Below are 247,213 nucleotides of genomic sequence, written 5' to 3' on the forward strand. Positions count from 1 at the left end.
TGCTACAATACTTTCTCCTTATTTACTTCCTTGTATTTGTGAGAGATTTCTGTGCAAGATTTTTTCACAATGCATGAATGATGTACCTCCCGTACAAGCCAAGCTTGAATCCATACAGCTGCTTTTGCTGCCCTGGTGAGGATGAATGGTGTGTAACATACCTCGATCTGTCTCTGTTCTGCTCTGCCAGGTTATCTGGATGGGCACAGCATTGGTGATCAGAGTCTGGGTTTCTGTAGAAATGTGTCTCTACAGAATAAATTGTCACCTGTAAACCTCACAAAATCCCTGAGAGATTGTCATCATGGCTTCCTTGCTCTGCAGTCCCTAAGCACTCTACCTAAAACAACCTGCCCATTACCAGTTAGCTGCCCTCCAAGTCTGGCTGTTTTGGGTACCTGCAATAAGACCTGATATTGTTTATCATCTCCTGGCTGGTCTCAATCTTCAGCGAAGGAATACTAGAAGATAAATAGTCCCTGCAGTAGTGTCAAACCCTACAAGTGTCAATCACTGAGCAGGCAGCAGTAAAGTTCATAAATTTGTTCATTAGTGAAACACTGAAGTGTGAAATAAGTTTAAAGGCTATATATAATATTTATCCTGCCTAGGAATTGGAACAAGATCCCTAAACTAACAGCAGGCCTAATCCTAATGTGAGATTGCATGACTGAAAAGTCACAAAACATATCTGAAATGTAGAATACGATATGCTCTCTTTCCTTCAACTAGAGCTATGCTCTGAAATGTATATCAAAACCAAAGCAGGCTTGGCTCATTTTTTTCTAGCCATGCTTATTCTAGAAACCAAATGCATTGTTCTGAATTTCAGGTAAACTTTCTTATTTTACTGTGATTATTTAAACCCATGGAAAATTAAATATTCCTAATGAAATTAATACACTTTCCAGCCTTGTAAAATAGATCAGAACAAAGACTGTTTTAGATCCTATACTTCAGAGTTCATCCAAGCCTTGAATTTCTTTTGTGGCTTCTTCAGCTCTCATGTTAATGTTTAATACTTCATCGTATCTGTTTGCTAGATTTTTCCACTAGTCTGATGCAGATGAACATTGGTGTTTCTTATCAACTGCGATAAGCAAGGTGCACTTTTAAAAATACTTTAGTACAATCCAGAACAAAATCTGGGTCAGCCATAAATCCCATCAAAGCTGACGGTTTCTCTAAGAGAAGATAAAGCGACCATTTTCTCACTCTTAGGTTCTGTCTTACACACATGTGGGTCAAGATGCAAGAAATTAAATTACTTCCAGTTCGAAGTGTATCATGGCTTCTTATGACAAAGCACCTTAGTCACTACCTGCTACTTATGACAAATAGATTAACATTCTGAAACAATTTCCATAATAAGTTTCTGTTCTTAAATATGAGTTCTAAGAACTATTCTTTGAAGTGAAATTATTTTCTAACTCTGTACGGAATGGATGCAAAATAAAAGAATGCCATACTCAGATACATGTATTTTATATTTTATCATAACATTATCTCTGCTTGAGTGTGTTTAGATTTAAAGTAGTTTTAGTTTCCCTCAAAACAGTTGTTTTGGCTGTCTATGAGATTCTGAATACAAAACAAGCTTGGTTGGGCTCTTAAAAATTAAGTGGTGGGCCATTATGGAAGCATGATGATTGAGCACAATAGAAAAATATTGAAATGATTGAAAGAGTTGTGCAGAGATTAATGTAATTTTTTTTTTTCCCAAAAAGTCCCTCTTTTTTTGATCCTCATAATTGAAAGGCCTCTGGGAACAAAATCAGATGATCTTCACTTAGGACCAGTACTTTTAGTCTATTTTGGGAAAAAAAAAATATTAAGTAGATGCTCATGAAAATTATGCACTGATAATTTCTGCGTACAGTTCCTTTGCTTTTTAGAGCATTCTGAAGTATCTCCCTGTTGAAAAGAGAACAAGCACAGGGCAGTTAGATTTTTCTCTGAATATTGATGCTCCATAGCTAGTCATCATTCATTCTTCCACTGTATTCTAGCGCGAAGTTTTATGAATATTTGATCAATATTTTGCATTATAAAATGATAAATTTTAGTTTACAGCTTTGCTTTTTACCAAAAGGAATAAAAATTTTTACTCACCTATAACAGGAAGAAAAGAGAAAAATCCCACATTTAGCTTTTGAAGAAGCTGTTTTGACATGGTGCATGACCTACAGAAAACAGTGAAAACGTGTCATAAAGCTTATCATGAGCTATAATGGGCACCATTGTTTTGCCATTGTGTTCTATTTTCACCAAATCATTTAGGCTAGAAAAGACTCTAAAGATCATAACAAGAAATATCATGGACTCCTACCATAAAAGTAACACTGCCAAATCCACCACTAAACCATGTCGCTAAACACCACACCAGGGATGGGGACTCGACCACTTCCCTGGGCAGCCTGTTCCAGGGCTTGACAACTCTTTATGTGAAATTTTTTTTTTCCTAATACCCAATCTAAACCTCCTTTGGCACAACTTGAGGCCATTTCCTCTCATCCTATCGCTTGTCACCTGGGAGAAGGGAGCAACATCTACATTGCTACAACCTCTTTTCGGGTTATTGAAGAGAGTCATAAGGTCTCCCTTGAGCCTCCTTTTCTCCCAACTGAACAATTGCAGTTTCCTCAGCCACTCCTCATAAGACTTGTGCTCTAGAACCTTCAATTTTTCTTAGATGATATGAAACTTCAGAGTTGATATAAAGAAATTTTTTTTTTCTGGATTAAAGCAAAGAAGAGACTAGCAGTGTATTAACTCTTATGTTACTATTTAACAACTGTAGAATGACTAATTTGGGGAGAAATAGAAAGTGGTAGAGGACAGTTCTCCTTCCCCTTCAAGTTGGAAAAGTAATGCAAACACTTCGGTTTTGCTATAAGTATTTTGGGCTTGTTTAGCTTATGTATGTTGCACTTCCTTTTATGTTTTTGTGGAGTATCAAGGGTTATGGAATTGAAAGTAGTGTGAGAATAAATTTTCATAGGCCTTTGCAAATGCTTTCATCTAAAAGTTTGTAAAATAAAAAGAGCTATAATAGGACTAGTTCTGCTGCCTTGCATTTTGTATGTACAAAAATTCTCATCTTCCTTTATGATCACATTTTGAAAGCAGAGGTTATCACAAAAAATTGACTTAGTAAAACCAGATATTAGTTGATGAAATTATGAACATGTATATATAGGGGTGAAGTTATGCATGTACATAAAGTTTATAAATACTAAGATAGGGATTGTTTATGCTTGCGTACCTCCAAGGCTTGCTGCTGCACTCTAAAGGAGAAGTCACTTTCCTACTCTTACTGTTAATGAATCAGTAAAAATTTACCCCACCCCACCCTGGCCTTGCATAGATTATGACTACTTCAACTTTTCATAGTGCTACTTGTGGCTACTTGTGGACTCATACACATTAAATTAGATCAATTTAATTCTTGAAAGACAGAAGACTAGTCTTCAGGGGTAGTGCATCCATATTATAAGCAGTTTATATGCAGCCAGCATTCTCCTAGTGAATTACTTGCACCAGCCGTAGCTAAGCAGAATTTGGGTGTGCTCAGTGGAAGCAGGCTGGGCTTTGGTTTCCTTTATTTAAGGATTATTGATGTTTTCTTCTGCTTTCTGTTGCTGTTAGAGATGTGGTCTTTTATGTTAATGATGACATAGTGTATTTTCAGAGAGAAAACTTTGACTTTAGTCGAAAGCTAAATGATTCCAAGTAGAAAAGTATCTGAGGGGTTTCAATTTCAGACAAAATCAGTGTTTCATTTTTCACATGCTAGAGTTTCCAAGCTGTATACTGGTGAAAACAGAACACTCTCTGCACTGAACCGTTCAGTCCATTTTAGCTAGATTCATGATATTTTCCTTTCTGTAAAAAAGACATGTAAAATCAAACAGAAACCTTATATTCTCTTATCTTTAAGGCAAATTACTACTATGAATTTGCCACTTAAAAGCAAAACCAGTGGATAGAGATTGCACATTCATTCCTTTCCTATAAAGCGGTTATTTCTTCAGTGTAGAAAGGAAACCAAATGTCTGTAAATCAGATTTTTAATGGATTAGAAAAAGAAGGTGATTTCCACTGAAAAACATGAAACTGAGAGGACTGCTACTGATCCTTGGACAGATCAGTCAACAGCATATAGTTGTACAACTACAGTTTTCAATAGAATCTGAAATCCCTGCTGGTGCCATTACAAGTTGACAGAGGAAAATACTGGAGAATCTTTCTGCCTTCAAAGTGTCTTAGATGAATAGGAAGTGAGAGAAAGAAGGATAGTATTTGTCCAAGCTGATTTATCAGAACTGATGATAGTTTTAATTTTATTGTCTTCTTTTGGTGAAGGATAGTTCAGTGTGAACTCTATTTTTATATTAGAACAAGAACAAACGTTAGGGTAATAATATTGTTAAGTTTCTTTCCATCTTAGCGATAATGGCATTTTTCTCTATTTCAGTACATACTATGGTTTACCTCTGCTTTTCATAATTTATATCTCAAATGTTTATGTCATTCTTCTGTAATTTTCTCCCATATATTTCAATCTCCTTCAGACTGGACAACAGTCCTTTATTGTCCTCTGGCCATCTTGATGACACAGAGAAGACATGAGATCAAGTGTCTTTTTTATATCAGTCTACCTCCTTCTTCAGTCTTTCTTCATTTTCTCAGGGGTTCGTTGTCACCAGAAGACCTCGCACTTTGAGATTTGCATTTGGTCTTGAAAATTTTCTTCTACAGCCTTTCAGGATTCTGAGCACAACTTGGAACATGACATTAACATTTATAAAATTTCTTGGTGATTATTCTCCCAATACAGGTGTTATTGCATCTGACAGGAGGTATCTTAAGTTTCAATCTAATTTTAGGAGATAAAGATTAATGGTTCTAGTCCAGTGATTAATTAATCATTGTTGCTTCGGAATCTGCAATGATGACCTATTACATCTTCTGTAGGCAAATAAAAGACAATCTCAAATGATGAGAAACATTAGGTGTACATGATTTGCCAAAGATAAGAGAAACCGAGTGAAGCAGGTTTGAAGGACAAATTAAAGTATACTAATGCAAATAAGAGAAAGGCATTCTTGAGGAGATCATTAGAAGAACAGCTGGTATAAATTGCAAATCCTCGATAAAAACCCACACAAGGTCAGTGGCAAAGGAAAAGAAGAAACTGAAGGAGAATTAGCATGGAAGAGAGAATGACAATTAGTAATTGGCTGTAAACTGAAAATCACTGGGAAATTAGTAAGAAACTGAAGGCTTTTGTTGGATGAACAACTACAGTTGGCATGAATAGGTACAACTAATGTACTCATGTAAGTACCTAAGAAATTCCTTTTTTTCTCCTGAGGTAAATATTTTTTCCTATGAATGTCAGTTGTTTCTATGTAGTCAAGAGGTTATGCACTGAGAAACTCTCAATAAGCAAAGATTGGAGTCAAATTAAAAAATATGAGCGATGTCTAATCCTGAGGATCATTACCATGTGAAAGTGACTAACCAGAACAAACAATTAAGAAAACCACCCAATTCTTCATCCTTTTAATTTTTTCAAATCAAGATACACCTAAGCCACAAAGAGAGAAATGATTCTCCAGAGATATATCTGAAGAAATATATTATCAGGGTATCTGTTAATGAGCAAGTGGTCTGCATATGAACAAGTCTGAGATCATAGAATCATAGAATGTTTGGGTTGGAAGAGACCTTAAAGATCATCTAGTTCCAACCCACCTTCCATGGGCAGGGACACCTCCCACTAGACCAGGCTGCCCAAGGCCCCATCCAACCTAGCTTTGAACACTTCTAGGATGGGGCATCCATAGTTTCTCTGGGCAACCTGTTCCAGAGTCTCATCACACTCACCATGAAGAATTTCTTGCTGATGTCCAATCTATATCTTCCCCTCTTCCAATTTAAAGCCATTTCTCCTCATCCTATCACTACACGCCCTTGTAAAAAGTCCCTTTCCAGCTTTCTTGTAGGTGCCCTTCAGGTGCTGGAAGGCTGCTATAAGATCTTCCTGGAGCTTTCTCTTCTCCAGACTGCACAACCCCAACTCTCCCAGCTTGTCCTTATAGCAGAGGTGTTCCATTCTTCTGATCATCTTTGTAGCCCTTTTCTAGACCCTTTCCAACAGTTCTTTGTACTTCTTGTGTTGGGGATTCCAGAACTGAACACAGTGCTCCAGGTGGGGTCTCACAAGAGCAGAGTAGAGGGGCAGAATCACCTCCCTCAAGCTGCTGGCCAAGCTGTTGGCCTTCTGGGCTGCAAGTGCACATTGCCAACTCACATCAAGCCTCTCATCAATAGGCACCCCTACATCATCCACAGGGCTGCTCTCTATCATGCCATCCCCTATCCTGTACTGAAACCGTAGATTGCTCTGACCCAGGTATAAGACCTTGCACTTGGCCTTGTTGAACCTCATGAGGTTCATGCAGACCCATTTCTTCAGCTTGTCCAGGTCCCTCTGGATGACATCCCGTCCTTCCAGTGTGACAATTGCACCACTCAGCTTGGAGTCATCTGCAAACTTGCTGAGGGTGCACTTAATCTTGCTGATGGTGTCATTGATGAAAAGCTGAAAGTTTACTTTCCTAAAATTTAGGGTACTGATTACAGTCCTCACCTGTCCCATATCCCTCAGGACCTTGAACTCCACCAATGCATGATCACTGCATCCCAGGCTGCCTCCAGTCTTGATGTCACCAATGAGCAAACTTGCAATGGTGACCATCAGGTCCAATATTGCATCCCCTCAGGTAGGGGTGTCTACTACCTGGGTTAAGAAACTATCTTCAATGCCCTCTAGGAGTCTCCTGGACTGCCTAAATCTCACCGTGCTACTTTTCCATCAGATGTCAGGGTGGTTGAAGTCTCCCAGTAGGATGAGTTTGTAAGGGTGAAGCCTCCTGTAGCTGGAGGAAGAAAGCTTCATCTGTAGGCTCCCCTTCATCAAGTGGCCTGTAGTCGACACCAACTACAAGGTTCATTTTGTTGTCTTGGTCTTTTATTCTCACCCATAAGCTTTCAACCTGTTTGTGGCTATTCTTCAGAGACAGCCCTTCACACTCTATTCATTTCCTGACACAGAGGGCAAAGCCTCCACTCCTCCTTCCTGGTTTGTCCCTTCTGTACAGCCTGTAGCCATCAACAGGCACACTCTAGTCATGGGATTGGTCCAGCAAGTTTCAGTAATGGCAGCATAGGAGCTTCCAGCTCCTCCGGTTTGTTGCCCAAGTTGTGTGTGTTTGTGTAGATGCACTTCAGCTGCATCGCCTTCTTAGTGGAAAGTCCCTTATTTTCCTTATTTCCAGGTGTTCCTTGGAAGTTTCTGTGCTGGCACCTACTACACTAGGAGCCTCCCCCTCATCTCCACAGGACTTCAGCTGTCTGCAGGTCCCCAGCATGCCCCAGGCCAACAGGCGGAGGTACCACACCGGCACTCCATCCCTTCAGCCACAGTGTGTCCTCTCACAGCTTGTCATAGGCAAGCCTAATGTTATCCCCCTCCAATTTCACATCTATTTTAAAGCCCCGTCGGTGAGCCCTGCAAGCTCCTGAGCAAAGACCCTTCTTCCTTTTTGAGAAAGGTTGCTCCCATTTGATGCCTGTAAACCTGGTGCCACGTACGCCATCCTGTTGTCAAATCCCCAAAGTTGTTATGGTGACACCATGCATGGAGCCATATATTAACAGACTGGGCCCGTCTATTCCTTCCAACATCCCTGCCTGCAACTGGAAGGAGGGATGAAAAAGTCACATGGGCCCCCGATTCCCTCAGTAGCTGTCCCACAGCCATGAAGTCTCTTTTGATCACCCTGGGCCACGTTCTGCAGCCCCATCACCTCCCACATGGAAAAGCAGGAATGGGCAGTAGTCTGAGGGCCTTACGAGACTGGGGAGTTTCCTAGAGGTATCTCTAACCTGGGCTCCTGGGAGGCAGCAGACTTCCCTGTGAGTAGGGTCTGCTTGACATATCAGACCCTCTGCTTCCCTCAGCAGGGAGTATGCTACAACTAAGACTCATCTTTTCTTCCTCATGGTGGTTGTAGTAATATGGGGGGTCTTTCGTTCTGGCCCTAGTTCCTCGTCTGGTGTAGATGAATCGTCATCCACCTTGTCCACTGACTGGTCCTCCACAGCTAAAGCCTCGTATCTATTGTGGGGAGGAACCTTGGAAGGTGTAGGCAAGGTGGGGGTTTAAGAGATATAAGAGATAAAAGTAAGATCCATGAATAGAAAGGGAGAAACTTTTGAAAGCATAGGAAAATTGTTGTCTTTCATAGAAGACAAAAAAAAATTATCTTTCACCTCTGCTGTTCATTCACAACCCAGGACCTTCACCTTTGCCTGTGAAAGCACTCTCCTAGCATCTTCCTTTTTTCACTCAATATTCACATGAATGGGAAAGCTACAGATTTTCCTTTTGATAGGGTGTGGTTATCACATGTCTGATAGATCTGGTTGAGAAGTTAGACTGGCTTGCTGGCTGCAGAAGGAGATCACTTTTACACAAGCTTTGGGTTTATAGATTGGATGTTCACCAGCTGGTCAATGGTTCAAGGGATCACAAATAGTTGTGTGTTCCTCTCTTGGGCCTGATGATAGTTTACACCTCATTTTCAGTAGGCATAAGCAACATCACTTCTACCTGCTGTGTGTAAACATCTATGCTGGCGGGGAATGTAGATCTGTACAAGTCAGATTCTGTTTTGTGGCAGCATATGGCTAGAATGACTTCATTGCAACTGAAGGACGAGATTGTAATTTCCAGTTGATGTTCCTTGTTCTTTCAATAAGGTAAATCGGTCCCAACAAAGGTAAGTAGCTATTGTAGGAAATGGTAGCGTTTGCTGATGTTTGTTCACCGCTGGAGCTCCTACTATTGCTGTAAAGGCAAAGGCAGCTTCCAAAGGAAGAAATCAGATTTAGACAAAGGATTTCTAGTTTAAAACACTTCCAAATTAAAAATTAACTTAAAGCTTAATTTTTTACAGACATCTCAGAAACAAATGCTTGGTAAGAACACTAGCATAACAAATGCACCAGATCAGACGTGACCACTGTGTAGATGGATAGATCTATCACGGAATATCAGGATGTTTTCCTGATATTCAACTCTCTCTACAGCAGGTTATTTATCACAAGATTCAGTGTACCTTCAGCAGCAGGTAGGCTGGAAAGGAGTATTGCTCAGCCTTCTCTCAGACTTCTGTTTCTATAGTCACTGCAGTCATCACACTGGAGACAATGGCCAATTTCCCTCGCCCCTTGAACTTCTGTATTGGTGCAAGATAGAAGTCTTTTAATGAGTGGCATTTGATTACATCTGGGTTTGTATTTTGGTCTAGGACACTGGACTCAAGAGTAACTGATAAGATTTCTGTTTAAGTAAGTGATACCTGGAGATTTTGACAGCCTCATTTTTCATCAGCCTTTTCATAAGCCTACATTTTACTAGAAGACCACAGGTTTATAAAAACCTTGTATACAGCTATGTTTGTTGGCTACAAAAAGTCCACTAGTGGTCTTTGTGAAACTTATTTTCCTAATAATTTCCCTTTAAAATTTGTTTATTCAATAAAACTGTCATTGTGATCAATCTCTAAGGGTATTACAGTGTAGTTCTACATTTATTATACTTTTTCCTTTGCTTATTTATTTATTTATTTATTTATTCCTGTGTCAGAGTTCTTTAACCTTATTTAACTTTAAAATTAGTGTGTTTTTTTGCGAAAGAAATACGAATTCACCAGGAAACTTGTCTTGCCCTTTTTGCACTTAATCTTTGCCTTCAGGACCCAATCTCACCAGATAATGAGGTACCAGCTGCAGAAAAGTTATCCAGACAAAATTTTAGAGCTGAAGTCACTGACAATGTGTTATTGCATCAGTCCACAACTGGAGTTTGAGTTCAGGTGTTTAAAAAGTAATTAGCCAGGAAAGAACAGTAAGTCTCAGGTCTCTTTGGCTATTCCTGTAAATGAACACACAGATGGATTCCCCGCAACAAAAAGTGAAAAATATATCAGAAAATTAAACTTACAGTGATTCTTCTGAGATTTTTACAAAGTTCTAACTCCAAGCCCACAGGATGCCAGAATAACCTTACATCTTCCTTTGATCTTGTCCTTTGCCTTTTGTGATACACATCAACACCTGCAAGCTCTACCTATTGCATTTTTGTGAAGGGGAGAGGAAGAAAGAAAGAAAGAAAGAAAGATACTTATTTATCATTAGAGTGATCACCAATTCCTTGGTGATGGGTGGCAATCCATAAAGTGTGCTAATGCTCTCATTAAATGGAAATTATTTTTGTTGAACAGAAGCTTAAATGCCATATGGATTAGAGAAGGAAGGTTAAAGAGATACAGTGGCATCCCAAGTTTTTCTTAATACTCTTAAGTTGTCATGAAACAAAATGTTTGTTTAATATGATACTGTGGCCAGCCATTTTCATAGCAGACTGTTATTCCCAGGAATAAAACTTCACAACATGAAAGGTCTCAGGAAATTAAGTCTGCATGCAGGAGATGAGAATTTGTCTTACAGGATTTGATCCACTACAAACTCTGCAGTTCACTTGTCCAAAATAAAATGCACAGTAACCCTTAATGTTTTGAGTCACTAGTGATACCTGCAATGGACTGTGTCCCTTCAGTTATGCTAATATCACAGACCCCACTTCCAAAACAGCAATAATCATTAACAAAATATTCTTACAGACAAGGAAGTAAGATACTCATAGAAATAGCTAGTATTTGTTTCACTTCAGGTCTTCATTTCCTCCAGTATAATTGCTCCAGCGGTGTTGGACTGCATTTGAGTCCAAGGGCACCCATCTTTCCATGGGAATGCTTTGTTTGCTGAGCTTCTTATCAAGCAGGTACTAAAGGTAATGGTGGCTCTCAGGCCACAGAGAGCTCCTCGGTTATTGCCTGATTCCTAGCAAATGAGGATGATGGTCTGCTGTTCCTTGGAAAAGGAGTGGAAAGGAGGTGAGGAGACAAGAGAGGGAAGGGGGGGGGGTTGTGAAAAGAAGGATTGGGACAGGGAGCAGCAGCACCTTGTGGAACTTGGTCCTTTCCTGCAGAAGCAATTGCTATATTTTTTTCTCCCATTCTCTTCTCCCACCTTTCCCAAATAGTCACAAGCAAATCCAATATTTTCCCTAGCTCTGGGGCCTTCCCTGTTCCAGGTTCTCTCACTCCAAGTTTCCCTGCATCTCTGCCTCAACTTTCTACATTCCCCATGACTTTTCCCAGCACAATGGCATGATGTAGATAAATCCTGGCTGGCCTTGTCGTTTGCAGTGCCACTTATCACACTTCACAGTGATGTCAGTGTGATCCACATTTTGCAAGTAGAAGGTACCTTGTGCTTTCTTTGATTTGGGACTAATACATACAGCTCAAATGGTAAATACTAAACAAAACTCATCAGGGTGTGTCTTACTATGCCTTAGGCAACTTTGTCTCCAGAACCTGTGGCGGCACTTGGTGGTTCTGAGGAAGCACAAATGATGATAACATTTAATAATTCCCTTAGTAAATTATTTTAAACATTTACTTCTAAAAAGAAATGGATTCACTGTAATCATGGTATTCAAGAGTGTGCTGAAGGAGCAAGGAGAAAGCTTAACTTATCTAAACACATATTCATTGTATGCCAGCGCTGCATCCATTTCTCTTCTGAAGCTTTTATGGAAATTAATTTCAGAGTTCTACTATAAATTCTTTTTATCTTCTTGAGAAATTATATTGCAAAACTAGAAATTTAGATCAATTTTCCTACATCAAATGATGACATTTTTGTTTCCATTCAAGCAACTGCTTGTGTTTTTTATGTATAAAATTAATAACTTTTTGAGTTGTTAATTGTTCACCTGAGATCATGTCTAAATTTGATTCTTTGTCCCAGAATATTTTTTTCTTCTCTCTGACTTTTACAGCTAACTCGTAAAATATATGTTGTCAGTTACAGCATTGGCAGTATCATATGCAATGGTGCAATACACAAGAAGCCATTGAAGTCAGCAGTTCCACATTATTTACACTTTAAGGTCACATTGTTCAAGCTGATGAAATTATCTTAGCAAACTAGAGGGTTTTCTGTGTCTGGGAAATAAAAAAAACTTACTAAGAAGTCCCATCTGGAGTCTCTTGGAAGTTAGCTCAACCTCCCCTGCCCCACCCCCAGTAACAGTAAGTGTGAGTTAGTAGGTCCTGGCAGCAGGTACATATGTGCAAACCCCCTGCCTCTCCCCATTTACTTTTCACACTGTCTTTTCTGCTTTCAAAATATGTTACTATTCACTTAAACTATTTAATATTTTGTAACTCTCAGAAACATCTCAGAATTTTCTCATAAATATTCACCTTTCAGAAATCTTTGGTTTGCTTTAGTTATTTAAAGAGATATCTTTTTTCTTACTACCCTCTTAGAATATGTTCTATCTTTAATATATCATACTGATAAGTTATTTTCATTTGCTTGCATGGTTTGGTGAAATGAGTGGACCATGATACAGCAGGAAACGAATTGGACCTCACACCAATGCGTGTGATCCCGCTTGTCTATGAGGGATTCTGGGACCTTCCTCACAGCAAAAGACTGTTATCATCAACAACAAAATAAGTAAAAATAGCTGAACCATCTCCCATTCCACTTCCCCTCAGTGAAAACCAGAAATTATTGACTTTCTATCCATAGGGAGTTTTTTCCCATTCATCCCTTACTGGTGTCTCTGGAAATTAATTTTCCAGACTGCTTTATCGTAGTTAACATTCCCTAACTTTAGGATGTTAAGGTACACCAAGAGGCTTGTGGACCCCATCCCAAATTCAAGTGGCCAGAGGGTGCTGCAAAAGCATAACAACCTTATATCCAAGGCTCTATTTCTCACACTGTTCTTTTTTTAACCTTATGGAAGTTCAGAAATTTGGGATTGTGAAGTTCAGCTACCATTGAGATACTAGCAGTGTTTCTCAGGGACTGATGCTGTTCAACCTCTTCGTTATTAGCCCAGGCAATGGGGAAGAGTACACTCCTGGCATGCTTGCAGATGATGGCAATCTGGAGGGAGGAGGTGTTTCAGCCGAGAGCAGGACTGCTATCCACATAGACCGTGGCATTCCAGAAAACTGGATTGGCATGAATCTCTTGAATCTTATTAAAGGCAAATGCCAAGTCCTAAATCTGGACTGGGATGATCCTCAGCAGCAGTACAGTGTACCAACTGCACCCTTGCAAAAAGAACTTAGGATGGCTTGGCAGAGAAGCTCAACACAATTCATGCTATATCCTGGCAGGTTTGAAGGCCTTCTGCATCCTCTGCTGCACTAGCAAAAGTCTACTAAACAGGTGAAAAGAAGTGATTTTTTTTCCTATTTCACACTTGTGAGACTGCATCTGGAGCAGGGTCTGGTTGTGCACTCCCCAGTACAAGGTCATTGATCTACCAGTGCTTGTTCGGTGGAGGGTACTGGGATGTTTAGGGGACAGAAGCACAAAGCGTGAGGAGAAACTAAGACAATCAGTTTTGTCCTGCTTGAGCCAAGAACACTAAGGTACAACTAAGCTGACTTCAACCATGCCTAATGTTAGAAAAATTGAGTTCAGACTCTTCTTGGAGGTATTTGGATAAGGTGACAGGACAAGAGAAAAGTGGCAAGTTATATCAAGGGAAATTGGAATTAAATATTAGGAATAATATTGTCGTAAAGCAGGTGGTCAAGCAGTAGAACATGTTGGCCAGGGAGGCTGTGTGGTCTCCTTCCCTGGAGGCAATCAAAACTGACCTGGACAAGGCACTGGGAAATTGCCTTTAATTCTAGCAGAGCTTGGACCAGCTAGTCTCCAAACAGCCTTTGCCAACCTGTTATTCAGTGACTCTGGAACCCAGAACCATGGGTGAGCTATAGTAACAGCCTTTCAAAATAACTTTAGAAGAGCTATTAAGTAAACCTATTCTAACTTGGTCTCGGGTGGACAGTGAGTGTCTTCTACAAAGCAATTAAGTACATATAAGTTCTCACAGTTTTTGCAGCTTTCCCATGCCTTGTTTTATCTTGTCAGAATTAGTCTTCTCCATCCCCTTCATGACAGGAACAGTAGATGGCTCTGGACTTTCAAGTGGCTTGTAAGTCGTCTTATATGTATATACATAACATATTAAATATCCTTTTTTTTCCTGTGTTTTTAATGAATGTAGAAGTCCACAACAATAATACCCAGTAAGACTAAGAGTAAGGTTATTTTTTTAATTTTTGCTTCATTTTTTGAAATCCAAATTGTTATGTGAACTATTACATATACTCGTACAACAAAGTGGTTGTCTATGCAAATGATGCCCAAATTTGCAACTCTTTGAAAACCAATAGACAGCCATTTAGCTTCAGGGTCATTCAGTTTCAAATGCAATCAAAAGATATACAACACTTCACTCTGTTTTCAGCGATGTTGCTATATTGCTAAGTTCCTTTCTTCAGTAGTCTTAATTATTCTGCTACTGTAAGGTAAGCAGTTCACAGAATATTTAGTCAGCAGAAGCTATACAATATACAATTGTACTTTGCTGATCCTTGTCACTAATATCCAGTCCTCCTATTAGAAAATAATATTTTAAGAAATGTGATGACATCTGACACTCTTTATGACTTCGTCTGCATAAAACTTAAAGCTATTTTATTCGGAGTGGTGTTCATGAGAAGCAAGAGGGGATGAATTTGTAGAAAAAGCTTCAGCAAACATATTCCTGCACGTTACTTTTGCATAGGATAACTGAAAAATCAGAAGCTTCCAGTCGAAGTGTTAATGAGTACTTTTGTGGGGTTTTTTAGGAAAATTAATCCATAGATTGGTGGATAAGTTTTGTGGAACATTACTTGTGACTCATCAAAAATCTTATCTCTGAGTGGTCCTTTTACTCTTATGGGTCATGCCTACACTTGAAACCGCCTGCATCTAATTCTTTTCAGAAAGAGAGATAAAAGCCTCTTCAGTTCTTGAAGTATAGGAGATTATTACTCCCAGTGGAAAGAGGAAAATTACTGACAAGGAAATATACATATAATCCTCTATTCTTTATGTACATTGGCAAATACATACTCATTGTACAATATGAAAAACTTGTGTTACTATTTAAAAATCTATACATTTCCTGCTCTGCAAAGACATTTTCTATGCTACCCATTAACAAATTATATTATTTTTTTAATTGCTTTCCAACATTCTCATTTGAACTTAACAGTCCTTTATTCTCTGTTCATGTCATGGATGCATCTTTTTCACTACATGAGAAATAAGTCATTTACATTGTCACAGCATCTTGGTATTTAGCCTTAAGAAGTCATTTTTCTGGGGGAGTGAAGGGAAATTGAACTATTCATAGTTCACATCCTGGTCTCCCTGGCATATCTTTTAACTTCAAGCACCTGCTTATGGAACAAGCACATGGAATATTTCACAATAGATTTATAAGCTCTGTGAGAGGCTCTTCTCTCTTCAATCCAGGTTGTTATTCTTTTGCCAGACAGATGTGCATATGGTGTAGAACCTTCTGCAGAAGTGAACCACATCAGAATCCAAACACTGCCTCTATTATAGTGCAGACAAGCAATATGTAAACGTACTGCGTGTTAGGTAATGAACAGCTGAGTCAGTGAGCAAAGCCAGATGCAGAAATGGCAAGGATGCAGAAAGCTATTCCCTTTGCCTAATGTGCCTGAAAACAGTTTTATATTCAAACTGTAGCCATTTCAATGGTTTAACAAAATGTTTAGAGTTGCATAATAGAACTGCAATCCAAGATTTTTTCTTTCAAAACATTTGCTTGAGTGGTATTGCCACAGTCACACGCTGCAGGCATGAAACAGTTATTCTAATCATCACTGCTGAGGTCTTCTCAGTCATCAGGAATTCAAGACCATAGGTGATCTCAGAAGATGATTCTTGTGATTTGCAGTTGTTTGCTTGCTGTTTCAGTATCATGATAAAATTCCTGCAGGGGCGCTTAAAGCAAACAAAAAAATTTGAAACAAGCTATAACTGGAATGTTTCATAGTGGAGAGGCAAATAAGAGGTTAATTTTGTACTTGTAATGAACAAAGCGCAAGAGATTCTCTCTGATTCTTTGTAGCAAACTCCAATAACACTGGGGAGAGCTCTGCCTCCTACACTAACTGCCGTAATAGTAATGAATAAAGCATATATTATAGCTGTAAATAAGCCACAAGGGACTGAAGAAGAATTGATGATCTCAGCAGCCTAGGCGTGATGTGGCTATTAAAGCAATTGGTCACCATTCATTGTGAATAAAGAGTTTGCTCAAGGTAGTTTGGAGACTTAATATGGATTAGTTTGCAACCTTTTTGAAGAATTTAGAGATAATTTCAGCTTACTAACTCCTGAGTTAACAAATGTGGAATCTTTTTCCAGAGAAAATACATCAAACACATCTGACATCACTCTGCTCAGGGATTCTCATTATGTGAGCTATTCCTTGAGGCACTGTTTTCTCCAGATTCTACAATCTCCTGACTGCCTAGTTAATTTTCACTATATGAGTAGTTCATATATGAGAGGCCTGACAGCAGTCATTACATCTGATTTAATCCATTTTTTGGTTTGATTGTTTCTAGACAGTTAGCTGCTTACATCAGTATACCACTATTTTAAGTACTTACTTAAGATCCATTTACTAAAAAAAAAAATCAAAATATTGAAGTTATCAGGGGATCTCTGTTTTACTAGTCTTAAATTCCTTTGTTCTGATATTTTTCTGATGTCATTTCCTTGCTTTATGCACATACACGGCCTCATCCTTACAGTTATTGCTGTGTACTAACAGCTAGCATTCATGGGGTCAGCACTCCAAATAACACATGGTATTTCTGAAGCCTACTCCAGGAGATGTTCATCTCTACTCTTCATATATCTTTACACATAAACCTCAGGGTATCATCAAGATAATAGAACAACTTAAATCAACTGCCTGCCTCACCTGAAAATACAGCATGACTCAGAAAAGTCTGTTGATGAGGAAGGAAAATAATATCAACTAGTTTCTTTCTTCAGGGAAAATATTATTCCTTTGTTAATCAAACCCTTGTGATTAATGTGTTCCTGTATTTCTTCTTACAACCAGCTTTTCTTCCTCTGTGTTAAAGCTAACCTTCATTTAGAGTAGTGCAAAAGCACCTAATAACTTCACAGGAATGTGAAGGGTCCCTCTGAGTGCAGTCTTATTCTTTCAAGTTCTTTCACAAATGCTGCATGAGCCAGTCAATTTTGAAAATTCTAGTGTATGGGAGGGGGTAAACCCCATAATTCAATCGTTAGGGACTTTTTCTGCAGAAGGATGACGAACTGGTCCACCTCAATGGCAAAGTCCAGATAGTGCTACTCAGTAGGTAAGGGTCATATGAAATAGTGCACAAAATGCCACAAGCCTAATGCTTTGTGTATCCTTGTGCTGTGTACATTCTCAACTTTGCCTGTGAACTGGCTTAAGTAATGAAAAATTAATGGGGATATAAGGTAAATACCTTCCAGACTAACTGTAATTTAGGAAGCAACTCAGCCTTCAACATCCTTGGAAATGATGTATAGTGAAGATAGTAACACAGTCAGGTCAACAGGAGAGCAGGCACTATAATGGGGACAATCTGCTTATCCCATGGCAAGGTTGATTTGGTCTGCAGAGACTTCTTATTGTAAAGTTAAAGTGTGAATGATGCATGGAATAATATGTAAGTGTCCTCCTATCTCGCACTGGGTAAAGTATCAAACTTTATTAGCCTACTTCTCCTAACAACAGACCCTAAAGGGATAAAAATTCCTAACACTAGAAACTTCAAAAGAAATCTGTACTGTGAAGCAGAGGAAATGTCAATTCCTGTTTCACTGTTGATCGTAAGGTCAAACGTGGCCATGCTAGAGTAAAACAGCACATAAATGTATTATTTTGTGAGTCACTTATTTCTTTAGGAAGGACGATTGCTTGAAGATCCCACTTTAGCATTAATTGACTTTAAGGCTGGTGCACATACTTAGAAAGTTCTAAGAATGGGAAAATGTTAATGTGAAAAGATGTGAAGAGTGGGTTGTCAGTAAGGATCTAATTTAAGACTAATGGAAACCAACATTTTTTTCAAGATAAGCAGCAGAAGAAATCTGCCATTTTTGTTTCAAACTTTCTTTCACAGATAGAGTTGCAAGTCACTTCTTGTGCATTCTTATTTTCAGTATTGAACTTGAGTATCATGTCTTACTGTTTCACGCATCCTGTTATATCCTTCCTAGTTTAAACATTAGCCACTTACAGCAAGACCTTGTAAGATTAAGTTAATAATAAAGTGGTGCGTGATATCTGTGTATGACAAGTTCAAAGAAACATTTTAAAAAGACTTGTGTTTCTACAGCTCTCTGAAACAACAGAGTTTGGGAGAAAAAAAGGTCTTGTAAAGGAAAGAGGCATTCTTTGTCCTGTTTTGAGGTAGAGTTTCACAGTTACAAACAGGTAAATTCCTCACCGCAGTAGCTGAACCTTTGGCAGTATTTTAGGTTTCTATGGTTTCTCTGATTCTGTTGGGAGTTTTTAATAGGAAGAAATATGAATCATTTAAATATAACAATAATAGTAAAGAAACATAGAGAGACAAGTATGTTAAACTAGTACAGGCTGTTGCTTCGATTAATGATCAAGAAATGTTTATGCAGTTTGGCTGCCTAGGTCTTCTGATTCCCTCTGGTATATTTTTATCCAAGATATCATCCACTAAATGTCTTATCTAAGACATCCTAGAGGAAAGAGATTTCATCTGTCGTATCAGTAAGTAAAGAACAAACAGGTCTAAGACTTGCATGGTGCTGAGATGATTAAAAAACCACAGCTTATATTATAAGGCATGAGTAACTGTCAGTAGCTATTGGCACAGAGAGACAGATTAAAAAAAAAGAAAAAAGCTTGCTAGACTACCTGCAGGTTTTAAACATGGCTGGTTCTGTGATGGCAGTCATTCAGGATGCAATTGACTGGATATTTGCGCTGAGAAAGGGGATGATGGCTCAGTGGCTGTGGCACCTCAACATTATCAGGGCTTGGCACAGTATATGTCTTTGTCAGTTATTTTCAAGAAGACATATAAAGCATATTTACAGTGCAGTTTGTGTCTGCACCTCTTCCAAGGTGCTGGAACATGAATCTTGGCTGCAGCAGAGCCTTCAGGTGGGCTCTGGAACACAGTAGAAGAGAAAATGCAAGCCTGAGTCTTGCTTCTTTTTCTCTGGCAGATGCCAGTATAAATGCAAGAGCCAAGGATACTTCTACAACCCCTCTCACCTATTCTCCTAAAGAGTGACTTGAGGACAGAATGTTTCTTAGTTTCTAATCTGTAAAATGCGAATAAAGTATTCTTGCAGGACATTTGTAATTATGAAGATGTTGCTCAAGTTTATAACTGTTTCAGTCAAAAGCAGCTGTGTTCATACTTTTTTGTGGCTTTTAGCAGCAAAAGTCATGGAGGTATAAAAAGTGGAAACAATTAGGCTCCTGAGTAAGCAAGGTGAAATTCTGTTAGCTTTCATAACCTGCATAAAGGAGTTTGTTATAGCAGAACTTGCTGTCGTGTTCATAAGAGCATAATGATCTACTGTCACATAAGATACCTATCCTGTCTTACTGAAGCAATAAAACTTAGTGGTACCATTCTTTAGTTTTACATGTTTTTAAACTGAATAACAAGAGTGACCACAGAATGATAGAAGGCTGATAAAGCTAGGTTATGTTTTTAAAATATTTGTAAAGTTGATGTTTATAACTGTTATGGCTGCTAACTTCTGAAAATGGATGGCTGACACTAACTAGGGGAAATACCACTGTGGTGAGGCATCCAATCGACGGATACGTTTCATGGCTCAGGGTTAACAGGTTATATTCAAAGTTGACTTTGAGAAAGGATTATTTCCACAGGATGAGGTGACTGAAAGCTTTTATTCTTGATCTTGCCTTGCTGGAGAGGCTGTGAATATGGTGCCAGTTGTTAAAGTTTTCCACTTGGCATGATTACTTGAGGCTTTTTTATTGTGTCCAGCATATAATTAATCTGTAGAAAGACTTAATACTTTGATTTATAATGTTCATGTAAGCAATTAAAAGGGCAAACTTAAGTAAGGTACGAGTTCTTAGATGATGTATCTTTATTTAAAAGTCACTAGTGTGAAACATTCTTGGCAATGTTTGTACAGCTTAAAATTTAGACTCTGCCTCAGCATGCATATAGATATACATGTGCACATATATAGATATAGATACATATACATATACATGTACATACATGGATGCACACCTAAATATTTGTAACATGTAAGTACAAGGACAGTATTGAATGCAAACCCTTTTTTTCCTATTTCTTAAAATGTAGAGTGTATAAGTTCCTGGAATTGTACAAAAGAAATAGAGCGGGGATCATGGCAAAGCTAAAGAAGAGACGATTTGTCTAAGAAAGGACTGTAACAATGAGGTTTGTGTAAGATTGGTATATGTATTATTCTCTAAAAATATTTTTTAAATAGTTCGCTTTTAATGTCTCTTTTAAATGGCCATCAGGGTGCAAAGTGTGATGAACCAGGCAGGACAGGCTGAACTGGGAAGTCATTTTTCTCTGGAAGAAAGAATTTAAGACACCAGCTACTGCAGAACCTGCTGTGCATTGTCAGATGAAAACATGCTAGAAATAACTGAAAGTTGAAAAGTGCTTTTTTTACAGTACTTCTCAAATGTTTGCCAAAAGTATAGCTACTCATATGCAGTTCTTGACCTCTAGCAACTCTTAGCAGCATCTGGGAAGCCTTATCATTTGTAAGCCATATGACCTACCGCTACTGGGCCTTCATACAGAGGTAGAAAGTTTTCTTCAGCGGTGATGTTCAGCAGTGAAGAGCTGTTAGATTATATGTATATTTCTGGAGTAGGTTGTAGTAGAATCAGAGCAAAAAATGGTTTTGTTTTACTTGAATGTTACAGGGAAGGTAAAGAATAGAGGTAATTATCTTTATTTATTAAAACTATAAAGCAGTACAGTGCAATCAAATGCACTACAGCAAATGAGGATACTTCTGGAAAATCAAGGAATTGTCTAAATTCTGTAACTGCTGTTTCACAACAGCAAGAGAGGCTCTGAAAGATGCCAGAATCATAGAACCTTAGAATTGTTTGGGTTGGAAAGGACCTTAAAGATCACCTCAATCCAACTCCCCTGCTATGGGCAGGGACACCTCCCACTAGACCAGGTTGCTCAAGGTCCCATCCAACCTGGTCTTGAACACCTCCAGATGTGGGGCATCCACGGCTTCCCTGGGCAACCTGTGCCAGTGCCTCACAACCCTCTCTGTGAAGAATTTCTTCATGATGCCTAGACTATATCTTCCCCCTTCCAATGTAAAGCCATTTTCCCTCATCCTATCACTACATGCCTTTCCCCAGCTTTCTTACAGGCCCCCTTCACATACTGGAAGGCTGCTATAAGGTCTCCCTGGACCCTTCTGTTCTCCAGGCTGCACAACTCCAACTCTCTCAGCCTGTCCTCATAGCAGAGGTGCTCAATTCCTCTGTCATCCTCATGGCCCTCCTCTGGACCCATTCCAACAGTGCCATATCCTTCTTATGTTGGAGATTCCAGAACTAAACACAATGCCCCAGGTGCGGTCTCACAAGAGCAGAATAGAGGGGCAGAATCACCTCCTTGACCTGCTGACAAAGCTTCTTTTGATGCTGCCTGGGATACAGTCAGCCTTCTGGGCTGCAGGTATGCATTGCTGACTCATGTTGAACTTCTCATCAATCTGCACTCCCAAGTCCTTCTCTGCAGGGCTGCTGCCAAGCATGTCATCCTTCATCCTGTAATGACACCGTGGATTGTTCCGACCCAGGTACACAGCCTTGCACTTGGCATTGTTGAACCTCATGATGTTCACACAGGCCCACTTCTCCAGCTTGTCCAGGTCCCTCTGGATGACATCTAGTCCTTCTGGTGTGACAACTGAACCACTCAGCCTGGTGTCTGCAAACTTGCTGCATTTGCACTCGATCTCACCGTCTATATCACTGATGAAAATATTAAAGAGCACTGGTTCCAGAACAGACCCCTGTGGGATCTCCATCTGGACACAGAGTAGCTGACCATTACTCTTTGGATGTGACCAACCAACCAATTCTTTATTCACTAAACAGTGAACCCATCAAATCCAAATCACACCAATTTAGAGAGAAGGACCCTTTGTTGCTTTTAGCCTACCTACTTCCTCCCGTGGCTCTGCCACCAGGCTGAGTAGATAGCCCACCTGACTGCACCTTAAAGTCGTGGTTTAGCCCCACATGGCTAAGTCTCAGCAGCTAAAACCGTGCAGTTGAGCTTTCAAAATCTCTTTTACAGCTACTCCCCTCCCCTCAACCCCGCAGAGAAAGGGAAGAGGGAAAAGAGAGGAAAGACTTGCAGGTTGGAATCTAAAAATACAATTTTAATGGAATTATAATAATAATGATAAAAATAACTAGAAAGTAATAAAATATATACAAATACATGAGATTTTGCTCCCATTCCACCTCTCGATGCCTTTATGCCACCACAAATGCTGCAGAGCAGACATGAGGGAATGGGTCCATGGCTAGGAGGGAGCTGGACTCAGGAAGTGGATTCAGGAACGCACAGATCTGGGATCAGGGGCAATCAGACAGACAAGATCCTCAATGGATGTCAGCCATTGCAGAAGAGAGAGAAACCCTCATGATGTCTTGATTTTATACTGAGTATGATGTATATAGGATGGAATACTCTGTTGGTCAGTTTAGGCTCTTCTGACCTATTGTCCCTTCCTCTCAAGTGAGGCCCATTTTCTGACAGTTTGAGGATGGCCTTTGTTACTATAGGGATAAGTGTAAACATTGGTCTTTTTGTGTACCAATACCCTGTGTTATCAGTTCAGAAGAAGAACATTGTCTCAAAAACATACAGAGGTAGCTTTCAGACAATGAAGTTACTTACTGTAACTGAGTTAGAGTCACAAAACTGACTCTAATTTACCTCAAACTACAACACATACACAGCTACTGCCCTCCTTTTCCAGTGCAAGTTGATAGCACTCCCTGCAGCCAGAAACCTGGATGGCTGAGTATTTTCCTGGGAGCTCAATCTGAACTGATGCACCCCTTCTGGCAGGTGCAGAGGGTGCAGCCTCCCACTGGGTAGATTCCATGGCCAGGCTCCTTCTCGCCAGCTGAATTCACCTTGTGAGGTCAGAGAGAAACTGTGCCCTCCCTGCTTGCCTGGCTTGTGTGGACCACCTTGCAAACTGCCTTCTCATGCTCTTCTGATGCACCATGCCCTATTTACCCATCTTGTTCACCTCACTCCTGGTTACTGGTGCTCCGTAAGGATGACTGTTGTACTGCAGGGGAATTGGCCCTGTTACACTTCAGTCTGACTCAAATGAGTCAATACGATGTCAGAGCTCATGAGAAGTTCATATTTCAGCCATACTGGAGGTCGTGGGGCTGGGCCACTCTCCCTCTCTCCCTGGGCTTTTTGTCTTTGTGGATCTGGCTGCACTTTCGCCGTTTTCAGGAAGATTCCCTAAGCACAAAGAAAATTGGCATAAATAATAATTAAAATTATTATTTATTTATAACCAGCTGTTGAAGAGCTAAATCTGAACTTTCACTTTAGAGAAACACAAACCACAAAATTTCTTTATTTATGATCGTGATTGAGAAAAGGGATTGGCTCACAAAAAAAAACCAACCGGTTTCAGTGATAATCAATGACCTGTTTTTCATGAAACCTGTTTTCCATTCTGTTTTAATTTTCCATTCTGTTTTAATATTATTAGAGAGTAGCTCTGCTCTGTGTTGACATACTGACATTAGCACTGAGATAAAGAAACAGATAGGAAGTGGAATGTCTTTGGCAAGGAAATGAAGTTTAGTCTGAATAATTGGCCTGTAGAAGGCGGAAAAGAGGACCAACACTTCCTCTCAGGAGAAATGGAGTCTCCGAATCTAATTCGCTAATAAATTAGATAAGGGGACTGGAGACCAGCACTGATTAAATTAAAGGTTTTTAATCAGAAATTAACAGTAAAGCAAGCTGTCCAGAGAGAAAACTGCTACCAGTTAGGGTGTGCTGTGTAGTGGATGATTCAAACTGCCTCAAGAGGAACAGGCAGAGAGTGACCCTGTAGTAGAATTTGAATCCCAAAAGGAACTGCCTTATTATGCGTGGAAATCACTAGAGAAGAAAGATGGCACTATATAATTTAACAGAACTGCCTTTATTTATCATTTAACCCCAAAAGTAGCACACTAGAATAGCTAATTTAGATTGATAGGGGTATAAAATACAGTGTTTTCTGAAAACTTTCAAGGACAACGTAAAGCAGATGTGTGGTTTGAAGTCACTGGGTGAAAGGAAATCATGAGAGAGTCCCTTTAGAGCTTCTGAAAATAAAAGATACACTTGACCTTCAAACTATCAGCAGACTCAAATCCTTAAAAAGTATGGATGGAAAATCAGTTTAAACAACAACCAAGGTGTTGACATTTTGACTGTTCTTCTGAACAGTCTAGACAAATAGAAGACCTTAAGCATTAGTCAATATTTTGTACAGGTTTATTGCATACAAAGAGTGTGCTTTTAACATTAGAACTTACTTTCTTACACTACAAAAAATATATTTCTTTGTGCTGGCCTGGAAAATAACAACAGCTTTTATCAGCTGACAAGAAGTACTTAATGCATTTTCTGACCATATTGAACAGACTTGAGTCTCATTCATTGAATCTTCATGCTACTTTTAGGCAGCCATTTCCAATGTTATTTCTGCAATCAAAACTTCAAATGTATTAATAGATAACTTCTCTACTCAGGGCTTCACATTAGATAATCAAGAGCTGTTTTAGAAAAAGAGTAGTAAACTTCTATTCCCATTGGATCATGAATTTGATGTCTTTGAAGCACAACATTAATGTCATTACAGAAAAACTGTAATGACTTTTCTTTAGTGAAAAGACAGAAGGAAAGGATTTTTACAAAAGCACTCATCAGTTTTTCAGGTAGTCTGCTCATCTGAGCCTTAAAAAATAAAAAGAAAGATCAAGGACTCTGATACGGGGAAATCTCCAATATGTCCAATAAGTGCAATATAAGAGACAGTGCAGATACTTTTTCAATAAATTAAATGGTTACTCAGAATCATTAGGACCAAGGGTTTCCTTTTCCATGTTATATTAATGTAGTATTGAAACAGAGGGTTATTAGGTTTTGGTTTGGTTTTTTTTCCTGCTTTAAATAGTTTACTGTTTTGGTACAAATGTCACTGGAAATATTGCCAAGTAGCATTGTGGTTTCATGGCTTCTGATGCACCCAGCAGAACAGGTACAATGAAATTAGCAGTTGCTTTCTCTCTCTTTATCATTATTTACAAGTACTAAAGCATGTTGTGCTTGCCATAAAGAGGACCAAAAGAAAGGCTTCCCTTTCTTTTACAGCTACCGCCATGGTTCATTCTTATTCTGTATGCTTGGTAGTTTTCAGCAGTAAGTCTACTGACACCATACAGTTTATACAGATCTGGGCAAGTCATAAGCAGTGTGATGATAAGTGTAGTAACACCTACGTAACTCTGGTCCTTTGACCAAATTGAGACTCTTGGTCATAATCCAACTTTTTACACAGTTCCTTTCTTTCTTTCCCAATGAAAGATGATTGACAGTCCTCAGATAGTGTTGTATAACATACTCTAATTTTAAGGAAGACACGGGAGAAATGAAGAGCTGTAATAAAAAGAGGAAAAGGCAATCAAAACCTTGCCCAATGTATACTCTGTTGCAGTGCCTCTTTCTAACAGCAGTTACTGCAACAGCTAGACTACGGTCCCGTGGCTTGAGCCAGTGGTTCCTCCCAGCCTCTCTTCATGATCTCACTTCATCCCTGTAGTCCTCCTGAGATGCCTGACCCTTCTTCCAATGCTCATATACTTTCCTTTTTTTTTCTGATGTCCACCCAGAGGTCTCTGCTCAGCTAAGCTCGTTTTCTCCTCTGCTGGCTTATTTTCCAGCACATAGGGATAGCCTGCTCCTGCACTTCCAGGATTTCCTTCATAAAGAGTATCCAGCCCTCTTGGGGTCCTTTGTCTTTAAGGACTGTCTCTCATGGAACTTGATCAACCAGCCTTCAGAACAGTCCAAACTCTGTCCTCTGGTAGTTCAAGGTGGCTATTCTGCTGACCCCTTCCTTACTTGCCCTAGAACTGAGAATTCTATCATCTCATGTTTGCTATGTTCCAGTCATCCTCCAGCCATCACATCTTCCACAAGGCCTTCTCTGCTCACAAACAGCAGGCCCAGTAAGGCACCTTCCCTCTTTGGCTCACTCACCAGCTGTGTCAGGAAATTGTCTTCCACACACTCCAGGAACTTTTTAGTCTCTTTCCTTTCTGTTGTATTATACTTCCAGCAGACATCTGGGAAGTTGAAGTCCCCCACAAGGACAAGGGCTAACGATCATGAGATTTCTCCCAGTTGCTTATGGCATAACTCATCAGCCTCTTCATCCTGGCTGGGTGGTCTATAGCAGACTCCCACCACAACATCTACCTTGTTAGGTGCTCTGCTGATTTTTACCCATAAGCACTCAACCCTATCATTACCATCATTAAGCTCTAGGGTATGAAAACACTTTCTAACATAGAGGGCTATGTTATCCCACCACATCTCCTCCCTCACCTATCCTGCCTGAAGAATTTATAGCCATCCATAGCATCGCTCCCGTTATGCGAGTCATCCCACCACATTTCCGTGGTAGCAATTATATCGTAATCTTCCTGCCTTACAATTACTTCTGGTGCTTCTTGTTTATTACCCATGCTGCGTGCATTGGTGTAGATGCTGGGCTGTTGATCCCTCTACACTCTTAAGGTGAACAGTCCCAGTTCCTAAGTGACTGCTCACTGAATTTTCTAACCCATCAGTAATCTTTACATTTGTGATGCCATTTGAAGTGCTATGTCCCACTTACTCTGAGGTGGCAGACCAAAGGTCCTCACCAGCATACCATTCCCGAGACACTGAAGTGCCTTTCCCAGGCTTTTTTCTATCAAGCCTGATTTTGTCCCCCTCCCCCTTCACATCTGGTTCAAAACTATTAATGAGCCCTGATAGCTTCTTGGTAATTATCCTTTTACCCCCTTGGGGACTTGTGTACCCCATCGCCTGACAGCAAGCCTGAGAAAGACTTTTTCTCTGTAACGCAGTATTGGACTGGAGTAATTTGTTTAGTTAATGAGATATGACTGCATGATATCATAGCATACTTAATACTGTGGGCTTTGTTTCTGGAATAAAGGCTTTGGGTAAAACAAAAGACTTAAATATCATTCTTGGATATTCAGCAAGTAGGGAAATCACCACATCAAGGCCGTGTTGAAATAACTTACCTCAACAACATGAACAAATAAGTTGGCAGTTCTTGTTCTTCTCTAATGCTTGTTTCATTTCAGTGTTGGTCCCTCTTCAGTTCAAGTAAATAAAACAAAAATAATAAAAGTCTCTTCCAGTTCCTGAGGAAACAGGGGAAAAAGTATTTTATTAACACTAGGACCTTTCCTCATGCTTTCCTAAGGTCTAGTCTCTACAAACCTGGTTAAAAAAAAGGGCAACACAAAAAATTGAAAACAAAGAAATGCTAAAGTTCTTCTACTGAAAAAAGCAATACCAGATTCTTCTTAGATCTCTGTCTTCTGAAGGTAATCAGTTCCGCTGTGGTTTTTGACTTTCCAAGAATTCTTTCATATCACGCTCAGAAAAAAAGAAGAAAGTTTACCCTTCTTTTTTTCTGACTTTTGAAACTAAATAAACAGTGGAAGGAAGAGCTTTCACAGTTGTCAGTTAAAAAGGAGCTGTCGTGGTTTGTTGGGCTTTTAAAACAAATAGCAAATTGAAAAATATTTTTTTAACACTTCTGCTTTTTTTAATTTCTCTTACGGTCATGCCACTGAAATATTATTCCTAACTGAAGTCACCCTGACTGAAATGCATAGAAACAGGAGAGATAGCATTCTACAACTGCCCAGTTGTAAACACTGTTCTCCTGTCATCAGCTTTGTCTTCTATGCAGGGTAAGGAGCAAGAATCTTTCTCATGCTCTTCACAATATTGAAACTCTCTATCTCAGCCATCATGGTATACGACCGATCGCATGTCGGTTGTTGGACTTAGGAAAGCGGATTTCATGGAATTTGGTTGTGCACATACAGTTTTCCAGATTTCTGCTGATGCACGTCATGGGCTGCATCATGAACTAAACAAGGTATGCAACCTGAAATCAAACAAAAAGTTCTTCATATGTTTTCCATACTACCTTGTGTGAGCCACAAATACCAAGAATGTTCTGATTTCTCCTAGAAATTCCTCTTTGGTGTTTTGCTGCTGCATTCCTCATCCTCCTTTTCAAATAATTATGTTTCTGAACATGTGGCACATATAAAATCTAATGAATGTTTCAAAAAGATCTACAATAAACTGTTCCTAATACCAACATATCCTTTACTGCACATTGAGACATAGGACCTCAGGAAGTCCCACTAGACTGACCAGATTGCTGGGTAGAATCAGTTACATTGTTATTAGAAACAGAATTATAATTGTATCTAGAGGCTTAGGAGAGACAAAAAGCCTCTTGTGTGAGACTCTGCATCAGCACTCGTTCCAAGGAACATTGATTTCGGTGAACATCAGGATTTTATCTCTAGTAACACAGAAAGAATAAGTTACTTTCTCAAGGTCACACTGCAGTTCAGTAGCCAAAGCTTAGCTATAAACAGGGTCTTATGAATCCCTGCTTTATTGGCTTATCTGTTGCACCATATTACATTTCCTGTTTTAATCTGTTAGTTCAAGAATTCCCAAAAGGCAAATAAATTAGGATACTATTTGTGCTTCTTTCTGCGTGGCAGCTCCTTCTATTTCAGTGTCTGCAAGTTTGTCATACAACAACCCTCTATCTTTTGCTTCTTGGCTGCAGTCAAATGGCTACAGGAAAGGAGAGTTGTCTCCTCTGCATATGATTCCCCTTACCTCAACCTGCATTATACATGCATGACCCAGGAGAGAATGAGGCTAAGAAAGTCCCCAAGAAAAGAACTTCAAAAGTTTTCCTAAACGTCTTAATATGTCATCTTAAAAACACTCACAAAGGACTGATCTGTTTTCACAGTGTTTTGTCCGTGTTCCTTGTGACTGGATATGAAAACACAGATACACTGCAAAAGAGGATTGAAGTAGTTTTAGGTGATTTCGTGCAAAATGACTAAGATATTTCACAGAATTACAGATTCGCTGGGGTTGGAAGGGACCTCTGGAGATGATCTAGTCCAACCTCCCTGCTAAAGCATGTTCACCTACAGCAGGTTGCACAGGAACATATCCAGATGGGTTTTGAATAACTCCAGGGAAAGAGGCTCCATAACCCACCTTGGCAGCCTCTTGCAGTGATCTTCTGTCACCTTTACAGTAAAGAAATTTTTCCTCACATTAAGGTGAAACTTACTATGTTCCAGTTTGTATCTGTTGCCCTTGTCCTGTCACTGGGCAATGTTGAGAAGAGTCTGGCCCATCCTCTGGACACCTGCCCCTTAGATATTTATAAGCTTTGATAGCATCCCCTCACCTCTTCTCCAGGCTAAACCATTGAGCTCACTCAGCCTCTCCCGATAAGAGAGATGCTACAGTCCCTTTACCATCTTCATGGCCCTCCAGCAATCTTTCCTTGTCTTTCTTGAACAAGGGAGCCCAGAACTGGACACAATACTTCAAACGCAGCCTTAGTAAGGTAGAATACAAGGGGAGGACACCCTCCCTCAATCCTCTGACCACACTTCTCTTAACACACCCGAGGGTACCAATGGCCTCTTTGGCCACATTGGCACATTGCTGGCTCATTGTCAACTTGTTGTCTACCAGGAATCCCAGGTCCTCCACAGAGCTGGTTTCCAGCTGGTCAGTCCCCAACGTCTACTGCTGCATGGGATTTTTCCTCCACACTTCCCTTGGCTGAACTTCTTCAGGTTCTTCTCTGCCCAACTTTCTAGCCCGTCCAGGTCTCACTGAATGACAGCATGGTCTTCCAGTGTATCAGCCACCCTTCCCACTTTTGCATCATCAGCAGACTTACTGAAGGTACACTCTGTCCTCTCATCCAGGTCACTGATGAAGATGTTGAACAAGACTGGGCCCAGTACCGGCCCCTGGAGAAAATGACTAGACCAGGTTTCCAGCTAGATTCTGCACTGCTGATCACAGCCCTCTGAGTTCTCAATTCTCCTCGCCGTCCACTCATCTAACCCACAGTTCCTAAGCCCACCTATCACAATGTTATGGGAGATAGTGTCAAAAGACCTGCTAAAGTCAAGGTAGACAACATCCACTGCTCTCCTCTTATCTGCCTATTCAGTTATGCCATCATAGAAGGCTATCAGATTGGTCAAATCCCAAGCTCTTCTAGGGGCAGTTATTTTAGATTTTGTCTCCTGGACAGATTCTGATTTTAGACAGATTTTACAGGCTTTACAGAGTTGTGTCAGAAAGCAGAGTCGGTCTCTTACAGCACTTTGGCCTTTTACGTACTTTCACTCTTATGTCCAAAGGTCAGACATTAGAAAGAAGTACACTGACCTTGATGTGAAGCCACAGTGACCTTGAAATGCTGTAGCCATTGGTTCTTTATCCATAGCTAAGGGTGAAATCACTCCTTTTGCTATTCAACGGCTGCTGAGTCAAAGCAAAACTTTTCCCAATACATTGCCTTCTGTGATTATTGTTCTTATTATTCCTCAGAAAAATGAGTTCTTTTGCCATTTTTTTTCTCTAATTCATGGTGTTCCTAGCATTATTTTGAATACATTGTAATTTTTTTTACCATTCTGGAAAGCATATTTTACAGAAAGGAACCAGGAATCCAGACTCATTCAGAGACATTAAAAGGTTGATTTTTTTTCCAATAGTATGATGCTGAAAAATGTGCAAATGCACCACAATTATTCAGTGTCAACAGAGAAGAAGATGACAAGGAATGTATTTTTAGTATAGATCAGTGATGGGCAACAGTCCAGAAACCTAGAATGGCAGCTTTGGCCACTGGCAGATTATAAGAGCAGAAAAAACAGAAAACAGAATTTTCCTTATCATCTTCATGTGGTGTAAACCAAAAACTGCAGAACAAATGTTGATTTGATTTTTTCCTCAGTGTTCTTAATGTCATTTCAACAGTTTTGGGTCTCTTCTTCAGTGTCAACCTTTAATAAATCTCAGGCTACTCATGAAAGTGGCCAGTCTACCAGCATGGCCAGCCTTTATTTTCAAGCAGTCTACAAATGTAGCTGAGCACATGTGTTTGAAAATCTAGCTTTTAGAGATGTATCCCTCTGAAGATTCCTTTCCAAGATTTGTTATAAGTCTCAGTTTCTGGATGTACAATGAATATATGCCCATGTACTTGGCATTGATGAGGATGAACCTTGAATCCTGTGTTCAGTTCTGGGTCCTTCAGCACATGAAAGACTTTGAGCTGCTGGAGTATTTCCTGAGAAGGCCAATTAAGTTGGAGAAGGGTCTAGAGGTCCAGTCCTGTGAGGAGCAACTGAGAGACCTAAGGCTATTTAATTTGAAGGAAAAGGAGACTGAGGGGAGATCTTATTCTTTACAACTACCTAAAAGGAAGTTGTAGCTAGGTGGGTTTTGGTCTGTCCACCGAAGTAGCAAATGACAGAACATGAGGAAATGGTCTCGTGTTACACTAGGGGAGGTTTAGATTGGATATTAGGAAATATTTCTTCACCAAAAGCGTTATGAAACATAGGAACTGGCTACTGAGAGAAGTGGTTGTGTCACCATCCCTGGAGATTTTTAAAAAATGTGGACGTAGTGTGCTTAGGAACATGGTTTAGTGGTGGACTTGGCACTTACTTTGTGGTGAGACTCTATGATGTTTTTTTATGATCTCTAGTGTCTTCTCCAACCTAAAGGATTCTATGATTCCTTGATATGAATACTATGTAGATGTTGTAATGATGACCATGTAATGATATGTCGCAGAGATGATGGATACAACATGCTTGAAACAAGCAGACAGTTTGGAGGCTTAGAAAGTTTCTAGGGGTTTTATTTCAAATACACATCATGGAATTTTGATTGTACAATAGAGCCACAACATGCTGTTCTACTGGGGTAGCAAAAGACTCTCCTGTTTGTAAGACGAAGGTCACATAGTCTGGGCATGTATTTGTCCTTTCACTCATTTTTCACTTTGGTTGCTTTGTGATTGTGAAACTGACTTTAGATGATTTCAGGTTTCAGGCTAGAGAAGTCACAGTGATTCTAGTCACTTGGGTCTTGGAAACTCAGATTCTATTAGCTGATGGCGTGGGCAAACTGCTTTATGTCTCTGTGTTGTCTTTCCTTTCTGCCATTTCCTCTGCTCACTTTTTCAGAGATTTAGAGTCTGTTTTCCTTTATATGCCTACCCATTGTCTGTCATGATGGGACCTTGATTTTAGGTTCTGTTCTGGTATTGCTAATGCTTTATTTCTGTATTTGTTGAGAGAGATATTGAGAGTTTGGAAGGTTATAATTTAACATGAAATAGTTAATAACAAAACCCCAGGCAAGCAGATTTTATTTCCCTTTGAAGTTGGGCTGCACGGGGATCAAGGGTAAGGATTAGATGTTACATTACTATCAGAAGCAGTATTTCACTAATGCTGAAAGTAGCAGACTGGATAGTGGTCTCTCTGATGTTGCAACAGCAACCTTATCATTCTGTTTAGAATGAGAATTCACAAGCTGCTCTTGACAGATCTGAAATTAAACATCAGGTAAAAGGTTCCTTAGTGTTGTGATCAGGAAAGAGCATGGACAGCCTCTGTGTTGTGTTTGTCTTCGTGATTGTCTTACATATATTGAAAGAGGTATGGAACAGGGAAGACAAATGTAGTGTTAAAACTGATCGAGACAGCTAGCAAAACCAAGGTTAGGAAGTCAAACCAGGCATGATCTGCTTAGGTCAAGCATTATTTTATGCTTCAAGAGAATAAAAAAGGAAACACTTTTGGTTTTGACTGCAGTAATTGTTACACAGTAATGAGCTACGTCCCAGCTAGGGCTATGCAGGGACACAAACTCATCAAAATAATTGTGCTTTGGCCGGTATCTTTTGTACAACCTTAGAAATTAGACTTCTTTAGTGACTCTTGCCCTCTTCTCACTGATGATTACCAGAGAACTTTTTTTGTAAGATATTACAGACACTAATTGGTTGAACATAGTTGTGTTAACTGAAGATATGGTATTTATAGAACAGGAAAACAAAATCTGACAATGCAAGGAAGCTTGAACAGAAGAGTAAATTGAACAAATGTCTCTCTTTTAGGCCCAGTTCTCTTTAATGTTTTAATAAATTATCTGAACACAGGAATCAAATGCACATTAATTAAGTTTACTGATGATACTAACCTAGAAGGAGCTGTGAATTTCTTTGAGGGTAAAGAGGCCTAACAGAGAGATCTGGATAGAAGAGAGAGCTGAGCAGTTACCAATCACATGAAATTTAATAAGAGCAAGTGCAGGATTCTCCACCTGGGATTCAACCCTGGTTGTATGTACAAATTGAGGGACAAAAGAATGGAGATCAGCTCCACTGGAAGACATCTGGGGAAGTTAGAATCCTAGAATCATAGAACCATTAAGATTGGACAAGACCAACCTCATCAAGTCCAACCATTAGCCCAACAACACCATACCTACTAAATCATGCCCTAGAACGCCACGCCTACAAATTTTTTGAACACCTCCAGGGAAGGAAACTCCACCACTTCCCTGGGCAGCTTGTTCCAATGCTTCACCACTTATTCAGCAAAGAAATTTTTCCTAATATCCAATCTAAATCTCTCCTGGCACCACTTGAAACTATTTCCTCTCACCCTATCACTAGTCACTTGGAAAAAGAGACCAACATCCACCTCGCTATAACCTCCTTTCAGGTAGTTGTAGAGGGCCATAAAGTCTCCTCTCGGCCTCTTGTTTTCCAGCCTAAACAATCCCAGTTCCCTCAGTCGCTCCTTATAAGACTTGTGCTCTAAAACTTCACCAGCTTCATTATCCTTCTCTGGAAATGCTCCAGCATCTCAATGTCTTTCTAGCAGTGCCAAGTACAGGGGCACAATCACTTCTCTGGTCCTGCTGGTTGCACTGTTTCTGATACACGCCAGGTTGTTCTTTGGCTTCTTGGCCACCTGTGCACACTATTGGCTCACATTCATCTGGCTGTTAACCAGCACCCACACATCCTTTTCTGCTGTGCAGCTCTCCAGTTACTCTTCCCCAAGACTGTAGCATTGAATGGCATTGTGATTCAGGTGCAGCACCAGACACTAAGCCTTCTTGAACCTCATACAAATGGTTGTCCCACATGTGCCTGGTGAGCATGCTCAAGATGAACTGTTCCATATTATTATGAAGGTGATTGTCCCATTCTACAGTTCACTGATGTGTGAACACCTTGAGTGTTGTGCACAGATTTGGTCACCCCAGTACAAGAAGGCTGTCAATATCAAACTATTAGAGTGTCTCCAGAGGAGAGAATCCAAGGTGGTAAAAGGCCTCAAGGACAAGTGGCTGTTGTCACTTCATTTGTTCAGCGTGGAGAAAACTGAGGGGTAACCTCACGACAGTTCACAACTTCCTCAAGGAGGGCAACAGAGGAGAAGATGCTGGTCTGCATCTCTCTGGTGACCAGCAACAGGACATGAAGAAATGCAATGGAGTTGCATCAGGGCAAGCTGAGACTGTACATTAGGAAAAGGCTTTTCACTGAGAGAGTTGTTGGTCACTGATGGTTGTGACACCAAGCCAGTCAGAGTTCAAGGAGCATCTTCGTGATGCTCTTAGTCACGGGATTTAATTTTAGGAAGTCCTGCAAGAAGCAGGGGCTTGGACTCTGTGATCCTTACAGGTCCCTTCTGACTTGAGGTACTTTAAGCTTCTGTGATCCAATGGTCTTTCATACCATATTGCATAAGCCACAGCATTCCTATGAGGACAAAATAATTTACAATACACTATAGTTGACTGACAGTAACGTCAAAATTTCCCAAACTGCTGAACAGCTCCTAAAGCTATAGTACTGCCTTTGTATATATTGCCATATAGAATGCCTACAACACTCGCATCACAAGCACAGTGGGAATTCTTCCACTGGAATTATTTGCAAAGCCTATGGACACACAGGACAAACCCAGCATGATTTTCCAAAGCTGCAGTTCTCTGGAGCCTGTGAAGAGGACAGATTCTGTCTCATCTCCAGTCCATTATGCTAAAAACAGAGAACCCTTCATCTCATGCTCCTGCATCAGTGACAACCAGCATCAAACCAACACCAAACAGAAGCTATAACATGCTAGACCCTACTTCAGATCAACATAAAATGTCTTGTATTCTTAAAGGCCAGAGCATCCCAGAGAGAGTTAACTTGATTTAGTAAATGGGTTTTGAGAGAAAATAGGCTGGAGATAATTAAATGCACTGTGTAGGCAACAAATTAATATTGAGTGGGGAAATGGAATCCCTTCTCCCATCTCCAGCCTCTTTGTATGCTATGCGACACACTATCCCCTGCTCATGACAGTAAAATCTAAGTGCCTTTCAGTACTGTAGTAAGCAACAGTTTGGCCCGTTACACATCTTACTATTTTAGTTTTTCTCCCCAATAACAAGTGTGTCGTGGAATGGTTCTTATTTTGAGTTCCCTTCTCAGTAACATAATCCATATGTTAAGGACAGAAGATCAAAGAAAAGAACTGTTCATGTAAGCCATATTTTTCCTCCTCCCTCACCCCCAATAATCATACATATGGATGCTACTTTAAACCTCAAAATTTTAACTTCACCATCTCAGATTCTCCAGTTAGCCATCATCCAATCATTTAGTTACCTATAGATGCTCAGGCAAATTTCTCATGAACTGAGACAACCCATTCTCACCAGATAGCTGGATATTGATAGTGGTAGAATAATTCCCTATGTGTTTGACTATTTACATGAAAAATATCTATTTTATAGGAAAGAGAAACAGAGAGAAAGACTGAGATCTACCTGCCCATTGTTAATGTTTTCTCACCAATCCAAACTGGAGGTAAGGGACACAATTCCTCTAACGTGAGATAAGATTAAATTGCAACCTTTGTCTTGTGTTTCACTATCTTCTAAAGAACAGCATATTGCTTGAGAAGCACCAGTCCTGCCTCTAAGGTTATGTATGGTTCACAGCTGCAAGTCTTGTCTGGGGAAGGTGTCTCCCTGCAATAACGGTAATTGTTAACATTTCAAGGAAGCTGATAAAAAAGTCTTTGGATTAGCATCTTTCTTGCTATTAAGGGTGTCTCTGACCCAGAAACAAAGAAAAAAGTTTCATTTTAAAGTTATCTATTTAGACAGGAAATGAAAGGCATGTTTTTCTGAAAAAAATCCAGAAGTAATCAATAGCAAGACCACAACAAGGTCTTACTAATAACTTTCCAGTCTTTCTTCTTTTCAAGGTCTGGGAAGGAATCCTTTTCTTAAGTCATCAGTATTTACAGTTTAATGTTTCTGAGCTTTCTGGGTACTTAAGTCCTGTCTTGCTTCAATAAAAGTGAAGAGACACCAAAGTTATTGTTGGTAGGATCCAATGTGTTAGTGCTAGAAAGAGCTGACCAATTCATGCAAAATGTTGTACTGCCTAGATTCCAGCAGTAATCAAAGAGATACAGCTTTGTTAGAAGACCCCTTGATGTTTTAACAATTTTGTTGCCAGTTGCAGCTTTCTTAGAACCATGAGGTTTAACGTGGTAAGTTTTGTGGGCTTGATTTTGTTTTATTGAATCTTGGTGCAAACAAATTAAAGCTCAATATAGAACATGGCAGAATTCCCAGTTGATGTGAGGCAGTATATAAAATACTATGTAGCAGGATGGCTTTGTTCATCATTTTTCACTCTTAAATACAATGATTTAGTTTAGTTACAGAAGTGTTATGCAACTGGAGGGAGAATGAAGTCTTCTGTTTGGTTTTGTGGAAGACAATCACCTTCAAAAGTCTTGTCTTTTTCTTCCTTTCCCTGCCAGTTCTTCCTCAAGCATGTTCATCCTGCAACCATCCAGCTCCACCCCACACCCATGCTTGGCACTGCAGATACTTTGCCAAGCAGCAAGGCAGGCAACCCTAACACAGAGACATTGCTGTTTCTTTAAATCAGATATGGAAAAATTCCCTTTTCCATTTTCAAAGAAAATCCTAATGCCAAGCCTGTAACTATCATTTAAAAGCAAAAAAAAAATACAACAAATCAGATCAACTTCTTCATTCCTGAGTCTGTTTTATAAACATAGTTTTCACTCCTATGCTTGAAGGATGACAAATTTAGCTAGGCCTTGTAGCTAGACAATTCAGCTGATAGCAAGCAGACAAAGCCAGTTCCCTTGTGTATAAATACATAAAGAAATAGGGCAAACAGAGAGAGAGAAAGAAGAAAAAGCTAGAAGTGGATGCATGTTCAGGGGTTGGGCTAGATGACCTGTAAAGGTTCCTTCCAACCCAAACCATAGATTCTGTGATTCTTTGATTCTACATTAACTGAGGTACAGTAAGAGTTGTATCTCAAGCTCCTCTCTCCCATGACTATTTTGCAGGAAACACATCCCAGGTAGAGACAAATCTTGCTTCAGTCTACTGGAAGCAATGCTTCTCCTGTGAGACCCAGCACTTAACTTCTCCAGTTTTTCAACACAAACCGAAATCTTCTTTGGAAAAATGGCTATATAAGACTAGATCCCTGGATCAGTCAGCTCTTGAGAAACTTTAAAGAGGAAATCTGGTTGCTTAGCTTTTCAGAGGCCAACTTGAGACATTCACCTGCTGCTGAGACCTACTGGAGCGAACAGTGCTACTTTCTCAGCCGGTGGTGTTGAGCACCTGCTAGAGAAATGGTCACTTTTTGGAAGCAGCAGTGATTACTTTCTCCATGTTACGTCATTGACATCAGCAAAATTTCAGTGGTATGGAAGTAGTGCAACAGTGTCAACGGATTGTGAGCCTCTGAATGCATTCAAGAAAACCTGCTTTTCTTTTCTGTAGCTTTCTCTCTCTCCGGCCTTCTTCTTTACATTCAAATACTGATCTGAATTGCTTCTGATAATTGTGCCTTTCAGCCTTTGTACTTATTTAAAATATTTACTAATATTTTTTTAATTAGTGTTCTAATTTAACTGAAACATACAAACAAACATTACAGTTTTCTGTGCTGCATTTGTGGCAGATGGAGTGAAACTCAATTTCAGTTACAGCAGATTAACTTGGGGGAAAGAGTAGCAGCTATATTGACTTTAATTAAATTAATTAATATTGCATAGTCTATTTTCAGTAGGGATATTTCTCGTTATAGGTGAAGTTCTGGACAATACTGGGATGCAGGAGTTACACTTACCTCACAGGCTAAATACTGCAAGCAGAATCACTAATTTGAGTTAGGATCCAAACAGCAGTTGTGCAGGTGTAGACACAAAGTTTACGAGGAGTGCCAAGTGACTTCAGAATCCTCATTGTTCTATTTTCCTGCTCTTTTTTACACATCTTATGGTATAGTTATATTACAGTGAATTTCCTTTCTTCTATTTTATCATCAGGTATTCACCAACCTCTAGCTTGCATGACATAACTGTTAGTAATTTGCAAAATTCCACTAGATATTAGTCTATGCACAGACATGCTGCAAAGAATGTCAGAACAATGAATTGTGGTTTATCTGCTTATGAGTAGTGCACAGAAAAGCAAGAATGTAATTATATTTGTCTTTACGTTTACTTCAAATTTGAGAATTAGTTATGATAAATCCTTACATAAATCATTCTAGAATATGTATAGGATATGTTACAACATCTACTTTTGCCTTGTCAGCTTGACCAGTTAACCGGCTTGGTTGCCATGAATCTAAGTGTACACAATATTAATATTAAAATATTAAAATATTAAAAGAGTTCTATGAAGTCTCTGTCAGGAATGACCTAAAATCATTTTTAAAATGCCACTCAGTTAAAGTCGGATATCTTTTAGTCTTGGGAAAATCCAGTCTCATAACTTTCTTGAGCAGGCTAGGATCCATTGTTTGCTGAGTTTCCCATTAAGACCCCAGCAGAATTATGACAGATGAGATTTTAAGGACCTGATAATGTTACACTAAGAAAAACGGTTGGTCATTGTTCTTATATACTAGCCATCAGGGCTGGGACAGATCATGTTTCAGGATATTTTGTGTGTGTGGAATCAAAAAGGTGATTTACATGCTCAATTAGCTGCTCTTTGGAACTGTTGGAGGTTTGGTGATATTGTGATTCTCCAGGATGCTGGGTACCGGACCCCAGAGCCAGACCCTGGATTACTGCCCTGCCTCCATCCACAGTATATCTCTATTAAACACCAGCAAAACCTGAGTGTCGGCTGTCCTGCTGTGGGGTCAGTCAAGGCTCTAGGACAAGATCTGGCGCTGTTGTATGAAGTGCAGTTAAATGAGTGTCCCAGGGACTGGAGCACTCCCTCCTTCTGCTCTGTGCATGTAAAGTCATTCGGACAGTAACTGCTGCCTTCCCATTTCCCACAAGCAATAAGTTCAGTTCAGCACTTGCAAACCCTTCCACCCAAGACCAGCAAATATGTCAAAAGGACATGCTGGCAAACAGAAGCTTCCTACCAACCCAAACCCTGCCCCAAGATGTCATAGGGGTTTTACTTTACATATTCTCTAGATATAGAGCGTTTCATAGTACATTCATCCTCTTTCCTTTAAAAACGACAGCATTTTACTCCCAACAATTTATTGTGCAGCTAGAAGGGGTTAAAGTTACAAGATCACTTGCTGTCAGGATGGTGTAACTTGTAATGCGTGCCTTGACCCCAGTCTTCAAGTTCTATCTCATAAAAGTGCCTCTTTTTATACAGTGGAAGGAGATAAGAGGAGCAGCAGGGTAGCTGAAAAGACATAGGACCAAAAGGGAACAACACACTGGACAGGTTTCTGTGTGGTGAAAACATGACTGCCAGTCAAAAAAGGCAAGTGTACACTGATCCATCCTTATTTTGGTATGATTTTCCTAGTATTTCTGAATTGTAAGTCACTGCAGGATGACTACATTTCCTTCTTTGCTTCCTTCACATCTTCTCCATGGGATGTTCAGGAGATAGCTTTGTATTTGCAATTATCTAATACAGCTTTACATTTACTCCTTGGTAATATTCTTCTGCAGCTAATTGAAATCGTCAGCTATCATCTCAGAAATAAGCATAAATTATGAGCAAACTCTTGTGGTCATACATATTTTCATGAGAAAAAAAAGGAAGGATATTTTAATTTTCAGGATAGAGGTCTTATGAATAAAATCTCTGGTTTGTAGTTCAAATTCTGGTTTTCAAATCCCAAACTCAGTTTAGGAAAAAACATGAGTATTTAAAATACTTTTCCAAAGGATTTTGAGACATTTTGATAGCAGCAAAGGGGAATAATAGCTATTATTCAAAACCATCTCTTTGGGATTTTAATTATTTTTTAAGAACAGTCTGGGGAGAAAAATCTCAGTACTAAATAACTGCTCAGGTTCTACATGTGAAATTTGAGGCCAGCTTTTTTTAAAGCAATTATTCTGGCCTGATGTATCCCACCACTGTCACTACTGCTTTTATTTCTACTGCACTGCCTATAATTGCTGCTCAATATTGTGTCTGTTTGCAATCTGATGTTCACTTTGATCACATGTGATCATTAGTTTTTCTGCATGGCCAGGGGTTAACGGACGAGCTGGTGTGTGGCATAGACAGAGTTATGAAAGGAGGTGTGAGATGGATTGAAAGGAATTCATAAATGCTTGACGCACATTGTTTTATTCTTTGGCACACAAAGAGTATTATCTCAGAATTTTAAAAAAATCTGGGTCATTTAAGGATGTTGTCAGTAACAGTGATGCATTGGCCAAGACAAGGATTAGATGTCCTAATAAGACACTTTGATATCTACATTCGCTATACTTAATGATCATAGAGTCACAGAATCATAGAATCATAGAATCATAGAATCATAGAATCACAGAATAGTTTGGGTTGGAAGGGACCTTAAAAATCAGCTAGTTCCAACTCCCCTGCCATGGGCAGTTACACCTCCCACCGGATCAGGCTGCTCAGGGCCCATCCAATCTGGCCTTGAACATTTCCAGGGAGGAGGCATCCATGACTTCCCTGGGCAATCTGTTTCTCAGTCTCATCACACTCATCATGAAGAATTTCTTACTGATGTCCAATCTATATCTTACCCCTTTCCAATTTAAAGCCATTGCTCCTTGTCCTATCACTACATGCCTTTGTAAAAAGTCCTTTCCAAGCTTTCTTGTAGGTTCCCCTTTAGATACTGGAGGTGCACACAGGCTCACTTCTCCAGCTCCAGGTCCCTCTCAAAGACATCCTGTCCTTCTAGTGTGACAACTGCAGCACTCAAAGTTGCTGAGAGTGCACTCAATCACACTGTCTATATAATTAACAAACATATTAAAGAGCACTGGTCCCAGTATGAACTCCTGAGGGACATCACTTTTCACAGACCACAATACGGACATTAAACTGTGGATTGCTACTCTCTGAATGCAACCATCCAACCAATTTCTTATCTACTGAGTAGTCCACCCATCAAATCCATTTCTCTCCAATTTAGGATGAGAAGGATGTTGTGGAGGACCATGTCAAAGGCTTAACTGAAGTCCAGATAGATTACAGCCATTGCTTTTCCCATGTCCATCAATACAGTCACTCCATCATAGAAAGCCACTAGGTCAGTCAGGAAGGACTTGCCCTTGGTGATACCATGCTGACTGTCCTCCATGTGCTTTAGCACAGCTTCTAGGAGGATGTGTTCTATGATCTTCCAAGACATAGAGGTGAGACTGATGGGTCAGTAGTTCCCAGGGTCATCTTTTCTACACTTCTTAAAATTGGGCAAAATGTCTTACTTCCAGTCACCAGGGACTTCTCCCTAATAACCAAACACGTTTTAAAGATATCTTCTAATGCTGGAGCTTAGAAGAAACCTTAGCAGGTCTCAGGACTCAGTCTGATCTGGGTCAGCGAAGGGCGACAGAGACCTTAAGCATGGCTCAGGGCCACACGCCAAAGACTTGCGCCTGGTTACTTCCAGCTGTTCTTTGAGCTCAGTAAGAGGCGAAGAGGGACTACTGTGAACTCACTGAAAGGTTAAACACTGCTTGTGTTTGTTTGAACATGTTCAGAAGGCACGAGAAAAAGCAAAGAAACCATGCTACCAGGATTTCTTACAGCCCTGGCCAATATTCTGTGTGCTATGTCCAGACTCTCACACAATCTAAAACAAAATCCTGAAAGGAAAATGGGACAGTTGTTCTTAGCATTGTCACCTCTCTCTCTCTGTCTGTAGTGGTAACATTCAAATTGATACCAAAGGCCTCACAGCTAGAAACTTTAATTTTTTCAGTCAGTGTGGTTTAACTGTGCCGATTCACACCTGTATAGTAGGTGTGTTTCTATCTCTACCAAAGGGATTTCACCATAACATGTCTTTTTTTGCAGAGAGTAGTACCCTTCATCACAGGTTTTAGTGTACATTACATACATTTAAAATCTTTATAGTTTTGTGAATTAAACAACAAGGTAAAAAATTGATCTACACCATTAAATTTTGTTAGGGAAGCACTTGGATGTAAATCCTACTGACCACCAGTTCCTCTTCATGTCAAGGGAATATCTAAGCCACTCCCCTGCCAAGCTTAAAAATGAAGAAAAAGAAACATGAAATGGTTTCATCCTCTTCTCAGCCAGGCATAAGTTAATAAATTAAGCAATTACATAAAAACTCTTTTGCTGAATTAATAACTATGTTGAAATACTGAGAACTCCCTTGCTTGTTTTGTAAAAGATGTGTTTCCCAATAGAGAGAAAAAGCAGCTCACATCTGCAGGGACTGAGGTCAGGGGATTTCTTGCAGGGGTGCTTCTTCCTGGTGTTTAATTAAGACCCTAGAAGAAATCTACCTAAACAAATAATAGCACTTTATGGTTTGGGTTTGAAGAGACTTTAAAGATCATCTAGTTATGACAAAAGTTGCCAGATGGTACTTGTTCATGCAAGTTTACAAGTTGGTTTTGGTTAACATATAAGTAAGCTTCCTTTGAAGTGACTTTCTGTTGCTGTAAGTGGATTCATGGAGAAGAAAACACGTAGCAGGGAACTTTGATTTCTACTTTAACCTTCCTGTATTTATGCAGTTATGGGGATAAGATATTTACCTTGTGTGTCAGAGGAGAGTTCCTGGGATTGAGTCAGGGGTAGGGATTACGCCAGTAGTCTTCAACCACCCTTTTTCAACTGATACTGTCACCCAAAGACTAGTAGGCTCAGCAGTACCACATAGCATGATAGTCCACGATATCCACTTCTCTTTTGTTCCCAGGAAGCACTGCAGATCTTTGACATCTGGTTATGCTCAGGAAAGAGACCTGCCAAAAGCACCTCATGACATGTTTTGTGCTCAGAGGACCTTGTTTTCCAAAAACTGAAGGTGATTTCCCAATTGGGATCTAGCTGTGCTCTCGCTGAAGTGCTCAGTGCTCAGTGGACTCCAATGAAGAAAAGCACTTCAAGGAAGACAGAGGCTGGAGCAGACTTCCAGTGCCTGCAGTGCCAGATGCCAGATCAGGGTGGCAGAGTTCCTGGTGTCTGGTACTACTGCCCCAACAGAGTCCCTGTGGACAAGGGTCCTTGAGTTCCTTCATTGCAGCTCCGCCCCAGATTCTCTTGTCTCAACAGCTCTCATTTTTCTTCCTCCTCTTTTGAAAATATAAGCATTAATCACAACAAAAATTCTGCATTTTGATAAACTCTCCTCAGAACAGGTGATGGGCTTCATGCTTTCAGTAAATAGATCAGTCTGTCCCCGCTTTGCAGATGAAGAGGGTAAATAACAGATAAAGTGGCTTCTTTGAGCTTGCACAGAATATAATGGCAAACCCGGGAACTTTCCCATAACTTTCCCTCTGTAGTTTCTGCTCTAGGGAAAATATTGCTGATATCACATAATAAGAAGCTGTGTCAAAGTGTTTCCTGAATCAGGAAGATTAGGTTAGTTCTGCAGTACTAAATACTAGTTCATCTCAAACCTCCTGTTTACAGAAAAAGTCAAGACTGTGTGCTTCATGTCATGTTTTTTCAAGGAATTTGATGTATCCAGATGTGCAGGGAAGCAAGGGCTTTATATATGACAGGACTGCACCATGTTAATTGCTGAACCATTGATAAATAACATCCTTGAAGCTTGCCACTTACATTGGACCTAGAACCACCACTGATCATAAAGGAACTATTGTATAAGTCATGGCAAAATATCTGGGAAAAATGTTTGACATGATGGTGAAGTACAGGGTGGTCATGTGGTATCACCTCATTAAAGTACTGTTCCATGATCTGCTCCATTTGCCTGTCACAAATGCATTTTCTATTGCAAGCACTTCATTTTCAAGTGTTTTTCTGATGTGGCTGTACAGATTCGACCTTGGAAGGGATTTAAAAATTAACCACTAAAAGGCCAATGTACAAACCTCTTTTCAACTAACTTTTCATCTACTATAAAAGCTAAGATGATAGGCAACTTTATGAAATGCTAAAAAGGAGTTTGCCCATTTTATGGGCTTATGATTGATTCTTACCTTGTTGGGGCTCCAGAGGAACAAAGGTGTCCAATTGCTTACGAACCTGAAAGAAAGAGTGTGTTTGATTCTTGTTGCCTTTTTGGGTGTGAGTTGGTCATCATCTCTAGAGAACGGATTCAAGTGTATCCCTCTTTTAACAGTGTTGTTTCATAGAATCATAGAATGATAGAATCACCAGGTTGGAAAGGACCCATTGGATCATCGAGTCCAACCATTCCTAACAATACCTAAACCATGCCCCTCAGCACCTCATCCACCTGTCCTTTAAACACCTCCAGGGAAGGTGACTCAACCACCTCCCTGGGCAGCCTGTTCCAGTGCCCAATGACCCTTTCTGTGAAAAATATTTTCCTGATGTCCAGCATGAACCTCCCCTGGTGGAGCTTGAGGCCATTCCCTCTTGTCCTGTCCCTGTCACCTGGGCGAAGAGGCCAGCTCCCTCCTCTCTACAACCTCCTTTTAGGTAGTTGTAGAGAGCAATAAGGTTATCTCCAGGTCAAACAACCCCAGCTCTCTCATTACAATTATAAAATAGTTACTGTTATGGTTGTATGATTAACAAGTACAGAAACAGAAATTATCTATTTCCTTCACAGCAATAGATGAAAAACACAGGAGGAAGTAGATTGGAACAAAAATGTGAAAATAACACATAGTGTAAAACTATTAGGTACAATAAGAGTTACGTAACAGAAGTAATTAAAGGCAGGCTGACGAGCTTCTCCTCCTTTGATAGGGAAAAAAACAATTCTGCCCAACATCTCTCAGGCGAATTGTCACTATATGTTGCTTATCTGTGGTTTCTCATACTGTTTATTCTTGCACTATCTGCAATGTGACTGATAAATAACTGATAACTGTACTTCGGCGTCATGCAATGTTCAGAAGTTGCAGCTGGTCTTTGCAGAGAATTCAAGTTCAACAAGACAGAGAAATGATCCTGTAAACCAGGAGATGTGGAGCAGGTGCTATACAGAAATTCTGTCTCCCTCTGTGACACAGTCATTAATATGCATCAAGTTTCAAGCAGAAACAAGCTTGCAGCAGCACACAGATACATTAGCAGTGACACATATGGGAGCTTCATAGTCTCTGGAAGGAAGGTGGCACCAAGATGGCTTTACAGCTGAGATGCAGCAATGGGAGAAGCATTGGTGTCCCCACTAGCTGGCCAGACTGTGAAGCAAGAGGAACATGGTAGAGGAAAATCATGGACCCTGCCAGGGTTCTCCATTGGGGTGTGAGGCAGGGACAATTGCTGCACTTCTAGAAACCACCTCAAGAGCATTGCAGTTACTAGCCTTCAGCAACAAATTCCAAGAGCACAAAACAAGTGAAGTACAGTCAGCACAGGGCAGTAGTTTAGCTAGGAGGAGAGAAAAGGTAAGGTCTTTCAGTCTTCCCATGGATCCTGAAGTCTTATGAGTGGAGAGACCCAGCAGTAAATGATGAGAGCTTGGTTATGCAGAGTTAGAAATAGCAATCAGTATTGAGTCAGGGCTTAAGCAATGATCTTATTTGTCTCAGAGCAGGACCCTTTGGCAGACTTAACCCAGCCCTTGTTGTGGCCATTGGTAGTAGTAAATGCACTACAGGGAACTATGCCAATGTAAAAGAAATGGTTTAACTTCACTTCTTCTGTATTATATATTTCCAAATTTCCACTTGCTGTCTTGAAAGTAAGTTCAAGACAGTTATGTGGAAGGAATAACATGCATGGATCCGCCTGTATGCCATGGCCACATGTTGGTTTGCTGATGGTACTTACAATGTGGAAAAATATGCTGTGATGCTTATGAAATGAAGAAAGATTAGGCCATTCTTTGTCTGAACCTGACACCTTATGTCAGCAGCCATTGAATTTGTTTATTGGTTTATTATCATCCTGCAATTTGTTTCCTGTAATCTCTAGGGGATCCCACTAGCTTATTTGAACTGTCTCCTTGCTACTACTTTGAAGACAGCCTGTAAGTCCTTTGAATCTGTTTTGTGTTTGCCTTCATCATGTTGCCCTTGACATTTAAACAATGAAAGGCAAGTTCCGGAAGTACCAAGTTGTTCATGTTTTTTTCAAACCCATATTTATGCTTTCATCCAGAAAAAAAATAAATGAGAACACTTCTACATGTCTTACTTTAAAAGCAATTTCATTTCCTTGCTTCTGCCCCTCTTCTGCCTATCTTCTGCCTTAGAGACCATCTCTAAGATCTTCAGTCCAAAGGTATACCCAGGGTTATAAATGCTTATATGAACCTAACAGGTATTATCCTGATCCCAGTGTACCGTCTTTGTGCACTATGAACAAGTACAAACTCTAGTTCTGGTAGTGAGGGTGTGTTGGATATAAAGGCTTCAGTGTGGTTGGATTTAAAAAAGAGTTTGATGTGAAGTTGTCTGACAGTATGCACATCTCTGATCTGAAGGGTGTGAGATTTTTTTTCAATGCCAGCAACACGACATGTCTTTCCAAAGCTGTTTCTGAGTACTGCAGAGAGAAGATCCATGAGCAGATTTGGACTGGCGGGCTGAAAAACAGTTTCTGTGTTTCCAGTAGAGCTAGGCTGAAGGAGATGATGTGACAGCACAGAATAGACAGTTGTTTTTTTTAAAAAAAACAACAACATTGTTTTTGTAGGTTACTAAATTTTACATTTTTAAAGCATTCATGATGAAACCACAGTTTTCTACCACAACAAAAAACTAAATTTAACATGTTGTTGAGGTCATTAGTGTGCTCAGATGAATGGTGCAGTCTTTCTCATACTGGCTTTGCTACCCTGCTTGCCTGCACTAAACAAGAGGCATTTTCCCCTTCTTTAATGGTTTGACAGGAGAGCTTGTTCTTTGCTTAAGTGACACTGACTTTAAATGTGATATAAAGGCACCCCGTTTCAACTGAATACCTGGCAGGATGCCTTTTCTAATACTGTTACTGTTGTTATTACTCTTATTTCAGTATCTGTGGGTCCTTTTAGCTCAGGACAACAGAGCCAATGAGAATCCATTTCCCCAGCACAAAATTATTGAATGTCATTGTGTTAAATCTTAATCCAAACAAATAACAAGATGTAAAATTAAGAAATTATGGCTTTGCTTAAGTGTCCACAGTTCTTTGATCAAAAGGTCTCGTTTAATTTGAAAACATGCGGCTATGCTGATGTCTCAACCATCTGATCTAGACTTAAGCAATGTGTGTGGGCCGGATGCAGAGTTTGGCTGCTCTCTTCACTGAGTTACAACCCTCCTTTTAAAATTCTTCAAATGCTGGAAGTGGAGGCAGGGAGTGTTTTGTTTTCATTTATTTATTTTAAAATGAAGACAGCAGCCAGCTTACCTCTGATTATAGGACTTGGTCAGCTGTTGTCTGCTTTATTCAACAGGACAAGATGAGCTTTGAAAAAGATACTCCTCTCCAAAAGCAATGATATTTCAAAAATGAAATACGAGGAATTAAATGCTTCAGTAAGACAAAACCTTGGACGCTGACCCCTCTAACATGAAGGTCTGGAATTACAGAGCCTCTGTCCATCTTAGTAAGCCCAGGGTGTGTCAGGAGCATGGGGCAGGCTCTCAAGGACACCTCTGCGCATGCTGACAGCTGCCCTGCCCTGCCACAGGGCCAACCCTACAGCCCCAGGCCTCCTGTGCCAAACCTTTGGGCAGGAGTGGAAGAGGCGAAGCTGTCTTGTGTCCAGTTTGCTTACACATCTGCTTAGTTTGGCTTCCAGCCTCCATGACTTAACCACAGGGTCCTGTCCAGGCGTTGGTTTGTGCATTGGCAGGTGGCAACAGACTTTTTGAGGACCACTAGTGTTTAAGATCTACCTTCACTGTAGCATTTACTGTTTACTGTAGAGAAAAAACACTAATCCTCTGGAGTACCCTAATCTGAGCAATTTTGAGGAAGATAGAGGGTGACTATATTCACATGCCAGTAATTAAGGCCTACCCCAGCTCCATCATATGCCGTGGTCCGTCTTGCTCCTTGATTTTCCTTTTTCATTTCAACTTTCTTTCTACTCTGGGAAGGGGGAAAGAGCTGTTTTAAAAATTCAGATGGAGGAAAAAAATGTGGAGTGCTTGTCTCTGACTTACATTTAATAACAGTAAAAATGGGTGGTGGCAGAATCCTAAGTTGGAATCTGCTTTACTATGTAGCTTGCATGTGGGCAGTGTATATGTAATTTTTAGTGCTTTTAATAATTCTCTTTTCATTAGCTCTTTCAAGTACAGCAAGATGTGTTGTAATGTTAGCATTTTAAAATAATGCCCTTGGGCATGAGTGTTTTATAAAAACCTTGAAGTAAGACTTATTACATTTTCATAATTAAGACCCTATCACATGTTCTTTGACATTCCCACTCTGTACTACCTTTAGTGGCAGTTTTAGATATATAGGCAATCTGGTATGGAATTCATAATAACGGCGAAAAAAGTGAGCTAAGTCTTCTCTTCGTTGCAGCTCTACACACCAGTAAAACAAAATTCGCAAGATGCAATTAACTTAGTCTTGGACCATATATTTAGTGAAAATAGGAAAGGATTGTTCACTTAAGCTAAAGGCAAACCAATAAACAAACAAGAAGAAGAATACTACATGAGTAATTCAACAGCCTCGCAACATTGCTACCACAAATGTTGCTCAATCCACAAATACTGCTCTAGCGTCTCTCTCAGAGCCTATGTCAAGGACTTGTGACAAAGACATTTTTGTTCTTGACTTCAAGCTTTCCAATGCCCACTTAAATCAGTCCTGAAACTGAATCACGGTGTATCTTCTGCATATAGTGCTCTGTGTCTTTTAACTAAGAGCTGGATTTAAATCTCAGGGCCTTTGTTTAACCCCTTAGCCTTATTGAGAGAAAAACCTAAATATGCATTTTGGTCCATCCACTCTGTCAAGTTTTGACATACAACACTACCTATAGACAAGCAAAGAAGGACACATTGATCAAGCCCATAGAGAGCAACACCAAGAACTCCATCTTTGCACAATCCCTGCCAGGGACGGAGCAAATCAAGGGGGTCTGCTACAGGCTACCAGACCAGGCAGAATGAGTGGATGAGGCCCTCCGTAAACAGATAGGCACAGCCTCACATTTGCAAGCCCCGGTCCTCATGGGGGACTTCAACCACCCTGATATCTGTTGGAGGTACAACACAGCAGAGTCCAAGCAATCCAGGAGGTTCCCGGTATTCTTTGATGATAATTTCTTTCTATAAGTGATGGAAGAGCTGACAAAGAGAGGCTCTAGATGACCACTTCTAGCTAGTCACTGAGTCTTTTCCTTTTTAACCATTGTTTAACTACTTGGATTCTTTGAAACACATTTAGTAGAAGGGTTTTTTCTTTTGTGAGTTCTCTGAAAAAACTATAACTTGTTGTTTTTATTCTGAGGAACAAATTCTCTCCAAGTTAACAAGATGTAAACACATGCAGACTTCTTAATCTGCCTGTGACAAGACTGTGGTCTATTCCTCTTCCTAGAAATTGCATGCAGAGAAACAAAGCCACATAAAGTGAAATTATTTCTAATATATTCTCCTGTTTTCCAAAAAATTCTAATATGAGTATCTGTAATTCTTAATAATGCAGCTTTTCTAAAGCTAGGAGTCTTCTAGGCTAGAGAAATACTGTTCCTTGTGTTATTCTTAGCTAATTCATGGTAAATTTGTATGTCATCTTGTCCCCTTAGAGACCTACACTTGGACTGCAGTTCAAAAGATTCAGATAGATAAAAATACTTGTGCTCATGACATTCATTCTGTGGTTGCAGATCTCATGAATTTAAGGAATTTTTCTTTCACAAATGTCACTGCATCAAAATCTCAACAGAAAAAACAATACCATAAGTCATAGATTAGCAGTCACTATTATTTAAGACAGTTACCAGCACTTTAAAATCTATCATATTGCTTGGAAAGCAAGAAAAATGTTTTCCTTCTGAATAGCACATGTTCAAGAATGTAAAAAATTCAGCTGAAAATACTTCCTGGGATAATACAACAAAGAACAAAAGAGAACTAAACCAAATACAACCCCATTAAACAGACCTAAATGGAGGATTTCCTTTCTGCAAACAGGAGCCTATATGTCATGGGTGCAGTTTTCTGCACCATGCCAATGAGTGTGATTATTCTGGGGGTCCTGGGTTCTTCTAAAGAGTGGCAGTTGAACAGTATTCATCAGTTGATGCGTCCTAAAGACAGAGGCTTATCCGGACAGCCAGAGACATTGATTTTGAATCTTTGTGCAAACTGATATCCTTCTTCCTCCTATAAAACCTGTCTTGCTGGAGTTTTTGCATTGGCATTGAGTACAGTGGAGCACATGGAGGGAAATCTTCAGCTGGATGGACATGTTGGTGTCTGTCTGGATACCGGATTCAAAGGCCTAGTAGCTCTACCTTTATATCAGGATTTCTCCATTGCCCATTTTGCTGTTAAACACAGACGTCCTTCCGCAGCCCCTATCATTACCTCCAGCTTCTTCTAGCCAGAGCTATGAAGGTTTTTCCTTGTGATACCTCCCTGAGCAGCTGTGGAGGGATGGAGAAGGATGAAGACACCTTTTGGGCCAGAACACTGTCTGCCAGGGTTCACTGGGGAGGTCAGCAGCGTATTGTGGTGCTGGGAGCGAGTTTGGCAACTTTGCTTGTGCCCAGAAAATATGTCTGTATACCAGGGTATCGAGTTCTCAGGACTGACTGAGATATCTTGATGATTAAAGCATTCATTGTAGAACTGGGAAGTAGTCCAGAGTGAACCATGAGTGCCAGACCTTTGAGAAACCCATTCTTCCTGTTCTGAAAACTTGGGTTGTCATTTCCAAAGGCATTCCCAAAACTGTGCCAAGAGGAAAGCTTTTCCTTTCCAGATAGATAACACACCTGTCTCAACAGAAAATATATTTCTCCACTTTGGGGTGTGTGTGTGTGTCTGTGTGTGTGTGTGTTCAGGAAAAAAAAAAAAAAAAAAAAAAAAAAAGTCCATGTAAATATTAAGTTTTCCTCATTTTTTTCCCTTGCCTCTGTGCTTCAGCTTTTGAGAAAAATTGATAGTTTGTTCAAACATCTTCGTCAAGTGTAGGAGCCTTGCTGTGCCATACATTTCCTTGTAGAGAGGAGAATATTTTTTAATTTTTTTTATTAATTCCCCCCTATTGTTTTATTTAAGAGGAAAGGTACTGAAGATGTATTTTTACAATTAAAGGAACTCAGCAGTATCCCAAAAGATAGTCTGTAATGGCAGAATAAACCTGATGCTGATCAGTCCCAGGATTTCATTGTTGCTGATCTGAAATAAGCAATTGCTTCTGAGCAGCAGAGAAATACAGAAGTGCAAGCAGAGCACATGCCTCTAGGAATAGTAATAAATAAAGTCATAGAAATGAACCAAACTCTTCAATGACTTGGCATGGCTTATAGGGGATTGGAAACTTGATAGCAAGGCTTCCATTATTCCGAAGTTTGGACACTGTTCTTTTTAAATAAAAGTAATGTCTCCCAAAGTCAAAACTGTCTCCAATATATGGAAAACATCTCTGAAAATGCATAGCTATTGGCTTATTATAAAAAGCTGTAATTCAACCCAGACACATTACCCCAGGGCTCAGTGCTGGGTCCTATCCAGTCCTATCCAGTATCTTTATCAATGACCTGGAAGATGGGATCGAGTGCACCCTTAGCAAGTTTGCAGATGACACTAAACTAGGAAGAAGTGTCAATCTGCTGGAGGGCAGGGAGGCTCTACAGAGGGATCTGAACAGGCTGGATAGATGGGCTGAGACCAATGGGATGAATCTTAACAAGGCCAAATGCCATGTCCCGCACTTTGGACAAAACCTGTGCAGCGCTACAGGTTTGGGGAAGAGTGGCTGGCAAGCTGCCTGGCAAGTGTTGGTCAACAGCCAACTGAACACGAGCCAGCAGTGTGCCCAGGTGGCCAAAAGGCCAGTGGCATCTTGGCTTGTATCAGAAAGAGTGTGGCCAGCAGGAACAGGGAAGTGATTGTGCCCCTGTACTCAGCACTGGTGCAGCTGCACCTCGAATGGCGTGTTCAGTTTTGGGCCCCTCACTACAAAAAAGACATTGAAGTCCTGGAGTGTGTCCAGAGAAGAGCAACGAAGCTGGTGAAGGGGCTAGAGGACCAGTCTTACGAGGAGCGGCAGAAGGAACTGGGGTTGTTTAGCCTGGAGAAGAGGAGGCTGAGAGGAGACCTTATTGCTGCCTACAATCTCAAAGGAGGTTGTGGAGGGGTGGGTGTTGGTCTCTTCTCCCAAGTGATGGTTGATAGGACAAAGAGGAATGGCCACTAGCTGTGCCTGGAAGGTCCAGATTGGACTTTAGGAATATTTTCTTCACAGAAAGTGTTATCAAGCACCGGGACAGGCAGCCCAGACAGGTGGTTGAATCAACTTCCCTGGAAGTATCTAAAAGGCAGGTAGATGAAGTGCTTAGGGATATGATTTAGTACTAGACATGTATGGTTGGAGCTGATAATCTCAAAGGTCTTTTCCAACCTACTGATTCTATGATTCTACGATTCTATGAGAATCACTTAATGGCTAGTATTTTGACAGCCTTGTTGTTGAAGTTAGAATTTCATTGGTGATGCAGAGGAAATACCAATGCCAGATGCATGCTGGGAACATAATCTGGGTCCCTTGTGCTAATGCATTCTTCAGGTTCATATACACGAACCTCTGCATTTGGTCATACATTCCTGCAAGGCAAAGATGCTTGGCATAATAGGCTTATTGCCTGATATTATATAGTGCCATGTACAGATACAGCCTGAGGTCCTGGAAGCAGCATAACCTATCATTACGACACTCCCTCAAGGCCTTATTACCTCTGTATTTTGACACAGCAATTTACTCTGGGTGTAATGATAAGGGCCAAGCTGCTTCTTGCTGGCTTGTAGGGATTACCTCTGTGCCCTTTACTGGGGTGTGAATGTGTTCACTAGGAAACTTATTCAATAATACCATCTATATCAAAATGCAACAGGAAGTCAAACACATACAAAGGCTAAGGATTGTGAAAACACATCGCTTTGCCAGTATTTACCTAGGTAAATTGTACCAACCTCAGAAGAGCCACATACCAACCCCCCTGGCATTGTCTCCAACTTTAACCCTGGAAATCTTATTTAGGGCAATAAGGAAGACACGTAGCTGATGTTAGCAGTTCTTCCTTTCCTTCTCTGCACTTATGTCCTGAGGTGTCTACCCATGCATGCATGTACACTCACATGCCAACCTATCAATGCACAAGCATGTTCTGTAGATCTTCATTCACTCCTGCGGTACAGCTGGTGAACTGGAAAATGCAGTATTTATTATATGAAAATATTTTCACTATTCTGAAAAATATTCAGTACTTCAAAATTGCTTGGAATTTTTTTGTTATCAGTCTGATTATGATCAGCAGAAATTTTGTGCAAAACCAGATTTCTCTTTTTTTAAGATTCATACGACTGAGTGAGAGACACACATACCACTAATAACTGTGTTCAGTGACTGAGATACAGCCACATCCTGCTACTGAAATTGCATATAGATCCATGAGCAGCAGAACTCTTATTCAGGTGATAAGCTTTTGGCTTATCTCTTTTTTCTGTGTTTAAAGGATTATGTCGATTTGAAAATGACACATAATTAGCAAAGAAAAGAAAATTTTTCCTGTTCCAAGTGCCAAATTTTCAGTTACTGGATTACATACATTACATTTTCCTATCATTTGTGATAGGATTAAAAGATCAGAATTGCAGTGTTTGTAAATATAATGGATTATTAATTAGACTACATTTAAAAATGATATTTTACTTCAAAATAGATCATGAACTCATTTTGGTTGTCTAACATAGTAAACCATCTATTTCCTCAGGTCATTTTATGATAGGAAGTTCAAGTATATGTGTCTCACTACTTCTTTTAAAGAGTTTTGCTCATCTCAGTGCAAACCCAGAAGGGCTAGATGACTAAAGAATTGAATCTCTTAACCCTGGATTGCCTTCTCAGTTCTAGGCTAGCTGGAAAGCAGTGGAAAATTATTGCTACTGAGTGCTTCACACCTTTAATAAGAAATTCTTTTAATTCCGGCACACTGGCCCTGTGGGCAGATGGATTAGTGAGCAGTTTGCACAGAGATGTGAGGATGTGTAGGAGAACGTGCCACTCCTGCTGCTTAGCACTGTGACTCTCAATTGCATTTGCTGTGCCTATACCTTGGCAATCCTAAATGGGAGATTTATTGAGACCTTTCCAAGTGATTCCTACTCTCCGTTCCAACCCCACCCATTTGTATCATATAGTTTCTTGCGCAGCCAGGCAGAGACCTGGGCCTTGAATTAAAAATAACCAAAGGTAATTACCTACAACATGAGGCTGAACAAGCCCAACTCTCTCAGCCTGTCCTCGTAAGGAAAGTGCTCCAGCCCCATGATCATCTTTGTAGCCCTCCTCTGAACCCATTCCAACAGCTCCATATCCTTCTCATGTTGAGGATTCCAGAACTGGACACAGTATTCCAAATGAGGTCTCACAAGAGAGGAATAGAGATGCAGAATCACTTCACTTGACCTGCTGGCCACGCTGCTTTTGATGCAGCCCAGGATACAGTTGGCCTTCTGGGCTGTGAGCACACCTTGCCAGCTCGTGTTGAGCTTCTCATTGACCAGGACCCCCGAGTCCTTCTCTGCAGGGCTGCTCTCAAGCACTTCATCTCCCATCATCTACTGAAAACGTGGATTGCCCTTACCCAGGTGCAGGACCTTACACTTGGCCTTGTCGAACCTCATGAGGTTCTCAGAGGCCGACTTCTCCAGCCTGTCCAGATCCCTCTGGATAATGTCCCATCCTGCCGGTGTGGCAGCTGCACCACTCAGCTTGGTGTCATCTGCAAGCTTGCTGAGGGTGCACTCAATCTCGCTGTCAATATCATTGATAATGATATTAAACTGCACCGGTCCCAGTATGGATCCCTGAGGGACACCACTTATCACAGATCTCCATCCGGACTTTGAGCCATTGACCACTACTCTTTGAATACGACCATCCAACCAGTTTCTTATCCACCTTACCGTCCACCCATCAAATCCATCTCTCTCCAATTTAGAGAGAATGCTGCTGCGGAGGACCGTGTCAAAGGCTTCACAGAAGTTTAGATAGATCACATCTGTTGGTTTTCCCATGTCCACTGCTGCAGTTACCCCATCATAGAAAGCCACCAAACTGATCAGACAGGATTTGCCTCTGGTGAAGTCGTGCTGGCTGCCATTAATCACATCCATGTCTTCCATGTGCTTTAGCATAGCTTCTAGGAGGACCTGTTCCATGATCTTCTCGGGCACAAAGGTGAGGCTGAGAGGTCAGTAGTTCTCAGGGTCTCCAACAGAGATAGGAGAGCAGTGAATGAAAGACAAACTGCAGCTGAGAAATAGAAAAGCTAACTGAATCTACTTGCTACTATCTTCTTTGATGGTAGTTAAAAAGCATTTTATCAAGGAGATAATGTGTGACCCATAAATGTTATTGAGGATATGAAACCATTCAAATAGGAATAAGGTCAAAGGAAATTTTCTAATGTGACTACAGGACCAATGTCTTACTGACAACTAAGGGGATTTTGATTTTGAAATGCTTAGAGATCCAGGATGAGGGTTTTCTTAGAGTAAAATAAGAGGAGCTGGATGTTCTGAATTCCTCTGTAAACTCAGTTCTAAACAATTCTGGTAATTTTACCCAGTGTGTGTATGGGTCTGCAACTGTGAGTTCAGATGAAGTTGCAACTTATACATAGCATGTGCAATGTGAATTAGAATGAAGAGGAAGACATATGAAACTCACTCCTAATGACTGCCTTCACTTGGAGGAAATGAGTAGTTTTTTGCAAGGGGCACTGAGCCAGAAGGCATAGCTTGGTAATGAGAGGTTATGGGTCCTCTTCAGAAAGGAGAGAGGTCAAACTAATTCCCAGTTATTGTTCTGCTAAATTCCTGGTCATGAAATAAACTATATTTGTTCAGACAAAGCAGTTTCTGTGCAGGTGTATAGAGCAGTACAGCACATTTCTCCCCCTTCTCTGTGTTGTAGGGTTTTCCTCACTGTTATTAACCCGCTGTGGGTCATAACAGAAAGAAACAGCTACAGCCTAACCCCAGTCAGGTTCCCCATGGGGTCGGAGTGTCATAAGGCATTGGTGTTTTTACCTGATCAACAGAAATATGCTTCATCTGTTGCCACTAAGAGATGTTACATTTCCCACAGAAGCAGAACTTAAGAAATCCTTTAGGGAGATGGGCAAACATAGCTTTGCCTAACATTATAGAAGTAAGCCACCTCTCACCCTAATTTCTCTGAGAGGAATATAATTTACAACCACAGTGAATCCACAGATGACTGACAGGTTGTTTTTTTTCTTGAAACACATGGTTGTTACACACTGGGCATGACTTCACCACCTTCTTGCAACAGATGTGATACTATGCAGACAGCGAGTGCCTATGCTCTATAAAGATGATAACTGACAGGTTTAGGTTTCTGCAAACATATTTGATCCAAAGTTTGGATTATTTCAGGGAAAGATTTAGCACTTTGGCCTGACAGTTTAAGAGACTCCTATACCGTGTTTTGTGTTATTCATTTATCAGTGTCTCAGTGTCTGCTTCAGTAGGATCTGGTTGTCAGTCACAAACATAACGTTAAAGTTGTCTGAAAAAGATATCTTAATGTATCACATTAGCATCTATTTAATGTCATTGGGGCTGGCTTTTTTCCCCTCCTCCTCTCAAAAGAAACTTTGAACTTATTTACCGGAGATTCTGTAAGAGGTAAAAGGACCATGACAAAGCAGTACATGCAGGTGAACTCTCTACTCTAGTGGAGTTACTTAAAGCCTGCAGGGAGAAAAGCGGACTGCCAAAGCTGAATGGGAAACAGGGCTAGCTTGCCGAAGAGATCTGTAATAGGAGTTACAAGCTAGTGGCAATTTGTGGTATTTCAGCGAAGCTTTTCTGTGCTCTTAAAAAATGTCGGTTATGAGAACTCAGTTGTCACCATTTAACAGTTCGAAACATTTTCATACAGATATGTTAACATGAAGGCAGACCTGTGTGTGATGATATGACTTCCACACACTCTGAAGACATCGTCCCGTAAACAAAATGCACAGAGCACCATAGCCTAGGTATTTATATAGTGAGAAATATTGCTTGAGGTTGTACTACAAAGTCCTATTTTGCTTTCTGAAGGTTGTTGTCATGGGTATGAAACTATAGATGTTAACATTAAAGTTGAAGCCTACAGAAATTAGGTGGATTTCTGATAAACTTCACCTAGAATCTTAAAGCACTGAGTGGTCTTCTTCTACTGCTGCCTGACCATTATTTTTGTTATGAATATTTGGCTGTAACCTTATCATTAATAAACATTGCACCTGACACTGCATATTAAATGAATGCACACAGAAAAACCTAACAAGACAATTCTTTAAAAGAAGGCTGACCTTGTGATGAAAGCACAATAACTATTGGGTTTCTTCTGGGTTTTTTTAAGGATCTTGCTGTCCTTTGGTTTAGACTTTGTTACAGCTCAACAGTGTCAATCAGGCAAAAGTGCATGTAGTGGTCTGTGGTTGGATAGTTAAGAACTGTTTGTAGAGACACATTTTTATCTTTTCTCACTTTTTTCATACAAAGCTCATTTGTAAAGTCTTCAAGGAACTCTGTGGTGTGCATTCCCTGCAAAGGTAGATCTACTTTGCCTCTAATAATTTGCCGCCTAAAGACATCACATTGGGCTGTCTGTGATCTTTCATTTATCTAAAGTTCAATCCAAGGAATCAGAAGGGGAAAATAGCTGTAAAACAAGATGGCCATCTACTGATAAAAAACTGTACAGCTTCTAAAAGTTGTGCAACTGGAAGGAAGGGAACATAGATGTTGGTACTTGGTTAATGTAAGTTCTCTAAAGACAACATCCTCCACAGAAGGGAATTTCATGAACACTTAACAGCATTTAATGAATAGCAGGTGTAAACACTGGATTATCAGATTACTAGTTAGAGTTTGCCCACCTATCAAAAAACAAGTTAATAGAATTACGGCAGCATAAATCGTCCTGTGAATAATCTGATGTAGATATGTGTGTGCATGCATAACTTTCAGTGCTCTGACTTTATGTGAGTAGTTACATCTTCAAGTCACTGGTGGGAACATGGCCCTAGGGGCGAACTTGTCACCACGGGAGCTGAGATACTTAAGGAAAGCCAAGATCCTTTCTTTCTCTTTTCCTACTTTTACACCATCGGAAGTGACAGAAGATTGTAGAAACTCCTGTCTACAAAGGCAGTTACATATCATACAATGTAAAACTTCAGTCAGTCTTCTGAGTGGTGTACCACTGATAGTCTGCAAGAAACAAAGACCTGTATCCAAAACTAGAGCATCTCCAATTCACAATTTGCTAAAAAACAGCTGGGAAAGTGGTTTGATATTTAGACACTGCCTTGGTAGAAACGATATTGGAAATGCCTAAGTGAATAGATACTGTGAGTAATAAATCTGTGCAAGTATTTAAGGGGTTACCCATCAGGTTTGTTTGTCACTCAGCTTTCCTGGCTCTCTTGAGCTCCTTCAGCACCACTGTGATACAAATGTCAGCAAAGTAATTATCTTGGGGACTTTCAGGCCCATTCACCTCTGACAGCTCTGTGAACGCACTTTTCTCTACAAGGATATGTAGAAAACAATTAGCAGTTCTTCTGTGAGCTGTTCTGCAAAATAATTCTTGCACATAAGGATCAAGGTTGATATTGGCTGCAGCCATTTCAGACACAGTGAAGTGCCTTCATGAAGGAGGTTATACCAGTTAGTCCAGGAGCTGAGAGATCAACATTTTTCCCATTAAGAGGAGGGAGTGGGCCTTCCAGAAGGAAATCACCTCTTCACTCTGTACTCTGCATGAATATCGAAGTAATCTGAAGAGACAGTGAGATCACAGAAGCAGGCAGAATTTAAATGCCAGGCAGAAATAGCTACATTTGACAGAGGTGAGAATAAGCTGCTAAAGATTGAGGCAGAGATGCAATCTTTTAATGAGCATTAGGGAATGGCCTCAAGCTCCACCAGGGGAGGTTCAGGCTGGACATCAGGAAAAAGTTTTTCACAGAAAGGGTCATTGGGCACTGGAACAGGCTGCCCAGGGAGGTGGTTGAGTCACCTTCCCTGGAGGTGTTTAAGGGACAAATGGATGAGGTGCTGAGAGGCACGGTTTAGGGATTGTTAGGAATGGTTGGACTCGATGATCCAGTGTGTCCCTTCCAATCTAGTGATTCTATGATTCAGTGATTCTATGATTCTGTGATTCTATGATTAACATGTTGCACTAGGGATAGCTTGACTTTCCCTCTGTGGATTCACAAGAGTTAGATTTGATCTTGCATATAACCTGTGTCATAATAGGTGAATGCTTCTATGGTTATATGTATACATGTTCCCTGTGAATATGATGATGCAGGTGCCTTCTGATGTACTAGTATACAGCAAGAGTTACCATCCCTGTGTCATTTGATACTGATATGTGCCAACAAATCTCTCAAGAGCACAGAATCACAGAGTGCCAGGTTGGAAGGGACCTTAGTGATCATCTGGTCCGACATTTTAAGTAATATATACTTTATATGAGATGGCCCAGCATCCTGCCAAGCTGAGCCTTAAAAGTGTCCAGTCTAGAGGAACCAAGCATGGACAAGTGCAAAGTTCCACAGGCTGACAACTTCGTAACACCTACATAACCAGAAGCCCAAATAAAACTACACTCATCTTCAATGCCTGAGAGGAAGATAAGGGCAAAGATAATCCTTCTTTAACCTACAAATGCTGTTGAGTTTTTTTGTCTTCTGACATGACTTCTCCACAGGTAGAAATATACACTGATACATATTGTATCCCATGGAATACACATTAAAACACATTAGCAAAGAGGATAAAAGTATTCGGTATCTAGCTCTGATTTATGCCAGTTAAATAACTGAAAGCTACCTTTTACAATTGCTTCTTTTCAGGAAATACATACAGCAGGATAGTCAGCCAAGAAAGGACTACAGGCAATACTAATGGATAAAGCCATGTGACACTAAAGGGATGAAGTTCATCTGGTTCTGGTTTTGGCTTCATATTCTCTTTTCTGTTTTACTGTAGCTGAAGCCTTCCTGTTAACAAAAATCTTCCTGCATTATTCTTGGAGAAGCACACAGCAGCTGCGTAGTCAGAGGCTGTGCTGCTTACTGAGTCACTTCAATACAACACAAATCCATGCTAATTCTAGAAGAAGCAATGCCGCTTCACCACTGCGTATCACCCATGGTGGCATAGGCAACTGTAAGGCCATGTATCAGCCAGGTGAAAGGAAGTGATTTATCTGAAAATGGTTCATGTGTGCCAACAAGGGCATGCATTTATGCCAGATTAAAGTGAACCCACAGCTACAGCCTGAGAAAGGGTGGCTTGCAGCCCAGGTTTCCATAAAAGTCTTGTTGGGGCTGTGGGAGTCAGTGGACAATCAGAATGGGCACATGAAGTTGACTGTCGAGAGGCCATAATCAGAAACTTAGGGATAGGAGTTGATAGTTCCAGAGAAAAGGTATGTGAGGCTTTATGCTTCGTCCCCCTTCCAGATTTTTTTGCCCTTTCAATAAAAGATGCTCTGAACTATGCTGAAATAGATGTGGATCTCGGCATTTAAATGCACTGTGTTTTCACAGAAGCCAGAGTTCATGCCCAGCTCAGATCGGTGATCATATGAAAAATATTGACAATATGAATATGTAAGTGCCACTCCGAATGTAAGGGCAGAAACCTAACTGTTTAGATTTAGCTGTGGGTGCTGAGTGACAAACGAGCTTAAGCAGAGTGCCTCTTCCTAAAGACTACATTTTCCTGCTTGCAATAGTCATGGTTGTGTGGAAGTCTTGTTGTTCTCCCAACAGTCACAGCTTTATAGATAGGAAAATTTACTTATTTTTTACCATGACATCTGTCCTTTGTAAATTATCCGGATATTGGCTAAATGTTGATTCAGTTCGTGTTTAGCTAGCAGTTGCTCACTTTTCAAGGGTTTTCCATCCTGTATTTCTGCTGGTAAACTCTGGTCCAGATAGACCTGACAGGCCTTGTACAGTGTTGGTTTTTGTTTCACAGTTGAATGCATGATTGGTGCCACGCAGCTTGTAGGTAACAATTTGAATCTGGTTTTGAAAATACTAAAAAAATATATTAAATTAATTGACTTGACTGTCCTGAGAAAAAAAAGGGAGGTTTCCTCTGAATTACAAAGAGAGAGCTTAACCTGAATCTGGCTGAGGGAAAACTACCACTAGAAACTCCTGCGTGAGCAGTGTCCTGTACATCTACTGCCTTTATGTTAATCCTCCACAAGTTTCAGATCTGCGGAGACAATATGAATCAGTTGTCTCATAACAGTTAAGAATAAAATGTTCTCACAAAACTAAAGCTGCTAAATCTCTCAGTGCTTACATTGCCTGGGCAGTTGGCTGGCTTTCAGCAAGGATAAACCAATGCTCAGCCCAAGGGGATGTGAGACATTTGAAGCCATCATCAACAGAGGATTAAGTGTTAGCTTTTTACTGACAGTTTCCTTGTGTAGCGGCAGCAACGGCCATGACACTTCTCAAAAAAGGTCATTTGCAATATTAAAGTAAGCTTTGTGTTTTTATTTTTCAGGAGAAAAGGGACATTAGAAAAACTCTTGAATGTGAGTCTTCATTATCTTTGAAAAATGGACGTCAGGAGATTAGAATTGAAAGTCTTCTGTCACAATATTATGAAATTAAACTGCTGAATATGAGATAGTTGGCACAGCTGTTACATTCTCAACAACTTGCTAGAAGTCAGAACTTATGGGTACTGCTAAAATTCCCGGATGGCAATTAATGATGGACCCTGGAAAATGCTTGGTTAGTCTTACTTAAGGAACTTTACAAATGTTTACAATAAAACCAATGAAAGTGATATTGCCATCTACCCCTGGCCCACTATCACCATTGAGTTACAACTGTCTTCATCTAAGACTGGCCTCCAAGAGCTGGCATTTGGTTGTCCCATTCAAAGTGCCTGGTTGGTCACTTTGAAGCAAGATGTTACAATGCAGGAGAGAGTGAAATCTGTACTAAAGACTTCCAAGGAATAATGGTGACTACTTAAGGTTTGCAACCCCAAGTTTTAATGAAACAGAAAATTCATTACATTCAGTGGTTAATTCTGGCCATGTGTTAGGGAAGGACTGCTATGGAGGAGTTTATGTATTCCCAAATTCAGATTTTGTAGGACGATAGAGATGCTTCAGTTGCAAAGCTTTTAACATCAAACCTGACAGATGTTAATGTAACATTTTACATTTAGTAAGATTGTTTTTCAGCATAAACAAACTAATCAGAGGTAAGGTTTGAAAGATATTGTAGGTCATGTTAGTATTTTTTAATGAAAATCTAGTCCTAATCCATTGGATTTCCTCCATGCCACATCATAGAGACTTCAAAATCTTGCGCTACTAAACTTCAGGTTGCTAATGTTTCTGCATTTGATGCACTTTCATGAATTTCAATATTGTAGAGTACTTTGTGATGTATGGTACAATTACTACATACAGATTTGAATACATCTTATTATAGAAAGGAAATTATCTGCCAATGACATAACTTGCTATTTCTCACAATTTAGGATGTTAGATTTTTTTCATATAAAATCAATATCACCACTCTAACCGAACTTTCTCTCGCTCAAAGACAGATATTGGATTGATTCTATTTTGAATCAGCTTTACCATTAAATGTCTCTCACTGATTTTTACTTACATTTTCAATATTATATTTTAGAAAATGAATATGCTCATTGCTCTTATTATTTTGCCAGATGAGCTTTTCCAATACAATTGTGATTTATACATGTGCAGTAAATATGTATCACCTCTGTGTTATATGGTGAAGCACAAGGCGTTTTAGCTTTCAAATGGGACAAATGTTTCCTACAGAAACAGAGGAACCATTCAATAGATTTTTTTCTGTAGAGAAATTGAAACTTGGTATGATTATTTTATCAGATATGAGAGATATTTTGGTGTACTTGGAGGCTAAGTCTGATGTGTTAAATGTGTTTAAAGACAGAACTCTATGAAATACCATAGAATTATAATAGAAACAGCAGATCCTCCAGCACACTATTGTGATTTTGGCAGTGGCCAATACCCTATTTTTCACAACATGACCAGCTGGTTACCTACCAGAATCACTGGTGTTACACTTGGTCAGTAACACAGTGTCAGAAACTATACCTTGTGAGGGAGACCAGATTCTTTCTCACCTCCAAAATAATGGATGCATCCCCAAACAACTGGGATTCACAGCTTACCTGAAATTTTAGATCTGCTTCATAACTGAGTATTCAAAATATCCTCCACATTGGTTTTGTTTTCTCTGGCTTTTGAATACAATTACATGTATGGGGCTACGCAAGGTTAAAGACCATTTATATTTTCAAGTATACTGGTCCAAATCACTCAATGAAAAATACAAAGAAAAAAAAGATAGAAAAACAAGGAATAGAAGATTAGCATCAAGAGGATTTTGAGGCTTTTTTATGGCACTGCTACAGTTGAGAGGGAGATCTAAACATAAGTGGTACAAGGCAAACTGTTAATCCATACCTGAAAACAATCAGCTAATTCCATAAAATAGAGATTTATTTATATGACATGAATTAGGATCATGTATTAATAAGAGTTTTGTGGTTTCCCACAAAAGAGGATTGATAGTAGTGCATGCTATTTGGATTGAAGACAATTTAGCAGAGGTATTTAAAAATTATTTATAGAATCGAGGCTAGTTTTATCAGTGGAAAGCTCTTTTTAATTCATGCAGCTAATCCACAAGTCTACAAAGTAAATTTCTGTTTCATGCAGAGAGTGAATTTGTGTAATAAGTGAAGAAAAAATGTATATTAGAAATAGTTTTATAATCCTGCTTATCAGAAGGTGTGTAAACTGATGGTATCTGTTCTAAGTAAGGAAACGTTCATTCATTAATTGTGAGCAACTTTGCATCATTGCTGTGTCCAGTTTTTATGTTCTGTGCAAAACACCTGGCTTAGAGAGCTTGCTGCTTGCAAAGGTACGTTTCTGAGAAGACTTGTGATATTTCTGCATTAGGGAAAGAAGGAGCTGTGAGAAGGGGAGAAAAAGTAGAAAGAATCTCCATTCACATCAGTTCCCTGTAGCTTTCATAAAGATTTCAAAGCATAATTCTACTTCGAAGAAACAGTTCAGATTGTGTCTGTGGAGTAATGCTAAAAAAGGGCTGATGCAGCAGAAGAATTCCAGGCACAGCAAAATGCACCCAAATGCAACTTACTTTGTAAGCATACCGAGAGGTAAATTAGTCATGCTTCAGCTATTGCATGACAACACAACATTTTATGATTTATAGAGCTCATCTAACAGTTCATACTTGCACTTGTAGCTTTTACCAGACTTATTTGGAAAGAAAACTTAAAAATGAGTTTAAGGATTACATGGTTGAGTCCTAAGCAAGCACAGGTGTCAAATGGCACCTATATCTTGGCACTTATATCTTGGCACTTATATCTTGGCATAGGACTTCATATGTTACCAACAGAGACTGACTTTTATTTCAAAGTCTGGCTTCAACATAATAACTATTTGCAGCTCACCATGCTCTGTTCATGTCTGGTTTGCAGAGGAGAAATGTTTCCTTTTCTGTAGTGAAATAAGAATGACAAATAGTTTCCATGTTTTATCTTTAAATCTTGATTTTTCTGAAATTTTTTTTAAAACATTAGACAGTTTATTAACATAAGGCTCATGAAGCAATTTCAAAGTTTAGTGACTCTTTCATATCCAGTCCTCCATCAACTTTCAACTTTTCAACTGTGTATAGGCTTTTAGAAAACCCTGTGGCACCCTTCTGGGTCAAAGGAGCCACCTTGTGCTTTGCTGTGTTTTTCAATTTCTTTAAAAGAAAGTTTCAGGAACATTGGTCTAAGAGTTCAAAGTAGAACTGTGTCTCTTTGGCAAGCTCTTCTCCATGTCATATGTCACAAGTTTCCAAGGAATTTCTTTTGCATTAGACACAGCAAACTCAATAACAACTACTGCCATGATTGCTTGCTTAAATAAAATCATCATGTGTTTTCTGTTTGGACAGCAAGTTATCTCTATGGTCAGTGTCATGGTCCCTTCCAATGTGTGGGAACGGGAGAAAAGACAACAAACAATTAAGTCCACAGAAGCCTGTCCTTTCTGCATTGCCTTAAGCTGGACTTAAACTATTCTAGACTTGGAATGTACTTAGCTAGACTAGAATTTTTTTAATTCCTCCTCAGTATGAAAAAATATTCTTGTATATTTTAAATCTATAAGTTGACAGAACCTTCTGGAGATAGAGAAGCAGCATAAAAATAAACTGAAATTATGAGTGATTTGGGAAAACAAGAGTATATTCAGGTAAGGGAGCCACCCAAGTCTAAACCAGTAAACAGCTTCCTTATGGCTCAGTATTTGCTCTCCAGGGCATGGGGCAAGCAAAGAAGGGAGAGCTTCCAGGAGGAATGCAAAAGGACTTTTATTAGTCTGGGCAAAGTTCTAAAAGCAAGCTATTTCTTTTTCCGGTATCTCAATGTCATTCCTTCAGTCATTCTCGCACTGAGGAGATACCCACCACCTTAGAAGAGTAAAGACATCCGATGGCCAGAGGTCTCGTGGGAGCAAGGATGGAAACTAGCTCATGGATTTTAAAAGTATCTTTCAGGTTAGCACCCAAAAAACAGTACTCAACAAATCTTTGCAATAAAACAATACCAGTGCACACATTGGAGTAGCCTTAGCCAAACTATTTGCAGTACTATTTAAGGAATGTTTTCAGAAGTGTCATTCCTTGTAATCCAACATCTTTACCTCAGTTGCAAGTATAAGCAACAGAGTAATTTATCTGAATAGGTGAAATTTTGAACATAAAAATGCAGTCCTGATTTTATGGATAGGTTTTTTTTGTTTTATTGCAATTCTTTGCCATTTTAGGACTACAAAATGGGAGAAAGAGCACCGTTGCTGCTTTGTGCATGGTATTTGTTAAAACATGACATCTTTTTCAGATAGGTTTTTACACCAAGACCAAGATTTAATAAAAAAAAATACATTGCTTAGTGCGACTTTACAAAGACTTTATTGCTTCTGCTTTCTCACTCATGTGACCAGAAGAATGCAATACAGATGTTCATTAATATAAGGGATGAGTGGTCACAGTAACTTACTGTCAAATTAAAATTGCATGCATCTCACTTAGATCAATTTTAAGATGAGGTAGGAAATCTACGGCCATGACAAATGTATGTCTGACATGAGAAAAGAGTATCTTCTCATGCAGTACATAAGCACTAATGAATTCTCTTCAAGTGTTCAGGAAACACTTCTGAAGCTACTTTAAAGTGCTGCACACAGTGAGCTATAGTCTTATGCAGGCATCCTGTAGGATGTGAAGCTCTGAAAGGAACTTGCCCTGACTTCCAGATTGTTCATCTTCAAGTTACTAAGTTTTCAAGAGCACAGCAGCTGTTGCAGTAAGTCACAAATTGATTTTTATTTTCCCTGTGGTATCTGTTTCAAATTAGTTCCTCTAACTACTTAAATATTTGAACCCCTCACCGTAATGCTGGGATGTTCATGGGTTTTATTACTAAGGCATTTTTGTTTTTTTATTTTAAAAATTACTACTTCTCAAATTGCATATCATAGAAAACATTTTATAGATATGTGGAATTGCAACACTATGGCAAGTAGTAAGCTATGTAAAAAAGGCACCGTACTGTAGAATTCAAATAAAATATTGGTAAATATATTTCAAGTATCTTCCTGAGCAGCTCTGCTTTTTAATGACCATTGAGTCTGTATAAGTAGATTGAAAAGTTAATATCAAAATGACGGCTGCTATCAAATGAGTCATAGTTTTTTGCCTGTCTATAGTATGATAGGAAAAAAGTTAGGCCTATTATATTCCTTTTTTCTACAGAACTTAGCAAAATGTGGTGAGTGAATAAATTCTAGAAAAATTAAGGAATGCCCTTATAGATGTCAGTGGTTCAAAGAACACAGGTGTTAACTCTAGGAAAAGGGATAAATCTGAAGTATGTCAACATGCTTACTCCTACTTCTTTTTGAACAAGTCTTGCCAGGAAAAGTTACTTCTACAAATCTGGTTTTCTCTTAACTTACTATATTTGTAAGTCTTCTCTGGCCCTATAAGGATTAATTTCCTCATACTTGAGATAGCGGTTTTCATCGTAGCCTTGGAGCACACAAGGAAACGATACACTCATACTTTCCTAGAAGAGAAAACTTAGTTTAAAAATTTGTGTTGTGACATTAAAAACTGAGAAAGAGAGCAACTGAAACAACTAAAAGGTCAAATGTGAAAGAATTAAAATGTTTCAGTGAAGGCAGGAAACTTGTTTCTGCATTGAGAAGGACAGAAGTTAAATGCTGGGAAGTGAAACAGCGAGGCAGGAAAGAATACTGCTCATCACAGTTATAACGAAAGAGGGTACTTGAGTGAAACAGATTTAAGCATATGAAAAGCAGGAAGCCACTGAAATTAATGCTGCCTTCGCTGCATTTCCAGCATGTGACAAGAATAGAAAGACTTGTTAGCAAAACTAGAGAGAAATTGTCATTTCTTTCCTCACTGCTGAACATGGTGAGGGTGCAGTTGTCTTTTATCAGTAGGTAATGCTCGAGTTCAGCTGGAAAAGGACAGCAAAGTTGAAGCTGCTGGTGCAAAGTAAAATTAATAAATTCTGTATACCAGAGGCTTGTCAAACGGATCGATTATTTGACTGTATTTCTTGACAGGAATTTTTCAGCATATTGGAGCAGTGAAAAACAGAACCTCTAACAAAAGTTTTGTTGCTACTTAAACTGTCTGTTCTCTATGAGCCTGAGCAGGGACGTGCAAGGTCATACTCTCCTGCAAGTGGGTTAATAATAATTACAATATAGCAGCAGCTGGTTGAGCCTTCAAGTGGAAGAACGAATGTGCAGACAGCACACTTGAAGTACATGCTTTTAGGCAGACCAGAAAATAAAACAGGGAAAGGCTCCCTTGAGAGTGCCTGATGGATGGGTCATTAACACATGCAGCTGTCTGAATAACGGCAGTCAAAATCACCCTCTTTAGCAGAGGAAAATATACTGTAGGATGTCATTAATGTGCCCTGACCTGACAGCTCTGAAATTTCCACTTTTCTGACACATTTGGGGTTCCAGACAGCATGGTTTTCTTTTTCTTTTTTAGACATAATTTAACTAAGTATGCACTGTCTTGACTACTGCATAAAGAAACCAGTTTTAACAAATCTTCCTTCCATGATGTGGCAGCTAACAAATACTTGTAAATGGGAATAAAATGTGGTAAATAGAAAAATTTTAAAGTGGGCCAAAAAACGTTACCCTATCTACACTAGCCTGGATTGCCATTAATAAACGGAAAACCCTTGTTCAGTCAATTGATGGTGTATGGATTTATCATCAGCACAAATGCATTGACATTATCCCTACTGTCACTCATGGTGACTTCAATTTTGGATCAAACCAGGGGTCTTTAGCGAGCACAAGTAAAGCTGAAGAGGGTTTGACTGATTTTGTCTTCTGGCTTCAGGCAACAAAGCTTATACAGAATTACCAGCGGCAAGGTGGGATTTGCTCTGCTCCCATGATGTATTTTCTCACAGTGGCTGCCAAACTGTCTGAAAGGCAGAACAACAACCTTTCTCCCCCACTCTCAAGTCCTCTAGGCCCTTCTTTCCATCGGTTCAGGTGAAAATACTCCATATTAATACAATTTATCCATCTTGTGTGAAAGGGATACAGCAGTGTTACTATAAATTCACTCAGCATATTTGACAGCAGGTAATGTGAATTGATTTTCCATTCCCTGTCTCTCAGAGCTTGCTTCCTTGATAAGGGACAAGTCTGGATGCAACCTTGGCAAACAGTAAATCAGAAAGGCTTTATTTCCTTGCTGTATAGTTGGACAAATTTCAGTGACTATTACACTTATTTTCTTTATATTATTTTTTTATATATAAAGAATATAGCCTAATGTCACCCTGGGGATGTTAGGAATAGTCAGCAAGGTTAAGAGATCTAATATTCATTGAATAAGATCATGTATTTCAGATTAAGTTTTGTATTTGACCAAAGTACCATTTTATTACTTATACTAGTCTAAAAATTCTACTATTTTCAAAACCTGGAATCTTTTAAGACTCTTTTTTTCTGTTTTTTTAAGCTTGAGCCTTTAATTTTTGAAGTGTTTTAGACGTTGTAGTCAGTGTAATAAAGTTCATGCCATTGTAACTACCCAGTCACATAAGATAAATTTCTGACTCAAACTTTTTATAGTTTATTTCAGACAGAGCAAAGGAGGTTTATAAGGAGCAGGAGAATTAAAAGAACACACTATGGCCAAAATATCTTTAATTAATTTTTGAGCGAGATTGGAGTTGTCTTAGCAGAAAGGCTTTGCTCCAAACAGACAGTTCAAGTATTAATAAAGCTGAGGTTCCAACAGATAGGATTTGGGATTACACAGGAGGGCCAGTAGAGCAACATCTGATTTGCAGAAAACCTCTAACCATTCTGCTGTTCACTCAAAGAACCCATCAAACCAAATGCAGGCAGACAGGGGATCTGGTTTAGAAGATGCATGAGGACATGAAGAACTGTCTGCTGCCCAGGGCTGCTTCTAAGTGAAGCCTAAAGATACATGGTTTCTAAAAAACCATGACATCTTGCTCCACTCAACTGCCAGGCAGTCAAAATCCTGTCAAAGTAAATGGTGCCTGTCTGTGTAAATTAAAACCTTCATGGTAGGGAGCACCCTCAGCTTTCTTAAAGATTTTTTTTTAACTTTATTCCTCTTAAACTTTGCTCCTGTAGACTGAAATCTTGTCAGCCATGTCGCCAGAGTCACATGCAATACAGATACTACTTCCATCTCCTTGCTGCTGTGTTCATGGTGCTTTTTCTTTGGAGCAGGGGTACCTCATTCTCATAGACTTGTGATACAAAGATAAAGAGCAAAGTTATGGCTGTTGATTTGATTTCTCCTTTTCTGTCTATATTTTTCCATCAAAAAAGTTTTAATTGCCATATGCTTTTTTTCCCAGCACTTTGTTGAAACTTCCCATCTTACTGGTCTCTGAGCAAACTGTGGTGTATTATTCTGCTGTGGGTGTTACAATGAGAGAAATGACAAATTGGGAGCTACTTTAGAATCCCAGTGAACCAAACCAGCTCACCATAATCTCATACCCAGGATACTTCCGCCCTTGTTTCTGTTATTGGTTAGTGACTGGCAAATAATTTCTTACACAATGGTATTTGAATAATCTGGTTTATTTGATAAGATCATAGAATCATAGAATGGTTTGCGTTGGAAGGGACCCATAAAGGTCATCTAATTCAATCCCCCTGCAGCGAGCAAGGACATCTTCAGCCATATAGTCTTCTCACAGCCCTGTCTATCCTGAACTTGAATATTTCCAGTGATATGGCTTCTACCACCTCCCTGGGTAACCTGTTCCCAGTGTTTCACTGCCCTCATTGTAAAACATCTCTTACTTAGATTTATTCTAAGTCTACTCTCTTTTGGCTTAAAACCATTGCACATATCAGAACAGGTCCTGGTGAAAAGTTTGTCCCCATCATTCCTGTAGGCCTCCTTTAAGTACTGAAAGATAGCAATAACAAAATCTGAACACCCCAAACTCTCTCAGCCTTTCTTCATAGGAGGTGTTCCATCCCTCCAATCATTTTTGTGGCCCTCCTCTGAACCTGCTCCAACAAGTCCATATCTGAGTTGTACTGAGGGCTCCAGAGCTGGATGCAGTACTCCATGTGGAATCTCAATGACAGTCTCAAGATGGCAGCATTCCTGCTGATATATTAACATAAAACAAAATTGTAAAATGGACTGTTCCAGAATACAATGCTATATGTAAAACAGAATATTTCTTGGAGAAAAATCAGTTTTGATAAGTTGTTGCTCAGGAGAGGTACCTCATAAAATTGTGTCTAGCAGTCTGTGCTCAGGTCATGGGAGCCACATCAGGCAGAAAGGAGAATTGAACACAAACTTGTCATACTTTAAGTACTTCTGGATTAGAAAAAAACAAAACAACAAAAGCCCGAAACAAATTTTTGCTCTTCCCCACTTAAAGGGGAAGAGACAAGTCCTGGGCCAAGGTTTTCATGCTGCAGGTCACCCACAGGCATGCCGACGTGCTCCTGTTTTCTGAAAATACGAGAGAGGTTTTGTTTAGGTTGTAGTTCAAGGAGAGGAAAAGTCGAAGTGCAAAGCTTCAGTAAAAGAAAGCTTTTGCTTTCCAGTTAGTTTCCCCGAAATCAATATGACACCCTTGTGTTGAGAAGACTTTGACCATTGCTAGGTGGGTGATTGCGTTTTGCAAATAAACAGCACATGACTTCAGTCAGGTGAAGATTTACAGGAAGATTGCTTGGTATGTGTTTGCTGCGGACCTGTGCATGGCTTGTCGCAAAGCTAATAGGTGCAGTTTATCTGCAGTTAGTTTCAGTCTATGCTGTAGGTAACAGCTGGCTGCTCAAAGCACAAGATATGAGGGGTAGAGGGAGAACAGGAGGCGGGGAAACCTGGGAGCTGTTTTTAGCACTGTTACCAGTGACCTCTGGTGGCTCAGATACTGCTGTGCTGGGAGAATATTTCGCTTTGGCCAGGATGGGAGACTGCCAAGGACGATCTGCATTGCAGATTGTTGCCTTGCAGATATTGTCGGCCACTTTTCCCACGCTGTCCTCCAGTACTGACATATGAAATGTCAACTTGCATTCACAGTGGATCTCTCCTAAACCTCGCCTCAGGAAAAGGACAAGTTAATGGGAGAACACTTGAAATGCTGCTGAAATCTTGAGGTTTCACTCTCTCAATTTTTACCATGGGTTTCTACCTACTTACTTCTCAGTCACTGTTTTGCATGCTGGTAGGTTTTGGTCACCTTAAATTCAAACCTCAGGTGTTAACAGCCTTTACCCATGGAGACTAAGCCACTTTATGCACAAACCCCCCATGATTTCCTAGTCATTTGCCCTCGTTTTCACTTACTACAATCTCCATTTATCCATGCTAGTGCAGAATTGAACATGGTAACTGTTTGCTGCATTTAGGACTGTGTCAAATTGCTGCATTTGCAGTAGCCAATAAAACTAAGGTAACTGAGAATGCAGTGACTTTTCTTGCCTACAAATTCTATATGTTTTGCCTTTAAAAGTGGGAAATAAGTCATCTTTCCACAAAGGCTAGGAAATGAAATTAGCAATAAATATTTACTTTTTTTAGGGAAGGAGAAAGATACAGCATATCTTGAATTACAGAGGTGTGGGAAATTACTAACCAGAAACCTAAGTAAGTCTTGGCTCTTGCCTCTTCTTTCTATTTCCTTCTTCATCCCCCAGAAAGATATTTATATATAACATTATATATTTGAAGAAAAAATAAAGGAATTATGTATGAAACAGGAGGTTAAGACCATCAGCTAAAAGCTGGAGCAAATACACCGCAGAGATGTAAGTTTAACAAGAGAATTCACAAATTAATACCCAAACAGGGAAACCACCCTGAAGTTAGAATTGTCTGTATGTATATCCATACATTCTTTCTCTTAAAAAAAAAATTTGTATTTCATGCCAATTTGGGTAACTTTCATTCAAACGATCCCTCACACTCCCAGAATCACCCAGTTCCAGTTTCTGGATGTAGTACCACAATAGTCTACTTCAAGAGTCTTCCTCACTGCGAAACACTTGGAAATAGCCATTTCAGAAAAGTAGTTAAAACACAATTGACTTTGGATCACATCCGGACTTCTGGTTTGAGCCTGAAAGTCTTGTGACTGACAACACACTTAGACACTCATCTTGCTCTGCATCCACTACAAGTTTAGTTCACAGAACGCTCCTCAACTACGCAAATATTGAAAATTTATTGAAATGAAAGTAAACTATTGAAGGATTTATTAACAGATTTTTGCAAAGTGCCAGGATTTTTTTTGATCAAAATGAGCAATTTCTACTGCAAACACAAAGTAAGCGTAACCAAGATGGTTATGTTTAATAAGCTGCCCAACACAGGAAATTTTTCTGTGTTTTTATCAGCTATACCAATCAAACTATTGTTGTACAAATAAGGCTCTGTTCTCTATTACACAAATACAAGTCTCATTTTACAGAAGAGGATTATCAAAAATTCAAGTCAATAAATTCATTCAGTTTATAGTGAGCAAGTAACATTTTTCTGCTATCTTATGCTGCATCTGTCAACCAGAAACTGAGAGACTGGGCACAGTTTTCTTTAGCTTCAATTTGCTTGACTGTCAGCGCAGCTGCATTTTGCAAAGTCTGCGTAGTCACCTTATGCAGACAGTCAGTTTGTACAGCACAATGATTAGGATCTGGCCAAACCAGAAAATAGAGTTACATAGAGAAGGTCTGCAGACTTCATATTTCTGATATGGAAAGCTTTGCTCTTTAAATCCAAATAGTAGAACCATTGAGGTCATTAGCATAGTGCAGCCCACTTGATAAGGTAATGAAAGTGATGCATTTGGATCCATGAAGCCTGATGTGTGACCAATTTTCAGAGCACAGTATGCAGCAAACCACTAGTTTACATAACTTTACTAAAAATAAAATCAATATGATTGGTTAAATAATAAAGCTCTGACACATAAGAGCAAAAATCAGTAATACATTAACATACCAGAGTCTGGGTCAAATTGTTTTTTATCAGAAAAGGGAAGTACTCCAGAATTAATCAATGCTTAGCGGCTCTTAATTACATTGCAAAAAGCACATTTTTTCAATTTGTGTCTTATTAAATGAAGTATTAAGTAGACTTTTTCAACTCATGTCTCAAAGCATTTAGTTAGAGGTATATAAAAACAACAAATGTGAAAGATACTTCTAGCTTCTTTCACATGAGAATGAAAATCCTGCTTCTGGATTAAAGACAAAGCAAATGCATCCTGGAAATCAGAAACTGAGCTTTGACAAATGATCACTTAATTTTAAGAAAGTTCTAAAACAAGCCATAGATATGTGCATATTTTAATTATACAATCAGGTAACAGTAATTTCAGGCTGCCTGTCTGGATTTACAGAAAAATAATGCTATTATGTTCATGTGCAGGTACTCAAATACCTGGTCTTTCTACAGTATATGCAAGACTGCTCTAACTCTCACCTTCTTGCAGCTGAGGAGACACGAGTTTTTACTAACCCACAGGTCAACAAAAATATTAGATTTTTGAAGTCCCATGTTCTAGGTTTAGTTTTTAAGTTATATTTTTTCCTTCTAAATGTTACACTTTATAATGTTGAAGGAAATGCAGCCACTGAGGTAAGGAGAGGACTACAGTATACTTCACACAGTCATGCAGTTTGAACAACTGGAAAATTAAAACCAGCACAAGAATATTAGTTTTGATCCTGAAATGCAAAGAATATCAGTGTGTTGGCTGCAAGGCAATGGGTGTCACTAGGAAAAGTGCAAAGCCTAAGCTAAGCTAATTAACAGCTAACAGTCCCTTGAAATGGCAATAGAACACTAAAGTGGAGCTTCCCTAAAATAATATAATTAAAACTGGACTCTGAGTAGAAAGAAAACTGCTGAAGTTGTGTCTGGTGTGGCTTGGCTTTGGGTAGAACTCAACAAAAATGCCTTACTAAATATAACCATCACCAGACTCCTGTGCAATAATGGCTTTCATTTCAAACTCATTTAACTTGAATGACTTCATCACACCTACTGAAGTAAAGTCATAGAATCATTAAGGTTGGAAAAGACCTCTAAGATCATCCAGTTGAACTGCAAGGCCCTTGGCATCCACAGAGCTCTGGTAAGGTGGCAAGAATTAATGCAACCCTCAAAATACACGTTACTAAGCTGATTATAGAAACCATGCTACCAACGACAAAGTGCCTGCCTTTAGCCTTATTACCAACCCAGACTGTCCCCAAGAAAAGACTTGGAGGTGTCTCTGTACGAAATTTTCTTCAGCCTCCCATATATAGGGAGGGTGCACCAATCCCTGAAATCAGTGATATGTATCTTAAAGGCTATTTGTGTGGAATAACTCAATCTCTTGCAGACTTAAGGAAGCATGGATTGCTGCCCCAAGCAGTTCCCCTGGATTGCAGCCTACATCAGATACAACTTGGAGTGAAATCCTGGAAAGAGAATACTCTAGCCCCAACATGAGAAGGACCCTTCCCAGTACTCCTGACAATGGAAGCAGACATAAAGAACCTTGTCATTAGGGTAAAAGGGCCAGGGGCTCCACCTCCCTGAAAATGGTCTGTGAAACCAAGGGGTGATTCTTTGAAGTTAATATTTAGGCAATAAGTTGGGATAAGTCAATGGCTGGCAAGATCAATTACACAAAACTATTAGGAAATTCACAAAGAGAGTCATGAGTGGCATTGACTGTTTGCAAAATCTGCAAAGACTGTAAAACTAAATACCAGCAAAGGAGACTGGTGGTACTGTAGAGTGTGTTGGAAGTGGCAACCTTCTGACAACCTCAAAGGTGATTTCAGCTATATGATATGCACTAAGCCAAGGGCAAGACTGGATTAGCTTCTACATTTGCCACCAAGAGAATTTAACTCTGCTGTTGGCTGCAATCCAATAGGTGTTGAGTGACAGAAATATATGCTATACCATACTTTGGCTTATGATGACCACCTGGACTCTGCTACTTTGGGTTGTGCTCACCTCCAGCTATATCCCAACTTCTCCGAATAAGGGTTCTAAATGCTATCTACATGTTAGAGGGGTTTCCAGTTTTAGCTGTCACACTTACATATATAGCCAGCGCTACAGATCAGAAAGTTTAACCACTTGTAACTTTGGGCAAATCGAATTGTGGGTGGGAAGAAATTTGGGAAAAGGAGGAACAAGATTTGGAATAGGGTGCCCTAAAGGAGAAGAGTGCATGTGTTTTACCAAGGAAGGACACTGGGACATGTTGGGTGGTGTGGGAATCCAAGATCAATATGAAGGGGAAAGGGGAAGAAAGGGGAGGAAAGGGGAGGAAAGGGGAGGAAAGGGGAGGGAAGGGGAGGGAAGGGAAGGGAAGGGAAGGGGAGGGGAGGGGAGGGAAGGGAAGGGAAGGGAAGGGAAGGGAAGGGAAGGGAAGGGAAGGGAAGGGAAGGGAAGGGGAGGGGAGGGGAGGGGAGGGGAGGGGAGGGGAGGGGAGGGGAGGGAAGGGAAGGGAAGGGAAGGGAAGGAAGGGAAGGGAAGGGAAGGGAAGGGAAGGGAAGGGAAGGGAAGGGAAGGGAAGGGAAGGGAAGGGAAGGGAAGGGAAGGGAAGGGAAGGGAAGGGAAGGGAAGGGAAGGGAAGGGAAGGGAAGGGAAGGGAAGGGAAGGGAAGGGAAGGGAAGGGAAGGGAAGGGAAGGGAAGGGAAGGGAAGGGAAGGGAAGGGAAGGGAAGGGAAGGGAAGGGAAGGGAAGGGAAGGGAAGGGAAGGGAAGGGAAGGGAAGGGAAGGGAAGGGAAGGGAAGGGAAGGGAAGGGAAGGGAAGGGAAGGGAAGGGAAGGGAAGGGAAGGGAAGGGAAGGGAAGGGAAGGGAAGGGAAGGGAAGGGAAGGGAAGGGAAGGGAAGGGAAGGAAGGGAAGGGAAGGGAAGGGAAGGGAAGGGAAGGGAAGGAAGGGAAGGGAAGGGAAGGGAAGGGAAGGGAAGGGAAGGGAAGGGAAGGGAAGGGAAGGGGAGGGGAGGGGAGGGGAGGGGAGGGGAGGGGAGGGGAGGGGAGGGGAGGGGAGGGGGGGGGGGGGGGGGGGGGGGGGGGGGGGGGGGGGGAGGGGAGGGGAGGGGAGGGGAGGGAAGGGAAGGGAAGGGAAGGGAAGGGAAGGGAAGGGAAGGGAAGGGAAGGGAAGGGAAGGGAAGGGAAGGGAAGGGAAGGGAAGGGAAGGGAAGGGAAGGGAAGGGAAGGGAAGGGAAGGGAAGGGAAGGGAAGGGAAGGGAAGGGAAGGGAAGGAAGGGAAGGGAAGGGAAGGGAAGGGAAGGGAAGGGAAGGGAAGGGAAGGGAAGGGAAGGGAAGGGAAGGGAAGGGAAGGGAAGGGAAGGGAAGGGAAGGGAAGGGAAGGGAAGGGAAGGGAAGGGAAGGGAAGGAAGGGAAGGGAAGGGAAGGGAAGGGAAGGGAAGGGAAGGGAAGGGAAGGGAAGGGAAGGGAGGGAAGGGAAGGGAAGGGAAGGGAAGGGAAGGGAAGGAAGGGAAGGGAAGGGAAGGGAAGGGAAGGAAGGGAAGGGAAGGGAAGGGAAGGGAAGGGAAGGGAAGGGAAGGGAAGGGAAGGGAAGGAGGGAAGGGAAGGGAAGGGAAGGGAAGGGAAGGGAAGGGAAGGGAAGGGAAGGGAAGGGAAGGGAAGGGAAGGGAAGGGAAGGGAAGGGAAGGGAAGGGAAGGGAAGGGAAGGGAAGGGAAGGGAAGGGAAGGGAAGGGAAGGGAAGGGAAGGGAAGGGAAGGGAAGGGAAGGGAAGGGAAGGGAAGGGAAGGGAAGGGAAGGGAAGGGAAGGGAAGGGAAGGGAAGGGAAGGGAAGGGAAGGGAAGGGAAGGAAGGGAAGGGAAGGGAAGGGAAGGGAAGGGAAGGGAAGGGAAGGGAAGGGACTAGTCTCTAACTATTGGCCAAACAGCAAACACAGATGAGAGGAGCAATATATCAGCACAGACTGGCTTTAGAATATTTATTGGCAGAAGAGGGAGGCACATGTGGAAAATGAAATACTTCTGATTGTTGTCTTAAAATAGGTGATAATGGCCAAGCAGAAATAAACCTCACAAATGAAATCTGAAAGACTGCACATGTCCTAGTGCAGAAATGGAAATTTATTATAGATTCCGGTTGGTGGGATAGTCTCCTAGGGGTAGCTTGGTGGAAGAAAGCGGGCTTCTTTTTCTAATGTGCACTCGCTGGGTTACTCTTTTTACCCTGCTTTATATCATAAGACTGATTTCCAATGTGGTTGAAGGAATGCAGGTAATCTGTATGCCTATAACCCTGTGAATGGCGGCCTCAGGCCAGAGTGAGATGGTCCAGAAGATTATGGTGCTACAGAAGAAAGATCGGAAGAAAGAACAAGATGAGAAGCTGCAATTAATATTGTGTAAATTAGAACAAAGTTATGGGCTTCAGCAAAAAATGTAATAAATAAAAGGGGGTGGATTGTGAGAATGGGATAACAAATTTTGCTTCAGCCATTTTGTATGTTTAACTATTTTGCAAGATGCAGCTCTTTTGTGTCAGATGACATGCAGACAAGAAACCACTCTCCAGACATGTTGATATGGATTAGATAATCTGAAAGAATAAACACTTTCTTAGGAGGAAAGGACTATAAATTGAAATCTATGACAAGGTGACCAATTGCAGAACAATGTGAGCCCCAGCCAATGAGAGGTGGGGAGAGCGAATCAGGTAATTAAGAATGAGAGAGAAATAATTGTATATTTTAAATGAATTTTTATGCCTTTCCTTCAAAGACTGTCCTTTTTTGATGCTTTTACCAGTGAACAAGCGTTTCTCACATTAAGTAACACAAATCAAGAAAAAAAAAAAGGCTCGTGCTGAGCTTAAAGACTGAGGTTCTCTATTTCCCATGTTTCTCAACCATTTTGCAGAGACTTGCTTCAGAGCTTCAAATCAAAATATGATAGTCCCGTTTGCTTGCGGTACTTTATGTCTTCACACCTGTTTTACTTTAAATCTCACTGAAGTCCTTTAAGAGTTGGGTCTTTAGAAAGAAGAAACTGATTTTAACACTAAGAAATAGCATATATTCCAAACAATCCATCTCTGTAACAAAAACCTCCCAAGTGATAGTGGTGAACTGATACAGATCCTCTGACGTGTGCCTCAGGACTTCAGTGAAAGCTCTAATTCTCTAGGGAACAGGGCAAATTATGGACCCTTTTCCAGCTGCAGTACTTTATGCATATGGAACATCTCAGCACTGATACCCTGCCAAGATCTGTGCTGTTCTACATGCACAAAACCCCCCCATCTATATTATTGATATCTTCGCAACAGGCTCCCCCACTCTCTGACCTCAGGAGTCACTCACAACTCCAGCAAATTGCCCCCACTTCTGTCGCCGAGAGGGTGAACATTGGCTGTATCACAACAACTTTTCCAGAGATGGTGCTCATGGGTTATGTGAAGATCGTCTCACAGAAATAGCTCTGCCACCAAAGTTCTCTGGTGCGCTATAGACTTGCTCTACAGATTCCAAACGAAGCCTGCTAAGTTTGGTAGGCAGCTAAAGTAGTGATGCAGATTTCTAGGGAAGGCTGCAGGCTGGACACATCACCTTCAGCATCAACTAAAAGCAAACATCAGGTAAATGAGTACCTGATATTTTTTCCTCTGCCACAGGCAGACACTACCACCAGTCCAAGTTCTCCAGAACTTGTGATGTATAGTTACCATTTGCTGAATTACCTCTGTACTATTCTCTTATTTTTGATTTCTGTACTTTTTTTTAATTGTGTTGCTTTAAGCAAATCCCAACTGTTGCCTTTTCATTTTTAGCAAGTGATGATACTGGTTTTGGATCAAATTAATTTCTTCTGATACATCCTATTATGAGTTCTTCAAAACCATTTCTGCTCATTTCTGTCTCTTGATATGATCAAAGTACAGTATGACTAGCATTGACTTGAAGCACTTTTTGTAACTTCAGTTTAACTCTGTGTCAAGAAGCAGGAGACTGACAGCCTGCTACTTTTTAACCTGTCCCTCCATTTTAATGGCTTCGTTAGGTGGTAATAGCTGAAAACAAATCTTTTATTCAGTGATGTATGCTGCATGCTCAACAGCTGACTTTGTAGCACATAACTGAAAGGATCACAAAGTCAAGCTAACTTACTTTCAGCAATCTTTGGTCGTTGATATAAAACTCAAACACAGGAAGCGATACTATCTTCAAAATTAAGGATTCAGAGACTTCTAAGCTGGAGAGCGACCATTTAATGTGACCTTAAGTGTTTTAAGCAAATTACATCTCAGGTGATGAACATGCAAAAGCTGTATTAAGTAAGATGGGTTTTGTCTTCGTAAAAGAGTAATAACCGGAAGACTGACCACATTGACTGTCTAAGAACAGTTCAAGAAGTGTTCCATTTTCTCTTCTAGTAAACAGGAGTTAAGCACTTAATTTTTCATGAAGTTGACAGAGAATTTTCTGATTGTTTTAAAAAGCCTCCAAGAAATCAGAACAATTTCTATCCCCTAACAGCACAGCACTTCCAACTGAAACACAGCTGATCTTCAATAGTAAGGTGCACACATAATTCAACCAGAAGCACAGCAGGCTATTCTTCAATGTGCAGTTAGGAAACGCCATGAGCTTGACAACTTTTGTTTTGCTGCTCTTCTTAAAAACCTGGTTTTCCTGTTGTTACAAATGTGAACGTAGCTGTCTTTGGAAAGTCTTAAATTTATCCAAAAGCCTGTAGTGACACAGATGTTGGAGAAAAGTAAAAGGCTTGCATAGCTACAACAGTAAGATGTTTTATCATCTTACTAGAGCCGTCATTTCTTTTAACTGTAAAGACTTTCCCTCTGTTTTTTAAATCAAAATTTAACAGCTACCATTCCACAAAAAGTCATTTATTGCCTGAAAGTTTTCACAGTGATTTGTATTTTACAAGATGACTAGACAGTTGCACAAAGAAAAACAAAGTTGGGGGAAGCAGGAGGAAGCAGTAATTTTGGTCCTAGAAACAAATTACAACACTATCAAGCTGCCTTGTAACGTAAATGTGCCACTCTCAGGACAGTCTAGTGAGGACTTCACAGGCAATCCTTGGGACAAACTTTACTTCAGTCACCACCTTCCCTTACAGCACCTAAATCTGTCCACAGAAGAATGCAGGGTCTTCCAGCAGCAACCAATTCCACAGACATGTATATTACATTTTTCAACCAAACGCTGCAAGGAACTGCTAGGATATTGAACTCACAGCTGTAGAAGATATCACATTAACAGTTATTTATGAATACACCCTGCCTCCAAAGCTTGATAGAGAAAATAGTGACTGGAGAATTGAGAGCATTCTCCCCACATCCACTGAATAATTTTAACTTTGTGAGCTTCATATATGCAGGAAAAAGACTCATGTAACACAAAAATGAACCTTCTTGCATCTCTAGGCTCTTACTATAAGTCCTTTTTTTCGCCTGCACTGTAAGATTACATCATGTTAAACAGCATGCAGCATAACATATGGCTTGAATGAGTGCGAAAAATTAGCTGGCCAGTAACAAGGACAGTCTCTTTGTGTAAGTCATGTCCAACAACTGAAGTAATGAAAGCTAGAGAAAAAAACATTGGTGGCTTTGGTTTTTATTTCTTGCCCTGTAGGATCTTTCAAGTTCATACAAAATAAAACATCACTGTTCAGTTGACCAAAGTATTTCATAAGTCTAAATAATCTGTTCCGTGGTTTAGTTTAGAATTGTATCTGCAGATGACTAGTTATGCAATGCCTCCATCTTACGCAGTTCTGGTCAATCAAACACTACCTTATTTGGCAAGTGCTCATTTAACAAGCTTTATCTGTACCTAGTTCTTTCCAGAATAATACAAATAAAAAAATCTGGTCCCATATATTTTAAAAGTGGGATGTTAGAGTCCTCTAGACTTCTCGTAATCTCGAAAATACTTAGTGTGATGTTTATTTATCCCCAATCTTTTCAACAGCTTCTAGTTTATCCCCAATATTTTACAAGAGCATTTTTTTTGTCTTTTTTTAAACTTTTTTTATTTTTTAAATATCACAAACTGCTGAGTTAGACTAAGTCTATCAAAGTTGCTAATATGAAAGTTAGCAACAAAAACTGAAAATGAGATTGTGTGTCAAATACTTCTAACATTTTTTCACCATCACAGTAAGAAAGTATCCCTCAGTAGGGTATAATATTTGGCTGCAGCTATTTGAGCAATCTGAAGGAAGAAATTATTTTTTAGCTCTGCAGGGAAGCTTAAAGGTGGCTCAATTTATTTTTTTTTCTTCTCTTTAATTTACAGGAAGAAGTAATACCTTTGAAAAACTTTATTCAGCTTCAGATATCTCTTCTAAAAATATCTGCGGTATACTTGATATACTTTTTTCCTCATTCCTTTAAACAAACTTAAGGTTTGAGGTAATGTAGGACAAAATATAAGAACACTTTTAAAAAATAAAAGCAAGAGATCATTAAAAAAGAAAAAATTAGGCAAGATAAATAGAAAAATATTCTGCCATCCTCTAACTATGAATCATTTCAGCATAATGCACTTCAAAAAGCAAATCAACCAAGTCATTAAGTAAAAAATTAATTATATTTCTCAAGCAAAAGTGACTTAAGCAAGCATTTCACCTGAGTTTATATTTCAGGGATTGGGCCCACAGCACTACAGAAGACAAAGCATCCAGGGACAGATCATCCCATGTCATTCTACCACTCACAGGGGTACGGGAAGGAATGAAGGGGAAAAAAATATTACGATTTTTTTTTTTAAAAAAAAAACCAAACCAAATCTTGTCTTGCTGGCTCCATGTAGGCAAAAGACGGTCACTGTCTATAGCGGGAACTCCATTCATATCTGACAGCCATTTACTGACTCTGCCGGTGCCATCCTATCTGCACAAAGGAATCTATACCTAGGTAGGTTCTGGGAAATGTTAGCAATGATTTCCTACTCTCCCAGACGGACCTTTCAGTTTGAGGGCTGTATTTCAAAGATGCAAGGCACTTGCTGGAAAGGCCCAAGATGAAACCTGTGAGTTTAAAAGATGATCCTCTGCCCATTCAACGATGGTATGCCACACTTCCCTGTGAGATAACTTTGCAGGAACTCTGACTTAAAATGCAGCAACTTCTGTCACACATGAAGATCATTCCTTTGGAAAAGATTACTTCACCCTCTCATTTATATGCTATATTGGAAGACTGCAGTACTCTTAAGTAAGATATTTTTACAGTTGTAAAGATATGTTTTGGGAATGACATAGGCAATGCAAGCTGTAGTTCCTTAGGTTGAATGAAAATAAGCTAATCGGAGTCTTCATCATCGAGGTATTCCTCTGCATTACTTAATGTTCGGATTGTACCTGGAAAGAAACAAAGTGCTCTCTTTAATATAGAATAAAATTAGATAAAGCCTCATGTTGGCAATGCCTCTAAACCAGTATCTGGGAAAACTGATTCCTCTGTCACTCAGAGATGTTAGCACTACACAGTTAGGGCTGTAGATCTGGATCTCAAAGGTACAGCTAAGCTGGTAACCATCTCTCTTACATATATGATTTAGTCTGTTCATAACCTTCAGGAGCCATCTTCTGGCTCCTTGGAAACTGTACAGCAGAGTTAGAACAACTCTTTAGTTCTATTTTCTGTATATGTTAGCTCTAAATCGCAAAGGAAAGGATGGGTGAATTGGTGGAAGAGCCTCCATGGTTTTAATCCATGTACCGAACTGGCTGCCATTCCCTGCTTAAAATCAAACACTTTCTGTCTATTCTTTCCCCTCCATCTTTTCTCACTTAGATTTTTTTCCTCAATAAATATTTCTTAGATTTACTCAACAATCTTTTATTTTATCAAGGACAGTAAGCAGAAAACAGAATAATAAAAGTATATTCATTGAATGTGCAGCAGTGCCTGGAGAACTTATCTACCTTTGGGACTGTTCAAAAATAAAAAGTATGGGCTTTCTGTGACAGATGGTTATTACCTTACAGATTTTCAAAATATGGGAATAGGAATATGGATTATATACCATGTATATTACTGTAGTATATTGTAGTATACTCTACTACTGAGAGCAAGAAACCAAAAGACCCTAGTCAGTTCTAGCTTTGAAATAACATATTAAGACAAACTATTGAAAATAACTAGGTGCAGACATAACATGACTGACATAGTTCACAGAAGTGATAACCATGTTATCCTAGAATTCTGGAAGAAGAAAAATGAATAAATTTAAAACTGACCTGCTCAACTGTTGTGATAAAAGAAATCTAAGAAAAAAATTTTCTTTTCCTTTTTGAGCAGGACAAGCAGCAGTGGAAGAAAGGAAAGAAAAGCAGTTGTGGAGTCCTATCTATGCTTCAAGGATGGACAAATCCCATTTCTTCCACAGAACAGTTGCTCCCTCAATTCAGGAGCACAAATGACACAATCTTTTTGCATTTCTATGATAGGATTTTAATTAATTTTGTTTCTTAGAATATAATTCAGCAATCACACTTGAATGTGTGTGTATACACACAAAACTCAAAAAAACATTGAAGTGGAAGCAAGGTAAGCTTCCTTGGATTAAATCGAATAATGGACTACATAGAAGCCAAATCTGAACAAATTTGAAATGAGACAGAAAGACTACTGATACAGGACTGAACCTATGAAAAAGAATAACCACTTCAGTCAAAGACATTGGTAATACTGAAATGCAGAACCAATAGACACAGAAGAATGAAATGAATAAACATAATAAAGAAAACACAATATACAAGAAAAGTATACACATCAGTGGTGTCACAGAGAATATAAAAGGCCAAATTAAGACAGAAAAACAAAAAAGAAAGCTAATACTGAAAATGCAGTTACACTGAGAACATCAGCTCTTATATCAATGCAAACAAGAAAAGATGTGTGACAGCAGAAGAGACTGGTGATACATGAAGCAACTAAGGGAGAAAAATCAAGTCAGCCATGTAACAAAATTAATTTAGAAGGAGTGAAGCAAATGCACCAAAAGTAAAAGTTGTTTCATTTTCTTAAATTAGGTAACTTAAAAATTGTTAGTGACATCAGAACAGAGAATACTCCTGTACCAGGTGCCTATAGTTGATGTGAGTGCTCCTAGCAGATTAACTAACATTGAAGAAAATATGGAAACAAAAGAAATTCTGTCCTTTGTTAAAACTGCTTTTTTCTGGGTCAAAATTGATGGAAGCAATCCATCAGGGTTTTCTAGAAAACCCTGATATTACCTCTGTCAAAAAGCTGGATGGTATTTTTGCTGCAACTGCTCATCCTGGTCTTCTAAAACAGCAGTCAGCTACTGCACCATTTAATTTCTATAACTGCTAAAAACACACAGGTTATCATTCCCTATGTTCTCACTGTCCCCGCGACATTAGTTACTAGACTGCATATCCCACGATACAAGCTGTAACTTCGCATGTGCTTTTAAGCAGGTTTCCTATGTAGCGTTTCCAGGTTAAATTCAGCCTCTTAAATGCTACACATAACATCAATTATGCATACTCTTTGTTCAGTTCTTAAAAACAGCCTTGTATCTTCTAAACTTTTCTGTATATGGACAGTGTTCTATTAGGACAAATGAACCTAAGTAGGAGGCAGGAATACATCATTTCTTTATTTCTCTATTAGAGAATCACTCAGAGACACAGGAACAAGAAACTTTAAAAAACTAGCAATTAGAAAATAAAAGAGGAATGTCTGTTGCTGTTTGTTTGGCTAGTTTTGAGTAACAGATAGGTGTAAGGGGTAATATATCACATTGTTTTACTCTCACATCCTGTCCCTCCTGTTATGCTGCCTTTAAAGTATTTTCTATCCTTGTTTTCTTTCTGTCTCTCCACACTGTCTTCCATTACCTTCCTTTTCTATTTCCACATTTTTTGAACACTTTTGCCTTTTGCTGACACAAGATAGCACCTTATGTGGAGTCAGCAACACTGAATACAATAAAACACGTAGCTCTGCTGTTCACCTCTCAGGTGAATGCTTCCAAACACAACTCTAAGCCTATGCAGCTCCCAGGTGTTTTTTACAGTTATCAACATATCAACAGTTACAAAAAATGTATCAGAATGACAAAATCAGAAATACCTGCACTCTGTTTCTTCTTAAGCAGGGAAGCACAAACTGCATTGGTTGCCATGTCTAAAGCCAGCTTCTTCTCATTGTTCTTCAGATCTGTTCTTGCCCCTTTATGACAGAAAGTTTTCAACATGAATCACTGTCCCAGCTATTCCTTGAGTACAGTACTGAAATACAAGTTTCAGTACACAGCAGAATGGGTGGAACAGTAATAGACACATCTCATCTGTAGACTGCTCTGAAGCAGATTAAAAGCTATGGATGCTCTTCCATAAGTTAGAGTTGTCTAGGGAACTCAGTGGCTGCTCTCCCTTTACAGAAAACACATGTTATTGCTGTTCTGGGATTAAGTGCCTAATTTTGTCTGTAAAGCAGAATGAAATTTATCTTGAGCAGGTGAGATGTCTACTTTCCAAACAGCTGCCAGAATTTTCTGCAAGGCTTATAAAGTCAGGCAGGTAAGCTGGCTAAGAACTGTACCTGGGTTATAGGAAAATAGTCAAAAAAAACCAGATTAATAAACATTCAGGAATCTAGTCTGCCACATAGATTGTTGAAACCTTGGTGAAGATCTTTACCCTTTGCCAGCAGCATCTCTACAATATCTGCATAACCTTTCCATGCAGCAGCATGCAAAGCTGTGTCTCCCAATTTGTTCTGTGGAGTTAGAGGGAAAAGCAACAGGATTAAAATACAGCAAAAAAACTTTCAGCTTGTACCAAAGATGAAAAACATGACACATTTACTGCAAGGGTCTGCTGGTTTAACTTACCTGTTGGTTTAACTCTAGGTTTCCCTGGGTAAACAGAACATCCACTATATCTGCAGAAAATAGTAGGGGGTGGAAAATAGAAAAATAAATTAGTGAAAACAAAATAGGCTTTTTTGTGTTCATAGTTTAAAATTTAGTTAAGATTCAACGAAAAAGCAATCCAATCGGCTAATGAAAATCTGTAACAGTCAGACTGCATTGAGCAAGCAACCATCAGTCACCGAGAAATGCATAAAATATCTAAAACAATACAACACTTCTTTTTAGTCTGTTGCCCTTCCCACTCCACTTCTAATAGCTATGCTGATTAGAGTGCCCGCTTCAACAGCAACAACAAAACACACATCATTTGATGGAGCTGAACATCTCTTCTAGCTTTAAGCTGTCTTTCAAAACAAAATAGACAGACATTTAAAAAATCCTGCCTTTTTTATTTAGTACTGCAATTTTAGCAAACAGGTTAACAAAGAAAGCAAGAAAGGCAGAAAACAATCATTTAAAGGTTAATTCTCTGTACCTTTGTGGCCTCCATGGCATGCCCAGTAGAGAGCTGTGTTTCCAGCTTTGTCTAAGCCATTGACCCCAACTCGATTATCCAAACACTCTCTCAACCAGCTTAGGTTGCCTGAAAGAAATTCAGTTTTGATGATTTTTTTTCTTTGAAAAGTTAACAGAACCATTAAAGGCATGCAGTTCTTTCCGAAGGTGTCAGTCCTCCTATGCACTTATGAGGAGAAAAAGTGTTTAGCAGCAACACTTATAATTCATAAAAAGAACAGCACAAGTCATACCAAACATCCTTTCTTCCACTCTCAGGAGACCTTTAGATCCCTGTGTATCTAAACGGCTGATAGCAAACTCTTTTTCCGTCTATATAATCACAGAGTGGCTGGCTGTTCTACCAAGCTGTAAGCCAGCTCAGCTTCTTAAAACTGCAAAAACCTACCAGACAGCATGTTCAAGATACCAGACAACCAAAACAGGCAGGACAACTTCATTTTAAAGACATTATTACTTTGGCAGATGACAAACAAATTGTCCTTACACAACTAAAACCCATATAACACTTACCACGTTTGGCAGCTTCATGCAGTGGGTTATCAATAGACTCAGCTTGCTCTGCCACTGAAATGAAATGGAAAGTAAATTGTATCTACTTCTGAAACTGAAGAGATATTTGACATCTGTATGGAAACAGAACTTTGATTTATTCCAGAAGAACCAGTAATACATATTTGATTCTTAACGTGAAAGGGGATCTGTGAGTGATGGACTTGTCAGACAAACTTCAATTTCTTGTGTATAGGAAAGCAATTCCGAGAAAAGCTTGTGAAAACTTCAAAGAAGAGCATCAAATTGATCAGTGGTTCCAAGTGACTGGGAACCTGGCAATATTTCATCTTGATGGTGACTTCCTTTTTTGCACTTGTAAGATGATTTTGAGCAGTAGCATGTGGTGAGCCTTTTACCCTACAGTTTGCCATCTGAATGAATGTAGCAATAGGAAGATTGATGTTCAGGCTTCTGTAGGCCTTTTGTTCAACACACAACCTTCAGGTTTTACTAGAGAGAAGCAGCAAGCAATTCCTGGTCACAGTGTTGTTGCAACAGCAAAAGAAACTCAACAGCACTGTGAAAAACTTGGAAGTGGGATCATGATCTGAAAAGCCTTTAAGAACTTTTTTTAGGTGGAAAACCCTACCTACTAAGGCTACAGGCAAACAGGGCAGCGTACAACCTGGGAGGAACAGCCTCTTTAAATGCTTGCACTATGGCTTATTACAGAAGGCAGGAACAATGTGAAAGAACATCCATCAGATAAAACAGTCACTATATAAAGTATATTAGTTCCCAGAAATAAAACTCTAAAGACTCTTATGGCCTATACAGATCTTTTCTTACTTTGGTGTGTATCCTCCCATAATGCTTGTATTGGCAAGATTTCACATGCTTATATGACTAGCTATAAGTAAAATAAAACACAAATGCTAGATTCTGATACCTTAGTTGAAAAAAATTTTACAAAGTATTGAACAGATTCCTAACGCAGTGTGGGAGACACCAGTCCCAGTTCAGAAAGCCATTAGACAAGCAGAACATGCTAGTCGTATTAGGCAGCGCCTGAGAGTGTTAATTCTAATAATGCTGTCTCAAAAGCCTGAAAACCTCTTTGTCTTTAGAAAATTTTCATCTGAGATTCAGTAATAAATATTTTTAATAAAGATAACACCGATTCTATCTTTATCAGCTTAGGCATTCATAGTCTCTTCAAGTGCCTTCCTTCAAGCCCAGCAGATGGCGCAAGACCTCACAAGCGACTCTCTCAGGTCTGTCTCCACCTTTACGCAAAAAGGTTGCAGAACAGCACAGGAGATCAACGTCTCAATGGTTAAGGCTGAACCTAGGAAATTATAATGGTGGTAGCCAGTGGAAGCAAGCCTTTGGCGTCTTTGCACAGTTAGTTTAGATCAGAAGGCAGGTTGCTGGTACTCCTTCCTAGGGTCTGCAGAAGCTTCTGTTCTGCTTACATATGAAATTCTTGCAGGCACTGCCATCCCTTCACTCCCAATTCAATGTGGAAGTCAAACTCTTGCTCAGACAACTTCTCAGTAAAGCACTCTGCAAGAAACTTTTCTGAATCATCTCACTCGGAACACAAACTAAATCAGTAAGTTGTTGCTTTTATTTTAAATGTAACATATGCCAATATTCACAAGAAAAGTCAGTGTAGGTAAGCATGTATGATTGCCTCTAGCAGAAGCCAAGAGTAGAATAAGTATGGAAGTCAGAAATTGAAGTGAAATTTGATGCCATAGTCTCAATAATGCACCATAATCTTCTATTCATGTATTTCCACTAACTACAAGTAAGGCAGGGAATCATAGTCTTGCTACCACAACATCTCCTAGTAAAGAAAGAACATGGAGCAACCCCAGTTACTAACAGATCAGCAGTTCTGACACAATTCGTCATGTGTCACTGCTACTCTGCCTACATTTGCTGGCAGGACTTGGAGGAATTATGCTGTGTGGTCTGTGCTCATGAATTTTCAAAGCAAATTTAGTTGAATGCAAAAAAGCAATTTCTATTCAATCCAAATAAGTATGGAATATTTTATGTGGTACAAGCCCCAAGAAAACAGTGTTTCTATGGTTGAATATATTCATTAAAAAGCAACAAATGGCAAAAAAACCAGCCCTATTTGTTGAGCGGGATGGGGAAATCAAAGGAATTCTACAGAACTACTCACACTCTGTTCTAGCTTCCTGTCCACATGCAGGTTTATTTAACTATTGCACTATTTATTAATAATCTCTGTAAGAAGCCACCCCATGCTGTGTCAAGACTTTCTGATCTCACAGCTACAAAAGACTGTGGCTGTCCATCACAAAGTTTGCTTAAAAAGCTAAGTACAGATGGAAGAAATATAGCCAAACTACTGCTAATAAGAAAATCTTAAAAACTGCAGTAGGTTCATCAGAATACAAGCCTATCAGTTTCATGTACCATCTGTGAAACCATCCTTTAGATCCAAGTGTTCTTCCCCTCAAAATGGAGAACATCTATTGCTGTTATCTGCACAAGAAGAAACATGAACACTTGACAAACTCAAGCTATCTCTACATTATAAAAACACAAGACAGCCTGTCCGCTCCTGACTTACATTGTTGACTAATACTGTAGATGTATTCCGAAATACTCTGACAGAACACTATTACATGCCAATACTGTGGTCAGTTTTTTAAAAAAAAAAGTATCAGTTTTTATTTAGTGATTTCCTGTGATTGTGAATGATCTTACCAATTGAAAATATTCTAGACATTACCATAGTTGCTTGGTATTAGTCCAGTTCTCCCTTTGCAAGTTCCTTTCCACCAATTCGTATCACTCTGCAGAGAAAAGGGAAAATATTTTATAATTGAAGAACTGCATCTCAGAAGTGTTCAGTCTGTACGGGATGCCTTAGACTCACCATGTCTGAGATGTAAATTATATCTCCTTCTTCAAAGTACAGCTCATCTGGCTTTAAAAGAAATAATTAAAAAAGGCTGAGTAAACAAAAAACTGAAGGTGCGTACTTCAGTCAAAGAAATACCTGCACGTTTAGCTCTTCTTTAAAAAGAACAATAACTCAAACTTTCTAGCTACTAAGTAACAGCCTGACAGTCTCTCATTCTGTGGTCTCACTTGCCTACAGCTACCTTTTCGAATCTATGACCCTCCTAACAACTACAGAAAAAGACTGTGGCCCTTCCAAAAAACCACTGTACAACGAAAGCAGTGAAATACATCTTCTGTTTGTTAACTTCATCCCCTTTTCGGTTGGTCCCAGTTCATAAAATCTTCCAGTTCTCAATTACCTTTATTACCTTAGGAAGAAAGGAAAAAAATCACTTAGGTTGCTCATATTAGATTGTGGGTAATTGATAACAGAGGAAAAGACATGCTGCTTTTAAAAAGGGTTGGACTTGAAAAAAAGAGAGTCATGATTAATCAGGCAATTTTAGGCATGCTAAGAATCAATATCTGTCAACAGGCTTTTTCGTTGAAACACAGTGCAGTAAGCCTAATAGGCCAAATCTAGTAGAACTGAAGAAAAGTTATTATAGACAAGATTAAAATTAAGCTTCTTGAAATCCTATAATTTAGATCTACTTACCGTTCTGGGCTCAAATGTATACAGGGCCCTGAACACCTTAACCTGCCCTAAAAAAAGAAGAAAAAAAAATGGTGTACGTTTCATGTCTTCTAAACACAGCATGCACCTACAGCCCTCAAATCCAAATAAATTCCTTTCCTTAACCCTTAAAGCTGCTTGCTGAAAGAATTTGTGCTATGCCTCTGTCATTGAAAGTAATTATGAAAAGGCTCAAACCAGCGACATCGGTTCCGAAGGAAATGGGCCAACAGATCAGCTAAACGTAAGCCGTCTCTTATGCAGACTTTATGTGGTCTTAATAGCTCACCATGCAAGTATTGCCACCGATTTTTGAGGCAAAACATAGTTTCAGTTACATACACCCCACACGCTCATGCATGTTTATATACTTTATTAAGGGAAGAATAAAAAATGAAACAACAACCAATGTCTGCCACATTTTCATACTTACTTGTACCCATTACTAATCAGGACAATAATATAGCAGAACAGAAATCACTGCATTTAAGAAAAATGACAAATGGTCACCAAATCCTATTTATGGAATGTACACCTGACAAGGTGTTCTGTTCAGTTCCTTAAAAAAAGGCATAGTGTTTACAGTGCCACTAAGTGAGCAATTCTCTTTTCCATAGGGCAGTTCTGAAAAGACTGTCAGCAGCATCCAAGCCAAGAAAAGATAACCTTAATGCAGAGCAGTACAAATTTAGTTTCATAAACTGCAGAAGAAGCATCCCTATAAGCATTTTTTAAAAAATTCATTAAAGGCACATTTCAAGAGCATCAAGCAGAAAGTATAAGATAAGCACAGGAGAAGAAACATGTACCTTTTATATAATTTTATTAGCTGAACTGCTTAAGTCTGCTGAACTCCAAATGGAGAAATGCATTATGGAGATTGTTCTGTATTGTTTAATTTTAAACAACTGAAGTATGCACCTGTATTTCAAACTTTTACACTATCCATGCTTATATGGGCTAGCTTGTGATTGCAGCAGTATTTGGTCCATCAGGACAATGCATTATTAGACCACACTTAACCCTGGCTATTCCATATCCTCAGATAAACTGATGAACTTAGGGCCAAAGGTTAGTGCTGTACAATAAAGAGTGCTTACAAATAACAGTCTAGTATGTTTTATGGAGAGACTTGAGTAATGAGAGAGTAGGTTTCCTTGTGTCTCAAGAATAAGCTTTTGCCTTTGCGTAAAGAACCATTGTGAGAAATTTTTTTACCTGTTTTTGCTAGATGTAGTTTTTGTTATCCCAGTATCTTAATGCCCTGCACCTAACAGTGATCAGTTTAGATCATTTATGGGCTTTAGAAATGCCAGTCTAAATAGATACAAGCTGAAAGATTTGATAAAGGAAAACAGTTCTCAACTGCAGAAGCTGCCACTTTGCATACATCTCAGTCTTGGATTTGCTTTTAAAAGATGTTTTCAGATACTTCCGGATACTCCTTAACAAGAGCTATACCACAGCACAGGTTTATGAAGTGGTACTTACCAAGGTGTAACTACCAAGCAAAACATTTCTGTAGCCCCGTCTCAGTTTTTTGGGAGGCTAAGCGTATGTAAATTATAACCTTAAAATAAATCCCTGTAAACTTTCTTGGTTGCCAAATACACATAGTCACTGTATATATGATTTTTCTTCCAATTTGTATTCCATTCTCCTCCCAGATCTTACTTTTTAATAACACCATAGAATTTTAATTTGGCTTTACTGATTCTCTCTCTTTCACATAGCAGCCGTTTCCTAGACATCTCACACTTTTACCTCAGAAACTAAATACCTGCACTGTGAGCAAAAGCCAAAAAGAACAAAACTTCTGTTCTGTTCACTACCTATATAGAAATGATAAACAACAACAGTAGACAGCAAGGTGTTCTAGATCTAAAAAGCTTCAGAATTACATGTTGGAGTTGCAGCTGGGGAGACGTGAAAAAAAAAACCCAAAAACTAAATATAAAAAAAAGTACAAGAGATGACAAAACAGGATAGGTGATAAAGTACCACTCCTTCCTCTTGGTCTTCTTAAGTAGGTGACAGAAAAATGCAAGATAAAACTGCACACTGATGACTCAGGTGCCTTTAACCATTGCCTTCCAATTTTTAAGGTTTTATGCAAGTAAAAGGAGGAAATGAACAACGAAAGGGAAGAATAAGAAATATCAAAAGGGGAAATTAGAACATGGCAGATGACAAGGAAAACCAAGAAATATAGATTTGTGTGTGTTGTATGTGCTTCCTGTAATAATGTACTGCATCTGTGTCAACAGGTGGGGGAGGAAAAGAAGCATGGAAACACTGATACCGATAAATGTATTGCTGACATGTTGCTTAAACAAAAGACAATTCACGGTTGGGGTTCTTTTGTGGGTCTTTTTGTTTGTTTGTTCGTTGTTGTGGGGTTTTTTCAATTCTATACAACTCAAGCAGAGAGTTACTTCCCCAAACATCAAGATGTGGTGACACGCATAGCACAATACATTCTAAAACATTTTCCTGTAATGAAACACAAGGTACAGGTTTGCATCTATACAACTGCAGATCAGGTTACTATTAATTTTACAGCACCTTATGTGGGAGTTAAACATGACTCACTACTGGCACCAATTTTTAAACTCTTTCTTGATAAACAGATATTAAGCCTGGTTATGTTTCTACACAGAAGAGCTAAGAATAACAGAGCTTTACACTTGGCATGGCAATTATTTGTGTCAAATTTAAATGCAAGAAATCAGTCCAGAAGATTTAAAGTAAAACAATGTAAGGACACAAAGGGTACTTAAATACTAAGCTTAAAGCCCTGTTCTGCAAATACCCAGAAAATGTATTTTACTAGGAGCAGGAGTCCCTGTAGTCACCTGAAGTACTTTTATTTAGCAATGATAATTCATTTACACTGACTTGAACTTAGCAAAGTTGACTGCCTGCAGCTCCCCACCATGTACTTCTACAAAGAAACTAGAACACAGAAGACACACATATATTTGTAAGATTTCCAGGCACCAGGCAAACATTAATGACTCTATTCCAGCATGACTAACAAGGGGAGTATTCCCTTTCTAAAACAAAAGGAAAGAGAGGCACAGTGCTGTGATATATCCCAAAGTAAATCTTCTTTTTGCAGGGACCACGGAAATGGTTCTTCTTTTCAATCACACACTTGAGCCATAAGGCTGTGTTTTCCTTTCTCATGGAATGTGCATTAAATACCTGCAAAACAACTATCTGACAAATAAAAAAGAAGAAATAACTTATTATATATACTAAACAGATGCAAATATTCTTAGCATGCAAACTCTCTAAGGCACACTTTGCCAAACTCTCCCCTAACAACACAACACGGTAAAGGAGTCAAATTAACAATTCTCTTTAACCAGCAACATTAAAAAAAAAAAGCAACAAAACAAAAAAACAACAGTTGGGCTCATCTCATGCCTTTTGAATTATTTTTAATAACTTCTATAAACCTCTCCTTTTACGAGGAAAGGTAACAGGCAACTGAGACTTCTAATCTGACCATCTCCCAGGGAAGTGCATTAAAGTAAAAAGATGAGGTGCTAAACAGTAAAAACAGCTTAAAAATGCAGCTTTTGATATGTACTGAACTGCAACAAGATCATTGTTGTGCTTTGTAATACAAACAAAAAAGACCATTTTCTCAAAAGGCTAGAAGCTTTTTGTTTCCTCGTAGTAATTTTGAGGTTTATTTTTAATTAATTGCAGTATCATTAACGAAGATTGTTTCCAAAGAAGTGCTAAGTGTTCGCAACAAGGAGTTACTGTTTCTCTCACAACGATGCCTTATTTTCCACTTCCCTACTGCTCTTTTACCCCGCTTCTCTATACCATCGGACACCAGCATTAAAACCCTCTTTTGCTCAATTCGCCATGAAAGTATGTTCTGCTTTCCTCTTATTTGCTTTGACCTGTTAAAGGAAAAAAAAAAGGACTCATCCCTCCGTGGCACTACTTATTTCGATATTTGAGTGAGGCTGAACTTGAAGCACCAAAGGGGAGGGCAAGTTATTTAATCAGCTGCCAATTTATATTACTTCTGCAACCAAAGAAAAGGTACTTGGTGCAAAAGCCATTTATTTTAGTTTAGAAAATAATCACGGCAGTAAGCCTATGTTCACATGAACTACCAAGGCTTGGCCCCAGTGGACTGATAAGAGTCTTTTGTTATCATTTCACACCCTCTTTCACCTGCCATTGACAGACGCAATCAAATCTCATTGCTACAAATAAGGTTCTACAAATCAGATACTAACCCTGATGCAGCACCTTTTCATTAGCTATATTTAGAGTGAGCAGCTCTAGACTATCATAAAAATCAGAACAATTAACTAAATTTAGATAAACACGCTCATGGACTGTCACAAAGCTCTATCAGTGTCTATAACACCAAGATAGGGATAATTTCTGTGCTTTAGAAAATCAGAACCAGTCATGGTCATCTACAGATAAATTAGAAAACTTCGAGTCTATCAAGGGTCTTTCAAGGGTTCAAGCTAATCCTGGGCTAACTGTCACCAATCCTCCTCCTCGCTCCCATAAGGCTGCACAGATGCAGTTCAGAATCAGGTCTGTCTGGCACCTACTTAATTGAAAACAATCAATTTGAAGCCTCACCTACAGCAAATGGACCAAAAAAGAAAATACACATAATATTTGGAATGTGGGGAAGAAAAATAACAGTCTACATGGTCCAGGGCTATACTGATTTTAGAGTCTCCTCCCAGAACATGTGTAACCACAAATACGAATTTTGATACATGCTGAGATTAATTTTTCCAAAGGAAGTGAAAGGCATTTTCTGCCTGAACTCAAAGAAAGTACTGTGGCCTAAGAGGCTGCAAAGGAATTGTACAACCTGGCAAGTAATAATCTTTTGTTCAAGCAACAACACCAAAGGTAAAATGCAGATCAAAATGATTTGTGATATGCTTGCTGTTTGCTTTAGTAAGGAAAGAGATCTTCATGTCATGATCTGCACATCTCTTAGAAGAGATGTGGTTTTATTAGGAGGACATTATGGGAAGACTGAAAGATTTTCTTTTGACTTCTCAGGCACTGGAAAACAAGGTGCTTTATACCTTATTTTCAAGCAGGAATAGAAGTAGTGCAAATATGTTTTACAGGACTGCAGTTTGTATTGTGGCACTCTGTGAACAGAATCTTGCACAGAGGGAGACGCAACAGAGCACAACACAGCATTTAAGGATCGCCACAACTGAGACAGTAAGAAGTAGAGTGCCCCCTGTTTAGAGAACCATCCTCCCAGCTCTAAGTAGTGTTTGTTAGAAAGGGGAAGTGAACACAGGGCATACAAATCAGAAGGGAGGAGGGGAAGGGTATATTAAACAGAGACAAAATGGCTGAGGGATCTGTTTAAGGATAAGCTGAAAGAAAGGAAAGAATAGACTAGTGTCAGTATAGATGACAAACTGGTGCAGCCCAGAAACTGCACAAGTCAGTATCTGGAGTGGAAGGAACAAATAGCAATCGTGTACAGAAAATGAGGATTAAGAATATTCTCACGGAAAATGCTATGAACACAATTTCACAAATTAATTTTAACTGGCGCAGTTTGAAGCTGAAATCTCATACTTCTTAGCAACTTTATTTCCGCAAATACACAGAATACCTTCGCTTACAGGAAGTTTGTTTGTAGCCCCAGCAGCTTGCAGGAAGAAGATGGCTTGGGGTCAGAAATTAAAGTTTAGAATTCATGTTGAAATCAGACTTTTAACCATTTACTTGTTCCTCTGATGTTTTTCTAGTGACTGCAGCATCACTCCCCACATTCACATGCTCGCATCTCCCTAGCTAACAGAAACCTTTCTTTGACTACAGAAGGAACACAAAACATCACCACTTAAACCAAATTTAAGCCTACTGCTAAGACCTTAGGCATGTGACTCAATGCAGGTCTTCTGCTTCTGTGAATGCTGTCACAGCTTCTGCTTTACCTAAGAATTAAGGTGAAGAGAAATTTATTGTGATTCAAGCCAATTAATTATTTTCAGAATCTTATTTTTAACTGTGACAGCTACCAGTGGCTGTAAAGCCAACAGGCCTACTTTAAGGCAGTAACTCTTTATGTTACATTTCCTCCTGTCTCCATTCCTCTCAAGTGGAATAAGTGAAAACTGTAGTTTCTTTGGAATAAAAGCTAGTCTTCCTCCATAAAATGTAAGTGTTAAGAGAACTCTAGGCAAGGATCAACAAACCTTCCCTTCCCTCGGTAAGTAAGTAAGGTTTCTTTAAAATACTAATATACAAGTAATACAAATTAATATATCTCCCAAAAAGCTGTTACTGCACACTGCTCTAAAAAAAATTGCCTAATTGGACAGACAGCACTGTTCCAGCAAACAACAAACAAAAGCCGTATCACAGTTCAGGCCCAACCTGGCTATTTTCAGCAGCTAAAACCGTGTAGTTGGGCTCTCAACACCCCTTTCCCCAACGCCAAGGAAAGTAAAATGAGACGAAAAAGACTTGTGGGATGAAAACTAAAACCACAGTTTTAGTGAAATGGTAATAATGAAAATAATTAGAAAGTAATAAAATATATACAAATATATGAGATCACTCCCCCACCCCACCTCTCGATGCTATGTGTCACCACAAATACTGTAGGGCAGACACAAGGGAATGGGTCCGCGGCTAGGGGGGAGCTGGACTCAGGAACTGGATTCAGGAACGCACAGAACTGAGATCAGGAGAAATCAGACAGATGAGGTCCTTGCTGGACATCGGCCATTGCCAAAGAGGACAAGAACCTTATGATCGCTCAATTTTACTGATAGAATATTCTGTTGGTCTGTTCAGGGTTCCCTGCCCTGGCCCCCCCTCCTTGCAGGTGTGGCCCTTTTTTTCCAGGTCGAGGATGGCCTTGGTTACTATACTGATGAGTACTGGCCTTTCTGCATACCAATGCCCTGTGTTATCACCAGAGAGAAGCTGTCCAAAACCCATGCAATTTCCTTTCAGAGAAAGAAGCTACTTAGGCAAAACAGAGTCGCAAAACTGACTCTGATCTAGCTCAAACCTCAACAAGCCAAGATAGCTTGTCAAGTTCAAAGGATTTAAGAAGTAATTTTTGTAAATGGGATTAACATCCAATACAGAATATTTAAGAAGTTAATGAACTCTGCAAAGAATAACATAGTTGGAGACATGATTAGAATTTCTGAAAGATGGAGGAGAAACCTTATCAGTGCATAATGCTGACTGAGAAGAAAGTTTCTGCTACTTTTAACTCCATTCCACTCTTTTGTATCTCTAATAGCAAGTCTAAACAGAAAACACAGCTAAAAAACAATTATACAGATCCCCAAGAGAAAAGCAAAAGTAGGCACTTGTTTAAAAATAAAGTCTCAACACACAGAAATTAAAAGCTTTCTGATGCCTCTAAAACCAGTCATGACTCCTTCTTACCCAAGGGCTAAACACAGACCCCAAAATACTATCTCCTGTTGACAAAGATATCAGATGATTGTCTAAGGTATATCAATGTCAAACCCATCTCTCTGTAACAGAAATCCTAATGTGCTGTGCATGCCACAGGATTAATAGAAGAGCCTTCAGTCAGATAAAATGTTCTCATGTACTGAAGAAAAACACACTTAGTGGCATAGCTGTTTTTCCCTTCACACTGCCTTCTTTTCCCGCTTTTTTAAAGCACTGTCTAGCAATACAACTCTATTTCCAACACCCCTCTGACAAATAGTGAACGCTCACTGTTTTAGAAAGGATGAGTATTTCACTGAATGTTTTCACTTCCCTGCCACCTGCTATGTCTCCTTCTAACTCTACAGGGCTTGCAATTTTTTTCTTCTCTGAACACATACACGAAAGGACCACAGCAACCGATGTCTTGTTTTCTCTTCTATCTGTCTTGAATTGTAGCAGTTCAGCAGCAGTCTGTTGTTCCCCAACACAGGTTACAGCCCAGCTGACAGACCTGTTACCTGATAATAGTCAGTGAAGAAAAACTAATACAGCTTGACCAAATGTCTAAGACATTCCACCAAGTGCAGTCTAAAAGCCACCAAAAAAGACAGCATTACATGGCTCTAGCAACTATTTTACGACATGCAATTCCTATATTTATTGGTCTTCATTTAGCACATTTTAACATCTATAACCCCAAGAGATGCAATGACAGTAGCATAGGCACAACTGAGACTACAGAAAGAACAAAGACAGACACACAACTACAGAAATACTTCAGAGTATGATAGAAGACAGTCTGTTCTTGAAAATGCCTTGGAAAAAATTAAAGGCAACAGCCTCCATAAGATTTTCTCTCTTCAAAAATTAGGGCTTCAGCAAAACTAAACTCCTCCTCAATCAGCTGTGAAAGCCACTACCAAAAGAGCCTTTTCTTCTTCCTTCTTTAGACATTTATTTATATCCTTTTCCTTTTGCTGTGTCAAGCACTCATTCAGCAAACCAGCTCAGCAAGTTCATTAGACATAAAAATGACCTGATATAGGTCATCAGAGCACCAACCCATCTTGTCATGTCACTAAATGGAATGGTAAGGGAATGGGGTGGGGAGGGAAAGGCGGTAGGGAACCTGTCCTTTCGATGGCAGCCTGCATTTGATCCAACCAAGCACAGGCACCACAGAACTGCACTCCAGGAAACTAGTGAGAGACGTGTACTATTAAAGATAACACATCTGAGTCAGTCTGGTAGCTCCTGCAGGTTAGGTAAGAATAGAGTCTTTAACTCCTTAAGAATTTTAGATTAAGATTAACACAACTTTTTGCAAATCAGAAAACTAAGTCTTCAACTTCACTGCAAAAATCAGCCTGCTTATATTATTTGGCTGTTAAGAGCAAGACCACACATTTCCAGAAGCCCACATATTTCTTCAGTATGGGTTTTCAGTGAGAGTCCTCACAACAATGCATCGATTACTCTCTTTTTCATTTAAAGTAAGCTGTGTTCAAAGAGGCTTAGCAATTGCAGGGCAGAGGAAATTCTTCCAAGGATGAAACTACATTTAGAGAGCTTTAACAGCTTCTGCTTCAGTGGGTAGGTGGAGACTGACAGTTTAAATGGTCTAAAATAGGTTCACGCTTACCTGCATTCAAATTAAAATCTTGCTTATAAGCTGTCTAGTTGAAATACTCAATTAGGTTATGTATTTAATTATTTCTAAAAATCAGTATTTCAAATACTACTCTAAGTATTAAAAAAAACCCCAATTTAGATGTATTTAGGGATCAGATAATCACGTTTTGGAAAATACCACCTAGCCTTACCTATTTCACTATGTTCACAAGAATTTTTAACCTTAAAGTAAGACTGTATTAAAGTAAGAATGTATTTTTTCATGACAAGAGTGGTGAGACACAGGCACAGGTTGCCCAGGAAAGCCGTGGATGCCCCATCCCTGGAGGTGTTCAAGGCCAGGCTGGATGGGGCCTTGAGCAGCCTGATTTAGTGGGAGATGTCCCTGCTCATGACAGGGGGGTTGGAACTGGATGATCTTTAAGGTCCCTTCCAACCCAAACTATTCTCTCATTGTATGATTAATGTAACTTTTTGCTCTCGGAGATGATATGCAGAAATGGTAAACAGCAACTGCATTCTCCAGATCAACAAAAAAGAACCAAAACCCTAAACCTAATGGCTTAAATTTTGACAGAAAATCGATGCCGTTTGCAGTCCAAGGCTTAAAACGGTGCAACATCCCAAGAGTTAATCCAATCAAGCACACACACCACAGAACTGCACCCCAGGAAAGTAACGAAAGATGTGTAGTGTTAAAGATAACACATCTCGGTCAGTTTGAGAGCTCCTGCAGGTTAGGCAGGAATAGAGTCCTTAAAAATTTCAGATTAAATTTAAATCGGTATATTTAAAAATAAATAAATAAATTTGCAAATAATCTTCTTAAACTAACTTTGCACTCGTTTATCTGGGAAGGGCGCAGGAACAGAGATTTCTGCGTTGAAGCCTGACGAAAGGGTGAAGAACAAACCACCCCGAAGGTTTAGGCTGCCGGGAGCCCTGGAGGAAGAAGAGGAGGAGGGACGACGACGTGTCGCGTGGCCCCCGCCCGGCTTCCCCGGCTGAGCCCAGGGAAAGGCCCTGCCGGCCCGGCCGGGTTCTGGAGGCGCCGCGCGGAAGCAGCCACCCTTACCTGGCTTGGCCGGCTTCGGCGGCGGCTTGGACATCGCTGCGCTTGGCCCGAGCACGGACGCGGGCGCGGCGGTGGGTGCCTGCGCACACCAGGCGGGGCAGGAAGGGCGGTGCGCGCGCTGCGGGCGGTGCGCGCTGCGGACGGTGCCCTCTGCTGGCGGCCGTGGGCACTGCGCCCGGCCAATACGCGCGCCGCCCGCCCCCCGCGGGTGGGCCTGGGAGAGCTCGGAGAGGCTGCGGCGGCCGGGGCGGTGCGTGCCCGGGAGGGAGGGGAGCTGCGCGGAGGAGGTCTGGCTGTGCCCTCGGAAACGAGTCTGGCGGCAATTCCGCGTCGGAGCTACCGAGCGTTTGTGCTCTGGTTAGAGATGAGGAAGCGAGCCCGGGTCGTGGTTTTGTCTCTGTGTTGCAACATCTGCCGTCGCGACTTGTGTTAGCCATTACTTTGCAGGGAGGAGGAGTTCTGGTGGGTTTTTTTCATCCTGGTGTTTCTTCTCTTAAGCTAGGATTAACTTTCGTATAGATAATGACGGAAATGTTCTATGATAAAGACCTAAATTAAAGAGTCCAAAGCTCAGCACGTGTGTTCAGATGTTATTGGGTTCGAGTTCAGATGTTATTTGGTTTGAGTTTAGATATTTGGTTTGAGTTATTTGTTTTGAGTTCAGATTTTATTTGGCTTGAGTTCAGATGTTATTTGGTTTGTTACGTAGTGGTTTGGTTGTGGGACAAAGTCTAATCATCTAGAACGCAAGCCTTACTGATGATTTTTAGAAAAGAGCTTTGGGGTATTCTTATTTTAATGGCCTGAATTTCAGTGCTTTCTGTGAATGGATCGTTTGTTTGTCCTCTTTAAGTAGACGGCCAGTGACATAACCATGCAATCTGTCATTGAACCTGAGACTTATCAAATTCTTATAACTCTTTCACGTGCTAACTCATAAAGCTAGCCAGTGCCAACTACTGTACGTCTGCAGCGCCATCGTACTGGTGGTGACTCTGGGACTAGTCAGTATGTCTTTTTTGTCTTTTTTTTTCCTTATATAAAAAAACCCAAACATATAAAGCAACCGTGCAAAGAGAATATCACGGACCTCTGAAACGGTCAAACTTCCAGACATCACATCAAATGCAAAAGGATATTATTGTTTCAGACTCTGTGTATGTCTAAAACTTAAAAGAAGTAGTACAGTTTTAGTTTCATACTGGTGCCCTGTAACAGTCTTCTTTCTAGTATGATACAGATACTTGTTTTTTGGGAAGGGAAGGTGATGTTACCTGCTCTGTCTTTTCATAGGCCTTACCTCCATAAATGTGACCTATGAGGACAAAGGGCTTGAAAAAACGGGGTGTTTGTGTCTGGTTAATTAGTTATTAATTGGTGTGTGCTCTTGGAAAGCAATGTTTGACAAATATCAAACTGGTTTGACAAACTGTAGACTAGTGCTGCTGCCAAGAGAAGCAGCCCCATTACCACCTGTCCTGCTCAACGGTACCTTTGCAGGTGGGACTACCTGGATGGTAAACTGGAGGTAATTCATTCTGCTGAAAACCTAAAGCTCTTCCCCTTGCTCCTCCTTTGCAGTACTGTTTTTCAGCTGAAATCTTTTTCTGGTATAGTTTACGTTGACCCTGCAAACACCTGCTCCAAAGAAAGTTCTGGGGAAAAGTGGAGGAAAGACATGATTGTGTCTTCAGGCAGCTCTGACAGCTGAGAGTGTTCAGCCAGCCAGAGCCTGGGGGTTGATTTCTTGGCAGAAAGGGGAATGGATGAATGTAACCTTTTTCAGAGTTTAAGTCTTTTCTGAGGAAAGTCGCGTGCTATCTACTCCTTCTCAGTGGTCACTCAGTTGAGGTGGATTAAACTGCCTTTACAGTAGTATTCACAACCCTAGATTATTCTGCAGCAGATGAGGAGCACTTGTATGGTCTGTATTGTTGACTCGCTACAAAGGAGTGGTGAATTTTCACACTACTGAGACTAGATTTGTGAAAGAGTCCTTGAACGTACTCTTTGCTATAACCTTTAATGAAATTTTTAAAACATCTTTCTCCTTGGCACATCACTGGGTTCTTTTTTTTTCCAAGGTTTTTGCTTGTTCAACACCATGGCTTCTGTGTACCTTGTCTTTTTTAAACAGTTAATGCTTGAGCTAGTGATTGTGCTTTTTTTTCCGGGACTTATGTGGTGTTAATATTGCTAGAACTGAGTCTCTTGAAGTTGATTTAAATATTGTCTAAGGTAAAATGCTTGAAGTCTGTGAAGTGGCATTTATGTTGCAGATTTTTTGTTAGCAGTAGAGGAAGCAGCTGAGGTTCTGGCAGCCGCTTTACAAGAAGAAAAAGAAAAAAAGGTCAGAAAATAAGTTCTATATGTAATTGATATTTCTTGATACCATTGCTGTGTTTTGTGTTGCTGAATTAAGAGTTTTCACTGACTACTGTCTTTGACAGTGAAAAGGAAGAACTGAGGAAACAAACTATGAAAGTATTGATTATTGGCCTTGGAGGGTAAGTGTTAGGAAATTAAGTTTACTTTACACCTCAAGACTGATCTTGCTTTCAGAATGAAGTTATGACATTCCTGTTTATGAATGGATAATTTTTTTTAAATAAATTACATATGCAACATAAAATTATCTCACTTTATGGCACGTAACTCTTAAGAAACTGTTCCTAGATATACTGGAAATCTGTGGTACCAACTCTCTTTAACCTGTTTCTTGGCATTTACTGTGTGGAACCTGCCAGAAAATTTCTACATGTAGAAAGTATTTAATGCAAATAAACCTCAGGGATTTTTTTGATTGTGTATTCGTGGTTTACCCTAACTATATAGAAATGTATGCGTGAGCTTGTACATATGTTTAAAGATGGATTTTTGTCTTGATGTAGTTTTTACTGTGTTTTCCAACTCAGTGTAACAAATGGGGGGAAAACGACGCTGGCAGAAAAGCTTAAGAAAATGCTTCCCAACTGTGATATAATCTCTCAAGATGACTTCTTTAAGGTAACAGTATTGATAGAAAGACTTGATAGGTAAAACTAGGCTTCATTAAATTTCAGTTTCATTTCTTCTCTTTCCAGTGATCCTGTTGATAAACTTCAAAAATTTGTGCTTCTTAAAATAATGGTAACTTCATGAGAAAGAAATAAAATTAGTACCTGGATAGTAGAACTTCCAGTGGCCAAAATCACTGAATATAGTCAGAAAAAATAAGTTTTACGGTCTTCTTTGGTACCCTTTTAAAATAAGGGAAGAATGTATGTTGAATGTGTTTTTCGAGATACTTTGTGCTAATGAAGTCAATTATATTGTTGTATTAACCCCACCCCCATACAGCAGTAGGTAGTTACTTACAAGTTACAAAAAACCCAATTCTGCATTGACTTTGGAGTTGGTTTGTTAAGGAGAGAAAATTAGTTCTTATTTCTGAAGTAGACCTCTAAGGAACTTAAGAAGTACGATTTGGAGAACTTGTTATTCTAGATTAAATAAAGTATTTGTATTGTATTTTAATAATTGTAAACAGCAGTTTAATTTTGAAGATAAACGTAATCAATTGGAACACAAATGTGTCCCAGATACATATAACCTTTATGTTTGTAACTGAAAAGTGTATATATCTGTGAAAGTCCTCATAAAAGCATACTTGAAAATATTCAATTTTATTCCCCTTCAGCCAGAGTCTGAAGTAGAAACAGATGAACGTGGATTTAAGCTATATGATGGTCAGTAACTTTGATGCATTGCTTTGGAAAATTGTATTGAAACCTTGTTATGCTGAGCTTCAACATGTCTTCCCTTCCACTCCCCACTCCTCTTCTCTTCCGAACAAGGCAGTAAGCAAATGATTTTTTAAGAGCCATCCTTTACTCAGTTTCTCTCAGCTTACTGAAATAAATAAGAAAACCTGCTGAACTAGTAAATAGCTCAAGCTAGTGGTTGACCTTTCCTTTTCTCTTTTTAATCTTTTTCTCCATTTCTACAGTTGTGTTGGGTGCAGTAGCAAATGGTACTACTCAATTGAAAGTCTTGTCTTGAAGCACTGGCTTAACCTCATCACTTTCCATGTAATAATAGATTTTTTTTTTTTTTCATTTTGATAATGAACTCATAGCATATCACCATTGGATCTCTATCACTGTTGTGTTCCAGATAAGTCAAACCTTGGGTCTGATCCTGACAGCTTTATTTGATGTCAGATCTCACACAGAGACCGAATGTTTTAAAGTTCATAGTTAGTGTTGGCTCAGTGTGCCAATTTAGTCTTATAAACTTCTAGATCAAGATCCAGTTTAGGCCAATGCTTTGGTTCAGGTCTTACCAGGCTGCAAACAGTTGAGTGTGAGCTAATATATTTTGGTACTTGGTGATCACAAAATGTATCTCTGGAACATTGGCCAGAACGTTAAATTGCAGCTGAAAACTGACTTGTCAGCTATGCAGTCTTTGGCTCGACCTCCTGACTTCATGAAACTGGAATGTGAAACTGGAGGGATAATTTGGACATTCTGGTTCAGATATGTGAGTTTTATGCTGCTCTTAAATGCACCTATAAATGTGTTTGCTTCTGTGTTATCCTTCTCTCTACCACTCAGTACCTCCTTAATATGTTCTTACATGTCTACAGAAAAAAACAGGTGCTACGTTGTGCCATTTTGCTTTGCACGCTATCTTCCTTTCAAACCAATCCATCCATCACCACCGTCCAAATACCTGAAATCCAATAAAAGCCTTAAGCAAAAATTTCTGACTGCATCCTGCCTTTACCCTGTCAGTGATAATTGACAGAAGGGTGGGAATCTGAGGGTTGTTACAGAGTTTATTACAAGTTTTACAAATAAGAGAACAGTACCTGTAGTTTCTATTGTCAAGGCAAAGCCTCTGAAGTAAGTTCACACACTTTTTAGTGCCTTAGAGTTCAGAGAGACCCTGCCCACCAGAAGTACCCAGCTCTGGTGGAAAGCTTTAATTTCAGGGTATCATCAGTTGCAAACATGGAACTATTTATATGCATGAGAGAGGATTTTGGGGGTAATCCTATTCCTTTTCATTTAGACTTTTATGTAGGTTATTTGATTCTTACTGATTAACCTAGGAGTACTTATTTTCTATTTTGAAGGGGTGCCTAACTTTCTGTTTTCATCTAGTACTTGATGCCCTCTATATGGATGAAATGGTGAAGAGTATTCACGATTGGATGAAAAGTCCAGCAAGCTCAGATGTTGTGACAGAAGATCCGCAGAATACGTGTGACAATCTGAAAAATATAGACGATGTTTATATTTTGATTGTTGAAGGCTTTCTACTATACAATTATGAGTAAGCAGTAATATATAACCTGGTATATTAAAAGCTGCCCTAAAAAGGAAAAGGAAACTAAATATATTATTATCACAGGCCACTTAATGAGCTGTGGAATAGAAGATTTTTTTTGACCCTTCCTTATGAAGAGTGCAAAAGGAGGAGGAGGTAAGATTATTCAGTTACTGCTCCACTGAGGGTCACTGTATCCACTGATCTGCAGAAGTTGTTCTTTACTGGCTTTTCTTCAGTGCTTGCCAAATGTAAACTAGTAAGGATCATCTGTTCTCTGTGATTCCTCTGTAATACCTCTTGTGGGTATTTAACCAGCATTTAACTGACAAAAGCATGCAGAGATGGAGGGGAGCATGCATTTTAGAACACAGAGATATTGAAGTGTTAAACTTTTTGTGAACACTGAAAAGATAATTTGTTGTCCATAAAAATTATTTAGATTACTCACAGTATATTGGAGTTAAATCATGTTTAAAATCAGGAACAGTTAAACAAATACTAAGCAGTCTAATCCTTGGTTCAATCCAGCTACATGATGCTTGTGTTAAAGTAATGATGTTCAAGCGTGGTTTTAGTGTACCTTTGTTTAGCCTGTGCATTTGTTGTACCATATATTTATCTATAGATTACTGAGCCAGTGACTGACTTGCTTCCAAATTTGGAGCAATACCGTGTGCATAGAGCCATACATGTCAACAATATCAGAATCTGCTGTCTGAGTAAAGAAATCCTCTAATTAGCTGTCATTGGTTGATTTCACTTTCTTGATTTCTTCCTAGACTCATGTTTCAAGGACTTAAATATCCAGGCTGAAGCGACTAGACAAAACGGCTAGTTACTTAAAACTTGAAAAATCTGTATACCCAATGAAAAAAAGAGAAAAGAAAGAGTAATTTATTTTGGTAGACTTTTTAATACAGCTCAATTTATATGTAATACCTTTTCCAATTAAAAAAAAAAATCCTTTTATCTTAAATGTAATTTAATTGGCAAAAATAGGTAAGTTAGGAAGTTTAATATAACGTATCACAGGTCGTATTAAAACAAAGGAGCCTCCTTTGCTCAAGCAGTTATGCAGCCTGCCAGCTTGTTTTTATTTTGAATAGATGCTTTTATTAAACCAGCTGACACTAGGGGGAAAATGTAAAACTTGTATGGGAAAGCAAATGTATTTTTGTGTAGCACCAGAGTCTATCAGCCAGCAGATACACCGGGGTACTTCGATGGACACGTGTGGCCTATGTATCTGAAATATAAAAATGAATTGGAAGAAAATGGAAGCAACGTCGGTATGGTTTCCTTCCCTTAATTTTAAACTTCTAAAATGCTTAGGTGTGTCACACAGTTTTTGTTGGGCTGTGGGGTTTTTTGGATGGGATGAAGTTTTCTTAAAATATTTTTGTGGCACTTGGTCAGTAGGCTTGGACCTTTTGTTGACCTGTTTTTAAAGTCTGTAGGGTTTTGGGTTTTTTTTTAAGTAATGAAAATTATTACGTTTAAAATAGAAATGTTCTGATGACAGAAGTCCATTTGTCAAGGTACTTTGTGAGAAGTGCCAAAGCTGGGCCAGCTGATGGGGCTCTGCCATGAACTGGTGTAATACTCACACTTATACAGGTATTGGACTGCTTACTTCTGGACTGAGGGGGGGGAAAGGAAAGGGAAGTCAGGTGGTTGCTTCATCAGCACAAAGACTAGGGCACCGCTTCTTCCTGTGCAGTGAGAGTGGGAACCACGGTGCCCCTCCCTGACTTGCACAAACCCTGAGGTTGAGGAAGAACCTGAGGTCTTCCACTGCACAGAAACCTCTCTGCTGAATTCTTCCATTGCTATGCTGTCCTAATGTTAATACCACTACCTGCATGGAGAATGTTACCACAAGAAGAGATACTCTTCTTGCTTTTGCACTTTTTTTCCATATCTTCTGATTGCACCCATAGGAATACTGAATACTTTGCCAATTGCTTCTTTAGACAACTGACATAGAACTCATGAAAACATTCTCTTTTGTCTTTCATAGTTTATTTAGATGGAACAAAATCCCTGGATGAACTTTTATCCTGTGTGTATAGTGATATAATACAGGAGTTAAAAAAGCTGAGGGAAGGAAGTAAGTAAATTTACTGGAAATTGAATCTGCTCATCCTATTCCAAGTTAGCTAACCCTTTTAAGTGAAAATACTGCAAGGATTATGTAGATCTGTATTCCCAAGATATATGGGTATATATGTATTCCCAAGATATATGTATTCCAAGATCTGTATTCCCAAGATATATGTATTCGCAAATATATGTGTTACAGTCCTTATACATTTTCCCATTGCTCTTTAGTCATCATAAACTATAATTTTAAATTCCTTGAAACTGAATGTTCTGAAATCATAGGTGAATCTACTGTTACCTAATCATAACATATTTTAAAAAAAGAGGGGCAGAGGAACAGAAACAATATGCAGCAAGACATCAATGAAAGCACACATGTTGGTGGTACAAGATTCTAATATACAGTGATATCATGTGCAATGAGAAATGACACTGCAGGTTAAATGAGTACTTTTTATTTTTATTTTAGATCAGGATGTCACGGAAGGGTAAAGTAGAAAGCCTGGGTTGCATTCAATATGAATTGAAGACCCTAAGACTGTCATACTTGGCAAACCAATCAACCAAGCGGATCTTATGTGTACATCCATAATACTAGTTCATACGGCACGGGTGGATTTGTAGCAGTTGTTAACTCTGTGAGCCTCAGATATGGTTGAGTAGTATCAACAGCGCATTATTCTTTAGAATTTCTCCAGTCAATCATTCTTCGGCTGAAGTTTAAATCTGATTGAATGCATACGTATAAAAGAATCTAAATATATTTTTGTGTACCAAACCATAAAGTTGCATTTCTGTTGAATTAATAAGCATATTTGAAGATGGATGAATGCAATTTGAAATGTTCATATAGGAATGAAAGTGATAAAATCTAATATTTTTATAAGTTTCTATTCACTGATAAACATGGAACCAGCTGTAGGCTGTGGCAAGTTTAAGATTGTATAAGCTATTACTGAATACATCATAACTGAACTTAGTCTTGCTAAATACCTCTGGGTTGTTTGTCAAGCAGTTTGTATATTGTGTATTGTTTGGAGCAGTTGGGAATGGATGTTTTAAAAACAAACAAACTTGAAGAGAAATAAGGTTGTTGGAAAAAGATGAGGGAATAGGATCTTGGAGAAAATACAGATGCATTGCTAATAAGATTGAGTACATGTATTGTGCAAAGATCAATTATTGGAATGGCGTAGACTACTAGACAATAAATGCATGCTTCAGGGAGAACAAAGAAAGAAATAATTCCTGTTAATTTTCATAGGCCAGGCTGATATTATACTAATTAAAATGTCCAGAAAGCAGGTGTACTAAACATATGTTAAAACTTTGTTATAGGATTTCTGTATATATATTTAGGTAAAATAGGAAACTGGGAAGTTAAATCATCATTGGTTGCTAAATAAGTAATGCTTATAACTCTTACGTTTTTTATACATTCTGTTACATTTCTGTCAGCTAGAATAAAAATCAAGCTACAGACATGAAAAGCAAAAGATGGCTTGTGTTACTTACTATGTGTCAGCTGAACTGATCATGGTGATTGAAATGAAGTGCTTTATTGTTAACAGTGTTAAGTGTCCTAAGTCTGGATATGAGAGAGGTCTTAAACAGATTAGAGCTGTGTTTAAGACAAATTACTTCCAAATACTGTTTTGGTTTGGTCAGGGTTTTTTTAAGTATAAATACTTCAAGTTGCGTTTGCTGAAATGCAGTAATGGACTGTCTGACTTTAAACTGTGGTTTTATTTCCCTTTGGAAGAGGTTTGACTGTAACAGATTAGGTAATACAGGGACGGTTGTGGTGGCTTGAGTTTAGCCATCCACTATTCCCTTCTACAGGAGACAGTCCTCAATGAACCTCTCCAGCATGAGTTCTTCCCTGGGCTGCAGTTCTTCACAAACTGATCCAGCATGGGCCCTTTGCATGGGGTGCAGTCCTTCAGGAATAGACTGCTCCAGTGTGGGTCCCCACAACTGCTCCGCTGTAGACCTTCATAGGCAGCAGGAGGATAGCCTGCCACACTGTATGTAGCACACCAGAAGGCTTTGTTGCAATAAGCCACAACAGTTCACCTCCCTTATCTATGTGAAGACCCAGGAACCTCTTACTTGTTGTGGTAACCTGGGATTGTTCACTCCCAGTGGGTTCATGAGTCAGCAGTGTGCTCAGGTGCCCAAGGCGGCCAACAGCATCTTGGCCTGTATCAGAAACTGGCCACCAGCAGGACCAGGGAAGTGATTGTGCCCCTTATACTGGGCATTGGTGAGGCCATACCTCGAACAATGTCTTCAGTTTTGGGCCTCCCCCATTAAAGAAAGACATTGAGATCCTGGAGCATGTCCAGAGAAGAGCAACAAAGCTGGTGAAGGGGCTGGAGAACAAGTCTTATGAGGAGCAGCTGAGGGAGCTGGGGTTGTTTAGCCTAGAGAAAAGGAGGTTGAGGAGAGACCGTATTACTGTCTACAACTACCTGAAAGGTATGTTGCAAATGTTTAGAAGCAATGTGATGACAGAAGTCAGACTTTGGGAAAGTCATGGAACAGGTGATCTTGAGTGCTATTGTGAAGCACATGCAAGAGAACCAGGTGATCAGGCCCAGTCAACACAGGTTCACGAAAGGCAGGTCTTGCCAAACTAACCTGATCACCTTCTGTGACAAAGTGACTCAACTACTGGATGAGGGAGGGGCTGTGGATATAGTCTTCTTGAACTTCAGCAAAGCCTTTGACACAGCTTCTCACAGCATTCTGCTTCAGAAACTGTCAGCCTCTGGCCTGGACAGGCGCACTCTCTCCTGGGTTGAAAACTGGTTGGTTGGCCGGGCCCAGAGAGTGGTGGTCAATGGAGTTAACTCCAGCTGGAGAGCAGTTACAAGTGGGGTTCCCCAGGGCTCAGTACTGGGTCCAGCTCTGTTCAATGTCTTTATCAATGACCTGGATGAAGGCATTGAGTGCACCCTTAGCAAGTTTGCGGATGTCACTAAGCTGGGTGGAAGTGTTGATCTGCTGGAGGGTAGGGAGGCTCTGCAAAGGGATCTGTACAGTCTGGACTGCTGGGCCGAGACCAATGGCATGAGGTTTAACAAGGCCAAATGCCAGGTCCTGCACTTGGGACACAACAACCCTATGCAGCGCTACAGACTAGGAGAAGTCTGGCTAGAAAGCTTCCTGGAGGAGAAGGAGCTGGAGGTGTTGGTCAGCAGCCGACTAGCATGAGCCAGCAGTGTGCCCAGGTGGCCAAGAAGGCCAATGGCATCTTGGTTTGTATCAGAAACGGTTTGTATCAGAGCAGGTCCAGGGAGGTTATTCTCCCTCTGTACTCGGCACGGGTGAGACCGCACTTTGAATACTGTGTTCAGTTCTGGGCCCCTCACCACAAGAAGGATGTTGAGCCTCTGGAGCGTGTCCAGAGACGAGCAATGAAGCTGGTGAGGGGGCTGGAGAACAAGTCTTATGAGGAGTGGCTGAGAGAGCTGGGGTTGTTGAACCTAGAGAAGAGGAGACTGAGGGGAGACATTCTTGCTCTTTACAACTACCTGAAAGGAGGTTGTGGAGAGGGAGCTGGCCTCTTCGCCCAGGTGACAGGGGACAGGACAAGGAGGAATGGCCTCAAGCTCCGCCAGGGTAGGTTCAGGCTGGACATCAGGAAAAAATTTTTCACAGAAAGGGTTATTGGGCACTGGAACAGGCTGCCCAGGGAGGTGGTTGAATCGCCTTCCCTGGAGGTGTTTAAAGGACGGGTGGACGAGGTGCTGAGGGGCATGGTTTAGGGATTGTTAGGAATGGTTGGACTCGATGATCCAGTGGGTCCTTTCCAACCTAGTGATTCTATGATTCTAAGTGTTGGTGTTCTACAGAAGGCTAATGACTTACATAAAGCGTATAAATGCAACTACAGGATTAATTTGACATCAAGAAGATTAATTCTTAATCTTTACAATGTCAAAATAATTGAAAAAATTATGATATAGTCATAATACTGATGTCATAGGAACAACCCTTCTATCTTGCAGAGCTATTGATCCTTCTCTAACCCTCGAAGTTAGGCCTAAAAGCTGAATGTCTTAACTATTCACACTGTACATAATTTATGCAGATGTTGGTTTTATTACATACACAGTGTTTCCTACTTTAGGAAACCACTTAATATTGATACTGAAAATGCTGGCAAAAAAACTCTCTAAGACTTGATTTGGAGTTTTAGAAAGCAAGCACCCTTTATCAGGCTTGGGCAATCTGGGGGAGTGATCTCCATCAATCATGCAATGATACAGAAGCTAGTTAAAGAATGTATTTCCCACTTACATGCATACCTATAAATTTACATCAAAATATTCCACTTTTTGCAATAGTAACTATTTCTTGTATCAATATGTCCTTGGGAATAATGACTTTTTTCCATCAAATTGGGAATGACTGTGCTTTCTCTCCAGCACTGCCATTCTGCACAATTTTACAGTCAAAATTGTCAAGTCAGTTAACATAGTTGCAAGAGAATAAGAGTGAAGTGAGAGTGTTTGTGTTAGGAGGGAAATGCTTCTATTTCTACAGAGAGGTCAGTGTGCAAAATAAACCCCACTTCTTTGTCCTGTTCCGTTGTTACGTGGTTTATTTAAAGACTGCAAGTCTTTAATGAGAATAGTGACATAAGAGTGCTCTTTAGGTTCTCAAAGTGGCAAGGGGCTGGGCGCTTATAAAGGAGGCCCTCTGAGAAGCGCTGCCTCCTCTCAGAGCCAATTGGAAAGAAGGATGGTGACTTGCTGCAGTCACATGGAGGGCACCAAGTCAAACAAGTTTTTTTTAGGTGAGGAGAACATGCTCAATTGTCCTCAGGGTGAAAGTGTGTTGTTCTGAGAGAATATTTAGTACCTAGTGACCCATGCATTGCTTGGCTCTGCTTAACTAGCTTCCTTTCTTTTTCCCTCCCCACCCCCGGCTGGTCTTCGTGCTTATTTTAAGGATGCATAATCTGGCTTCAGTGCAGCACAGAGGCACTTGCAGAGCTTGCTTTGTAGTTCCTGCCTCTTGTCAGCATAGCTACCTCCCTGCTACAACCTGGCAGAGGCTGAGAGCTGGCGCTCATCACTTGCTGAACTTGTACTCTAATTTTTGTGTGAGGACTCCAGAGGAGCTAGGCAGGTACACTCCAGGCGTTCCAGTGTCGATGCCAACAATCCTCGTATGCAGTGTCACACAGGCTGGGACCAGTGCTGTTCCATTGCCAGGCTGCGCTCCCTCCTCGCGATGGCAAACGTGCGCAGATGGAGGATGACTTCATTGAGTCACAGAATCACCAGGCTGGAAAAGGCCTCTGAGATCATCACGTCCAACCATAGCTATGTCCCAGTAAAACATATACTTAAGTACTTCATCTACCCGTCTTTTAAATACTTCCAGGGATGGTGATTCCACCAGCTCCCCGGGCAGCCTGTGCCAGTGCCTGATGACCTTTTCAGTGAAGACATTTTTTTCTTAACTTCCAATCTGAACCTCTTCAGGCACAGCTTGAGGCTGTTCCCCCTTGTCCTGTCACCTGTCACTTGGGAGAAGAGGCCAGCACTCACCTCTCTACAACTTCCTTTCAGGTAATTGTAGGCAGTGATAAGGTCTCCCCTCAGCCTCCTTCGGGCTAAACAACCATAGCTCCCTCAGCCGCTCCTCGTGAGACTTGTTCTCCAGCCTGTTCATCAGCTTCGTTGCTCTTCTCTGGATGCAGCTCCAAAGCCTCAGTGTCTTTCTTGTAGTGAGGGGCCCAAAACTGAACACAGTACTCAAGGTGCGGTCTCACCAGTGCTGAGTACCCAGGCACAATCACTTCCCTGGTCCTGCTCGTCACATTGTTTCTGATACAGGGCAAGGTGCCATTGGCATTCTTGGCCACCTGAGCACACTGCTGGCTCATGTTCAGCTGCTATCGACCAACACCCCCAGACCCTTCTCTGCCAGGCAGCTTTCCAGCCACTCTTCCCCAAACCTGTAGCGCTGCATAGGTCTCCCACAAGTCTATGGGGCCAGATGGGATCCACCCAAGAGTATTGAAGGAGCTGGCGGATGTCCTTTCGAAACCCCTATCCATCATCTTCCAGCGGTCCTGGCTGACTGGGGAAGTTCCACTAGACTGGAGGCTGGCTGATGTTGTGCCCATATACAAGAAGGGTTGCAGGGAGGATCCGGGGAACTACAGGACTGTCAGTCTCACCTCAGTGCCAGGGAAAGTCATGGAACAGGTAATCTTGAGTGCTATCATGAAGCACATGCAAGAGAACCGTGTGATCAGGCCCAGTCAACATGGGTTTATAAAGGGCAGATCTTGCCAAACTAACCTGATCACCTTCTATGAGAAAATCACTCGACTACTGGATGGGGGAAAGGCTGTGGATGTAGTCTTCTTGGACTTCAGTAAAGCCTTTGACACAGTTTCTCACAGCATTCTGCTTCAGAAACTGTCAGCCTCTGGCCTGGACAGGCGCACACTCTCCTGGGTTGAAAACTGGTTGGATGGCCGGGCCCAGAGAGTGGTGGTCAATGGAGTTAACTCCAGCTGGAGGCCAGTCACAAGTGGGGTTCCCCAGGGCTTGGTATGGGGTCCAGCCCTGTTCAATGTCTTTATCAATGACCTGGATGAAGGCATTGAGTGCACCCTCAGCAAGTTTGCAGATGACGCTAAGCTGGGAGGAAGTGTCGATCTGCTGGAGGGTAGGGAGGCTCTGCAAAGGGATCTGAACAGGCTGGACCGCTGGGCTGAGACCAATGGCATGAGGTTTAACAAGACCAAATGCCGGGTCCTGCACTTGGGGCGCAACAACCCTATGCAGTGCTACAGACTGGGGGAAGAGTGGCTGGAGAGCTGCACGGAAGAGAAGGACCTGGGGGTGCTGGTTGACAGCCAACTGAACATGAGCCAGCAGTGTGCCCTGGTGGCCAAGAAGGCCAACGGCATCTTGGCTTGTATCAGAAATGGGGTCACCAGCAGGTCCAGGGAGGTTATTCTCCCTCTGTACTCGGCACTGGTGAGACCGCACCTCGAATACTGTGTTCAGTTCTGGGCCCCTCACCACAAGAAGGATGTTGAGCCTCTGGAGCGTGTCCAGAGAAGAGCAACGAAGCTGGTGAGGGGGCTGGAGAACAAGTCGTACGAGTAGCGGCTGAGAGAGCTGGGGTTGTTTAGCCTGGAGAAGAGGAGGCTGAGGGGAGACCTTATTACTCTCTACAACTACCTGAAAGGAGGTTGTGTAGAGGAGGGAGCTGGCCTCTTCGCCCTGTGACAGGGGACAGGACAAGAGGGAATGGCCTCAAGCTCCGCCAGGGGAGGTTCAGGTTGGATATCAGAAAAAAATTCTTCACAGAAAGAGTCATTGGGTACTGGAACAGGCTGCCCAGGGAGGTGGTTGAGTCACCTTCTCTGGAGGTGTTTAAGGAACGGGTGGATGAAGTGCTGAGGGACATGGTTTAGGGAGTGTTAGGAATGGTTGGACTCGGTGATCCAGTGGGTCCTTTCCAACCTTGTGATTCTGTGATTCTCTGATAGGGTTGTTGTGTCCCAAGTGCAGGACCCGGCATTTGGTCTTGTTAAGCCTCATCCCATTGGTCTCAGCCCATCTATCCAGCCTGTTCAGATCTCTCTGCAGAGCCTCCCTACCCTCCAGCAGATCAACACTTCCTCCTAGTTTAGTGCCATCTGCAAACTTGCTAAGGGTGCACTCGACCCCATCTTCCACGTCGTTGATAAAGATATTGAGCAGGACTGGACCGAGCACTGAGCCCTGGGGGGACACCACTTGTGTCCGGCCTCAGTTGGATTTCGCTGCGTTTACGACCACGATTTGGGCTCGGCCATGCGGCCACTTTCCACCCAGCAGAGGGCGCGCCTGGGCTCCGGTCCTCGCCCCGCCCCGCCCCGCCTCCCTCCGCCCCGCGCCGGAAGTGGTGGTGGGCAGAGCGCGCGCGCGACGGGCGCGATCGTCAGGGCCGGCTGCTAGCGGGGATGCTGGCCGCGTGCGCCGTGACCCGCAAAGCGCAGCCGCCGCCCCCGGGCGAGAAGGACCCGCCGGCCAAGGCGATGCGCAGGGGGCTGCGGCGGGGCCACGAGGAGTGGCCCGGAGAGAGCGGCGAGGCCGAGCGGGCGGCGGCGCTGAGCGAGGAGCGGCGGAGGCGGCAGCCGCGAGAACCGAGGGCGCCGGTGGCGGCGGGCGGGGCGGAGGAGCCGGAGGAGGAGCGCCTGGAGCGGGAGCATTTCCGAAGGATCATCAACGCCTTCCGATACTACGGGTAACGGGGCCTGCCTCGCCGCCCTCGCCGCGCCCTCTGGCCGCGCCCCGCACCGGCTACCGGCCAGCTGGGAACCGTGAAAATGCTAAAAAATCGAACCCTTTCAGTGCCGCGCGTTTGAAAAGGGTGTGAAAGGTCCCGTTTTAGGCGATAAAATGGTTTAAGGCCCTGTAAAGTGAGGCCGGACCTCGAATCCTGTGTTCAGCTCTGGGCCCCTCGCTCTAAGAAGGATGTTGAGGCTCTGGAGCGTGTCCAGAGAAGAGCAATGAAGCTGGTGAGGGGGCTGGAGAATAAGTCTTATGAGGAGTGGCTAAGAGAGCTGGGGTTGTTTAGCCTGGAGAAGAGGAGGCTGAGGGGAGACCTTATTGCTCTCTACAACTACCTGAAAGGAGGCTGTGGAGAGGAGGGAGCTGGCCTCTTCTCCCAAGTGACAGAGGACAGGACAAGGGGGAATGGCCTGAAGCTCTGCCAGGGGAGGTTCAGACTGGATAGTAGAAAGAAATTTTTCACAGAAAGGGTTTATTGGGCACTGGCACTGGCTGCCCAGGGAGGTGGTGGATTCAACTTTCCTGGAGGTATTTAAAGGACAGATAGACGAGGTGCTCAGGGACATGGCTTAGTGGCAGATAGGAATGGTTGGACTTGATGATCTCAGAGGTTTTTTCCAACCTAGTGATTCTATGATTCTGTGAAACAATCATAGCTCTGACAGTGTTTTGATCATTGGGGAAATTTTTTTAAAGACATGTTAGTTTGCACAAGGAGTAAGACCTGTTCATAGGGCTAATGATTGCCAGTTTCTTAAAGCTTTATAGTTTTCTATTAGTCTGTTGATCCAAAAAAGAGCTTGATGGCTCCATGGGAATTAGATAAAGGGTGAGGGGTGGGACCTGACCTTGTCTCTAAGTCAGTTGAATGGAAGAGGAGAGAAAAAGTTTTTCAAATTGCCCTCACAGTGACTGGCTGAAAAAGTCCAGTTCTCTACAGTATTTTGGTAAACTGTCTTTTGTTACTCTAGGCTTGGGAAACAGTTTTGGCATGTATCTATGGTGTATATTTGTATAATCTGTTACCGAACTCCTATCATGTGAATCATCATTGTATGCTGGACTGGTTTTGTTTGTGTAACAAGCACAATTTTTACAGGGCAGTGAGCTTTATGGAAGGAGGGGGTGATATGGTATTTAGAGTATTTCTTCGGTTTACTGCTTCCATGTCTTGTGGTGTTTTTTTGTTTGTTTCACAAGACTACTGTTTTAGTGCTGGGTTGGTCTAGATGATGGTTCGATGTCTCTTCCAAACTGAACCAAACGCTCTGTGTTAGTTATTACTATTAGTGCAGGAGCCAAGTGCAATTTACTTACATCAGTGATGTAATTGTATCCTTAGGCCTTAGAAGCTGGTAACATCTTTCTCAGCCTCATGCCCAACTATGACTAAGTTGCTTTTGAGTACTTCAGTTTTCGTAAACACATAGCAAAAGGATATGTCTGAAATTTCCAGTGCATAAATTGCATTGAATTCCTGCATCTTGAAGAAATAACCACGAATTTAAGTGAAGTTGCTTATCTTGGTAGTTAAAAATAATTTAATTATGAACATCTGTGTATGTAAGGAAGTCATACATTGTCAGAAGAGTCCAGATCAAATTTGCTCTGGAGACGTATGGACTTACGTAGTTCTTTCTGTGTAGTTCAGTGAATTCTTTCTCCTGGGAGGTTGCAATTCAACATGGAAGAATGGAGGATTATAATTCAAAATTTTTTGTGTCAATACTTTCAAGAAGATGACATTAAGCTAAGATGATATTCTTTATACAGAGGATAATCTATTTTTTTCATTGTCCCTTCTGTGTTTTTCGTTCTGAACTATAATTTTAAACCAGTGTAGCTGTTACAATGAGTGTGCCCTTCTCAGTAGCACATATGTAATGATGATAATATTAACTGGTCAAATTTCCAGACTGAGGTTACAACTATAATAGCAGCAATTGCACCTTACTCTGTCCAATGGCTAGTTTTTGACTCTGTGCTGACACAAGTGTTTGAGAAACTGCAGTATGACTTGACCTGCTGAAATAGTTCACTGCTGCCAAATAGGACAACACTCTTTGTAAGGGCTTTATGACCCCTGTAGAGTCCTTTTGACTATGGTCAATCAACTTGACTTGCTAATATGACAGAAATGACAGCTAGCAAAATCTATACATATTTCTTCAGGGTTAGCAAGTTAAATGAGCTTTGTAGAAGGTCTAGTGAGTGACAGAACAAGGCGAGGAGAGAGAAGAGGAAATAAAATAGACTTTTTTCTCTTGGAGTGGATTCACCTTTTTTTGTGAAACTTTTAATTTGGACAAGTGGAAGTTAGTTATAGCTTGGGTCAGTTATGTGACCAAATTCATGGTGTTCGTGTCTGAGGGAAATGTATTGTTAAAAGAAGGTAGCTTAATATCTTAGTGTGGCTGCAAGAACACCAGTATAGTCTGGTCTAGTCTACCTGTGACTTTGACAGTTCTTTCAGAAGCGATTGATTTTGAGGATCCCTATTCCAACTCCACATCTTGTTATTTCTGTAGCCAAAATTTACCACAGCATTGAGCTATTCATTCAAAATTTAAATCAGGTTTTGGAACAATCTGATTAGTTTTGTTGGGTTTGATGGCTTGTTCGTTAAATGTTGTAGATCCATGTATTAAGGTAAGATCGTCAGTGCTAGAAATGAATGGTTGATGATGAAATGGCAAAAAGAAAACAATGATTCTCTAAACCTGCAACATTTTAAAAAGAGTGGTAATGTAGAACTAGAGCTTAAAGGTTTTGCCTAAAAAAAATATTGAAAACATGTTCTTTAGAATGGAACAACAAAGTCTGATCACTTTTTGTGTCAAAATAAATAAATAATTGTAATTAAAGTAGCTTAGAATGAATTATTTATTGTGTGTATTGCTTAAAAATGTCTAAAGACCTTAAACTTTTTGCTTTTTAGAACGAATATGCATGAACGAGTGAACAGAACAGAGAGACAGTTTAAATCTCTCCCAGCTAACCAACAGAGTCTTCTTCCTCAATTCCTTCCTCACCTTGACAAGATTCGGAAGTGCATTGATCATAATCAACAGATGCTACAGACTATTGTGAATGACTGCGCTCATATGTTTGAAAATAAAGAATATGGAGAAGACGTATGTTAAAATGGACTTTCTCATACTCTTAAAATTCAATTCTGTACACTTTAGGACTTTCTACAATTGTTTTTCAGACCCTTAGGCCTACACTCTTCTTTCCACTTGTCTTATTTATTTTCCCCTTTCTTACTTCCTGTTTGCTTGCATTTCCTCATTCTGGTCTCTCACATCTTGTAAAGTTGTTTTTTAATAAACCTATTTGTTGCTACTCTTTGTAGTTACACTTAAGAAAACTAATTGTGAATCTGGTAAATGACAGTAATCACTTCTTGGAAAGAACAGTTTTTCACTCCAGAGCACCAGTTCTACCCTAGTTACATTTTTAAGTGATTTCCTTTCAGTTAACTGTGCACAGCGAAAATGGTATTGTTCATCTTACTGTAGGTTATTATATGTTATGGCATTCTAAATTGGTTACAATTTTAGCTAGGCCAAGTATTCTTAATGTTCTTATCTGTAAAAACTTCTTCACTGCTTACCTGCTTTTTCAGTGTGGCATCTCTATTAAAAAAAAATGCACTCAGAATTAAGACTGACAGAGATGGAAACTGAAGTCTTTTTTGGTAACTGTAGTCGAGGTACACTATAGGGCAGCTCTGATGTGAGCTGCTCAGTGTTGCCTCATCAGTATCTAAAGGGATCCTCTTCTTCGGGTAAGCAGTTCAGCCTCTGTACAAACTAAGCCCTTCTCCTTTCTTGAATAAGGACTACCAGTTGTGTTCTGCTATACCATATTATGTGTTGTATTTTTTATGTGGAACTGGGACTCTTGAGTGCCAGACTGATACCAGCAAAGTCAGTTTGTCAAGGGTTCTAGGTTGGATTTGAGACCTGGTCCCAGGAGTGAAAGGCGAGTGCTTTGTCAGCTAAACATCCCAGCAGCTCTTCTGGAGTGGCTTTTGTCTGTTTATAGTTTACTTTCTTTTTGCAAGACTAAAGATGTGTGATACATTTTCCAATAACTTTTTTTTTTCTCCCCACTTTAATCAGGGAAGAGGGAAGATTACACCAGCTTCAACATTTGACATGGATAAATTAAAATCCACTTTGAAACAATTTGTGAGAGACTGGAGTGAAGAGGGAAAGCCTGAGAGAGATTCCTGCTACCAGCCAATCATTAGTGAAATTGTAAAGAACTTCCCGAAAGAAAGATGGTAACAGTGTTTTAAGACTTATTTTTATGTGGGCATGCACTGTTGGACAGTTCTAACAAAGTTGTTATGGAATAATGAAAAGCTTGGATGTAAAAATATAGAATTGCTATGAATGCAGTGGAATTTATTTTTTTAATTAAGAAAGTTTTTATTTCTTGTACAAGTTGTTGGAAAAAAGCATAATCATAAACATCAAAAGGAATACCAGGTAAACCAGAAATGTTTTTTTCTGCAGCTTGATGTAACAGGATACCTATTAGCTTTTCAAGTAAGTGACCTCAGAAGGTTGTGAAGTTAATGCCCTTGTGCTTGGCAAGGTAAAGTTTGCAGGTTAGCGGATTCTCAGAGTTCACGTGCTGCAGATAGAGGGAAGGTCCCTTTTGACAGCAGCAAGTATGACTATTGCCCTTCATGGTGGAAGGAAGAAGAGGGGAAGGGCTTGTAACCTGTAACGGAGTTCTGTTGCACTAAGAATTTACCCTGCCTATTCTTAGTTCTAGCCGTGGTTACAGACAATTGTTACAAAAGCTTTGCTGCATGTGTGAGGGTGGTTTTGTACCTATATTGGCCTGTTAACACCACCGAAATAGCAGTAGGTACATTTAGGTAACTTGAGTTGGAGTATACTGGTAGAATCTCGGAAGGCACCATTGCTGTAAGAGTTCCATACTTAATGGTTCTGCCATTTAGTCAGCCCAGTCTATATCATATAAAGTACATTTCAGTTTAAACTTTAACAGTCTTATAATGGGAGAATCTGTGAAATTTGAACTTAAAAATGTCAAAGGTCAATACTTGGGTTTGATACAGCTGTGTTACTGTGGGTTTTCTTCTTTCTCAGTAATTGTTAATAATGCACCAATTTGAAAATACTTGCCACTAGCCATCTTTTAATTTTCATTAGGAAAGAGTGATAGTGGTAGCAGAATATAGAGTGGATGTTGTTGATTTGTTTTTCTTTTGCGTTGGGCTAACTTATCTCAAAGTGGATGCACCACTAAAAATGTTTTACCTGAAGGTGAACCTTCTGCAATGTTTTTCATGCTAATAGTGCCTTATGGAAGGTAAAAATTAAATATGACAGGTTACTGATGTACCTCTCGTGCAGATCCATAGGAAAAGTCACAGTTAATCTTTAAAGTAATCATTGTAATCTTCAAGGTAACAGTTCACCTTTTTCTCTGTATGCTAGCTTTTAAAGCACTGTGGTTATGGGAGAGGTAACAATGTCAAATCTTAAGAGATACATGACTGAAGTTGGAGAGTCTTGACTTTGGCATTTATCATCAGTGAATTCCATTTTAAAACTTCCAGCTGGTATTAGAAAGCAACATGTGGTAACAGATGGGGTGAATTTGAAGTTTGTAGCTTTGTGCTTCTTCGCTAGGAATTCTGTTTGTTCTTCTTGTCAGACGCAGCTAATGCGACAGTGCTTCTGTCCCTGTTGTGGCTCTGAAATACTAGTGAGGGTTTTTTTGTCTCTACAGAAATCTCAAAACATCACTGTATAAATCAAACATCTCTACTACAAATCTGAGTTTGTTAAATGAAACTTTTTTATTTATAAAATATGTCCATTTCCTCTGGAGAGGCCTGGCTGTGGGCACTAATGCAGGAAAACAGCCTGTAGGTGGAACCTCAGAGCCCAGCTTTAGAGTTCCCTTTTGTTTTACAGAGTGCCGAAGTCTACTGACATGGTGAAATGAAAGTGCTAGAGAAAAAGTGTAGTTTTGGTACTAACTGTTGAAAACTGCTTTGTCTAGATATATTTTGGTTTGAAAAAGATGGAGAAATAAATACTTAAAATTTTAAAGTATCAGTACAAGTCACCTTTAACTTTTTAATGGCTTCAGTGGAATTGTACATTCAGTTTCCAGTTAATGTTATTTGTTAGCGCTATTGACTCCATGCATTGGAATAATGTGAAAAAGGAGTTTATATTTTGGAAACTATTCAAGTATCTTTTGCACTATGCACACATATGCTCTGTTATTGCTCTTCTTTGTAAGACTGCTCTGTGTTGGCTCAGTTGGTCTGCAGAGAACAAGAAAAGAAGTTAAGTTCTTTATATGCTTGCTCGTCTGGGCAAGAGAAGAGATGCAACCTGTAACTTAGAACAATCTTATGAGTATGCACTGCTTTTATCTTGTGTTTCAGTCCAATCTTCTAACAAGACTGACATCCAAAAATAAAATGGTAAAAGCTGTTTCCTCCTTCCGTTCCTCTTCAGAAATAACTCCCTCTTTCTTCTTACTGTTGATACTACTAACAGATTGTGTGTTTGAGTTCTGTAAGAACTCATTTCCTGCATTACTCGTGTTGGAATTATATAATATTATTTACCTTTTGATGAAGCCATTTAAATTTCTTGAGTTTCTTGGATCTGAATGAACCATCATCACTGCTTTCTGTAGGAGGAAATAGTAAAACAGAGGCCTGTTTTTGTTTCTGGGTGGAATATGTTTGTTGAAGTATTTTGGGGGGAAACATTAAGTTGAAAATCTAAGTAAGCACATCTGGTTTTTTTTCTAATTCCCTTTTTCTTTTGTTGTCTTGATTTTCCTTCACTTCTACTGTTACATTCACAAAATAAAAAGGGTAAAGATTTTAAACTTCTTATCCAAAAGAAAGCAAAGAAATATTTAACTTTTTAGTTAATTATCATTCCATGGCCAAGAACAGCAAACTTAGGTAACTTCTTGAAAGTTTTCTTTTATTCATTAACTTGGCCTCTGGAACCACCTTAACTTGAAACTTAAATCGAGTGATTGATTGCATTTTCCAAGGTACTGGCGGGGCAGCCCAAAAGAAGTCACCATTGCCTAGTTTCCTTTTTATTTGAAAAACCTAAGCCTGAGATTGGTTACACTTCTTGCATGTTTTCAGTCACATTTATAATGATGATAAAATACCTGCTTTGTACAAATTTTGTTTAAATTAATATCAAATATATCTGTCCTTGCTGGGTTTTTAATCTCATCAGAAGTTGTACTTAGACTAAACTTTGCTTTAATTGTAGGATTTAAGTGCAGTCTTCAGTGTTATTGCAGTGCACTGAAGACTTGGCAGTTCTTTACACAAAGTATATAGACCTCAGCTGTTAAGTTTGGAAGAGAACTGCTCTTCAAATAATTATTCTTCTAGGTTACTTTCAAAGACAGCTACTTTTCAAATAAAATAATAAAAAAAAAATTTTTGAATATATGATTACAGTAGAATAATGAAAAATACTATACTGAGAATTGGATTTGTTTACTATCTTAAATTACAAATGTTACAGAGAGAAGATATCAGTAAAGGAGTTCCACAGTGGGATTCTGTACTGATGTTTATACCAATCTTCTGTGTATGTGCCACATATTTCTTGAAACTTCTTATCATAGAATCATAGAATCAGAGAATAGTTAGGGTTGGAAGGGATCTCAGAGATCATGTAGTTCCAACCCCCCTGCCATGGGCAGGGACATCCCACTAAATCAGGCTGTCCAGGGCCCCATCCAAACTGGTCTTGAACACCTCCAGGGATGTGGCAGCCACAGCTTCCCCTGGGTAACCTGTTCCAGTGTCTCACCACTCTCATGGTGAAGAAATTCTTCCTAATGTCTAGTCTAAATCTGCTCCTCTCCAGTTTGTACCCGTTCCCCCATAGTCCTATCACCACAAGTCTTTGTGAATAGTCCCTCCCCAGCTTTCCTGTAGGCCCCCTTCAGGTACTGGAAGGTCGCTGGAAGATCTCCTCTGAGCCTTATCTTCTCTAGGCTGAATAAGCCAAACTCTCTCAGCCTGTCCTCATAGGGAAGGTGCTCCAGCCCTCCGATCATCTTTGTAGCCCTTATGATTAGATAACACTGAACTGCAGTATTTAGTGTATGAAAATAAGCTTTGTGTTTGATCAAACACAGTATTTTCTCTTTTGCTGAAGTCATTCTACCCCTTCAGCATCATAATTTTTTTTTTTAAAGCACCATAGGCATAAAATAAGAAACTTCTATTTTTATCATGTGTAGTTCTTACCTCAAAGAACTTACCAAATTAAACTTAATGTCATTAAATGTTTAGGAGTTGCAAATATATCACACTGCAAAATGCAGTAATGGCACGACAAGTTGTAGTTGTTTCTGATATTTCTTCACTATCTTCTCAAGAGACTGCTGCAGTTGAGTCAAACAGTACCATGCAGCCCTTTTCCCTGCTCTTTGCACAGCCTCTTCTCCCCACACCAGTCCGGTTAATAAGCCAATGGTTTCTTACCTATTGCTCTACAGTTTTTAACGGGTACTTGTTGGATAGCTATTTATGTTCCTAACCAGTGCTGAGTCTGTTGCCATGGAAATGTTGCTGCTGCTGCTGGCTAGTTCAAGGCTAGTTTCACTGTGGATAACGGTTGGGTTATTACCAGTTATCAGAGTTTTGGATTTTTGTTCATTGTCTTTGCTACGGCTGCAATGGAAAGGAGGTTTTTCTAGCCTCCTAAATTATCTTCTGTAGCCATTAAAAATTTCTGTGCAATTAAAAATTTTTACTTGTTATAGTGATTTAAAAAATACCTTCATATAGTGGATTGGAGCGCTACCACTAGCACTGTTTTTGCACTTTAATTTTTCTGAAATTTGTCAGTGGTTTGTCATTATCAATTCCTTTTAAGTCTTGAGAAGCAAAGGTGTATGAGCATTTTTCTTTTTCTGGACACCTATCAACAGTCACTAACTGTTACGCAGTAAGTTTGCCACATCCCTTTGAATCATGGAATCATATAGGTTGGAGAAGACCTTCAGAAGTCCAGAAGAAAAAGGCTTGCTGGTTGGAAAGTAATACTACAGTTTTAATGAAATTATTTTCATTAATATTATTATTATAGTAGTAATATATATACACATAGCCCCGCGCCTTGATGCTATACATCACCACTAAATACTGTAGGGCACACACAAGGGAATGGGTCCACGGCTAGGAGGGAGCTGGACTCAGGAACTGGATTTCAGAAATGCACAGATCTGCGATCAGGAGCAGCAGACAGACAATGTCCTCACTGGACATCAGTCATTGCAGAAGAGGACAAGACCCTCGAGATCTCTCAGTTTATACTGAATGTGATGTATATGGCATGAAATACTCTGGTCAATTTAGGGTCAACTGCCCTGGCTGCCCGTCCTTGCAGGTGTGGCCCTTTTTTGCGAGCTTGAGGATGGCCTTGGTTACTATAGGGATAAGTATAAGCATTGGCCTTTCTGCATACCAGTGCCCTGTGTTATCACTTCTGTCCAAACACCATGGAGTTTGCTTTCAGAGAATGAAGATAACTTAGAGCAACTGAGTTAGAGTCCGAAACGGATCCTATTTTAACTCAAACCATAGCAGAGGCTGAAAATTGAATACAGGATTTGAGGTGCGGCCTCGCCAATGCTGAGTTCAGGGTGACAATCACTTCCCTGGTCCTGTCGGCCACACTGTGATACAAGTCAGGGTGCTGTTGGCCTTCTTGGCCATCTGGGCAAACTGCTGGCATATTCAGCTGGCTGCTGCCCTTTTCTGCTGAGCTGCTTTCTAGCCTTGCTTCCCCAAGCCTGTCGTGCTGCATGGGGTTGCTGTGATCCAGGTGCAGCTGACACTAAGCCTTGTTAAACCTCGTACAGTCAGCCTCAGCCTATTGATCCAGCTTGTCCAGATCCCTCTGTAGAGCCTTGCCCTCAAGCAAATCCAACACTCCTATCCAACGTGGTGTCATCTGCAAATTTACTGAGGGTGCACTTGATCCTCTTCTCCAGATCATTAATAAAGGTATTAAACAGAACTGGCCCCAACCCTGAGCCCTGGGGAACACCACTTGTGACCAGCTGCCAACCGGATTTAATCATTCACCACAACCCTCTGGATACTTAATCAAGGTGCAAAGCAAAATGTAGTTAAGAATCAACTACTTTCTAAGAAAGAATTAGGCCAATAAGTTCAGAGATACAAAAGCTTTATATTGGGAAAAAAAAAAAAGATGATTACTAATAATTTAAAATCAACTCACTTCCATATTAGAGGCTTTATCTTGTTTTAGAATGTATAAAGGTGCAGATTTCAAAATGTGATTTCACTTGCATAGCTGTTAGCTATTAGCTTGTGTTTAAGAAAATTGTCCTTTCTAATCAATATATGAGAATCCTGGAGGTGGTGTAAGGCTTTTCAACCCACTCCCTGTAGAAGTGTCCACATGGGGATGTAAAAATCTGTGTAGAGCTAATCTAAATAAATAAAGAATTGCAAGGAAATTAAGAAATTAATTAGGTTAGAAATGCATCTAGAATAACAGTGTGTGATTACAAAGAGAAAAAGCTGTAAGGTTGAGGTTTTTCTAGCTTCTTCTAGAAAGTGGATTTGCTTCCTCCTACCCCTTTCTGGGTCCTTATTTTCAAAAATTTCATCTTGAGCAAGTAGTTTTCTCCTGAACTAATCTTTCTTTTTTTCAGTAGGATTTCCTGACTAGCTTTCTTCTGGTTTTCCTTGTAGAAGAGAGGTAAGGAGAAGCATTGCTTCACAGGAGTGCTCTAAAGTAATAGCAAAAGTCTTGGTTTTCTGCTTCTTGTTAGTCTAAAAACAATGTGAAAGTATAATTGAATGGAAATGAAAATCAGGAATGAGAAGAACTTTGGTTTCCCATTTGAGAGGCTTCACTAATTTAGCCACAAACCAAAAGGCATGTTAAAGGTGCTTTGTTAGTTTGCGTGGCCTTTAGAAAAGAATAGTGCTTTCTTTTCTTTTTAGGTAATAGTTTTCAGGACTTCTTACTATTTCAGAATGTACAGAATTCCTTCACTCATCTTCATGCTTATGCAGCATGCTAACTCTTGAATCCTTTTTGGCATCCTGAATTTTTATGTAGTAAAAGGCTTTGCATTTTCTTTTTTTCATTGTAGGTTTGGAAGTGCTAATTTTATTGTCGTTCATTTAGTTACATATAAATTGGAACATTTGTTTTGTCCTTCAAGATGATGTGCACTGCAATGAAATTCCAGTTCATGACCAGAAACTGCAAAATTATTTCTTTTTACTTTAAGGATCTTTTCAGTGTGGTGTGGGAGTGTGTTTTGGTTTATGAGTAAAGATTTGACTGCATTGTGATGCAAGTCTGATGGTTAATATATGCATATATTGCCTTTTCTGCCTGGAAGAAGAGAAAATTGGGAGAGATCTCAGGAAATACACACTGCTGGATGTCTTCTGGTTGTCTTCAACCTGATGCCTAGCTATGGGAAGTGAAAGGTTAGAGAGCTGCGATGTACTTAGATTTAGGAAATCTTATGCTACTTAATGTGTTTCAGTGAAATCAGTGAATGGCATATGCAATACCCACAGCTGCTGCGAAAAGTAACTGCTTTAAGGATTTTACAATCCAAATTGCTCATCAGCTTATGGAAGTTTTCTTTGGTGTGTTTTTCTGATGTCAAAATACTTTTTTATTTTTTATGTGATGTGACCAAGATTTCTAGGATATTTACTAGTTACCAGTGGGCCTTATAGAAAAATAAATGGTGCGATATGATAATATTTTCTGTTGAATTTAGTGAAGAGATTTTTATCTTGCTGACTGTAAAAGTTTTCAGGGAAAAAAATTGTTATGTAATCATGCTCTGTTTTCTGAATGAAGGTTGTATATGTTCTCTTGACTGTACAGTTAACCAATCTGATCAGAGCTAGCTCAGTTTGCATTTAAAAAGTAAGGTCATACAATAAATAATAATATCTTAAGTATACGGGAGAAAAAAATGTTTGACTGGACCTCTGTAAGTTTTGTTAAAAGTTATCAGATAAAGACTTAACTATTATTTTTGTTCTGTTGCAGGGATTTCTCCAAAGTTAATATCCTGGTACCTGGTGCTGGGCTAGGTAGATTGGCGTGGGAAATAGCTATGCTCGGTTATGCTTGCCAAGGAAATGAATGGAGCCTCTTTATGCTCTTTTCTTCTAACTTTGTACTCAACAGGTACAGAGCTTATGTTTTACTTGCTGGTTGAAACCGAGGGAGGCAAAATCAGAAAAGCCTGACTAAATAAAACTCAAAAGATTTGTAAGTCTTAACACAGGACATATATTACCACTTTTTAGAATGTTTTAATGAAAAAAAGACAGTGGGATAAATGTGGGAGGAAGCATTGTATTAGAGTCATTAAAATTATAGTTGGAAGAGTGTCTTCGAAGTTATAAGACTTAAAATCTCTACATTGTACTACAGATTTTCTGCGTAATCATGACTAGGCTTTATGATTTATTTCACATCTGTTTCTGAATTGCACACCTATCTCACTGGTGTAAAATATGGACTAGTTAATATGTTCATGGTACATAGTGGTGGTGATCAGTAACAAAGGAGACCTGTTAAAGTGTGAAGTTCCCTAATAAAATTTTAGGCACTGTTTCAACATGAGAAACAACCACTGGAGCATACATAAGCACTTAAGCAAGTGGCTAAAATAATATAGTTCATAAGTCTACAATTACTCTGAGGTAGTAAATTTGAATGTAGCAAATTTCACTTTATAACTTTAACCTAGAGTGACCTTTCTGTATCTGGTATTCTGTCAATTGCATTGGAAATTACTGGTTTCATAATGAACTTACTAGAGAGGAAACAAGGCAGCAAATATTAACATTCTATTAAGGAGAAGGATGGGAAGGAAGACACAAAGGTTGGGCAAGTATGAAAGTGGTCTGGGGTTGTGCTTTGTGTTTTGGGGGAGTTGGTGCCAAGTTTAGAGAGACGGAATTTGCCTGTTTATTCTTCAGCCTGATCTAATAGACCTTTGCTGATAAAATACTTAAACTTTTGGCTTGTATTCTGTAGTATTATCACGGTTTTGAGCTTTGTTCATAGAGTTCATAGTTCACAATGGACTGTGATGCTCTTAAATCCGTTACAGCTTACTGTTTAAAAACATCAAGGGGCAAACACTTTATTATAGCTGCAGCGTGTCTGCTTAAAATGGTCAGTGTGATGAAAACAGATATTTGCTAGAGGTTTATTTGTTCTTTTTCTTGCAGTATTCTTAAATTACTCATGTGGTGGTGGGATTGCATATTACAGTGGAGCTGATTCAGTCTTTTACAGTTGAGCTGATTCAGCCCTTCAGCTACTGAAAAGAGGTCATATTCTTCTCAGCTATACAGCCCTGCTGGCTCTTAGGCTCTTTGGAACTTTTGAGATTATTCAAAGCAGCATAAAATTATTAATACCCCATCTTTGGGTGCACTGCTTGCTGATATAGTGGTTCAGATCTGAAAGTTAACCTCGCCACTACTTCCCTCTGATGACCTGGTTTTTGTCTTTGGCTTATTTGTGGAATTCTCCTGGGGATCCATGCTTAGCTTATGATAGTAATCATTCTTAGCATCTAACGCTTATGTGGTGTTTTTAGTTCATGTAAAATATTTAGCAAAGAGGTGTAATATGTAATAGACTTACTAACAGTGCTAGATCTTAGACAGCAAAATTCAGTGTTGCTCAGCTGTTGAGCAAGTTTCATTGCTAGCGTGGAAGAGAACACTGCTAACCTGCTGAATTTCAGTTAATTTAGCTGAAATCCAAACATTCCTTTCTGTCATACCTAATTGTGGGCTTGGGTATCTACTAAGGCTTTGGGGCCTGCTGGGATCTTTCAGTTTAGTCTTTAAGTCACTGTTCCCAGTTAGCCTTCAGAAATGGACATGTTTGCCTCCTGGAGCTGGAAGAAACAGTAATAATCAATATTAGCTGAAGACAGCAGTTAAGGAAGAGTACTAAGAAAGAAGGATTTTGTTGAATTGGTTTTTAACTGCAGTCTTAATTCATTTCTCTTTTCATTTGATAAAAGCATGAGGATTTTGCTAACTTCCTTAAAAGTTTGGAAATACCCTCTTTCTCAGACCTTAGTTTATTTTTAGGAAGACAAAGTACTATTTTGAGTGCCAACCCAGCTACTACACTGGGCTTCTAGATGTGGTATAGTGACTTAAGTCTTATTTGCATACAAAATGGTGTCTGCTGTTTTTTACACATGTAAAAAAGCCTTAATTATCTTAAATGGTAAACTTTTGTAGCTGTGGATAATTTGCATAGCATGGTATGTAGAGGTTGCATCGAGGCTTAACTATGTCTCTGCAAATATCTGAAATTAATTAGAGTACATTATTCCACTGACGAGCTCTGATTTGAAAATAAAGTGACCCTGGAGTACTTAAGCTACGATGACTCCAAGGAGGCTGCAGTCTTTGTATAGGAAATCATACTTTTTCTTCTATGGTGTATTTTCTTCTATGGTGTATTGGTGTATTTTTCTAGTGTAAACATGAGTTGTGGATTTAATTACAGATGGCAGAGGTGATCATGGGTGATGAACAGAGACTTCATTTCTTAATTGTTTTGAAAGAGCAAATACTGTGAAAAGCATAATCTTATTTTCCTGCCTCTGGAAAGGATACCAAAACTTTCAGGCAGTCCAGAGCCTCAGGATACACCTTACTTCCTTTGACATCTGACAGGAGGGGAAACAACACTAGGGTGGTATTTATGTGGAGGAAACAGGAGCACTTGTTGCTGACTCCCTGTTTCCTGGGACTGGAGATTGAGAGCACGGGATCAGTAGTCGCAGTCCAACGGCCCTTCAGTAGCAGTAGTCCCACTTACAATTATTTGAAAAGGTTCAGTTGAAGTAATAGGAAGTCATTTTGTACCCAGTTCAGAGTAGGTTTAGTTTGAAAAGCTTTAATTAATACTACTAGAATTTATGCTAATAATTGGCTACTAATTTTTATTTTCTAGAAATAATGTAATTTTACATAAATCTTAACGCTTTGAGAAGGCTGCTTAATTCTGTATATTGCATGTCCATGAATGCCATAGGATGAAGAGAGTTAAACATTTTACCTTTAAATCAGTGGTAAAATTTGACCTACCAGTCTTTTCCAGAACCATCTTTTCACATGAATGATGAACAGCAAATGCCCTGCTCCAGTTAAAGACGTTGGATTTTTATAACATAGATTACATCATGCCACTTTTGTTGGAAGAATAGAATTGTAAAGGAAATCAGTACTTAGTTCTGAAGTATAAATTGCTGAAGCTGGAAAAGGAGATTTTCAAGGTTGATTTTCAAGAGGAATTGGTCTTTTTTATTGGGAATTCCTTTTGGAACTGTTCAACAGTCTACATGAATATACTTTGTGCTGGGAAATAAATACAGGAAGGTGTGTGTTTCTTTATAGGTCAGAAAAAAACTCCTCTCCAATTTACTCAGATCTTTTATTTTCTTTACTTTGCTTTTGGGGAAAAGTATTAAAGGAAAACCTTCTGAGAAGTATACAAATCCTCTGGGAACATAAGGAGTGCTAGAATGGTTAACACACAAATTTTGTTGGCCAAAGTGGGGATTTTTTGGAGTATTTTTGGGGGTGGTTTTGGCCTTTTTTTGTTTTGTTTGGGTCTTTTTTCCTTTGTTTTTAACAAAAGAGAAATGCCTTTCTTGAAGAAGATGATGCCAGTGTTATGTGAGCTTTTTCCCTCGCTTTATCCAACTGCATGTATATGATTGATATTTATTTATTCATTATAGGTAGAGAGTTCCTGAGTGTGGTACTACGGCTTGTTTTTTTATTATTTCTGTGCTGGTAAAACAAATATAGATAGGATGTGAAGAGGTTAAAAAATGTTACCTCGAAGACTTTACCACAGATGTTTTCTATCCACCAGTCAAAAGAGTGCGCTCTATTACCTGGTAAACTGCTTGCAGTTTATGAAGTGTTTCCCGATACATGTTTTACGGGACAGATGTGTCCTCTGTCTCTGAAGAAAAATTACTTCATTTGTTAATTACAAACTGATTTTATAAGACTGTGGGAAAAGCTACTTCTTATACCTTAATGCTATATTTTATCACTTTTTAAAAATAATGGTTGACTTAGTTGGTCATGTTCACCCACTAATTTTTACAAAGACTCGTTTGCTTAGCATAATTGCAACACTCCAGATGATACTAACTTTAAATAACAACTAGTGCAAATCCACTAGGCTTTGCAAAATAGCATTTATTTATTTATTGAAACCTAAAAGCATCGTTTCAGTTAGCACCTGAAAAGTGCTTTTGTTCTGCTGTGCTTCAAATTCCCTGTGATTATGCTTCTGAAAAGACAGAAAAGTCTAGAATGGGAAAAAAAATGTTTCCAATAAAATTAATGGAACCGATGTTACTAATTTTCTTTTTAGTGGAGAATTAAGTTGGGGAAAACGGTAAGAAGTGGGAAAAGAAAATTTAAAAATTATAAAAGTTGGTTATTTTGTTGTAATGATTTTTATGTCAGAACAAATTTTTTTTTTATAAGTTCATAAATTGATGGGTAGTCTGAAGTGTTATGAAATAGATAAAAGTCCTTTAGAAAACATGTAGCTTTTGCAAGAACTTTATCAGCAAAACAATGGATGTCGGTGAAAGTTTTTGACTCCTGCATGTTTAGATAACAGATAAGCAGTTAGTTGACACTGAGTTATGCTGACTTCTGTATTTTCCAGATGCTCTGAAATTAACTCATGTAAGCTTTATCCCTGGATTCATCAGTTTAGCAATAACAGAAGATCTGCTGATCAGATACGGCCAATTTATTTCCCTGATGTTGATCCTCACAGTCTTCCTTCTGGTTCAAACTTCTCTATGACAGCAGGGGATTTTCAAGAAATTTATTCCGAGCATAGTGAGTAAATGCAAAGTTCTAGTCTGTCCATGTAACTGTATCGCCAAGAGTATTTTTTTATGATTTTTTTAAATGATTATGAATAGAAGGGAATTGTATCTACAAGCATTAAGCAAAAGGTGTGCTAATTGTAGTAAGATTTTCTTACTCCAAATCAGCTTTTATCTTCTTCTCGTTATTAAAAAAAAAAAAGACATCTCCTTATCTGACCAATCTTTGTTGCAGAATTCTCTTTCAGAATAAGATAGCACAGTAGTGTTATGGTTTACTTGATGTAGAAAATTAAGGTGACAAAGGAAACAATGTAACTACTCACTTCTCTCCTTTAGTGGGAAAAAAACAGAAATATGAGGGGATTTTTTTGATTTCCTGTTCTAAAAGCAAAGCAAACTGTTTCAGTAGTAGTAGACTTATAATTATTGGCTGTCAATGGTAAATATTTCGGAAGCACATTGCAGGGGTGATAATTTATCAAAGACTGAGACCTGCTGGTCCAAAAAGACTTACTTTTTCTTGTGATACCATGTTAGCTTTGCTATCCTCTATGCAGCTATGAAGAAATGTTTTAAGACTAATGTTGAATTAACTTGTAGATGACTATCTGATTGAGTACCTACTCTACCAATTACATATTTAGAATTTGATTAAGGGTAGCACTTACCCAGTTCTTTTATAGGAAGTCTAATATTATAGTATTCTAATAAGTGTGTATTTAGAAGTCACTGTTGTTTCCTTGCGCAGTATTGGATTGCAATCTCAGACATGTATTTTCTGTTTCCACCTTTCTGTCCCTGTCAGACACATAGCCACTTTTTAACCAGGGTTATATAGCTATTGATCTGCCATTTATTGTGCAACTAGACTTCTGGATATTTTCTTGCAGGAGCCTTCCTGTTACTTAATTTGAAGGTTCTGTCTTACATTAGAATATCTGATACTGGCATGAATTGAGACTTTTAAGTTCTGTACACAAGACAGTTAAAACTTCTGCAATTTCAAGGAAGCATGTTTAGAGAAAAATGAGGAGACTCATGCTGTAATACATAGACTTTAAAAGGTCCTGCTCATTGTGTTAACTAATAAAAACAGCTGGAGAAATACTCAGATACTGAATAGTTTATATGTGGTTTGTGAAAGTACACTTCAGTGTACAGACTTACGTTGTTCTAGATATTAGCTAGAGAGGTCCAAAATTACTGGGTATTTTTGAAGTTGTTTTGAATAGTTGTGATCGTGAAGTTCGTAGGAGAGGTGTGTAATAGCACACTTGGGCCTTCATTTATATAAATGTGTTACAATATTTACATTTTACATTATATAATATAACCTGTATGAACAATTTTGTAAGATGCGTAAGTAATAAACATGTATACTATCAAAGTATGTGTGTATATACACTCACACATATATGTCACACAAAACCCTAACTTGTTAACATTAAATTATTTTATTTACTTGTTAACAAAATTAAGAGCCTTCAACTGTTCAAAGTAATACTGAGTATATAAACAAATGGGATTTCTGACAAACTGATTTCTGTATACTTTCCTCTTTTTACGCAGATGCATGGGACTGCATAGCAACTTGCTTTTTCATAGATACAGCACATAATGTTATTGATTACATTGATACCATATGGAAAATACTAAAGCCTGGAGGAATATGGATAAATGTAGGCAAGTGTGACCAACCTCTCTTCCTGCTAGCCCTGGCTTATGCCTGTTGTGTGACCAAACATCTGGTACTTAAAAAGAGTCGCGGGATGAATGTGTATCTGCAGGAAGCTGCAGAAGTAGAAACGTATAGGGCATGGAAATTATCTCTCATGTTCAAGAATATGTCCACGTTTGCTAGTTATGATCAAGCCAATACCATGTGATTTTTTAATAGACAAGTAAATCTTCCTTTTGGCAGGTTTTGCCTTCATGCATCAAAATTTGTTATTTGACAAATGTTGTAGCCTGTATTTTTTTTTTACTTTTTTCCTAAGAAAATAGAACTTGTCCATGTAAATACATTTTTGCTTTATTTTTCTTATTTAATTTCTACTGTGCTTCTAAGCAGAATTTTTGGGAACAAGGTTTGTGTATGCTTTGAATAAAGAAAACATACTTAATTTGTCTTTCATAGTGAAGAAATTGCAGACAAATGCAGGAGTTAAACATTTTGTGTTGTAGAAACTGGTCTCTGGTTAGTCAGTCACTACACCGGTACTTGCCAGTCAGGGAATGGAAGCAGAGCTCTCGAGTAGACCACAGGATGTCCTGCCTTCTGTTTCATACAGAAAGCACTGGTAGGACATGAGACTTCATTGTTGAATAAGGAATCAAACTAGTTTTGGTTTTGTTTTACATTGATTCTGAAATTGGTTATAAAACTCATAATTGAGTCATAGAAGTATGTTCTTCTGTCTGTATCCACGTGAGTCTGGATTTGAGCATTCTTTGCACTTTCAGTATCTGCTTTTGATTTTTACATTTTTTTTTGTTTTGTTTTGATAGTAATTTTTATTGTATCTTTGTGTTCCAGGTCCCCTCCTTTACCACTTCGAAAATTTGGGAAATGAACTTTCTATAGAATTAAGCTACGAGGATATAAAAAATGTCATACTTCAATATGGATTCCATATAGAGGTAAGAAGATGGTGTAGTTTGCAGTTTCTGGTATAAACCAGACAAATTACTTTGAATAAATATTTGCCTTAAATTTAGTTCAACATAATGCCATATACTAATAACATCTAAGAGAATTAAATGTTTGTAAGTATGTTGCAAATCATTTACTTTCCTCTTCATTTTAAGAAGTGTGTAGATGGGCTTTGAAAACTGCTAAGTATACAGCAACTGCTTGTTTAGAGAAACTTGTACATTCTTGTAGAGAAGGTATTTGAAAACTACTGCTTTGTTTTCAGGTGGAGAAAGAATCTGTACTGTCAACTTACACTGTGAATGAACTCTCCATGATGAAATACTACTATGAATGTGTGTTGTTTGTGGTGAGAAAACCAGAACAGAAGTGGTCTGAATAGGTTGATAGAAAAAAATGTTGGCTTGAAATGCAGAAATGAGAGTAAAAAGGACTGGGTGATGTCTGGACACAACCTCAAATCAGTGGTGCCTTCTTATTCGTAATAGGATTTAGATAGTGTCTATTTTCTTAATATCTTGCTATCCAGACATGTACTATGCCATGCATTATTTGTAATATACTTGTGAAAACAGAGGAGGAATTCTTCACATACACTGTCTTTGTGCTTTGGAATGCATTAAAAATAAAATAAAAATAAAAGCAAAAACATTTTCTTGAGAATAAAGTGTAATGTTTGCCATAAATAGGCTAATTCTCTGCATATGCTGCCTGACTTTTCATAGATTCATAATGATCTTTTTATTTTTACTTTAAGGTACTAGCAATGCATAGAGGTGCTTACTGTAGTAGCTGTGTCATTTAGAGAAGTATTTCTAAATGTGTACATAATTTATGAAATTTGAATGGTTGGAAAGTGATAAAGTTATTCTTAATAGATAAAATAGCCATCAGAACTGTTAAAGCATTTTCTGTAGAACTGAAATGAAGTAGATTATTATACAAATTCTAATCTTTGACTATACCACTGTTAACAATTTAATCAAACCAGAATCTATAGGCAATTCAAAATACTATGTGAAAGCAGAGTACTGAGTGAAGAAAAAGCAGCATGTCACAAGGGAGTGGTATGTTAACCTCAGTTCAGGAATAACATCAATTCTGATTAATTTCTTGGTGTTAAAACTGAAATACTTTAGATGCTTTCACTGAGAGGTGTCACATTAGCTGTTTTGTCTTCTTAATGTACGGTTGCCTTAAGTACTATTTTTATCTCTTTCCAAAAATATAAAAACATTGTGAAAAGGAGTCATGGGGTTTTTCACATTTGGTCATAATGGCACTGGACAATAGCTTGTTTTGTTTACTATTGTTTTTAGTCCTGTTTTTCATGGTCATCATGTCCTAATCGCATTTCTTTAATAGATATGTTACTGGCTTTAGGATTTTTCCAATTAGAGCTAGAAATTTGTGCTTTTTTTCCTAAATTGAAAGTCTGCAAGGAGGGAAAATGCAAACTTCTAGCGTCAACACTGCATACAAGAGCCCACGCCTGGGTATGTTTCAGTACTGTGCCTCTTTCTGCTTAGAATCCTCATTGAAAGTAAAGGCTCTGGTCCACAGACTCATTCAATCAGACCTTTCCTTAGTCTTATTTGAACTCTTCCTCCTGAAAGATTTAGCACCGTAAATGAACTGTGAAAGTTCTACCTACCCTGCTCCAAGAAAAAAGTGTTTAAAGATGAAACACTGCCATTGCAACAAGTAGATTAAAATAAAAGCCTTTACACACCTAAAAATAGTTTTAAAAATTGCGTTATTTTCCTTATTTCACTCTTTATTTTTTGAGGGACTTTGTGATTCTTTGCTTTCACTGTTTCCCCCCCGCCCCCATAGAAAGAATGTGAGTAGCATTTTACTTGATTTTCAAGCTTGAAATAAGACGTTAAGTGAATCCTGGGTGTTCCGTTGCAGGGTTGTGTATATATCTCTAATATTACCCAATTTCTGCCTCTCACCCAGTCTAGCTAGTGCGGACAGGTGGTATTCTTGTGTTTTAACACATAGGCAGGTGAACTCGAGCTTCAGTATCAATACCCTTTGTTCTGGTAGTTCTGTTCTTTGCCACCCCACCTTGTCACAAGCACCATTTTTCGGGCTTGGAACATGTTTTAGGTCAGGTATATATTTACATGCTTCTATTTTTAATCTAGAAAACACCAGTTTTCCCCAGTGTTGTCCTTTTAAATTGGAACATTCATATTAAGAGCTGGAAGCAGAAGAATCTTGTGAATAAACTGTTATGAGTTAGTGTTTTACCTGCAGTCCTATTTGAGTTATTCAAATTCATTGCTTGTATTTTTATGCACGGGGATACTTAATGTGATTTAATGTGATCACATTTGTCTTTACAGCGGTAAAAATGCTTACTGTGTTTTATCTGCTGAAGCCAAGACCGTTTAATTTAGGTCACTGTTAAACCGTACGTGGTATCGGCTGTGAATGCCGCATAATCTTCAGTGTAATACTTAATAACACGTGGTGGGTTTGTCAAACTTGAACTGTCCTGTAATTTATTTTTATGTAAAATATAAAATAATCAGCGACGAGGGTGGAAGTGGGAGGTTTTGTGTCTCTGCATGACCTCGTTGCTGTAACAGACCTGCTTTTACTTGGATATTAAAGTTCGTAGCGTGACCTCGCCTCGCTTGTGTTTCATTTCTAGTGGGATTCTGGTGGGATGTCCCTGCCCGTGCCGGAGGGGAGGGCTGGAACTAGAAGTCCCTTCCACCCTCAACTACCCATGAGACTCTGACAACGCTGCCCCCTAAGGTGCGACGCGAGGCTCGACTCCGCGCCCGCTCCCGCTCCACCCCCCCGCGGCCAATGGGAGTGGGGGGAGTGCGCATGCGTTCTGCGCCACGCGTGCGCGGGCCGGGGTGGGGGGCGGGACGCGCGCTGAGCGGAGGCGCCGGCGCTCGGCCCCGCTCATGGCCAAGCGGCGCGCGGAGCCGCTGGTGTGTCACGTGCCCTTCAAGCGGCCCCTGCGCGAGCCGCCACCGCCGCCACCGCCCCGCTCCGCCGCCCCCGAGCGGCGACCCAGAGGCGAAGCGGCCGCCGCCGGCCCCGCCGCGCCCAAACGGAAGCTGGAGGAGGTGGAGGCGCCGCCGGGGAAGCGGCCTGGGCCCCGCGCCGAGCAGGGGGACGTGGCGAGCAGGCGGCGGCGACGCGGCGGGGCCGCGGCCGCCCTGGAGGAGCGGGCGGCGAAGGGAGGCGGCGCGGGGCGCGCGGCCGAGGTAACGGCGCGGCGGGGGCGGGGCCTGGGTACGGGTCCTCCTTCCGTTCTCCCGGCTTCTCCTTCCGTTCTCCCGGCTTAAACCTACTCACCTTTGGAGCCGCTTCATTTTCTTTTCCGCTGTAGTAAATGTGTCGGGACACGGCGTGTGTGGAGTCGACAGGTAGTTCTTCATTCAGCCACGTCCCCACCGAAAGTACTGTGAGAGCTTGAAGGGTGGTGTGATCGCGGCTCTGTTTGAGCTTGTGAGTCCAGCTTGGACCAGCACCTGTTCAGCTTGCTGTCTTATCTGTTTGCTTGGGATGGGCATTGAGTCATGATGCCAGAGCTATTTTTTAACTAATTCATCTGTTGAGGGCAATGGTCAGGGAATCATACAGTCGTGGAATAGTTTGGGTTGGAAGGACCTCAAAGACCATCCAGTTCCAACCCCCTTGCCATGGGCAGGGACACCTCCCACAAGACCAGGCGGCTCAAGGCCCCATCCAACCTGGCCTTGAACACCTCCAGGGATGGTGCAGCCACAACTTGCTTGGGAAACCTGTGCCAGTGCTTCATCACTCTCATGGTGAAGAATTTCCTCCTTATGTCTAGTCTAAATCTGCCCCTCTCCAGTTCATAGCCATTCCCCATAGTCCTATCACTTCAAGCCTTTGTAAATAGTCCCTCCCCAGCTTTCTTGTAGCCCCTTCATGCACTGGAAGGTAGCTGTAAGGTCTCCTCAGAGCCTTTTCTTCTCCAGACAGAACAATGCCAGCTCCAGCTCTCTCAGTCTGTCCTCTTATGGGAGGTGGTGCTCCAGCCCTCGGATCATCTTTATAGCCCTCCCCTGGACCCAAGATCTACACAGCTGCCTTATATTGAGAATTCCAGAACTGGACATGATACTCCAGATGAGGTTTCACAAGAGAGGAATAGAGGGGCAGAATCACCTCTGCCAGCCTGCTGGCCACCATTCTTTTGATGCAGCCCAGGATATGGTTGGCCTTCTGGGCTGCAACTGCACGTTGCCAATGTGCTTCTTAGGAATGGGATCAAGTATATAATGATCAGGATGTACTGGAGTTTGCGGTTAACTTCTGAAGTTTCTAGTTAACTTTGGACAACATAGATTCTTCTCCCCTTGACCACATTTTACACAATAGGCTTAAAGACAAAATATAGTACTGAGAAGGCATTAGTTATGCAAAAATAAAATGCTACATCAAATGTCATGCCTATCTAGAAATTTGATATAGGTAAATTCACCTTTCCTCCCACCTGGACTTAAGATACTTAATTGTATGTGTACATTTGAGATGTTCTTTTGCATTTTACACATTAATATTTGGTGTTCGCACCTGTCTTGTGCTCCTTGGGCTTGTCTGTTTTCGCACTGCATCTTTCTTAGTGATACCAGTAAACTGAAACACTGCTGCTCTGGAGACTTGGATGTTCTTGAGATTAATCTTATATGTAGTCTGAGTCTGAATTTAAGAATGTGCATGTTTTGGTGGTTATGAGGTTTTAGATCCTTGAAACGAGAGTATCATTTACTCTCTGCAAACAAGGCATCTAGCACAGGAGTGTTCTGACTTTAAGTACTTAGCTCTCACAGTGTGATCAGTAACTTATTAAAATATGAGGGGCGTTCAGATTAAACACAAGAATTTGTAAAGGTAGCTGGCAGTTTCTGAAACTCCATTGCTAGAGATTTTTTTTCAAAGAGCTTGTTAGCCACCTACCCGGCACAGTTCTGTGTGCGTGATGCTGCCTAGATTGGAATATTGACTGGAAAATCTTCCCTTTCTCTTTTGCTGTTTGCTGTTAATGCTGTATGGCAGTACAAACATTTTTACAGTAATTTTTTACAAGGGTATTTGCCCCACATGCATGCAACTACTTACAGTTTGGTTCACTTCCAGTTTCCATATAGTCAATCCTTCTGTTTCTGTGGCTTTTTATCGTGTAACTGGTTTCAGTCTTGATTCCAGATAATGGGAACGTTGGTTCTTTAATTTGCCCTGAAGATGTTCTTTTCCTACTAAGCAAATTTACATTAGTAGTGCTCTACAGGAATGCAGCCATCTTGTTGCTATGAAATGTCTTACATGCCTGTCTTAATTATTACAGGTCTTGAATAATGCAGGCTTTTTTGTAGTAAAAACAGGTTACCCAGTATAATAAATCATAGTCCACCAGAGGTTTGTGTGATAACAAGTAGCAAAATGTATCCTTTAGATGGACCGTACCTGAATTTAGGGACTTCTCTCTTTTGGGGAGTGGAGGAGGAAGCATCACTTTGCTAGTATCTGAGAGGAGGTAGGAGCAATACTTGCTTTGACTTTTTTGAACATTACATTTTTTTAATCTGTTGCAGAGCCAACAGACAAAGCATGATTTTTTTTTTTCAAGAGCCATACCTAAACAGTTATACCAGTTTATTTTTTAAAAACTACTTCTGTTTAGTGCTTGTTGCAAGTGAGGCATTAAAGTAAAAATATTTAAAATTCTAATAATATGTTAGGAAAAATACCAGAAGAAAGTTCTTAAACATTCCCCTTCCTGCCCCTAGAAGAGAGCCTCTTTTTTCCTCAGGTATACTGGAGTGCAAATTATAGCTATAGAAGACAAGGAACAGAACTCCGTAGCAACACTATGCAATGTTTTACTTTTCCTGTGAGTGTTGTCCTCTGAGTTGGTGTAAAATAGCTAAATACATTCTTCTGAATATCAGCTTCTAAATGTGCATGAAATTAGTATATCATTGCGAGAAGAAAAAGTGGTTAACAGTTTTTCTATGCATAATGCAGTAATTACACAAGTTTTACAGTGTCATTCCATGCAAAGATTGTGAGTTGAAGAAATTAGTGGAGTTATAGAAGTTTTTCCCAGAGGTTGTACAGTAGTCCTTTGCAAGAATGTTTGAAAGGACAAAACTAAATTATGTTTTTAATGGGATTTTCTATGTTGTCCTCCTTAGAAATAGTTCATATTTTTTCTGTATAAAAGTGTAGGAACTGTTAATGTGGAACATCTGAATAGCTCTTCCTTGGTTTCATTTATTTTATAAAAGTTTGGTTTTTTATTTTGTAATGCAGTGATACACATTAATGTTTTGTGGCCTTTTTGTCTATTTGTCTCTTTTCAAAGCAAGAAGAAGATTTCTGTCAGTATAATTCATTCTTGTATTGGAGAGCACCGTTGCCTACTATTGATATGTCTGATATTCAGAACCTAGATGGAGAGACTCCACCAGAAGCTAAAACTTCAAGGACTGATACCATGGATACTGAGATGGAGACCTAATGAATTGTTTCACAGTTGTGCATCTGCTTGCAGGAAAGTTGTTTCTGTTTGGATTCATTTTTCTACTTGAGAGAGAAATAAGTTTGCTTCTGCCTTCTTGAAGAAACAATGTTGTGTCAGTCTGCAAAAGGTTTAAGTTATCTGCGTGAATGGGATACTCTCTGTCAGGCACTTACTGTTAAGCTGTCTGAAGGTGTACAGTGTGGAGAAGGCTGATGTCTAGGATGAATGCTTGAAAATGTGGATGCAGGCTAAAAGAAGACTACAGAAAATCAGTACTTCGGGATACAAATAAAAGAAGCAAGTGGATATGTTGAAAGAAAAGAGAAGATAATTTTGCCTGTCCTCAACAATAACTCTGGTAGCTGAAAGTGAAATGTTTATCATTGGAATTTATCGTAAAGCACACAAACTAGTGATTGTTAATGTGTGTGTGGGGGGGGTTGTGTAATAGCTAAACCAAAAAATAAGAACCTACCAAAACCAGACAAAACACTCCCCTTTCTATGCAGACAAAACACAAGTGTTGCAGGGAGGGGGAAGGTAAAGGGGATCTTTTCTTTTGTAAGTAGCCACCATTCTGATTTTCACATTCTCCTTGTCTCCATTTCACCTTCTTTTCACATTATCCAAAGCAGTGGGCAGCTTTTAGGTTTTTGGTCCATTCTCAAATTAATGATGTTCTTGTTTTTTTGTGATGTTTGCTCTGGACAAATCAGTAGCATCAGAATGGCAGGTGTGTGCAGATGTATCAAGAAATGTTAATGAAAAATAAAATTACCACATAAACCTTTTTAGGCTTCACTGAGGCACAGTTTTTCCAGAGAATACAGATCTTGTGAAGAATTTTTACAGACATTCATTGAATTAGTGGGTTTTGCTGTGAAGTACAAACTTGATCTTGTATTTTGTAATTTATTTACAATTCAGAGTACAATTAGAAATATTTGTTTTTAATAATAGACTGAAGTTGTATGGGCAGACTGTCAGACTTTGCAAATGTCATTTATTCTCAAAGATAGCAAGTGCTGTTTCTTTGCTGGAATAACTGAAGGAGGCAACTTAGGAATTTATTATTTTTTAAAATAATGTATTTGCTAAAGGACAATAAAATTTTGTCTCTGTGCATTTGAAAACTGTGGGACTATTATTGTGTGAAGTTCCTGACTTTATCTCTTAAGATTGTTTCTTCTGTAACTGTCATTTTATTCAGCCTGTCAGCCTTCTTAGTAAATATTTCCAAACTTTTCAGTATTTGAGGTGTAAGGTATCTGCATTTGTTCATTGCTTATTTGTTTAGATTGTTAGGATCTCTTAGTACCCACAGAAGAACGGAAGTGGCTTAGTGACTCAAGCATTTCATAGTGTTTCTTTGGATAGGCTTTTACCTTCTATCAGATTAGGTGGATATGTATTTGAACAATATTTATTTTTCTGACACATTTTTTATTATATTTTTTAAGTCCGAACAAATCAAATTGGTGTAGGAGATACTTAAATGTTTTTAAAACAAACTCCTTTTCTGGCAAAAATGCAACTGCTATTACACGTTTCCTATAGCTAAAGTAAATTAGTGAGGAAACTAATTTATTAATCTGTTGAGGTGTTTGTTTTATTTTTTTTTTATCCTAGGTAATATATGCATTCCTGTATTTGTGGATTTTGTACTCTTTCACACCATCCAGTATTCTCAGGATCCAGAATTTTGCATTATTAGCTAGTATCTCTGTAGACGTACTTTAGTCGCTTAAAATCTGCTTGGAGCTTCTTGTACAGCAGGTATGCAGCAATAGACTGACTTTTAGCGTTAAAATCTGTCTCCCTTTTTCCCCTGTATTCACAGGACAGAAGAATTTTTATTATTGTCTTTAAAATATATATTTGACCTATTCCATAACAAAATAAACAAGCCTTTTAAAACAAATTAAGCTGGCACTATGTTGCAGGCCATGTATTTACTTTATTTACAATTGTGCTGTAGGCAAGCACTTTCCTCTTCACTTGTTCCAGTCGTGGGCTCTGGGTTATGGGCTGGAATGTTACAGCTACTTTCAGAGCATTTGCTGAGCTGATTAATTTTTTCCATTCATCTGTTTGCAAATAGAGGCAAGTTTAAAAGCCTTGGAAAACCTTTTGAAATTAGTCAGGGAGTTTGGGTGATGCAAAAATCTGCGCGAGATAAGGGGGAACGATGATAGATTATGCAAACTTTGCGTTAGAGCTGTCAAAAGGTGGGACCAAGACATGTTGTTGCTCGGTGTCTGGTGTCTCCAGATAACCACATGTTACTGTGGGCTGCCAGAATACTGGCCTTGTCTTCTGACTCCATTTTGCTGGCAAGCTCTTTTTTCAGAGGCTGTACATAAACTGGAAGTAAGCTTAAAATGTGTTAATTTGCATGCGTACTCGTATCTAGTGAGAAGAAAATGTTCTTTTGAAATAACAAAATGTTGGCACAAATTCTAAGACAACTCAGGAGTAACATAGTACCTACCAGCTAATGATCTTCAGTTGATATGTTCTTAAACTTTCAGAAAAATTATTTATATTTTCTCTGGGTAATTGGGAGTTTGCTTTTATCTATAATATTGATTTCTAGAAGGAAAAACCATTGTCTGAAGAGTAAGAAAATGTATAGAGAATATTTAGAAAACATCTAGCTATTACCCAGGTTGATAAGGGTGTTGCATCTAGAAGTAGCACAGTAAGGTTTATAGGCATTTTAAAGAATGTGAAATGCTGGCGTTCAGTGTGCTTCAAAGCAGATTTAAACAGCAGAAGTAGTATTAGCACCATGTCGGCCTTTGTAAATTTTCTGTCTTATTCTACATTTAGGGCCTGTTTTACATGGTCTAATTTGTGCTTATTTCAAGCTTATTTGTGCTTTCAAGCCTACACTGTATTTATGATTGCCAAGATAGATAAGCCACCAGAAGTTTAAAGCTCAGTCCAAATTGGGAAACTGAAGAAGCACTGTGAAAGACAGGCTGTATTAATGACCATGTCTTGGGTAAGTAGATAGTGGTGGAAGGAAAAAAAGTGGGAAAAAAGTCTTTGTGTAGAAAATGAGAAAGTGCAAATGTATGTTTCCAGGTGGCATCAAAGATCATTAATGTCTAGCATTTGACAGCTAGCTCTGGTTGTGGCAGATTCCTTGTGGGGAATTAATGTGTATTTCTGTGAAAAACATCTGATACAGCCATAATGAGAGATGGTAGACCACACGGACTCATTGTTTGGTACACTAAACTTATGTTCGAAGAAGCATTTCAAAATAGCTACTATGCTTGGGCTGGCTTAATCATTTCTGTTCCGACAGTTATAACCTTGACTCTCTAGGTGGCAATACACATACGCAGTAAACTACAACAAATCTGGAAAATGTTTCGAGTGTGCTTTTATTCTGAACTGCTACTGAAAATTCAAGCAGTGACATCATGAATGTTAATCATTTCCTTACTGTGATACATAAATAAATGCAGATCAAGTCACAAGTTCCTGATTATAAGGTGACATGAGGTCTTCAGCATAATTGGAGTAGAAACATTTTGTCAAGAATTTTTGGTTCATCTCTTGTTTCTCTCTCCATCTTCCCCCCGACCCAAAAAGCTATCAGTTTTAACACATGAGAATTTGTTGTCACTAATTTTTGCACTGTGTCCATTAGTTACAACTGCAAAGCAAGCTTTTTATGGTTGTGTGTTTGATGGAAACCTCGATTTCTGAGTGAAGGATACTTGAAATGTACTCTTAAACTATGGGGAAGAAAAAGGTAAGTGCTAACTCATAAGAAACTAACTCATGAAATAGTGTGTAAATGTTGGTATACAACTAACAGTATATTTGAAATGTGTGAGGAAATCTCAGATGGGGTTTTTCAAGTAGTCTTATTAAAAGGTTGATTTTTAAAAATTCCTATATAAAGCTTATTCTATTTAAGAACTTAATGTTGATACAGCAAACAGTATATTTTTAATATTGGTATTTCATTTGTAAGCAAACTCACTAGGTAATAATGAGTATGTTTTAAACACTCTTCGTCAAAAAAAAAGCATTTATAGTTTCATAGTCTCTTCTAAGGACTTAAAAATAATTGTTATTTCTCCGCTTAAAGCCACACAGATTGTAGCTTTTTCACTACTGAAGGAAGAAGTTTTCTTACTACTGGTAACTGATAATCTTCCCAGGGGAGGGAAGGAGGCAAAGTAAAGTTTTGTTTGAAATTTTATTTTGCTTTTAAGAATTACGGTGGTGGATGGTAGCTTTCCTGGTTTTGTTTTGTCTTCATTTATAATAATGCATTTTTGAAAGATGGGATATTGACTAGCTAAACATTACATTTTTTTTCCAGTTTTGTTTTATGAATACCCGGGGTTGATGTTTGGATTGGAATATGATGAAATAAGTGGCTTACTAAGTATAAGAATGAGAAAAGTAAACAAAACCAGTATTGTACTATCTTCAGTGAAGTGTAAGCCAGAGGAAAAAAATTTTGTGCAGAGCTATGAATGGAAACAAGCCACATCTATTCACTGTTCCCTTGCACCAGTGAATTTTTTAATGTCCTTCATTTGTGTAGTGCAGAGCACTCTTTTACTTAAATTGGAACACACGATAATTAATTCTATTGGATATACCTTAACTGTCAAATGCCCTCTCTTTGAAGCCTGATCTTATATAGGCGGTATTTCTATTTGGTGATTCAACTTCTAGAATGTGAAAATCAGTTTCCTGGCATTTAAAACAGCCTAATTTTGCTTCTGGTTGCATAAAAAGCATTTATTATGTAAAAACTACTTTGGCATAAAATAAGCTACCAAAATCCTATGATTTCATGACAGTCAGTTGTAAACTGCAGGTTTTTGATCAAGAAATCACTAAATATTGAATCTGTGTATTTGATAATAGTTAGGTTTTCCACGTTTACCTTTTAGGAATTGGAGAATCCTGTGTTTGAAAAGAAAATCTACTGCAAACAAACCTCTGTATTTCCAGATGTGTAACGTACAAATAAAGAGACAACAAAGACAGCTTTTCATTCTTTAAATCGAAGTCATAAAAACACTGCGAGAGTATGATTGTGAAATATAGTGTGATATGAGAGGAAAGGGTGTGGCAAAAAATATTTATACTTTGTACATGCATAGTAATATCAAACCTGGATTGTTAATATAAAAATGCTTAAATTTCTATGACATGTCATGGCTTCAGAGAGAAATTATGATTGTTTTGATGTTCAATATGTGGGTTTTTTCCTTAAGAGTCCATACATAACATCTCCGAAGTGCTTTAGGGAACAGCTTGCTCAGTGGAGTCCCTTTGAGTCAAACAAATAAAAAATGTTGAATAGGCTCCCAATTATCTTTCTTATTATTTTAGCCCATGAGGCAGATTCTATATTTCAATGCATTGCTTTCTCCCCCATGTATATTATGCAGCTTTTCTGGATTTGTCAGTGCTAAAAACTGCAGTCTCAAATAATTTGGGGATTTGTATTTTATCTTTGTTAGGGTGGTCTTGAGTTATTGTGAGACTAGAACCATTAATTTATAAAGACAATTCATTTCAATAATGAGTTCAACAATCACAACATTCTTACTCAAATTCCTTAGATCACATTGTGTGGCAATTACCAATGTCTGTCATTGACTTGAAAGGGTGACCAAAGTGTAGCATTAACGATTTTTCCTTTTCAGTAAGGAAAATGAGAAACACTTTCCTTTTTAAAGATAGGATTTTGAAGGTGGTGTATTTCAGTGAAACAATTTTACTACAGGTTAGGGTGGTTTTTCTGAGATGTACAGTTCTGACTTGCAGTTCTCTAAATGCAGTGTACTCATGCTGCAGAAGATTTGTGCTTTCAGGACAGGTTACAGAAGTGAGCAGTAACTCTCTCAGTGTAACCTCAGAACAGGTCTTTATTTTTTTTTGTATGAAGTCTAAAGTAGTCGAGGAAAGAATTAACAGTATTTTCAGTGTGTCTTCCTAAAAAACCGCAAAACCCCAAAGGTCTATCTGATCACGTAATATATTTAAAAAAAAAAAAAAAAAATCAGTCACACCACTTTGAGTCAAGGATATAACAAAGCTAATTTCCTCTGAGGAAAAGTATTTAAGAGAATTCTTTCAGTTGCCAATACTGATTTCTGTGACATTTAAAACTACTATTTAAAAACACAATGTAGCAATTAGCAAATCATGTAAAGAATAAGACACTGGGTCACAGCAGAAGAATGTTTCAGAAAGGGATGACTGGCCCAGAGAAGAAATCCAAAATAAACGTAATTTTCTGAATAGAAGGAAGCTTAAATTTACTTTACTTTCTACCTAGAAACATAGGTATCTGAAGGTGAAACTTAGCCAGCCAGCAACAAACAGGCAACCAAGTTAATCAGTTTAAAGTTTGTGATAAGGCGTATTTCTACCATGTAATATATGATTGCTGCTCAAAACACAGCCTGAAAGCAATAATATTCCTGCCTAGCTAACAGTTGCATCTCAATATTTATTCACATGGGACTTCTGCCTACTGTTGACTGCCTGCTGCTTTTGGTTGGGAAGTGGTCAAAGCAACACCCTGCGGGCCAGATCCAGCTTGTAAGGTGAATCCATATGGTCACTTGCCTCCAGTGCTGTGGCCTTGCCATTAGGCTCTGCCTGATGGGGTGCCCGTGCCCAAACCACACAATTGCTAGGACAGCCTGTGAAACCCAAGAGCCAAGAGTTTTGGACTCGCATGCAGAGCAGTCAGCATTTATTTCTCAGAGGCACAGTGCCAGCTAAGCCCAGATGTGCCTTCAGCTGCCCCATTCTTTGGAAGAGTGGTCTGGGACAATATTATTCTTATATCAGCCCATCTCTCACACAGGATAATCTAGTGTAGCTTGAAGTCTTCTGCATATTCCACTCAGAGCATGTGTACTTGACTGACACCCTGGTGTCTTTAGGTTTTCCTCTTGCCAGGGGTCACTAAAGGACAGTTTTCTTTCTTTATGAAGCACAGTGCTCCTTGTACATTCATCGGTGCTTAACTCTTAATTTTTAGCTAAATAGCTTTAAGTGTCTTTGAAATAAAGAGATCATGTAGATAAGGTTTCTCTTTTTTTTCAGTCTCAAGCAGGAAGGTTTTTCTTTGTCTCCTTTCCTTTAAGGCTTGGACCATTTACTCTGGTGTGTTTGTGAGTGTGACTAGCAAAATAAACCTCCATCCTCCCATTTCTACCTTCTGTATAGTCCCTGTGAGAAAGATACATTGTATCTGGTATGAAAATAAATGGGAAGGGAAAGAACAGATTTTGAAAATTCATTTAAAATGAGGATTTGAAAACTCTGGTTGTCTCATCTGGACAAAGTCTCACTGAAGACTCCATATGCCAGACATTTGGCTCAGACCAGGGCACTGATAAGTCAGCATTCACATCTTCTAGGAGTACTCTGAAAGATGACATGTTTGAAAAATAAGTGAACTGATTTTAATTGAGGGATGCAAGAAAAGGCAGAGCAAACTTAGTAGAGGCAGTGTTCCCTGAGACTATTTTTTAAAACCCTTAGGAAGCAGGGATTGTGTTAACACTGAATTAACGTTCCTCAGAAATTTACAGTAAAATTTTTAAGGTGTTAATGTGTTACTGTGTAGCCAGTGACACATATCATAGGAGGGCTCACCTAATAGTGAGGTAAGAGCAGCAACTGATGTGGTTATCCTTTGATACTGCATCTTCCTCCTGGCTGTCTACATGATTGTTGCCCTTCAAAAGTACATTGTGCTTCTCCATTACTGTGAAGGGTTTCTTCTTGAGAAGTAGAGACTACTAAATTTTGAAGTTGCTGAACACATAAACACTCTCCTGCGCTGAGTCTTTAGTTCTTCACTTATTTTCCTAGCTCCATCAAGAAAATCGAGTATCAGAGACCAGTAACACCATCTGAAGTGTTATTTCTTAGTTCTGGACAGTGACATCCTACCTTAGGAATCAGGATGCTCGTTTCCATGAAACTATCACTAGAAGCACAGAAACTATTCATGACTGTATCGAGACTAAACCATACCATCACATTTTTTTCTTTGGGTCTTCACTAGCCTCAAAGGTATGTACAGAATGCATTTCAGGAGAATTGATGATTGGGTATTTGTGACTGTGACCATCAAGCTAACAAAACCTACTCTACTGCATTCCTGGCAACTTACAGACTCTAATAAAAAAAATTTTAAAGCCAATTTTTATTATAGAATAAATTCTGCGAACAGTCCTGGTGACTTTAGGTAATTCTCCATGCAAATACAAGATCTGAACTATCTTGGAGGATTTTGAGTCATGTTCAAATATCAGTAACTACTTGTTGCAAGCAGTAATCAATCTGACTAGAAAAAAACATAAAACGACGTGACACTCTAACTGTGTATAAATCAATACTAAAAGGCTGTCCTCATTCTTGCTTCTTGTTGAAGCACATCTGTCATGGGAACTAATAAATGATAGACATCTATATGCCTGCCTGAGTTCTGTCATCTTTAACTTTAATCAAAAAATCAGTTTATTTGTGATGAGGGAAGTTATGTTCTCCTTCTTGGAAAAGCATTTATTGGCATATCAGCATCTAATATCAGTGGGCAGTGGGGAGCAAGAGGAAAGATGTACTACAATCAGACCAGGAATAATGATTGCATATTTGCATGCTGTGAAATACACAATAAAGCATGACTTAAGCTCACTCCAGGAGGTTGCCTCTACACACTGTAAGTTGAAGGGGAGGACCATGGCATAAGCTTCAGTTCTGTTGTAGTCCATAATCTGTATGGTAAAGAAAAAAAAAAAAAAATAAATTTTGCCCTATAGAAATAATCTTCCACAGCACTTTCCCACAGCATACTAGAGCAATAACTGAAACAGTCATCTGATGACTGTGTGTTCAAAACATCTGCTACCAGCCTTTAGTGTTGGACTAAATTATGAGTCTTTTTTTATTTATTTTGGAAGATAAAGGTAAATAAGTCTAGTGGCAGGCTGATTTGTTGGCAACTATGTGGGATGGGTGGAGAAATCTAGAAGCAGCCTTCACCAGTTTCATTCATTGCTCCTCTCTTTGCTGCTTCATCAGTTCTTGAATATCTGCTAGGGAACTAAGTCAAAGGTAGAGTTTTGTAGGTAGTCTTATGAAACTCAATGTTTTCAGTGTGTTTGGAGATGATGAAACAATGAAACTGGGAGTTCCCTCTGAAGCAGATTAGTGCATAAATTGTAGATTAGTTTTGTCTTTTTCATTCCAGTATCTGGACACTCCTTTAATAGATCTTGCATGATTAAACAGGGTAGACAGAAAAAATGTTTTAATATGCTTGCTGGACAGGAGATATGATCTAACCGAACTTAATGAACAGAGTTGATATCTGCATGCTTATGACTTTATGGGCACCCTATGGAAACAACAAAAACAAATCCATTACTGTTTTAGTAAAAGTTTCTGTTAAGCATATTATCCTCCTTTTATATAATTTTTTTCACAGAAGATTTTTGGACTTTGAAAACAATGGAAAGTTATGCATGAGTTAATGCAGTCATACTTTGACACATCTGCATTTCACTTACTTAGGACACGAAAAGCAGGAGTTGTGAAACATTGTTCCTAATGGTCATCCAAGAACTGAGCCAGCCACACTGCTGTTGAAGTAACAGCTTAGATACTGGAAATATAGAATTTATAAAAAAAAGAAGCATAAAGGATGGACAAACAAGATAGCACTGATATTAAGGTAAGTCTACAAAAAAACAAGATTGATATGCTGCAGTTGGACTGCAGGAGAAAATGTCTCAGCTGTTCCGATTTCTGGAGACAACAGTATAAAAATTATATGCTAGTTATTATGTGGACTTCGAACTACTAAACAGTCTGTTACAAAACACATTACACGTGTTTTCATATCAGTGAAGTGCTGGAGAATGGACTGTGAGAACACATAGCATATGAATTGGTTTGTATGGCTTTGCAGAACAGATTTTTAGGTCTTCTTATTAGATTACAAATGGTGAGTTGTGATTCCAGGGAAGACTAAGAATTTCTCATGCTTGAGAGAAGATGCACAACTTAGAAAGAAACCGCAGAAATCTGGAATTAAGAAAATGCTTGCATTTCATAGGAATGTGTACACCCAGCTATGTCCCAGTTGAAATATAGAGAATCTGCATGTGCAGTCATACATGTGTTTCTGATCTCTCACACGGTTTCTGTTCATATGAAGAGCGGGCCTTGTAACAGTTACTTATATGTTCTATTAAAAGAACATTATTTCATTTATAAACATAGTTGAAATTAGCAAACTTGTGTAAGTTTCTGTGCTGACTCAGGATGACTTGAGATTTTTTTTTTTGGAAATAATATCTTAAAAGGTATAGCTATGAAGAGAATGAACAGGAAGACAGCTGTTCATCACCTGCTATAAGTTCTAGCGGTGCGTTCTGTTATTGGAAGCTGTAATGCTTTTTTAAGGCCTACTGTGTAAGAAGTGCAATGTAAGAAGTCTAAATACAAAAGAGAACCAGTGTAAGAAGCAAAAAGTTGTGTTTGGTGTACGAAGCAATTTTACCCTCCTTGTCTTTGAAAGAACAATTTATGTGAAACCACTGCTGAGTTTAACAGCTAATGTTTCAAAAGGCATGTCCCAATGCTAAGGAGGCTTTTCTGCTCTGTTTTTCGGGGCGCTGCTGAGCATGGGTGCTTGATCTAACAGTGGAAGTATCTTCTCCCTGCTGCTCTTGGTGGCTCTGCTCTGAGGCTCCCAGAGCTGAGACTACGTGGTCTGAAGGCAGGGCTCTCCTATACAGAGGAGGGAAGGCTGAGCATCACAGAGGAAGATGAGGCTTGGGCAGGAAAGTTAGAAACTGAGAGACCAGGAAATGAGAGAAACATCTAGAAAGAATAAGTGGGTGGGAAATACAGATAAAATCAGAGACCTGGGAGCTCACAGTCAATACAGTGGCACAACTGAAACCAGCAAAATAAAAGAAACATTAGGAAAAAACGTGGAAGAGAGGGCAGAAATAAAAGAACTGGAGGCTAAGATTGATTATGGGAAAAGGATAAGTCTATAGGGCAGAAGAAAATGGAGACTGAAAGAAAAGTGAGGTTTGAGAGACAAGTTGGAGGAAATACAGAAGACTGGAAAAAATGAAACTGAGAATAAAGGGAGAACAGCCTAAGTCTGCTGTGAGTCCACACTTGTTACAACCAGGTATAATTGCCACAGGTGCTTGTTTTGGTCTGACGGCTGTGGTCCCTAGCGCGTTCAAAGACTCCAGCCCTGCAGGAAACAGTGATAGCTGCTGAAAGGCTCTTGAGGCTCCGCCTTCAAGTTTTCTTTGTTGATGTGAAAAAAATGATACAAAATATCTGTGAAGAATAATAGGAAGATCAAGATCCTGAGAGCTCAAAAGTTTTGGTTTATATCCCAACTTCATCACTTTATGAAAAGTTTAATTAATACACTAGTCACATACTGGTTTTCTTGCCTGGTGCACAGGTTGAGTTGTTCATCATTGTGACCTGTAATCAGCTGTTTCTTTTTCACCACAATGTGTTGATTGTTTATGATTCAAGTCTTCATAATAATAGAATCACAGAATCATAGACTAGTTTAGGTTGGAAGGGACCTTAAAGATCATCTGGTTCCAACTCCCCTGTCACGGGCAGGGGCATCCCACTGCATCAGGCTGCCCAAGAGAGAATTGTTGGTTGAGCTCTTGGACCTCTCTGTAAGGTTATCATGACCACATGATAAATACCCTAAAAAGTGACCCGGGAAAAAAACCCAACTGGGTTCAGACGAGGAGGCAAGGTGCAGACAAACCGGAGCCAACCCCCGTATGCTGACTTCGGGATTGCTGTGGTTTTTGGACTCGATGAAGACCCCGGCAGGGTGGGAGCGAAGGGGGCTCATCCCGGCTGTGGGAGATTCCCGAGGGAGCGGCAGCGAGGGCAAAGCCCGCAGAGTTCCACGCAGGAAAGCATCGTCTGCCGCCTCGGGGAAGCGTGCATCTCCCTATATGTGTGTGTGTGGGGGGGGGGAAACAACAACCCCCTCAGCAAATAACTATCAGCGCGGGGGTAAAGGACGGCGCGGCGCCCCGCCCGCCCCGGCCGTGCGGGACAAGGCTCGGCGGCGGGATGGCGGCGTGGCAGGACCTGCTCTTCTCGCAGCTGGGCTCCGTGTGCCGCGGCGGCCGGGACTGGCGGGGGGGCGGCTGGCGGCACCGGGACCGGGCAGCCCCGCTCCGGCCGCGCTGCCGAGCCGCCGGCCCGCAGGTGAGGGGGCGGGGGGGGGGCGCTGCGGAGCCCCCCGGAGGAGCGGGAGGCGTTAGGGACGGTCCTCATCCATCCTTACCGGGCCGAAGTCCCCGCGGCCCGGGACAGAGAGGCATCTCCCAATGGGAGATTGGAGCGCGGCGCCTGGATGAGCCGCTCTCTCTCCGATGGTTCGCACGGCCGCGTCGCGAGTGGCATTCGAGCGCACCGGGAAAAGGCATCGGGGTCCCATCCGGGCGTCCTGGGGAGAGAACAGAGCTGTTGGTCCAGAGGAGGCTGCACGGATGATCCGAGGGCTGGAGCACCCCCCATCCAGGACAGGCTGAGAGAGTTGGGGTTGTTCAGCCTGGAGAAGAGAAGGCTCCGAGGAGACCTTGGAGCGACCTTCCAGTACCTGAAGGGGCTACAGGAAAGCTGAGGAGGGACTGTTCAGAAAGGATTGGAATGATAGAACTAGGGGACATGGCTATGAACTGGAGAGGGGCAGATTTAGTCTAGACATAAGAAAGAATTTCTTCACGATGAGAATGGTGAGGCTCTGGCCCGAATTGCCAGGGAAGCTGTATATTCTCCCTTCCTGGAAGTGTTCAAGGCCAGGCTGGATAGGGCCTTGGGCAGCCTGATCTGGTGGGAGGTGTCCCTGCCCATGGCAGGGGAGTTGGAACTAGATGATCTTTAAGGTCCCTTCCAACCCAAACTATTCTATGGTTCTATGACTGATGGCAAAGAGGAAACCTCAAGCTACAGGGGTACATTGTTTGGCCAGTGATTTAATGTTCTGGTGTCAGTGCTGGTTATCCCCACTGTACTTCTCCAGATGTGGTCTTGACTAGTTTTATACACATGCATCTGCTTGTATTTTAGTAGTCTTGAAAGGCTTTCAGAGAAAAGGACTGCCCATGCTACAAGCAGACATCACACGGTGATTTTGTGGTGGTGCCATTTGAATGCTGTGAAGTTTACAGTGGTTATGTGTAACATGTAAGAAAAATGCCTCTGACTCTAGTAAATTTTTACTTCTTTTTACCATGATGCTGACTGAAGACTTTGATGAAACTTCTGTGATTCAGTTGTTGGGATCTAAGAACAGAGCTCTGGTACTATAGATTAAATTGTGAGACTGGATAGTATTTCATATGCATCAAACTGTAGAAACATATCTAATGTATCCACTTCTGATATACTTGCTGATGTAAGAAATATAAGGATTCTTTATGAGTTTATGGATATAATTTAAAAAACAAACAGTATCTCCTTGTACACTAAGGAAAAATGAACTAATGTTTTAAGTCCCAAACACCTGAAGTTAAACCACAAACTGCTTTTCTTGGTACCGAAATGGACTGACCAAGTTTTAGAGAGGTTTAATGTATTTTGGACCTCCCATGGAAATTGCAATGTCACCTTAAAGGGCAAATTCATGTTGGTATGAGGCTAAAATGAGTTAAGGAAGCATTGTCATGGCTTGTTTAATGAAAAATATGCTGTGAAGTTGTGAAATCTGTTTATAGAATTTTTCTTTGATAGGTTTATATTACACCATAAAAAACTTATTTAAAATAGTAACAGGCTTATATAGTCTTATTAAAAAAAATGATAAGCAGCCAATAGGTTAGGTTGTGTTTGAACCTAAGTTTCCGTAATCGTTTTGTGGCTTGATAAGGGACAAGTGCTGAAGCCTTCTTGGCTATTACAAGGTCAGTGGCACAGATATTGCCCAATAGTGAATGTGCTGAAGTATGTTGTTCCTGGAAGTGACCGGTATCACGAAGAAACATAAGTATCTTATGGAACCATAGCAGAGAAAGACATTTCTTTCTGAGCAAGTTTTCCCATTTGTGACTACAGAAGTCGAAGGCAAAAAGTCATGCAGTTAAAAAGAGCAGAAGGTAGATAAGTTTAAAATTCCTACAGCTTATAAACAAAAATGATGTCTCAGTAAACATCTGTCTGTCCCTGATTCTTGTAATACGTAAATGTATTTTTGGGTAAAATACATCTAGGTGAACCCTTGTGGTCCACTCCATATGCTTTCAATTACCATTACTTTTGCTTCTGTTCTCATTGCTAATGTTTTACTAAAGTTTTTGAGAGCTGGTTATCCTGAAAGAAAAGAGGTCCCTTTGAGGGCCATAGGTCTGAGTAAACTGTTTAAGCCTGAAAAGCAGCAGGATTTATTAAGCATTTTTCTTCATCCTTTCCTTGGAGCTGGTGTTGCTTTGCATCTCCGGTGTAGTGCAGTTGCTGGTACATGCTGTTCTCAGTTGTCCCATTCCCTCTGTCGTTTGTATGGGAACAGAAGGAGGCATCTAAAAACAGTTTCTGGTGTTTCTTGCTATTCTTTTCACTGAGACAGAAGCTGGGCGCTGCCATGCTGTAAGTTGATAAATGCAAGTCAGAAAAAAGTTTTTAAGTCCATTGATGGTGTGACATCTTGTCACTGTTTCCAATCAAGTATCCTTGGGTTGTTAATGAAATTAATGCTTCTGCTTTCTCCTAATTATTAAGGGGGTTTGGGAGAATTGAGTTCAGCCCTCTTCAGCATTGTCAGTAATGATGAAACGCTGTACAGGAACTCTGATGAGGCAGACACTCATCTCCCAGCCTTTAGTGGTTTCAGGTGTAATGGTCTGGAATTTGGTAAACAGCCATGGATGTGCCTTGGTGCCTGCTCTGCAGTGTGAAAAAATAATGTTTTCTTTATAAAAGTGGCTTCCTCGCTGCCGGGTAGTGCTAGGAATTACACAGAGGTGACGAGGGTCACATCCATGAAGGGTTGGTAGCCTGTTGTGACCACAGTGTCAGTTAGGTGAGGCTGCTGAGATGAGACTGCAGATATGAAGTTTTTACCAGCCTTGCTGGGGTGGAATGATCCCAGGTTCGATCACAGCTCTACTGCTATAAACTACTGCATTTATTTACATTTTATTGGTGCTATTTAACCCCAAGAGAGGGGTAGAGGATCTTCTACTAGTACACCCAAAGTGCTTATGAAATCCATCAGTCCCTCCGCCCACTGGCTCACCAGCATTTTGCAAGGACTGGGTGGTGGTGCCATGCAACCTAAGCCCTCTCTGCTAGCACCTCCTGTGCCGACGCAGCTCACAAGACCGTCCAAACACAGATGCAGCCGGGCTTGGTGAGCAGGGAGCGTTCCTGGGAGGCTGGGTGGGCTTTGGGGCAGCCACTTGGGAAAGGAGTTGTCAGTGAGATAGAGCAGAGACCCCTTAGGTTGCAGGGGAGTGTGCGTGGAAGTGCAGTCTGGTAAGGTGGGGGCCAGGAGCTGCAGACTGACTTGGTGCTGGGAGGGCAGTTGTGATGCCTGCCAGGCCATCCTATCCAGCCCAGCACAAACAGCAGCTGAAGCTGCTCCTTGCTGCCCAGCCTTGGGGAAATTCAAGCCTTTGAGGGTCCCTTTGTCTTGCAATCTCCGGTGCAACAAACCAGGAGATAGGTCTGGCGTGGCAGAATGTGTCTTGGCACACAAGGCCAAAGGCATGGCAATACCCAAGGGACAGAGTTCAGATGGCTTCTGTGGCAAAGGCGTAGGAGGATGTTTCCATCCTCAGAGTCCCCAGCAGCTGTTCCCAGGTTGTGGCTGGCTCTTCCTCTGGCTGAGTCAAGGCAGCTGTTTGCAGGTCTGTGGTATTTGGTGGGTTAATGATGTGACTTAATTTGAAAGCAGGACAGCAGCACAATAGAAAGCTTTTTGTTTTCCCTTTCTGCAAGGTGATGGGTGGGCAGAGCTGAGGAAAGTGGTGAGCTGCATCTGGTTGGGAAATGCAGAAGTGGGATCATACCTTCAGCCTTCTTGGAAATCATCTGAGCTGTGCCCCACTCTCTTTGGAGAATGGGATTTCAGTCCTGACAGAGTCTAGCTGTGCGTGCAGAGACTGCTGTACACTGCCGTCAGAACCATGAAGAATTTATTACTATGTGAGGCAAGCAATGGAGCAAAAAGAGCAATGCTGACAGGAGTGACACTGAACAGTTGTGTGGCTCCAGAGGTGAGATGTGTGGGTCATTCATATCCTGTAAATTCCATAGTATTACAATTCAATACAGATTGCTATCAAGCTGTGCCTTACTGGGACCCTTCATGCTTCCTCCAGCTGAATTTAGCAGACTGTTTTCCACTTTAGATATGTTAGATATGTCCTGTCTTCAGCAAGTCACTTCTCTAGTCAATGTGTTGTGAAAAAATAAAACAAAACAAAGCTCTGAAATTTACTAGGAGGTAATTTTCTTCTTTTCTTTCTTATTTAAACCAGGAAAAGCTTTGTGCTGTATAATTTTGAGTCCTTTGATGGAGGAGTGCGTTTGTGTTTAATAAAGAAATCCTGTAACATTTGTTGCTGAGAGAGGCTATCCTTATATTTAAGGATTTACAGTAATTTGCAAATACAATTTGTGTTAACTGGCCATTTTTTTCTCTTTTACTAGTGCCTACTCTTGTTTGCCAAAAGTTTAGTGTGTTTTATGTAATTTGTTCTGTACTTTCTCAGGAACTATCACACTTCTAGAGTGGCCTGTTTTAAGCAGAAAGCCAAATTATGTTTAATGTCACAGAGAATTTTTGTCATTTCCAGTTGGGGAATGGACCAGGAAACTTTTTTTTTAAGTATTTTGCAGATGTCCAATGCCAACATAGGATTTTTAGCAGTCCTTTTTGGTCCTATTTTGATGATAGGGCTGAGGAAAATAAATTGTCATTTGAGTGTTCTTGTGTTCATCTAACTTGCAAAAAGCCTGGGCTGTTTGTAGATATGTTAAGGTGAGGGCCTCTGTGGCTTTCCCTACTAGTCCAGTGCCATGGACTGTGCAGGGCGACAGCAGGGTCTGCTTGGACCCTCCAGCTGCACACCAGGGGTTCCTCCATGAGCACAGGCATCCTGAGATGGGTGTGGTCTCAGGGCAGAGCTGTTTGATATGTTTCTTAAAAACATAACATGTTAAGGAATAGCAGAAAAAGCTTACAAACCTAAAAAGTAATAAATTAATTAAAGGCTTTCAGACTTGGCTTGGTTTTCTGTCAGCTGGCTCTGTGGTCCAGAGATCAAGCAGGAACTTCTCTGACGAGAAGAGGATTTTGTATTTAGTGTTTCCTGTGTTTTGTTGTTACGACCCCATTGCTATTTGCATTCAGAAATAGTCTTCCAATAATGTTGCATGATCTGCTCTGAAAACAGAAGCAACATGCTGGAAAGCCATAACAGTCAAAAGGTTTTTCTTTTACTGGTTAAGTTTGGGATCAACATACTTGAAAAATTTTTATGAGCCATCAATGTAAGGCCCCAGTCCAGAAAAACACTGAGGCTTACATACTTAGCTTGTAAGTGCAGTTAATTAAATGGGAAAGAAAATGCTACAGCACACTGTTGGCTGAAGACTGAATTTATATATTTCTGAGAAGTTGACACATTCAATTTGTACTAAGGAAAATAATCTAAAATTTCTCCTCAGTGTGACTGAAGATTTTGAACAATTTCTGTTGTTTCTCTCCAATTTGAGTCTGCATTTACCCTGCTAAGACAGATGTCTTCTCTTCTGTTAGTGTAGGTAGTGTATCCGTGAAGATCTGAGTACGTGTTTACAGCGGATGTGTTTGAATTAATTACTAGTAAATAATCACAGAAAGTCTGCTGTGACCTGAAATGCTATGTTATTTTTAAAAGAGGAAAACAGAGAAACTTTCACTGTTATTTAATCTGGAGTCTTCCAGCAGGTAGTTTGGGATTCACTGATAGTTGCTTTATTGGGTATGATGAACTGGTGAACTACAGTGGAAGCATTCAAATGAGATTAGTTGCACAATGTTTTTGAAATATATTGATAAAGTGGTTTTGCAAGGTCAAATACAATGCAATGTTGCCACAGACATGCAGGATCCTGAACACTTGTGCAAAAGAATGGGTGAGAAAAACTGAAAAAGCCAGAGATGCCAGTAAGAGATGTACTGATATGTGGTAGAGATGGAGGTGAGGGGAACCACAGCATGTCTATGTTACAAAGCCAGGCTGTTGTCCTCTGACCACGTAGCCACAAGGAAATTCTAGAAGACTTGAGGGTTGAAAAGCTCACATTGGGTTGATATTTTATTGCACATGACCCTGGAGTTCTCAATGCACTTCTACCCTACATGGATCCAAAGTGGTGTGCTTTGTTACAAGCACTTGTTATATTACTTCATACCATAGCATGCACGTAATGGATGCTAAACCAGAAAGTTCCTGCCCTGAAAAGCTTATGCAAGACAGCCTGTTAAGTTGGAAACCTCTTTAAAGCTGGCAGTAGTTTACCAGTTGCCATGGGATGCAGAAATACTGCTGAAGTCCTGTTTTTCATATAAGAATTACTAGGTATAAAGTGATGATACTGGCAAGTCCACCTTAGCTTTTATAGTTAAGGAAGAGTTTCCAGGGGTAAGAGTTCAAGAGATACCAATGTGCTTATAGGCTAAGCTCTTGTGAAATAGTCTTGAGTGTTAGCTTACGAGAACTCTGGCTGCATTTCAGGTATCTAATGTTCTTGCAAGTGACCTGCACTATGTGTAGTTAATTTTTAAAAGGGTTTAAGATATATTAGGGTACAATGCTGAACACACAGGCTGGATTCTTGCAGTGTCTGTAATAAAGGGAGGTTCTTCTTTGCCTCTCCTCACTGTGTATTTGAGTAAAGTCTGGTGACACACTGTTCTACACTGACTGCTCATAGGTATGCTTTCACCTGAAAGTGGTGTCTCCTGCCTTCCCAGGCACTGAAAATATTTTTTTTATCTTTATGGTATTTCTAATTCTTGCTATCAGCAGTAAAGGTACTGTGCAAGTATACTGGGGTCCTGAAGCAAATCTATTTGTGCCAGTATTATCTGTTGCTATTTAATGACTATTTGCTTTCACCCTGTAATTTTGAGGGTAACAAATAATTTCTTAACTGGAAAAAGGGTTGTATAATGTGCAATTACACTTCCCCAAGATTCTGGCAAACCTGCTCAGCAGTGCAAAAGTATTGGCTCTAATATTTAAGATCTTTAGGAAAACCCAAATTCTTGAGAAGTGACATAGAAAAATGTTGTATGTAGTGGATTCACTATGCACTCACTGCATGCAGAGCTGAAGTATGGTGCTTGGCAGCACTTTTTAGCTCTGAAGTAGTGTTTTGTCTCTTCGTTATCAGTACAAGTTTGTTGCTGTTACAGTAAGCAACGTATAACTTGATTGTTCTGGCTAGTTTCCAGCTTGACTGTACTTTCCTAATGAACTAGCCTGTTATTTAAACTGGCTAGTTATGATATGATTTCTCATCATCTATATCATCTGTATCTATAATGTGTCATTTAAGGCAGTTGCTGCTTTTTGTCCAATAAATGGTTATGTCAATATTGGATGAAATTATTCTGTCACAAGAGATGTGTGCCTTTTAATTTCCTGTAGCAGGGAATTAAACAGTATGCTGGTTTATTAGAAAATGTGTGCCTCTTTGCTTTTCACACCAAAGGGAACGTAAGTACAGCTAATGGTACTAAAAATATGGTGTATAATATTGCTGTGTAACCTAGTTTTCCTGAGTTTGATACTCAACCAATAAACAGTGCTTATTGTCTGATCTGGAAGAGGCTGAATGTTTCTAGCAGATCTTGGTTTAGTAAAGCTAATTCTGGAGCAGGACAAATGCTCATAAGCCTCTACTTATCAGTGTTTAATTGGTGCAGTGTATCTAAAGGCTTTGACTCTGGCAGCTCCTTTGCGAGGGACTGAGGTGGGGCAGAAGAAAGCAACAGCAAAATTTGAAGCAGTCACACACTTGCCCTGGGCGAGTGGATGGTGAAATCAGCATGGGCAACAGTACAGCAGGTTATTGCATGGATACGTTGCCCCATCCTCTGAGACAGGTGAGACAAACTTTGTTTATTTGCTTGATGACCTGAGTGGAATGGTGGTATGGTCACTCACCTCACTGGTGGCGTCCCTGGATTTTGGAAGACAGGTCACCTCTGTGCTAGGCTGGGGTTTTAGGTTTTGCCTGCTGCTACTCACTGTCAGCAAAGATTTGAAAGAAATTAGTGGTCCAGGTGTTTTTCGGAATTTTATGCTCTGATCTCTTTCTTTACTTCTGGAAACCTTAATATTTGAACATTACTTATATTTAACCAACTTGACCTGACAGTGTCCCTTTAATACCATATTGTGCAAGGATCTTAGACATTAAAAGCATTGGAGAAGTGATTAAAAGCCATTTTCTAAAAACTACTCATGTGCCTTAAATTTTGGAGCCAAATACTTGCCAGTCTATTGACTAAATCAGTCTAGAAATCTCCAAAGCCTCTTCTGTGGCAAGGGAGTATAAGTAGGAATCCTAATCCTCAGACTGGGGAAAAATGAGAAGGCAAAACTCCCAAAGGTCTCAGGACTTTCTGGGAGGGAAACTGGAAGGAAAATTGCAATATAAACTTCACTTCAGGTGAACTGTGCATCACAGTAGAAACTTGCCAGTCATAAGGAATGTGTAGGTGCATTTTTCTCTTCTTTAAGGTTCGGTGGTAGAAAGAATACGGTTGATGCTGGCTGAGTTGTATGTACCTCACTGCAGTGACGGTAGAAATTTTCATTTGTTGTTGAAGTGGAATTAAATGACAACAGTTCTGAAACAGTAGACAGAGTTTTATGGAAAGAGATATAGGTGTTACAAAGGTAGCAATCGAGAGCAAATAAAACAGCGGTTTAGAAGTCTCCTCTTTTCATTTTTACTTGCCCAGATCTGAAGTCATGGATGACTGTATAAAATATGAAGTTTTAAAAACCATTTCCTGATTATACAATCTGCTTAGAAACCTAAGTAAAGCCGTAGAATAAGAAATTAATATTATTGTTATGATGCAAATTTAACATATTATGTAAAGATTTCACCGTATATAAAATTAAGAATAATGTTATTTCTGTTGTGTCTGACAATGTTTCAGATTTAAATTTATGCTTCACAAGATAAAATACAATGATACAGTCTTGTATTTTATTTTTTTACTGTAGTTGATTGGATATTTATAACTAGTACCATCTGTGCAGGAACTTCCTTAAAGAAAAAAATGGTGGAATTAACAAACAATATTTTTTGCTATATTCACGTCTATCACTTGATCTGAAAATATATGTTAAAGTTGCAGGCTTCATCAGGATCATATAAAGATTATATGCTATCTAAGTATTTCTTTTTAAATATAAAGATACAGGGCTCGGCACTGGGTCCAGCCCTGTTCAATTCCTGGTCTTTATCAATGACCTGGATGAAGGCATTGAGTGCATCCTCAGCAAGTTTGCGGATGACACTAAGCTGGGTGGAAGTGTGGATCTGCTGGAGGGTAGGGAGGCTCTGCAAAAGGATCTGAACAGGCTGGACCGCTGGGCTGAGACCAATGGCCTGAGGTTCAACAAGGCCAAATGCCGGGTCCTGCACTTGGGGTACAACAACCCTATGCAGCGCTACAGACTGGGGGAAGAGTGGCTGGAGAGCTGCACGGAGGAGAAGGACCTGGGGGTGCTGGTTGACAGCCAACTGAACATGAGCCAGCAGTGTGCCCAGGTGGCCAAGAAGGCCAATGGCATCTTGGCTTGTATCAGAAACAGTGTGACCAGCAGGTCCAGGGAGGTGGTTCTCCCTCTGTACTCGGCACTGGTGAGACCGCACCTCGAATACTGTGTTCAGTTCTGGGCCCCTCACCACAAGAAGGATATTGAGGCTCTGGAGCATGTCCAGAGAAGAGCAATGAAGCTGGTGAGGGGGCTGGAGAACAAGTCTTATGAGGAGCGGCTGAGAGAGCTGGGGTTGTTTAGCCTGGAGAAGAGGAGGCTGAGGGGAGACCTTATTACTCTCTGCAACTACCTGAAAGGAGGTTGTGGAGAGGAGGGAGCTGGCCTCTTCTCCCAGGTGACTGAGGACAGGACAAGAGGGAATGGCCTGAAGCTCCGCCAGGGGAGGTTCAGGCTGGATATCAGGAAAAAATTCTTCACAGAAAGAGTCATCGGGCACTGGAACAGGCTGCCCAGGGAGGTGGTCGAGTCACCTTCCCTGGAGGTGTTTAAGGAACGGGTTGATGAAGTGCTTAGAGACATGGTTTAAGGGAGTGTTAGGAATGGTTGGACTTGATGATCCAGTGGGGCCTTTCCAACCTGGTGATTCTATGATTCTGTGATCACTCTGGCAAACTTTTTAAAAAAGTAAAGATTAATGTTGAAATATATGTATGGGAGATTATTATGTTTCTTTGCAAGGCATGGTGAAAACTCCTTGTATTGACTCAATTGTGCTTTGAAATGTTGTTTTCAGTGTTGTTCTCTAAGACACCCTAAGGGAAGTTAACTGAGCTGAGTGTTGTGCTAGGGAAGTCTGCTTCTGAGTGAGATGCATCCTTGGTGCTTTGAGGTTCAAAGATCAAGTAAATTTCATAGTGATCTTGTTCATCTGAAATAAATGGGAATTTTGTCAATGGCCTCAATAGGAGCAAGGTTATGGTACATGATCCAAACCTATAGTTTTTTTTTTTCCCCCGTTGACTTTGTGGGACCCTGAGCCTGACCCATTGTGACTAGAGTGGCCTGGTCACATGTGGCATGTGTTGGTCACTGCCCTTTCTGCCTCAGTCACAGAAAAACACAGGTACTTTTGGATCAAATTGAAAACGGGTACACAAAATATTCAGAATCTCAAATGTTGATATTTTTGTCTAAACCCTCAACCAACCTCCAAAATCTAAAAACAGAATTTTTTTTTTTTAAAAAAGATATCTTTTTAGGAGACAGCTTGGCTATTCATAAAGCTGAGAACTCACACAATGTATTGCCATCCTTGAAGACAGTAAGTTATATTTTGCTTAGAAATAATACACCAAACAGCTGTCTTGTATCAGATGATCACTCCCCCATTTACAATTATTGAATTGTATTTTGTCTTGTATTGTGTAACTTTATGATGAGGAACACTGAGCTTTGGAGATACTCTCATATGGAATATTCAAAGGTATTCCCATATGGATTAGCAGAGTGCTAGTGTGCTAGTGCTTACCTGGCAGCATGTTTTGCTGCTGGTGTGTAGGCTGATGCAATGCTCCCCTCTTACATCAGGCTGTGTATCTCCAATGCTGGCCTTCACACATGGAAAAATACCCAGATTACACTCAATTTCCAGAGTAAGTTATGCTGTAGGTAAAGTAGCTTAAGGGAAGCTATTTGTGATTCCACAATGCCAAAAGCTTGCTCAAAATTGCTTTGAACTAATGGTGCTTTAACAAATTAAAGTGACAGCAGTTGGATGATGATGTCCTCTCACTAGGCTGAGCATGTTGCCTCTCGTCAACCTCCTGGCCATTCTGTCACACCCTTTCCTGCTAATGAGAAGTTAAATAAAGTTCATTTTTATCCAAGGCGTCTCAAAGTATAGAAAGTTTTTTTTGTTCCCTAGCTCTGACTGAAAACCAGAAATAGTAATGGATTTCATAAAAATCAGAGTTCTGGGGTATATAGAAACATTTCACTGTTTTGCTTGGTAGCTTAAATTACTAGAATAAAGTAGTTTAGGAAACAAGAAATTGTACTGATTGCTAATGAGAATACTACTGAAAGGGTGTTGAGAAGGGATGTACCTGCCCTCAGATTTTAAAATTTCTTCACTGTTTCCAAGGTTTTTATCCAGATTTAGTTTTTGCACCTTGTCTTGAGTAGGTCTCTTTCTGAGATAACTAATTTTCTTGCATGCCTGTGCTCTATCCAGCCCTGAGGATCTTCCATGTTGTTACTCCTTCATTTGAAGCTCAATCAGACACAATTCAATTAGTTGCTTCCAGAAGAATGTGCATGCACACCAATTCCATCAAAATATTTTCTAATGATCTCTTTCATCTTTGTCAGTGCAGCCTGTTTCACAGTACTTTAAAACCAAAGGTAGGCTCCATTAGTCTGGGTGGAAGCTGGGTCCCCATCTGCAGACAAGCTGTTAGTTCACTTAGATCCTCTATAACTGTGTTACTGACTGGGAAACTATACAGGGCTATTTAGGGATGTGAAGATGAAGTAAAAACTCAAAGAGGCCTGTTTAATTAAGAATCATAATTCCATTCAGGAGATAAAAGAGAGATGTTCTCATTTAGAAGAATTATTACTGAACTCCATCCATAAAATGCTTGCAGCAGCACTTGTAATAAGTTGAATTACTGTCATTCTTATTAGTATAATTATTTTCTAAGTCATTGTATGAAAGACATTTTACCAACAGGTACTTACCAGAAAGTATTTTTATAGAGTAGATATCTTCAGAGGAAATATTGTTTTTAAAAATGAGGAGTGAATAAGGAGTCAATGTTTATTATTTGATTACTGTTTGCCTTGTATACCTAATCACAAACCAGGACCCTACTTCGCCCTGTGCTGGACAGCTTACTGTCTGTGCATAAGGAAGACAACAGATGCACAGGCAGTGAGATGAACTTGAGAAACAATGAGATAATAATGGTTGATATAATTGTATTTACTCTTTATGATAAAAATACCTATCTGTTGTGTGTTTCATTGTACAAGTAGGTCCCTTTGAGGATGAGAGAAAATCCTTTGCTCCCAGTGTTTCCTAAATTCAATCCCAGAGATTTCAAAGTTCGGCATCCAAAAGCTATCATTCTTTTCACAGAATTCAGTCCTGACAGACCTGAAGAGAAAGACATTCAAAGACTTCCAATGAGATTATTTGAAAAAAATCTGTGTACCACAGTGACTGTTCATTTTACTCAGCTGCAATAGGATTCACTAAGACAAATTCCAGAGTAAAAAACTCACCTGATATACGCTCTTAAGTGCTAGCCTTTGGTCCTTGCTTTTGCATTTCGCTGTAGTCTTAGTTCAGAAACTGTACAGGCAGGATGAATCTATTCTTAAGCTATTCTTAACTAAGAATAATAGAAGAAGGAATCCACTGTCTCTTTCAGATAAAGAGAGAACCTTGCCTTTTTTGACACAGCTTTAGTAAGATTGCCATTTGCTAGTCTTCTAGCAGAAGGGAAGTGCAGTCCTTTAAGCAGTTCTGATCTGTGCTTCACTCAGTTCCTCTGTTGTGACATGTTTGACATATCCTCTAAATAATTGTCATGTTTATTAGTGAGGGGTGAATGAATTTTAATATTGATCTATCTGTGGAGCTGTGTACAACTTGGGAGTGAACAGCTAGGACTTTTCCGAGCTGTAGCTTCAGCTTATAGTGTTTGGTTTCATCTAACATCATGATGGAAATCTTTATGAGTTACAAGTTAAGTGTTATACAGCCATGTAGGTGTTACAGTGCAATACTTGGCATTATGTTCTTAAGCTCCAGAATACAATTACATTTCAAATGTCTTTCCAGTGCCCCAAATCTTGGATTGAAGAGGTCTTCAGTAAAAGAGAATGTGCACACGTCATTCCCAGTTCGAAAGATCCTCACAGGTAAAACAATGAATTTCACTTCCTTGCTGTTACACTTAGAAAGAATCAGAAAAATTTTGTATGAATGTTGTATATTTGGATGACGTTCCTTGCAGTTTTGCAGTGCTCCATTTGGTAATTGCTGGTGTTTACAAGTCTTCCTAAGGCTGTTCCTTTGAATTAGAAATTGGCAACAACTGACCTTCCTATTCTTAGATATGTTGCTCTCAGTCCAATAAGCAAAACAATAGAATGGAATCCAATTGAGTTACAATTGAGTTACATCCAATTGAGTTAAGAGATTGAGTTACATGGAGATAGTGCTGCAGAGGAATTCTTACTCTTACACCACCGTTTTCTTCCTGTCTTAGAATAATACCTGCTGGTGATCAGAGTCTTCAGAGATGCAGGTTTCTGTTCAGGCTGATGTAGAGTGTGCAAAGAATAAGGAAAAGATCAAAATCCTCAACCTATGTTTTAGGACCTGAGAAAGCAAACTTAGTTTTGCATTCCAGATTGTGTATCTAATGGATGTTGCCTAAATAAACTCAGTGAAATCACATTCTGAGGATGTAAACTTGTAATTACAGGTTGTTTTGAAGACATGGATAGTGTAAAGTAGGTAAGATGGGTAACTCATCTATGAAATGCAGATTTCACATATGAGCTGAGATGTAAACTGCCAAACAAATCACAGAAGTTACCCAGCTGTGGTTTAAATCCAGCCAGCAGCTGAGCCCCACAGTGCTCCTCATTCACTCCCTGCTCAGTGGTATGAGGGAGAGAATCAGAAGAGTAAAAGTGAGAAAACTCTCATGGGTTGAGATAAGTATGGTTTAATAAGTAAAGCAAAAGCTGTGTACACAAGCAAAACAAAACAAGGAATTCATTTACCACTTCACATTGTTGGGCAGGTGTTCAGGCATCTTCAGGAAAGCAGAGCTCCATCATGCATAATGGTTACGTGGGAAGAAAAAATGACATAACTCTAAATGTTCCCCTCTTCCTTCTTCCTCTCCCAGCTTTGTATGCTAAAAATGACATTATATGGTGTGGGATATCCCTTTGGCTGGGGTCAGCTGTCGCGGCTGTGTCTCCTTCCAGCTTCTTTTGCACCCCAGCCTGCTTGCTGGTGCAATGGTGTGAGAAGCAGAAAATGTCTCAACTGTCTGTACATGCTGCTGAGCAATAATGAAAACGTCTCTGCTTTATCAACCCAGTTTTCAGCACAAATCCAAAGCATATCCCCCTATTAGCTACTATGAAGAAAATTAACTCTACCCCAGCCAAAGCCAGCACACCAGTGCATCTTCCAGAGTGAGTGCTGAAGAGAACAACCTTTAATGCTGTTGATATTTCTTTCCAAGATGAAATGATATTTTATCAATACCATTACAGATGTTTTCACTTATACAAGCATGTATTAATTATCCGTCTTTTATCACAGATGTCCTGCAGGATGCCAAGTGTGCCAGAATTTAATCAGGTAGGAGTGAATAAACACGTATCTATGATTTTATAATGACCTAAAGTGAGTGATGGGCATTCATAGTCAAGGAAGTAATGACAACAAAAATAAGCTTTCTCTTATATTGTCAGAGCAGGATTTCTGGGGCAGGGAGTGCTGGAGAATGTTTAACATAAGTATGGGTAAAATAAATTGTATGATAACCTTTATTTTTTTTGTAATAGAAAATTTAATCCAAATATTTTGTGTGGATGAATTTGTCTTAATCTTCTACTGAGGAGTGAAAGGCAGAAATGTGCCTTTAAATGGGAGACAATTCCAGCTATATCCTGGGTGATATGAAGGAGAGTGAGATGAAAGCAAGGATAAACAGTAAAAATTATAGAAAGAGGAAGAACAAAATGTAAAGGGAGAAAAAAGAGTGTAGTAGAAATGTCCCTAATGATAGATTATCTAAGATTTTTTCATGTTCTTTGCAGTGGGCATTCTGAGTCTCTGCTTTTGGGAAGGCAAGCAACAAAAGTGGTTTTAACTAATGCGTGGGTTTTTCAGACAGCTAGTATTTTGTGGTTTATATTAATTACTTGTTTTCAATACAGCATTTGCTATTCATCTGGTGTTCACAAACAGGTTTCGATAATGTTTGTGATAATAAGTTATCAGTTGTTGGAACAACATTTTTAACTTCCCTTGACATCTGTTTTTTGTTAAAGGCTTCTGAATGCTCAAATATGAGAAAACAATGACTTTCCAATAGCTAAATGACTGTCCAATAACTGACAGCTAGCAAGCTGGTGCTAACTAGTCCTGTCACCCACATGAGTATGATTATTTGGTTTTTGATTATGATTCATGCTTTATTTTACTTCTAAGATTTATGTGAAACAACAGTCACATTTTCCAGAAAGTAAATAAGTTAGTCATTGAAATCAAATGGGCCAATATACAGAAAGATTTTGGCCTTTTATAAGCCAGACAAATGACTTGTACAGCATCTGTTCAGAAAGGGAGAACTGCCCCTCAGGGTACAGTTAAGAGTTTTTTTTACCTTAGAGCAGAAGAAAGGAGATTGAGAGATTTTTGCAGGTATTCTGGAGATAGAAATGCAGGGAGGATTTTAATGCTTCTTGCTAACCTGCAGCTATCCAGGTGGGTATCTAAATTGAAGTTAACTTGTGCTTCAAAATATGGTGGATTAATCCTGTCTAAATTGAGACTAGAGCGGTTCTGCAGTCCTCCCCTTCTTCCCTGCAGAATTGCTATGTTTTATTTGGTCTGGGAAGATAAATGGTATGAAAATTAACTTGCAGAGGTGGAAAACCAAACCATGATTAGTTTTTCACAAATTCAGCCTCCTAACCAAACACAATGTTGCTGCATGAATGTGAATACTGCTGTGGGAGAGGAAGGAAAAGAAACTACAAATGTGCACCTCACAGGGTGGGTTTGGTTTTTTCATTCATCTTTCTCTGTAAATAGATCATGTACCTTTGTGAATTTTCTATCTTATATTTGTTTCTTTCACTTTTTTTGTTGAGTGTTTTCATGCTGTTTGAATTCATGTGAATCCTATTTGTTAGTCTATCTATGCAGATGTTTGTGAGTGTCTGATGTTTGTTTTTGTCACCTGTTGTCTTGCAAGTACATCTTCCCAAATGTTATCTGTTCTTATCTTCTTGTGTATCTTTGGGTGTACGCAGAGGTTTGTTCTAGGAGAATTTTTCTGTTCCTAACAAGGGGAAATAATTTTCATATGGGTGCTACAATTGGTTGTATATTGTACTTACTAGATCAGCAACGAAACAGATTTTGGGGCTTCTGAGATTGGTAATTTTCGACAACATTACTAAAGTGACATGCATGTACTTGATATCTACAATAATTTGGCCTCATATTGTAGGCAAATTAAACCTGTTAATGATTTCTTACTTGCAGAGAACTTTCAAGGTTTGCAAACAGCTTATAAGTGGGTTATGCAACTATTTGCTAATACTAAGTAGAATAACTCCATTTAGAAGTTATTAATCAAATTTGAGTAACTTACTGGCACCTTTGTCCATACTTTCCTGATGTGTTAAAATGGCCTCTGTCTACTTTTCAGTGCAGTGCTCACAAACACATCCCAGGCAGCACCTAGACTGATCTCACTGCATGAATATTCAGGGATGTGGTGCTGAACTTCTGCATCCATACATATCTGAGGTGTTCTAACAAATTGTATTTGACCTTTTAGGCATTTTTTTTTGGACACAGTCTCTAAAGTGCTACCTGCTAGAGCACCAGATTTTGTAATCTGGCTACTGCAGGTACTTTTACCTCAGTGTACGTGCTCCAGGTTTCTCCTTTTTGCTTGAGGCGTGACTTTTCCAGGAGTCTGCCTTTATGTTACTGACATTGCTCCCTACTTTGCTAGTAGCTTAGTTAGCCTTTGAGACAAAGAAGGCAAAGTCATTGCATAAATGTTCTGAATCAGTACACATTCAAGGCTGAGGAAGATGGGCTTGTTTAGCCTGGAAAAGAGAAGGCTCAGGACAGACCTCAGAGCAGCCTCCCAGTACTTAAAGGGGGGCTGTGGAAGAGATGGGGAGGGGCTCTTTGTGTGGATGTGCAGGGACAGGATGAGAGGTAATAGTTTTAAACTGAAAGAGGGGAGATTAAGATTAGATATTATGAAGAAATTTTTTATAGATGCGAGGGTCATGAAGCAGTGGCACAGGTTGCCTGGAGAAGCCATGGATGACCCATTGCTGGAGATGTTCAAGGCCAGGTTGGATGAGACTTTGAGCAGTCTGATCTAGTGGAAGGTGTCTGTTCCCAAGGCAGGGAGGTGGAACCAGATGATCCTTAGGGTCACTTCCAACTCAAACCATTCTGCGATTCTCTCTAGGGAGAGTCCCTGCTCTCCACCGGTTCTTAGGTAGTGTCCTGCTCACATCACCACGGTCACTGCTGTAACATTCTGCTTTGGTTTTCTCAACCTTTATGACACTCCCTTAGTCTTGACTTTTGGCTTCCCCGGTAGCTCAGGAGTGCTTAGCACTTTGTTCTTTCCTGCTAGATAATTGAAGAGAATGAGTGTGCCTGGCTTGGAGCAGAGCATGAGTACTTTGGGAAATACCAGACCTTTTGAATTCATACCTCTTGCTATAGTTACCTCTGAGGTAAAAGCAGGCCTGTACCCTGCACACCTGTGTGTTAGAGCTATGTACCATTCTTCCACTGCTGGCTCAGCATAGCTGAGCTGTTCTGAGTGCATTTCACCTCTGGGTGGATTTATGTGTAGACATTAAGTATGTAGTACAAATGGTGTTACTTTCTAAAATAGTTCAGTGTTCATTGGTCCTCTCAGTTTTGAGGTTACTGCATTGATTTGTCTTGTCAGGTGGTTAGTTCCTTTTTATAGGATCTCAGCTTTGAAAAAGCAGGTTGCTGTGGCTCTTGCTGCTCTGGGAGGGGCTGCTGATGTGAGCCTGTACAGAGCAATAACATATGAGATTGATAGCCATTCTATGTTCGTATTTGGATGATGGACTGAAAATAATTCAGATTTTAGAAATCGTAGTCTATTGATGATGAGACCGATTATTTTTCAGTGCTGTCCTTGCAAATACTGGTATTTGCTGAGTCATACGGTATAATATCTAAGTGAATAATGTAAAGTAATGTAGTATTTAGTTGGGATTGCTATTGGTTTTCTGTCTTTCAGAATGACTCCCGAATGAAAGGTCTTATTATTGAGAGACCTTTCTAGGACCAGTACCTTGGCCACAAGGTATTTTCAGGATGAAAGAATGATAGTGTATCTATGTTTTTTCTCATCTTTCATCTAAAGATACTATTTTCATGACATTTACTGTATCTTACCCTGGAGTCCTCCCAAAAAGCAAGCAGAAAAAAAATGAAGTAAGGAGGCTAATAGCTCAGCAGTAGACAAATTTGCCCTCTGAAGGCCAATAATAAAATTAAAACTGTCTTGTTCTTCTCATCCTTCCTTTGAGGTACGCAGGAAGACTTAAACAAGTATAGTCATTGGCCTCCTGCTCTTTGTGGGTAAATTTTATCCAAATCTGCCTCTCTTGTGCTATCTGCTTTGCAGCTACACATTGCTCTGAAACACTTTTAGTTTAGATATGTCTCTATAGTGACTCTGAGTGTGGATTCTGAGTCCATATGGCTTTTGACAACAAGTCAGCAATGATCTTCCATCTGTGTTCATCCCTCATTATATTCTGAAACAGTAATTAAATCGTCATAGAATCAAAGGTTGATTTGGATTGGATGAGACCTTAAAGATCATCCGGTTCCAATCCCCTGCCATCAGATACCTTCTACTGGACCAGGCTGCTCAAGGCCCCATCCAACCTGGCCTTGAAGACTTCCAGGGATGGGGCAGACACGACTTCCCCGGGCAACTTCTTCCTGTGTCTCACCACCCTAGTCATGAAGAATTTCTTCCTAATGTATAATCTAAATCTTCCCCTTTCCAATTAAAAGCCATTTCCCCTTGTCCTGTCTCTATGTGCCCTTGTAAAAGTCCTTCCCCAGGTTTCTTGTATGACCTCTTCAGGTACTGGAAGCCTGCTATAAGGTCTCCCAGAGCCTTCTCTTCTCCGGGCTGAACAACCCCAACTCTTTCAGCCTGTCCTCATAGCAGAGGTACTTCAATCCTCTGATCATCTTTGTGGCCTTCCTTTGGACCCATTCCAATCGTTCTGTATCCTTTTTGTGTTGAAGATTCCAAAACTGGACACAACACTCAGGTGGAAGTCTCATGAGAGCAGAGTAGAGGGGCAGAATCACCTTTCTCGACTTGTTGACCACGCTTCTTTTGATGCGTACCAGGATATGGTTGGCCTTCTGGGCTGCAAGCGTGCATTGTCAGTTCGTGTCAAGCTTCTTATCAATAAACACCCTCAAGTCCTTCTCCACAGGGCTCCTCTCAATTCACTTATCAACCACCCTGTATTCCTGCTTGGGACTGCCCTGATCCAGGTGCAGTACCTTGCACTTGACCTTGTTGAACGACATGAGGTTCACACAGACTCACTTCTCCAGCTTGTCCAGGTCCCTCTGGATGACGTCTCATCCTTCTGGTGTGACAACTGCATTGCTCAGCTGTGTGTCATCTGCAAGCTTGCTGAGAGTACACTTGATCTCGCCATCTATCTCATCAATGGAAATATTAAACAGCACTGGTCCTAGTATGGACTGCTTGTCACGGATCTTCATCTGGACATTGAGCTGTTGACCACTACTCTCTGCATGTGACCATCACACTGTCAAACAGTCCACTCATCGAACCCATATCTCTCCAATTTAGAGAGAAGGGTGATGTGTGGACCATGTCAAAGGCTTTACAGAAATCCAAATAGATTGCATCCATTTCTTTTCCCATGTCCACTGATGTGGTCACCCCATCACAGAAAGCCACTAGGTTGGTTAGGCAGGACTTGCCCTTGGTGAAACTATGCTGGTGGTCTGAAATCCCCTGCCTGTCTTCCATGTGCTTTAGCATAGCTCTAGGAAGATGTGTTCCAGCATCTTCTCAGGCACAGAGGTGATGCTGACTGGTTGGTAGTTCCTAGGGTAATCTTTTCTACCCTTTTTAAAAATGGGCACAATGTTGCCCTTCTTCCAGTCACAGATATAATTGTCTATCTGTAAGTGACTTAATCTGACTGGCTTATTTCCCAAGTTCTGGCTTAGATTCTTTTTGTTTATTTCTTAAGCCTTGACTTGCATTTACCTATAAGAAAGCAAAATAGTTAGGTTGATGCAGAAATAATTGTAATTTTAAACAATCAAGCTTAAACCATATATCACAGTTCATAGTAAAATTTACTAATCAAAATAAAAACCATTAGAATCTGTGCATTTTTACCAACAAGAAACAAGTCTATTTGTTCCAGTAGCATAGAATACTGGAGTCCTGGAACTCATGAGTTCTTCAAAGTCATTTTAAGCCGCTGCTTGGTTGTGGAAAACCTTGTCTTGCAGGAACTTGTTGAGATGTACGAAAACATGGTAACTGGTGGGAGAGAAATCTGCTGAGTAAGCTGGGTGTGGTACAATTTGATAACCCAGCTTGTGCACCTTCTGCAGAGTAATTTGCAAGACATGCAGTTGCACATTGTCATGGAGAAGAATTTGGCTTTTACAATTGACAAATGTTGGGCATCTGTGGAGCTTTTCCTTATCCTAGCTACAGAATTTTCTTTTCATTTTTTTCAGGATTCAGTTGTGAGCACATGCCTGACTTCTTTTTGGCAAGTCCCTGGATTTTTACGATATCCTAGTATTTATGCTCGATGGCCTAGGTTAGCTAATCAACATTGAATTAACTTGACAAAAATTTGAGCATTTTTGGTAGCCACTATTGCCTTTGACTTCTACCTAACTGTAATCGTACATGTGAGAACAGAGTTCAAGTCTTTTCTGCAGTGCTAGTCTTCTGCAATTCTTTACTTAACTATATAATGTTTCTTTAATTGAGTTATTAATTCCCTGGGAGTTTTGGAGGCCTTCTTCTCCACTCTGCTTTTGCAGAGCATTGAGTCAATTGAATGTAATTTGTCTGTGTTAAAAAACTGGAGTTCAAATGTAGTTTCATGGTCTCTGATATCAAAAAGTGCCTTTTTAAAGCAGTTAACTTCTATAATTTTCTTGAGTTTGTTTTGGGGATTATTTTTGTTTGTTTGTGGTTTATTTTTAAGCTCTTTATGTTTCACCAATTAATTCTCACTCACATCCACAGAAAACTCTTTCTGAATGCAAGTCTTCAGGGTTTTGAAATGCTTTTTACATGCAACCTGTCCCTAGGTCCAAAAGTAATACATCTAAGTCCCAAGGCAGTCACTGAGTTTGGATTGTTGGAGGTTGTTTGGTATCCTAAAAGACTTAAAAGGGAAGAGTTTATCCCCTTTTCCCATGGTATATTAACTTCTGAAATGTCTAGAGGAAAACCAGACTGTCATATGTCACTATAAATTACATTTAAGTTAATCCTGTAGAAGAGGCTGGAGCCTGTCAAAGCCTGTATGACAGTAATACTGATTGAATTTGCAATCTGGCTTATTCATCCAGTTACAAGTCTTTAATGCTAACTGAGTTTCTCCTGAATTTCCCTTAATATTGGATCTCAGTATGTTTATTTTATGTAGTCACTTTGCTTACATTCAAATGTTAGTATAATGGTCACCCTGAAGTTCTCTCCTCCTGATTAGTGATAATAACTACTAAATCTTTCTGTGGTATTAAGCACAACAAACCTTGGTGTCCTATGATACTCCGCTGACATCTCATACATGAGATCAGTAAATCTGAGCTGCATTACTGGAGTCAGAGTTGCTGTATGAGACTATCAGAGTCATGCAGAATCACAGTGCGGTTTGGGTCAGAAGGGACCTTTGAAGATCATCTAGTCCAGCCCCCCAGCAGTTATTAGTGTTCCTTGGCTAGAGAACAAGTTCTATGTCCAACAAAACACATCTATGATTTAATTCAATGTCATTTTGCCCTTTTCGAGATTGGTTTTATTTTTTTTCAGCTGAGTTAACTTCTACTGTATTTCCAGTCAGCAAACTAAAATGTCCTTCCTTGTAGAGAGACTATTTGGGCTGTTTTGACAATGATTATAGAGTTGCATCCAAGTGTGTTTGGTATAAAATAATTTATTTATTTGTTTTATGTGAGATGTTGCTGTGGACGGCTCATTGGAGATCATCCAGGAGTAGACTGTAGCTGGCCTGTTTATCAGGCTGCCCCACAGAGAGATGATGGAAAGTGGTCTGTGCAAAAACACACAAAGACGAGTCCAACGGATGCATTTGGTACAATCAATTTTCAAGATGGAGATCACACTTACCATGCCAAGGTAATAGATGCTGGATTTATATGTCCAACTTCATTTTATGATTTCAGCAAAAGAAAGACTAAAAGTGGTTTTGGATGAATATCAGATTGTTTGTCTTAAGAGAGTAGGGGAATCTAAGTCAGGTTAGAACATGTGTATGATATTTTTATGTTGAACTTCATTGCAATTAAGCATGATCTCTATGGTGCATTCTGCTGTTGTATTTTTGTGCAATATTGTGAAAGTTCTAATACTGCACAAAATCTTTAAGAAATCAATGCTGAGAACTTTGTAAGATTTAACAGTTTCTTGACTTGGAATACATAAAGGATGTTTATTTTACTCGTTACTATTTCTTCCAGTATATTAGACTCTCTTATGATAGTAGTTTGGATCAGTTGTTGCACCTGATGGTTAAAGAATGGCAGATGGAGTTGCCAAAACTGGTGATCTCTGTTCATGGAGGCATTCAAAACTTCAAGCTTCCCTCAAAGGTCAAGCAGATTTTCAGCAAAGGATTGGTGAAAGCTGCTGAGACTACAGGAGCATGGATAATTACAGAAGGCATCAACAGCGGTAGTGTTATTATTTTTCTTTGTTTCAGTCCATCTCTGGTGTTCTTTCTCTGTATAAAAGCATATACATTTAGAGTGAATATAATGAAACCATTAGATAATTTGTGATATTTTAGCACAAAATAAAACTTATTAAAGGAACAATGCATAATTCAAAGAGTGATACCTTGTTCTTCTGCTGCTGACAGGTATTCTGAATACTTCTAATAATTTATTTTTTCTTAAAGAGCAGAGTATTCTACACTTAATAAGACACACTGATAGTAGATAATCAGAACTTATTTGCAGTCAATTTTGTCTGCTTCATTAAGATTTTCGGGGTTCTGAGGACTGTGTCTGGTATTTTTGAAACAGTTTTGAAATCTAAATTTAACTTGTGTTTTATAATTAAAATAGTTTTGAATTATGACAATCCATTAATTAGTCTATTAGTAGCTGAAACTCCCTGTAGACAACTCTCAAAACCACAGACCTTAACTTTTATTCAATCCAGTGACCTTACAGGAGAACTGGTCTGTATGCTGTGTAAATAATAAAGCTTTTATGGAGGTAGTAAACACCATTAACAACATATATGAGTATTGTTAGTTACAAATATGTGTTGAATTTGAAGCATTGGTGCACTATGACTGAGCTTTACAATTACTGTAGTACATGTCAAATGTAGGGTGGGATAATTTGTTTCTGGTTAAAACATAACCGCAGAACAAATTCAGCGATGGGAAACCCTTTCATTCATGTCCTGTAGCAGGTCTCCAAGTGCAGAAGAAAATTGTTGGTTTAATTATCTGTTTAGGAGTGTCCAGACATGTGGGGGATGCGCTGAAAGGCCGTGCCTCACCACACCTCAGAAAGATCTGTGCTGTTGGGATTCCTCCATGGGGTATCATTGAGAACCAGAGGGATCTAATTGGAAAAGATGTGAGTTGGACACATTTTAATGATAAAACCCTCCATGTTCAAGGGATATTATAGCTTTTTTTGCATACTATATTTTCTGCTTGCTTCATTTCACTGCTTTGATACTTTTTTGTCAGTAATAGAGCTTCAGATTTGCTTAGCAGTAGAATTTTGTGATGTGCTGAGGCATAGTATTTTGCTTTTTGTATGTTAATGAACAGTTTTAGAATGCTTATTTTCTTACAGGAAATTGCCATTCCCTTTTGAAATTTTGAAATTAATTGGGCAATTCTCTTGTGGTTGCACATCATATATTTCTATATTCATGTGATTCAGGATAAGCAATGAAGTTAGTGGTATAAGTAAATAGGCTATTAATATGCATTATTTTAATTAATAAACTAGAACTTCATGTGAGTGGCAGTGTGAGGGTGCAATCAACATAAACTGTCTAAAACTACTCGACAGAAAAAAAAAGTGAAGTCATTCCTAATAAATGATAGCTCACAAATTTTTCATGGGAGTACACCCAGGAAAAACATACTATCCTATTTCAACTGCTGCAAAGAAAGGTGGGCAGTGACTCTGACTAAGGACTGCAAGCCTAATCAGATATGCTTTCTGTGGTATTAATTGTGGTTGTCTTGTGGTTAAGAATCAAATGAAACCCTGTGTTTGAATAGAGCAGCAAAATTGTGACGGAGGCTTTCAGATCACAGTTTGGTGAAGAAAGACTGTTGTCTGGTGGTATCTTACTGGTTTCTTTGAACATCTTTTTTGTTTTGGTTTTCTTAGGTAGTTTGCCTGTACCAGACTCTGGGTAATCCACTCAGCAAGCTAAGTACCCTCAACAGCATGCATTCTCATTTCCTAATGGCAGATGATGGAACTGTTGGCAAGTACGGGAATGAAATGATGCTTAGGAGGAATTTGGAGAAGTACATATCACTTCAAAAGATACATACAAGTGAGTACTGCTCTGGTCAACTTTATGACAGAAAACCCTGTCCTTAAAGTTGTGGAGGTACTTGACATTTCCTGTTACATGTTATACATCTTCATTTGCCATAGATTTCACTGAGGCTTAAGTTGTTGGTTGCTCATGTCTTAAATTCTGAGTATCAGGAAAATGGAAAGGAGGGGTTTTCTATAAAGCATTGTACATTTGGACTAACTTGCTTTTTGGTTTCTCAGTTGTAGAGACATCTAAATACTCAGAGTATTTAGTAAGTATTGAGAATTTCCTCACTTTGCAGTTTTGCGTGGTCTCCGTATTAGCACTAGATGGTGTACTAGCATTTTACTAGATGAAAAAACTGTCACATTCAATGGCGTTTGAATCCTTCTTCTCCAGTTCATTACTTCTGTCTTCAGTACTCCTCTATATTGCAAGCCTGCGACCTCCTCATGAAGACTGAAAGGAGAAAAAAGAAATGAAGACTTGTTGTGAAAGGAATACTTTCAGCCAATGTTTTTTTGGCAGATTGTGTAACTTCCGTTGTTCGCCTATACAGTAACTGATTTGTGTATAACGTATGACTTATTTATTAGACAAGTTTATTAGACAAGTATTTATTTTTATGCACTAGATGGTATAAATAATTTGTGGAAGTTCCTTCTTATTTAGTGATTTAAGTCTTGAGGTATGTTAAAAAGACATTAGCAGAGTTATGATGTTGACTTTGCATTTCTTTTATATGCTCACATTATAGTATTTACAAATTGAGAAACTTACCCAATTTTTAATGTGTTCATAATTAGAGCTTCTTACTCAGCTTCATATCTTCTCTTACTATGAGTTCTTGCAAGTCAGACATTCTGTTATTTTTCCATTTCTATTGAATCTCATTTGGAATTTACTTCAGATTGTTAAAAAAAACACCTTGTTGCTGTAAAACTTGAGAAAATGTGTGAAATGCCTGTTTGCTTTTCTGTGTGTGTAGGTAAGTCGATATTGATGAAATTTAAAATGTCATCAACACCTTTGTGTATGAGAGCTATCATAAAGGGCAGAAGGATATTCTGAAGGATGTTTCTTCTTTCCAATGCTAGGGCCACTTATTTTATCAGAAAGTTTTCATGGTCTTTTTGATATGGTTGCAAAACTTCTGTGAAAGTCTTAAAAAGTCTAAGTCAAATTATAAATGGTGAAGACATGACTTCCTCTCCTTTGAACCATGCATGATACTTCTTCATGAGTATTTATTTACTAGACGTTCTGATTTTTTTATGTGACTGAAACCTGTTTGTAACTGGTTAGGTGTGTTTTGAAACAGGAATGGGCCAAGGTGTACCTGTAGTTGGGTTGGTGGTGGAAGGAGGCCCCAATGTGATCCTAATGGTGTGGGAGTACGTGAGGGCCAGCCCAGCTATTCCTGTGGTGGTCTATGAGGGCACTGGCAGAGCTGCAGATATCCTGGCGTTTACCCACAAACACATGGGTGATACAGGGTGAGTAGTGGCATAACGCTTCTCCTGTTTGATCTGTCTTATAAGGAGGGACCTGAAAACACCTCAAAACCACTGAAAGAATTTCTAATGCTCCTAGTAATGAACACACTATGGTCTTTTGCTGGCTTTTATTTCTGTTAAGCGAGAGCACAGTTTCTTCCTTCTATGTCTCAAACTAGTGCTGACAGAATTATTCTTCCAAGTTTATTAATATTTTTTTGAAGAGGAAAAAGAAATTTCATCTAGCTAGTTCGAGTTATTATGATGTTTCTCACCTTTGGCAAGGGACAGTGCTGGGTGATCTCAGAGTGCCTGTTTGGCTTTTGACTGAATCCTTTCTCCTGCCATCAGTATTCTGTAAGTAGGCTTGGATTTGGGTTGCACAAAGCTTTTGAGACTAGGGCTGGGGTTAGTTGCTCTAGGAGTCTTAGGTGGGGGTAGGAGGAGAACTAAAGTACCATCGCTTTGGCTTTGGTTTACCCAGTAGTAACCCAGATTTGTTATCCTTGTCTGGCTGTTACTCTTATGTCACCTGCAGTTTAGCTGCAGCTTCAAATGCTATTAAAGGTACCTTGATGAAAATTTTATGTCCATGATGGAAATATATATATATATATATATATATATTTGTGTAGCAAATTAATCTTTTTGTGAAAGTCAGAAGGGCTTTCAAAATCAAATATCAAATTTTAAAAAGGTGGCTTGGCTGAAATGAATAATTTAATAAACTTTATACCCTAATTCCTTATTTATTATATTTTTTAAATATTGTTTTGGGGGCATACTATGTTGTATTGAGAACTTGTTTTCTTTTCTATGGTTGCTTTTTCTTCCATATCCATGATCTTAAAAAAACCCTAAAACAACTGCCATTTCAAAAGAAAAGGAAAATATGGATGGAGATAGATAGAAAGATAACTGAGGGGGAAAAGGTGGGAGAGGTATGAAGCCTACTGAACAAATAATGAGTGATTTAATTTTATCCCTATAAGATTATTGTAAGAAAGAAAAAGTTTTCTGAACTCTTAGTGATTTTTAGCTCTGTGTTCACAGATAATCCCTTGAGAACTGTCAGCTTTTTCATTTGTCCTGTTTCCAGTAGTATATATGTATGGTCAAAATTGATGCCTGTGTGAATAATAATTTATGTTATGGAATGCCTTTGATTTGTTTTGTTAAAAGAATACAGGAATAAGTCAACAGAGAAATAGAAATAAAAGAGATTTCTCATATGTCTCTGCTTAGTACAAGTTATGTCTTTTGCTGAAGTGTCATTTGGGCTAGTAAGAAGTAGCTAAAATGTACTCATTATTGTTTTCATATCTGTTTTTCAGGGAGCTGCGCCCTCATTATTGTTTGCATATCTGTTTTTCAGGGAGCTGCGCCCTCAAGTGAAGGAGGAGGTCTTACTGATGATTCAAAATACATTTAGCTTGGGACAGAAACAATCCAGTCACCTATTTCACATTTTAATGGAATGCATGGAGCATAGAGAGTCTGTGAGTGGGATTCGCACTCTGACATTAAGTTGTCTTCCTTTGCTGTTATCTCTTTTGTTTTTTTCTGTTGTAGGTTAATGTGAGCACAGCAGTTGCATAACGAATGGTGTTATCTCCTAATATAAGGATAAGACAAAGATATCTGTGCTAGTTCATCCACAGAACGTGTTTAGTTAACTTCTCAGGTCTCGGTGGTTGCTTATGAAATGAGTGCCTTTCTGATTTTAGTAAAAGGCCAGACATCTTTGTTTTCACAGGAAAGATCAAGTAATTAATACTTTTTTCTTCTGTAGTGGTGTAATTTAGAAATGTTTGCACCTGTTCTTCTACTACTAACAGAATTATGCTAGAACTAGTTTGTGAGAGCTCATTTGTGAGTAGGATCATAAAATCATAGAACTGTCTGGATTGGAAGGGACCTTAAAGATCATTTGGTTTCAATGAACCCCTATGCCATGGATTGGGACACTTACCATTAGATCAGACTCTCAAAGCCCTGAACAGTTCCAATAATGGGGAACCTGCAACTTCTCTGCCAAACCTGTTCCAGCACCTCAGCACCCTCACAGTAAAAAATATATTCCTAGTATCTAATCTAAACCTACCCTCTTCCAGTTTAAAGCTGTTACCCCGCACCCTATCAATACACTCCTAGATATAGTCCCTCTCCAGCTTTCCTGTTGGATCCTTTTACTATTTTTCGTTTTACTTACTTGGAGTATCTATTTTCTAATTGAAAACTGAGTAGATATCAACCACATTGCATTTTCACATTTCTCAGATTTAAAGGTTAACCAAAAGGAAGTAGACTGATGTAATTATGCAGTAGGTTGATGCCAGTTTGCCTGTGATGCCACTGCATTAAAAAGTAACGTGATACATTTCCTCTCTGAAACAAGGAAGATCATGGCTGGGTCTTTGCCTTTGTGCATGTTGAAATGTGTATGATTTAATCTACCACAGCCCTTACCAAGAAGAAATAACTACAGACTTCTCTGCTTCACCTCAAATAGTATGCTTCTGCAATTCTAACAGATAACCATATTTGATGTGGAGTCAGAAGATCAGCAAGACATTGATTTGGCAATTCTGACTGCACTGTTGAAAGGTACCTTTCTAAAAGTATGACCTGTTTTCATGTGAACATATGGTCCAATTGGCTTACCTTTTTAAAAAAAGAGGAGTAAAATCAGTGTGTGAGAATTTCTAAGTCCTTTGCTTGTTTCCAAGGTACAAAAATGTCTGCTTCAGATCAGCTAGATTTGGCATTGGCCTGGAATCGGCTTGATATTGCCAAGAAACACATATTGGCTTATGGACAACACTGGAAGGTATTATTATCTTTTAATTTTCACAGTGGCTTTACACTTTACTATGATGACTGATTTTCCATTAATGTGTTGGTCAGGCTTTGAATCAGGAACAGTTTGATGCTTGGAGTCAGTCTTCTGGAGTTGTTATCTTTGATTGTGGAAAGTCATTATTCTTAAAATTGTGAACTATTCGATGGCAGAGTGCATCAAATAAAAAAGCAAACGCATTTATTTCCCTGGAGAAAAGGTGATATTTGAAATTCCTGTAGTTTTCGCTGCTAGCTTTTCAAAATCGTTTCGGTGGTCATTCTGAATATGTATTCCTCAAACCTGTGTTGGCAATCATTGGTAGTGAAGCATATTTTGTTGTACCCTAACATACTCTTTTCTCCAAAGAAGTAAACTCCAAAGGAGTGTTGCCTCTTTTTTCTTGGGTTTAGACAAAAATGCAGAAATCATGGTCTGTTAGGGTATTACCAGGTAAAAAAATGGTAGAATTTATTATGGTAACATGGCATTGTGGCATTATTTGAGATATTGTTTCTTAGGAATACCTGTAATCAAGGCATGTCATGATTGAAAGAGCATATGATGGAAATTGACTCAGTCCTATTAATTACATTTTTCAAGTTTTCTGATGTAATACGGTATTTAAGTATAACCCTCCCTAAGTGAGTTTCAATGTAAATAATACGATTTTTATAGTTGATAAATATAAAACCGTAAGTGCCTCAATGCATGCTATTCCCATGTGCTATGAAAGTAAATTTTTTCTTAAATTACATCTGATGCTCTAAGTGTATACTTTTAAGTACATTTAAAGTTTTCCCTTCTAAGTATTACAAGATTGATTTTTCCACTCCCAAGTGCCTTTTCTTCTTTACGACGTATATTTTGGAAAATCAGCAATAGGTATATATATATTTTTTTTTTGTTAGTGACTGTAGTGCTTTTTTAACAGAAGAGACCTGAATTTATTGACTATCAGTGTGTGTGTTTTCCTGTGCATATAAGGCTGAATGTATGTAGGGCTATGCCTGAGATTTCTACAATTGGGCGTCTAGAAATGAAAGGACTTGTTGCTGCTGTTATTTCTTTGGGCTCAGTTCACTGTCTTTGAGGTGGAGATGGTCACATCATGTTCTTGCACAAAATGTGATAAAAATAAATGGTATTGAGCGCCCACTGAAAGACAAAGAAGGAAATTGCGAGTTTCATTTTCAAGATTTGAATTGTGTGTGAATAATAAGGGATGTGCCAAGCCTGGAACAATAAAGTTAGAACAAAATGTGCAATAGCTCCCTGCTAAGGGATCATCATTCACTCTGAACTGAGTAAGACTAAGCCCTCTGGGGAAACACAGTGTATGACTGAACAATGAATAATTGTAGCATTATTCATTGAGGTGAATTGTCTGATAACTTTTGAGTGTTTGTATAATGTTAGAAGTGTTTTTGTCCAATAGATTTTTATGGAATATGGAAAAGGTGTGTTTGTACACAGCATTTGTATATTTTTGCCTTTATGATTTTTTTCAATATCCCATTGTGTTTTGACTCTGTGAAGAAAATGCATTTTTTCCCAATGCTATCCTTCATTTTTTATAGCGTGTTAATTTTTATATTTGTGAACTGTTGATAACTTTTATTGAAGCACATCTTTGTAAGTCATTAAAGAAAGGGGAACACCATTTCTCTTACTGCTTGAAATTCTATATTGCTGAAGTAAAAGAAAAGCGTTATACTTTTGCCATTTTTATCACTGAAGATACATGTTGCCAAGCTCTGTGAGTCTGCATTACTCTTTTGCATTTAAATGTGAAGTGTGGCAGTTGAAAGTTGCTTTAACTACTGAATTAGTATAAATAATATAACAATAAGATTATACAGCCATAGGATAGATTCATAGAAACGTTTAGGTTGGCAAAGATCTTTAAGATCGAGTCCAGTTGTAAACCTAACAATACCAAGTCCATTACTATACCACGTCCCTAAGCACCACATCTACATTTCTTTTACATACCTCCAGGGATGGCAACTCAACCGTTTCCCCGGGCAGCCTGTTCCAATGCTCGATTACGCTTTTGGAGAAAACGTTTTTCCTAATACTCAATGCAACTTGAACCCATTTCCTCTTGTTGTGTCACCTGCTACTTGGGAAAAGAGACTGACACCCACCTCACTACAGGGTAGTTGTAGAGAGTGGTAAGGTCTTCCCCAAGCCTCCTTTTCTCCAGGTTAAGCAACCCCAGTTCTCTCAGTTGCTCCTCATAGTATTTGTTCTCTAGACCCTTCACTAGCTTTGTTGCTCTTCTTCGAAAACATTCCAGCAGCTCAATATATTTCTTATACAGAGTGGCCCAAAACTGAACACAGGATTAGAGGTGCAGCCTCGCCAGTTTTGAGTCAGGAGAGCAATCACTCCCCTAAACATAGTGGCCACACTGTTTCTGATACAAGCCAGGATACTATAGGCCTTTCTGGCCACCTAGACACACTGCTAGCTGATGTTCAGCCAGCTGTTACCCAGCACAGGCAAGTCTTTTTCCACTGGGCAGCTTTCCAGCCACTCTTTCCCAAGTCTGTAGTGTTGCATGGGGTTGTTGTGACCCAAATGCAGGACTCAACACTCAGCCTTGTTGAACCTAAAGCGCATGGAGGACAGGGAGGTGATCAGTGGCAGCCAGCATGGCTTCACCAAGGTCAAGTCCTGTATGACCAACCTGGTGGCTTTCTATGATGGTGTGACCACAGCAGTGAACATGGGGAAAGCAATGAATGCAATTTATCTGGACTTCTGTAAAGCCTTTGACACGGTCTCCCACATCATTCTCTCTAAATTGATGAGAGATGGATTTGATAGGTGGACTGTTTGGTGCATAAGAAATTGGCTGGATGGTCACATTCAGAGAGTAGTGGTCTACGACTTGATTTCCAGATGGAGATCCATGAGAAGTGGTGTCCCTTGGGGATCTGTACTGGGACCAGTGCTGTTTAATGTTTTCATTGATGATATAGACAGTGAGATCGAGTGCACCCTCAACAAGTTTGCAGATGACTCCAAGCTGAGTGGAGCAGTTGCCACAGCAGAAGGATGAGATGTCATCCAGACGCAGCTGGATGAACTGGAGAAGGGGGCCTGTGTGAACCTCATGACGTTCAAGGAGGCCAAGTGTAAAGTCCTACACCCGGGTCAGAGCAATCCACAGTTTCAATACAGGCTGATTGATAAGTGAATTGAGAGCAGGCCTGCGGAGAAGGACTTGGGGATCCTGATTGATGAGAAGCTCAACGTGAGACAGCAATGCATGCTTGCAACCCAGAAGTCCAACCATATCCTGGGCTGCATCAAAAGAAGTGTGACCAGCAGGTCAAGGGTGGTGATTCTGCTCCTCTCCTCTCCTCTCCTCTCCTCTCCTCTCCTCTCCTCTCCTCTCCTCTCCTCTCCTCTCCTCTCCTCTCCTCTCCTCTCCTCTCCTCTCCTCTCCTCTCCTCTCCTCTCCTCTCCTCTCCTCTCCTCTCCTCTCCTCTCCTCTCCTCTCCTCTCCTCTCCTCTCCTCTCCTCTCCTCTCCTCTCCTCTCCTCTCCTCTCCTCTCCTCTCCTCTCCTCTCCTCTCCTCTCCTCTCCTCTCCTCTCCTCTCCTCTCCTCTCCTCTCCTCTCCTCTCCTCTCCTCTCCTCTCCTCTCCTCTCCTCTCCTCTCCTCTCCTCTCCTCTCCTCTCCTCTCCTCTCCTCTCCTCTCCTCTCCTCTCCTCTCCTCTCCTCTCCTCTCCTCTCCTCTCCTCTCCTCTCCTCTCCTCTCCTCTCCTCTCCTCTCCTCTCCTCTCCTCTCCTCTCCCCTCCCCCAGACCCTCCCCTCCCAGAACCTCCCCTCCCCAGACCCTCACCTTGAGTAAAAAAGAGATCTTAAAGTGACAGTGTTAAAATTCAGTAGCTGTTTTCTACCTGTATTTTCATTTGATGCCTTGTGTTCTTTTGTGGGGAAAAAAAAGGCTCAGGGGAGACCTTTCACTCTACAACCTTCTAAAACGTTGTAGTGAAATGGGTGTTAGTCTCTTTTTCCAAGTAGCAAGTGATAGGACAAGAGGAAGAAGCCTCAGGTTGGTTTAGGGGGAGGCTTGAGCTTGAGTGTTACGAAAAATGTCTGCACCAAAAGGGTAATTAAGCATTGAAACAAGCTTTTCAGAGTAATGGCTGAGCTGTCATCCCTGGAGGTGTTTAAAAGACATGCAGATGTGGTGCTCAGGGACATGGTTTAGTGGTAGACTTCGTAGAGTTAGGTTTACAGTTGCATTCCGTGATCTTGAAGAACTCTTCCAAACTAAATGCTTCTATGATTCTCTGTGTAAGAGAAATAATCAATAACTTTTTCTTAGTCCCCACTGAATTTTCACAGAGGATTGTAAAGAGCTATTGCATAGTGTTCCCCAGCTTTACTCCTGGCTTTCCCAAGGTTCAGTTTTTCCATAGTTCTGACAAACTTCTGTACTGCGTACTTTTTTCAGATCATAAAGTCTTTTTGGGATGGACAGTCCAGCATTGTACCCAGTATTCAAGATCTGTTTCTTTTCATTAAGATAGTTAATGAAATACTAATATTTTACACGTTATTCTGTATTCATTTAAATATAAATCCTAACACTCTGTTTGCATTTTTTACTTATTTCCAACTTATATCCAACTTACATTCATGCGTTTGTAAGATGTGCCTACTAACTATTTTTCTGAGTTAATTTCAAGATTGATGCACAGGTAGGGTTGTATGTACATTATTTCACATTTACCAGTATTGAATTTCCCCTGCTTTTTTTGGCTGGCTAGCTTTTTCTGCATCTATTTCCAATTGGGTCTGTGGTGATGAATCATTTTTGTATCATCAGCAAATATTGTCCAGTGAAAATTCAATGTGTGGGATTTTCTTAGTCTCTCAGCACTATTAGTAATCTTCTTTCCTATTGTTTGATCAGTTATTAAACAATTGGAGGACTTTTTGGCTTGTGACAACTTATTTTTTTAGAAGCCCTTCAAGAAAGCCATCATCAAAAGCTTCTGTGTGAATGTAAATGTGCTATATCAATTCTACAGCCTTATCCTTATTGTCTGTAGAGTTCCAGCTTCACTCAACTGCCTTCCTCCCTCTTACTCTAGTGTATTTACTCATGTTGCTATTGTTTTTCCTTGTAATAGTTTCGTTATATTTCTCCTTACAAAGTTGTAATGGTATTGATATGCCATACTTTAAAAACTCCTTTGTCTTTTTTAACAACTGGCATATTTTCTACCATTTTCCATTCTGCTGTTAGAGGTGCTGATTCCAGCTATATTTCTGTTCTGTGGGAACTCTTAGGTGAGTAGCATCTGGTCCTGTCAATTTGCTACCACTTCATGGATGACTTCTATAACCTTTTCTACTGACACTTCAATTTGACACAGTTCCTCAGATTTGTTTGCCATAAAGAGCATGTTAGGACCTTTCCTAACATGTTCTCTAGTGAGCAGTGAGGCAATGAATTAATTTACCATTTCTGCAATAGCCTTATCTCCTTGCGTATTTCGTTTATACCTTGATCATCCTCTGGCTATAAAGGTTCACCAGTAGTCACCCTACTCTGACTCCTTTGCTTCTGATATATTTGAAAAAGATCTATGTAACTGTTCATACCTATTTCAGTGCAATTATTCAGCACCATTTTGAATAAAAAGTCAGTGTAAAATAATGAGTATTTTTCCCCTCCAAGCAGGATATAAAGAAATTGTAATAAACAAGCCTTACATGTGTTGCTTCTTCTCTAAGCAAAAATTAGAATGACATGTGTTCCTGAAAGTTTTTCTTTCAACTAAACAGGAAAAAATCTTAAATAACAATGTTTTCTCCATGCATTGTAAAGGAGAAAAATAACAAGAAAATGCACAAGCACAGTTTTGAAGTTTGCGTTTGACTTAGTTGCTTTCTTAATTAAAGAGACTCTTCTGTCAGGGTGTGCCAAATCTGTAATTGTCAGCACCTACAGTTTGTGCATGATTATTGGGGTTGTGTGTTCAAAATTTGAATTAAATATTTAAGCAGCAGTTTTGGGGTGATTGTCCATGCAATCTTAGTAGTTTTCTGTCTGTTTAGGTGTTTTAAGGAAGCATGCAAAATTATGCACAGATTGTGGCCATTCCTTTTTAGAACTCTGATCCTAAAAGTTCAGAAGGTAAAGATTGTAATGAGCTGTGATTATGTTTCTGCTTAAATGTCAGCTTTGTCTCAAATGGACTTTAAAACAAAGAATGTCATTCTAGCAGTTACCAGACAGCTGTCTAAACCTCTTTAGACACACTGCCAGCTCAAGGAATGACTGCTCGAGGAAATTTAGTACAAGAATGGTCAGTTTGAGACATTTCTGAAAGAAACACCAGTAATTCAGGAATAGTGCTCAAGTTTTCATATGTGCCCATTCTGTAAAATTTATTGGTCATGTTTTAATATCACTTCCTCCAAATGTAAATATATATGTGGAAAGGATTAACTTCATATGCCAAATTAGCACTAGCATCTGCCTTGTCTGTGTGCCAGTGTCCTTGTTCTGCTTCCCCCTACTGCATTTTCTGTGCAAATGTGTTCTCTAGAAATTCTTTATAAGAATTTACATGAACCTTGAATGTCCAAGTCTTTTGTTATTTTGCATGTAGAAATCCTGGAAAGCGCTGAGAAAGTGCCATGATTAGAGTGATTTCACCATTTGAACACTGTTGTAGGTAGAATTCTGCTTCGTGTTTATCCTGCCTGAGGCTATGTCTCGTGTTTGAAAAGAAGTCCACCTTAAAAATCTCCAGGTTCTATAGAGGGATCTTGAAACACAGTACCTCTGTCATATGTCAAAAAAGAAGCTTCCCTCCACCTGATGTATTATCATACATTAGCTTCCAAAGTGAATTAATGAGTATGAAATGTATTAGCAGAATATGGTTTTAAAGTTAAAATTGTAGAAGTGTCTATGAATGCTGGGTTTATGGACACTGAGTTTTACTCCTCCTGGCTGTTGGATTTTTTAGGCTGATTCTTGCTCCAACATAATTTTCTGCCATACTATGCACTTTGAGTGAACATACATGAAGACAAATCATTATGATAGATAAATTCCTAGCATTTAGGAATATTTTATTTCTTTCCTAAGGAAGATAATAATTTTCTAAACTTTTCCTTCGTCTCTGCCCATCTGAAGGTTGGTGCCTTGGAACAGGCAATGCTGAATGCTTTAGTGATGGACCGTGTGGATTTTGTGAAGCTGTTAATAGAGCATGGTGTGAATGTGCACCGTTTTCTTACCATATCTCGTTTGGAAGAACTCTACAATACAGTAAGTATTTGTCCCAGTGTACAACTTTAGATAAGAAAGACTAGAGAGAATACTGTTTTGCTTAAGAGATTTGATAATTAGGCCACGTTTTTATAAAGGATTTTTGAAAAAAAAAAAGAAAATTAATGGGTTTTGATAATGTTTGATATTGTAGTGTTGAATTTTTGGATTGATATACCAACTTTTTATTTTTGATTAATTGACCTGAACCAGAGTAAGTACTCACATGAACCTCATAAGAAAAAATTTCTGATTTTAATCTGGTATATGATACATACTTGTCTTATTGAAAATTATATGTTGTTTAACCAAAATGATAATAGCTTTTTTTCCAGCATATGTCAAGATTTAAGATAGTGGAGGAGTTGCAGGTTGGCGCTGAAATGTTTTTGAAGAGGTTTTTGGAGAGAGTTTAAATCACAGTAGTTTGTTCTTATTTTAGCTTCTTTCTTTTACTCTATTGATTTTTCTAAAGTAGAGTGACGTTTGCTTACTGTCTTTTTTTTCACACTGCAGAAACAAGGGCCATCAAATCTACTTTTGCATCACCTAGTTCGCGATGTGAAACAGGTAAGGGACATAGGAAAGATTGGGGAGCGGAAGTGGTAGCTTAGAACTTTCATATCCACTGACAGACTGCTGTTAGATAACATAGGGAAATTTTAGGAATAGAAATGATAGATTCATTACTAAGCTGCTATATCTGCTAAATGGTTTTATCTTCCTCCCACTAATCCCCCTAAGTAATTAACTAGCATACTACAACTGAATGCTCCCAAGAGTCCTGTACCTTAATTTCAAAGCCCAGCAGTTCATGTAGATCAAACTTTCTTTCTCAAGTTACTGAAGTGATATTAAGAAGTGATTGTACAAAAGACTTAGTGAATTAGTGGAATAATTATGCTCATTGCTTTAAGGTTTTCTTTTTAACCTCAAAGCTAAAAAAGTCTTTCATTATTGAGCAGTAACAAAAAGATACTGTGAAAAGACATAATATTTTAATGTGCTGCATTGCCTGGGAGAACAGAAGGTGGCAGTGGGTGACTACTGCATGGAGGGCTGGCTCCAATACTGGTTTAGTATCAGCCTTGCTGTTTAGCTACACGGTTGATTTATTTCCTGTTTGTATTATTTATTGTACCTCACAGCACTGCTTAGCTAGGAAGGGATGAGCTATTGTTTCTGTGTCTAGTCTCCACTGCGGAAGATGCCTAGATCCAAAACTAGATGAATGGGCTAATTCTTTTCAGGGTATGAATGCTAAGATAAAATAAAATCGTAAGGCTGACTGTTTGCAGCATTTTGTGGTCTCAAGTAGTGGGATTTCTGTTACGATTTTCTTATGGTGTATGAGTTTCGTGTCAATCCCATTGATGATTCTGTAGACAGGTGCAGGATATTCTGATCTCCATAGCAAGCTTTTTTCTGTGTTTTCCCATACTGATGGACATATTTTAAATTCAATTTATGTGATAGATCTGGAAGATCTCAGTGTTGAAAATACGCTGAACTGCTGATATATGCTGATATATCTGTCTTTCTTACTGATACTGATTTGATTTGCTCCTTTACATGACACCCTCCTAAAACCAGTGGCCTGGTTACATCTCAGGACACTGGGAAAAACTCAGGTCATGATCTAAAGGAAAGCTTTTGGCATTTGAAATGGAATAGCGTGTTAGATAGAAAGCGGTTGCACAATTTCAAAACTTTCTGTGTCATTGGGTAAGCTAAACTCACCTGGCACCTGCAAACAGACCTAAATCCTGAAAAGCATTTTTCACCTGAGTTTCTGTAAGTATGCGTAAGTGCTCTGTGAATGGGTTGTGCAGTTGCACACTTTTTGCAACTTTTTTTTAAGTTTTGTTGAAGATGATAACACTGTAGCTGAGACAGTCACCACAGTGGTTTAGACACGTATTTCAGACTATAGTGTCACTACAGTGTGACCAGCTTTAGTGCTGCTACATTTGGGTGGACATACATTGCAATCTCTCCCTATAGCATGAAATATGCTTTTTAGTGCAGAGAAGTGTCTATAAATATAGGAAGTCAGAAATACTTGCCTAACTCAATGACGGCTGGAAAGCTATATCCTATGAGACATGCTTTTGTCCCAGAGTGCTAGGTGAACTTACTTGGCTGTACTGAGTCTTGCCACTAAAGTCTACTGAAAAAAACCCTCAGTGTAATGAAGAAAACTAATTTCACAGTCAGAAAGGCATCTACTGCTAGGGATATATAACACCTCTGATCTCATCTATGTATAAGCCCATTTTTCACTTCTGAGAGTTCTGGTTTAAGGTTTTACCAATAATCTGTTCTTCAGAGAATTTGTCACAAACCTTGTGTCTTGGAAGGACAGTGGAGGTAAACTGGTAAGTGGTGGTGCTTTAAACAGAAGTGATGTGAGACTGAGAAGGTACAGTTACTGCATGTGCAGCTGCTGAAGTAGTTGTCATGAAAGTCTTCAGCTTTTACAAGAAATTACCAGTCTCCAGGAATACTCTACAACGTTAATTATATGCTTCATCCACTTCTTCAGTTTTAATTAATGAACTTGTTTAATGAGCAAATCGTACCATGTTAGTTTTCTGTTATTATGAGAAGATGACTTTTATAATTTTCTGGCTGTTGGTGATTAACATGAATAACCATTTCCCTCACTATTGAATCCAGCTAGTCTTGTAAATAGTGCAGTATACATCCCTGTGTGATGTGGGTGCAGTGGACTGTAGACATCACACTTTAAAGCTGAAAATGCTGATGTGCCTGTGTTGTCCTTCCTAGGGGAGTTTCATATGCCTAATGAAAGTGTACACTTCCCTGACAGATTCAGGACGTTGCACCTTCTTCCAGGTGTCCCTCATACTAGTAGGGCTCTGACATGGATGAATGTTGCGTATAATAGCATCGTGAAATGGTTGTAACATTTGGTGTTTCAGAGTACCCTTTCCTTGGATTACAAGATATCACTGCTTGATATTGGGCTGGTGATAGAGTACCTCCTTGGTGGTGCTTATCGGAGCAGCTACACAAGGAAGCATTTCCGAATTCTCTACAATGATCTCTACAGAAAACACAAGGTAACTTCGGTGAAATGGCTACCACTGGTGACCAAGAAAAGCCAAACAGTGACCTATGAAAATAGCTCAAGTTGTCATTGTGGTTTGTCTGAATAGTATCAGTTAAATCCATGCCATTGTCTGCTTTATGAATCTCTTTGCCAGCTCTGTGGTGGTTGAAAATAAAAGGCAAATCACTCCTCAGACTACTTCCTGCCCCCCAAGACCATTGGTGATTGTTAAATTACCTTTTAGCTCAGTAAATTTACCTTTGTGTCCACTAGCCTGGTTATGGTCTTTGTCTGTCATCCATCAATAAGCATCAACAAGGCTGTACTAACCACCATTTTTCCTTTAGTTGCACGTTTCTGCTCTTGCAGCTTGAACGACATCACAGAACTACTGAATTCAATAGATATTGAACTAGACTTAGAGCATGTCAGCATGGCATGGTAAAGAGCAACATGGAGATTTCTGACTCAAATTTGGAGCGAATATCTTACCTTTTAGAAGCAGCTCAGTGCTGGTGGCATGTACTGCTGCACAGACCAGTGAGTTTTTTTCCGTGATGCACTGGTCATCACAGAAGAAGTCTCATGCTGGATGTGCCAGGCTGCACCTGCAGTGCAGTGACTTTGTGCAGGCAGAGAGTTGTGTTTGGACACGTGCTGTTCTGCACCTTCTAGACGCTTGAGGTGTTTCACTGTATGGCTTAGCAGTGTGCTATGTCTGCATGTCAGTAACATCACCTCTACAAGCAAACAAACTACCTCAGAACAACAGTGTACAAATATACTAGCACATTCATTTTTCCCATTGACTTTCCAAAGCCAGTAACTTGAAAATAATTTCTTAATTAGTTAGCTGAATATCATTCCCAACAGCACAGAAGAAGCAGATTCATTGCATAGGATTCTCCCCAGTTTTGAAGTACAAATGGACTTTGATTAAAGTTCTTCCATATGGTAAAAAACAAACAACAAAACCATCTCATCCTGATTTGCTGTTTCATGACTAAAAGAAGAACCTTGAGGTGGTCAGTGAAGATGAGAAGAAATAATGAAAACTGTTATTTGGAGTGAATAGAACACAGAGACATAGCTTCCTGTGTGTCATTGCCTTAATGCAGCTCTTAAAAAGGGATCTTTGAGCAGTGGTACCACTCTTCACTCTATCTTTATGACCTTAACAGGGATGGGGGAAACTACATGATCGTATAACTAGGAAAAACATTAGTGATCCAGCTGGTAACACTCTCTTCCCTCTCGGTCAACACTGAACAAAATGCCTAGGGATGCTAGACATACATCCTTCAGAGAAAATGGTCAGCAAAAACTTTTGAGAACTTCTGTGTTTTAAAGGGCTTATGGCACTTTTTCTAGTGGTAGGCACTCGGAAAACCTTCCGGATTGAGTGATTCCAATCTGGTGTGAGCCCTATTGCTGTTGCAATTGGTGAATGCTCTTGGGGGAATCAGTATTTTGAATTTAGAGATTCAGAAAAATATACGTTTTTTTAAATTAGATGTGAAACAGGCTGCTTTTTCCTTGATGGTATAAGCTCCAGTGGTAGTTATACTGATTACTGACTCACTAGTCTTTGAATAACATCAGTTTCTACAGGTGTCATTGCAATCAGAGGTGAGCACAGGCAAACTTCATCTGTAATTTGCATTTTTCTTCTTGTGTTTTATGGTATGCCTTTGGATCTAGAGAGTGCTCTCCAGCTTTTCTCAGAGCCTGTCTCATTCCCTTCATCAGAGTAATCAAACAAATAGCAGAATGGGATCTGCTGAAAATACTTTGCATTCTCAGTTCTTCAGAACAGCACAGCCTTACAAATACAAGGTAATATAGTTGCTTATTCTAGGTTTTGCTTAGGATATATGAGGCTGCTAATCATTTTTCTGAGACATTTTAGACATATGTTGGTCAGGCTGTTAGTTATCATAGTTCCACTTAAATTTCAGTGGAAGCAATGTTTTACTTCTCACTGCTCATGAAGCACAGATCTTGCAATTTTAGTGTTGAAGTTAAGCTTAGACTCTTTCTGTGATACTTTTTAACTTCCTACATGTATTGCTAAGGAATTCTGTTCACTGAAATACGTCACCAAATTTCTGAACATCAAGCATGGATGAAAACTCTTCTTATTTGGAAGCAACAGCAGGAATTCTCCGACTTTCCCAATGTTTTCTTATGATTGTTTATTAAAGTAGAAGCAGTAAGCTTGCTAAGAAGACATAAAGTTCTGATACCTGGAAGATGATGATGATAGAGTATTTTCTTTCAAAGAAAGGATGATAAAAGAGCAAAGATCACTGCTGTGGTTTATGATTTAAATGTATATGAATGTCATATAGTTTGCTACTTGCTGTTCAGATTTATATGCAGTTTTATTTGCATGATTCTGAACGTCAACCATTCATCAAGATTTTCTTTTTTTTTCATGATAATCAAATTTATAGGAAAGATCCACTGCTTTCCATAAGTATAAGAAGAAAACAAAAGAGGATTTAAACTTTGCTGAGAACTATGAGTCATCTGGCTTTATCTACCCCTATAATGACCTCCTGGTTTGGGCAGTATTAATGAAAAGGCAGAAGATGGCAATGTTCTTCTGGCAGCATGGAGAAGAAGCCATGGTCAAAGCGGTTGTGGCTTGTAAACTCTACAGGGCAATGGCACATGAAGCTAAACAGAGTAACATGGTGGATGACACTTCAGAAGAACTCAAGAAGTACTCAAAGTATGAGTTCTCTCTTCACTTCAGTTAATAAAGTTCTGCAGTGCTTAGAATGATTAGATATTTTCCTAATCTACTGAGAGTTTGCAAGGTTAGTGGTGCCATGGACTATGGAGTATAAAAGAAATGCATTTGGCTGACCAAATTCATATTAAATAATGGAGCTGTGCATTGGTGTGAGGTCTGATCAAGAGCTAAAGGAAAGCTAGTGAACATAGTTGAATATTTGAAAATTAAAATATAGGTAAGTAGTGCATGTCTAACTCTCTGCTAAATGGTCAAGTGAAAGATTGAAATTTCCCTACAACTTTTCTTCCAGTTCAGCTTGGCCCTTAGGTGTTGGACTTCTCAAATCTGTAACACACATTACTGAGCAAACTAAAATCAGTGCTTAATTCCTGCTCTGTGTAAGACCTAAAGAAAAACAGGTGCTGAACTAAGTGAATAAAAAATGAAGTAGACCAAGAATATTCTTCAAGTTTGTAGTTTCACATTAGTATTTTCTGGCAGTTTTTCTTGTTAAGGACGTTGTATGCTTTGCAGACATCATGCCTTATGTTCAGAGTACAATAAGATGTGCTGTCTTGTTTTGCATGCTGCTCCTAAGTTTAATTTAAAGGAAGGTGTATGTTATTTGAGGAGTCTTCCCTACAGATATGCTTGAGAGACAATATAAAAGAGGAGGCTTTTGCAACTGCCTTCGGTACTTGCCCACAGTGATGATGAGTCTGTTGTTGAAGGAAATGTGCAGAACTTTGTAGGGTCAGTTTTGATCACTGAGTGAGATTAAGAACGAAACAAATAAAAAAATAGAAATCAGTATGACCCTAAACCTTGCGATTAAGACTATACAGATTTACTCCCCAAATTGTTTTTCACTAGGTATATTGAAAAAGCAGTGGGGAAAATGCGTGAAGGCATACTTACTGATGTTCTTATCTCAACTTTAGTTAATGGAGTTTTCAGACCAGCCTCTTTGCAGCAGTGATTCTGAGTTTTGACTGATCCTTGTTATATTAACTATTGATTCCTTTCTTCTCTAGGGAATTTGGGCAGCTTGCGTTAGATGTGCTGGAGAAAGCATTCAAACAAAATGAGCAGATGGCCATGAAGTTGCTGACCTATGAGCTGAAAAACTGGAGCAACTCCACTTGCTTAAAACTGGCAGTGTCTGTGGGGCTGCGACCTTTTGTATCCCATACTTGCACACAGATGCTGCTGACTGACATGTGGATGGGACGTTTGAAGATGCGGAAGAACTCTTGGTTTAAGGTAACATCATTCTTGCTTTTTCTGAGCATTTAGATGCTCTTTACATGCTTTATACATGTCTTCGTGGTTATGAACAGGTCTAATGCAGCTTCAGCCAGATATGCTGAAGTGTGGATTGGATTATGCACATCTGGGAGAGAAAAGTAAGGCAGGGAGGGAAGACAGTGCTTTCTGCTGCTGTTTTACTTCTTTGCAAAAGTGCCTGTGAGATGACATTAAAAGGATGCATTTTTTTAGGTTTTTTTTGTTGTTCTCATCCTCTCAGCACATTTGAGTCCCTCCCTGCCTGCTATTGCTGCTTCACATTGCTGGTTCTCTGACAAAGCTGGCGATGGAAGGAATGCCCTCTGGACAGAGAGATTAGTATCTAAAATATCCCCAGATACCACGACACTCTTCATATCCACAAAACAGTCAAGAACGACATGCTTTTTCAAGGCTGTAGGAGTTTAGTACAGAGATTCCTTGCACCATTGGATCACAGGCCAGCGAAATGGCACTGAGTTTTCGCTGGTGTCATGTCCGCAGGTCTGTGCTATCACTGTTGGATTAATTTCTTGACTCTTTTGTCTTTCTTTTAGGTCATTATGAGTATTCTCCTGCCTCCCACTATCTTGATGCTGGAGTTTAAAAGCAAGGCAGAAATGTCTCATGTGCCTCAGTCTCAAGACTTCCACCAATTCACATGGTATCATGGAGATCAGAGCCCAAACAGCTCCAAAGATGCCCTGTCTCTGGTTAGTCTGTGATAATCAGTCATTTGTACATGAAGGTCTGTCTTTTTACCACTTTTTTTACATAATCCTGAGGAGTGAGGAGAAAGTGATCAACTGGAAGTGTTGGGGATTCTCAAGACGTAGGGGTTTTGATTCAGACTGGTTGTGCAGAAGTCCAGCATAGGTAACGTCTTTGTCCTTTGAGATCTGAATTTCCTCAGACTTCTGCTAAGCATTCCTTGAACTGAAAATTTCCAAAAATTTTCAGCTTGAGGCAGACAGCAGACACAGATAAAAGTGCTTGAAGCCATAATCTCCTGCAGTGCTTCTCAAATATAGTCAGTTAAAAAATACGTTTTATGGTGTTAGGTGACAGCTAAGATGCAGAGGTTGGGCCAACTGTAATTATTTGCAGCAGGACCACCTCTGCAGTCTGGTGGAAGACAACACAGCATTATGCCTAAGCACTTTTCTCACCTGCTTCAGACAAGGATGCTTCCTTCCTGTGCTAGCGCTAAGCTTAGCTTCTGATTTTATCTAATATAGTGTTTAAAACAAAAAGGCAAGCTACCACTTTTTCTTAGATACTCCAATAGGAGGTATTAGGGAAAACTAAAAAAATTTCAAAAATGTACATGTGCCATATAGAGCGTCTTTCACACAGTCATAAATTCCAGTGACCTGCTCCAGCTAGAAATTTTACTCTTTCAAATTCTCTCCTTTACCTTGGCAAGTTTGATGTTAACATCTGATTCTGTGTATCAAATTCTCTGGTTTAGTATTTTCCTGAGTCTAATGTGATGAAAAAAATAAATTTTGCCCTGATGACCCAAGAAAATGTTGTGTTGTAGGGATAGATGAGTCACATAGACTGTAGAAGTAGGACTCTGAGAACTTCATGAGGTTCAACAAGGCCAAGTGTAAAGTCCTGCACCTGGTTTGGGGCAATCCTCACTTTCAGTACATGATGGGAGATGATGTGATTGAGAGCAGCCCTGCAGAGAAGGACTTGGGGTGCTGGTTGATGAGAAGCTCGACATGAGCTGGCAAGGTGTGCTCGCAGCCCAGAAGGCCAATGGTATCCTGGGCTGCATCAAAAGAAACATGGCCAGGGGAGTGGGAGAGGTGACTGTGCCTCTGTATTCCTCTCTTATGAGACCTTATCTGGGATACTGTGTCCAGTTCTGGAATCCTCAACGTAAGAAGGGTACAGAGCTGTTGTAATGGGTCCAGAGGAGAGCTGCAAAGATGATCGGAGGGCAGCAGCACCTTCCCTATGAGGAGAGGCTGAGAGAGTTGGGCTTGTTCAGCCTGGAGAAGAGAAGGCTCAGAGGAGATCTTACAGCGACCTTCCAGTACCTGAAGGGGGCCTACAGGAAAGCTGGAAAGGGGCTATTCTCAAAGGCTTGTGGTGGTAGGATGAGGGGGAATGGGTACAAACTGGAGAGGGGCAGATTTAGACTAGACATTAGGAAGAATTTCTTCACCGTGAAAGTGGTGAGACACTGGAACAGGTTGCAAAGGGAAGTTGTGGATGCCCCATCACTGGAAGTGTTCAAGGCCAGGTTGGATGGAGCCTTAGGCAGCCTGACTTAGTGGGATGTCCCTGTCCATAGAACCAGAGGACCTTTAAGGTCCTTTCCAACCGTAACTATTCTATGATTCTGTAAAAAGTGCTATACTGCAGATACCTAGTAGCAGTAAGTTTTAGCTGAGGCAATTGGCCAGCATTGGAAGAAAAGTGAAGCAGCTAGTTTGATACCTTCTGCCTTACTCAGCTATTAGCTATTAATAGTTCCTTCAGGGCTCTCTCCTTCGCCTCTGAAAACTCCTTTCAGCACCTTCTGGTTTTGACAGTTGCGCACTGCTATGTGTCTGCAGATCTTCTTAGCCTTTAGCAGCAATTAGATGTTTGTACTTCCAACAGAGTAGTCAGACAAGTGTCAAGATCTAGATAAGAATCAAGTATGTTTACCTTTTTGGTTTTGTTTTTGCTGAAAATAATAAAGAAGTTATTTGTATTTTTTTTGAAGATCTTTGTAAGACAGTACCTGTTTCATCCTTATCTTCCAACCAGCTGTACAACATAGCAAAAATAGCAATTAGATTGTATATTTAGTATTTCACTGTCCTGACATTTTCTGTGCAACTGTAAACATAAGTGGAGTTGTACTACTTAGTCTCTTATTTCATAATATGCCACAGCTGTCAGTGGAGTTCTGGCTAGCAAATTTATCTTGTATTGGGAGTTGTTACTTAGGTGTATTACACAGATGGGGAAAGTGAGACACGGAGTGATTAAGTTACTTTGCCTGAAGACTTGAAGAAATGTGTGGCAGAAACAGGAGTGGATTCAGGTCTGCTGATGCCCAGTCCAGTGCCTGTAGTCATAAAAGCAAACACTAAATGAGTATTTACAGTGGAAAAATGTGCATGTTAATTATTGGAAACAGGCTGGTTGTAACCAGACAAAATTAAACTGCAGTCGATGTTTGTGTATTCAGAACAAAGCTTAAATATCTGTGCCTCTCTTCCCTCTAAAATGTGACGACTTCTGAGATGACAGACCATGATTTCTTAGTTTTAAAATGCTGTTTTCTTTCAAAGGAGGATTATGATGTGGAGAAGGTTGCTCAGAAGTCTGATGAAATCCAGGTAGACGGTGGACAAGGAAATCTGCCTGGCACTAGGAAAATCTATGAGTTCTACAATGCACCGATTGTCAAGTTCTGGTTTCACACGGTTGGTCATCACACTAGAACTCGAATTGCCAAAACATTCTTTTGACCTTCAAATACCACTTGATGCTGCTTTTTCTTTGCCTAGCATGGATTTGCAGCCACTTAGTGGTGAGGGTGGATGGGAAGACATTTTTATATTTCTGTCAAAATTAAGTGAAAACTTTTGCTGCTAAAATCACACAGTTGCATTTAAAAAAAAAGATCCAACAGCTCCTGCCCCCCAATTATAAGGCACTCAAGCACAGCTTTTTACAGTAGTTAATTGCACATGTAGAGATAGATTTGAAGCTGACCTTAACTACTTTAAATACCTCACAGATGTTTGTGACTCTTTCTTCAGGAGTAGTTTCTGAAGGAGTGAATATTAATCTGTAGCAGATCATTTGCTATAGAGAAACATGCACTTATTTAATCAATTTTGTTAACTAGTCCTGTGTCAGTAGAGCTTAGGATGTCTGAGATCAGACTGCTTGTTGGGTCAGACAGAAACATGTGCATAAACTTTTACTCCTTTAGCAGGATGTAGTTAACTGCTTTATAGGTTGTTAATCTGTTGTCTGAGTTATGTTTGTAGAGTGTTATGGCACTTCTAATGTATATGCTTTCCACCTGATATTATTTTTTCCTGTTTTAGAAGACACTGATTAACCAGCAGTGATTCTTGTAGCTTTGAGAATGGTTACTTGCTTCTACAGAAGGTTAGGATAAAGACCTAACGCAGGTCCAGGGCAGCAAAAGGAACCTTGTGGTTGGTATGTACTACAGGTCACCTGATCAAGGAGAGCCTACCAAGGAAGCCTTCTTCCTCCAACTGCAGGAGGCTTCACGCTTGCAAGCTCTCATCATACCAAGGGACTTCAACCACCCTGACGTATGCTGGAAAAATAGTACGGCAAGCTGTAGGCAGTCCAGGAGACTCGTAGAGTGCATTCAAGATAATTTCTTAACTCCGCTAATAGACACCCCTACCTGAGGGGATGCAGTACTGGACCTGATGATCATCAATACAAGTGAACTCATCAGTGACATCAAGATTGGAGGCAGCCTGGGTTGAAGTGATAACTCACTGGTGGATTTCAAGGTCTTGAGGTGTATGGGAGGGGCGAGGAATATAGTCAGGACCTTTAATTTTAGGAAAGCAGACTTCCAGCTCTTCAAGGAGTTACTTGGTTGTCGGGAGACAAGGGAGCAGAACAGAGCTGGCAAGTATTTAAGTATGCTTTCTGTAAAGTGCAACAGCGCTTAATCTCCAGGTGCAGGAAATCAGGCAGGGAAGAGAAGAGAGCAGTGTGGCTGAGTTGAGACAGGTTGGTCAGACTGAAGAACAAGAGGCAGCTGCACAGGCAGGGAATCTGGGAGAAGTCTACGGATGCTTCGCGGTTGTGTAGGGATGGGGTCATGTGTAGGCCAAGGTGGAGGTGTTTCACTTAGCAAGTGAAACAAAGACTAACAAGAAGGGCTTCTACAGATATGTCAAGCAGAAAAGGAAGGCACGCGGACTGATAAATGAAAATGGTGACCAGATATCAGCAGACAAAGAGAAGGCTTAGATACTCAATTTTTTTGCCTCAGTCTTCACTGACATCTGCTCTCCTCACTTGTCCTGGGTCAATGGACAAAAAGATGTAGACCAGGGGGTTAAGGTCCCTCACACTGTAGGAGAAGATCAGGGCTGTGACCACCTGAGGAACCTGAACATATCTAAATCTATGGGACCTGATGAGATGCATCTCAGAGCCCTGAAAGAGTTGGCTGATGTGATTGCCAAGCCATTCTCCTGTTATTTGAGAAGTCATGGTAGTCAGGAGACATCCCTGGTGACTGGAAGAAGGGTTAAATTGTGCTCATTTTTAAAAAGGGTAGAAAAGATGACCCTGGGAACTAGCAAGCTGTCAGCCTCACCTCTGTGGCTGGGAAGATTATGGAACAGATCCCTCTAGAAGCTATTCTAAAGCGCATGGAGGACAAGGAGGTGATTAGTGGCAGCCAGCATGGCTTCACCAATGTCAAGTCCTATATAACCAACCTGGTGGCTTTCTATGATGGGGTGACCACGGCAGTGGACATGGGAAAAGCAATGAGTGCAATTTATCTGTAAAGCCTTTGACACAGTCTCCCACATCATTCTTTCTAAATTGGAGAGATATGGATTTGGTAGGTGGACTGTTTGGTGGATAAGAAATTGGCTGGATGGTCACATTCAGAGAGTAGTAGTCTATGGCTCAGTGTCCAGATGGAGTTCTGTGACAAGTGGTGTCCTTCAGGGATCCGTACTGGGACCAGTGTTATTTAATATTTTCACTGATTAGATAAACAGTGAGAGTGAGTGCACCCTCAGCAAGTTTGCAGATGACATCAAGCTGAGTGGTGAAGTTGCCACAGCAGAAGGACAGGATGTCATCCAGAGGGAGCTGAACCATCTGGAGAAGGGGGCCTGTGTGAATCTCATGAGGTTCAACAAGACCAAGTGCAAGGTCCTACACCCAGGTCAGGGTAATCCACAGTTTCAATACAGGATTAGGGATGACGTGATTGAGAGCAACCCTGTGGAGAAGGACTTGGTGATGCTGATTGATGAGAAGCTCAACATGACCTGGCAATGCATGCTTGCTGCCCAGATGTCAAACTGTATCCTGGGCTGCATCAAAAGAAGCATGGCCGGCAGGTCAAGGGTGGTGATTCTACCCCTTTGTTGTGCTCTCATGAGACCCCACCTGGAGTATTGTGTCCATTTCTGGAATCCTCAGTGTGGGAAGGTGTGGAACTGTTGGAATGGGTTCAGAGCAGGGCCACAAAGATCATCAGGGGACTGGAGTACCTCCAGAACAGGCTGATAAAGTTTGGGTTGTTCAGCCTGGAGAAGAGGAGGCTCCAAGGAAACCGTGTAGTGACCTTCCAGTACCTGAAGGGGGCTACAAGAAAGTTGGGAGAGATTTTTTTGAGGGCATGTAGCGGTAGTACTAGGGAGAATGGCTATACATTCATGAGAGGAAAGTTTCAACGAGGCATTAGGAGAAAACTCTTCACAATGAAGGTGGTGAGGCACTGGCACAGGTTGGCCAGGGAAGCTGTGGATGCCCCATCCCTGGAGGTGTTCAAGGCTAGGTTGGATGGGCCTTCAGCAGCCTGGTCTAGTGGGAGGTGTCTCTGCCCATGGCAGGAGAGTTGGAATTAGGTGATCTTTAAAGTCCCTTCCAACCCAAACTATTCTATGATTCTATGACTCTAAAAGCATAGCACTACCTTTACATTCAAATAATGGTGTGCAAATAAAATTGTCTGTTTGATGTATGTGTTTGGGGCCTAGGTGGACATGTGCTGCAACAGTTTGTCTTCTGCTCCCATTTTTTCAGCACTAAATCACCAATTCCCAAATGATGTTTAAAGGTATTCACAGTAAAAAGACTTTGGAAAACTGGATGAAATATTTTGGTCTCAAAAATCTGATAATGCGCAAGTAGTTTCAATGCATATAGTCAGGCTAATTACCTAGTAATATGTTTGCAGAAATTCCTTGGAGATTTTTGTGCATATGGATTATATACTATATGTTTTGTAGATGGCTTACATGGCATTTCTCATGCTCTTCACTTACACTGTGTTAGTGAAGATGGAACCAAGACCAACCGTGCAAGAGTGGCTTGTTATCATTTATATTTTCAGCACTGCAATTGAAAAAGTCAGGGAGGTAAGCTTTTCCATTGATACTTCTCATCTATAAGTTTATCTGTTATAAATTATAAAATGCATAAACTGAAGAATGCCAAGTCCTGAATTCTTTTTTAAAGGATTTAGTAGAGGAAATAATTACACAGGGCTTTTATTTCAGAGAAGTCTTTTATTTGATGACCAGTACTTGGGCTTTGGAAATGTGTCTTAAACTTTCTCCTTAAATCTCTGTTTTTTATTGTGTAAAGCCACTGGTAATGTGCAAGTTGCTTGAGAGAGAGTGTGCTTAATGGAGGTGTGAAGCCCAGAGGCAGACATCTGTTTCTTTATTTTTTGAGTGGAGCATTAGATTTCTTACAATGTATATGGATTTTCTCTTTAGATATTTACTTTGAGTGTGCACATTGTTATCAATTAATAGGTGTTATATGTAGAATAATCTATGGCTCTCCATCAAGTCTAACTGAGCCTCCATAAACAGAACCGAGAAAAAAACGTCATTCACTTTTAATGCTGGATTCACTGGGTACGGGAAAAAAATATTCTAGTCAAATCTAACAGCAGTTATTTGCAGCAGATTAGATCTGAGCTTCTGAACACAGCTTGCACTCCATACCTGAGACTGGGGACAAGCATAGCTATATATTTCTCAAATTATTGTTTCTGGTCAGACATATCTACATATCGTCACTGTAGAATCAGCACATAGTAAACAACAGTAGTATGAGTTGTCTTTTATATGACATCTGAAATGCTATACTTTTAGAGGAAGAAAACTGCAAAAAAGCGGTCTATTCTGAGGGAAGGACGCTGTTATAACAGATCACTTAGAAGGCTGCAACATCGATACAAGAGAGGTGGAGGGTTACAAAAGGCAGCAGAAATGCTGGAAGTGTATTGAAGCTTGGATAAACATACAAGTTCTGTAGCTGCATGAGATAAAATTGAAAAAAATCTACACAAAGCTTGAGAAAAGAATAGAATGTGAAACAGCAAACGCTTTGGAAATTACTGATTGTGCTGTTGCATCATATTGATGGTGGGACAGTGCAAACATCAGCTCTTCTTTCTAGCATTAACATTCATTGGAGACTTTGAAATTGGTGTCTTCTACTTGATTTTTTTAGTCCATAAGCTAGTTCTGGTCTGCTGGCAAGGACTCTGTAGGACACTGTGTCTCACACTTGCAGATAATTAACTGCTGAGGGCCTTGTTATATATAACTTCAAACTTCTGTTTCTCTAAGATTGTATCACCTAATTGTTAAAGCCCTAGGCCCTGATCCTGCAACTGGTTCCTCATGTGAGTTAGTCCAGCTGAATTGAGTAGAATCACTTGTTTATGTTAATGTGTTCATACACGTAAATTCTTGCAGGATCAGGGCTGTAACATTTCAAAATTTTTCCTTTGCTTGGTGCTTATCAGTGTGATCTTACATAGCACTGCTTAATTGGCCTCACTTGCACAATATGGAAAGGTTTTATTTATGGCCTTCCAAAGCTTCCATTTCACACATTTGCTCAGTGAGGCTTAAAATCCCTTTGGGGCACCTCACAGTTCAAGGAGTGAACTTGTCATTCTTTACATTGCTAGCTGCCAGCACTCCTTTTTTTAGCATGTCCTTGATGGAATACAAGGATCTTTCTTCGTATCTTCAGTCTGAAATAAAAGGCATTAGTTATTTTCCCATCAGCAAGGTTAGGCTGGTACTTTCCATGACTTACAGGCTTTCTAAAGGGCTGATGCAAGTTGCGACCATTCCTCTAGAAAATGCTCATTAGTTTATAATGTTGCATATGCATAACAGTTCTATACTGGCTGGTCTTTTCTGCTGAGGAATGTGCTCTTCAGTGAATGAGTCCAGGCTTGGAATCCATTTTTCCTTAGAAAGAGCCATTCTGTTTGTTGTGGCATACTTGAGCAATACCACACTATTAAGTACAAACTTCAATTAACAGTGAATGGCAATATGTAGTACATGTGCATGTGAAAGAAAAAAAAAAAGGAAAAAAATGGTACATTCCCAAATATCATGAAACAAGTCAGACAGAAAAGGTTAAAGAATACATCAGTGATTTTAATGGAGTTTCATTGGGGTTTTTTTTCTACATTCTACTCAGGTATTTATCTCAGAACCTGGAAAATTCTGCCAAAAAGTGAAAGTGTGGATTTATGAATACTGGAATTTTACTGATTCTATAGCTATCATCCTGTTTATGATTGGGTTTGGCTTGCGCTGGTCCGACCCCCCTGTTCAAACTGCAGGGAGGCTACTTTACTGCTTGGATATAGTGTTCTGGTATGCTCGGCTCCTTGATCTTTTTGCTGTGAACCAGCATGCTGGCCCATACCTGACGATGATTGGGAAAATGGTAAGTATTATGATTTAGAGCAATTTTATTTTTTTTAAGTTAAGGCATATACTGAGAAATGTGTAAAAGTCAGAAGTGACATAAAAGAGGAGGAGAGGTCAAAGTAGAGGTCACATCATAATTCATGGTGAATATATTACCTGAAAATAACATGTCTTTTTCTGCTTGTGAATTGACCATAATCAGATTTCTGTTCTCTCTAATTTATTCATTATTTGAATTTATTCACAAAAGCCACTTTTGCTTCGTTCCTTAGAGAAGAGTTGTATATAAGTTGAGTTTCTGATCCAGCTTGATAATAGGAGAAAGAAAAATCGCTGTGTATTACAGACAGGCTCACTACTGTAGATAATTCCCCTAGCTCTTGGAAACTGTCTCATTATTATTTTACATTTTGATTCAAATAATTATATCCCATTTTAGCAGGCAAAATTTCTCTGAGATCAAAGTTAATTTTTTTCTCTTTTGGTTTAAGAACTGCTGCTGCACTGCTGCCTAGTCTTGAGGGATATCTGCAGATTCTCCCTGCAATTTCCCTCAGTTATTGGGAACTATCTTATTAATGCTTTTATATTCTGTCTTGCATAGTAATTCTGATTCAGTGTTAGAAAGCAAAATAATTTTCACTGCTATTCTTTGCTCTCAATTTGGAAGAAATACCACTGAGGAAAAGCACAATCATAAAGTCTCTGTGTTTTTCACTTCTTGTTTGACGTCTTAAGGAGGGATTGAGGGGCAAGTAAGACTTGCAGCCTTTTTTGGTCCAGGATGACTTTAACCTCTATAAAATACTTGGGTTGTCTAGGCCATAGAAATAAATACTTCCATTTTTTCCAGCATATTAGGTTAGGAGCCCTGTTTTTATCTTCTCATTTGTAACAGCAGTGATCGATACTTTTCCCTGAAATACATATCTCCTTTACATCTAGTTAACACAGCTAATTCTTCCATGCAACATGTCTTCCAGACAGCAAACATGTTCTACATTGTGGTCATGATGGCCATAGTCCTTTTGAGTTTTGGAGTGTCACGAAAAGCAATCCTTTCGCCAGAAGAACCTCCTTCATGGGCTCTGGCACGAGATATCGTTTTTCAGCCCTACTGGATGATGTTTGGTGAGGTCTATGCTGGAGAAATAGATGGTAGGTAATTTTTCACAGCACAGCGCAACACCTTAAATTTAATATGTGCAGGAAAATGTCCACTTTGGGCTACTGGAGTTTTGGCCACATGTTGATGGTGTAAAATTTGATTAAAAATTATAAAAACTGAGAAGCATTTATTTTGACTGTATAAGAACATTAAGAGGGACCCCTTAATTTCTATGTTTTGTTGCTTCATCTCAGAGACATTTGTAGATGTATACCCTGTTGCACATGCTGAAACTCTAGAGGAATAACACTCCAGCTCTGATAAAACAGCCTTTATGTTTTATCCTTTCCACAGTGGAGTCAGTGGGAGCTTTGCTATAAGGTTTAAATAATTGAATTTCAGTTTACTTGACTGTGTGCCACATTGCAAATACATTTCAGCTGCATCATTTTTCCTCTTAACAAAAATTTGGGATGACTGGCATAAGAACTGCTATGTATGAAATGGTGTCTAAAGCTTCTGAATTGCCAAGGAAACTGTGGGGCAGTAGTATCATGAAGAGCTCTCAGGTCTCATTTATGTGGATGTAGACTTCCTAGCTGGAAATTTAGTAATGTATCTTTGTGGAAGAGAGAAACAAGTAAGGGAGAGGGATGAAAGTAATGAGGTAACAAAGACTGTTCTGTTTCTTGCATTGGTGCAAATGAGGAACACATGCCATTGGTATGCTCTGCTGTGATTTCTATGCTAACCATGCTCTGTGTGTCCTTCACTTTCAGTCTGTGAAACCCAGAAAGACTGTCCTCCTGGCTCCTTCCTCACACCATTCCTCCAAGCTGTCTACCTCTTTGTGCAGTACATCATCATGGTCAACTTGCTTATTGCTTTTTTTAAGTAGGTACCATGGTATATTGATGCAAAACCAAAAGAAATTAATAGATGTTCTACCAACACTTCCTCAAAAGCTGTTCACCAAAAATGCCCCAGCAGTGGCATGTTGATGATGGTTGTTGCCCTATATCCATAGGGGCCTGGTGAATAAAAAACCAGAGTGGTGGGAGCAAGAGGGTGAGAAGAAGGGAGTGGTGAGCAAACACCGGAATTGTTTTGCCATTTAAAGAGAATCTGAGTCTGTGAAAGTGGACAGCTGCAGTTGACAAACAAACAACGTGCATTCATCTGTGAAGTATTTTGCTCTTTGTTCCTAAAAGTCTTTTTTGTTGTGCTGAGAGTCTATATAATATTCATAATAGGGTAGCCCAAGATTTAAATTGGCAGATAAGTGGAAAGTTATTCAAGGGAAGATGATAATGACTTTGTAGGAACACGCTCTTCATTTAGGTAACAATTTGATAATTCCTGTTATGTATTCTAGACTGAAATCTAACTCGAGCAGGCTTAAGTATCTGCTTTTAAAAGTCTGCTGCCAAAGCCAGAAGGGTCTTTACAGTAATTCTATAGTAATTTTTAGTAATTCCATAGTAATTCAGAATAATTCTGTAGTAAATAATCAGTGTCTTTAAGGTAATTGTAACCTTTAAAGTTCTAACAGGGAAACCCTTGTAGTGGATCAAATTCTGTAAAATATTAGTAAAGAGCAGTCTAACCTGAACAGTTAATTATTTTTTCCTAGAGTTCTAGTATTTCTGGGAAAGAAAAAGTCAGCTGTAGGTTAAAAAAAATCAGATGAAGAAATGTAGTGATTAATATTCAGGAAAATGGAATGAGAAAAACTCATTCTATTCCCAGTTCCAATTAGAAATCCCTTTCCTGAAATTGTGGCAAGGCATCTTCTTTTATTTTTTTTTTTAATACGCAGCTGTGAAATTGTAATTTGATTTATTTTTAAATTTAAATCTTCAGCAATATGATAGTTAAATTTTATGCTTAGTGATTTCATTGATTCAGAAGGACCAAAAATGGGTATGAACAATGTATTAAATTATGCTCCCAGAAGTGAAGCTGATGTTTTTGTGATTATATACTAGGTGACTAGTATTATGATGCAACTGAAATTACAGTACAGAAACCACAAAGTTGCTTTTCTGTACTTGGGTCCATGATAGCAGAAATGGGAAATTACTCAGCGCATCAACACTCGCATTTAGTAACATCACAGCTCCAAAGAGTACCTTACAGAAGAATCGCTCCTGTAGCTGCCTCCTGCAGCAAGTATTGTTTAGGGAGAGTGAATTTGAAGAGCAGCAGAACTGTTTTGTTAACACTCTTCTCTTAGTCTGACTTCTACATTTAATCCAGTCCAAAGAGGCAGACAATGCTGAATTCTCAGTTAGGCTGTGTATTAAAGTTTAACTAATCTGGCTGAGGTTTCAAAGCCACTTCAGGGATACTTTTTGCCCAGTTCCCATTATTGTGAATGGGAATTGGATCTCCAAATCCGTTAGGCAGCTTTGAAGATCTCATTCTCAGTGCACTAGCTGCAGGCACATGCTGCTGCTTTGTTAATTGAAAGTTGCTAAGCTGATTTACCTCACTGGAGGGATGGGACCTTTCTTCAGCATCAAATTAGATCTGTAGACAAGCATCTTCTGCTGTACTGGGAGCATTCCTCACAAGAGTGTTTTACTCTCTTTCTCCCTCATTTTCTCTTCCCAGTAATGTTTATTATGATTTGAAATCCATATCAAACACCCTCTGGAAGTACAACCGGTACCGCTACATTATGACCTACCATGAGAAGCCATGGCTGCCTCCACCTTTCATTCTCCTGAGCCACATTGGACTTCTGATAAACTGCATCTTCCACCGCCGGCCCTCGAATGATCTGGATCAAGAAGAAGGCGATGTTGGACTAAGTAAGCAAAGCTAATCTGGGGACCAAAAGAAATAGCTGATAAGAAATGTTTTGCCAGCCTCCCATCATTTTGTAGTTCAGTTCCTAAAAAGAAAAATGAAGAAGAGATTCTTTGGATAGGAGAATTTTTTTATTTATAAAACTGAATTTAGCTTGTGTGTCTGAGAAGCCTTGTAGGAAAAAGTGACTAGGGGATGCTTTGCTGTGTATTTAGTCTTTGCTGTGCTGCAGACTGTGCATCAATCAAGATATATCACAACTCTGAGCTGAAATAGTGACAGCAGCTTTTTCTGTAGGTTAAGGTTGCCGTATTTTGAAAGAAAGTAAACAATACTGGAGGTATACGTTTCTGTACACTTGTCCTGAAAAGACAAACAATTGCCGAGAGAAAGTAGCTGCCGTGCCCGAGGACAGAGGAGATACAGTGATGGCAGATGCAGAGAGAGACCACAGGGGCCTGCCACCTCCTCACTGCATCCTTACTTTGCTTACTTGCTTACCATTGCACCTTAACCCCACCTCTTCACCCTTCTCAGCCTGGACTTCTCCATCCCAGAATCCTTGCTAATGCATATTTAAGGTGATGCCACTTCCCTCTCCCACTGCTGCCAGTTCCTGCAACTCTGCCAGGAGCAAGCTTAGCCGTTGTGGAGAGGAGACAACAGGATTTTGGGGTGGGAATGAATGAATAGCAGAACTTGGTCGTTGGAAGGGTGAGACAGGGGAGTGGGGGAAGAGGAGAGGCTGGTGGCTGCAACCTTATATAAAAAAAAAAAACATTGGGTGTCATTGATGCATAGTATTTTATAGCCTCACCTTTTTTGATACAACATACACCCTTGATATTTAATAACAGAGGTAAGCAGACCCCTGCATATGTTCTGCTTCACTTAGGATTTCCTCTGCAGAACATGAATCCCTGAAGATAATCTGGCATGCTCACAGATGGTTACAGGGTTAAAAAATGGGCTTAACTAATCAATGCTGAAGGGTTTTACAGCTGCTTCCAGGCTTAGCTGTTCCGTCATGACTGCATACATGAGGCTACCTTTGAAGTAGCACTGCTTATTTTATATGCATGCACAGAGTAAGTCACTGATGTAGCACAGAGGGTTTGCATTATGCACAAGGAAAACTGAAATACTGCTTAGCACACGTAAAAATCCTTTGCTAGAAGAGGGCTCTTGCCTTGCCTACACTTATCCCAAAAAGAGACTTTTTTTGCTGTTTATATACCTTTGTGTCCCTTTTAGAATAGGCCTGTGCGTTGCTTTAAGTTCCTTCTACTTGAATTTTGGTGTGGTTCCAATTAATGAGTTTTAGCAATGAGGAACCAGTGCCACCCTGTGGAAGATCAATGCAACTATGGAAAGAAAAACGGAGCTTGGAAGATGTGTCAGAGAAGCAGCTTTCCACTCTATACATTTCTTTATACTGACTTATAATTAACCTTTTCTCTCAGAAGTCTTGACGTGCTAGAACAATAGCATCATGAGCAGCCCAAGCTGTGAAGTTTTAAACATTTTAAAACTTTTTCAACCAGTAATCCTGCTTAATGTCTTATACATATGAACATGTGAAGCTGTTAGGTGAAAGAAAGCTCTGCCGCTTCGAGTGCCTTAAAGGACTGTATTATAAGTGACTAGTCCTAAATGAATGCCCGGACCAAATTATAGTGAAAATGTTGTAAGTCTTATGTGTCTATATCTAAATCTCACGAGTCGCATATGTATAACAAAATAAAGGAAAAAAAGTTTGAGCAAAAGTACATCTTTGTGACCAGCTCTTTGGACATGTACTTTTGAGGTTTTAAAAGGGAGTGCACTGCAGTTTTTGTCAGTATGGTTTTGCTCTAAGGAAAGTGATTTTGTCTAAGGAAAGATAAAAACATATTTACATGTATTTCACATGTTTAGTCTTTATATATAAGCCCACATTCATGGAGTTAGGTCTCATTTGTTCTTGCCAAGGAAGGGAGAGGAATGCTGTTCTGAGAGCTTTCTTTTTTTCCCATGGATACTAATAAAAAAATGCATCTATCAGCATACTTCTTATCAACTCCTATCTGCTTTGTGCAGAGCTGTACCTGAATGATGAGGAGTTAAAGAAACTCCATGACTTTGAGGAACAGTGTGTAGAAAAATATTTTCATGAGAAGAATGAAAGCCTGAGTTCCAGTGACAGTGAAAGGATCCGTCTCACAACTGAAAGGTGTGTTTTGCTGCAGATTTGTGATCTTTGTATACGTTTATCATGTAAAAAAGATTGATAAGCTAATGCTTTTGGAACAGGTTATGGCCACCGTGAACATTAGCAATAACATGCATAAACATTGCTAATTGGATGGAAATTTAATATATCTGTTTGTACTGCATGGTAGACCTGGCTGGGAAGCATTGCTGACAGAACTGCATTCCCAGATGTGTGCAGTGTGGTTAAAAGGGTACAATAAAATGTCACTCAGTTTCACTTTTGCAGATCAGGTAGCACCATGAAAACATGCCAAGGTATGGCATTCAATTCATATTTTTATTTAAAGTTTTAGCAGTATAGGAACACTGTGAGAGTATTGCTTGTGACTGGTAACAACTGCTGTTTATAGAAAAAAACATATAAACGTAGCATTATCTGAAATGTAGCATCTTGATTTGCAAAATGTCAGTACACAACTGTCAATGAGGTTTCAAAAACTCTTAAGTATTTGCTTCATTTAGCTTTCTATTGAAGTCAATGGCAAACCTGCTGTTAAGTTTAATGGGAAGACTGAAATAAAGTGAGCATTATAAAAAGCCTTATGGAATGTCAATATTGATCCTACATAATAAATTTGTTTTGCCAGGAGAAAGATAGCCTCTTAATCTTTGCCTAGTCATAATCTTATTTTCTGCATACTAAAGTGAAACACACAAGCAAAATGAATTCCCCCTGAAAAATACATAAAATAAGTAGCTTTGTTCAAAAGCTGCAGAATAATTTACAGCAAGAAGGTTTCATTTAGTGGATAAGTATAGATATGGAAAGGATTGGGTTTTTTTTTTTCTGTGCAAAGATGAAACACCTTTCCCAGCATTATATAAAATCAATAAAAGAAAATGTAAATGAGTTAAATATTTTGGAGCACTGATTTTATTCAACTATTGGTTAAATACTACATCTTTTAGTTACTCAGTGACAAAGGAAAGGAGCAACTTTTGCATATTGCTTGCAGCTAGTTTATCATTGTCTTAGTGATAGAGCACGAGAGACAGAATCTTCAGGAAACATGAAGACAATGATTTGGTTAAAATTATATCATTCCAGGCCAAGAAGTTCTTGCACTGTTCACTGGTAATTTGAAGACCACAAAAAAAAAAGGCTTTGAGTTTTGGGCAGTTGAATTTTACCTGAAGACAACTGTTGGCATCAGACTTACAGAAACTCTTCCCAGAGGCCAAATAGGTTGTTGGGAAGACCCTTTTCCCAGCAGTTTCTAGTATCTGAGAAATGCAAGAATGTCTGTAGCTTTGTGTGAGCCTTGTTCTTCTCATGCTTGCACAAGAAATGTAGAACTACCTAACAAAGTGTATGCTTTATAGCATTTTGCATTTACAGCAATAGACAATGCAGAATTTCCAAAGCTGTAGTTCTATAGCAAGGAGTAGAAATTAGCAGGAAAAGAGCAGTTTTTAAAATAGATGCTCCTTGAGCAAAAAGCCTGTTTCTTCAAAAGTCACTGGCTGTTGGCCTAGTGATCTGAATGACATGTAGTAAGTCTGTATGGGTTTTATCAAATGCAGATATTCATGGTAATGGAAGTCACAAAAAATAAAGGGCTGTTTGAAACTCTGACTTTTATGAATATGCTAATGGCTTCCTTCATCATCTGGCAAACAGAAGTAAAGATCTGTTATTTTAATTATCATTTCTTTTTCCATCTAGAGTAGAGGAGATGTTTCTGCAGCTTAAAGAAGTTAATGAGAAAGTATTTTATATCAAGGAGTCTTTACTCTCCCTGGACAGCCAGCTAGGACATTTGCAAGACCTGTCTGCATTGACAGTAGATATCCTGAAAGTGCTTTCAGCTGTAGACACCTTGCAGGTGGAAGAAGCCTTATTGGCTGACACAAAACATCGAACATGTAGGAAACTGCCCCATAGCTGGAGCAATGCACTCTATTCCAAGACCTTGAGCAGCTTGGAGTGTTTGTATGACAAGAAGTACCACTACTATAGCATGCCACCCTCCCTCTTACGGAGCTTGGTAAGGAGTCAGTGGCCATCAGATTGCAAACACCATATATTGAGGACCGAGAGCAACAAAGCGGTAGAAGACAACTCTCAAAAGGTAGATATAGAAAGTGACACACTCACTTCAGGAGTATCCTCTGAGAGTAAGTCAACACCTAGGTATGGGCAGTTTTTGCTGGTGCCCCCGGATCACCAAGGAGGGTCTTTCTCTGAGGATGTCACCTTAAATTTGTCCTTTTTGAGTACTCCTGCCAAGTACAGGGATGATGCATTCAGAGATGAACTGCAAAGTAACATTGTGGTGCAGCAAAACTTGCGGAGTGTCACTGTCATTGGAAAAGAGACAGAAGATTATCAATGGAGCCAGAGAGACTTTGTTATTAGTTTGCCATCAGAAAAGACTAATGACATAAAGGCTGATCATTCTCTTGATCTCCAGCCATCATTGGATATTGAAGAGGGTGCAACACTCTCCTGCAATGACAGGGAAGAAGCTGAGTGTGGTTATGTGAACTGGGGATTCTCTGAAGGTGATGAAAAGGGAGTTTTCAACTCAAGAAAGAAACAGAAGAAGGTCCTGTGCCTACATTCCTCCTATGACGGTGACTGCAATTGCATGGGTAGTTCTCCCAGGCGTGTCCAGATAAGAGAATCAAAGTCCTTCTCGTACAACTCAGACAGATCACGTCACAGCTGCATCATCTCTCAGAACAAGCTAAACCGCAGCACTTCCTTCTGGATAAGACCACTCTGGAGGCACTGGAGTTTCTGCAGGAGGAACAGCTTACAGTCATCTAAGAAAGAGAAAAGAGGGAAAACCTGCAAGGCCCTAGGTGGTAATTACACTACACCTGTACACTATCTTTCACTGGGAAGCCCAAGACACTATAAAAATGCTTCCTTTGCACCCATGAGGTATTAGCTGCAGTTGAGGGTAGTATAAGAGAGTCCAAAGTTACTCCTTCACTTCCTTTGTGCTGGGTGTGACTGCTGTAGAGAATTTCTGAAGTATGCCTCGTATCCAGGCTGCAACACAGCTGTGTGTCAGCCACTCTTGTTCTTCCCATCTCAAGGGATTCCCACAGCTGTGGCTGCACAACTAGGGAATCTGTGCTTGGCCTGAGGAAGTCTCCTGCCCTGGTTATGCTATGCAACACAAGACAGGAGTCTATATAAATTACAGAGTCCCTAAGAGACGCATTAGCAGTGTCGTAGGTCAGATGGATCTGTGGAGAATTAAGAGGTGTATGTTTTTGTAGCCAGTTTAAAACCCTTCCTGTCCACTGCCGAGTTAGCTTACCAACAACTGAAATAGAACAGATTCCAGTTCTAAGTATGAGTAGTATGAGAGGATGGATAACATTTGTTGTTTAGCATCTTGTGATGATGCACATCTTTGCAGTGAACTGCATGAATACTAGCTTTGGGTGTCACAAGTCTTTCTCAGGTTACCTTGGAGATCTACCAACTGTCAATCCTACCACATCCTGTCTTACTAAACGAAAGCTTTGTAGCTTGATGGTGGTTTTTGACTCTTTCCCACAGAGTCCTTACAATCCAATGGGCAACACTACAGTGAGGCAAGAAAAGCAAACCAACAAAACAAAGACAGAAAGACTGAGAGAGGAAAGAAGAGTTCAAAACCCCTTCAGGTGCCGGTATGTGCAGGTGCAAGAGAATACGTGTGCCATAACTGTGTTTTTGATTCATTAAGAGCAGTTCTGTGATGCAGCTTAGTTAAAAATGTATACGTTTAAAATGATGCACACGATTTCGGGAATCTTTTTGGTGTGTTTGGCTTTGGTTTAATCTCTCTTTTGTTTGAATGTGTCAGTTTTGAACATGTTGAAATCTGTGGACTTTGCTAGGTAGTATATTGTGGATGTTATTGATTTTACGTAGAAAGGAATCAGTCCTTGCACTTTAGCTGGCAGGAGAACTTGGGGAGGCTTCATGTTGTCTAGGATAGACTGAAGGATTGGTGAGCCACATCCAGGCAGTGTGCAACTGTAAACAAGCAAGCCAGGCCTGTCTCCTGCCTACAATAGTCCTGCAGATGGATTCTCTGAATCCAATAAACATTTAGCACATTGCAGACAACATATTGATTGTATCATATGTATCCAGCAACTTTTGTAACTGTATGTATGTGTACAGATATGTAAATATATATATAAAGAGGTTCCTGGGATCTTTGTGAGATGGAAGGAGTTATCTCTATGTAATGAGTTAAAAGCTGAAGGCTGATTTGTTTACATAAGATATTCAGGTTAGCAACAGATCTTCTAGTTGAACTTTGAGACCAAATACCTCTGAAAGTATTCAGAGGGATTTAAAACTTTGTTTTAAAACCTGGTAGCACTAGATTTTTCATCAGTAGGCTGTACTAGATAAAACCAACATGTCTTCTGCAACTTGTGAAAAAAATGGAGAAAGCTATTTCTCAGTTGGGAGCGAGTTCAGTCAGTTGCATTTCAGCGATGCTCTGAAAGGCCACAACATAGGCTGCCAGAGCAACTGCAGAGGTGCTACTAGTCCTATAAATTGTCGTTTTGTCTGTGTCTTGCCAGGTGATTACAGTGGATGGTTGTCCCCAGAACACCCAAGTGAGCTCCGAGCCTGCAGAGATCAATGTCTGGGATGAGCAAGAGAAACACAGCAAAAACTGGCTCACTGTATCTAATTTCAGTCAGCTAAGTATGTGATATTTTGCAGATGGTAAAATTCAAAACAGCTTTTATGAAGAAGCAGTAAATAAAAAAATTACAAATTAAAAATGACATACATCACTTTCACCTCATGGCATAGTTTTTACAGAATTAGAATTAGATTGCAGACACATACAGCTTGTTTATTTGCTGTGTCAGAAGGGGTATAGGTTCGGTGGAAGGCCAGTTTAATCTTTCTGGAGAACTCTTTCTCATGTAAGAGATAGTGCAGTACTAATTCTCAGGAATATGTGGGAAGCGAAGAATGATATCTTTGTCTGTTCTTTTCAGTTGTCTTCTAAAGTGGCAACCTGGCTAGTTGCAGAAGTAAACTCTTGCATGAATTTCTTAGGGCATTTACACTCACAGGCAGTGCTGTGGTACTGTATCTGCTGGCAGATCTTCTGCATGTGTTATTCATTTGCTCAGAAACACGTTTCCAAAGGGAAGAAGTGAATTTTGTGTTGTCTCCGATTAGAATGAAAAGGGAATGGCATTCTTACTCTTCTTTTAGTAATTCTCCAGCTCTTTAGTTCTCAGAAATCCTTTGCATAGTTCATATTATCTTTCAGCTTTGCTGTGATGCAGCTTACTGGCTTCATCCCTCAAGCTGCTGGGAGAAGCATCAGGAAATGCTGTGACTCAGCACAAGATGATCTGAGATCTGCACTCCTCCAAAGTCTGCTGACTGAGAATGGAAACAGTCCTTTTTAACCCTATGAAATTATGTTATTGCTTTTATAACCCTTTACGTAGTTGCTGGGGCAATACGGCATATAGGTGTTTATTTTATAGGACTGCATAGGTTTTTAGTTTGTAGCAGCAGAGCAGGTTGTTTACACTCTGGAAATAGCTGACACTTCCTCTTTTGGCTAGGTTTAGAACGTCTTGGTTATATGCACCAGAAAATGAAAAATCAAGACATCAGTAGGCATACCATACCATTCTGTGATTACCTGAGGCATTCTCAAGAGGTAAGACCTAAGACTGCACATCCTAGTCCATTATTTTTGCTGAGCTGAGCCAGGGTGTATCTACTGAGATTTACCCATTGAACACCAGTGGTTCAGAAATCCCTCCTAGTGAGTAGCAGGGAGCAGAGCAAAGGGGTGTGTGTGTAGGAAAGCTTGGTTTTGTTAAAGATTTCTTTCATTTCTGCAAAGCAATCTATAAGGTGAAAATATGAGTGAAATAAAAGAATTGTGAGTTAAGTTTCAGATAATATTCATAGCTGAATTGTAGTTAATTTATCTTTAAACTTTGTGGTCTTTGGAGTTTTTTTTTTTGGGGGGGGGGGGGCTCTGGTTTGGTTTTTTTTTTTTTTTTCCCCTAGCATTGAAATCTTCCTGACTACTATTCAGAAGAATAATCCTATTTCTGAGCAGCACATTACAAAGGCTCAGCTGGCCCAATTTTCCCTAATATGGCTGGAAATTTATAAATCTTTTTAGGTACTTATTTAATTATAAGACCTGGAACATATGTGATCTGAATATCACTAGAAAGCTGCGTTACCTTCTTCTGCTATAGAACTGTAGGATGCAACTTCTTTTCAATAGCTGTGAAGTCTATCCCTAAATTGGAATTTTCCCATATAAAAAAAGTTCTTTAATACTGTCCATATTAGAAGGCCTTTAACATGCTTTTGTGAGTGCTTTGAGACATAGGCGGATACCTGAGTGTTTTATTTGATTGAGTTAATTTGTGTGTTTATTTGAAAACTGTACTGTGAGCAAATTAGTTCCATTTTAGGGCAGGCATGGCAGTGCTGTGATTCACCTGTCAGTGTCATTATTTGTACTAACAATAAGCATAACAATAGGTATTTCAAGATTGTACCTTTTTGAGTTGCACAGTGTGTATATGACAGTGATGTGCAGATTTTACCAGTAAAAGCATCTCTCTTCTTTGCAGGATTTGAGTAATAACTTATTTGGAACCATGAAGAAAAATAATCTGAGCAGGAACTCCTCGTATGTACTTTTAATATATTAAGATATCAATTGCATGCTTTTAGGAGGCTTCTATGCTTTCTGCAGGTTTCCCCTTCAGTTCTGTGATATACTTAGGATAAGAAATTTATTTGAATTGGAAAGTTGAGGAAATTCAGTGTGTTTAAGTTTCTTTAAATGAAGACTTATTAATGGAGACAAAGGGGATCCATTTAAACAAAGTGCATAATTTAGGTGGAATAGAGATCCCTTTTCAGTCTAACAATCCAGTTTTCTAATTCAGTCACTAAGATCACCATAGAATCTTTAACTAGCCATTATGCCAAACTAGTGAGCAAGAAAATTTGTCTTTGCTTTTGCTGTGCAAATTGCATGTTTTCTTTTTCAATAATTAAAAGTACTAGCAGCTCCTGAAAGTTTCTCTCATTCTTTGATTAATCTATTTGATACTAAGTCTGCACATTTACAAAATACTTAGCTTGATTATCTTGATGGATTTTTAATAATTATTAAGCTTTTATTATATTTATTGAAAGTATATTGATATCAAAAGTGTTTTGAATTTTATTTTATTTTATTTTATTTTATTTTATTTTATTTTATTTTATTTTATTTTATTTTATTTTTATTTCCTTTTCCAGGTTGATTGATCCTTATCTTAATATTGGGGATATTTTTTCCATGTGCAATGCTGCCTCTATGTTCCTTTTCCTTTTCTTTCTTATTTTTTTCAGTTTCTTATGTTTCTCTTACTTAGTAATGCTGCGGTTGTAGTAAATAAAAGACACTAGAAAACCATCACATCCTGTGTGATTTCACCATGGAAAGTGGAAAAAACATACTGTGCTTGGTTGTGGGTTTTTTTTCATTTGTTTGGTTTTTTTTTTTTCCCATACCCAGTCATTTATAGGCAGTAGGCAAACTGCATACTTACCAACAGGACTTACAAGGCTGTTGAATGGCCTGATTCTGTCACTTGGTTATCTTCAGTGGTATCTCTCTGGTCGGTGAGGTGAATCATATCTGCTCTCTTCTGTAACAAAGACTGCTTTAATGTTAATACTGATGCTGTAGTCTCTGTGCAGCCTTGCTAATCCAAAGGACCATCAGTATAAAAGTCTGTTTTTGTGCAAGCAATGGTAGTGGCATAGGTAGCTCTGAATACATCTTAGCATTGATTGAAAAATGAACTATTGTGTATATGATTGAACTGCTCTTTAACTGATACTGTTATTGCAGTATAAACGATACGAACAGCAGTGTAGAATCGTAAGAGCAGCTCGACATAAAGCACAGAAAAAAACATGTAGAAAAATGTGGCTATTCTCCAGTAACTGAAGGTTATTTGCTGATTGCCGCAGTGAACAAAGTTGAAATGAGAGTTATTTTGTTTTATGATTTCTGATCAAACCTTTGTGAGTTTTGCCTGCACATAGATGGTATATCTTTGTATGCACCAATATTAGGTTAATGACAGAAACTTTTCAATAAACTATCAAATGTTTTCTTTTGAACAGGTTCAGAGCTTCAGAGGAAACCGACAGTAAGTTTTGGGTGGCTTGTCACTCATTTTAATTCCTTTCTGCAAAACTCACTCTGCAAAACTCACTCTGACAATTCTAAAGTACGAAATCCAAACCAAAGTTAATGTACTATAGTTGATGGGCTATAGGAAAATGTTGAACTATTGTTTCATATGTTAGTTACTAATTTATACTTTAAAGTGAAAGATTTTTTAATAAAGACATGTTTTTCTTGTGATAATTGCAAAATATTAAAAGAAAAAAATATTTTTTTCCTCTAGTTCACCCAGTAACATTATCTTTTTCAGCAGGAGGAAGCTCTTTACAATGATGGTCCTGCTTTCATCCCTGTCAGTCTAAGAGACCTCCTGTGTTAAAGCAGGGTGTATACCTGAGGACAGAGTGCGATATTAAATTTTTAACTTGTTCTTGATTTTTCAAGTTACAGTTTGGTGTGATTCCTCTGTTTGTGTGGTTTCCCTGAAATTATGAAGTCAGTGAATGATGGAGTTTATCATGAAATAGCCAATGAAGAAATTAAAGGTTATAGCAAGAAAATACTTTATTCCACAAAAGCAGAGTGCTAGTTAACATGACTAGTATTTGTTGCCTTTTAGTCCATCTTCCAGTTTTCCTGACATGTCACTCAGCTGTAAGAGACTGAGCAGCTGGGCATCTATCTCTTTTTGAGGCTAGTTGTGATGCAGAAATGAGTTGATTTTAGACTTATTTGCCCCTCAATCCACTCTTTCTGGGTTTGCCTGTGCACAAAACACTGCAGTGCTGAAGCACTCTGCTGTGAGCGTAGTGAGTTGTGGGTCTGCTCTCTAGAGTGCACAATTGCTTTGATTAAAATCCAGTTTTCCCATCCTCAAAAGGAATGACTTAGCCCTCATTCCCCTTTTCGTGTTTGTTGTTTTCCAACATACAAAATGCAGCAAAACTAGTTGCGTCCAGCAAGAAAGAGCAAAAGGGGCCTTGAATCACCAAGGGCACTCAGTGGAAATGCTGGCCCATACTCCAACATCTGTTAGGTTTTTTTTAAGATCTCTTTTGCTGGATGGGGGAATATAAGAAAGTAAAATACACCAAGGACAGAAGTGTAATGTACAAATATTTTGATAAAGATTCAGTTTTGCTTACCTTGCTTTTCAGAATTAAAGTAGTAAAATATGCATATTTTCTGAAATATGGCCTTTTGAATGATTGTTTTCAAACAGAACAAAGTGATTGTATCTAATTAATGGAAACAAGCTCATTTATTAAAAACTTCTTGTACAAAAAAAAAAGATTTTTGGACCAAATTTGATCTGGCTGTGCCTGTTAAATATATAACCATTGAATCTGTTTGTATGTATTTTGACAGCATTTTAGATGTTGTGGATTAATCAGTATTATTATTACTTTGGTTTGATAGTGTAGTTAATGGTATGCTTAATGACTGAGGGTGGAGTTGGAAAAATCATGCCTTTGGGAGGGTCTGAAGCACGATAGACAGCAAAGTGCTTTTAATATCCCAGACATGTAGTTGGCTTAGAGAAGCTACGTATTCTTGAGGTGAATATCGAAAGTTTCCTGCCATTTCCCTGAATAAAGAAGTCATCTGGCTATATTACATTGATGACTGAAATCTGCCAATATATGATACATTATAACTTTGTTAAAGCCTATTAATAATTTTCCTCTGTAGAATGCTGAGATAGTAATTATGATTAATCTGTTTCATTGCAAACTCTGGGATGGAAGGAATTAAAAATCATTACATCATAATGTAATGATTCTTTAAACATTATTTCAGGTACCTTTGCCTGCTTAAAAACATCCCAAGACCTGCATCATCACTACTCAGGTAAGCAGGAAGCCCCAGAATGTTGGCTGAGTAATTAATAAAATTAAGAAGAACATTGTCATCCTCTGTGATTTTCACCTTGAAGAGCTGCACAGTTGCTCACTGCTAAGAAGATTCTCTATTAATTCATGACTAACACTCCAGTGAGGAAATTATGAATTACTTTCTTGCTGCTAATTGTTCCATTCTGGGTATTTCTGGCAAATCCAGAGCAGAATGTAGATTTTCACTCTCAAAATAACAGTGGAAACAATGAATAGAGCTCAAATTCCCGCTGAGGGGGCGGGTGGAGAAGTGGCACTCGTTTGTTTATAGCTATCACTTTCCCTCACACCTCCCATATCCTCCTTTGTATTTTCTGGAACTGGTTTCTTCAGTTAATTGGTCATGTACTACTTAGTCTGTGTCTATATACCTATGAACTCCTGGAAATCTGGCAGGGAATAAATCATTTAGATGCTAATTGCCTGCAGTCCTGTCTTTTCCTGAACTGAGTATGCACAGATTTTTCCCACAAGGCTTGGATGTCAGATTTCCCGGAGGAGAGCTATGGATAGCTTGCCGGTAGATGTCTCTGTTGCCTGTAGGACTTGGCCTCCTTTAAAGGGAAGGCTAGGGTAAATCAGAAGCATTAGCAGCCTCCCGAAGTTCAAAAAACTGTGCGATTTTTCACTGGTAATAACAGCTCTTGGTTTGTAATCAGTGTACAGGAGTAATTTCTCTGGCATCGAGGCATTGTTGCAGTGATTATTTTGGCTCTTGTCAGGCATGCTATTTGAGATTAAGTAGGACTTTTTAGCACATATGGCAGTGGTTTCTGGTTGTAGGTTTTAATTCCTCAGTAAAAGCAGGATAAAATTTAGCCAACTAAGCCCTAAATTGTGATACTAACATCTTTCACCATATACTGCTTATACATTATTTGTGCTATGATGTTGTGCGGGCAAATACATTTGTGCCTCTATAGTCCCAAAAGAACTTGAATTTTGACCCAAGTTTAGCAGCTGGTGCAAGTCCATTTCACATTACTTTTGGAGGATTTAGAACGAGTCCTGACAGGGTGTGACAGATGGCACAGATCTGGCAGCTCCTCTGTTCACATCGTTGTCTCTGCTATGCACTAATTTCATGACTAGAGCATATTCCTAGTAGAGGCATCAAGTGAGGACCTTAATTTTCAGTCCATGCTCCAAAACTATTAAGAAATGTTAACCAATGCCTGTTTAATTTGGAATATATAAACCTGAAATGCAGATCTTTTTTTCAAATGAGCACTTTAATTCTTGGGTTGGCATGTCATGGGTCCCCTTTGCTCTCTCCTTCTGGGCTAAGTAATGTCTTATTAATTGCTGCTCAGAGAAGTGTTCTTACAAAGAAAAGCAGACTGTCCAAGCTCTGGAAGAGTCTGCCATCAGGACTTTTTGGTTTCTCTGCAGAGAAACACAGCTCTTCGCTGTGGATGATAGTTTTGTCTTCAGCCATTGAATAGGGAAATTAGACAGACAGCACTGTGGCATGTGAGTTGCCTCCTTGTTCTAGTCTTACCCACTTTGCAACTTACTTCCCACCTTTCTTCCTGTTAACTGAGTCACTGTGAGGATGAATCCATAAATATTCAGTTGACACATTGAAGTTTTGAAGGTGTTTGCCTGAGAAATAAAGCATCAGTTAGGGACATATAATAATGTTACTGATGTTATTTGGCAAAGAGCCCAGATGAAGAAACTGTGCTCTGTGCAAGGCAACCTTGGATTTTTCCTTGCAAAATTCCCAGGAGCCTGACAGAGATGGACAGTGAGGACAGCTGAGGCTAGTACTTCTCATTGACAAAGCATAAATGTTGCTGCGTTGGAACCAGGAGGAGGAGAAAGTAGTGACAGCCCTTAGTGAAAGGAGGAGGATGAAAAGTTAGCAGAAGCAGTCCTTTTAGCCAGGGCACAAGGGTCTTATACCAGAAAACCTACTTCCTTGCAAAAAGGGAATCCATTAACACAGAAAGAGTGGCAGCTGATGCTTGTGAGATACCATGAATGTGCCAGAAGGAGTTGCTAGCTGAGTAGAAAGATGTTCAGATCTGACACAGGATCACACTGCAGCCTCCTTTGCTTTGTACACTACAGTAAAGCACTGCCAGATGTTTTTGAAACTCAGCTTTTTGTTTATTCAGTATAGTGAAATCTATGTTGTTTGCAGCTGTTGAAAGAAACAACTTAATGAGACTTGCTCAGACCATACCATTTACACCAGTCCAGCTCTTTGGTAAGTACCAACTTCCTGGTTATGTTTTTTGCTTTATAAAGTAGTTGGTGCACTATCTTTCTAAAGACTATGTTTGCGAAATTTCCTTGGATTAATTTCAGCGATTCTTGTTTTTCAAAAGAGATGAATCAGGGTAGAATTGTAGTCATACAGTAGGTTAGGGGCTTTTGGAGGTCTCTCTGTGGCCAATTCACATCGGGTTGCTGAGGGCCTATCCAGCTGCATTTTGAGTATGTCTATAAATGAAGATTCCTTAGCTATGCTGGACAAACTCTTGCAGTATTAGTTTCCCTTGCTGTATCTTGTATATGATGACATTCATGTGATTACTTTCAACCTCAGACATGAATCTAACTCCCATCTTCTCTAAACCTGTGTAGCTGAAGACAGCAAAAAGTTTCCCTTTAACCTTGGTTACCTGCATTCTTTCTTTGTTTTTCTCTCTCTTGTACACACACACACACACATGCACACACATATAGGTACACATGTACGGTATCCCATCAAGGAGAAACCGAGGTATTGTAGAGGGCACTACTCCTGTACCTGGTACAGAAGACTTGTAGTGTACCAATGAAAAAAGAAATGTGCTGTAACAGAGGAGTTGGAGAGAAGAATACATAAATAATTTGGAAGAGTTCTGAAATTAGTGTGCAGCATCGGCTTACAACAGCAGAAGCTCTGCCTGTAGAGATTCGAGACTTAGGTGCCTTCTTTTCAATGAGTAGAATATTTTGTCTCTCATCAACTGATTGCTGATACTTGCAGCATCATAGGATTTCTTGGGACCAGATTGCTGCAGATAATTAATATAGCTATGAGCATATTGAACATTTTAATCTTTGAAGCTCCCAGGAGACACCTTTCTAGGTACTAAATCGTCAAAAGATAATAAAATGAAGTATTGGTGGACGATTAAAAAATGGGTCTAGTTATAGTATCTTTATTCAAGTGTCTGTCTTTTATGTAAAACACTGGCTTTTCCCTGATTTATTTTCAATTACATTAGATGCAAATTGTGTCTTTTGACAGTATCTAAGTTTGTGCTAAGTGGTGAAGGTAGGCTCAGGAGCAGGGATGAAATCTACTACTCTAAATCTAGTTTGTCCTTCCTTATGCCATTTGCGATTTTGCAGGCATAGTTACTTTACCACACCTGCCAGTGAAAACCTGTTTCTTATGCATTGATATGGCAAATAATGTGAGTTGCAAGAAGAAAAGCCAAGTTTAAAAAATCGGTACACCTTTCTGTTAGGTTACAAATGATGGCAGCAGAAAGGTATCTCACTTATGCTGCGAAAGAGGAATGCTGTTACAATTATACTGAGAAACAATAAAGAATGTGACTGAGGTAAAGCTCACCAGGTTTGTTCTGCTTTCAGAAAAATGTTATTCACAGGAGCAGAACATCTGTAATTTTGTGCAGTACAAGTACTGTTGGAATTCTAGGAAAAAGGCAAATCTTAGTTTAAGACACCTAAACTGTAAAATCCCTGTGAATTTGTTTTAGCTTGTTCATGTGGGATTCCTTTCTCTGAGAAAGTTATGCATAAAAAGAGGGAGCTATGCTCAGGATATTTAAAGTTCATATACTGGAGATAAAATGGTAACCCTTTAAAATTGCATACTTGCAAAGCTCGACCATCCTTAAGTACTTAAAAATCTCTGGCAAATAGGATTGCTTTATACAGACCAGGATATCACTGAGTTTTGTTTGTGTGGAAGCATGCAGGAGGTCTTAGATTCATCTCTTTTTAGAGGCTTGCTACAAGCTTTTTGGACCACTTATGTTATCACAGTAGATATTAAGCGGAATGTATCTAGTAAGTAGTGTAAATTTTGGCTCAGGATGTTTTCACACAAGTGAAAAGTAATGATTGAAAAGCTGTCTTTTAATGTGTGGCCTACAAAGGTATGTGAAATGTTATGTCGTTTTAAGATACCAAATCAAAGTGCAGTTCTCTCTGTTTTCTGCAATGTGTGACTTCTGCTAACGACACTTCTTTTTATCTAAGCTGGCGAGGAAGTGACGGTTTATCGTCTAGAAGAAAGTTCACCTATGAACCTTGATAAAAGCATGTCTTCTTGGTCCCAGCGTGGTATGGCTGCAATGATCCAAGTCTTGTCACGGGAGGAGATGGATGGGGGTCTGCGGAGGGCCATGAAGGTCATTTGTACTTGGTCTGAGAATGATGTATTAAAGTTGGGACAAGTATTTATTGTGAAGTCTTTTCTGCCAGAGGTGGTTCAGACTTGGCAAAAGGTCTTTCATGGTGGCACAGTGTTACATCTCTGCCTGAGGGTGAGTTCAGACCTGAAGGCATACTGACTGGTATAGCCTGATGTGCCTTAAATGTTACACTGCTTACATATGAATGTCTTCAGTATGGTTGACGTAATGTTTGAAGTTATCTTTTGGAAAGAAAAAAGGTTTATATAAAAAACTTTTAAAGGTATATGTTCTATTTGTAAAGAGTATACAGTCAAGTGTTTGCTGGTTTATTTTGATGAATTCATGGCACATTAATTCACGAAAATGAAAGTAATGTTTATAACATCATTTTCTTCAGGAGATCCAACAGCAAAGGGCTGCCCAGAAGTTAATCTATACCTTCAATCAAGTGAAGCCTCATACTATTCCCTATACTCCAAGGTAAAATCACCATATTTAAGTACAAGATGCTGAAGGTTTCTTTTCTCAGCTGTGTCCCAAGTCTAGTGCAGCCTTCTTCGGAAAATAGTGTGTTGAAATAGCTGCTGCTTAGACTGGTGATGGTTAAACAACTTTTTAAGAGGAAAGGGACGCATCATTGAACTTTGTCTTTATAGCTAAATGTGATGGCAAAATCAGCTTCTTCATAATGCTGTTCCTTTGAATTTGGCAAGAATTGCCTTTTACATGATTAACATAAGATGTTTTGATATAGCTTACTTACAGTGGCTGGAGTAAATAAGACTATGTTATTTGGCCATAAACTATACTTTCTGGCCAAGTCCTTTGTTTTGAGAATTATCCAACTGAGAAAGCCTTTGTATTTTCTACCATTTGTTACCACCTGCTGTTCAAAATGCTCCAGCGAGGGAAGATGTGTCCTCCTTTCTGATATATTTGCTTTGGATCATGCGGTGTGCTGACTGTTCGAATTTTCATTACCCTGCCAGTTCCTGATAAACAACATTTATATCTACAGGTTCCTGGAAGTTTTCCTCATCTACTGCCATTCAGCGAACCAGTGGCTGACCATTGAGAAGTACATGACTGGCGAGTTTCGGAAATACAACAACAACAACGGAGACGAGATTACTCCCAGCAGCTTGTTGGAAGAGCTGATGCTGGCCTTCTCTCACTGGACCTATGTGTACACGCGTGGGGAGCTCCTTGTCCTGGATTTGCAAGGTGATTGCTAGCATGGGACCACTGTTTGAAAACCAATGAAAAGCAATTCTCTCAAAAGGAAATTTACTACTGAGGAGCGGGCTGAATTCTGTTCTCATATATGTACTGGCAAAGGTCAAGAAATCCCTGAATATCTGTTGTGTAGTGCTGATAAATTACTATGCACAGAAACAATCTGGATTAATATAGGCATAATAGGAAAATAATTTGGTTTCAAATATGCCTAGGCTGAATGGACAAGGGAGGAGGTATATAAAGAGTGCTGGAACATTCCAGCGCCCTCCAAAAAGCCCACTCCACAGTTTATTTTTATTAAAACATATAAATAATACTTACATTCAAGCATACCTATGTATATATGCACACTTCATGTATGTGTATATCTGTCAGAAGAGTGCAAACTGCTATCTGTATTTTTTTATTTTTCGTATTACTAAATCTGTAAGCAGTTTACATGAGATGCAAGCCTCAATGCTATTCACAAAATCTGGTGGATCCTTCAAAGAGCAAGTGATCGCTTTATTATACATATGTAAGTGGGAACATGGCATATTTTAAGGAGATAAAACAGTTGACAATGTTCAGAAGATGAACAGCACCCATCAAACAGTATAAGCACTATTGTTTGTCATTTTTGTCAAGAGAAATGTGTATGCATAGACAGCGACTTAACATATTTACATTTTACAGCATCCAGAAGCTGTGAATTACAAAAAGACATGCTTATTATGCAAAATAAACCTATATTTCAGTCCTTGCCTTCATTTGGTTTTAGCTGCACATGAAAAATAATACAGAGAGTAGGTGTGTCTTCAGCATAGCCTACTAAAATTTGTCTGAAGTTTACTTGGGTTTATTATATAGCTCTCAGCAGTTCCAGACCAACTGTGTTGGCTCAAACATGGAGAATTTAAACATTGATGTAAATCTCATCAAGATTGAAGCTTCAGTTTCCATTTCAAACAAACTGAAATCTCTACTTTGTGTGTATCTTGTAGTTCTCTAATCTGGAGTTGAGGAAAAGTGCAAGGGCTGCTCCCCTAGGAGTTCTATTAGAATTAATCTCTATTACCATTTACTATATAATACGATAGCCATCTCTGCATACTAAATAAAATGACCTTCACTGAAGAGTATTGCAATTTGAGGGTATTTCAGTCACAATGTGCTATTTCCATAATCTTCACTGGTGTTTGTTGCAGAATATAAATTTAGCACCAGTGGCCTATTGAAATAAAAATATTTGCATGTTGCGTGATCATAGACTTTTTTCATTATTGAAAAGCACAACATCTCCAGATACAGAAAAAAGAGCTTTTTGGTAAAAGGTAAATGGTAAATGGTAGTATGTCATCAATTTGTGGAAAACTGCAACGTAGGTATCAGTGTTCAGGTAATGAAATTATTTATTTAATATGCTTCCATAGCCACACAGAAGGAAAAAGGGATAATAGATGAAGCATTTTCAAATCACAGAATTGTGGCTGTAATGTTTGTTACATGAAAAGAATGTATCTGAGGAGTGGATCTATTGACATCAGTAAGATCCATGTCTGATTAATACCTTTAATCCAATTTACATTCGATTCTTACAGTTGGTCACATTTTGCTTAGTTGAGCTTTAGCATAATATTTAGTACATTTGCATAAAGCTTCCATCTACATATAAATAAACCTCCAAGCAGCTGAAGTCGGGGCTGTAATAAGAACTGTACTCTTGCCAATACTCAATGGATTTTCATACTCTTAGTGTTTTCTTTTTAACTCCTGACCACTTTAACTATGGTATTTTATGATCTACAAAGAAAATGGATAATTACATTTTTGTTAAATGCCAGATTATGAAATCGTGAAGACCTCCCTTTGTAACATACACTGTTGATTTTGTTGTAGGTGTTGGAGAAAACCTTACAGATCCATCTGTGATTAAACCTGAAGACAAAAAGTAGGTTTCTTTGTGATGAAATTATCATTCCCTTAGATGTCCTGCCAACAATCTGCATATGTTTTGTGGGAGAGATTTAGTTATTTTTCACGTGATGTTTGGGTTAAATAAAGGTGTAATGGCAATGGAGACTACGTCTTCCATTGTGCTTTGGAGGACTGTGTGCTTCGGGGCTGTAAGTGTCCCGGCTCACAACATGTAGGAAGTGGTCTATGAAAGGTGGGGAGAGTCTATGCTGCTGTGCTGGGAGCACAGGAGATTTCCAGAGCTGTGCAGGGAGAGTGGGAATAGGAGATGGAACACCCTGTAAGTCTCTTCGCAGATTTGCACTGAAGGAGGTCATCAGTAACTTAAATGTGACAATCTGGTTTTCCTTACATGTTGAGGCACTGTTTCAGGCAGTATATGGGACCTGTTTCATGCAGTAGGTTTAGAGGCTGAGGAGATGATTTTTCTGATAAGTCCTTGTGGTGCATTTAAGCATTCTGTGTGACAAATAACGTGTGGAAAATTACAAGAATTAGAAAGACTACACAGATGTAGCAGTCTGCCTTCATGGATCAAATTTCAGGATCAGAATGCTGGCCATTGTCCTGACCTTGCTCCTCACCCGTATTGGCTGCAGCAAGAGGAGAAGCAGTGGTATTGATCATTGTTGTCCTGCAGGATCGTCTTCTCTAGAGAGTCTTCCTAAATACACGCAGCTGTGCCCTGGCATCCTTGCGCCTCCACTGTCTTGTGCTCAGCTTCCTAATCTTTCTCTTGCTCAGCTCATGTTGTGTGATTGTATGAGTGTCTTGTATTTGGAAGGAAGAAATAATGTAATATAGTCTCATTTAATATGAAAGGCAATTAGCTATGGAAATATCAGATAACTTGCCTATAACGCAGGACAGGTTAATTTTGGAAGCATGTTCTTAATTTTGGGACCATTATTAATATTTCATTGATAAGAATAGTAATAAATGACTGTTAATGTTGAATGAAAGTATATTAGCCATATAATGTTTATTTTGGAAGCAACATCACAAATATGCTGAGCACCTCACGGTGACAAAGTCTTTGACCGAAGTAGATCATAGGACTGTGACAAAGGCACAAGAATAGCTTGGATAGACAGGTAGAGAAGTCAACTACATAGTTATTCACTAGATTTTAGCAAACATTTTTAAGGTGTTGCTACAGATGTATAAAAGTCAGGTTTGCTGTTGTTCAAGTGGATTTTTTATATCTGTGTTAGCATAAGCTGTAATAGTGGTTACTGAAGACTGTGGCCATAGACCACAGGGCTTCATGTAGCAACTCAGCTTATCCTCTTTAGAATAGAAATACTCTTTATTTACATTATTGTGAAGCTTATTAGTGTCCTTCTAGATTATTTTTGTCATGAAATAATTATGTTATGCTTACTAGAATTTGATAACACAGATTTTATTTGCAGAACTTTTTGTTGTTTTGGTTTTAATCATCTGCAAAACAGTCAAATCCTAGTTAAACATGAAGTGTTGATTAATTAATCAAAATCAGCTTGATTTTCTTATCTACAGGGAAATCTTCAGAACAGTAAGTTGTGAAACTATGTTGTTTTGATTCAGGGATTTAAAGGAATAGGCAGTGAAACCGTGGATGGGTTCTGTAAGCAGCTACCAGATCCTCAGCAGTAATAACAATAACAATGTAAAAGCATTGTCTTTGCTCTAACCTTCATGTACTCACAACAAAAACATTTCTGACAGTAGCAACGTCTAAGTTTTCATAGTAGGTAAGATACTTAATCAAAACCTGTGCACTGCCTCAAGAGTTGCTTTGGGCTCATGTTCTCTTAGAAGCCTGGGAGAAATGATGGGACTGATTCAAATTTTAGCCCTACTTAAAGTTAAATTATTTATGTTTTGCTTCTTCAATTCCATTGATTTAGTGGCTCTTGTTATTATCTTGTTATGAGTCTTTTCTGCCCTGCATTCTGCATACTGTCTTGAAATGAACTTTGTAATAGTAAAATTCGACCTCTAGCTTTGTGATAGCACATTGTGTCTCAGTTTTATCTACAATACCAAGACAAAAATAACAGTTCTGTTTGGAAATTATGCCCGATATTGTGACATCTCAGACAGATCCTGAGCTGATGTAAATCCATGTAAGTTCGTGGATATTTAACACCCATTAAAGATCTGGTTATGTGCACAGCATAGAATGTATAAAGTGATAAAATTATGTGGTTGTAATGTTCACAAAAGGATTTCCTTTAAAAGCAGAAGTAATTGAGACACAGCACCAGGGTCATGACACAATGAAGTCCCTATAGAGTCCTGTACCACTCGAAAACTGGGAAGAATTGCCTCAGCAGCAGTACTCTGGATGCTCTTTTTAGCATGTACTACTTGCAAATCCACAACAATGTCCATGTGGGTAAAGCTTTTGCAGACACTAGGTGCAAAGTGTCTGCAGAGCAGATTCACACGTAAGGAAAATAGAGGGCCAAGTTTCAAATTTGAAAGAACTGGTGCATTAGGGCTACTGAGAGAAGTGATAAAAATGGTGGTGGCAGTCAGAAATCTCTTTACAAAGCTGTGAAGAGGAGGAGTCAGAGGTACTAGGTCCCTTGCTCTCCCTTTTGAAAGCTCTCAAGCAGATAGTGATGGGCTGAAGGGTTTAGTAGCAAGTGGAGACCATGTTCTCTGAAGCTACTCCTTAGTATATGTTTTGAAGAACAAATCTATTGAATATTTACTGAGATGTGCACTTCCTGCTGAATGATTAAAAAATGAATATCTGCCAGTAGAAGAAATATCTGCATGAGCTGAACCTCTACAGAGGTTCTGCTGAACTCTTACAGAGTTCTGCTGAACCTGCAGAACTGAAACAGGTGAACTGGAAGCTAAAAGTACGAAAACATACATAATAAATTATTTGGACTGCTCTTTGGAAACCTACTACTTGCCATGAAGATACAGCCCTTTACCTTCCATCAGTAAAGCCCTATAAATGTCTTATTGTCTGTTTTGAGCATTTGTGACTCTGAACTAAAAGGAACACTCTTTGCATCAGCATAGTCTTCATTAACTACCTACCAGCCAGGACCAGTCTGGTACAATCTGGTAGGCATTCAGGGAGCATAACTGTTAGGTAAGGTTCTGGACAAAAGGAGGAACATGGGATTTTTTAAGCCCATTAGTTCCTATTAATGTACCTGCTTGGGAAATAAGAAGCCTAGGCTCAGTATTTTTCTCTCCTTGGGCTAAAATCTGACTTTGAATAACCTGGAGAGCGATGTTATTGATAAAACATCTGTAGGATTAGAAGGGACCTGAGGAGTTCAGCTGGTTCTTCTTCACCATGTCATTCCTGGCTTTACAGGTTCTTGCCCAGACAAGTCTTAAGGTCTTCCAAGGATGACCTTAAAATTTCCCAGAGCATCTGTTTTCAATAGTTTTCTAACTGAAAGATTTTTCCTAATCTGTTTTTTAAACATTTCTTTCTTGTCCCATGACTGTTGATATAGAGTAAAAAAATTCAACAAGCTCAAAGGTAGTCAACATTTTCTCCTTCAATTTCTTTTTGTTTTAGGCTACTTCCTAGTCTTTTCATGTTTATTATGGTTTCTAGAGTGCTGGTCGTCCCTCTTATTTTTCCAATTTTTCTCCATATTTCTTGAAATAGTATTTCAAATTTAAATTCAGTATTTCTCTTCAACTTTTGCCAGTGCTGGGTAGAGGGGAAAGATTACTTCACATATGTTGCAGACAGTATTAGAAATTTATCAGTCTGTCTTATGCTATTTGCTGCACTTTGCACAAAATAACAGAACATAGGAAGTATCAGAGTGGTTCTGTAGCATTAGAGTTATCGAAGTCTTCTCAATTTTCTATGCTTGCCCAAGCAAATACTTCACTATGTTCTAATCTTGCAGTATCTTGCCTTGTTATACCAAGGGATCTGAATAGCGGTATAGCATCTTGTAATTTAAAGTGTATATATGGCACTTAAACAATAAGTCTCTTCTTGCCTTGTTTGATGAACTAATTTGCAATGAAGCTTGATGAGTCCTTCAGTTGATCCAGGAGACAGATAGTCTTTAGTGTCTGCCAGAAGTTAAAGAGATAGATACTAAACTGTCTACAGTAATTTTGGCTAATCATTGCTTTTCTCCCATGTGAAAGGAGAGAGTGTCGTATTTGAAAACTGCTTTCTTCAGAGAGAATATGTTTTGTTACTATTGATTACAGATAGATTTGGGAGTTAAAATCTTTCTCTGTAACTTCTCAGAGCTGTAATTGATTCCAGATTTTAAAATGTGTTGTTTCCACTTTGCATATCATTAAAATAAAATACTAGCATTCATAAAGGTTCTTTGGATGTGTTTCTTGTGTGCTTTGTTCTGTGATGTCTAGAATGTCAATTAAATTATTGAGAATAATGGCAGAGCAATATTAAAATTAATGAACACTGATCTTTCAGACTTCTTTAAGAATATGTTATCACTATGTGGGACTTCTAATACATGTGTGGATATAGCTAGCTTCTGTTTGTGTCAGCTTCATTCAGAATATGCAATGCACTTCCACAAATGGATTCCCTAGTAACAGTGCTGAATTGGCCTGAGTGCAGACACATGGAAATGAGCATAAGAAGCCAATAAATTTTAAAGCCTTGCTTGTCAGAAGTATACTGAGGGTTTGTTGTTTTTTTTTCTGCACTGCATATTGATATGACTAAGACTTTGCTTGCATTTGGCTTTCTTTTCTTAAATGAGGTAAAACTAAATCCATGCTAGCTTTGGTTTGTTCCCAGGTGCCTCCATCAGAACTGGAACCAAACCATTTGCCTGATGAGAATGAGTAGTCTGAGTCACTCAGATTCTGACATACATTGTCTAGATGTCACTGTGCGCAAATTCTCTTTGAGCATTTCATTAGGAACTGCAGGGTCTGTTTTCCCTCCCATTAGAGCATTTCTGAGGTGCATCAGGGAGGAAAAGTAATATGGAGTATATGTAGGCTAGTACTCTACCAGAATTGGCAGTTTTCTGTCACAGAGCTAAGAAACTTGTGATGTATGCTAACCTTTGATGATCTTTTCAAAAGGTTAACATCTCTGACTGATAGTCATCATCATCACCATCTCCCTCCCCTACATCTGTATTATTTTGAGGTCATTGATTTTTTTTTAATATTTCTTTTAGATCTGGAAAGATGGTATTTGGACCAGCAAATCTAGGAGAAGGAGCAATAAGAAACTTCATCACAAAGCATCATTGTAACTCTTGCTGCAAGAGGCTGAAACTTCCTGGTATGCAAAGTAAAGATTAATTTTTATTTTATGTATTGCTTTTTATGTGCTAGGAGGTAAAGGCCAAGGCATGCTATAAAGACACAAACCAAAATTCTATTGAGCTGAAAAATTATAGCAGGCACATTATCTCTGTGCAAAGGCAGATATGAGAATACTGCTCTTTTACCTGACTTTTTTTGCTATCAATCTTATGTTAGTATTCATCACAAAAACTTCTACCCATTGAATTGTTTCCTTTGCTTTGTAAAATGTTAGCTCATTTTTCCAGGATCTTCGCTACAGATACCATTAGCAATAATTTTTAGGATGAGTAACAGTCTGAAAATTGGCAATGTATTAGCCAGGGAAAAACCCACTGGAGGTTTCCTGGCCAAGGAATAGGGTCCTATACACTGCAGCCTTCTTACTTAATTTAGTTGGATTTGCTCATGTTAGATTTGATAGAATGTACTTCTGTTTCATGTTGGACATATCTAAAAGACATAAAGCCAAACCAGATTGCTCTTCTGGATAAATTTCTATCCTCGTATTTTTTTCTAGGGGGGGAAGCTCCTTCCTTTCATTGCCTTCCTGGAGTAATAAGTGGTGTTTGATTCTGAAACAGAAACTGCAGTGTTATTATTTTTGATTGTTTGTGTTCTGAATAGAAGGTAAAATTAGCTGAATGAATACAGTCGGGCAAGATTTATTCATATCAGCTCACACCATTTTGGGTCCCCTCAGGGCTGTCATCCCCCTGCCTCTGATTTGTCTCACTGCAGATTTTCTTCTTTCTGGAAAAGGCTAACAAGCTGCCACCAATCATTGGGCTGGACACTGCCTGGGGTGTATGTGCTTTCAAACATTTAGTTGGCTGCATTGTTGAATTCATTTTCTTGCCATAGATCTGAGAAGAAGTGACTACACATTGGAAAGGGTCATTCCAGCCTTGGAAGTAGAAATAGAGGCAAGCACCAGAGGAGATGAAGATGCAGATGAGCCTTTGGAGTATGACACGCGGCTGTGAAGTGGTGGTTGTGAGCAGAGCCCATATATTTGCATGGTTGAAAACATGATACTCATCACAGCCACGAGTCAGTCCAAAAGAACAAAATGCAGGTGTGTGAGTGCAGCATCTGTCTGTCTTTGACTGATGCCTATAGGCAGAAAACAGAAAACCCTCTATCTTTATTTACTCCCCTTTGGTGCTCTTCTGCTGATCTATCTCACGTAGTTCAGTGAATTGCCAGGAGCAGGTCACCCCTTAGCTGGATGAACTCTCTCATCAGTGCCTTTTATTTTTTTTTTTTAAAAAATGGGGATTATGGTTCCAACCTGTGCTCTCTTAGGAAAAAGACTGTGAGAAGCGTATTTTCAAGAGAGAGTGATTTGATGTTTCTCTCTCTGCTATTTAGTAAATAACTGTATGTATATACGTGCACAAATCATTCATTTTCAGTGGCAAAGCCCACTTAGCCCCATGCTCACTTTTCCCTGGGTGTAAGAGGCTCTCCAGAAAATTGCAGAAATGCTACTTTCTCTTTAGTGTTGATTTTGATGCAGAGACAAACTGGGAATGTATGAGTAATGAATTAGTTGTTTAAACAGTAGTCACTGATACAGCAGGTAGACTGAAAAATTTCATGGAAGCTTTGCCGTGAATTCCTTTCACACATCAAGAACAAATTGAACAATGAAGGATTAGATTATTGGACCCACATTATGAATTGATGAAATTGATAAGTCTATGGTGTTTAATACAAATATAAAAAATAACCTGGAACTTGATTCCACTTTTAACCACCGTTCTTTATAATATTTTATCTTCAGAATGTTTTAAAGTTGTAATTGGCAAACAAGCTTTTAGAAGTCACAGAGAATGTGTTCCACTTGATATTTAGCATCTTGTTGTCAATGTCAAACTTTACATAGAACTTTTATCTAACAATGATGCAGTTATATGTATGCTTTTGCAGCATCTGCATCTGTTACCATTGATGTCACCTGATTTCAGCAGTTCACAAACACAAAAATCAATTATCTGCAATATGATTTTTTCAGAAATATTCATATGGAATATCTCTAATGCAAATAATTTTGTATTAAGATCACATCTATGATTAAAGCAACTTTGTACTTTTTTATTGAGTAGAAATACCTAATGTTGAAATGTAAGTGAGCAGAAAACTTCATACTTGAACAAGAAACAAAATCATACTTTCCACCACAGCTGATAGTAAATTTTAATGTGTAAGAGGGCTATTTGTTATTCATTCATTTGGTATATTTACAAAATGTCTGTGTGCGCATAGGAATTGGAAGTTTTATGTTCCTGGTTTTTAAATTGCTTTTAATATTGATGATAGCATTGAAATAATCGCTAACACTATGTTCAACTAAGATGCTTTCAGTTCTTGAGAGAACCTGAAGACATCCTTTTCGCTTCTTATCTTTTTAGAAGTAGTTTTATAAGAGTATTTCTGTGGAAACTCCCCACCTTCCTCCTTATGAGATTATACTATTCGTTTTGCAAAAAATGTACTTCCCTTTGACTTTTTCTTTGGAAGAAATTCAATGTATGAGAAAGGATAACTTGTCTATGAAAGAGATGTTTAATTGCACTTCTACAGAATGATGGTGCATTTTGGTCCCTTTGCTGGTAAGGTAATAGTTCTGCTTCCAGCAGTCTTAAAATTTGGCTTTGCTTACATGCGTGCACATTAAAGATAGAACCTTCTCTAAAGAATCACTAAGTGTTAGTGTGCCTTTAAATTCAGTTAAATTAAATGACATACATTTGTCTGTAAAGCCAAGGACAATTCAAGTCCTGCTCTAATTGTGTTGTTTTCCTCAGTTGTTGCCACAAATTAAACACAGGCTGGGCCACACCAGGCTGGGCTCAAGTGCCTTTTGTTTCTTTTTAATTTTTGAAGAAATGTACAAGTCATACTTCAGAAGATCTTTTCTTGAATATCCACCTTTGCCTCAAGAATGAGTGGTTTCTGCATTCATAGCAATACTTGTGAGAATTCTTTCAATTCTTCTTGTATAGTTCTGTGTAGATTAATCTCACTCCTTCTTGTTATGTACCCATCAAGGTACATACTACCTTCCCCTCAATTGGAGATCCTTGCAAGATACTAATCTGTGCTAAAATATAGTTGATAGAAATGTGTTTGATATTTATTTTTTTCCAGTGTGAAGTATTAATGTGATGAAACAAGAAAAAGAGGCATCTGAAGTTATTCCATTATGTACTTCTGTCCTAGCACTAATTTTTTCTTGCACGGAGACACTAAGTTGAAAAATTCCAGTGATTCTGCTGGTTAGTTAATATAGCCTCACCTTTCTTTTTGCACTGTTTTGGGATGGCTGATTCACATTTCACTAAACTGTAAGTTTGGATATTTGAGTAAAGATGTACCCCCACAAAGTCTGCCATAGTTCTGTAATAAATTATAATGAAAATAATTTGAAAAAGTTTTTCTTAATTTCTTTTGAGTCCTGAGTGTCTTTCTTACTACAGATTCTGTACATTCTGTGCATTCATTCTCTTTTGATGTTTAAATACCTCAGATTGAACCCCATGTCCACTGAATATATAAAAAATACCCAGCAGACTTTAACAGGAGCAGCAATAAACCCCATATTAAAACTGTGGTACATATGGAATGAAAGGTATGCAGGACAAGGTTCTTTCTCTAGCTGCTTGACAGCTATTGTGGAAGAAGAAATCTTGCATGTCATAGCATAGGGTTTCCTGATTATTATTTTTAATGTTTGGTTTTGCCTAAAAATGCACTCTGGAATTTATTTTGTATTTCTAGTGGGTTCAGAAATAAAAGTCCTGCTTTCTTTACTTAAATAAGTCAGGTAGTAAAGTTTTGGAAAATAAAATGTTGAAACCAAAGTATTTATAAACTCACATTTTACTATGAGCTTAGAAGAACCTTCCATAGGAATTTAGTTGAGATTACTTGAAACAAAATGTGTTTCTGACAGCTACTGTGTTGGAGATGTAGTTTAAACATATGAAAAATATTCAGAAATTTCAAACCTTGTTGTCAGTAAGGCTTTTTTTCCCCATTTATTTTATTCATAGTTGTGGTGTATTTGGGGTTAATCATTTGTTGTTACAGCAGAAGGTCTATTATGTGTATGAATTTGTATTTGTTGTGGTTTTGTCAACCTATTTCATACTGTTTCAAAACAATAAACACACATTTTCAAAATGTTTCTGTTTTTGAGAGGTGTAGAATGAAATAATAGATTCCAAGTTTTAAGGAAAATAGGTGAAAGAAGCCTACAAAAAATAATGCAGTTGGTTTTTTTTTCAATCTCATGGTAGGGAACAGGTATTAATTCTGTATTTATTATGTGGTTTCCAGCTCTTACTTTTTTTTAATGGTGCAGAAGCATTAGTTTCTATTCTTCTAATCAGTATACTTGTAGCAAGAATATTTCTACACCTGTCCCATAATTATTTTTTTTTTTAACAGAAGAAGGAAATGGATAATTATAAGATGTTTTGTTTATTTATTAGATTGTAATTTATTAGATATTCAATAAACTTTGGAATTTTTTTTTGAGTTGAGATGCCTGCTCGATTCCTAAAAAACTTGGTAGTTAGTAAACCGAATCACTGTTGCAGATTTGAGAAAAATGAACATCACCACTTCAATATGACAGTATTATTTTTTACTCTTTTTTTCTAGATCTTTGATGGAAAAAGCCTGTATGGGCACTAGTGTAAACAAGAAGCTGATATAGATAAATGGTGTACCATTGACCTCATTGTCAAATATGTCATTTTATATCAGCTACCTTTTATATCTATTCTCCATTCTTAGAATGTTGACGCCAGCCACTTTTTGCTTGAAGAAGTGATCACAGAAATAAAAAAAAAGCCTGTCTGGAGTGACCTTCACATCAGCTGTGATTGTACCAGAATTGTCAGCTCATTCCTTGTTGCTAGACCTTTGGCAAGATCTGTTATTGCTTTTCAGCTTTTCTTTACTGTATTTTTTATATCTTGATCTATTCTGAAAGACTATTTGATCCCCTAATTTATACTATCACCGGGGAAGAAAAATTTCTGACTAAAACCAAGCTAAAGCTATTTTCCTCTTCAGAATTGAAGAGTGTGTAAACATCTGCAATGCTGTGTTTGTGTGCCTACCTGGGACACAAGTAGTCCATTTGCAGGGACAGAGCAAATAAACTAATGTTTTAACATAACCTATGAGGAACCTTATTGGAGTATAGAGGCAAAATATGGCCTTAAAAAAGGGAAGAGATAAGAGGCCAAAGTCAGATCTCAGATATCTTCTAGGCATCAGATTAAAAGACTGGGAAGAAAGGGCATAAATTTAGAGATCCCCATTGCACAGCAACTGATCAAGGAGAGCAAGGGAGGTCTGGAGTGGTCTTCAAAGACCCTGTAATGCCAAATGAAAGCTAGAGATGACCACAAATTACATCTATGCTACTGACTGGGTTTAAGGTTGTTCTCAGGGAACCCTGAGGAAATATGGTCCAATGTAACTTCAGATGACCTCTGGGCACCAAAGGAGGCCAGGCTGACCTCAGATGATCATTTGGGGTAAGTAATTGTAATTAAGGTTGACCTCAGATGATTCCCATACAGGTTAATTTGTTCTGAATTTGACTTCAAATAATTCATGGAACGAAAACAAGGGCCGGGGTGACCCTGGGCAATTTATTGGGTTTTAAGATGACTTTAAATGACCGCAGATATCAAATGAGAGCAGCATTGATCTCAGATGACCCTCAAACAGATCATTGTATATCATGTTGCCCTCAGGTGATCCCTTTTAGCTAATTTACTAGCATGCTGACCCCAGATAAACCTTGGGGCTGCCACAAGGACCAACTGGACCTCAAGTGACCTCGATAAGGAATTAGAACTCATGTTTACCTTAAATGACCTCTGCCACAGCTGCATGGGTAGATTTAGTGAAAGCTGCATCTCAGAATGCAGACAGAAAGCAAGAACTGTAATTGACCTCTAATGACCTCTTGGCACCAAATGGGGTCCAAGTTGACCTCAAATGACAAACCAAGCAATTAGATGGATCTCAGGTTTACCTTAAATAACCTCTGAGTTAACCTCTGAATAAAGTCTTCAGAATCCTCACATGAACCCTAACAGGCTCTCTGGTTAACCTCAAATGAAGCTGTCTGCTTAACTGGATCTCAAGTGGACCTCAGATGGTTGCCCCTCCTGCAAGTGAGAACAGTGTTGACCATAAAGGACCCCTGTAGAGGTACTTGGATCTCATATTGACCTCAGATGACACTCAGAGGCTCTTGCTGTATGTGAAGTTGACTTCAAATGACCCCTAAGACGGAAATGGGGGATGATGATTGGCCTAAGTGACCTCTAAATAGGTAAGTGGCTCTCATGTTGATATCAAATAAACCCAGGTTGCAAAAGCAGACCCATTTGTCCTGAAATGACTTCTAGGCAGCTAAATGGATCTCAGGTTTACTTCAAATGACTCCTAGGACACAAGGAAGTTTGTGATCTCACATGATCTGTGCGTCAACTGGTTGCATCTCAAGTTAACCTCAGATGACCTTTGGACAAAATATGAGGGCTGTTGAATTGATGCTAAGGTAAACCTCAGATTACCCTGTGAAATTCACTGGGTTTAATTTAGACTTTAAATGACTTCCTAGCCATGAAAAAAGGGACTGTGATTGACCTTACATGACTCCTTGCATAGATAATTGGCTCTGAGATTGACTTGAGATGACCATTATTCAGTCAATGAGAGCTGGTTGACCTTGAATGACCTCTGTGCAGCTAATTACATCTCACATTGACCTCAGGTGATCTCTGTAGAGCAAATGATGGCCAGAACTGTCCTCAACTCACATAAACATAGGTGGGCTCAGTTTGCATCACCTGAAGTTCGTCTAGTCCAACTCTCTGTACAAGGCAGTTACAATTATATCATGTTGCTCATGTGCTTTCCCAGGTAACTTTTGCAAGTTATGAAATTTCATAATTTTTCTTGCCTACTTGTTCTTGTATTTGATGACTCCTGCTTTTTCCTTTAAAAAAGGTTCCCATGTATCTAACTGTGATTTCCTTTTTTTTTTTTTTCAATGTATGCCCACTGTGCTTCTTGCTATGGGGCTTCTAGAAGACCCCAGCTACATTTTTGGTTGGCTTCACTCCTCTGTTAATGTGGTTCTTGCTGCTGGTAGCTCTGATTGCCAGGCAATGCTGCAGTGATGAGGCAGATGTGATTTCAAGTCATGAAGTAGAAGCTGCAGGTCTGGGTCTAGCAGACCTACAGGTGCAGGCAAAAGGGAAGCTTGAAGGCCTCGGCTCCCAAGAGAAGACACAGGGAACTGCAAAAGGTCCTTTGCTACATCACTCTTCTTCACAGTGATCTGAGCCCAGGTCACAGCTGCATGGTGCCAGAGAAGATGCAGTGAGGGGAAGAGATCACAGAACCTACTGGTGCACTGAGAAACCTGATACCCTTTTTAAAACAAAGACACTCTGCTAACTGCTTTTAGCTTTTTTGTTCACTTAAATTGTAGAATCGTAGATACTTTTTTTCACTGAAAATGTCAGGTCCTTTTCTGCAAAGCTGCTTCTCCTCCACCTGTCCTCCAGCCTGCCTGTACAACTTCATGGAGTTAGTCCATTCCATGTGCAGGACTTCATATTTGCTTGTAATGCTTCATGATGTTCCTGCAGACCTGCTTTTTTTCCCAGCCTATCTGTTTCTGTTAAATACCTGATACATCAACTACTTATCTCAATTTGTTGTCCTACATTAACATGCTAACAGCACACTGTCTAATCATGTTGTTTGTCTATGTGTAGTCATTTTTGTCAGACTTCTTAGTAGTTCTTGATCTCAACATACCTGTTTCCCCAGTGATGTGAGCTGAGACCATGTATCTGGGCCTGGGACCTGTGGATGAGAGGCAAACTGGAGCTATGACTGACTTCGAACAACCACTGAATGGCAAAAAAGGACACCTGTTTTTTGCAAAGTGCCACACTG

General features: G+C 39.5%; 5 protein-coding genes and 1 long non-coding RNA gene across 16 annotated transcripts; 5 read left to right on the plus strand and 1 right to left on the minus strand.

Moving 5' to 3' along the window:
* The first annotated feature begins 67,467 nt into the window (after positions 1–67,467).
* Positions 67,468–77,051, plus strand: LOC128850561 (uncharacterized). The gene is made up of 3 exons (XR_008448009.1): positions 67,468–67,534; positions 73,348–73,413; positions 76,157–77,051. It is a non-coding gene; the product is annotated as an uncharacterized LOC128850561 (long non-coding RNA).
* A 5,966-nt stretch (positions 77,052–83,017) lies between these two features.
* On the minus strand, positions 83,018–102,758 carry OSTF1 (osteoclast stimulating factor 1). Its single transcript, XM_054054557.1, has 10 exons — positions 102,510–102,758; positions 92,327–92,373; positions 91,640–91,690; positions 91,493–91,556; positions 88,738–88,791; positions 88,184–88,291; positions 87,667–87,716; positions 87,473–87,551; positions 86,904–87,002; positions 83,018–84,154 (listed from the first exon to the last, which is right to left on the minus strand). Exons 1-10 carry the CDS (start codon positions 102,541–102,543, stop codon positions 84,096–84,098), a joined length of 645 nt encoding a protein of 214 aa, XP_053910532.1. The 5' UTR covers positions 102,544–102,758; the 3' UTR covers positions 83,018–84,095.
* Positions 102,759–102,765: 7 nt separating this feature from the next.
* Positions 102,766–110,793, plus strand: NMRK1 (nicotinamide riboside kinase 1). 7 transcript variants are annotated; one of them, XM_054054558.1, is made up of 10 exons: positions 102,766–102,971; positions 104,789–104,859; positions 104,960–105,016; positions 105,425–105,515; positions 106,189–106,237; positions 107,660–107,831; positions 107,910–107,981; positions 109,011–109,117; positions 109,849–109,938; positions 110,401–110,793. In XM_054054558.1, exons 3-10 carry the CDS (start codon positions 104,988–104,990, stop codon positions 110,421–110,423), a joined length of 633 nt encoding a protein of 210 aa, XP_053910533.1. In that variant the 5' UTR covers positions 102,766–102,971; positions 104,789–104,859; positions 104,960–104,987; the 3' UTR covers positions 110,424–110,793. The 7 variants fall into 7 exon arrangements, with proteins under 7 accessions (XP_053910533.1, XP_053910536.1, XP_053910538.1 ...); XM_054054561.1 differs by having other exon boundaries at positions 104,804–104,859; XM_054054560.1 differs by lacking the exon at positions 102,766–102,971 and adding an exon at positions 102,995–104,037.
* Positions 110,794–117,848: 7,055 nt separating this feature from the next.
* Positions 117,849–140,525, plus strand: CARNMT1 (carnosine N-methyltransferase 1). 2 transcript variants are annotated; one of them, XR_008447824.1, is made up of 8 exons: positions 117,849–118,202; positions 121,188–121,383; positions 122,377–122,540; positions 130,369–130,509; positions 135,064–135,242; positions 136,805–136,914; positions 137,772–137,875; positions 138,154–140,525. XR_008447824.1 is itself a non-coding variant. In XM_054054556.1 (8 exons), exons 1-8 carry the CDS (start codon positions 117,919–117,921, stop codon positions 138,268–138,270), a joined length of 1,299 nt encoding a protein of 432 aa, XP_053910531.1. In that variant the 5' UTR covers positions 117,849–117,918; the 3' UTR covers positions 138,271–140,525. The 2 variants fall into 2 exon arrangements, 1 of the variants encoding a protein (XP_053910531.1); XM_054054556.1 differs by having other exon boundaries at positions 136,805–136,918.
* Positions 140,526–140,761: 236 nt separating this feature from the next.
* CZH9orf40 (chromosome Z C9orf40 homolog) lies at positions 140,762–145,528 on the plus strand. Its single transcript, XM_054054064.1, has 2 exons — positions 140,762–141,124; positions 144,256–145,528. The coding sequence occupies exons 1-2, from the start codon at positions 140,819–140,821 to the stop codon at positions 144,409–144,411; spliced, it is 462 nt and encodes a 153-aa protein (XP_053910039.1). The 5' UTR covers positions 140,762–140,818; the 3' UTR covers positions 144,412–145,528.
* A 180-nt stretch (positions 145,529–145,708) lies between these two features.
* Positions 145,709–243,288, plus strand: TRPM6 (transient receptor potential cation channel subfamily M member 6). 4 transcript variants are annotated; one of them, XM_054054061.1, is made up of 40 exons: positions 145,709–148,183; positions 154,003–154,162; positions 170,086–170,165; positions 171,592–171,630; positions 179,305–179,485; positions 179,827–180,040; positions 180,836–180,960; positions 181,735–181,906; positions 183,216–183,390; positions 184,766–184,889; positions 185,925–185,997; positions 186,120–186,220; positions 193,410–193,544; positions 194,061–194,114; positions 196,490–196,630; positions 198,322–198,456; positions 199,077–199,357; positions 200,398–200,626; positions 201,208–201,363; positions 203,950–204,084; positions 207,643–207,771; positions 209,873–210,124; positions 211,092–211,266; positions 211,996–212,110; positions 213,833–214,032; positions 216,110–216,242; positions 217,950–219,094; positions 219,804–219,916; positions 220,829–220,955; positions 221,843–221,940; positions 222,881–222,939; positions 224,436–224,461; positions 226,240–226,290; positions 228,484–228,549; positions 230,565–230,851; positions 231,120–231,202; positions 231,741–231,946; positions 233,840–233,891; positions 239,074–239,189; positions 240,068–243,288. In XM_054054061.1, the coding sequence occupies exons 2-40, from the start codon at positions 154,133–154,135 to the stop codon at positions 240,187–240,189; spliced, it is 6,135 nt and encodes a 2,044-aa protein (XP_053910036.1). In that variant the 5' UTR covers positions 145,709–148,183; positions 154,003–154,132; the 3' UTR covers positions 240,190–243,288. The 4 variants fall into 4 exon arrangements, with proteins under 4 accessions (XP_053910036.1, XP_053910037.1, XP_053910035.1 ...); XM_054054062.1 differs by lacking the exon at positions 154,003–154,162; XM_054054060.1 differs by lacking the exons at positions 145,709–148,183; positions 154,003–154,162 and adding an exon at positions 156,571–156,708 and having other exon boundaries at positions 239,074–239,180.
* Positions 243,289–247,213: the final 3,925 nt, after the last annotated feature.

Source organism: Cuculus canorus, chromosome Z (assembly GCF_017976375.1).
Source record: "Cuculus canorus isolate bCucCan1 chromosome Z, bCucCan1.pri, whole genome shotgun sequence".
NCBI classification, from domain to species: Eukaryota; Metazoa; Chordata; class Aves; order Cuculiformes; family Cuculidae; genus Cuculus; species Cuculus canorus.

Coding starts and splice junctions, on each gene's coding strand:
- CARNMT1 (XM_054054556.1), top strand. CDS start 117,919: ATGCTGGCCGCGTGCGCCGTGACCCGCAAAGCGCAGCCGCCGCCCCCG. Junction 121,384..122,376: donor ATAAAGAATATGGAGAAGAC/GTATGTTAAAAT, acceptor CACTTTAATCAG/GGAAGAGGGAAGATTACACC. Junction 135,243..136,804: donor AGAAATTTATTCCGAGCATA/GTGAGTAAATGC, acceptor CTTTTTACGCAG/ATGCATGGGACTGCATAGCA.
- TRPM6 (XM_054054060.1), top strand. CDS start 156,571: ATGGCGGCGTGGCAGGACCTGCTCTTCTCGCAGCTGGGCTCCGTGTGC. Junction 207,772..209,872: donor CAATTGAAAAAGTCAGGGAG/GTAAGCTTTTCC, acceptor CATTCTACTCAG/GTATTTATCTCAGAACCTGG. Junction 214,033..216,109: donor AGAAGGCGATGTTGGACTAA/GTAAGCAAAGCT, acceptor TGCTTTGTGCAG/AGCTGTACCTGAATGATGAG.
- NMRK1 (XM_054054558.1), top strand. CDS start 104,988: ATGAAAGTATTGATTATTGGCCTTGGAGG. Junction 107,832..107,909: donor TTTCTACTATACAATTATGA/GTAAGCAGTAAT, acceptor TTATTATCACAG/GCCACTTAATGAGCTGTGGA. Junction 109,118..109,848: donor AGAAAATGGAAGCAACGTCG/GTATGGTTTCCT, acceptor TGTCTTTCATAG/TTTATTTAGATGGAACAAAA.
- OSTF1 (XM_054054557.1), bottom strand. CDS start 102,543: ATGTCCAAGCCGCCGCCGAAGCCGGCCAAGCCAG. Junction 91,691..92,326: donor ATACATTTGAGCCCAGAACG/GTAAGTAGATCT, acceptor TTTCTTTTAAAG/CCAGATGAGCTGTACTTTGA. Junction 88,292..88,737: donor GCATGAAGCTGCCAAACGTG/GTAAGTGTTATA, acceptor AATTTCTTTCAG/GCAACCTAAGCTGGTTGAGA.
- CZH9orf40 (XM_054054064.1), top strand. CDS start 140,819: ATGGCCAAGCGGCGCGCGGAGCCGCTGGTGTGTCACGTGCCCTTCAAG. Junction 141,125..144,255: donor GCGCGGGGCGCGCGGCCGAG/GTAACGGCGCGG, acceptor CTCTTTTCAAAG/CAAGAAGAAGATTTCTGTCA.